The sequence below is a fragment of the Sinohyriopsis cumingii genome, chromosome 4 (genome assembly GCF_028554795.1).
Source record: "Sinohyriopsis cumingii isolate HCF-2022 chromosome 4, ASM2855479v2, whole genome shotgun sequence".
NCBI classification, from domain to species: domain Eukaryota; kingdom Metazoa; phylum Mollusca; class Bivalvia; order Unionida; family Unionidae; genus Sinohyriopsis; species Sinohyriopsis cumingii.
Genome location: NC_142964.1, coordinates 115,574,800 through 115,837,105, shown reverse-complemented (window position 1 = coordinate 115,837,105; position 262,306 = coordinate 115,574,800). Strand labels below are relative to the sequence as shown.

Below are 262,306 nucleotides of genomic sequence, written 5' to 3'. Positions count from 1 at the left end.
TGGCGTTGATCGACATGTTCTATTCATACAAGATTATATGAGACGGCGGTCGAACTCTATACACTAGTCATTAATATCTTGATTTCTCTTGATTACGGATGATATAAATATGTAGTCTAAGAACGGATCGCAAATGAGACATTGCACAAATCAGAACGGGTGTCGCATAATCCAGTCAAGGTGTGTTCCCTATTATCCAGTCAGAGTACAGGGCACGCGTGTTGTCGCTTTCAATATATATATATATATATATATATATATATATATATATATATATATATATATATATATATATATATATATATATATATATATATATATTAAAAATAACATGGCTTTCAAATTGTTGGTATAAAGCAATTTGATATACCAATGCTATTGATATATCGAAATGTGATCCGCCAATGGCGTGATAATACGAATGTATAAACATTCTTAGAACTGTGTGCTGCCGGTTCTATTCCTATAGATCAATGATGAATTTCCACTTATTTATCATCAGTGACGTATGAAAATAACGATAAAAGTAATAATTAATAGTCCCCGTTTTCTAAACATTGTACACAATTTCATCGCATTCCATTCTTTTTCCGTTTCCCCCTCCCCTCTCATGCATAAGGGATAAAATACGCAGAAATCAGGAGTGAGAGACAAAAGAATTTTGGCTGGATGATAACATTGAAACTGAACTTGCACTAAGTAACCTACAAGAAATATGGTTTTTCGTAACGGTATGTGTACACTTCCCTTTTGATCAATCTACAGGGTTCATACGATCAATGATACAAAGTTGCAATAGTATGTCTTGGTTACGAGGCACGCGTTAAATAAGGGTTTTAATGCTTTATTGTTGTTGTTATTAATTAAATATGAAAATGCTCTCTCTCTCTCTCTCTCTCTCTCTCTCTCTCTCTGTTGACTATCGTAGGAAGACGGGCGAAGATCCATGAAATTTTATTTAGCTTGTTGTCATACCATGATATCTCTGAATCTATGAAGAATGACGGTAAATGTTAAGTCAAACCGACGAGACAGAGACAGAGAGAATTTTATGGTCGGAGGTAGTGTTAATTAAAGCGTAATAATGACTTAGGTCAATTGTACATATAATAAAATATTTTAATTACCTCCTGTTGGTACGTCATTTAGTTTCTTTTCCACACTAAATTCCATGCGCGTGTACATGAATGACTGACATCTTAATGTTCAAGACTGTAACGATGTTTTTGTAGTGCTCTGCTTTCTTCATTAAAACCATTTTTCGTGAGTAAATCATAAATGTGTCTTATATTTATTTAATCAATGTGAATAAAAATAGAAATTCAAAAAAGAAAACAATCAACTTATCAATGTGCAAAGGCGATTGTGCATAGCCAAAAATAAAGAACAGAACTACATTTTGAGGAAGACACACTCGGCAGGGATGAGTTCGTTCACTCGGTCAGTACAGTTTCCCCTAGTCAGTCGTAGCTACGTTCACAAGACAAATATGTGTATTTGTATGTGATATAAATAAAACATATGTATAGTATGTAAGCTGTATCAATGATATATCACTCGTTGTATACATTTTTCAAGTGTCGTTTCCTTGTAATGAAAGATGTATACATATCGTGGTATATCATTGATACATCGTACATACTATAGATATAATTGGAAAAACAGTATGAAATCTTTTTTAACTTCTTTCCACAAAATGAATTTTTTGGGTACAAAATCGTACAAATAAGATGACATTACAAAGACTGTACCTCTCAAAAATAAGAAATTATAGTAAGGGCTTTTTAAATTTTCATGTAAAAGAAACTCGGCAAGTTATCACAAAGCTCATATATATATATATATATATATATATATATATATATATATATATATATATATATATATATATATTGTGCTTGTACATTCATATCAGGGAAGGAAACAATGAAACCATCAAATGTATCAAATGGGTGATTCTTCAATTACTTTGTCATTTCAGTATAATTTCCTTGTACAGATAATTTGTACGATTTCTCCCTCAGTTTTATTTAAATGCACAACAGTTGCTCATTTTTTCATCACTATAATTTTTCAGAAATATCTCAATTTTGTGGGCTCAGTATTTTTATTAATATTTATTTATTTATTTATGCATTTATTCATTTTTGCTTACTTACCTTCCGATGTATTTTAGAACATATTGTGCAAGATTTATGCGGAAATAAATTTGTCTGATAGTAATAAAGAAATATGGAAGTGTTTGCGGCATGTCATGTTTTATACAGTCTTCCCAGTGTCAGGCGAACGTAAAGCTAGTACCCGTAATCAACATCTTAATAACGGACTCGTGTAGTGACACGTAGCGGTTGGGGGAAGTAAATAGTCATTCATAAAATTAATTTGAAAAGAGCACACAAGTAAGATTCAATTTATTGCGTGACGAGTATAATAATGATTTTATTGGACCAAACTGCAGACTAGTGTAGATATACGACTTTGGAATATATTCGGATGCCTCAGTCTTTATGTCGCTCTTTGCATGATTTTATGGGGTCATTTGTATCATAATGCGCTGTTTTAAATCTTACCACAACTTTTGTCATCAATGTTACACTAAATTCCATGGAAGGAACTCAGTCACAGTGTTCACAGCTTGGTGGATTACCAAGTACTGTTACAAGAAATGGTTCCACAAGATGACACGATTTCTTTGAATTTTGGACGACGTTTAGTGTGTGTTCTAGTGAGTACTTTTCTTCAGTTTCGTTGTGGACAATTCATGAACAGCACCTCCAAATATATAACCACCATGGCTTTATCGGTCCAAGATAAAGTCATTGTATTCAAAGTGTTACGAATGAACACGAGTAGTATACATCTGTGTATAGAAGGGTTTCGTCGTACTATATCCATCCTTCACAAGTACCAAGACGTGTGTTAAGCTAGTTGGTTACACCAACAAATGAAGGACATAAGGCTGTACCTGACTGGAAAAGGATTGACTTCGATACTTGGATTCAAGAGTTGACTAATTATGACAAAGACATTGTGAGTGGCTCATCAAAGAATAAAATTTGACAGAGCCAGTGGTAGAAAAGCCAAAAGTGAACGTGGAATTAAAGCCTAATTTAGAGAAGGACAATCTCTATTTTTCGTTAGGGCCTTTAAAGAAACTTGACTTAGAAGATTGGTAGAAGAACCTAACAATGAGGACGAAATACCAGGAGTTCACGAGTAGTAGTAATGTACAGATAGAAACGAATGAGGAAATGATAAATTCGTTGGGTCGCGGTTTCTCGTACCACTTCATTTTCTTGGTTCATAATGATGCATGCCAAATTTGACTTGAGACCAGAATTTCATAATTTGATGAAAACCTGGAACTCAATGTTTAAAGACACTTCTACTTATCAAGCGACGACGCCAACGTGTACTGCTGCTACTGAGCAAAAGGCTGTCTCTTCTATGACAACAGTACAGGACAGACCAGGTGGGTTACAGAGTTTCCTGGATTTGTTTAAGGAACAACTGGCACGATATAGTCCGTTGCTAACACTAATGGTACTAGAGTAAATTTAAAACATATGCCGACAATCAGTGGAGACGAATTCGAGTATAAAAATGGAGGAAGTGTTGGATAATAATCATGTTGTTTCCTCCTTAAGCAACGATGTTACCATGTTCACACCACCATGATCTAATCCGTCCAAAAGAGGGCGAGGAGACGTATTCTGTTCTCGTTTAGCTCAAAAGTGGGTTGTTTTGTCAGTACTGACAAAATCCTGCGTTGAGATGCGAAAGCATCGCCATCATTCAAACGAAACTATGTTCGTTCAGCGAGGAAGATAATATGCCCATGCTGATAGGACAGCTTTAAAAAAGTGGCTGTAGGGTATGAGATGATGAAGAAGAAGCAGATAAAAAGGACACACATTTGTGGAAAGATATCACACTTGTAACACTAGATCGTATAGTAGGTAAAAATAACAATCTTATCTGTGTGTGTGTGTGTGTGTGTGAGAGAGAGAGAGAGATTTTGATTTTTAACGTAGCTTTAATAATATTTTAGTCATATCGCTACGATGTCTGCAGTGTGGCAGTTTATAGTGATGTCTAGCACTGGGGCATCATGCCGCATACATGTATCATCATGTCGCACCCAGTCACAATATCCTCAGACCAGGCCAACAAGCTCTAACACTAACCACTTAATGCTTAGCGCCAGTTTAGGCAGCTGCTGCTATTATGTTTGTAAGTCTTTGGTATGACTCGGCTGTAACCAATATGGCGAACTGAGCGGTCTATCTCAGTATATGTAGTTACAGTCATAGTGATAAATGCCAATATCAGTTCCACTCAAGATGCTACATGCTGAGTCTTTATTTGGTAAAGTCACGTCATACCATTTTGCACCTTTCAGCACGATTGCATAAAACAAACAATTACCTCCTCAATTTTTACACACTTTTAATAACATCGCCTGCCTTGATATTCCTTACATATTTTGCATTAACCGCAACTGTACATTCTTTTACAAAACTATGCGGGACTCCTACACTACTATCCGCCGGACCCGAACTGCATCATAGATTGCACAAGCTCTTGACTCACGGGGAAACTAATGATAAGACCCTTCCCAGTTAGCACTGTTTTCCCCTGAATCAAGTGCCTCTGGTGATTGCTTGCTGGCTCACTGGTGATACTGGAATTTGGGTCAACTGCAAATCGCACTGACCGTGCAACACACGGATTCCAAATCACTGGTAAAAGTAAATGTTCTCGTGCGGTGGATAAAATCTTACACACACACACACACACACACACACACACACACAGAATTACATCAGCAAAGGAGTCGGTGTTTATAATCACACCGTCCCACATAGACACCAATTGGCAACTTGAATAGTCTCTTTTCTAGAGATATGGGTAGCCCTGAGAAGGGTTGGCTTTTTTATAACTTCAGATGCACCAGCTTAAAGACGGAGCTTGAATGACTTCATTATTCCAGTCCTCCGTTTGAGGGATAGTGAAGACTTGTTATTGTCTCCATCGTCTATTCTGCACCAGTGGATGTTGTGTTCGCTGAGGCTCCCATTCTTGTCTTTGCCTCTCCAATCCCGCGTCCCAGTTTCCTATCTGGGGAACCACTGGTCTTGGTGGTGGTAGTGGCTGTGGTGCTTGTCGCTAGGGCGGTGACGTCACCATAGGCTTGACTTCGCTGGTCTGTCTCAGGATGAGGTGAGGTAAGATAGGTCTTTTCTTTTCCTACTCTTCTTTCTGTTTTCTCTAATACTCTTCCTCTTCTATGTTTGCTCTTTCTTCTGTGGCCTCCATGTCCAGCTCATACAGCAGGCACCGGGCGTATACCACTGATGCAACACGGCTTCTTCCGATATGAGACCCAAGCCTAGTCCAGATACTCCTCCAATTTTTCTTCTTGACTCAGCATCAGACTTGTATCGTGTTGAATTTGACTGGGATGATCGTTTTGACATCCATAGCAATCTTTCTTGATCAATTCCGTATTTTTTTCTGCCGGGTGTTTGGCATAACAGGAGACTAAATGCTACTCTTGTTATGGCCATATGGACTTCATCACTATGACCTCTTCGTCTTTGTCTTTGTGTTATGTTTCCACAATATCCTCCCATTCCATTTCCAAAGATTCTCCCTATTCAAAGAAGGATAACAGGCTTCCATAGTTTCTAATATTATGGCCTCTCTCAAACTGTTGATTTCAATGGTATTGTCGAATTCGGCACACAGGATGACGGTCGCCGTGTTGTTTACGGATATTAGATTTGCAAAATGAAGTTCCACACGAATCGGGCCGGATTTTATAGGGTGGAAATGTCCCTCGCCACTGTCTTGGTCTGGAGTGAAATCAAACGTCCACAGAGTGTAACCTTCTGCATAATCCTCGTACGTATTGCCGTGACTGGTGTTGGTTCCTAACTGTCAAGTGGCTTAGTACAAGGACAAGTACGATCTCAGGTAATTCTTCTTCTCGTCACTAAAGTCAGGTTCGAAAGGCCTGGTACACAAGGTTTAGCCATCTCGACTGACTTCGATCTTGGACACTTTGTAGTGCTGAAACTCAAAAGGATATTCCTCGAAGGTTCCAATGAAGGCTGTTTTTTGACGATACCAATGATCAAACGTTTGGGTAACTGTCCTTGGAACAGATGATCTTCGATCATGGATTGATGTCCAGCTTGAATGGTAAAAGTTTTCACTTCCACGTGTCGTATCGGATACTTAGCGGTCGTTCTGTTTAAAGTGTGACTGATGTCGTTTCCCACTTTAGGTAACACTTCCACGCGTCGCACGTAGAGTCTGGCTTCTTGAATGATGGTTTTGTAATAGACATCATCACTTATCAAATGAAAAACGGCACTGCTACGATTCAGTCTCAGGTGGACATCCACTTCGTTCAGCAAATATTTCTCTTGCAACAACAATTTTTGTTGGGTCCTTTGATTTTGTTTCGTCGGGCGTTGAATACCACATTGTGATTCGGTACTTTCTCTGCAATCAAATCAGTATCGTCAAATGTGCCTGCCGTGTCAGGTTTCCATACAACGCAAGCATCCAGATGGGTGTTCTTGGCTTCTTTTCCGTACGTCAAGAGATTTTCCAGGTACGCTCGGCAAGGGTAAGTTTCCATGCTACTACTGACCAGTTTGTTATTCAAGTACAAATCCATTCTACTGAACAAGGAATGCATGAAATTGTTGATGGGGCTACTTTATGATCGTCCTTTATATTGGGGCCGTCCGTCGATGTGTCGGTCACTTTCACTTTCAAGTACAAGTAACTGCTATTCAGATCAATGTAATCTTCGGGCTGTCCTTTGATTTCAAACTCGATAGGAGCTGATCCTGAGTCCTTGACAGAGGAGACGGGATGAAATTCTACCCATTGGGATTGTTGCATCGTCATCATGGTGGGTGGCAAGGTAAACAGATCTAGTTCCAACTTGGAACAGGCGCATGACTCTCGGTGCATCTCTTTCTCTTTTTTTCTCTCTGTATTTTTTTTTAATAATCAAAAACTTCTAAGTCTCGGACTGTTCTTCTTTTCTTGGTCGTTCTAGCTCTAGGGCTGCGAAGCCTCTGGAAGGGTGTCTTCGTCTTCGTCTCTTTCTGTTTCTCGTCGGCCCAAAATGTCTTTGTCCGTTTGAAGCAATACATTTTTGCCTGCTCTCAAGAAAGCTTCTTTAGGGTTTTGTTTGTCAGTGATGACATTTTGGAGCAATTCTTTGCCGTGCGTCAATTCGGCATTGTTCAAGGCATCTTCGTGTCACTGCCGGTTTCAACACGGGGCCCACCGAAGGAAAGGCTTGTAACAAAATAGAAACCGAGTGGGTTTTGCATTTAATGAATAACGCAAACACAATATGACGGACGATGGAAATTTATAAAATGAATGAATAAATATAGATATATATCTCAACATATGATTGGTCAAACACTCTACACAAATATTAACAAATTGAAAAACGAAAATATGAGTCATGTAATCTTACGCATGGAAAGTTAGATTCAAATAATAACAAGGAATTCAAATATGTTTCAAATAATATTATGCACTGTAAGGAGATTCACATAATCTCCTATAATACAAAATAAGATTCAAAATAATCTCATGCAATTGAAAATGTACTCAATTGAAACATCAGTTGGTACAAACGCATGCTTCTTGACACTTGTACAGTCGTATGATTCAAAAACTGACGAACCTCACAGTTTCACCGAGTCCTTGTCTTGGCCCACACTTTTATCGGCCGCTCACACCCTTCACGGATCCACCACATGTACAGGCATACGTATAGACATACGTACAAACAGCATACAGCACCCTTGTATTGGCTACGTATGCATTCGTGGCTCCACCATACGTACAGACACACGTATACACAAACGTATAGACAGCACGCAGCACTAAACAGCTACTCTCAGCCCTACACATCTTCAGACATCCCTAAGCAGTTCTGAACAGCTGCAATAAAACCCAACTGGTCATAATAATGAGTACTGAAAAATCTTTAGATATATGCTAATTAATTAAACTCTAATAGCAACTTGTAATTCAAAGTCCACAACGTTTCAAATCTGCGTAGAAGTAAATGCAATATTACACGATATGACATTAAAACCTGAATAAGCTTCACGTATCAAATAAGATATGATTTTAACACTTACCCATATGGCTGGAGAACACAATGGATAACGTTCACTCCTTGACAAGATCCAAAACGACCAGTGTCGGTTAGAATCTACCTTAAATCCATAGGAGAGTGAGTAATAGTCAGGGTAAAATACCCGTGCAAATCGTGGTTTTAATGTCTCTCGTCGCAAGTAATTTTCCACGAGATACATGCCAATACAGTAGCTTACCTGTAAGAAAGAAACAATTATTCACCCTAGGTAACGTTGTACGCATGCACAACGATAAATGGCCAAATAGTTCTAAGGCATAACCAAGTTATTTCTTGCCTTATTCTGTGACAAGGCTGATTTCAACATATCTCCTAAACCATGTCCTCGCTGTCGAGCGACGCCGCGGTACACTGGATACATGACTTACAACTCGTTAGAGAATCTTTTTTGAAAATGGAGTTTCACCGTGACTTTCACTTTGAAGAATGGAATATTTTTTCTCAGATCTCTTTTTTTTAGCAATGTTGACATTGTCAAAATACGACTTACTGACGGGTAAATAGTGAGGATGTACAAATTCGCACGTAATAGGTGCTTCCACCTTCCTGATCAGTGGCCGGGCCAGAATCTACCTTAAAAGGAATCACACGCAGTAGCAGTACGGAGGTGTGTCCCACCACGTTGTACTCCACCACATCGGAATACACCAAGATCAAACTGAGTCCTTCGTTCAGTTCTTCAGGGGATCCAAACGCCCTGTAAAAATTCATATTACTATTGATCTTCAGGATCAGATTGTGTGCTGGCATGTGTGGATGTCCACCCAAAATTACAAACAAACTACCATTGACCCTGATGGACAACGCGTCGGTATCCTGAATTTTCATCAGTAGGCGAAGAGCCACTTAATTATATTCAATCATAACACTTTTTGTGACTCTGTTCTGGGCTTTGAAAAACGCTGCCTTAAACCTGTCAGCAATTGTGTCCACCCAATGTTCACCGCTAAATAATAGCCAAACGGAATTTTCAACGTGTAGATCCTGAATGATGGATTGCTTGCTGACTTTGTCACCTAAAAATCCAATTGTATTCATCTCTTATTGCAATTGAATCTTCGGGATTTCGACCTGGAAAGCGTTTTGCTTTTCAGTGATTGTTTTTGATTTGTGTAGGGTAAATGATTTCCACCAACGCCACTTCCTTATGGGCTTCTTGATCTAATTGGATGGCCTGATTTAGCCGTGTAACAACATAAAGTATCGTTGGGAAACACCTCCAGGGAACTGTCACTGGGTAACGCTAAGTAAAATTGGTTGTTGTTGTGAATAATTCCAGAGTTCGGCTGTCCGATGGGTCACTAGAAGTCAGAGGAGTGTCTAAAAGAGGATTCTTGTGGTGGTTGTTGATGTTGGAGTGGTGACTGACGTTGGACGCAAGGCTTCCATTGATTGTTCCCGTTCGAAGAGTATTTCAGAGAAGGATTGGGAAGAAGGTAACCGATGAAACTGCTCAGTAAAATGGTCCTCAATTGTTTGTCTCATTGTTTCAGACTCAAATTGGCAATGGAAGCACCGTGAGACAATACACCAGATTTTGCAGAAAAAGACGATTTGCATTTTAGGCACACGTTCTCCTTACCACACTCACAAAGTTTGTTTTCGTAGATCTTCAGTTAGGAACTGGGTAAAGGAGTGTTCACGGTGGTAGTGGCAGCAGAGACTATGTTGAAGGGCATGACGGTCACTTCTTTTTGTAGTCGATGCCTTGCGAAGCGTCGATCCAAGAATCAAAACTGGAAGGATATACTTTCCAACGTACTTTTACTTGTTTGACACGTCCTTTTCCCACTTTTCGGGTTCTTCGTTCGAGAATTATTTCGATGTCATACACTTCGTCTTCGTTTTTGGTCACACGATGTAACTCGGGCAAGTAAAACGTTCCTTTTAACACTTCACCTTTCATGTCTTCCAATTTATAGACGACAGGATGACGGCCACGCACTCGACATGTAACACGAAACAATTCGGTGGTCCATTTGGGTAGGTAACCTTTGTCGAAAGTGCGTTTTGTTTTGCCAATGCGCACCCAATCTCTTGCTGCCATACTCCATCTTTCTTGGGGAAAGCCACCGTCGGTGACATACCAAACAGGCTCTCTAAAACGGTCACTTCGTTGTCTGGAGTCACTTTTTGGGGAGCACATCGGATGCTCCGATGGTAGGATTGGTTGTACGCTTCAACCAGGTGCTGTAAAACATCGATGCATTTGAGAGTGTGTTGATGGTTAAAATATTTACACATGTGCTCTTTCGATGTGCGCTGAAAACGTTCCACTATACTGGCTTTGGTTTCTGTATTTTCGGTAATGAAAAAATGAATGTCTCGTTTCTTCAATTCTTTTTGAAAAACTTGGTTCAGAAAATCGGTGCATTTGCCTGTTTGCCATCAAAGAGGGTGACGACCACTTTGTTTCAACACCAGTTTGAGGGCTGTCACTAACTCACTGCTTGATTTTGAAGTGAATGGCACCACCCAGGCAAATTTGGAAAAGACGTGATGACACAAAACAAATATGTGTGGCCACGATTGTAGGTGGCCAAATGAGAGACATCGGCTAAATCTGCTTGCCATTGGTGATATATGCCTTCTACTTGGGTGCGACTTCTTGAAACTTTTCGTAGAGTGGGCTTGTGTAAGGTGTACATGGCATGTTCCTGTAACCATCGTTGCACTTGAGGTAAATGGAGACTTTTCAGTCGGGTTTTGGCAGCACGATACACTTTCTGGACTCCTCCGTAACCTGCAGAATTGGATGGATCGTAGTAAATGCTGGCTAGCACCTTCTCCATTTTTTTTAATAAGTCACCCACTCTTCGCTGATGCTACATTGGATTGGGCGAGATGGTGGATTAGAAACGGCTTTACGTGCCACGAGAGTAGAAGTCGAGTGTAGTGGTGGCGGTGGGGGTGGTAATGGGATGACTTTGGTCATCTTTTCTTGTTCCACTTCTGATTTCCCTTCTTTCTTTTTCACTTATGTCGAAGGAGGAGTGGATATCATCTTTTTATCCCAAGCTATGAGGTCTTTTCGTTGAGGAGTGGGGGAAGGGGTCAACAAGGACGCTGCAGTCTTACTAGGGGTGGGATGTACTGACGGTGTTTGAAAGACTTCTCGTGCCTCTTCTTCCTATGGCATCCGTAGGGCTGGGGCTACGTATATCTTGACCGCTGTGGGTAGGGGTGATGGCGATGGACTTTTCATTAGGGTCTTAAAATCTTTCAGAGTCGATCGAGCTGTTTCGTCTAAAGCTTTCTGGTAAAGAGTTGCTGTCGTTGCAACACTTGACCGTACCTTTGCGATTTTTCCGTTTCGGACAAATCGTTGCGATCCATCAACAATTGCAGTTCGTGTTGTAACTGGGACATCTCGGTCAAATGAGGATTGGGAGGCAAATGTGGAGTCCGTTATTCTTGCCATCGATGAAATTCCATCCATCGTTTGTAAGGTACTACAGTCAGTTTTCGTCCTTCCATCGGATTTCAATGGTCACGTCTGAGATTGTTTAACTCCAGAAGCCCCTTTTTATCTTCTTGTCCCTTTTATTTTGGAACTATGGCGGGATTTACACCTCATAGAAGTGCCAACGAAGGTCCTACTATTGCTACTATTGCTTTGGTAGGAGGTCCTAACAAGGGTAAAAATCCACCGCGTTGCAACAACATCTTTTCCTTTTCACGAATGGGGTTTTTCTTTTGGACCATTTGGCGAAGAGCGTGTCGATGCTTGGTTAAGCATTTTTTCTGATGTTTAGATAAAGGTATCGTGCCTTTCAAGACATTCAAACAACATTTGCACACGGTATCCATGACATCTTTGGGGTAGGTTTGAATAATTTGCGAACGTCCCAATGTTTGGCTAAAGAGGAGGAAGTCCTTTCCTTTTCTTTCTTTTTGTTAGTGAAGAATGATGTTTTCTAGGAGGTGGTGACATCTTTGTTTTTTTGTACCTTGGTTCCGGGGCATAAACCAAAATTACACTGACGTCGAAGACTTGGCACACACCCATTTATCTTTTTCTGGACTATCGCTTCGTCAAAAAGGTGACGATGTGTTTTCTAAATGCCAAAGAATCATCCCCTTTGGAGGCTTTTTTTCTTTGGACGACTGTATCTTTCTTGGCGGTGACATCCATGCTTCGATAAGAGTTTTTTTTTTTCATCGGATGACGACACTGTGCTCGTCTATTTCCGTTTCCTTTTTGGACAGGAAAATGATGATGGTGACGGTTTGCACATCGTTGAGGAAACGTCTTTGGGCGTTTAGGAGCACACACGAAATGCACTGAAGTCCATAGTTTGACACGCGTCATTTTATCTTTTTTATAGCAGTTTTATATTTAAGGTGTTGTTTAAACTGATTGACCATATGTTCTATGCCAAAAAAATTATCCCCTTTGCTGGCTTCTCCTTTTATTTGGACGATAGGGTCTTTTCTGGGGGTGACGTTGATGCTTGGCTTTGCGTTATTTTTTTCGGATGACGAGACTGTCCTCGTCTTTTTCTGTTTCCTTTTCGGATAGGAAAACGACGATGGTGACGTTAAGGAGACGTCTTTGGGCGTTTAGGAACACACACGAAATGCACTGAAGTCCATAGTTTGACACGCATCATTTTATCTTTTTTTTTTATAGCAGTTTTCTATTTTCTGGACGATAGGGTCTTTTCTGGGGGTGAAGGTGATGCTTGGCTAAGCGATTTTTTCGGATGACGAGACTGTCCTTGTCTATTTTCTTTTCCTTTTTGGAGAGAAGAATGACGATGGTAACGGTGTTCACTTCTGGGGGGGGGGGGCATATTTGAGTGTTCAGAGCACAAAACACTGATTCCCATTGTTTACCTCATGTCTTTTTTATACTGGAATGAGTCGCTATTGATTGTCTTTACGTCGTATCAACTTGATGACAGGCATCACATGTCGTGGAGGGGTTCGCAAACGACTAAATCTGGACAGTTCTTGCTTGGAGAAATCCAGTAAACGCTGTAATATGCACGATCTCTCTTGGACTTAGATTTTGCAGGCAGGTGCTTTGTGAGCAGCTACCGCAGCCGCTAAAGAGGAGGAGGATGTCACCACTGGAGGAGAAGTTTTTGGAGAGGCAGGTTTCCATTGTTACGTCAACTGAGGAAGAACGTGTCTCAACTTGAGTTTGGCAGGCATCACCAGCAACGGAGAAGTGGAAGAACCTGAGGATACTGTCCCCGTCGCTGAAGGTCGTAGTTTGCGAAAGTAAGGTTGTGTCCTGGCCGAAGTGCCTCTCTTGCGGGTAGAAGCTGTTTTCTGCGGGCTTTTCTTTTTCTGGTGACTTTTCTTTGTCGAAGGTTGTGACCTGGTCTTGACAGCTTTGCTCTTTTTCTTATTCTTCTGTGTCTGTTTGGCTTTCTTGGGAGGGGCTTTTTTCTTGGGGAGGACTTTGGGGGCATTGGGATACAATTTTAAGAGGGAACGAATGATGACACATCCTAGAGAACCGCTACCTCCTGGTTTCAAAATGATTTCCTTCTTGGTTTGAGTGTCGATGCGGAGATCGGCCAATTGCGTCAAGGCTGCTTTGTTTTTGTCATAAAAGCGTTTGATTTGATGTGGAATATGAATGGTGCCTTGAAGTAATTGACGTGCTGTCACCGTAAACCATCGTAAGACTTCTTTGAGACTGGCTTCTAAGACACGAGCACGTACCTGTGGATTATTTTTCGCGACTGATGCCGTAAAAAGCACGAATCAGTTTATCGGGAAGCTGAGACTGAAGGAGCGTCATGTTGATGCTATGTGAGACAGATCCAAAGTATCTGAGGTTTTTAAAGATTTTTTTTGTCGTTAAGTCGACGACGGAGACGTGTACACGACAGGCCCTCCATCTTGGCACCAGTGTTGAAACAGATGGGTACGAAATCGCAAATAATCGGGGGTGGTAGGCTTTAAATCCACAAGTAAATAGGCGTGTGTGGTTTGAGTGGCATCATAACTGTTAGGCTAAGACTTGCACTAGCGATTTATCTCTAGGGCTTTTAAACAAGACCACATAATGAGCATTGAGACTGATGGTGCGATGGGCTTTACTTTGTTGAAACAAATTTTGAGTGATGTAAATGACACTGGCATTATGATGATGCCCTTTAGCGCGTAAACCACAGTTTGATTTCTTAGTCGTCTTCTCCTAACATGTCGTCGAAGATGACCAGATAGGTTTGAGGGGGGTCAGACACGATCCCGTTGTCTTCGTCAGGAATGCCTTCCACAAACACGATGGAATGGAATCGCCTTGATTTTCTCGCAAGAGACTTACGCCGATTGCCATTCTTTGTAACACCACACGATCCGTTGAGGTGGACGATCGATCAAATGATATTTATGTTCGATTACACGTTTGACAAATTCGGTTTTGCCTAAACCGCTCGGTCCGGCAATTAACATGTTAAAGGGATGGCGAAGATACAATGCCTCCAAACTAGCCCGATCTAAGTGTTCATCGATGACTGTGAAAGTGGAGGGAGTTGAAGCAGAGACAGCAGAGGTAGTCATAGTGCAGGGAATGTCACTTTCGACACGAAGATAGACAAGACAAGAGTTTTTATTCTTTTTTTCAGGACAGTTTTATTGCAATCTTTAAAAGTGAACAACACGAAAGACAAAAATACATAAAAGCCAAATGGTTAAGTATTGCGATAAAATACACATCACAATGATCAAAGTCAAATATAAACAATTCACTGTACAACATGCTGTTGGTAAGAAATGTGTGCTAGGGACAGAGTATAATGTTCTTACAGTCTTTGCATTTGGTATGGTCTCACATGTGTCCTCCCAGAGTGGTTTTTCGGGAATTTCCATGACAGTCCTGTCCTGAAGGGAGTGGTTTTCCTCCGTGACTGGTTCTTGTTCTTCTTGAACTGTCCTTAACACAGGTGCAAACGTTAATTTTTTCACTGGATGTTTGAATTTAGGATCACAACTCTTGAGCATAATTGGCCACTTCTTTGGTCCAAGCCTCGAAACCCAAACTTTTCCAGTCACGTACACCTGTCCAGTGAGGGTGTAAGACACAAGCTAAACACACATCGTCGTGAAAAATCTTCAGTACCTAAAAGTTGACGAATCTTGATTTCCCGGAGAGGTCGAGAAGTATGGAGATGAAAACGCAAGGCTTTTAACAGAATGAGTCTGTCGTGGACATTTAAATGGACCATTTTCATGATTTATTTGGTGGTAAGTACTGTTCGTAAATAGTCCACAAGGAATCGGCTGGTAAACGAAATCCCACAAAGGAAGTCAATAGGACACACACGACACGTCGACCCTAATTCAATGGACACAGTTCTCGTAATAAGTGTTGGTAATCCTCCACCGTCAGAATACTCTGAGTGATTTCCTTCCACGGAATTTGTTGCATCGCGACTGATAAAGTTCGTGGCATGGTAGCCCGTTTTAATACCTCTTTTTGTTGGAGGCAATAAGTGTACTTTCTGCACAGAGATAATCGTACTCCAATGGCGAATCGAAATGGTTTAGTTACTAACTTGCACATCACACTCCGTTCAAAAGTTTTCTCTTTAACTAAGTTTACATTGTGTGAAAGATTTTGGTAATCCTCTAACTCTTCTACTGTAATTCATTGAAGTGTGTCTACCTTGTAGTAAAAAGAATGAGTCACAACAATTCAATCCTTCTCGCCCACATCCAGTTTAAGAGTGTCTGACCATTGAAACACTTTCGTCTGAATCAGTCTTCCATTAGCATTCAGGTACCAGTGCTTTAAACGTCAGTGACTTAACGGGTGTAATTGTTCTTTGCGTTTCACTTATATTTTGACCAGCACTCGGTAAATGCGTTCTCTCAACTCCACAGGTAAACCACGAATGTTCTCTTGTGAAGTATCCCTGATCATGTCAGTCAGTATGTATTCCCCATTTAGGGTCACTTCTAATTGTCCTTATTTTATTTAAAATCTTTTCCCAGAGCGAAAGTAATGGACATAGTGAGTAATTTATGACCACTGCTATTCAAGGTAACGGTCAAGAATGGTAATGAAATCTGATGTAAATGGTCTAAAGCGGAATAATCGGATGAACGCAGACTTGATCCAGAAAAATCTGACGAGTTTGTTGACTTTGTTAATTTCGTCTTGTAAATTTCTCGGCACAAAGGTTGCTCAGTCACCAAAAGAGATTTTGCTCTGGCATGTCCCTGCCAAACTTCCTTGTAGATCTTCTCTTGCATTTCGTTTGTTAATCCTCGAATATTATTTATAAATGGGGTTTAAATACTTGTCTAGGTGTTGTCCAACATTTTGCTCTTAGGCAAGCTTGTTTCTTAAACGAAATGGTTTGCCACTTCAATGACTAGTTCCCACTAAAGGTAGGTAGTGGCAATCCGGTGACCATCGAGCATGTTCCAGGTAAGCCGAATCCTTCTGCTCCCACTCGTAAAGTGACACACCGCATCTGAAGCACTTGACTTTATCCCCTTTGCCGAAGTTGATCAATCCGGCTTTGGCTAATTCTTCGGAGACAGGTCCTCCCAGATATTTAGGCCATTTTCCTTAAAAGGTTTGGAATCGACTTTCAAAGTCGCAGTATTCAGGTAAAAACATAGGGAACGAATATTCGTCTTTCACAGGTTCATTTCGATGAGGGTTCGGTGAAATCCGCAGGAGTTTACTTAGGATTGGATGATATCCGTAGGGTGGTAGTTGCATGGTGTCACGTGGAAGATGACATTGTCACTGAAAACCAGTAAAGTGATAAGGTGTTCTGTAACGAGTGGCATCGCTTTCGCATCCGTCAGGTTTGATGCGCACAGCATCACTTTCTCTGGTAGGTGTAGTGGTAGTAGTAGACATAGCAAACTTCCTATAATGTGATACTGAATCGCTGAGGTCACAGCGTACGGCATCGCTCTCATAGCAAGGCACAGCATCGCACTCAACTTGAGAATCCCCGACCTTGAATGATGTCTTTTTAAAAGTATTCATCTTTCTCGCTTGGTATTGGTAGTTACAATGAACTATCGGTCTTGCACGTTTTCCCTTTTTATATGCTGACCAATATCGACGTGACCGAACGATAAAGTGAAGTGATTGGGAAGTCGCACTCGCTTCTGGTACACGACTTGATACACTTTTTCCAAAGGTCGAGTGACGATTTTGGTATGTGGTTAAACGTACAATTTTGTGCGGTTCGTATGTGGTCACTTTAAAGTTTATATTCTATCCAGACTGCAATGTTTTTTTCAGCGCGCCAATTTTCACCGCTCGACTGGTGCGATAAATGAGAGTCAATCCTTTCAATTTACACTCCGTATGTACTTGTCCTCGTGGGTCCTGATATTCGTAGCCGTAATTTTTGGGACCGTCAATAGCAAAACTTATAATCTTGTCCTCGGGTTGCTCTTCTGTCCAGGCTCCTAAACGATCTCATTCGATTTTAGGGTAACAGTGACCCAGGCGATCGATGTAGATGCAACTGTCCGTGTCAAAATACAGCACGCGATCTCCTAAGAGTTCTAAAACTTCGTATAATTTTAAGCGAGCATGGGCTATCACATAAGCCGCAATGATGACATTCCAAATTCGTCGGCTTCTGCATACTCCCATTCTTCTTCGTAATTGACAAAGTGCACGTCCTCACGAACGACGTCTGCGTGTTTCATGTATTTGGTTTTATCGTGAATCATCTGGAAGTAGTGGAAAGGTTCTGTCAAATACTCCGTCTTGGGTAAACACTGTCATGCCCCACATTCAATTTAACATCGCTTTGGCAAACGATCGCCTTCCTGCTCCCGGTATTGCTCTTGAAATTTCATTTGGTCATCGGGAGTGTGGTACCAGGAAGGATAGCCGATGGCTTCGTATTTCAGTTTCAAAAAGGAACCCACGAAGTCTATGAAAATGCTTTCTTGAGTCTCGTCGCTGTTGTGGTACTGTTCTCTCTTGGGATTTAGTAAATTTCGTACACTCCTAACAATTGGTATCCCACGTCCAGAGCTTTAAATAATTCCACGCTGACCCACGTCATGGCACGGTCTTTCAGGGTGTGCTGACAAGAGCTTTATTGCACGTTTCGGCACAGGTACGACACAAGGGAAACATCAGTTGGGAGGCGAGACTTTGCATTTGATCAAGCCTTAGTGTTGTCGAATGTTGTCGAGGTCGATGTGTTCCGTCAGCAATTGTGGAAAAGCGACAATATTTGCACACGTAAGGATACAGCGAACACACGTCCAAGTATTTGATTTCTTCTCCATTCTCCTCGACGGCGTGGTGCAGCAAACAGGTGGCATTCATTCGTCCTCCGTACAAACTGTCCCGCGGGTTCAGAGGGTCCACCAGTTTGTAACTTTCCACGATGCGTTTAAACTCAGGATCTGTTTTCAAACGGTGATCGTACACGTGTTCCCACATTTACACTACTTGGTATCCTTGTTGTTCTAACTTCAGGCGACTCTGACAAGTGGTCTCGTACAAGTTTACCATGGTTGAGGGTAGCAGAGGGGACATCCGTGAAAGAGTCATCCGATAAAGTCGTAAACGATCTTGGGGTTATCTAAGACCAAGCTATCTACTGAATACGTTCCAATGGTCTTTTCTCCTCCCCGGTTGAGGTCATGCTGGATCCTTTGTCTTTCTTGTCGCACAAGTAATGTAGCCAGCTTAGGGCTTTGATGGGTATTGACGTTGATAAAGTTCGTCGTTTTAGGGCTTATGACAGCCAGGGTGTTTTCTGTCATAAATCTTTGGCGGCACACTAATGAACACGCTTTGGCAATGATGCAAACTCATTCAACGGGTCGTTCCCTCCGTGTTCCATGAACAGTTCTCGAAATTTTCCACAGCAACACCGTATAGTGTCCACGTCGGAACGACAATACTTTAACATTTCTTCCTGAAAGTCGAAGGGGTCCGAGGGTGAGTCTGGTACCAAGCGTATTAAGCTTCTCGTTGTTCTGTACGCATGTTGTCGGAGTCGTAGCAGTGAGCCTCATGCAAATGGGGTAGAACGGCGTGTTGACTGGCTTCGGTATTGAAAAAGTGCGGCAAATAGCCTTTGTCCATTTCTGTCATTCCAAACGTTTTAGGCATTCGACTCAAAGGCATGGCCAAGTGACTCATTGAATCTTTAAACTGCACTTGTCCCACTTGCATGGAAATGGCTATGGCTCCGTTCAAAGTCACTTTCAGACGTTCAGTACTTTGTTCCTTATAGTATCTGAGAAGACATTGCCGATCTTATCCCGAGAAATTGTGAGCCATCACCGTGGCATGGCGATGACAATATCCGTAACGTTCGATGTCCTCTTGGTTCCACGTCTCGTCGATGGGGTCTAAGATCAATTGGGCGAAATCGGCTAGCGTGTTCGGTCCCCGAAATATTTTTTTCACGTCCTCCAGGAATTTTTCTGTAGTGAGGGAAATGACTGAAGCTAGGCTATTGGATGCACTTCTAGCACGCTCAATGAGCCACACAGAAATTAGGAAAGTGAATGCCGGTCTCTTGCATTCATTCAAAAACGAATAAGATGAAATTGCCTTTCTTCTGGTCATCGTCTTCCTCTTGATATTTGGAAGAGTGTTTTTGAATGTAGCATTCGTGTTCCAGGTCTAAGATTTGGTGACAAATGTGACATCGTGTCTTTCCTGAACATATGTGTAACTTGGCACTATTGGTATGTATGCATTGTACACAAGTTGGGCACGAGCACAGCAGTTGACAAGCACTTTTCGTCATGAACCTTGCGTCTTTAGATGTTGTTGGTAACAGACTGGGCTGACAAAAGTGCGCTGACAAGCATGGCAATGCATCCGTTCTTGTCCTTCGTTCAGACAGGGTTGAGAGGCCAAAGATCCCTCACATTTCGATCCACAATGTTTGTATTGCTCTCGATTGTTATACCGATAGTCACATTTCTCACAGTAATAACTGTATCCCAGGAATGTTGTGATACTGATAATTACATCGGAATGTTCATCGCAGTGAAGTGAATGTATTTTCCGTATTTGAAATGTATGCCTCGAAACAACAGAGGTCCGCGCACTTCTTGACGGTGCACTTTCAAGGTGTAGCGTGGAGCCAAGACGTCTTGCAATGTTTGCATTTCAGTAATGCCATAGGTAGTATCTTTGGATAGCCCTGCTTGCTGAAACAAGAGTTCTGCTTCAGTTCGTGCTTTGGCTCGTTTCGATTTTTGAATAGTTTTCCAGGCTCTTTTCCATTCTGCCGTGTCGTTCTTGTCCGCATTCGTTCGTCCCTCCACGATCGAACGGGATAAACACATCTGGTCTTGAGGGTTGTTAATTTGGACAAGGCTATGCTTGATGCAACGTAGGTTTTCCACAAATAATACTTTAGCGTCCTTTCCCTTGAGGAAGGGACACGTGGGTCATGAATAGTGTCGCTTTTCCATCGGCGATGTAAATCTTGTCGTTCAATTGTTGTACGTGTTCAATCTTGTCGATGATTTTGGAAGGTTTTTAATTCTGCTAGGCTGCTAAACTCGATCCAAACGGGGGACTTCAAACTGTCGTGATGAATGGAAAGTCTCAAGCGATCGTCTTCGTTGGCTTCACATTGTCGTTTCAGTGTGATTAACAAAGAATCTGACACCTCGGTGATGAACCCCTCTGCTTTCTCCAATGGAACTTAGGACTTGAAATCTTTAAACTTCACCGTGAACGTGTAGGCCGTAGTTCTAAATTTTCTAGAGGAGCGCTTTTCCGTCTCTCGAATGTTATAGTACTTTTTAGGGTTTGCTAGTGAACTTTGGTTGGGTGTAGAGTATCTGGGTCTGTATTCGGACTCACTCATGTCATTTTCAAAATCGCTGGCATGAAATTTTGCCAAGACTTCAGCTACTGTGCGAGGCGATAAATCACGTTTCTGGCTCTTAGTTTCTTCTGCTTTCTCTACAAAGTGATGCGATCGATTCATCTTGACCGCAAAAGGTCACATGACTACATTTTAAACGCCATGGGTTCCTATATCCATGTCAAACCAGTGTCTTCCCTCCCAGTAATCATTTCACTCTCAAACCGACCAGAACGATGGAAGAGCCCACACACATTGAACTTCTGATCTGAGCTTTGCGAGGTGCCATACGAAAGTTTTCTTCAGACAAGCCGACGGACTACTCCCCCTCCTTTTGAGATAAAAGTCAAGATACTTGCTATATCTGTAAGTAGAAAGGGCATTGGGCTACAGAGTTTCCAGACCGTCAAAAACGTAAGACAGGTGTCAGAAGAAACAAAAGTCAAGATACATGTTGTTATTGTCAAGAGAGCGGACATTGGTCTTCAGAATACCCTACAAACAATAGGAGCAAGAGAAAGAGAGGGTTTCGGAACAGGAAGAAGTATCCTCCCAAAAGGAAGAACCGAGACACGTCCAGAAAGAGAAAGAAAGATAAAAAAGAAGAAAAGAAGACGAGGAGAAAGTGAGGAAGAAGAGGAGGAAAAACCTGTGAAAGTGAAGAAATTCAATAAACAGAGAGAGTGAAAAACGACACAGAATAAGTCTATAACTTTTTTTAAGTGTTGTGTTGTAAACTGGATTGTAAAATTTGTACCAGAATAGACCAGACAGAAAACGTAAGTGTCTTTTGGTTTTGATCTTTTAGAATATGGACCTACACTCACCCATTCACACATGTACATCATGGGGCAAAATAAAGGGATTTTGAGTTTTAATTGATTTTGGCGAATTGAATGCCATCTCAATTCGAGAGAAGTGGGTGGGCCTGCAAAGAACACTTAGGTGTTTTTTTTTTTTTTAAAATAACCAAATTCAGGAATGCGACGTAGTGAACTTTAACTGCCTTAAGCCTTTGTCACGGCCAAGGCCTACTTCTTGACTTGCTTCTGTCAATGATTTGGTAGAAATCACTAGGGGTGGTATCTCATATGTAGCAACAGGGTTGGGCTGTTTGTTCTGGGAATATCTTTTTCTCTTGGGTCGTAATAAAGAAGTCTGATACATTTGTTTCAGACTCCTTAACTGCAAAAATATCTAACGGTACCGTCACCGTTTGACTTTCACTGTCCTCCTTCTCTCTTAGACCTTGTTTCTTCTCTACTGCTTCTTCATGTCGTTTCCTTCTTGCCTCTTCTTCTCGCTGTTGCTGTTGAAGGAGAAACATTTCTCCAATTCTTCTTTATGTCTCTGTTTAAAATCCTCGACGTGTGGTAAAGAAGGAGAAGGTGGCGAAGATACTGGTACCGGAACAAATTCCTCCGAAGAAGAAAGAAAATCGACTAAATCCGTATTAAAACCGATCTCTTCTGGAAGTAAGGCTGTGTTGACTTTGGTAGCCTCTGCTATACCATTGCTTCTCGTCTCAACTGCCGGTGCACCCCAATTCATCGTCTTCTTAGTTTCCATCATGTTTGAAAACTTTGTCGCATGGATTTACTGCGCACAGACGCTAGCGCATCAGGGAATGTGACGTCACATTCAGCTCTTTTCGGATGGAAAGACAGACTCCACACTGTGACTGGATTTTGTAACGCGTGTTAGGATTGATGAAAAAACTCAATCCATTTCGATCCGCTCTTCCCCTATAAATAACCACAGTTCATTTCATTCCCTTCACCTGTTCTCGTCAAAAGATGTGGACTAATGTTGAATCATCTTTTCTCGTATCGTCGATGCTGTTTCGTACGGACTTACCCATGTATGTGAAATCATCATGGACAATTATCTGGATCACCGATACCAGCGTTTGGAAAAGAAACATTTATGTGGAGAGACAAGGTTGTTTGAAGAGGGTCCTCATCTACGGTCCAGAACTCAGAAGAAGTTTGAGGAAGAGAAGAATACCTATGAGATGCCCTCGATGTTAACGGAATGATGTTAACATAAAAACCAAATGCCCTTTTCAGGGCCACTCATTTGCCTCTAAAAGATTTGCTTTCTTGCCTAAATTTGTTTTAAGTCACTTTTATAGTTAACGTATGATAGACTGATGTTCATCAATCTATGTCTGTATTTTGTATGTGTTGTATATGTCTATATCCCGCTAAGCGTTCTAGGTTTTCTTCCTCTGTTTGGTCAGATTGAGGTCAGCCCCTTGCCACATTGTTACCAATCTTCAGTACGTGACGTCACCTCACCTGTTCCACTCATATTGTCCCTAAACAACAACCTCTCTTTCCCTTGTCGCTAACAGGCCCAATATTCCACATGTTAAATTCCCCTTGCCGATATACGTCCACAGGGGATCCGTAAAAACCTTGTCGCCATACGTGCCCACGACCTTTTTGACTGGGCTTTCCATTGTCGCTATACAGCCCCCTATTATTACTAACGTTCTCTTTTCTTTGCCAAGTTGAGTACTTGACTATCATTGTAAAAATAATAAAGCCCACCACCACCCCACCCCAAACAAAGGAACAAAATAAAAAACACCTAAAAAAGAAATTAACCCCCCCCCCCCAAACAACAACAAATAAACAAACTTACAAACAAAAACCCAAGCAATCAAATTTTTGTAGCAGATTGTTTTGGGATGACATTGAAGTTGCAGAGCATTTAACAATCAGGATGAAATAGTCTGCAGTTAAACAGTACTTGTATTACATTTCAGAAGAACAATTAATATTTAATTTAATTTAAATAATTTCGTCAACATACCACGATGACATACACTTTACATTACGTCATAGCGCTGCCAAAAAGGACGGTAAAATATTCGAGAACCGTAAATGGCAGTAGTGATTAAGCTGAAAAACAAAAAGCAACACCCACCCCACAAACAACCCAAAAAAAAAAAAAAGAAAAAAAAAAGACAAAATGAGCAAAGGAGACATCATTTATGATGTCACATAATTTTGGCGTCTCTTTTACCCACCCCGTCGAATTTCGTCAAAAAAAAAAAAAAAAAAAAAAATGGTGTGAAATAAACTTGTATTGAAAAATATACAACTTATAACATTTCGTTCTGAAATATCATTACAAAATATCTAGATCAATCCGGATTTATCCCACTGGAAAACTATACTAAAGAGAAAAATGAATGATAAGACCCCTCCCCCAACTTTAAAATCCAAGGAATGAATGATGTAGACATCTCATTTCATGAATTTATTTCTCATGTTCTCTTCCTCCCATGGTAATTCTGCAATGCAAAGCAGTCTATATTTTTATCTGGTAGATGGCGCAGGTGTTGTTTAATGACGTCACATTTTGTGAAAACCACTTAACCACCCGCTCCCCGAGCGTAACAAAAGTAACACTCATGCCCCCCCCCCTCCTCCCGTGTGTGACGCCATATATGGACAAATGGACGGTTTCAAAGTTTTTATAAATTATGTATTATGCTTACAAAAATAGAATATTTTAGCATTATTTAAAACCCTTAGAGAATCAGAATATAATCGCTGTTCTTACGGCGAAAGTAATATTTGATTAATTATTAATATATTTTATTTAAATTATGTATATTACTTGTTAGTTTTCAGTATTTAAAGTAGTCAATCGTCTTTAACAAAAAAGAAACATGAGTGCAAAAGGTTAATAATTATCATATTATGCGCCATACAGTTGCAGTGACCGTCTCAGAAAATCGAAAATTCAAAATTAATTTCTCTGCAAAATACTTAAAATCGGAATTTAAAGAATCAAAAGTCAGTTGTAATCTGAAGGTCATATCCATATTAATGACAGGAAGAAAATCGCTTGGCATGTAAAGAAGCTGTCGTCGGTATGAAATGTGGGAAACACTTTTGACCTCTTTGAGGTTGGGTGCACTCACACGACACCTTTTGTTTACAGTGTTTAATATTAAATCTCAGCGCATGCTCCTGAGATGTTGTAATGTCTATGATGACATAAATGGAGGGAATCCAAACATTGCGCAAAGGTAATCGTCGTGTGTTATAATTCACAGTATTGACATGGTGTTTTAGAGCATTTAGTATAATTTTCCCATGTCATCGCCTTCAAAGAAAAGTAATTGCTGGGTCGTTGTCGATTTTTGGGGTAATTTCTTTTAGTAGTTGATGTGTGATCGTTCTGCGTGATAGCAGTCGACGTACTTAAAACTTGAGCCGTAACGCGAGGCCTGACATCACGCTATATATTCCTGAAGAAAATGCTGGCAATTTCTCGATCTAGATGAAGTATAAAAGTATGAAGAGATATACTGTATATTAGAAAGCTGTGAATAGAAAGTCAGAAATTTTGTTTTCAGTGCATCTAATAAAACTTTATATTTTAAACGCTATAGAATGTTTGTATTTCATGTTCCCGAAAGCTGTTTTGATGCAAATGCAGTGCTTTACACACAAATACCAGACTGAAGTTCAGTAGTTGTAATAAAAAATCCACAAGATATATAATGATAAGCAAAAAGCACACACATGCACACTCACACACATGCACACTCACACATGCACACTCACGCACATGCACACTCACATGTATATACTTATATACACACATCCACACTCACACACACGTATATACACTACGTAACTATAAGTTATTAGTTCTGCATCGCCTGTTGATTTCGGGAAAATCAAGGATTGTTGATGTGATGAGTACACTACAACCCATGAGTATCACTGTTTCCAAATAATAGCTGTACCCCACATTCTCAAATAGAATCAATATGCTCTTAAAATTGCTATAACTGTAGCAAATCATTGATCAATTTGTCGTCTGATCATGTCAAATGATGTTATCCAAGAGTTAGATCACATGATTACCATATTTGTCAAAAACCAAGAGATGAAACCTTTGGCAGCAAATAAGTGAAAATGTGAGCTATCAATGGTTGTTGTTTCTGGTGCCTTTCTCAATGTGTTGTTTTTAAAACTTTCTGGTACACGATTTATTATTTTTCACTGGAACACTGGGAGTCATTTCAACAGTCTGAGGTTGACATGTACTTTCATCCCCATGTTGGAGATCCATTCCAGGTGACAGTTCTGGTGCTACTGACCCATCAGTCATGCAGTTCTTTAATTCTCTCTGATAAGTTTGTTGGACGGCACAGGTGGCAGAATAAGAGCCATGGAAGTAGCATATACTTTTCAAGTTGATTACACATTGTACAACCAACATTAGGACAAGTAGCTGCTATCGTAAAAAAATTTTTGGTATTACCACAATATCTCAACTCCCCCATGCAACTGGAATCTACATGGCATTTGTTTGTCGATCATTGCCCGCAGTCATCTGATTTCATTACCTGCAGTCATCTGATTTCAACTGGAAATTAAATGCATTTGATCCAGAGCGAAGAACAAATAGAGATATGTAAATAACTTGAAGGTCAGTGTTTTTATTTATTTATTCACTTATCACAAAATTTAAGACCCACAAAACCATAGTCCTCTGGTGTGAGTATATATATATATATATATATATATATATATATATATATATATATATATATATATATATAAGAACAAAAATCATTTAACTTCTGAAAGTGTGGTGTCAGCCGGATGAGTCTACTTGTTTGAGATAAGACTACATAAATTCTGGGTAATCCAACCTATAACTGTTTTGCTACATTTGAAATACATGTATATCAACAATCTCAGTATCATAAAGGTTATCTTTTTTTTTCTCAACATACTGAGAGGTACAGCTTTTGTACTGTTGGCCACATGGAACCAGTTTTGCATGATTTTTAATTGTTCCAAATTCTGTAACAGTCTCTGAAGCCCTCAATCCATATATTAATTTTTGGGAAGACTTAATTATACATTTGCATGCATAGCAAACTGGTCAGTATTTGGTATTACCCGTTTATGTATGGTCTTGTACATTTATGTCCATAGCAGACTAGTCAGCATTTGGTATTACCCATTTATGGATGGTCCAGATATTTTGTATTGAGCCTTTTTTTATAAAAAAATCCATCTTTACCACTGCAGGTTTACAAAATACATCACATTTGTTGTGAATCTAATTTTTGAGAAATTCCACTTATGAATTTTGTGCAGACAATTAGCCATTCAATTTCTGTTGCAATATTATTTATTATAAAGTTTGGAAAGTAGTTATGTTAGTCATAACAGTAGTCAATCTCTTAACCTTGTGCCTAATATAGTAGGCTCATTATTTTATCAATGCAGGCTAATTGCTAAATTATGAGGAAACCTTCACACAAAGATTTTTGTAGTATTTAGATATTTCTATTTAGGAAATGTGAAAACAGCTCAACACAGCTTTTTCTGCTGAGATGCAACTCCTTGTTTAAATAATTTTATGTAGAAAACCCACAACACTTAAAAAAACCCAGGACTCTATTAGTTTGGACCATATAATAGGATGCGCTTATTTTGTAAATAGCTCTTAGTAGTGAAAGTCCCTGCTTTAAGAACCTCCAATTTCAGGTCAGCTACTTATATTTTGAAAAATGTTTCTTCAGTTTTCTGTCTACACTGCTCCCTTGATAATGCACACCTGGATAACAATGTGAACCTCTTAAAATGCAGGGGCACAGCATGGATCCCATTTTTTTATATTTTTCTAATGCAATTTTGATTTCTTCTTTCTTTATTTCAGCAAAGAGTCATAGGACTTTAAGAAATTTGTTTTTCCACCAACACACTGAAAAGTTGCATGGTGAGTAATTTTTATTTTGCCATCAGATAATGCAGACATGATGACTCTGTGGAATTTTGGATTCAGGGTCTAAACGTTGGGCCCAGAAAGTGAGAAAAACTGAAAATTTTCCAGAGGCTAATCAATAATTTACATATATGATACACATAATAATTCAGTAACACTTGAGAGAATCATAAAACGTCATGGTTAAAACTTCAACACTTTTTGTACATACAAGAAGAGAAAATTATGCCTGAAAATTTCTTAAAAGATCAAATAAAATTTCTTTCATCATATAGTGTTCAGTATACATTTGAAAGATAATTTTTTGTAACCAGTTTTATCCTCATTATCCCCTGAAGTTGGGAGTGAATGTACCGTTTTGACCATTTACTCGTATTTACTCACCTGTTAATGCTGGGGATAATCAAGATTGACCCTTATGGTAAGTTAGGACCAACCATTTCTATCTTAAAGTACATGTATCTAAGGATAAAAGGAAGGTTATGAAACTACTTTTCCTTCCTTTCAAGGTCTCCATAGACATTTTGTGCTGCCACTATCCACAGTTAAGAGAACATATTTGTCAACCACCTCTATCAAGGACTCCTATGTTCTTTTCACCAGTCAAACCAGGTGAAATTATGGACAGAGCATCCGCATTTTAATCCTAAATATTCCTGGTCACCAAGTCATGTGTGATAGTTTGTATTATATTTGTTCTTTCCCTTCTGGAAGAACAAGCTAGAGGCCATTATCTCAATCTGAAATGCAGTGTGCCCTTTTGCACATCCTGATATTTCCTCCACATCAAAAATACCTTTGGTTTTGCTTAGACCAGGAAGTTTTCTAGTTCTGGGTTCTGCCATTCTGAATTGCTTCCCCACCCTGAGGATTTACCCAAGTTATGAAAGTAGTGTCTTACTCTGATTACTGAATGGTCTCTTCACCAATCCATAACAGAGTCCCTTTTCTCAAGGGGGGTCGGGGACCTGTGGTGGAATTGTTTGTAATCAGGCTCAGTAGTAGGCTTTCCTTTTACATGTCACCTGTCTCAGACCAGAGAGCATAGGCAGTGTGTGCATTCAGCTTCCACTGGGATTGTTTGTTCGTGTATGCCTTCCCACCATTCTGATTGCTACCTCAAGTTCTATAAAAAGTCGGAACTTCCACTGCTTACATCTTTCTCATAGTCCCATTGTGGTCCAACAATCATGGTTAAGCAATCTTCTAAACCTCTTGATAAATCAACCAAAGACATTACCTTATAAAAGGGATCTTATGTCACAACACAGGCTTCCAATTCCACAACAGTCCAGACATTCTCCTCCTTTGTGCTTGGCTCAGCTTGAGTGATCTATCTGCCAGAATAAATTTTCTGGCTGAGTTCCCAGTTGTGTCATTCAGACCTGGAGAGCTTTGACACCCAAAGTCTGTGATACCAGGTGGAGACTCTTCAGTGGTTGGTGCAGTATGAATCACATTGATCTTAGCTGTCCTTCTGTAGCTTTCGTTGATGATTTCCTTTAATTCCTTTTTGAGAAAAAAAGATGTTCAGTCTCAACTATCTGCCAACCATAACAAGACTTTCTCAGTATAAAGTAGTCAGCATTTTTCTGTAAGTCAGACAAATTGTCAGGAAGGTGCTATTGTTATGTATATCTATATTGTGTGTTTAACTTTTGTCTATGATGGTAAATTATATTTTAAGCTAATGATTATTTGTAGATAACATATTACAGAGCTAAGTTTTGTCCATATACTTGAAGATAATGTAGTTTTTTTGTAAATATATTTAAATGACCTTTTGACCTTAGAAGATTTTAGAGAAAGTTTAGCTACTTATTATGGATAGGTTGTTTACTGATGTTGGTCACTGTCTATTTTTTAAATAGAAATTTAGAATGTCTTGAAGCAAACATGCTTTCTAATTTGATGTGAATCTGATCCATATCCTGGTCATCTTATTGTGTCTTTGTTTTCTATATAAGGTTGTTTGCATCAAAGTTATTCATTCCTATCAATCTAGTGGAATCAGACTTTTGGTTGTGTATAGTTATAATTTGAGAGGATTTATTCATTTAAATCAGGAATTACAAAGTGCTTATTGATATTTTGGATGAAAACACTATTTTGGGATTAATTTGAATTCGTTCAAGGACATTCTGGAACATCTCGTGATACAGCAAGACTATTGGCACATCAGCATGTTCAAGATTGGAATTCTTTTCGAACACTCTATTTTTGAACTTGTGGTAAAACTTTTAGCTCTGTTTGGGATTTAGTTCACAATACAGTACGTCACTTTTAATTTAAATTTTGTGTCCTAGAAAAATGAATTATTTGTTGAATTTTACCAAACTTGTTAGTTTTTGCTTTATTCTAAACTTACTTTAAAACCATAGAGTTGTAGCATTATAAAATATCATTTACTTATATTTTCAAGTTGGAAAACATGCATTTAAAAAGTACATAAGTGTAATCGGTGGCTGATGAAGCAACAGTAAGCATGATATTCAACAAAAAAGTTCATCACATACATTTAGACCTTTAATACTCTAAAATAGTTTCACAAACTGCAGTTCAAAATCATAAGGAGCTCAATGGCTTCTTGTTATCTCTGAACTTTACTCCACTTGCCCAGCACGAAATAACCATGTGCATTGTTGTAACATAAAACCAAAACAGTCAATACTTGGACCTTAATTTTCCAGCTCTCATGAAATCTGATATATGGATATACCTCTTGGTGAATTGTTTTGTTTTATCACACAGTCTGCACACTTTACATACAGTGCGTGAAGTTCAGTATTTTTGTTATTACAGTGCATTAACATGTCATTTAATGTGATCATGATTGGTCCAAATAAGCCCATGAAATTCTTTTGAGGTATTTTCTTTACTGGTTAGCAGCGATCAATGGAAAATTTTCTTTTCCCTGCCTTCTGGAACTTTCTATTAATGCCATCAACATTTAGGAAGCCATTTTTTGAATCGACTGCTCAAAGAGAATTGGGGAAAAAGATCATATCTTTCTGAATATGGTGAATTTATCCCACAGGGGCTTGGTATGCCATGTATTATCTATCATGCACTGATAAATGGTGTTAAACCTCAAACAAGAACAACAATAAAAAAATAAAACTAACTATTGATAACATGCATGGGTGGGAGGGGTGGTGGTAATCATGTAATATGGAATCCGCCCTATACACAAGACTTGTTTAGATGTTAACTTCTTGAAGTAACTCAGCTTATTTCTTTTCATAGAAAAATGTGGACATAAAGCGGTCGGCTAACTGGTAGAACATTAGACATATCAAATAACAGTATTTTTATGTGGCAAAGTTGCTCAAATAATCTAATGTTTTTTTATGTTGCAGTTCCAACTGTCTAATGTTCAAAATAAAATAATATAAATCTCCAGTCACAAATACATTACAGTAAATATGGAATATCTGCATGAATATCCAACAATGTCCAGTAGTCATCATTTCACAGTAATATCCAACAACTTCCAGGAGTGATCATTTCACAGTAATATCCAACAACTTCCAGTAGTCATCATTTCACAGTAATATCCAACAACTTCCAGTAGTCATCATTTCACATGAATATCCAACAACTTCAGGTAGTCATCATTTCACATGAATATCCAACAACTTCCAGTAATCATTTCACATGAATATCCAACAACTTCAAGTAGTCATCATTTCACATGAATATCCAACAACTTCAAGTAGTCATCATTTCACATGAATATCCAACAACTTCAAGTAGTCATCATTTCACATGAATATCCAACAACTTCCAGTAGTCATCATTTCACATGAATATCCAACAACTTCCAGTAGTCATAATTTTACATGAATATCCAACAACTTCCAGTAGTCATCATTTCACATGAATATCCAACAACTTCCAGTAGTCATCATTTCACATGAATATCCAACAACATCCAGTAGTGAAACTGACATACCTTAGGTGTAAACTTTGTTTACATTGATCATCTAACCTAATTGAATCAAACTATATGACATGACATGGAACTTCCATGTACATTTTGTGTTAAAAAATGATATTTTCTGAGTCAAATGTTCCATTTATTCAGAAGGACAGTTCCTCTTTGGATTAAAATTTGTAAAAGAAAATCAGTTTTTAAATACAACTGATTATAATACTGCACAAGAAATGGACATGAATTTTGACTATTTTTAATGCACAACAAATGAAATTTGGTGCGTCTGAGTTAGAATGAATGAAATTATTTCTTCTTCTTTCTCATTATTTCTGTTAAAATGAGAACTATGTGATAAATAGAATCTAAAATAGGTAAAGATTTAATATTAAATTTATGAAATGCATTAAATAATGTCCAGCTTTTGCGAGCCAAGGCCTGCAAAGCTGGACATCATTCAGATCAATTTCACAAATTCAGTATTAATACATGGCCCATTTGAGATCTTCTAAGTATCAAAACTAGGTTCTTTTGACCTATTTTACTGCTTGAGTGATCTTTACATTTTTAACCTTTCATTCATTACACACTGTATGTTGAACTCTGTTTCACCTACACTTATGAAAATTGGTAATTTTATGAATCTCAGGAAGAGTAACTCTATCATATAAAGCTGTGAATGTGGCCCAATTACTATTTTCAGACATCTGTTCATTACACATTTAATATCTTGTATCCTATTTCACATACTTTTCTTAAAACTGAGATGTGGATGCATATCTAGGAGAGTGACTAAATTTTTAGTTAAACAAGGTCACTGTGACCTAATTTTTGAGTGACATTTATATTTTTACCCATTTGTTTGTCAAAACCCATGTGTCTTGAACATTGTTACATTGAGACTAATCAAACTGTACTTCAGCCCAACACTGATAAAACCATATGTAATGCATCACATTACAGTAATATTTTCTTCAACAGTTTGGTAGTTGTTGGCTTAGACTCACAAAAAACTGTGTAATGAGTCAGTGAGTTTTAAAATCTGCCCAGATTAGCTAGGGATGAGTATCATGGCTTATCTCATTGCATGGGTTTATTCTGTGTTGCCTTGGCATCAAATTCTTCATGCCTGTCATCTAATCCAGATGTTGTTCTGTTGTTGAGAGATTTCATGAATTCCTAATTCTCACAAGTGGGGCCAGAGGTTTTGTGCATAAGATAAATATTATAGAAAATCCCCTGGAAATCTTTGAAAATATATCTTTGAACCTTGATGTTCTAGAAGCATTACATGTCTGAGATATTGACATGTATGTGACTTGCAAGGCATGTATGACATTTGAGACATGTATGACATTTGAGACCTCTAACACCTGTGACATGTCAGACATGCATGACACATGTGACATGTGTAATATCACTTCATCCGCAGCATCAGTGGCAAAGTTTGATATTGTTTCAAGAGCCTTTTACTTTTTAAAGTACTTGCCAAGCTTTTGTCTGTAGCTGTAGATTAGATTGATATAGCATTATCAAAGCAATTTGAGTGAATTTGTGTTAATGTGCTTCGTGCTGACCCTAATTAATGAATTATCAGTAATGCCAGCTCATTTGGACAGTGATGTAGAATAGAACTCACATTAGTTCTCTCAAGCAAGTAGAGGGTAAGTAAATTAATTTCTGTTAGTTCTTATTCTGAGAAAAGTTTTTTCAAGTATTTTTACTTGGTTGTAATTTCGTGGAGCTGCAGGGTTCAGTTTATATTTGAAATGTACTTGTCCATGAACAAGTTACTTTTGGAAAGAATTTGTGAAGTGGAGTTGTAAACCCTACCTCTGTAAAGGGGTGTATGAGTGTTGTTGTTGTTGTTGTTGTTGTTGTAGGGTTTAATGCCATTTTTCAGCACAAGATAGGCTACACATGGCAGCCAATATAAATGGTGGAGGAAGAACCTGGGGAAAACCCTGGAAAGAACCATCAACCCACAAGAAGCTACTGGCAAGCTTTCTCATGTACCCATGTTGGCTGAGCCCGAGACTCGAACCCACACAGACAGAGGTGAGATGGCAGTGATCCATAATGGTGAGCGCTTTAGGTCACTTGGCCACTCTGGGCTCCTGTATGAGTGTCAAAAATATCACATATATCTGAAGTTTAATACAGTGTACAGTGTATGTACTCTGTTCATGCAGTATATTACATCTGTAAAATTTGGGCACGCATGGCACAGTACCTGTTTAAGAGACTTTACTGTTTAATTTCAAATATTTTCTGATATAGGAGGTTCAACATTTAATTGTAGAGGGTTGGCATTTGTGATGTGTAACTGGCACTTTTAAAGTTTGTTGCTGTTTTAGTGCTGTCAGTCTTTTGAACTCCACATGGTCAAGTGTGTGTATGCACGAGCGAGAGAGAGAGAGAGAGAGAGAGAATCACATGTGAGTAGCAATATAATGGCTATTATCTTGATTATCTTAACAGCCACACCTTTGAAAATTGTTACAAGAGCCTGGAATTTGATGGGGATAGTGATAGCAAGTTTGAAGACTGGATTTCACCTTTACTGTATATACTCTCTTATAAGTTGAGGTCAGCTACAAACTGCAGAGACCTTGATATGCTGGTGCATTATGCAATGGCAAATCAGGGTCTGTGTTGTTTGCAGTGTGACAACTTAATAAGCAAGTATATTCTGTAAGTGTTTTCACAGGAGGTGCTATTATGGTAAACGCAATAAGCTATCTGCGACCTTGACATCCATTTTCCAGACTTTTTTCAACCATTTAGTGGCCCCAGGGTGGCTGAGTGATCTAAGGTGCTTGACTTTTACAAATCACTGACTTTTTATCTCAGTCTGAGTGTTTTAGACTTGGCTGGGCTAAAGTGGGTATGTGAGAAAGCTTGCCAGTAGCTTCATTTGGGTTGGTGGTTCTTCCTGTGGCATTTCCTGGTTCATTCTCATCCTGATATACTGGATGCCATGTATAGCCTATCATGTGCTGAAAATGGCATTTAACTTGCAAAACCATCTTCTTCTGGTAAATGTGGATCATTTATAGTTTGCAAACTTCTTCACACCAACTCACACTATACATGTATATTCTATTCTTTGTCTCTGTGTTATCAGTGTACTAGTTACATCTAATTAGGGGTGGCCGAGTGGTCTAAAGCGCTCTCCGTTACAGATCACTGCCATCTCACCTCTGTCTGCATGGGTTCAAGTCTCGGATTTGGCCAATGTGGGCATGGGAGAAAGCTTGCCAGTAGTTTCTCGTGGGTCGGTGGTTCTTTCCGGAGTTTTCCTGGGTTCTTCCTCCACCATTAATACTGGCTGCCATGTATAGCCTATCATGTGCTGAAAAATGGCGTTAACCCCTACAACAACAACAACAACAACATCTAATATGTCCAAGTGTGAGCCTTTATAAAGAGCACTTTTAATATCTTTCTATTCTAGTTCAAACTTCTAATTCAAATTCGGACACAAAATTGCATTAGTTTTAACTTTACTGGTCATTACACCAGAGGAACTTTTGGGGTGTCCTTTTGTTAATTGTTCATTGTCTCTCCATCCACTAACACAAGTTTGTTATTCCTACTTCGAAACTGCTAGGAAGATTGCCTTAAAATGTTGCACACAAATTCATCCTACGGTCATATCTGACATCCAATAAGGCTTCCATTGCATCCATCTTCTAAAGATTGTCACGCTACTCCTCCTGAATGGATGGTCATATCAACTTGGTCCTTAATGAAAATTGTGTGCCACAGACATCCAGTATGGGTGCCACAGTCAACATATGGAAAGTTTTGTTAGAAATTCTCCAGAATGGATGGTTATATTGGCATAGGGTTTTCACTAAGTCTTCAGATGGTGTCTAGTTTTTCCTATATAAAAAATGGTTCCGATCTTGTATCTAGTATGTCTGGCACAGTGGTTGATTTGAAAATATAATCAGTCAGAAATATCAGAGATGGTTGGCATTCAGCAGCTTAAGAAAGAAGAAAATGTTTTCCTTGAATTCATGGCAACGAAGAAAATGTTGTTCTTGAATTCATGGCAAATCTATTTAGACCATAGAGCATTAGTTACTTAAAGAGACTTGTTTGTTTATAGCTTAATTGATCTCGTTAAACATTTTACATTGTTGTTTTCATATGGGAATGTCTCTTCATCTCGGTAGAAATGAGACCTGTAGTGACACGTAGTGAGACTTGTAATGTCTATTCTGGCAAGACCAGTAGAACAATAATATTGTATAGTCGTCAGGAGATTGACAGAAATTGATAGCTATTTCCAGTTTTATTTTCCCTGTTAGCTTGGTTTAGTAGGATTATATTTAGATCATGTGTGATTGAAGCCATTAATGTTATATTAACACTGTTAAGAATGCTATCTTTAACTTAACACAAGTATTTATCTGTGATGTGAAAGATGTCTGTAGGGTGTTATTTTGATTCAGGAGGAGACAGTTGCTATGGCAGTTAAGTAACATGTCCTGTCAATACCATGTCCTAATACCAAATATTGACGTAGAAAGAAAAAAAATTCAAAGTTAACACACTTGACCTGATGGCAGAATTGAGAAATAGGCAATTTCAAATATAGTATTTGGTGAATTTGAATTTGATGCTTGGTTCTCAGTATACATTTTGCAGTTTAATAAAACATCATGCTAATTAGAATGATGATAAATCATCTCATGATTTTCTTATGAAATTGTAAAATCTCACATACAGAGATTTTTAAATTGACTTCATTTTCTGTGTCTCTTCACAAATTCAGTGTATACTTGTATTTTGGAGTTTTGTAATAAATCAGTGGATAGATTCATGATTATTTTTTCTGAGTTTGAATTGGAGATGGTGGTTTCATTAGCCAAAAATGACCATACATTTATTTCAGTTTTAAACATTGAAATGTATACCAGTTTAGAGAAGAGCATGTGCTAACCTTAAACCCATTTGGAATCCATCACAGAGTAGAAAAGCATAAAATGTATCACTCCAAGGCACTTCATTATTACACTGTTCCTGTTATTATGTGGTCATTGATACCATTTCATTATTATAAGATGGTGTCACGATAGAGCAGTTTGCTCTATGGCCCCTATGCACAATATTATGATGAGGGAGTTGTGTGTGATAATGGGGGGAAACATATATAAAAAATTGGCAATTAATAATTCAAGTACATGCATACTTGCCAGCAAATCTCATTGCATCTGTAACAGTGGAATTATAATAATTCCATTGAAAATATGCACAATGTGTAATTTTAAAAAATCCTCACAGCACAGATCATCGTGCATCCGATTCATTGCATAAAGCAATCATTGTCCACTTAGGTACATGTTTATCTGTCTAGATCGGCAGTGCTGTCTATATAAATTTTAACTTGTGAAACAATATTACACGCACAAAATGTTTCATTCCATTTGTTTAGGATATTGGCTTAGAGCTTAATAATTGCTTTCCAAAGAACTGATAATTTATTCTTAGGTGCTGGCACATTGATCACATTTTTGATTCTGTGACAGACTATGTGTGCATGAAGGTGACTTTTATTTTGTGATTTTTTTGGGGTAAGTTTTATTATACAAAAATATAATGCAGTTGTATTTATGGTTTTATCATATTTTTTCTTCAAGTTTTAAGAAGTATAAAATATTTGCCCTTTTGTTTTTATTTTTATATTCCTACCACATATTATGTTGTTTTCCATCTGTCAGTTTCCTGTTTTGTTTTTGCACAGTAACTTGAATTTTACACCATCTACTGTTACACAACTTTGTTGTTGTTGTTGTTGTTGTAGGGTGTAACACCATTTTTCAGCACAAGATAGGCTATACATGGCGGCCAGTATAACTGGTGGAGGAAGAACCCTGGAAAATCCAGGGAAGAACCACCAACCCACGAGAAGCTACTGGCAGGCTTTCCCACGTACTCGTGCTAGCCGAGCCTTGGACTCGAACCCATGCAGACAGAGGTGAGATGGCAGTGATCCGGAACAGTGAGCGCTTTAGACCACTCGGCCACTGGGGGCCCCTCACAACTATGTAAATAGCTATGGAAGAAGTCTATCATTTTTGGTGTCCAAAGGTCAATGTTTATGTGACTGTATTTGATGTTCTTGTGAAAAAAATATTCACATAATAACATCAAAGACATCGACCATACTTTGTACAAGGAAGAAGCCTATTAATGAGGGGTTAAAACGGTAAAAGGTCAGAGATCAGGTCACTGAGATTGATTTTATTTTTCCTTAACAACTTTTGTTGCAGACCATATAACCTTAACCAATGTTTGTAGAGGGCCTGTACCTAACAATAATAATAATAATAATAATAATAATAATAATACTTTATTGATGGTGACCAGTTTAGGTAAGGACTATTCTCCCTAGATAGGATCTGAAGGAGGACGTATATCATTATGCATCATAAAAAAGATAATGGTAATTACGATGTATTTTAACATGTCTGTAATATTGTAAATACTAAATTCTTGTACAATCTTTTATTAACATATATGCAATCATGATATCTCTTAAATATCGTAATATTTTCGGCACATTTTACATGCAGTCGAAGCATGTTCCACAGAACTGTACAAAAGTATTGGAAGCTTATCGTAATTCATGGTTTTGGCAGATGAATGTTTCCATGTAATGTGGATCTCAACAGGTAAAATGAAGCCAGTGTAAATCCTGAAGATATCAAGAGCCGCTCTATATAGATGTTTATATTCAAGAACTCCCTTGTGATAATCAATTTTTTCATGTATTGTAAACCATTTTAGTTCTGTAAACAGCACTTCTGATGAATATATTCTAGAATAATATGTGCTGCTGAAGTTGGTAAAACCTATCAGATTGAGATTTGGCCCAGTTTCATCATACGTTTGAACAATAATCCATTGTTGTAAGAATATATGCATTGTAGTATTTAATGTGAACTTGTTTATTGAAATATTTCATGATTCAACAGAGAAGGACAATTTGAATGACACAGTTTTTATAGAGTTTGTCAGTATGATCATCCCATTGTTATCTACAAATACACCTACAAGCTTTTCTAACTGATGATTATTTATTGTAAGAAATAATTTTTGGTTCACTGATTTACATAGTTTTTGTGATGTCCTCCAAATCATACATTCTGTTTTATCTTCAGTAATTATCATCTTATTTTGTTGTGCCCAGCTTTGAACTCTAATAAGGTCCAAGTCTAATCTTATCTGGATAACTTAATGCATACAAGTTTGCATCATTAGCAAACAAATCTGTATTTGTGAATTCATTATGTAATGGAAGATCATTTAGGTAAATAAGAATGAGAGGTCCCAGAAAAGAGCTGTCAGGTACCCTTGAATTGATAATGCGAGTTTGTGAGCTAATATTGCTAATGGTTACTTGTTGAGACATTCGGTTTAGGTATGATCTAAACCTGTTTTAAAGGAGAATTGTTGTTATCAAACCTGTAGCAGTTCAGCTTTTGCAGCAGAATTCCATGAACAACTAGTTCAAAGAACTGCGTTATCCATTTGTTTTAGCCAAAGATCTGTTAATTTGGCAAGTTCTTATGCACACCTTATGAAATAGAAAGTAAGTTTTAAAAAAATTCATAGACCTGCTTAGCTATTTGCTTTGTAAATAATTTTAAAACTATAGGTAGAATGGAGTTTAGTTTATCGTTTCCTAGATCATCCATTTATTTTCTTTTTTAAGACAGCTGTTAATTTTGCTTGTTTCATTGTATCTTTAAAGTTACAACTCATCATACTCCAGTTTATAATATACCGTATGTCAGTCCACCATTTGACAGAAAGCGTTCTTGTGTTATATGCTTTATATTGTATAATTGATGTTAATTCATCAGCAGATATGGCAGCCATTGCTAAAAATGGAAGATCCTTTAAATGATTTCTTAGAAGCCATTCATTTGAATTTTGTCAAATTTTAAAGACACGTTCTGGCATGAAGTGCTTTTAAGTTTGTGTAAAGGATGAAATAGAAAGTAATCTGCCAGCAAAAATGCCTTCTGTTACTAAAAATAGATAAACCTTTAATATGTTATTCATAAGTTATTCATTGTGCATGTACCAGTAACTGTTTAACAGAATCTGATCATATAGCATGTACACTTTTCAGATTTATACGACAGCTCCGGTGGCCTAGTGGTTAGAGTGCCTCGGATGTGGGAGGTCACGGGTTCAAACCCTGGCCAAGAAATATCAAAGACTTATAAAAATGGTACAAGCAGCTGCCTCACTTGGCGCTCAGCATAAAGAGGTTAGTGATAGGACTGGTGAGCCTGGTGTCAGGATAATGTGACTGGGTGGGGACATCATGCTACATGACTGCGACATGATGCTCCAGTGCTAGACATTACGATAAACTGCCATACTGCAGACATCGTAGCGATATGACTGAAAAATTGTTAAAGCTGTTTTAAAATAATCCAAAACACACACACACACACAGATTTATACCAATGCTAATATTCTGCCACAAAATACAACTGCTGCTGCTAAAACCAGACAAACATTTTTACAGCTATATCTTAAAATACCACTGCAAGGAAGGCACACACATGACATTTAGCTCATAAAAGATTTAAAAGTGGTTTGTAACAAATTATCACTGCATTCTCTAAATTGTGCATTATGGAAAGGACAGCATGTTATATAGTATCCCTATAACAATAGGCTGCTAGGGCTTTGACCACACCACAAAACATCATCATTTTAAGCGGCTATTTTTATTGTTGATTTTAATTTGTTTTTATTATAAAACCTCAAGTTTTCTTAATTTCCTTATTGTTGCATAATGCACTGGCAGATCTGGGTCTGTGCAGTTTGTTAGGAGTAATCATTAGAACAAACAACATAGACCCTAATCTACATGTGCATAAACTATGGCAGATCAGGATCTTTGTTGTTTTTGCAGTTTGACTTGACTTATAAGTGAACATGTAAGGTACATTAAAATCCTTTTTATATGTAATTTACTGAATAATATTGGAATAATTAATTTTGAAGGTGGTGACAGTTGCATCCCAGATCTTAATTTAACTGTGTTTTGTCTGGGTCAAATTTTTTTTGGACATTGTGTCTTTCTAACCAATCTTGTTAGGGATGTTGAAAATTTGAAGGGGACATTAAATGTATTAGTACCATAGTAAAAACTTATTTTAATGTATATGTTTCCATGCTTCTTTCATGAGACTTGTACATAGCAATGCAAGAAAAGAATCAGTCTTTAACCACTATAGATTCTCTGCTATTTTTCGAGTCATGGTTTATTAAGAAGTCAGCATTATTTAGAACTTGCCGTATCTTTATTTCCCCAGCAAAACTGAAAAGCCACTTAGCCAAGGAAACTGTAAGATGAGTTTTTACTGTAAATGCTTAAAATGTCTTGGGATTATCTTCATCTGTTTCCCATCAGAAAACTTGTTGAATTATCCACAGAGAGAATGCATTTGTTTTGTGGCATCTGACACCCTTTTACAGCTATTGCCCAAATACCAAAGTGCTTGTCTAAGCCATTCTGATTCTTGAAATAGATGAGTCTTTTTCAAATTGAATTCATACATTTGGTGACTGAACTTCTGAAACTTTACCCAAACTACTAGTTCATTCATTTTTTAAATGCATCTGTCACTTTACTCATTCTCCATGAAATTGTGAGGTGTGTAGCTGCATTACTACATAGTCAACCATGAAAACACTGATTTCTGACAAAATCAACTCACGGAGAATTTCCATATATGCATAAAACAGCTAGGAGAAGATGAACAGCTGCTCATGCATGCTGCAGACCAAAACTCAGTGTACTGTACTCTCCGGCCTTGCTAAATACTTCATTGATGATTTCAGTAGTAAAATATTTGGGCCCCATCTCTAGAAAAGCAGATTTTTTTGCGAAACAAGTATTTTTGGAATTTTAAACACACTGTGTTATGGATTCTTACCTCTTATCATTGCTTTGATGGCCGAGTGGTTAGAACGTCCGCATCGGATGTTCGGATGTGGGAGGTAACGGGTTCAGGCCCTGGCTCAGTCTTACCAAATGATACTAACAGCTGCCTCACTTGGCCCTCAGCATTAAGAGGTTAGTGTTAGCACTGGTCGGACTGGTGTCAGGAATGTGACTGGGTGGGACATCATGCTACATGTCTGTAGCATGATGCCCCAGTACTAGACATCACTGTAAACTGCCACACTGCAGACATTGTAGCTATGTGACTGAAAAATTGTTAAAACTACCTTAAAATAAATCCAAATAAAAATCTTACCTCTTATCCTTCCTCACTCGTAATTTTTGTTGTAATTTGTTTTCAGATGTCCTTTCATAGAAGATTAACAAAAAATAATATTATAAGGGTTTGTTTTTAAATGTAAAAAAAATTTTAGTTTTTTAATTTTGCTTTTGTTTTGTAGAGAAATTACCTTAAATAGTTGCAGAAATAGCTGTTGTGTTCTAATATGAAACAAATGTATCCGTTTATTTATGTGAGATAATTACATTGTTTTCCACTGAATTCCTGTCGAAAAATCACACATGATCCATAAAAAAGAACAAGTGAAAATTGAATTTGTGTAGCCCAGTCTGAAGCAAATTATTGCTAAGTGGATGTATCCAGGTCTGTTACTCATAAAAATAATTATTGTCTCCGATCTTTCACCATACAGATTTATGAAAAGGTTCCTTTTGGTATGGAAATTGCTGCCGATTTGGACTGGAACCTATTTTTGAGCTGGTAGTTTGATGTTATAAAACAATGATGTAGTGAAGCAATATAAGAAAAGTATTATCCCTAGGAATTTCAAAGGCTTTTAGTCCCAATTTAAAATGATCATTGCCTAAAACGCATTTTTTTGTACCAACATATACAGCTAAGTAGAGTAAATGTAGCATTTTTATTAAGTAAATTAGAATGAGTTATATCTTAATTTATATGAATTTCGTTAGTTACGCTGGTTTATAGTGAAACATAATGTGTTTTGGTACATGGCTATACATGTATGCCTTATTCAGATGTAATGTGGGAGTCTCAAAGTGGAAGCAGATTTTTTATTTTAAAAAATGCAGATTTTCCTACCCAAAGTGTTTTTTTTTATCCTAAGTGATCCTTGAAAAAATCAAAAACTCCTGGAAAAGACCTGGAAATTTTGTTTTAAAAGGTGGGGGAACCCTGGAGGGATAATTTAGTTGATGTTTTATGGTATAGCAACAATTGAAAGGTTATTTGTGCCATGGCAGGGAGAGTAAAGTACATTGACCAAGGACACATCACAGATTTTTTAACGGAGCTGATCTAGTGTTGGGAATTGAACCTGCACTCATCTGGTTATGAGTCCAGACTGCCACTGAGCCACCACAGCTCTTCCAAAGATGAGTTGATGAAAATGAAGCTTGATGATGAATTGCGCTTTGAGTGAAGGTCTAAAGAAAAGGTCTGAACATTTATGATGGCTTCCATCTCTTGTCGTATGCATTTATTTTTGTTAGCTCAATCACATTTGTTTACCTCCATGCATGAGAGTATGAACACTTTGATAGCAAAATGGTTACATGCTCGTCATTGATGCAAAATATTTTGATCTATATATGCATACATGTATATGCAGACATTTCAATGTTTTGAGTTTCATTGGTGATGATTCATTTATCAAACCATGTCTCAAAAGTCAAGGATCAGACAGTTTCATTTCATTTGGTTTTTATCCTGTATGCAAAGCTGGGGAAGTTTGAAGTGCCTTAAAAGCTTTTGAGATAATGTCATTTTTCCTACAACAAAAGGGAAACTTTCCAACACCACACAAAAGTATGTACGCCTCATTTTGCATTTTTTCAGCTTAAGGTGGTTGATTATATGATCATGTGCATCCAGATATTTTTGTAAATCATGCAGTTCCTCCAACACTGATTAAAATAGAGACTTGAAATGTTTGATTGATTGGGGGTTTTGTGTAGAAGTGACAATGGTGTTAGAATTTTTATTCATCCCATTTTTGGAACTTGGGCAATGGTATATTGGTACACTGGCAATGCTTGCTATACACCAGTTAGATTTATGTGCTATCATTTTAATGTCATTCATAATAAAGAAATAACATTTAATTTGTGCCACTGTACTCATTATTATACCATTGCTGGCGCCATATGCTGTGACTTATGCACAGCTCAGATAAGTATTATTTGTATTAATTTGCTTGAAAACCAGGCATAATCATTACTTGAAAACTTAGATATAATTTGCCCAAGGACTTCCTTAATTTACAAGTATCCTTTGGAACAATTAATTTCATTATATCATATATACTTGCTTATAAGGCAAGTCCATCTGCAAACTGCACAGACCCAGATCTGCCTTCTCATCATGCACCAGCCGATCTGGGTCTGTGCAGTTTGTTAGGAGTAACAATTATCATAGACCCTGATCTGCAGGCACATTATACTACAGCAGATCAGGTTCTTTGTTGTTTGTTGTTTTATTCCACTTATAGCTGAGTATATATGGTGTGCCAGTTTTTCAATTTACCCCATAACTTCAGGAATACATCAATGGCATTAACTGAGCATCACTTGTCTAAGGAATGGGAGGGTACTGTATATACTTGTGTAAGTCAGCTTTTTACTGCAAGTACATGAAGTAGAATCTGATCTGCCATCACATAATGATAATTATCAGGATATTTTTGGAGATTTATTGATTTGTTACTAATCTGTCAAAAGATCTAAATCATCGTTTAACAACTGATTGCATTATATATGATAGAGACAGTGGAATGAAATATATATAAATCAGAAGTGTTTCTCAGCCTGTTCTATCTTGCCATTGATTTTAGAGTGCCTTTCTGTTTTCATCGGTGATATAGCAACTTTTACCTTATGGGTACCGTAGATACCCACTACAGGCCCAGTCCAGATGAAAACAACATTGACTGAGGTCTGCTTAATGCATTGGCATATCAGGGTATATGTTGTTCTATTGATTAGTCATAGCACAATTCATAGAGCTAGGTCATCATTCGACAGCATATCTGTGTCTATGCAGTTGGCTCTGTCTTGAAAGGGAGTGTTAATATTACAAACCTACAGTACAGCAATACATCAGCCAAGTTTAATTTGAACAGAGTGATGTAAAATATATATGACCTGAAAAAACTGAACATTGTTAATACAACTGCCATTGTTATCTTTGGTGCTGGAAGAGTGACCCCTTTGTCTTGCTGTTCACATTTGAGACAACAAATCCAGTTATTCACCTTATCTGAGCTGCTGAGGTGACATTATAGGACACAGGTACTAATGCTATGGAAAAATGGGTGAACATAAAATAGAGTATATATGGGTTAGGCTGACCAGGATTGGTTAATAATGTAAGTTATGTTTTAGGAAAAAGAATCTTTTGAGAGCTTTTCCTAGTTGTAAGTGAAAAACAGAGTAGACATTGTTTTATTGATGAAATTTCAGGCCTTTAACAGTCTTGAGTTTGGAATACTCATTACTAAAATTAGCACCTGACTCTTTGGTGCGGAATTGAAAGCTTATGTTTCAAGCACATGCAGGTCCAGAAAATGCTCATATCCTTTCCTCAACACAGAAGCTGACATCCAGGTTTCGTCTATACTGATAAATATATAGGTTTGATCATGAGCACTCAAAAACTTTAAGTTATTGAATTTTTAATATCATGGTGTTTGCATAAGTTTACTATGGGAACTGAATTAGTACTGTGAGTCATTTATGTGCCTCTTGCCCTCCAGTAAGAGACTTATCATTGATTTTTCTTTGAGTGGTCCTGTTATTATTATCGAACCAGGATATTATTTTTGTACTTCACTATAATAAAGTTCAACTAATATAATGGATATAATTAGTTATTTGTTTCTTCAAATCAGATCAAGATATGTTTTCAAGGTATTTGGGGTCTGGAATTTTTTTTCTCACAAAATTCCAAGGACCTCTGCCCAAAAATAAGAGAATGGTCAGTCTCAAGTCATCAGGCTATTTGAGATTTGTTAACACATTAACCCCTGGAGCTTTTTGTCATTTTTGCCTTAAAATCGAGTAGGAAACACATTTTGAAAGCTATTTCTGAATAGACTTGAAAACACCAAATCCCCAGTCATCTTTCAATATCATACTGCCTAGTGGTGTTAGAAACATTGATTTTCATTGGCTATTTGACTCGCGCATGATCAGAAGGGTAAAAGTTGGACTTCTTTTTTTTTTTTTTTTTTGCTAAACGGAGCCATTATTTTTGTATGGAGACCACTCTTCATTCCAAATGCCCATCTTATCCTACTTTTTGCAAAGGCTCATCTGTCTGTTTGCAGTTCATACCAGTTTGCCTTAGATCTGAGACCAAAATGTCTAAAATCCGGACACAAAATCAGATTCCGACCACGGGCAAATTTTGGGTAAAAAAAAGTCGGGTCCAAAAAATGAGGTTTTTCTATCTGTATTTTGTAGTGCAGCTAGATATTCCAGATTATTCTGTATCATTGTAGAACTACATCTGTCTACCTTTCTATAATACCACCCACTTTAGTGTATCATGCATGACCATGGCGCTACAGAGCTCGACAGTAGGCTACTACCTCCTGCCCCATAAAGTCATCGCTAGGGGTTAATGTGTTAATTTTGAGGGTACACTAGCAGTCTGAGGTGGGGAAATATCCCCAGGGCTTGCTCAAGATGCAACACTGATAAATTACATAATGTTATTCTCCTGTAGTTATGGAATACAGTTGTAAGTTTATGATGTTTCATTTTATAAAAGTGCCAAGTCATGATTGTACATTGTAATTTTAATGTACAGTTGAAGTAAATATTTTTGGGGTGTATATTTAGAATACTAATCATTATTTTTAGATGACCTGAGAATAGAAATGTTTACATAAATATATGCAGTCACAGAAGATTTAATTTTTTTGGCTCCTTTTGTTTACAGTTAGAGGTAACATGTGGCAATATTGCATTCATCTGGCTATTGGCGAATGGTTTATGTAGTTAGGTACCCCCTACCTACTCCCTCCTTTGATTTATTTGCTAATTGGTTTTGGGCTTTCTCATCAATTTTAAATGTTAGAGTTTTTTAATGATCATTAAGCAAGTGAATGTGTTTTTCAGGACATGGTTTTCAGTAATGCCATTGTATGACATAATGCATAACAATTAATTGTGGTACATTTCAAACATGTCCCTGTCAACAAATACTTGTAAACTGGATGTTTGTTCATCAGTACATGTAATGTGATATTTTAGAATGTTGGATTCTAGTGCATGGAAAATGTGCATAAGAATTAAATTTCAAGGCAGTATAATACGCAGCTTCCTCATTTTAGCATGCCTGATTAACTCATAATATGAGGGCAGATGTAGATAAGTTTTCTTTCGTTTGCTGAATGCAGCAAACATTGCAATCAGTCTTAGTGACTGAAGCCTTGATATATTGCATAATTTAGTTTTGAAAATGGTACTTAATGTGCAGATGTTTGAAAAAAATAATTCACAGTTTTTCTTAAGATAGCTTATCTTTTACAACATCGGTTCCTAAACTCAGGTCATGATCCAAATTAGCAGCCATTGGGGGAGGGGGGAGGGGAGCATGACCTCAGTAGGGTCCTGAAGGGCTATCAGTTGTAATATTATAAGCCTGGGTGTTGGGAGGTCCAGTTGCTTGGCAATTTAGGGTTGCAGCAAAAAAGGGCTGGCAACCACTGTTTTAAAACTTCTTTTAAAAATAAATTCTCAGTACACCTATACAAAGCAGTGCACAATGAAATGTCGGTTAATTAGAATGTTGGTAATGTATATTGATGATAGCACTTAAAGAAATAAACAAATCTTTTGAAGTGAAATTCGTGTTTCAGTTTTATCTTTTAGTTTATTTTGGGATTTGCTTCCTTTGATTCAAATGTCAATTAAATGTCGTCGTGATGCCTATGAGAGTTTCCATGAAAATGGCCTAATTAAATGCCGACAGTGTTTTGATCTGTGAATTGCAGAAGTGGTTTTGCTGCATTGTTATACTAATTTGAAATTAGACTTACTTTGTATTGTCACATTAATTATGTCTGTTCTGTTAAATCAAGTAAAGATGACAGAAGAAAAAAAACAAAATTAAAAGGCATGTTAATCTTGCCAGCATAGGAACTAATGGTCACAATCAGAGCTGTTGTAAAGGGCAGTCAATATACCAGGTAGGCAGCTGGTGTGGAGCCAAGTCTGGGGGTGAGTGGATTGGTGCCATTTTGTGGATTTTTTAAAAAATTTTAATTCACTATTTTTCTTAAATAAATGTACAGCTTTTTCATTACATTACTTTGTTTAGGTATTATTGTCATGACTATTAAGACCTTTTAAAATATGAATAGTTTAAAGGTTTATAATCGAATAAGGGCTACTGAATGTGAACCTAGTCCAGTGCACTGTTTACTCAAGCACAAGCTTGTGATAGCCCTGGTCACAGTTGCATGTCACATCAACTCATTTCATTTGACTAATGGAACATTGTTTTAAGTATCATAATGTAATTAACATCATTGAAGTATGTAACATTGAGCAGCAGTTTATCCTAATCATTTGCTAATGTTATCAAAGATAGCAAGGGAACCAGGCAAACGTCATACTTAGTGAATGAAGATATTAGTTTCCCAAATAGGGGTTGTTACAAAGAAATGAGATCTGATGTTTGTTAAAATTCATGGCTTGGCACTCAGAGATTTGCTGGACGAGTTGAAATTTCCCACTTGCAATCACATGGTCAATGTTCTGGTGATAGAAAAATAAAAAAACTGGATACAAGACAAGGTTTACTGTGCAAAAACAGAAGTAGAATGGAATGACACTTTGGTAGAGTTTAATATTGATAGGACCTTCCCAGGGGTTATTAATCATCATTCTGCATCATTATTCAGTGAAGATTTAATCCCTGGTTGTCAGACCCATTCACATTAATTTCAGCACATGATTATTTGAATTGGATTTTGAGATAGCTGGATATGTACAGAACCTTGGTGGAGGTAATTATCAGTATTGTACTTGACATTTTTCTCAGTGTTGACATGTTCATTCCATTGTAAAACAAATGATTTCTGTGTTATATATATATATATATATATATATATATATATATATATATATATATATTACAGTAACAGCAACAAGTTGAAAAAAACTAGTTGAAACATAATTTAAAGTTAAATGTTTATTCCTGTAAAAACAGTCATGTAAAATTTTGCAAACATAACTGTTTTTCTGTTTGATTTGTTTGTCTTGTCTATGTTTTGTATTTGCCTTAGAAAATGACTCATTAAAGAGTCAAAAGTGCTCAAGCTAGTTAGATACTAGTTTCTCACTGTTCTTTGTCGGTTTATTGCATTTATCTTAATCAATCCCTGACACACGTGATTCCTTGCTGGATCCAGTGCACTTGAAAGGATTATTATTTGCCCTATGATTTGTATTCTTTATATATATATTTATATACACACACACACACAAACACACACCACTCCCTCGATAAGTCACACCCTGATAACTTGCAAACCTGCTTGTAACATGGGGTTTGAGTCATTGATCCCATTTGTTTTACTAGAAAGTATTGATTAAGTTGACTCCTATTTGTTTAACATGACAAAATTCACAATCAAAATTGGTAAATGAAACCTTTATATATTGCTTGTTTTATCGTCCAAATGGTTGATGTGACCTGGATATTTGTATCATCATTATGAAATTGTCAACTTTTAATAAGAAGTCCTGTATTTTGTTAAAAGTTTATTTCCAAACAACATTCTTGGTGCACTGTAAATAATAGTATGCAAAGAAATTTTGATCAATGAAAATGGCGCTAATGCCTACTTGAGGCAGCACTATAATAAATTAATACCAATTAAATAAGTATATTTATCAAGTGAAATGCGTGTTTTAGTTATAGTTTTTAGTTCGGTTTAAGTGTAATGATCATAAATAGAATGTGCCCTGTTGTATTCAAACATGAAATATGTCAATCTACCATAACAGCTATGTCCATGAGCATTTCTATGAGAACCTCATTAAGTGCAGATGATGTTTTGATACCTAATTTGTGTAAGTATTCATTGTATTGCCGCATTGGATTGAAAGCTGACCTAATTGTATTACCATGTTAATTAATTTCATATCAGATAAAGGGGGTTGAATAAGGGGCATGCAAATCCAACTGGCCGAGTGTCAGGTCATCAACTACTATTATTTTTTGTGTGAACGTAATATAATTAAACTACCTTTAACAAGCGTACTTATTAGCAACTGTGATTAAAGATAGCAAGACATCTAAGCAAAATGAATACTTGATGACATAAAATTCTGTTTCAATCGTTTTATTAATGAGAAGCTACCCCTACAAAATGATCATGAATAATTCATGAACTGGCATGAACTGTTCTTGAACAGTTCATGAACCAAGTTCATGAACTTGGTTCATGAACCATTCATGAAAGTTCATCAAAAGATTCATGAACTATTCATGAATGTGCATGAACTGAAAATGGTCAGTTCATGAAATTATGACTTCATGAACTGTTCATGAACCAACAGTTCACAAACTGTTCTTGAACAGTTTTGAACTATTCATGAACTGAATTCATGAACAGTTCATAAAAGTTCACAAATTGGATCATCATCATCATCCATGAACAAGTGGATGAACATATTCATGAACTATAATGAACAAAGTTTATCAATGAGTCATGACTTCATGAACAGCGCCTATAAATACCTATTTCATCCTGAATCATTATAACCTTAGATGGGGGGGTTTTAATACAGTATAAAATGCAACATATTATCTTAAAAATGGTATTTAATTTCAGATCAATTTTTAATATGCAACAAAGAACATGTAAACTGACAAGCGATATTCTTTTTTTTTTACTCTTAGCAAAACATTTTGTATGTTTTGTAATTTTTCTTAGAAAATTTTTCAAGAGATATTGGGGCAGTTGTGTGCAATCAACTGTTGAAGCATATTTCATCATCAAGGGGCTGTCTTTCAACTGGGGTTTCTCCTGACCAATCTTTTTCCCAGAGACTGACCTGTCTGATAACTCTTTTGTGAAGGTGAGGGCCTATAATTGTCACTACTGAATGTCTCCATCTGCAACTGAAGCTGTTCCATCTGATTACTGTCACAATATAATGTCTCTTCCATCTTGGCCATAGGATCCTCCAATTTTAAAATTTTCCTCCTTAACCAACAAACTTCATCCTCTAATAATTTTACTTTTTTTCTGTCTGGTCTAAAAGAAAGTAAAGTTAGTTAATTACAGATAATCTCTGATCAACATTGTTTTTAGCTTTTAGCACATTATCATTGTACCCCACTTTATTTACTGGAATAATATGATCCAACTCAAAAATTATTTAATCCCTTACACACAATACACAGCTTAACTGAGCATTCATATTATTGCAGAATTTTGTCACTAGTTTTATATTAACTGAAGCTGTCTAGCCATAGGTATAGTCACAGGAGTCGGAATAATGTTTTAATCAATAAAATGTGACAAATTTTTATGACAACATCGTTACACTAAATAACCTTATCTGTGTGTGTGTCAGTATGTGTGTGTGTGTGTGTGTGTGTATATATATATATATATATATATATATATATATATATATATATATAGATAACAGTTATTTCATGTTTTCAAATATTCTCGCCATTTTTTATTGATAAAATGTCAGACTTGTGTGGTATAGGCCCTTAGTATGTCACTTAAATGCATCCACTCAGACTTGGCATGTTGCATATAGCTGCTTGCAGTTTCATTACATTGTTATTTGCACCTGTATTGTACAGTTTCACAAAACTATTTTGTTGTGGTTTTTATAAAACAAATTTACCAAATTGCATCAGATTGTAGAAATAGTGATGTCCTGTAAAAGAAAACGTTCTCGAACATATCAAATCCTATTGTAGATGTTGTACCGTGTCTGGTATTGAGATCTAAGATGGGGGCTTATGATAATGTTTAGTGATTTTCAAAACTTTGATGAGCAGGTTTAAATTAGGTCTGAGCAAACTCGTGTATCATTAGCTTGGTCATAACTAATATGATGACATATAAAAACCAATAAAAGTTCCATAAAATAATCACAAATGTCCAAGAAAAAGATACCGTAATTTTGATCATCCAGGCTGGGTACACTTTTCTGCCTAATTTTGCTCTCACCAAATCCTTTCCTTCATATTCTTCATAATCGCTTCTATGCACTTCTACTTACTTGAAAAAAAATGATATTTAAAACATTCTCATCTGTCCATTCCACGGAGTCCATGGTTTTTGTTCAAGGTTTTTGCCTAACCGTCTGCGTGCTCTTTCGTTTCTGGGGAAAAGGATGCTCAACTGTTGAAATCTTGCAATATATTAACCAATTTATCACGTCTTCTTTCACAGTCATCCAATCAGGATAATCGTTGTTTACATATTTCGGTTTTTACGGCAAATTGGCAACCAGTGACTAAGTCAATAGAATACGCAGTTTATTACAGTAATGGACAAAGTCATTGAAAGCTTTTTAAAGCAAATACATTTTGTTCATGCTGACCAGAAAATATTTTCCCATATTAATCCAGAACTACTCAGGTTAAGTACACAAGTTTTGAATTAAAGATCTGTATGAACATTTATACAGTGTCATATCATTTAAAAAAAGAAAAAAATATTCACCTTTATTTAAACTTCACTAATATTGTGAGAAGTTTGTATGATGTATTTTCATGAACATTTTATGAATATAATGATTTAGATATTTAATATACATTTTTTTATAGAAATATCTTGGTGGTGCATCAAAGTACTTGAATTGTCCATGACATTTCAGGAACTTCAAAGATATTATAATAGTTCATGAACTTCAAGTACATGATTCATCAAAATTCTTGAAGTGTTAATGAACTTAGTTGTGGAACTTTCATGAACATTTGTTCATGAACTCAAATGATGAACTATCTATCATGAACATTTTCGTAGGGGTTTGACATCTATCTGTCATGAACATTTTCGTAGGGGTTTGACATCTGTCTATCATGAACATTTTCGTAGGTGTTTGGCATCTATCTATCATGAACATTTTCGTAGGTGTTTGACATCTAAGCAAAATGAATACCTGATGACATAAAATTCTGTTTCATAGATACTGTAACAAGATAACCGGGTGGGATATTTCGGATTAACAACAGAACATGTTTTGATGACACAGATATATATGGTTTAATGTGGTGATTGATATGAGCAGTAGATTATGAAGATGTGTGCGTATTTATAATCCAAATATTGGATCTATTTAACATAAAAATGCACAGTTTCAAAGATGGAAGAAATATACAAATAAATTAGTTCAGTAACACTAAAACACAGGATAAATGATTTCACAAATGATTAATGGAAAGATGAATATAGTTCACTCAAATAGTAAACGATGTAAGTTTTTTACACATAGTAAAAATGTATTCGCTCAGGTAGCGAAATTATGTCAGGATAAATGATTCACAAATGATTCAATAATGGAAAGATGAATATAGTTCACTCAAATAGTAAACGATGTACGCTTTTTACACATAGTAAAAATGTATTTGCTCAGGTAGCGAAATTATGTCACTAAACACAAGAACGGATATACCATCTATCCTTCCAGTCCTGAATGATACACTGGGTCTTACTAACCCAAAATTAGCCTATAGCTAATAAAATACATGTATGGAGATACACTCCGTTACCCGTGCACCATATCCGCTCCACAGCTCCTACGAATCAATTTCACAACTGCTATAGACTCCGGACCCTCGGAATACTATGATCACTCGGAACATTAGACCCTCCGGACACTTGAAATATTAGACCTTCCGGACACCCTGGTCCTTTGACGGCTCTACAGCTGGGTCACCTTAGTCACTCTTGACATTAGACACTCCGGACGCTAGACATTAGACACTCCGGCACCTTAAACGCTCCGGACAAACGGACGTTTCTACACTCGAACACTGGACACCCCGGATATTCCTACCCTCAGACAACACCGGACACCCCGGATATTCCTACCCTCAAAAACAGCTGAAAATATACTCGATACAGTGTACTAAACTTGATACAGACATAACGTAAGGACGTTATACATGGTAAGTTATAAAGATTATATTATTATGGCAATTACAAAAACAGAGGTTCAATAGTAAACCTAACCCTGCTCGATAAGACAATAGTAAAGAATTCTTTTATAAAAAAAAAATGTAGCTTTACATTGCCAATTAAATCCTGTACTACGTCGCAACAAGAATAAAAAATGCACGCATTATGCTGTATAAAGAAAACTATATAACAAACATGTAAAGGTAAATATGGTAATACACTAGTTATCACTTAAAACCAAAAAATTACCTACCCCAACAGCTGGAGTTGTGCGAATCCTTTAAGCAGGCCGCTTGCTGGCAAAACCATTAGTATTGTAAAGACCCTTTACATGCAGTAACGTATTTATACCTTTAGAATTTTCGTTTTGCCGTATCGAAAGCACCTTGCACGTGTGGCATAGGATGAATCGTACTCACGATTACGAAATACAATAGACCATATATATAATCACCCTCGGGTATCATTGTACAGCGAAAAAAACGAAACCCAAGTACATGTATTTAATGAACAACATTTACACCATTCCGTGACAGATACATTTTATTAATGAGAGGCTAGTTTCAGAGTTTGTAGTTAATTTGTAATTGTTGAATTGGCACTCAGAGATTTCCTCACGAATGAGAAGGCGTTTCACTATTACATGAACTTGCAATGAAATCACTGTATCAATATTTTACTAACAGAACAATTAAAAATATATTGACTTTCGACTATGATGGCTGTTTCACAAACTAAGTTTTCGTTGTTGTTTTTATTAGAGCGAATCTTGTTTGTGAATTTAAATCAGTAAGTAATCTGGTTCCCTGATTATTATGCTACTTGCATTGGATTCCACTATAGTAGAGAGCAGAGTAGGGAGCATATGGATCATGGAACCAGACTAATTAACAACAACATAAAGCAGTGATGTAATACACAATATTTTTGCAGCAGATGGGCATCTTGAAAATAAAGGTAATTTTTACATAAAAACGATTAACTTGGTGGGAAAAAGCTCTTTGTTGACAATTATCCGCAACACAACTTTGAAACGAGTTTTCAGCCATTAAACAGACCAGTTTGCTACTCCCCCCCCCCCCCAGTTTTCTCTATGCCCAGCGAGGATAGCATCATTTCATATTGCTATGGATGTCTCTCGATAACTTGCACCCTCGCTTATAGTGAGGTCCCATTGTGCATGAGTTATCGAGGGAGAGGTATATATATATATACATATATATATATATATATATATATATATATATATATATATATATATATATATATATATATATATATATATATATATATAGTGGACTCTTGTTTCAGTTATGAAGTTATGTATTTAAATATGCATATGCATCTTCTTGCAGTGAGATCTAAACTGGATGTAAATAGGCAAGTAATGTCAGTGTTCATTCATTAATGTATATGCAAATAGTGTGACTTATGGGATTGGCCTAATGTATGCAAATTTTTCTTGCTTGCTTTCGTAACCTTTTTGTTTTATTGTTTTTTTGAACACTGAATGAGGTTTTATTTGTATGCATTTGAACAGAAAAAGTCTGAACACATGCAGAAACTTTGCGATTTCAAGTAAATTGGTGAGGATTTAGGCTGAGTCACACTTTTGAAATGGCTTAGTTATTATTGGTAGATACATGATTCAAAGCCATAGATGAAGAAATAAATATGTAGTGTATATACAGTAATAGCATTTAATGGTACATGTACCTAAGCACAGTTGTGACCACCTAAAAGTAAACTTAACAAGCTTGTCAGTTCAGAACTTGAATTGGTCAGCCATTAAATTCTTGTAGAGAAACACAGATTTAGAAATTTGGACAGAGAACTAAAAATGCAGGTTTTCATCATATCTCACAGAGGGATGCTAGATATTGAAGTGGCATGTAGGGGGGAGTACTCTAATGTCATTAACTTGTACAATATGATCACTATGGTTCTGTGCTAGATTACATCCTGACTGACCCTTATGAATGATTTGCCTCTTTATTTACAAAATACAACTATTTCAAATCTCTTTGCTGATTTATACCACACTGACTGATAGTGAAGTTCTCATTAGCTGTAATACTGATTATAACACACTCTGAAATATAATTCTCATTACTGTACTTCAGAAAAATTTGCACCGTGCCAGAGATGATTAAAAACTTAGTATAAACAGAATGAAATGACAATGACACATAAGTATATCACAGGCTATAAAAGTATTCTGAATACAATTATATAATAGCCCAGAGAAGATAAGATTGTCAGAAGTTACACTTTTTTTTACACTACGACCTAATTTTTGGTAGTCTTGCAAGAAAAGGGTCTTGGCATAATCAGGTTCCTGGTGTGCATGGAATGAATACAATAGATTCGTAATAAATAAGGTTTCCTCAACACCGTTTGCTGTCCAACATGAAATACTTACTCCCTGTTTCTCACAGTAGATTTTATACAAGTTTTTTTAACCTTTCTTTCTTCGTATAATATGGGCAATATGTTATCGTGAAACTTGCTAAACCTGGCCGACTAAACTGTTCAGACTCCAGAAATAAGAATTTAACATTATACTAGGTCAAATTCCAGTTATGCAATGGACAAATTAAGAATACTTGTAATTTAAAAATTTAACTCTGATGTGAAATTCTAAGCTTATGTATAACATTTCATGTTAAAGTCATTAGTATGGTAGACAACAGCAGTGGCCTTGGTTAAGTAGTAACTGCAAAATTCCAAACCTGCAACAGAATTATTAAAGAAAAGGTTGCGTTGTTTTTTTCCAACTGATTTTGCAATAGTTTTCTTAAAGATGTGAAAGAAGCACCTTCATTAGAGATGTTTCATTGAAGAAGAAAAAGTTAAATGATACATCCTTATAATTATAAAATAAATTGTTAATTATACTCTACATTTATTTCCCTTTTCACATTATGTTCAAAACAGCTTATTGTCATGTCTTCATTTCCCTCACATTCAGTTTAAATGAAATTGATATTGTATATAACTGATATATTACTGCTACATTTACTTGTATACATTGGTACAGTTAGGACTGGTCGGCCTGGTGTCAGAATAATGTGACTGGGTGGGACATCATGCTACATGTCTGCGGCATGATGCCCCAGTGCTAGACATCACTATGAACTGCCACTTTGCAGACATCGTAGCAATATGACTGAAAAATTGTTAAAGCTACGTTAAAAATCTAAATCACCAAATCACATTGGTACAGTGTATTCAGTTGAGATTAGTTTTTTTTTAAAAACTGGGTGACCCAGAAAATAAATACTTTATTGTTATTTTTTAACAGTCAGATTTGCAAACAAAAGTTTTGTGTATTTCAGTTGATTTTTAGGCATGGCTGTTGAGAAATAAATGAATTCTGCAATTGTGCATCTTAGAATAGACTGCAGAGGACTGCATAAAAATGGCCACATATACAGCCTCAAAAGAGATGTTACCGTCATTAAAATGCCCTGAAAGGTGACTAAGCACTCTGCCCAGTGGCTGGTCTGGGAACAACATGGTTTACCAGGGTATTTTGTAGGTTTTTGAAAGTGATACCTTGTCAGATTACAAGACCACATTATTCCAGATAGTCCAGATGATATAGAAAAGGTTGGAACTATATGTAATTTCTTAATGAGACTTTGTATTAGTGCCCATGACAGAACTAGAATTAACATTTGATGTGCAGAGTATGAGCGCTATGTCTGCACAGCTCAGGTTTCTGTTGTTGTTAGTTCCATTGCAGTTGTTGATTTTAACAATTTTCTGGCAATATTTTACCTATTAATGACCCCCATTTGACTTTTGCACTTCTGTTTCATTTCTACCTAATAACCTTTGAAGTAGATGTACATTTTGGATTGAATTCAAATTGCTTATGAAAGTTCCACTTCCATTTCATGGACTGAGATACAAATTTGGTATTTTGATATGTGTTATGAAGATCTATTTCCAGATTTTGGTTTTTACCATTTACTAGCAACACTTAAAGGAGTTAATGGCTCATGTTTGACCTTGACCTTTGCTGTTCATTTGCATCACATTGGCAAGGGTGATCCATGGGATGTGGCACATTTCTATTTCATGCTGTGACAGAAAAGTAATAATTTACCTAGAGTACTGGGGTCTTAATTTTATAAATCAGACTACTAATTTTAGTGGGGTCTCGAGTGGTCTAAAGCACTGACCGTTCCGGATCACTGCCATCTCACCTCTGTCTGCGTGGGTTTGAGTCCAAGACTCGGCTAGCGTGAGTACATGGGAAAGCCTGCCAGTAGCTTCTCATGGGTCCACCAGTTATACTGGCCACCATGTATAGCCTATCTTGTGCTAAAAAATGGCGTTAAATCCTAGAACAACAACAACAACAACTAATTTTAGTTACACTATTGACTTAGGTTGGGTTAGAAAACATGTATCTTTCTCAGTTCAGTGTATAAGATCCCTGTCAGGAAGAGAGAAAAACCTTTTTGCAACCACTTTTGCATCAGCTTCGAATATTAGGCATGTGTATCTTTTCTAGTTCAATGTTACAATCAATGATTTAGTTTTAGATCCTTGCCAGATTCAAGCATTTGCATTGCAATTTATGTCCGGTTATATCATTTCTAGTTGACTATAAATCAACATTTAGTTTTATATTCTTGCCAGATTCAAGCTTTTGCTTTGTTTTTTTATGTCAGACTGGTTATCTGTGATGTTCTGCCATGTATAAACTTTCTTCTCTGTTTGTGTAAGGCAGGAGACTGCAATGTTTCATTTACTTGTAACTTTCCTTGCTTGTAATTTGCTTGTAAATTGTTTTTGTATTATAACGATCTGATTTTGAAGATGTTTATAATTGACTGTCAGTATGTTTATATTTATGGGCTGCAGTGTTCAAAAGATTTCATTTAGATGCACAATTAAATTAACAGACTATATGTGTTACAGATTTTGAATATTCTGGGATGCATGATTTTTCCTCTTCGATAGTATTTAAAATTTAGATAAGGCATTGTTACTAACATTGTACAGCATTTGCTGGGAACACATTCTGTATAGGGATTGAAATATATAAAAAGAGTCAGCTTGCCAAGTCTGGAAAGTACTAAGTAATTTTACATAGCCATTCTGGAAAATACCAAACACTTTTACTTGCCCAGTCTGGAAAATACCAAACAATTTTACTTGCCCAGTCTGGAAAGTACTAAGTAATTTTACATGGCATTCTGGAAAGTACCAAACAATTTTACTTGCCCAGTCTGGAAAGTACCAAACAATTTTACTTGCCCAGTCTGGAAAGTACTGAGTAATTTTACATGGCCATTCTGGTAAGTACCAAACAATTTTACTTGCCCAGTCTGGAAAGTACCAAACAATTTTCCTTGCCCTGAATAACTCTTAAACCAGCTATTATAAAAATATAAACATTGCTGACATTAATGACCTAAATTGCAACATGTGAAAAGTTGTTTTCTAGAACTTATTCTGTAACCCTTCTTACACTAATTAATCCCAAACTGAGACCAGTCTGTTTTCCCTGTAAAAAAGCATTTATTGATACTGATGACTGAGAGAGAAGTGTTTGTACCAAAACAATCTTAAGGTACAAACTATGGACTTAAATGACCAAATTGTACAATATTCTCAAGATGGACTTTAAATGACCAACGTACGTGTGCACTAATCTCAATATGGACTTTAAATGACCAAAATTCTGTTGTCAACAGAACATGGTTTTTAGTCATGAAAATCACTGGTCAGCTCTAAATAAAGACTGATTGGAAAATTCACTCAACCACCAGAAATATTCACTTGCCATTTTGAGTTGGGGGAATGAAGTGAATTATTGGGACAGGAAGGACATCTATTGTCTGACAGTGTGTCGTTTCCAGTACTTACTAAGAAAAAGTCTGCCATTTTAGTTTTTCATAATGTTTAGAATGTCTTATGCAACCATGTTCATGGAGATCAACCAACAAATATCATGGTTGTGTAAGATTGCTGAGTGATGAAAATATATTTTTTTTTCATTTTTCAAAAATATAAATACTCTGACATATAACCATTACATTAAGATTTGAATGTTGCTCATTTATTGGGGAAGTAATTCCTAAGTTTGCTTTTAGCAGTTTAGTTTAATATATGTGCAGATAAGTTGTAATTTAACAGCATTGAAGTATGATCTTTAATGGTCTATTATCTCTCATCAACCATAATAAGCCTGAGTCTGTGCTAAAATGAAAGACATAACTCATCAAAACTATTGCGAGTACAGTACAGTACAGTACAATACAGTACAGCACAGCACAGTACAGTACAGTAAAGTACAGTGCATATCTTTTAATGATGACCATAATACATACAGAGTTTCATAGAGATCCATTGAAAACTGAAAGTAATTGCGTTCATAAAATTCTGTCATATATTGCATCTAACTTTAACTGGGCAATAACTCTTGGAATATTGTGGTGGTACAAATACTTGTTAAGAGGCACATTTTTAGATGATTGCCATAGTTTGTACCAAGTTTGATGATAAACCTAAAAAATCTGCAAAATAAATGGTGTACACAAGAGTGTCTTTCACTGCATTCAGCTGCAGGAGAAAAGGGCAGTAACTCTGCAAACCATTCTTTGAGCAAAGTGATTTGTTGATATGAGCATCTTTAGATGATTACCATATCATATGCCAAATTTCATGATGTTCCATTTAAAATGTAACTAGTTGCTTTCTCTATTTTAGACTCCCATATAGTATATACAGCTCCAGCTGAAAAATGGCAAAAAATTGCAGAAGGACTGTGATTTTGTTGAAATGCATATACATGTATTCAGATGACGACCATAATCTGTTCCAAATTTCACCGCAGTTTATGATAATCTGAAGACATAGCTGCATTCACAAGATTCAGGCATAATGCACTCATCTGCAAGACAAAAAGGGGATTCAATAAAAATATATTGCATGAGACCAGTAATTACTTGAAATGTGCATCTTCAAATGGTGACTATTACATAATAAAGTTTCATAGGGATCCATTGGAAATGGAGACAAGCTGCATTCAGTCTATTATACAATACATCAGATTCCAAGTCAAAAGGGAGATAACTTAAGCAAAAACTTGCAAGAGCAAAGTGTTTTGTTGATATGCACATCTTCAGATGATGACTTTAATGTTTCTTAAGTTTCATGGTGTTCCAGTGAAATTTGAGACTTGTTGCATTCACATAATTGTCATACACTGCACTCAGTGACAAGACCGAAAGACCAGTAATTCTAACAAAAATTGTGGGAGCAAAATAAAATTCTTGATTTTTACATTATCAGATGATGACTGACACATTTACCATGTTTCGTGGAAGCCATTGAAAAGAGAGAGACTATATGCTTTCACATGATTTTGTCATGCACATCATTTAGCAGCAAGTCTTAAAGGGCAGTAACTCTAACAACAGTTTTGAGATGCATGTTTAGATGGTCATACAAGTATAATGGAAATTCATGAAAAATGGCAGGACTGATTGCATATTTATGACACTGTGTGACACATGGAAGGAAGATAGTTGGTTAGACAGAAACAAAGATTCATTTACTCTTGCCTCCTCAAAAGGTCAAGGATATAATTAATAAACATGATGAGTACATGAGTACAAGTAGACGGCAATGTAGGTTTGGGATTCTGGATGCAGCCATTATTTAAGCTTGTAACTTAACCTCCATCTAGTCACCAGTTGTGTTTTGTTAGAGTTACTGGCCTTTAGGTCTGATACAGTGGAAGCTTCAGAAGGGTCAGTATATATCAATCAAGGTTTCATATCCAGGATGCATCCTTTGGGGGATAGATAGGGGCATGGGTATAGGGTGAGGGTCAGAAGTTGCAGTTGCCATTACATATTTTGTAATATAACGAGATGTATTTGCAACAGCTTCTTTCTCTAATCCTGAAATGTTATTAATAATTCAGTTATCATTCAGCAGCCAAATAAATACCATCCAGGTCTCATTCAAGGTGAGTTGTTTAAATGAGGGAATAATTGAATACCTGAAAGTACTGTATGATATTGAAAATAAAAGGGGGATAACCATAACCATCGAAAGACCATACTTTAGATTTAATGACAGGTAGATCTGATTCATAGATAAGAGGCCAGCTGTTGGAATAATCCATTGTCCTAGATACCAAGTTATTGATCACATGAAAATATAGGAAAGAAACAACCTTCATATAGTGTAGGTCTGTGTGTAAATCAGCAGTGGATTATCAGGTATTTGAGGATTGTGGATGTATTTGATTATTAGGGTGCATATGGAATGATTTTCACAAAAACTAAAATCTTGATGAACACAACTTTCGAAGAAATGAGATCAATGGAGATTTATCATTCATGAGGCATTGTTAATATATTAGTACATTGGATCTCACTGGGTTGGCTCTTGGTCAATCTGTTAAAAGCAGATTTTAATTCATTATACAAGGATTTAACATAAAATGCTATTCAATCTTATGGATTGCGACCAGGAAACGAAATCAATAGGAATTTATGTAATCAGGTGGTTGTTAATACATTAACACTGATGGCATTATTAAAGTTCACTTGGTGGATTATTATCAACATGTTGCAGCAAGGTTCAGATTAAGCAGGTGTTATCTGGTTTCCTGATCTCATAGAACAAGTACAAAAGGCAGCATGACTACATATGAACATGTAGATCTTATAATTCTATCTGTATGAAGGATTGGTAAATTTGTGTTATTGTTGAATGAGTTTCCATTTAATAAGATGATCAGGAAATATTACGATATTCCTGGTTGAATTTAGAGTCATCATTTCTTGCTTTGATTTTGAGAGTCTGAGCTAGTAAATTTCGTCTTCGTTTCCTTTATAAATGCAGCAATCTATCTGGAATGGGGTTGCATCAATTTGCAAGCAAAGTGTGACAGATACAGTTAAAATGAATCAAGTATTGATGGGCCAGTAATATAGTATTTGTTTTGTGTCAAGAACAGTGTTGAGAGACACTTGACTTGTCAAATGTTCTTTGTGGTTCCTATGATTTTCAGATGATTCATTGTTTTTTTTAATTTTGTATTGTTTTTATATACTAAAGTGGGTCTTTGGCTCATTACAAGTGCCGACTGATTTTCTGAATTAGGGAAATTCCTGTAAATGAGATAGGATTTTGTTTTCTAGCTCAGTTGTTTTATAAAGTTTGGCAGTTATTCTTGGTGTAAAATGTTCGTAAAAGTAGTGATTACCATCAGACTTGGTACATAACGAAGGGTAGAGTCCAACAAATTAAAAGGTCAGGATCATTCAGGTCAAGTGTTGTTTTTTTGTTGTTGTTTTAAATGCATTAGTTGTACTTTTTGCTTGTAAGGAGATGCCATTATTGTCTTCAAACAGCGCATTTAAGGTCATTTGAGATGCAATAGATTATGTCTTACAGGCAGTGTTAAAGGACAAATGTACAGAAGCTAGTAAATGTCACAATTTTCCATTGCTGGTCTTTGTTTTGTATAAAGACATCCTTTCCCTCAAATACACATGTAATGCATTCTCTCATATGTGGGGCCCCGATTGGCCGAGCGGTCTAAAGTGCTCTCCATTACGGATCACTGCCATCTCACCTCTGTCTGCGTGGGTTCGAGTCTCGGATTTGGCCAATGTGGGTATGTGAGAAAGCTTGCCAGTAGTTTCTCGTGGGTTGGTGGTTCTTTCTGGGGTTTTCTCAGGTTCTTCTTCCACCATTAATACTGGCCGCCATGTGTAGCCTATCGTGTGCTGAAAAATGGCATTAAACCCCACAGCAACAACAACAACAACTCACTGATATGTAGTCACACTTTAGATTTTAAACTTACAAAGTCCCCATCTGAAGTCAATATTGTTAGCCCCAGTTTCATCTGATGTACAAAGCACTGCTGTTACATGCTGTTGGTTAGTTGCCATTACATATTAAGGGAGGTAACTCATGACATCCAATAGATGTCACTTAAACAAAGCACTGAAATATCTGATTGATCCACCAAGGTGTAGATAGTTTGACATATTGGAAGCTTGGCTAGGGAAGATGTTTTAAATGAGGAGTCACAGTGCCTTATATTGGTCATTAAACTGCCATTGGATCAGTCTGTTTTCTACCATGGTGTGTCACTGGTAAAGATGCTTTCCTCCAATTGCGTTGGCACGAAATAACCTATTTTGTGATGCTGTGCAGTAAAAATCAAACCAACATTTGAATACTCTTCAGTAAATTATTTTCTGTTTTGAAGTTGTGCTAAAGCAGTGATTGGATATGAGTAAGTTGAATGAGAATTTTTAAGACTATGTATGGAAGATTTTTTGGTATAGTACTAAAATGATTTATAACATTTTTTTCTTCTCATGTTCTAGATTGGCTTTTTAACACAGGAAGCACAGTAGAAATGGTATTTAGTGTGTTATAAAAATAGTAAATCACCAGAACCAATATAACAATTCCTGCTTTTTTTGTTTTGCCTTCTTCTTTCTCTTTCAGATGCAGGGCCGGCGCTACCATATAGGCAAACTAGGCAGCCGCCTAGGGCGCTGATTTAAGAGGGCGCATTTTTTCAAAAACATTATTGTTTATAAATTTTGAAATTGATATTTTCCGGCGGGGGGGGCCACCAGAATCTAACCTTGCCTAGGGTACCAGATAGTCTGGCGCCGGTCCTGTTCAGATGTTTAATTTTTGGCTACCATTTTTTGATGGCAACATTTTCAAATGATAACGAGATGGTAACATTTTCAAATGATAATGAAATAATCACAAATTGAATGTATATGTGTTCCTGGAATCTATTCAGCTGCCTCATTATTAGGGCAACATGTGTCATTTCAGCCAGAGAAGATGTCAGTACATGTATATAATTGATTATATAACTGCATGCCAGGGATAACATTTGGTTAGCATGGTTTAGAATTTCACATAGCTGAGTGACACCTAATCATTTAGCATCATTAAAAAATAGCATCAATAAATATTTGGAAACAGCTTGTTCCGCTTGATAGGAATATACAATTTTTTTTTACCATACATGCCTAATAAAAGGATCTGTGTTATAAAGAAGGTCTTTAAAGTGAGGGAGTGCTGCTGTAATATCCGTTTAGCAGAAATTTATCTTAATGAATATTGTTTCCTTGCCAAATGCAGTAATTTTGTTCTGGCTAAACTTTGTGATTTACAGAATTTGCAGAATCATCGTCACCTGTGTTTTTGCCAACTGAGGAGTTACAGATATTCTTTCGGAAATCAGCAAAATCTTGTACATCACTGATGATCTCTGACCTTTTTATAGGTGCAGAATTGTCTATTTGTGGACAGGATGGATATTGCATGTACATGTGTACAACATGCAGTTCTTTACCTGTATTGATCATTATAAACAGTGATTAAATTGGTTTGATTTTCTGGCTGTGTATGACAGGCAGATGTGGATTGTCGTTAAAGGCAATTCCCAGATTTGAAAACAGATGAGGGTCATCATCAGAGGCAATTGAAGAATTTGAAGACAAAAGTGGATCATCATCAAAGGCAGTTGCCAAATTTGAACACTAGAACTTTATATAATACAGAATTCAGGAAATGAGGCTTTGCAGAAGGATTTTTATGGTATTGTCTTTATACAGTTTGACACGTGCATGTTAAGGGAGAATGTATCAGAGAGGGAACACTGTCAGATCAAGAAGATATAGGGTAAAATCTTTCCATGAAAAGGACGCAGTCCCAGGTAGGAAATTATATTACTGAGTTAATCTTTTCATAGTTCATGGGGTTTCAGGATTTATTCTAGAATGTGTGATTGTGTGATATGCTTATTACTAACCACAACCCCAACCCCCCAATTATTTTCTGTTCTTGAATAGACACTGCACTTTTTATTTTTTTAGATACAGCTTAGATTTGCATTGATAATGAGTTGACTTGCATTTATATGTATATATCAGGAACATTTTCTTGTAGTGTGTATTAATGCTCTGTGTGTTATCAATGCTTAAGCATGTTATCTTTCAATATTTTCTTTCATCAGTGCAGGGTAGATTTTGCTTTCATTTTGTTCATGTCCCAGTGACTTTTTTGTTTGCTGTTGTGACAAATTTTGTCATTACCCATCTGTTATAAACTCTACTCAACATTTTGAATGTGTCATTGCCCATCTTTCATTAACTGTATTAAACATGAGTGTATGTATGCATCTGTCATAAGCTGTATTCAGCATGAGTCTGTCCTTACCTATCTGTCAAAAACTGTACTCAACTTTTTAAGCATGTCCTACCCATCTATCCTAAACTGTGCTGAACTTTTTTTGAGTACATCTGCACCTAAATTGTAATCAATATTGTGAGCAAATGTAGTGTAACTCCAGACTGGTAATCTTATTCCAAATGTACAAATGCACTGTGTGGAATTATATTATAGAATATTTTCAGGTAAGATTTAGAGTCAAGTTTTAAAATGGAAAGGCCATGTATCAATACATAAATAAGAACAGCATGATAGAAAAAAGCCCACAGGGTTAAATCTTTTGGCATGTAATTTTTTTAATATTGATAGAGGGTTAATGTAGACTATAACTTTATTTTGTGCAAATCAGGCTACAGTGATCTATCAACTTAGTTCATACATGTCACACCTGTAAATAAAAGCATAATAGGCACACAAAAATTACCCTAATCCATGATTTCACAGTGGCATTGCTGTGTAGTTAGTGGCTGCAACAATATCATGGGCCACAAGGGAGTACATGATTCATCATCAGTATGATGGGCCAGAAAGGGAATATGTGAATCCTCATGAAGTCTCATGGACACCAATTGATTATGTGAATCCTTGTTAGTCTCATGTGCACCAAGGGAGTACATGAATCATCATCAGTCTCATGGGCCCCATGGGAGTATGTGAATCATCATTAGTCTTATGGGCCACATGGAACTATGTGAATCATCATCGGTCTCATGGACCCCAAGGAAGTATATGAATCCTCATTAGTCTCATGGGGCCCTAGGGAATACATGAATCATAATCAGTCTCATGGGTCCCAAGGGAGCACATGAATCATCATTAGTCTCATGGGCCCCAAAGGAGTAGGTGAATCATCATCAGTCTCATGGGCCCCAAGGGAGTAGGTGAATCATCATCAGTCTCATGGGCCCCAAAGGAGTAGGTGAATCATCATTAGTCTCATGGGCCCCAAGGGAGTATGTGAATCATCATTAGTCTCATGGGCTCCAAAGGAGTAGGTGAATCATCATCAGTCTCATGGGCTCCAAGGGAGTACATGAATCATCATAGGTCTCATGGGCTCCAAGGGAGTATGTAAATCATCATTAGTCTCATGGGCTCCAAAGGAGTAGGTGAATCATCATCAGTCTCATGGGCTCCAAGGGAGTATGTGAATCATCATCAGTCTCATGGGCCCCAAGGGAGTAGGTGAATCATCATTAATCTTATGGGCCCCAAGAGAGTATAGGAATCATCATTACAGACTCATGGACCCAATTAGTAACTTTTGTATTATTTAAAACATTGTCCCAGATTCATTATTTTCCAATGTAGATTCAAGTTTATGACACTTTTGACACAGATTATAATATTTCATATCTGTTGGTAAAGTTTATGGTTTAGGGTCACATAGGGATAATTTATTGTTTTCATTGTCTCTGTTTCATCTGTTTGAGAATCAAGACATCAGATAAGTAGCTTGTCATCAAAATCAGTAGGATTCCTTACTGACATAAATTTTATATATTTTAAGACGATTGAGAACAAAATGTGTTTTAAGGCAATTGAAAATAAAACAAGTGGATTTTTGTCATGTAGCCTCTTCATATTATAATGAATCTGATTGTGATGTCAGTTTTACAGTAATAATTAATAAAAATCAGAATATTGTATATTAATGAAAAAAAGAAGAGTTGTATATCTTTTAGTTCACTGCAGAGGTTTTGTAAAATCCACAAGCATTTTTAGTTTCCTTCAGAAGTTAACCGCCTGTTGTCCAATGATTGTATTCATTTACTGTCTAGTGTCCACTGATGGCAGTCATAAGGATTATTAAGTTACACAGTTACTGGGCTGTCACTAGTTTCCTGATGCTGATTTTTCTGATGAGATGGTATCTGCACATAACATTTCTTCCCTGATTTACTTTTTAAAAGTTCACTTTGCATGAAATGTATAGTACAAACTTGAAATCTTTGGTACTGTTGCCTTCACAGACTTAAACTCTCATTTCCATATATTGCAGAATTTGCTGTAATACTCATTAGCTAATGGGTTTTTTAAAGCCTTGGGCAAAAGTACACATGTAAGCATTTTGAGATGAATTGGCTACAAGGAGACAGAATTGGAGTTTCCCATAATTATTCATTTTGAATCATCTTGATACAGATGGTAATAATTAAACAAGAAAAAAAAAATGCTTACCCAGTACTAATCATGTTTGTTCAGTCTCATCTTTTTGTCTCACCTCTGCCTAGGTTAGTCATTTTATAATCAGACACTTACCAGCAATGATGGACAACCTTTTATTCCCATTTTTATTCAATAAATATCCCATCTTTAGCCTTAAACTCTCCAAATTTAAACAGTAAGATAATCAATTTACAGTTTGTTGTGTACACATCTCAGCCATTGTGTAACCACAGTTTGTTGTGTACACATATCAGCCATTGTGTAACCAGTTTGTTGTGTACACATCTTAGCCATTGTGTAACCACAGTTTGTTGTGTACACATATCAGCCATTGTGTAATAGTTCTTAATCAGATTAGTAACCACTCAGCATGCATCATTGTAAAGGATCTTGCACTGGTGGTGTGTCCCTAGTAGGCTGGTTATGAGGTAAAAAATTGTGTGTTTCTGGTTGGTGAATCCCTGTTTCTTATTGCCATCCCTAGCACTTTTTCCCCCATGGTAAAAAAATATCAAAATTGATTTGTGCCTCTAATTGAGCCATTTGAAGTGCTAGGTATATTATATATACTGTTCTGATCATGTAAAAATATTCTTACTTGCAAATAATTTATATAAAAAAAAGTTTTCAAAAGCAGTAGATTTCAGTTATGCTATTAAATAGTATGTGTTGTACAAGGTCTTTAAAATGGCATTTTTGTTATGCTATTAAATAGTATGTGTTGTACAAGGTCTTTAAAATGGCATTTTTGTTATGCTATTAAATAGTATGTGTTGTACAAGGTCTTTAAAATGGCATTTTTGTTATGCTATTAAATAGTATGTGTTGTACAAGGTCTTTAAAATGGCATTTTTGTTATGCTATTAAATAGTATGTGTTGTACAAGGTCTTTAAAATGGCATTTTTGTTATGCTATTAAATAGTATGTGTTGTACAAGGTCTTTAAAATGGCATTTTTGTTATGCTATTAAATAGTATGTGCTGTACAAGGTCTTTAAAATGGCATTTTTGTTATGCTATTAAATAGTATGTGCTGTACAAGGTCTTTAAAATGGCATTTTTGTTATGCTATTAAATAGTATGTGTTGTACAAGGTCTTTAAAATGGCATTTTTGTTATGCTATTAAATAGTATGTGTTGTACAAGGTCTTTAAAATGGCATTTTTGTTATGCTATTAAATAGTATGTGTTGTACAAGGTCTTTAAAATGGCCTACTGCTAGTAGAATCACATGTATGCTTTATTCCAGAAAGCAAACATCTTTTAACCCAGTACTTCACAGACCCAATTTTGAAGATGGTCATAGAATATGCATTAATTTGTGTTGTGGTTTAGTTAATTTCAGTTTAAAAGCATGCTTAAATAGATGATGTATAATTAGAGCACATAGTGTCTATGATGTGTATTACCAAAATAACTGCAGTGCATACATTTAGTTATTTAGAATTTGGTCACAACAGGGGGCCTGAACAGCTCACAAAGAAATGAATTTTTCCCTTTAAAGAAACCCACAAGAATAATACATATTACTGAATTTTAAACTGTAGTTTGGACAGCTTCTGCAAAGAAAGAAAATCTGCCTGGATATTATCTTTACCAGCAATATAAACTGTTGATATAAATGTGTCCAATTCCATACATCATTCTCAAATCTGCCTTGGCAACTGTTCTGTTTGCATGCATTTCATTCCACTAATATAATTCATGTGTGAGATAGCATATCTGCCAACTTATTGAATTTCAGTGTGTACATTCTTATGACACGAAGCTTGTAAGGCATAAAAATGACTAACAGGTTCAGGTAATTGGTTGTGAAGTTAATCTCAAACTTTGTCTGCCAGATATTGACATCTCTAGAAAAACCTCATATGATCCCCATCTAGAAAATGATGCATTTGTTTGGATTTAAATATAGCTTTAAAAAATGTCAGTCATAGATTCATTATGTCTGCAGTATGGTTGTTTATAGTGATGTCTAGCACTGTGGCAACATGCCACATACATGTAGCACCATGTCCCACCCAGTCACATTATCCTGACACCAGCCGACCAGTCCTAATACTAACCTCTTAATGCTGAGTATCCAGCGAGGCAGCTGTTTGTACCATTTTTATGTCTTTGGTATGACTTAGCCAGGGTTTAAGCCCATGACCTCCCGCATCCAAGGGGGATGCTCTAACCACTAGGCCACCAGAGTGGTACATAACATTGAGTGATTTTTAATTGAAACAAAATTGACATGGAACACAGGTTGGACGTATGTGCAGGATAGACAAAATGAGATGGCATGCCAGTTAATGCCTTTTTCAGCATTATTTCATAAATCAAAATGCTAAACCTAATGGAAAATACAAGCAATTTAAAAGTAGAGTTACATTTTCATTTCTTTCCTCAAACAATTTAGCTCTGTGGAATCTTGTGCTACAAAACAATATAGCCCTACAAGGTTTAAGATAAATTGAATGAATATGAATCTGAAATGAAATTATAAAGTAAGGATATTTATTTTATCGAAATATCCCAGTCTAATCAAGCAGACAATGGCATTGATGGACTTTAAACCCTAATAATGGAACAGATAAGAAATCTGACATAGTAGTCAGCGAAGCATTGTTTAAGAAAGTGAAAATTAGTTAGATTATGTTGGTGAAAATTCTTATTTTGGAGCAGAGATATCCAAGAGATAATACCGCTGAGATGTGGAAAATTGTACATAATAACCATAAAGAACAGTGTCACAACTTGTTCAGGCTGTCTAAGCTAGCTATGCATATGCCCCTTCAGGCAGCTTCAGACTGTCAAAGGGGATTCTTAGCACAGAACAAAACACATGGATTAGGAACATATTAAGCTCAGGAACAATCAACAGATTAATGCTTATACAACTAGAGGTGACATCTTTTACATATCAGTATCACTCTAACAGAGTGGAGCATGAAGAAAGAAAGATAAATACTGAAGTGTTATGTAAATTTTGAACTACAGCCATTTCCTCCTCCCCTTCTTTTTTTTACCCTACTCACCACTTATTTTAGTGGCATGAGGGAAGCCCCCTGTTGATGAAATCTTGGCAGCATCAGTTTTGTTATTGCAGAACGAAATGTAATATTGCCTTGGGGTTTTCACCTGAAGACTTTTTATGATGTCTGTTTGGACCTAAATAAAAATGGTGCTGATCTGATGCCCAATATGGATGCCACAATGGATAACTTGAAAATCTTGTTATTGGTAATTCTTTTCAATGAAAAGTAATATTTCCTTGGGGTTTCCACAAGAAAACTTCTTATGATGTATAGTTGGTCCAGAATGAAAATAAAAGTGATGCAGATCTGACATCGTGGCAGTGGGCCTCTTGAAAATACTGCTATTATTGTTTACTCCTCCTGAATGGAAGCTGTTATCAACAGGGTTTTTAGAAGAAAAAAAAGGAATAACTTATGATGTTTAGTTGCTTCTAACAGTGCCATATGATCATTCAGTATGCCTGCCATAGTGCCCATCTTGAAAAGCTTATTACTTCTATTTCTTCTGAATAAATGGTCATATCAGCATAGGGTTTTCACTGAAAGAATTCTTATGATGTCTAGTTAGGCATAAATGAGAATGGTGCCAGTTAGGCTTTTAATGTGACTTTCATCATGGCATTCTTGTTATTACTACTGCTCTTAGATAATGATAATAATAGCGCACCCCACCCAACCCCCGAGTAAAAATAATTTCCAGAAATTAATTTGTGCATCTCACTGAGCCAGTTTTGCCCATCACTTGAAGTGCTAAATACATTATACTAATCATTATAATATATATATAATGTTAAGGGGGGAAAAAATACCTGCCTACCCTAATTTTAAAACCAGTAATAGTTAAACTAATTTTTTAAAATAATAATAATAATAATCATAACAATATTAATGACTTTATATAAAGAGGCTACATGTAACAGAGTTACCCAAGAAATAATCTACCTTGTGGCTCTCATACAATGTAACTTAATTATATAAAAAGAAACATGTATACACATGCATACATAGTGTACATAGCAGCATGCATATACATTAATATATTCATATTATTTCCATTCTCTCTCCCACAGGGACACTTACCTATACATATTCAACCCATATAGTCAACATACATCAATATGCAATTAGTGACAAATAGATGGTTAATATATTTAATGATACCCAGAGGCATTCATTAATACAAATGCAGTTGTTTCATTCACAGTTGACTACATCGTTGAAGACATTTGACATGTTGAGTTTGAAAGAAAGAAATAGAGTGGACATTCTCAGTTGGAATACTGTTTCAGAGCAAATGTTCAGAGTATTGGCAGCTTCTTTGGAATAATTCCTTATTTGGTTCGAGAATTTTATGCTGGATTTGGTAGTCACGGGTCTTTGATAGGGTGTGTTAGCAGGTAGCCAGTACTGGAATAGTGACTGTAAATATACCATGTCATTGAATGTCCACCAGTTGTCCAGTTTGTTTAAGGCAGCCTGGAAAGAAATCTCCAGCTCATGCTTTGTGTTTTGGATGTCTGATAATGTTGTGTCGTCTGTCTAGAGATCTGTAGATGAAATTGTGCCCCCAGTAAAAGTGAAAGGTAAGTAATAAACAATATGTAATAATAATGGACCTAGAATTGAGCCTTGTGGGACTCCAGGTGTTACTGTTCTAGGTTTAGACAGAATATCATTTATATAAACATGCTGTGTTCTTTCGTTCAAGCGTGAAGTAAACCATTTAGTTGTGCTGTCATCACATTCATAAATTTTCAGTTTGCCCAAAAAGATTTACTGATTCACGTTGTGAAAACTTTTCCTGAAATATTTTGGTACAGATTCTAATTTATTCTACCTTAATCAATTGCTTGAAGCCATTAATTAATAGAGCAGTCAATGTAGTCTTGAACAACTGATTCTATAGAGAGCTTGGCTGGTATGGGTGTAATGGTGAATGATTGGTTAAATAAGATATGAATGAGTCAGGGACATATTTTTCAATCAGTTTTAACAAGTTCGGTAATAATGAAGTCTGGTCAGGAGTTCTCTGCATCATCCTTAGAATCTGAATGGTGTTACTTTTGCAGTTTTCCATATTTTGGCAACAGATGAGTTTGTTTAGGAATGTTATGCCATATGAAATAGCTGAGGCAGATGTATTTATAAGTCATTGACCAATCTAATTAAGTCCAGTAGCTTTCTTGGTACAGTATCAGGTTCAGTGAGACATTTTATAAATATATTTAAAAATAAGTTCTTTGATGCTGGTGGGATAGAGAAACATCCCTCCCTATGGATAATGTGACTAGGTGGGACATCATGATACATGTCTGTGGCATGATGCCCCAGTGCTAGACATCACTATAAACTGCCACACTGCAGACATAGCGATATGACTGAAAAATTGTTAAAAGCTACATTAAAAATCCAAATCACACACATACCTCCTATGGATTTTGCTGGTGCAGAACTTTTTCAATTAATCTGAGTTGGTTTTTATTACTGGCTCCTCTAATTTAATGGTAATTTTGATGAAAAAAAAAAATTTAAAAACATTTGCAATATCATTGACATCAAAGACAGTGGTGTTATATAACAGAAATTAGTGAAATTTATTGGTCTGATTTTGGTGTGTTCCCCACATGAGTTCATTGTAAACTTTCCAAATACAATTTGAATTGCTCTTTGTGCTTTCAAGCACTGATTGTTAATAAGATTAAGTTCTTGTAAATTTGTTAATCATATGTAATATTTTATTTTTCCATACTTCATGTTGTGCATCATGTTTCACATAGTCTTGCATTGGTCTCATGTTTTCATGGCATCTAAGATTTCATTTGTAAGGTACTTAGGTTGGATTTCATATTTTACCCAATATACTTTCAGTGATGCATGTTTGCATCCATAAATAGATAGGTCAGTCTGGCTGGTCATATCAAAATTGTACTTCACCAAAAGACTTCACATGATGTCTGTTAATGGTGCCAATCTGATATCAAATATGGCCACCATGGCATCCATCTTGAAAATCATATTATGACTTCTTCTCTAAAACAAAAAGTCATATCATCATGGGTTTTCACCAGAAGACTTGTGATTCTTTTGTTGGCCGCAAATCAAAATGGTGGTATGTTTACATTCAGTATGTCCACTACAGAAGCTAATTTGAAATTTTTTTTATCCCTGAAATATGTAAAAGATGGTTTCAACACTCTGCAGTTAAGAGGAAGAAATGGTTGTATCTTGAATTCCTGGAAATTCTTTTCAGCCAATATAGTGTCACTTCCTTTGAGTGGCTCTCATTTCTTTTTGTTTACAATTAGTATAATGGATGTAGTTTTTAGCTATGAATGAGACCAAAAATATTTTTTCAAGTGATTTATTTTAGAAAAAGTCACCTAACACTGCTCAGAAAATTAAATGGTCAGTCCCTAACTTGCATTCTTTTTCCATGAAAACAACAGTTGTATATTACACCAGCATGAGCTAAGTAACTGTATCGTGTTCGGTGCATATATTTATATCTTTATAATTTTGCATATTAATTTTGGCATCATTCTTAGAATCTGATTTGTGAGTAGGTTACTTTTGCAGTTTTTCATATTTTTAGGACAGATTAGACTGCAATATTTAAATTGATTATGAATATGATGCCATCTGAAATGGTTAAGGCAAAAGGTTTTATAAGTCATGGACCAGTCTGATCAAGTCCAGTAGTTTTCTTGATATCAAGTTCAGTGAGACATTTTTTAAAAAACTTCTTTGATGCTGGTGGCATAGAGAAACATCCCTCCCTATGGGTTTTGCTAGTGCAGAACCTTTTCAATTCATCAGGATTGTTTTCTGTTATTAGTTCCTTTAAATTGATGGTAATTTTGATGAAAACAATTATTGAAGACATTTGCAATATCAATGACATCAGTGACAGTGTTGTCATTTACCAGATGTGAGTGAATTTTATTGGCCAGTTTTTGTGTGTTCCTGAAATGAGTTCATTGTGAGCTTTCCAAATAGAATTTGAGTTGCTCTTTTTGTTTTCAAGCACTGATTGTTAATAAGATTAAGTTGCTTATGATTTTTTAAATCCTACTTGATATTTTATTTCTCCATACTCCATAGCCTTGAATTATTCTCATGTTTTCATGGAATCTGTGATTTCATTTTTAAGCCAGTTTAGGTTGCATTTCATATTTTACCTGATATATTTAAAGTGGTCCATGTTTAGAGACAACATCTACAAATAGGTCAGTCAGACTGGCTGGTCATATCAACATGGTACTTGCACCAAAGGACTTTCCTTGATGTCCTGTACTGGTGTAATTCTGATATCGAATATGGCATCCATCTTGGAAATCATGTTATCATTGCTTCTTAGAAACAGGATATCATATGAACATGGGTTTCCACCAGAAGACTTCTTACGATTCTTTGTTGGTCCCAAATCAAAATGGTGGCATTAGTTAACATCCAGTAATGTCCACCACAGCAGCTAATTTGAAAATTTTGATATCCCTGAAAAATATTAAAGATGGTTTCAGTGCTTTGCTGTTAAAAGGAAGAAATGGTTATATCTTTTATTCCAGGAAATACTTTTCAGCCAGCATCACTTCCTTTGAGTGACTCTAATGTGTTCTTGTTTTACAAATAGTATAATGGGTATACAGTAATACCTCGAACATTCACGGGGTTAGGTTCCAGAACCAGTCGCAGATCAGGAGGAATCACGAATGTTTGGAACGAGTCACTAAAAATGCTAATAAATGCGTATTTCTAGGGTTTAAACCCTAAATATGACCCAAATCATGCTCCCAAAGCACTTTAATTTCATTTAAAAGTTAGCTTAATACATTACCCTTAAAAAGAGAAATAAATGGTTGACGTAAAGATAGAGTACAGTATCACCTAATGGGTATTTGCCACACTAGCGCATTTACAGTACGGTACAGGTATACTAATATTACCCCTATACTAATTCATTGGCTGCCGTTTTCTTTTGCACTCACAGTAAGGTAAAACCATGTAACGAATGGGACTGTAAACTTAATGACTGATGTTTTCTTTGTCATTGTCAGGAAGGTAAACTAGGTAAACTTCATATGTCACAGAAGTCATATAACGAAGGTACAATTCAATAAAATAAAGAAAACATGTACGTAGAGGGTACCAATGAAAATTTCGCGAATCCGTGAATTCGCAAATCCAGAAATGCAAATGCACGAGGTATTACTATAATAGGGTTTTTTTTTTATATGAATAAGAGCAAGATTTATTTTCAAGTTATTTACAAGAGAAAATGCAATCACAGGACCCTGCCCAAGAAAATTAAGTCATTGGTCCATAAATTGCTTCCTTTTTCCATGAAGACAGCCATTGTGTATTACACTAGCATTAGATAAGTAACCCTGGACCGTATGTTGATCGATGCATATGTGTATATCTTTATAATGCAGCAGATAATTTTGGCATGTATTATGTATGAACTGAATGGACTTAAGATATTTACATGCTGGTGCTCTTTACCATAATTATTTTTTTATTTAGGAAAATGGGAAATGAACGAAATATATAACAGAAAATTAGAAGAAATCCTCTTGTTTTTCTTCATGGAGCTAATAGTATCCACATTTACTGCAGTGGTTTAAAAATGTGACTTTGTTGAACAATGATTATATTCTTCATGTAATGCTGTCACTGATAAGATGGTACCAGTACTCTAGTGGTGAACGTGCTCCATTTCTTTCTTTTTTCTTCAGATTCTTTAGAAAGAGACTATATGAATCATCAAAGTTACTGTAGTTTATACATTGTAAAATATTCAAGACCAGTAGGCAAATTCAGTGAATTGATTGGTTTTGACATGTTATGAATCAGTCAGCAAGCAAGTTATTGTTAGCTGTTGTTGCTGCATCATGTTCATCCCTTCAACTGTTACCATGTTTACTTGCTTTTAATTCATTTCCAACCGTAAACTGATAGACCCACAGCTGCTTTCACTCACAGATCTGGATCTATGCAGTTTGTTAGGAATAATCACTAAAACAAACAGCATAGACCCAGATCTGCTGGCATATTGCATGTGCATTATGCAACAGCAGATCAGGGTCTATGTCTTTGGACCACACTTATAAGCCAGTATATATGGTAATAAATACTCAGTCAACAAATAGGCAAGAACACCATCTGAAGGGGACTTACATATGCAGATGATCTCTTTTAAATGCAGAAACCTTGGTCTTAATGTTAGGTATAAGTGATCAAGGAAGATAATATGTTAGAGATTCAAATGAAGGAAAATTATTCATGAAATGACATTAATAGTGACTGTGACTTTTGAAGGAATAACAAAAGTTTTTATGAAGTAGGTATGTGAGTGACTTAAATACTTGTAACAAGACTATAGCATCGAAATTCAACAAGGAAGTATGCTTTTAGCAAAAGATCTGAGGTATCACAGGTGAAGCGAACCAGATTAAGACACACCAGCAAATTAAAAGTAAGCAGCATGGTTGGAAGATTAATAGTTAATATTTTAATAACAGTTAAATTTCTAATAGCCATTATTTTCCCCAAGGAATGCGCAAGGATTATGTTGCTTGAGTTTTTTTATGCACCCACTGTTTGCAGAGGACGTTTTTTTAAAGATCTGGTTCATATGACCATCTGCCCAGAGTTTGTGAGCAAAATTGCTCAGAATACTGCTTGATATTGAGAAATAAAATATATACTGGTCGGCATTTGTTTATGTGTGTAGATAACTAATTAGTCTTTTCATGCCATAAGACTAAACTTTCATTTTTTGACATTTCAGATTTTGTTGACTTTTTTGTTGATAACAGCCTTGTTAGTATGAATGCAGAAAAATGATTTGACTTAAATATATTTGTGTGCATATTTAGAAGAGCTAGTATGTGGATTTTAATATTAGTAATATGATACCTGTTGCTGTTGCATAACTGGTAGGTTCTTGGTGGAAAATACCACAACCCGTACAATAAGAATTCGTCATCACATCGGGGTGAACCAGAAGATTCAGAACAGTCTGGATTGTCTCTGATGCACCCTGTAGATATTTTGTTCACGCCTTTTTGCCCTTCATTCTTTATTTGGTCACATGACTGTAATGTCCGCATTGTTTACTTCAGTGAGTGAATCTTGTTTGCATATTTTTTGTAATCATGTGGATTATACCTTTGATCAAGTTTTTTTTCTCTGTTAATTTAAGCTCTCTTGAAAGTTAATAGCATTTGTTCTGTACATGATGTGTATGGCTTTGCTTTTTATTCTTCTTTTCCCTTCAGAGGGTGTTATTGATTCTAATTTGGTTGTGCATATTTCTTGCTAGGGTATGTATTTTGTTTAATTATGATCCTATCCTTGCTCAAATTGCAGTCCATGGACTTGATTTATTCATATCAATATTCTTTACAAATCAATGCAATTCTCATTACCTGCATTGTGAATTGTGCCTATTTTTTACTTGGTAAAGCAGGTCACACATGTTTTTTACCTTCTGATCTTATGTATGGTTATCAAACACAGATTCTTGTTCAATATTATTTTCAATATTTTTTAAATTTTTTTATTAGCAATTGTACCTACTATTTTTTCTCTAATTTAGTAGTCCTTGCTGAAATTATCATATGAGCAATGACTTAGTCTGTTCATTACCTTGTTTTACATTGAGTTTCTTAGAAGTTTTTTATATACAAAAATCTTCTTTTCAGTTTTCTTTTAGAGAAACAGTGTCTAAGTAGAACGTGGGTAGGGTGGTCACAGGAATCCCCTGTGGACACACACACACACCACTTATCTTGTACAGGCTGTGAGTGGATAGATGGTGGTCTCTTTTGCAGTCTGTGGTCAGATGAGGTCTGGAATCTCACAGATTATAGATGTACTTATAAAGCAAGGAAGAAGGTTCCTTCCTTGTCTTCAAAATTTTGGGGGTTCTTGTTCGTTGAGTCCCTCTGGTGTCAGAGAAGGATTAACCTAATCTCTTTCTTGACTCTTAGAGTTAGTGGGCACACTCCCAAAGAAGGTTTCAAATGGATGGAGGGATAGTTGATCCCTCCCATTAGGGAGTAGCAGCATTCTCCCCATTCCATGAGGGCAGAGCATGAGTTCCACCCACCACTGAGGGAGGAGTAGCACCCTTTCTCTTACATTAGGACAAAGAGTGAGCTGCACCTCCTCTTAGAGAGGAGAAGCATTCTCTTGAATCCTGAATGGCAGAGCTTGAGACCCCCCCCCTTATTTAAAGAATTCTATATGGAATTAGTGATATTAGTCTTTAATTTGGCCTATATGGTAACAAACGTTTTGTTAAGCCTACCATTGAGGGAAGCATGCAGACCTGCTACTCATCCTGATTCCATATTTTTTAGTTCAAAAATCTGAAATTTCAATTTTCCATTTTTTCCGAAAAGTCCAAATTTTTAAAAATACCGTTTGATTCATGATGGTTGCACCAAGGGAATAAAAGTCATGCAAAAATTTAGCAATGAATACACTACACTCATGCCATGAAAATCTATCATTTTCCATTGTTATCTTTTATGCTGATATTTAGTATGTTAATTAAATTAACACTAAATATTAGCATAAAAGATGAAATATCAGCATAAAAGAAGAAAATAGAATACTGATATTACACCTGTATCATACTTTTTCACGCTAAGTAAATAGTAAAAGACAGTGTAGATGTAAACAGCATAAGACACTGTAGATGTAAATAGTAAAAGACAGTGTAGATGTAAATAGCATAAGGCAGTGTAGATGTAAATAGCATAAGACAGTGTAGATGTAAATAGTAAAAGACAATGAAGATGTAAATAACATAAGACAATGAAGATGTAAATAGCATAAGACAGTGTAGATGTAAATAGCTTAAGACAATGAAGGTATACATAGTATAAGACAGTGTAGATGTAAATAGCAAAAGACAGTGAAGGTGTAAATAGTATAAGACAGTGAAAATGTAAATAGCATAAGACAGTGAAGGTGTAAATAGTATAAGACAGTGTAGATGTAAATAGTAAAAGACAGCGTAGATGTCAATAGCATAAGACAGTGTAGATGTAAATAGTAAAAGAGTGTGAAGATGTAAATAGCATAAGACAGTGTAGATGTAAATAGCATTAGACAGTGAAGATGTAAATAGCATAAGACAGTGTAGATGTAAATAGCATAAGACAGTGAAGGTGTAAATAGTATAAGACAGTGAAGATGTAAATAGCATAAGACACTGAAGATGTAAATAGCATAAGACAGTGAAGGTGTAAATAGTATAAGGCAGTGAAGATGTAAATAGCATAAGACACTGTGTAGATGTAAATAGCATAAGACAGTGAAGATGTAAATAGTAAAAGACAGTGTAGATGTAAAAAGCATAAGACAGTGTAGATGTAAATAGTAAAAGAGAGTGTGAAGATGTAAATAGCATAAGGCAGTGAAGATGTAAATAGCATAAGACAGTGAAGATGTAAATAGCATAAGACAGTGTAGATGTAAATAGCATAAAATAATGTGGATGTAAATAGTAAAAGACAGTGTGAAGATGTAAATAGCATAAGACAATGAAGATGTAAATAGCATAAGACAGTGAAGATGTAAATAGTATAAGACAGTGAAGGTGTAAATAGCATAAGACAGTGAAGGTGTAAATAGCATAAGACAATGAAGATGTAAATAGCATAAGACAATGAAGATGTAAATAGCATGAGACAGTGAAGATGTAAATAGCATAAAACAGTGAAGATGTAAATAACATAAGACAGTGTGAAGATGTAAATAGCATAAGACAGTGAAGATGTAAATAGCATAAGACATTGAAGATGTAAATAGCATAAGACAATGAAGATGTAAATAGCATGAGACAGTGAAGATGTAAATAGCTTAAAACAGTGAAGATGTAAATAACGTAAGACAGTGTGAATGTAAATAGTATAAGACAGTGAAGATGTAAATAGTAAAAGACAGTGTAGATGTAAATAGCATAAAACAGTGTAGATGTAAATAGTAAAAGACAGTGTGAAGATGTAAATAGCATAAGACAGTGAAGATGTAAATAGTATAAGACAGTGAAGGTGTAAATAGTATAAGACAGTGAAGATGTAAATAGCATAAGACACTGAAGATGTAAATAGCATAAGACAGTGAAGGTGTAAATAGTATAAGACAGTGAAGATGTAAATAGCATAAGACACTGTGTAGATGTAAATAGCATAAGACAGTGAAGATGTAAATAGTAAAAGACAGTGTAGATGTAAAAAGCATAAGACAGTGTAGATGTAAATAGTAAAAGAGAGTGTGAAGATGTAAATAGCATAAGGCAGTGAAGATGTAAATAGCATAAGACAGTGTAGATGTAAATAGCATAAAACAATGTGGATGTAAATAGTAAAAGACAGTGTGAAGGTGTAAATAGCATAAGACAATGAAGATGTAAATAGCATAAGACAGTGAAGATGTAAATAGTATAAGACAGTGAAGGTGTAAATAGCATAAGACAGTGAAGGTGTAAATAGCATAAGACAATGAAGATGTAAATAGCATAAGACAATGAAGATGTAAATAGCATGAGACAGTGAAGATGTAAATAGCTTAAAACAGTGAAGATGTAAATAACGTAAGACAGTGTGAATGTAAATAGTATAAGACAGTGAAGATGTAAATAGTAAAAGACAGTGTAGATGTAAATAGCATAAAACAGTGTAGATGTAAATAGTAAAAGACAGTGTGAAGATGTAAATAGTATAAGACAGTGAAGATGTAAATAGTATAAGACAGTGAAGGTGTAAATAGCATAAGACAGTGAAGATGTAAATAGCATAAGACAATGAAGATGTAAATAGCATGAGACAGTGTTGTAAATAGCATAAAACAGTGAAGATGTAATAACATAAGACAGTGAAGATGTAAATAGCATAAGACAGTGTAGATGTAAATAACATAAGACAGTGTAGATGTAAATAGCATAAGACAGTGTAGATGTAAATAACATAAATAGCATAAGACAATGAAGATGTAAATAGCATAAGACAATGAAGATGTAAATAGCATGAGACAGTGTTGTAAATAGCATAAAACAGTGAAGATGTAATAACATAAGACAGTGAAGATGTAAATAGCATAAGACAGTGAAGATGTAAATAACATAAGACAGTGTAGATGTAAATAGCATAAGACAGTGTAGATGTAAATAACATAAATAGCATAAGACAGTGAAGATGTAAATAGCATAAGACAATGAAGATGTAAATAGCATGAGACAGTGTTGTAAATAGCATAAAACAGTGAAGATGTAATAACATAAGACAGTGAAGATGTAAATAGCATAAGACAGTGAAGATGTAAATAACATAAGACAGTGTAGATGTAAATAGCATAAGACAGTGTAGATGTAAATAACATAAATAGCATAAGACAGTGAAGATGTAAATAGCATAAGACAGTGTAGATGTAAATATCATAAGACAGTGAAGATTTAAATAGCATAAGACAGTGTAGATGTAGATAGCATAAGACAGTGAAGATGTAAATAGCATAAGACAGTGAAGATGTAAATAGCTTAAGACAGTGAAGATGTAAATAGCATGAGACAATGAAGATGTAAATAGCATGAGACAGTGTTGTAAATAGCATAAAAGAGTGAAGATGTAATAACATAAGACAGTGAAGATGTAAATAGCATAAGACAGTGTAGATGTAAATAACATAAGACAGTGTAGATGTAAATAGCATAAGACAATGAAGGTGTAAATAGCATAAAACAGTGAAGATGTAATAACATAAGACAGTGTAGATGTAAATAGCATAAGACAGTGTAGATGTAAATAACATAAATAGCATAAGACAGTGAAGATGTAAATAGCATAAGACAGTGAAGATGTAAATAGCATAAGACAGTGAAGATGTAAATAACATAAGACAGTGAAGGTGTAAATAGCATAAGACAGTGAAGGTGTAAATAACATAAATAGCATAAGACAGTGAAGATGTAAATAGCATAAGACAGTGAAGATGTAAATAGCATAAGACAATGAAGATGTAAATAACATAAGACAGTGTAGATGTAAATAGCATAAGACAGTGTAGATGTAAATAGCATAAGACAGTGAAGGTGTAAATAGCATGAGACAGTGAAGATGTAAATAGCATAAGACAGTGAAGGTGTAAATAGCATAAGACATTGAAGATGTAAATAACATACAGTGTAGATGTAAATAGCATAAGACAGTGTAGATGTAAATAACATAAATAGCATAAGACAGTGAAGATGTAAATAGCATAATACAGTGTAGATGTAAATAGCATAAGACAGTGTAGATGTAAATAACATAAATAGCATAAGACAGTGAAGATGTAAATAGCATAAGACAGTGTAGATGTAAATAGCATAAGACAGTGAAGGTGTAAATAGCATGAGACAGTGAAGATGTAAATAGCATAAGACAGTGAAGGTGTAAATAGCATAAGACATTGAAGATGTAAATAACATAATACAGTGTAGATGTAAATAGCATAAGACAGTGTAGATGTAAATAACATAAATAGCATAAGACAGTGAAGATGTAAATAGCATAAGACAGTGAAGATGTAAATAGCATAAGACAATGAAGATGTAAATAACATAAGACAGTGTAGATGTAAATAGCATAAGACAGTGAAGATGTAAATAGCATAAGACAGTGAAGGTGTAAATAGCATGAGACAGTGAAGATGTAAATAGCATAAGACAGTGTAGATGTAAATAGCATAAGACAGTGAAGGTGTAAATAGCATGAGACAGTGAAGATGTAAATAGCATAAGACAGTGAAGGTGTAAATAGCATGAGACAGTGAAGATGTAAATAGCATAAGACAGTGAAGGTGTAAATAGCATAAGACATTGAAGATGTAAATAACATAATACAGTGTAGATGTAAATAGCATAAGACAGTGTAGATGTAAATAGCATAAGACAGTGAAGGTGTAAATAGCATAAGACAGTGAAGATGTAAATAGCATAAGACAGTGAAGGTGTAAATAGCATAAGACATTGAAGATGTAAATAACATAAGACAGTGTAGATGTAAATAGCATAAGACAGTGAAGATGTAAATAGCATAAGACAGTGTAGATGTAAATAGCATAAGACAGTGAAGGTGTAAATAGCATGAGACAGTGAAGATGTAAATAGCATAAGACAGTGAAGGTGTAAATAGCATAAGACATTGAAGATGTAAATGACATAAGACAGTGTAGATGTAAATAGCATAAGACAGTGTAGATGTAAATAACATAAATAGCATAAGACAGTGAAGATGTAAATAGCATAAGACAATGAAGATGTAAATAGCATGAGATAGTGAAGATGTAACTAGCATGAGACAGTGAAGATGTAAATAGCATGAGACAGTGAAGATGTAAATAGCATAAGACAGCAGATATGTCGACACCTCCTTCTTTTAAAGTTTTGGTAACTGTATGGTCAGAAATACTGATATTTTTTTTTTCTTTCTCCAAATCCTGATTTTTTCCATTGGCATCCTGATTTGTTCCATTGGCATCTGATCTGTTTCATTGGCATCCTGATTTTCATTCCACTGAAAGTGGCAGATCTGAGCATGCGAAGACAGTGCTTAAGTCTTACAAGAGCTGGGATTCTTAGTAGACTATATTACAAAGCCAGATCTTTCATCTAGCTTTTGTGTGACAAGAGCTACAGTTAGATTTAGTGAACTTGACAGTATATAAATTATCACATGTAATCAGAGGTATAATAAAGGAATTCTGCAGAATGTACCCTAGCTTGAAATCCTTTAAGATTTCAACCAATGATGCAGTGACTATTGGGCACATGTTAGGTGAGTGGTTGCAAGCTCACTTAGTCCTCTTGTTGAGATTGATCTTTTTGAAGTATACAGTTTGTGATAATATAAATTATGTGAGATCAAATACTATGAGCTAAAACAAGCGTGTATGCTGATGCAATGTCCTCTTTAGCATCAGGCATTATCTCTGAGATTTACCATTGTCGTTTGTACAGTTACACTTAATTCATCTTTGAATAGGCGTTCTAATTTTGCAAAAATATCATAATTGTTAAATTTTGATCTATTATTACAATTTGCTTAGCCCATCAAGTAACCTTATTGGCTACTAATTATTCAAATGTGCCCTTGTGTTTTGAATTTGTATGACTTGACATAGGTAAATAGGTCACTAATCAATGAAGAGAGCACATTTTTCTGATCTGAAGAAATCCCTGCATCATAAATATTGGAGCTTAATTTGAATACAGTTGTAATGCTGAGATTGTTATACTCTTTGAGCACATGACAGGGCCATCAGTTATGTCTCTCTTGTTCCTTTAAGGTGATGGTACTATTGTTAGAGCTCATATACTGTATGTACTTGCTTATAAGTCAAATCAAACTGCAGACAACATAGATCCTGCTCTGCATAACACAAGGCACTTGCAGATCAGGGTCTGTTTTGTTCGTTCTACTGATTACCCATTACCAAACTGCACAGACACAGATCTGCTGGCACATTATGTGATGGCATGTCTGGGTCTGTGCAGTTTGCAGTGGGACTGGTCTTAAAGTGAGTATATATGATACTATGTTCCTTATAGAACCATTAATTGCTCATTAATTTGTCATAGGTATGTACTAGGTTTATTCTAGATCCATGTATTTGATGCTAGCTGACAGGTGTGTCAAATGTACATATTGTTGTATGGCAGGTTAAAGATCTGTGATTTTTGTCAGATAAAAGCTATTCCTAATTGCTAAAGCTTAAATAAAACAAAAGGGAACAGCAAGCGTTAGATCCAGTGAGAAAGTGGCAATAGAAGGGCAGTTTTTAGAGATTTGAAGGACCTACTGGATTTATGTAAGAATTCTATTTTTAACACATTTCGATCAGTTTGGTATCAAGTGTCTTTTTTCCTTTGCATATCACTAATATTTAAAAAGCCACATATACTCCCAGTTTTTGTTTTTGTAATTGACAAACACTCATAATTTCCTTTTCATTAGTTGTTCTAGCCAGGTTACAATAATTATTATAACGTGTGTGTGTGTGTGTGTGTGTGTGTGTGAGAGAGAGAGAGAGAGAGAGAGAGAGAGATTTAAATTAGCTTTTACAATTTTTCAGTCATATTGCTACCATATCTGCAGTGTGGCAGTTTATAGTGCTGCCTAGCACTGGGGCATCGTGCCGTAGACATGTAGCATGATGGCCCATTCACATTATCCTGAAACCAGGCCAACCAGTCCTAACACTAACCTCTTAATGCTAAGCGCTGAGAGAGGCAGCAGTTAGTACCATTTTTATATGCCTTTGGTAATGACTTGGCCGGGGTTTAAATGTACAGCCTCCTGCATCAGAGGCAGACACTCTAACCATTTGGCCACTGGAGCAGTCCATTTTAACAAGTAAATTGAAGGTACAGATGTATGTGGTAATAATGACATTTATTTTTATTTATAGTTCCAAAGTGCAAGTCAGCTGCACCATGTATCTCCTTTTCAAAATATAGTGTTGGTGGAAAGGACATAAATTGATGCCTGGTCCCAGTTTTCTGATTGTCAAGGGCCAATGGGAAGATTATAAACTGAGGCCCAGTCCCACTCTTTTTGATAACCTTGTGGCCATTGGAGGACTGTAAACTGAGGCTGGTCCCAGTTTAATAATTACAGAGAGCCAGTAGGAATGCTATAAAGTGAAGTCCAGTCCCACTTTCATAAAAATGCTTGAACTTTGCAGTCAAAATTTGCATGCTGATTATTTGTAAACTATGGTAACAAGCTGGTTGTTTTAGAACTTCATATTGATGTACATGTGATAACTTTAATTTCACTTTTTATTACCATTTTCTATAGAAGGGCAAAAGTTGTCTAGGTACCAAACTTGATAGGTTTTTTGAAAGAAGGACCTGGTGTGAGTAATTGGATAACATTATATAATGGGATATTAAGTTGAAATTGTTTCCACAAATTGGACTAAAACATAGGAAATGCAGAATAAATTTTAGCTGCAGTAACTTGCAGTTTGATGCAAATGATGTCATCCACCTTCAAATATGGCCACTATTTCTAAAAATAAAAGTAAAAAGAAACTTTAAATGACTTCAAAGATATTCTCAGTGGATTATGACCAATTTTGATATATCAGTTTATTGTTGAGGGCCTTCAGATTTGTAAAAATGATGCTGATCCAGTCACATGAGGCTGCAGTTACTAACAATAGAATAATTTCTCAAGAGATCATAAAAAATTGTACAGAAAGCAGTCTGGAATGAAGGGCATTTAAGTTGATATGAGTTGAATCCAGTCTGCCATCAAATATAGCTGATGGCCTTTGAGATTTATACAAATGATGCTGTTTTTCCATCAAATATGGCCAACCTTATTCAAACTGTAATGATTCCAATCGACTGTAAAATATTGTTAAATATAAACAGTTAAAAGCATTTGAACAAATTATTTCAAAAAAAGTTAACAGACTTTAACAGAAAGCATATGGCTTACAATGTCTGTCATTATTGCAAAAAATTATGCTGGTGCGCCATCATATATTTTTGAAGATACCCAAAAATATAGAAACCGTAAAACAATTGTTCACATAACATGTAATGAGCAGCATTGTAGTACATCTTACTTGTGCTTAACCCCAATGTGTTTGGAAAGAATTTTTATCAAACGATAGTACTATAGGCAACATTTACATAACAAAGTTTGCTAGATAGTTTACATAAGCTAATGCTCTTTACAGTTCTACTCGAATCTGCTTAGCAAAACGGACAACCATTAAGTTGTGTAAGCCAGTTGAGTAATATAATTTAGACACTTGTTAGATGCAGAAATTGAAAAACTAGTTATAAGTTTGTACCTGCCTCCCCCCTATGCTATTGGTTATCACAGGGGCAACATATCTACAAAATGTGGTGAAGTTTCACTTTCCAGTTTAAAGAGGGGATATAATTATAGGCAATGGCTAGATGGAGGGGATCACATTAAGTATGGGAAGAGGGGATGGAGTTCTAGGCTGTAGATAGATGGAGGGGTTCACAGTAAGTGTGGGAAGAGTGAATAGAATTCATGGCAGTAGATAGATGGAGGGGGTCATATTAAGTGTGGGAAGAGGGGATATAATTATAGACAATAGATAAATGGAGGGGATCACATTAAGTGTGTGAAGAGGGGATAGAATTATAGACAATTGATAGATGGTGTTGACCACATTAAGTGTGAGGGAAGAGGGGATAGAGTTATAGGCAAATATATAAGATGGAGGGTATCACAATAAGTGCAGGAAAAGGGATTAAAGTTACAGATAAATAGATTAGATAGACAGGTGGTGGAGATGAGATTAAGTGTGAGAAAGATGGGATTGAGGTAAATAAATAGATGGACAGGTGGAGGGGATCACGAAAAATTGCGTTGTGATCTGGATATAATAACTTGGTTATGCTAACCTTAATAATGACATGTTGCATTGTTTTACCTTAAAATGTGCATTAATTATTGATAATGACAGAATGGGAATTAGCAATCTGTACGATTCACCACAATTGAGGTTTGTCAGTTATTCATACCAACAAGTATAGGTCATGTGGGATGGTTGATGGGAATACTTGAGGGTTAAGTGAGATAAAATGTAAACCAATGCACATTATTTAGGATGTTATTCTAAAATATTAGCAAAAACAACAAAGATGACTACTGGTTTGGAATACAACTATGAAACACCTTATTTCAAGTTAACTGATCAAAATTTTAGCTCCCAGACGTTACACGGATTGTTTTCTGTGGATAGTTACGATATCTAATGATAAGCTCTGTCCACTTAGTTATTGTTGCTCTGGCTCACAAGCTATCATGAAAATGGCAGACCGTGGTAATACAAATATGGACGACTATATATTAAAGTGGTAATACAAATATGGACAAGTATATATTACCATGGTAAAACAAATATGGACCAGTTTGTGGATGACTTGCATGTTAGATAAGAAAGAAGCCTGTTAATTTGGGAAACAAAAAAGTCAAAGGTCAAGCCCAATGAAGATGATGGGTTTTTTGTAATATGATTTCAGTTCTAGTCAAGATACCTTGGTTAAAGGTTGTGGGATGCTTGGATTTAAGGTATAGAAGTGGTCTTTTCAGTTTGGGTTCAAAGCTCAAAGTTATTGACTTAAAGAAAAAGTGGATTTTTGAGAATAATTTTTGTTCTAGAGGAAGTTCTTTGACCAATGGTGCCTAATGTGCCCATCATGGTACTCTTGTATAAAGCTTACTGTGATCAACCATTTGTGTGTATATATATATATATATGCTTTGTTACAAGTCTAGGCTCTTACAGAAGGTAACAGAAAAGAGTGAAGATAACAAGCTTTGTAAAATTTAAAAAATAATTTATTTCCTTAGAATATTAAGTGAAAATAGAGAAAAAAAGAACTTAGTTTTATGAATCAAATCCAGAAATAATCCAAGAATTAAAAAATAGAAGTCATAGTAATAAAAAGTCCTGAATGAAACTGAGTTCAAATCCTGATCAAATCCAAAATGGAAGACGATGATGTCTGTTGTAACCTGCAAAGTGCTGCAGTGTCAACAGTTTCTTGTTGAATCACAGAAAATATTATTCCAGTTTTTGAATTCTGTATAAATTTTGATAAATGTTTTTGTCCAAGAATTTATTTAGAGCACTAGTATTTCCAGGGAAAAGAATCACTTGAATTCAAAATAATTTGAAGAAAATAAAATAATTAGCCCAAACTGGACACAACATAAACAACTTGACGTCTTAAGTGTTAAGGCACGACTGATAATTTTTTTCTCAATGCATCAATAATAAGTCTTAGACTAAGATGCAAAACTTTCCTGGATGGGGGTCAACCTTCTAGAAATGGAAGTTTGTTACATGATAAATATCACATAATCCAGGTATGGCCTTGACTTAATTTAATAATTCTTACTCTGAGAAAGAATTTAAAAAAAAAATAAAAAATGATTGTTTACTAAAACTGTCACTGGTTCTGAATCAAGGTCAGAAACTAGATACAGTGTTTCTATTATCAGGTGTTTACCAATGATTATTAAAGAAAGGTCAGGTCAAACTGAACTGAACTTAATTCTATAAAAAAAAGTCCAATAAATAATATTACATTACAGTAGCATATAATGGAATTAATAAAAATAAAACATCAGACAAACAGTTAAATTAAATCACATATACATAACAACTTACATACACATATATATATTTTGAGAGAGAATGAAAGATGACTTGAAATAGGAATTGAAGCTATTCTATTTGCATAGCCAAAACACTTGTGAAACTGAAATAAAAATTAAAAAAGTTTTTTTACCAAGAAGTTATTGACATTTCGTAGATCAGTGTCACTGTTGTATTCATCATGCTACATTATTGTTTTGAAAACTTTGTATTTGTGAGAAATGTTCACCTTTGTATTTTGCATGTAATTCCATGTGTACATTGACTATCTCTCATGCATTATTGTCTTTGCAACTTTATATTATTTTGTGTGTGTGTGTTTTGGTATTTTTAATGTAGCTTTAACAATTTGAGTCATATTGCTAATATGTTTGCAGTGTGAAGTTCATAGTTATGTCTAGCATTCGGGCATCATGCCACAGACATGTAGCATCATCTCCTACAAAGTCACATTATCCTGACATTAAGCTGACTAGTTCAAACTGTGTGACTAACCTCTTAACACATTAACCCCTGGCGACGAGTTAATGTGGAAGGAGGTAGTAGCCTACTGCCAAGCTCTGTAGCATCATGGTCATGCATGATACACTAAAGTGGGTGGTATCATATAAAGGTAGACAGATGTAGCTCTACAATGATACCAAATAATCTGAAATTTCTAGTTGCACTACTAAATATAGAGGGAAAAACCTCATTTTTTGGACCTGATTTTTTCTACCCAAAATTCGCCTGTGGTCGGAATCCAATTTTGTGTCGGGATTTTTGACTTGTTGGTCTCAAATCTAAGGCAAAACAGTATGGACTGCAAACAGACAGATGAACCTTTGCAAAAAGTAGGATAAGATGGGCATTTGGAATAAAGAGTGGTCTTGATACAAAAATAATGGCTCCGTTTAGCACAAAAAAAACCAAAAAAACTTTTACCCTTCTGCTCATGTGCAAGCCAAATAACCAATGAAAAAAGATGTTTCTAACTCAGCTAGGCATATGTTATTGAAAGATCACCTGGAATTTGGTGTTTTCAGATATGTTCAGAAATAGCTTTCAAAATGTGTTTCCTGCTTGAATTTCATGCGAAAACAACAAAAACCTACAGGGGTTAATGTGTTAATGCTGAGTGCAAAGCAAGGCAGCTGCTAGTACCATTTTTATAAGTCTTTGGTATGACCTGGCTGCGATTTGAACCAATGACCTCCTGCATCCAAAGCAGATGCTCTAATTACCATGACCACCAGATTAGTCATATAGTAATTTGTCAATGAAATTCAACTTTTGCATTGATTTAGAAGGTGCATGTGAGGCTTAATGCATATCAGATAATATTGTACATTAAATTTTAGCCCTGATCTCTTTATTTTGCCCCAGAAATGAGTTTAACTTTTTGTCTCATCCAGTCTTGCAATCATTGTGAGAAACAAATCAAGGAACATGATATTTAAAAAGACATTTTATGTAACTTCTGACCAGTTTTATCCCCCAGTGGATTCATTGATTTGTAAAAGGCCCATTGCACCTTCATCTTGTTGTAAGAGGCAACTAATTAAGGTAAGAGCTGTGGTGGTGCAGTGATTAGCATACTGGACTTGCAATTAAATGGACACCTATTTAAATCCTACTATTGGATCAACCTGAGATGTATACCAGGGTGTATTATTGGACAGGGTACATAACTCCAGTTGCCTTAGCATTAAATAACCTGGTTGTGTTGCTGTATTGTTAAATCAGACCAATGCAACAACTTTGAAGGTTAATGTGGCTAAAGTGCTTTTTATACCCCCCAAACAATTAACTTTATTGTGCTTATCTTGGAATAATTATCTAAGGTGCTTCTTTTGTTTTTGTATTCCCTTTTCAAAACAGTTTGTAACATTGAGGCTTACATCAAGGTTTTGCTTTTTGCGAACTGTAGTAAGGTAGAAATGCCTGTCCTTTGGTTTGCATATATGCCTTTAGGTCTGGTAGGTCAAAAGAATAACTAGCCTGTGTAGGATATACATGTATTTTGTTCTGAGTTTTCAGATATTTGGCTAGGTTTGTTTGGTTTTTACCATACAGCAACACAAGTTACAGTTATTTAGTGGTTTGTAATTGGAGTAAAGTGCCTTTCCCAAAGACACTCTTTGGTAGTTGAACTGGATTAATCCAATGATAAATTTTGAACCAACACCATTTTGGTCATGAGACTGGTATGCTAACTTTTTGCCACTGTGATTCCTCCCTTTATTTGTGCCTTCTCATGAGATGCAGGAGATTGTATCAGATAAATGTAACTTTATAATCTTGTGAAATTGGACTTTGGTTGAATCCATGAAGTACTGTTCCCACAAAATTACTGTCAAGCCTCAAATAGTGAAAATTTTCTTGTCCGCAAAATCTTTTGAGGCTAGGAACACACAGTGTAGGTGCCTAGAGGCACTGTTGGCATGAAGTGTTGCTTCAGATGTTTTGCATTGTCATCTTCTATTTTATACAATACACTAGCTTACAAAGTCTCCTCTCATTGCAGTGTCACAACATGAAGCAGAGGAGCGTCTTCGATCACAGAGTGCAGTGGACATAAGAGTGGCTCAAGATGATTACAGCACTACTAGTTCCACAATGACAACAAATCCAGCACCTCAGCACAAGTCCTTGCGCAAACGATTTTTTGCAAGTTTTCGAAGCAAGAGTAAAAAAGCTCTTTTACAATCAGGCAGTAAGGACAAGTCAGAAATTTCTCTCAGCTCCGTTGAACAACCATCTCAACATGTCTCAGAAAACTTTCAGAAGATGTCATTATCAGCTAGTCAGCCAGAAATGTTCCATCACTTTTCTTCATTGCACAACTCTTTGGATAAAGATGATGTAATTACACACTTCAGTCTGACTGAGACCAATGTGACAATCAGTCCTGGAACCAGTCGAGAGTGTAGTTTCAGTGACCAGTCATTGACTCCTCCACTGAAACTTCCACAGAATGTAACTCAGAAGGTGGAAACGGAGCTAGAAAGACAAGAGGAAGTGGATAGTGGAATAGCTGTGCTTGACACAAGTGTCACCATCCAGGTTAGTGCACAGTTTTATACCTCTTTTATAACTTATTATAATCCCCCAGCAAAGGATAGGAGGATTATACTGGAGTCAGCATTTTGGTCCATCCAACACATTTTTATTTACTTAATACCTCATGGACATGGAGGGAGATATCTACAGGAAGCGTTTATGCTTTCATATCATTTTCACCTAACCAGAAAGGATCTTTATTTCATGAGAATTAAACCTATAATGTCATGACAGCAGCTGCTCCACCTTTATCTTCATTTACCATTGATCTTTGGTGTACCAAAAGCGAAGGCATTTACTATTTTGGTCCAATTGTGACAGTACAACATATTTTCAAGCCATGTAAGTGTACCAGTTTACTCTAGTGATTACTCCTACAGTAAAGGCATGCATATACTAGTTTTGCTTTTTGAGGTCATCAGCTTCCTACTGACTTGCAGAAAATTTATTACTGTTATATGTATGAAAATGTATTTTTTTGGTGTGTGTGTGTGTATGACTAATTTTAATTATATAATACCTACCTGCTACTATTGCAAAGATACCCTTCTCCCATCCTTCTCTGACGTCCTGTACTCTCAGTCCAAGTCAAATGAGAAAGATATTCCATATGTTGAATATGATTAAAGCATTAGATAGTGAATTGACTTCTATTCTTCTCTGGCCCACCAATTGCGTATTGGAGGAGGGAATAAATAGCTTGGACTGAAGATTGAGCATACAGAAAAAGGTAGCAATGCAATAGCATTTGGTAAATATTAAATTATAAATTAATATTAATTTTTACCCCCCTCCCCCCAATAAATTTCCTCATATTTTTATATGGTAGGTGACACTTCATGCAGTACAAATTGTTAACAGTTTTCTTCCCTGGAAGCAAAACAGTTTTGCTTATGATGACAAAAGATCAGCTGTTGACCCACTTGGGGGCAAATCAGCTTTGCTTATTGACAAAAGATCAGCTGTTGACCCACTTGGGGGCAGTGTTTTCATGCCAGCAGATGTGTTTGTCATTTGTCTCAAGCATAACTTTTGTGGAACATAGCAAGTAGATAAATATAATTGAAAACATCTGAGCAAGTTATTTCAATCACATTTGCGAGGCATTAGCATAGAAAATATAGTATAAAAATACATACCTTTCAATGGCTCTTATAAAATTGTGGGTTTCACACAGTCATGCAATCTGCTCTGTAGCAAGGTTCTAATGTTAAATGGTAATGATAAAGTTTACCTATCTTTTTCTTGACTTAGGTAGAATGGTGCCCTGAGTGGCCGAGTGGTCTAAAGTGCTTACCGTTACAGATCACTGCCATCTCCCATCCATCTGTGTGGGTTTGAGTCTCGGGTTTGGCCAATGTGGGTATGTGAGAAAGCTTGCCAGTAGCTTCTCATGGGTCAGTAGTTCTTTATGGGGTTTTCCCAGGTTATTCTGCCACCATTTATACTGGCTGCCATGTATAGCCATCTTGTGCTGAAAAATGCCGTTAAACCCTACAACATCAACAACAACAACTTAGGTGGAACGTAAATGTTGTTTCATACCAACATGTACATGCTAGAAACAATAATAGCACTTACCTGTACTCAGTAACAGATTTTATTACCTGCAAGAGGTATTGGATTTTAAGTATACAGGCTGTAAGCATGATGCACATTCCCATAACTGGTGTACAGTTCACCTCATTTATTCATTTAGTCTCAATGCTGTACGTGTTACATATCAGTCCAGTTCAATTCTTTAAAAGTGACATCAATGCATGCATTAATATTTACATTCACCCCAAGTCATAACCAATGTAGGTTATTCTTTGGTACGAAGAACTTAATTTTTTATCACCTTGCATGATAGCCAATATTTAATGCACTATACTATTTTGTAATTAACAGAAAGTTCTTAATGCTGTCAGACCTATCAAGGGCAAGCACATTTTTCATCAAACTTTCTGTGTCAAACTTTGTCAAAGTACACGCTTAAACAACCCTCGAAGGATTGGACCATTGTATGAAGTTAGTGGTAGTCATCCTGAACACACTTGGTCGCTAACCCTTTTTTTTATGAGAGTACAGAGAAAAAGCGTATCACCATAAAGCATGCAAAAGATGTTTTTGAGACCGTTTAGATTGTACATGGTATGATTGTTATATGAACAAGTGAAGTAAATTAGAATATTTTAGATTCATACAACTTTTGTCATATACTTGCTTCTGCATGTTAATGACATAAAGATTTTGTGAATAATATATTATTTATACTTTATCATACTTTTTTGTGAGAAATACTATTTTAGCCAGTATAGCTTCTTTTTCAAACTTGCTTAATTTCTTTTGCTTGCTGACTTCCAAATTTTTTTGTAACCAATACTCTGAGGTTTCCTAGGAATCCTCTGACATGTCCATGGTTTCCAAGCATTCTGAGAATTCCTCAGACATATCTTCTGAGGATTCCTAGGACATAACGTCCGGGGATTCCTAGGACATAACATCCGAGGTTTCCTTGGACATATTGTCCAAGGATTCTCAGGACATTTTGTCCAAGGATTCCAAGGACACCTTCCAGGCATAAAACATGAGACCAAGAATTGAAGCAAATATCACAGAATATAAGAATGAATTTTATTTTTAATTTGTTCAACACATACAAATAAAATTTTGAAAAGGTTCAAATATCAAGAATGCCCATAAGGTTCCTTTAGTGCCAAACTGTCCACTTAATTTTGAAAATCCATCCATTTATATCCTGGTTTCATGATGATTTAGCACTTCATTGATTTTCTTGTTTATCATCACCTCTTTGATATTCTACTAATTCTTTTGGATCAGTTCTGTAAAAGAAAAATGTTCAATATTGGGTTGAAAATATAAAATGTGATGAATAGTACTCATTTAACATAACTGTTTTTGGCAGCCTTAAATTTACAAATCATGTTTGGAATCCTTTAGTTCTGACAAAAATGTATTAAACCTTAAAACGTTTTCTCTAATGGACTGTTCTTTGAATTTGGGACCATCATTCTAAATTGTTGATACAGTCCAGATTATATTCTGTTCGTGGCTCAATGCCTTACAAGTTCAAACTAATATATTCAATCAATTATAAGATCCTGATGCACCCCTTTAATGATATTATTAAAAATTGTCAGAATTACTGTTTTAATTTTTAATTTTTTTGTAATAAACCTTTAAAGATATGATGATGCTTGTTACTTAAAAAAGTTTTTAGAAAGTCTGAAATTGCTGCATCTTTATCTTACCTTGGACTTTTGTAGTGTTACCATCTTAGTCTGTTTTGGTGTTGCCATCTTGGTGGTCTATTTTGTTGCTATTGTCTTAGCTGTTTTCAGTGGTTTTGGTGATTGTGGATTTGCACCTTTACTTGTTTCAACCCTAAATTTAAAAAAAATGTGCAAACGTTTCAAATAATATGCAATACATTCCATGCCATTTACGATTGATGGGAATTGATTACTTGGGAAAAAATACATATATCCCGTTTATTGTTGAAAAAAATATGGTTTGGTATGTTGGCCTTTAAAAATAAAAATAGTAATCATTTTAATTATGTAACCTGACATTCTGTACAAAGTTAAGAGATCACTGATGCTTGCATTTTTGCAAATTTGTATGCAACAGGTAAAATAGACCATGTGATCGGTATCAATGATGCCATATTCCCTTCGAAATTAGACAAACAAAAGAAATCCATTTTAAGTACTATTTAATATCATCACCGTATGACAAGCATGAGCATTAATCATTTTAATATGGTGCACAAATTTACACCCAAAATGAAGGGCATATACTCTCTGGCTTTGCAAGGTCAATAAAGTTGTTAAAGAATGGCCATCATGTGATGTCACAAATCACTACCTCGTATCTAAAAGTGAAATGCAGCAGCAATTTCGGATAAACACATGATAATATGGCAGGCCAGTACAATTATTTAAGTTATAAAATACTGTACTTAAAGAAAATGGATAAGGTAATTTAGTTTTTCATCAGAATACTGAAGCAGTAATAAATCTGATTGCTTTGTAGATTTTCTTGCTGCCTAACAATGTACATGTATGGATGTTCTGTTCTGTTCTTACATGTCTTTAACACTATTCATAAACCTGAGCCTAATGTACACATGTACACATTATTCTAAGATCCATTTTTGAGTCATTAAATCTTTTTCAGATTTTTCTGTTTTTTCAATGATTTTAAAACGTGACTTCATCTTCATGTCTAATAATGATAATACGTAATTAAAACCATTCTTTTCTTCTAAATTCAACTAAATTAGAATGTTGATCGGTTAGTTTGCTTCACTCTACTCAAAATCGGCATAGTTAAATAATTGTTATCAAAGATATTTTGTACTCTTTGATTGCCTTTCTCAGCTGAACAATATTTATGAGGTTAAGAACATTTCTGGTAATAGGATTATTTTATACATAGCACAAACAAGTTCATGGCTCCACTCCTTTATGATGAAAGTTTTCACAGACCACTTTGCTTCAATGGACCACTTTTGAATTTATTATTATGGCGCATACAAGAGTGATTGATGAATCAGCTGCTGTGATTTGATAATTCCATGCTCTGCAACTAATGGAAGAATGCGAAAGAAATATTTCCTAGAACTTTCCACAACTTCTCAACATCATTCTTTGTCCCAGTGTAACTGTGCTGTAAAACACATTTCATTTTGTCCCAGTGTAGCTGTGCTGTAAAACACATTTCATTTTGTCCCAGTGTAGCTGTGCTGTAAAACACATTTCATTTTGTCCCAGTGTAGCTGTGCTGTAAAACACATTTCATTTTGTCCCAGTGTAGCTGTGATGTAAAACACATTTCATTTTGTCCCAGTGTAGCTGTGCTGTAAAACACATTTCATTTTGTCCTAGTGTGGCTGTACTGTAAAACACATTTCATTTTGTCCCAGTGTAGCTGTACTGTAAAACACATTTCATTTTTATGAATAAATTAAGACAGAGCATATTATGTTATGATGTACAATTTTGCAATAACTCAGGTTCTCCATCATGAACATTTAGAAAATCGTGTGCCTGAAGAATAAGCTGATCAGATTTGAAGGTGAAAAGGTCAGAGGTCAAGGTCATGCAACTTAAAGATAAAAATTGTTTCTAAACAGTAACTTGATTTGTTCACCATCCATTTACCAGACTTTTTAGATTGCTTGCACTTTAGGTTAGTGAAGAAGCCTTTTGAGCCCAGAAGGTATAAGATTACAGTCACTCACAGCAAGAAGAAAAACGGTTCCAAACAATAACATTTGTGCTATATTATACACCAGGACAAATCCTTATGGATGGCTTGTACATGGGATAAAGAAGTACCTATTGATTTTGGGTCAAAGTCAGGGTGAATGTCTGAAGGAAGAAAATGGTTTCTGCAGTTAAATTAGTTTTACAACACAGGTTTTGACCAAACACTGGATTGTTTTCACTTGGGATGAGTAAAAAGCCCGTAGACTTTTTAGCCAAATGGTCATTGTGAATGAAGGAAGGAAAAATGGTTTCTGCACAGAAATTTCAGTTATTAGCTGTGTGCCATCAGAGTTTGTTTGATGACTTACATGATGGGTAAGAAAGAAGGCTGTTGATTTTAGGTCTAAATGTCAAGTTTAAATGCCATTTACAGAAAGAAAGAAAAAAATGTAAAAAAAAAATTAGCTTTCATTCTTGACCGTGTACTTTGATCAGTGTTTATGGAGGTCTTGCACTTAAGATATGTGAGAGACCCGTTGAGTTTGGATGAAAACATTAAAAATGACGTTACTGTGGCATGTATGGATAATGCACTGAATATGGTAAAACATTAAAGCATTTACAGCAGAAAAGTTTTACTATGCAACATTTGAAAGTTAAGTATGTTAAATTTTATCTTATTATTAGTGAGGAGGAAAGAGGCAGAGGAACAAAGATATTTCGTTTGACTTGTTAAAAAACATGCTGACTTATGCTGGGTATTATTACTGAGAGATATTCTCTCTCTCTCTCTCTTTCCATGGATTTGTAAACAAGGTAAGTGCATCAGATGGGCTTCTTGTTTCTTTGCCAGTACAGGAATTATAATACCTCTTACTTTTCAAAGCAGATGTATATTTTTGTACAGTCATTATTAAGGATGCCAACTTTACAAATTCACATATCCCTACAGAACGTAAAATAAGTTGTCTTGGCAATCTGATTACAGCTGCAGTAATTGGTTGCATGTAACCATTGTGGATTTCTGGAATGGATTTTACAATGCATTAAAAGTGATTTCAGAGATTTGAGATTGGGCTTAATGTGAAATGGACATCAAGTGTAATATACTGGCAGAATTCTTAAATATAATAGTCCCATGTGATTAGTTTCTTTTGGTAGAACATGCATGGAAGTTGTAATCCTTATATAATGAATATTTTTCATTTCTTGTATTGACTTTATGAAAATTGATCTTTTAAATAAAAATGGCCTGACAGTAGCACTTAAGATTTGCATCCATCAATAAATCTTGTAACAGAGGAATAATATTCCCTTGTGGAGGCAAACATCTTTATAAATTGCTAAGTGAAAACCAAAATTAAGTTTTTATTTTTATGGCATTAATAAAAATGTAAATTTTACAATATGGCTCTGGTTTATATCCTTAAAAACCTATTATTATTAAAGTTGAAATAATTCAGCTCTTCATATAGACCGAGATAAGAAAACACATTGCATCAGCAGCAAGGAAGCAGAAATTCACAGAAATTTCATGGATTTCTCAACAGAATGTTCCTCCATTGTCGAAAACTTTCACTTTAGAGAACCTATGACATTTGGACACGTTTGTTGAAATAATAGTCATTCATCTGCATTACGAGCCACTGTAGATCACTTGATAGAGCATAGGATCCAAAGAGTCTAGGGCTTGATACCTACTCAGGCAAACCTGGCCAGCTGTCTAGGGCTTGATACCTACTCAGGCAAACCAGGCAAACCTGGTCAGCTGTCTAGGGCTTGATACCTACCCAGGCAAACCTGGCCAGCTGCCTAGGGCTTGATACCTACCCAGGCAAACCTGACCAGCTGTCTAGGGCTTGATACCTACCCAGACAAACCTGGCCAGCTGTCTAGGGCTTGATACCTACCCAGGCAAACCTGGCCAACTGTCTAGGGCTTGAAACCTACCCAGGCAAACCTGGCCAGCTGTATAGGGCTTGATACCTACCCAGGCAAACCTGGCCAGCTGTCTAGGGCTTGATACTTACCCAGGCAAACCTGGCCAACTGTCTAGGGCTTGAAACCTACCCAGGCAAACCTGGCCAGCTGTCTAGGGCTTGATACCTACCCAGGCAAACCTGGCTAGCTGCTTCATTGTGTTCTTAGGAAAGGCACTTAGCTCCCTTTTCATTTGGATGATATAGTCAATAATTATAGGTTACTGCATTTGTATGGGAAAATATGAACAAGTTTTTCGGCTGTAAATACTGCATGACCTTGGGAGTGCAGTATATCTATCCAACAAAACAAGTTCATATTTTCCCATACAAATGCAGTAACCTTTTTATTATATGCTCATTTTCTTATTCTACCAATGCTTAATTCTCTTAAAAAAATACATTACGAGAAACAAAGTAACTGAATGTATGCCGTATTCTAAACTAAATACACAAGCACAGATTCATCATTACACAACAACAGAATTATTAATGCGCACATAACTCCACCCAGATAAATTTGAACTTAGTTGCGCGCATTTAACTTTCGAAAGAAAATGGTGTGTCTAGTTAAAATTGATTTTTGGAGTCATATTGTGAATGAAATTACGTATTGCAACAACTTTTCCATTTGATCTGGAATGAATAGATTTTGTTATTTTTTTTTTATTCTACGAAATTTCATGATTATGGGCTGGATTTATATGTGACAGTTCCACATGAAATACATCGGATTGAAGAAGCGAGGGAGAAGCATGTTGACATCTGCAGTTGTGTTTCTGTTTTTGTCATTGAATGTTTGATATCATAATGTGGGAAATATATGAAGTCTTTCAATTGCAATTATCAAAAAGATGATATGGAATTTAATGCTTATTTCATTTTGAGTGCAGTAAGGATGATGTAATTGCACTTATATTCGAAGTTACAGTACAATTTCGAAATGTGTAATCAAGATTGAGAACATGTGACATGGCTTATGTAATTTAGATTTGCAGAATATAACTAAGAAAGTACATTTTGAGGAAATTCAGGCTGTAAAACTTTAAGTATATTTTTTTGCCATTCTTATTACCAGCTAAAGAAGACAGTTTATGCCATGTTACTTGTATGTTATTTGTAAGGACCCTTTCTTGCATCTACTGTATAGCTAGCCTAAATCTGAAACACTGTATCAAAAACGTTAACGCGGTATGTGTCAAAGCAGCTGGTATGTGGCAGTCCATGAAACATCTGCTTTACTTCATTCAGAAACAAATTGAATCAACCAAAACGTAAAGCACTATGCGAGTGTACATGATTTGTTTGCAAATCAAAAGTGCTGGCATCTGTGTCTATTGTTTGTTTACAATAGAAAGTAGTTCCTTTATGCACGTGAATGCAATATGAAGGTGTGCAATATCTTAGAATACTGAACGATTCTGACAATGTAAAGTTATGGAGAAAAAAATGAGCATATAATAATATGTTAAAAGTGCCATTAAAAATCGTTAGGCCAAATAAAATTATATATGGTTCAGGTTAAATTGAAAGGTCAGTCAATGCAAGGCTTTTACTTTTGAAAAAAAAATTGTTGGTCCTGATGGGTTTGAATGAAGCATAAACTAGAAAAGCATTATTTGTGTCCTGAATTTAGCTTTGATAATAGTTACATCCCTTTGTTGGTTAATTTTTCTCCATAATTTTTTATATCTTTTCCATTTTGTTTTTGGCTTTAAACAAATATGTAGGGTTGGCAGGAATAAAAATTGGGTCAGTCAAGTAACATTTTTATTTGACTCTACAACTAATCATATATGCTTTCCTTGGGTTACATACAGTGTATGTACATGTGATAAGTCCAAAAGGGCAAATGAAGGATATTTCATGTTTTAAATGAAGGAGATTGCTTTTAAGCAAAACTTATTCCAACAAAATAAAATATAAAATACAAAGAGCTAATCAAATTATCATTAAAATGCTTATGTGAAACTAATTTCTCATGCAAGTACATGCTGTTCATACTTGCATATTGGTAGAGGTCCGTTGCAAGATCTGCCATTGGGTCTATGCAGCTGATGTTAGGAGTAATAAGGAGAACATTATGTAATGGCGGATCAGAGTCTGTATTTTTAGCAGTTAGATTTAACACGTGAGTAGATATGGTATATGCAATTGTTAAAATAAAAAAATATATATGTACATGTCACTGACACGAAATTTAGTGTTTGATTAGAGCTGATAAATCTGTTTAGCAAAAGAAATAATTTAAATGGATGCAGTAGAAAAATGTGCAAGTTTATAATTGATGGCAAGAATGTTACCAGAATACGACTTTTAATTAATTAAAAATTAATTTTTTTAATTAAACTGAAAATCTCTTCCTTCCTAATATGATTTTGTAGACTGCTCAGACTCTCAACTTCCTATGTAGTCGATATGGGACTACCTTCTAATATTAGTGCAACATTAACATTATAGTATTTTAATATTTTTTAAATGAGGTATATACTTTTTATAGAAAAGAACGTTGTGAGTTACAGTCTCAGGCTGACTATAGGTACATGTATAGAAATTTGTAATATGATAGCAGTAAAAATAATAATTAAAGATGAAATTCATTTCAGATGTTAGTGATGACAGGCCAGTTTTTAATATTAGTAAAGATTTCAAATATAATAATAATTACAAAGGTCTGTTTAACACAAACACAACGGTCCAATTTTCATTTTAATACCTTAGACAAATTAAAAGTTATTAGAGGATGAACATGCCTACTGTTATGTATATTTAATTTGTATTAATTTAGTTGTTGGATTTTCTTAATGATTATATATATACATTTTGTACTTGACCTTGTCCAAAATACAGTTCATAGTGTACATGACCAATCACATTTATTTTGTAGACAGCATAATATATAGCTAGAATTTTCTCTATAATTCTGGATTAAATATTCAGATTATTATTAATGTAAACATGTTTACCTGAATTGAGTTAAAAAGTACAGCCTTGATTTTGACCTTAGAATCTTCTAAAATGGAAAATTCCATTCAGTGACAGAATATTTCCAGAAAAAGGTAATTTTGACCTAGGTCAAATCTTGTTTATTTAACAATTGCTCATTCTTGCCTTAACATCTGAACCACAATCATTTTTATTGTTTGTAGTGTTTTGTTTGGGTATATTTATTTATTCAAATTATTCACTGGAATTGCAAAGTGCTCAATATTGTTCTTGGACAGGAACATTAATTGGTATTATAGTGAATTCAGGCAAGGGCATTTTTGGATTATATTATTGTGATACATCAAAAGACTGTTAACACATCATCACTAACCAGGTCACTGGCACATTTCCGTGAATTTATTTGGAATACCGCTGGAATTCAATTGGAACTTACATTTGGACTTGTGATAGATCTTTTAGGACTATTTGAGATTTTATTCATATTTTGTAAACGGCGTAATATATAGCTGGAATTTTCTCTATAATTATAAACATATTTACCTGAATTGAGTTAAAAAAAATACAGCCTTGATTCTGACCGTAGAATCTTCTAAAAATTATTATTGTTATTATTATTATTACATGAACGATAAATGAAAGTAATTCAACCATGCCAATAATTTTTTTTTTATATCTACATACATTTTGGCATTCATAATAGTTCATTTTAAATTTTCACTTTTTATTCTAGGGAAAAAAATTATTTGTTGAATTTTACAAAACTTGTTGGTTTTTGCTCTCTTTTCTACATAGTTTAAGACCATAGAGTTGTAACACTATCATATAACCAGTCTGTTCAAATTTCATGTTTCTAAACAAGTTTGCCTGTAATCATCTTGCAGTTGGTAAGTTTAGATCACCTGATAACTTCCTTTTTCATATATGAAACTAGTGATGGTACATTTTTCACCATATTGCCATTTGCATCGTCATAATGCAGTCCTAACTCATTTTTAAAAAAATTATTATTGTTATTATTATTATTATTACATAAATGATAATTGAAAAGTAATTCAACCACGCCAATGAATGGCTATATTGAGGGCTTTAAAAATGGTGTTGGTGTCTATTGTGCCAGTCACAGTACTTTTTGTTCAATTTTGGCTCAAAATGATACATTTTATTGCTGCAATCAGAATTAAGAAAATGCCTGTTTGACCTGTACTTTACTATTGTTTATATCTTAAGTTATATGTAATTCTTTCTCTCACTGACCTTTGCAGTGCCTTTTACAGAGCAACAGTATATTTTGAGGGTTTAGTGACAAGTCTTTTTTTTCTCAGCAGTTTGCTTTTATTGCTGATCACAGGATAATGGCAAAATGTATGGAGATATAAAAAAACCAAAACAAATTAAAGGCAGGTTTATTACAAGTCTTTTATTGTCTGCATATACCCTTATCATGTGGCCTTCAGTGAAAACCCCATATAAAGGGTGTCAGTGTATAACAGGACCCTTACAGGCCAATCTTCAGCATTTTCACCGACATAACATTTCCTGCGAATCATATGAAAAATTAATTGAGCTTCCACATTTTACATTTCTAACCCTTTAATAACCAAACCACCGGTCTTTAAAACCAAAAATATAACTATAATTAAGGTAAAAATATAATTGAATTTGTTTTGAAAAATCGGCAATTTTGATCAAGACAGCATCGTCTTAACTTAATATGACACTTGAATTTAAGATTTGCACAAAGCACCATTAACCCCAATTTTTTTCATTTCTCTCGACCATCGTATCCAAAAGCTTGAAATCTTCATTTTGAACATTGTATGGGGAGTTTTGACTTGTGCACAACGTTAATCAGGCATACACATACACATTCCAAGGCATGCAGGATGACATAACTCTGACTTTTTCTTTGAAAAATATGGACGTAATTATCTAACCTTGTGTGGACACTTTCTTAGATTAAGTAGACTGGACATTATGCATTGTTTTAGTGACCAACTTGAGATATTAATATTAAGGTAGTATGCATACATGTATACTATGTGTTTTTATCCCACCTTTGGCAAATTATGAATATGAATCTTAAGTTACCAATGTCACATATTATAAACACCATAAATTTTATAATACGTGTTTCTTTTGCGTTACATACCCTGCCAATTACATGTTAAATCACTTTATTGTGTTTTTTTATATATTGATCATTTATCCTACATACTACGTGTGCAGTATTGGTATTTGGAACAAAAGATTCAATGGCCTTATTATATGGTTGTATTGGTATTTTCCATGGTTTAATTGTAATATGTACCAGTCAGGAAATAAAATGCAAATATCATCTGTTTATGAAGTAGCTATTAGACATACAATATTGTATCAATACTTACCCTGTATATTTGCTTATGAGTCCAACTGCAAACTGCACAGACCCAGATATGCCATTGCATAATGTGCTGGCAGGTCTGGTTCTTGTGCAGTTTGTTAGGGGTGATCAGTAGAGCAAACAACATAGACCCTGATCTGCTGGCACATTATGATACAGCAGATCAGGATCTTTGTTGTTTGCAATTTGACTTGACTTATAAGCGAGTATAAATGGTTTTTCAGTGTTCACATAATTGCTTTATTGTTAATTACTGAAATTTACATTTAGATTAGAATTTGTGTGATTTATGTAAGAGAGCTAATTTCTGTGTATCAAATTATTTATAGAAAAAATAGTTATCAAGCCAGTAGCAGAATTTGAGGCCGTTTAATGGTGTGTGGGACTATCATATTCAGTTGAAACACAAACCCCTCCTCATGTTAAATTAATACACTTTTCAGAGAGAAAAAAACGAGATAAAGTTGATCATTAGAAGCTTTGCCATGCCTATTCTATGATACATAATTCTGCAGTTGATTCTAATTTCTAAAAGAAATGATCTGAATACGTGAGAATTGCACTTTATATTTTCATGTTCTTAATTATGTTCTATATACAGAAAATTGCTGCAAATATTCTTCAAAATCACTATTGATACATCTAAATCAAATGACTTATAATAGGTATATATTATGGGTACTGATACAAGGTCATATACTGTTCACTTTCTGATGGGTACTATTATGAGGTCAGATAGTGTTCACTTTCTAATGGGTACGGATATGAGGTCATATACTGTTCAGTTTCTGATGGGTACTGATATGAGGTCATATGTGTTCACTTTCTGATGGGTACTATTATGAGGTCATATACTGTTCACTTTCTGATGGGTACTGATATGAGGTCATATGTGTTCACTTTCTGATGGGTACTGATATGAGGTCATATACTGTTCACTTTCTGATGGGTACTATTATGAGGTCACATACTGTTCACTTTCTGATGGGTACTGATATGAGGTCATATACCGTTCACTTTCTGATGGGTACTGATATGAGGTCATATACTGTTCACTTTCTGATGGGTACTGATATGAGGTCATATACTGTTCACTTTCTGATGGGTACTATTATGAGGTCATATACTGTTCACTTTCTGATGGGTACTGATATGAGGTCATGTACTGTTCACTTTCTGATGGGTACTATTATGAGGTCATATACTGTTCACTTTCTGATGGGTACTATTATGAGGTCATATACTGTTCACTTTCTGATGGGTACTGATACAAGGTCATATACTGTTCAGTTTCTGATGGGTACTGATATGAGGTCATATACTGTTCACTTTCTGATGGGTACTGATATGAGGTCATATACTGTTCAATTTCTGATGGGTACTATTATGTGGTCATATACTGTTCACTTTCTGATGGGTACTGATATGAGGTCATATACTGTTCACTTTCTGATGGGTACTGATACAAGGTCATATACTGTTCAGTTTCTGATGGGTATTGATATGAGGTCATATGTGTTCACTTTCTGATGGGTACTGATATGAGGTCATATACTGTTCAATTTCTGATGGGTACTGATATGAGGTCATATGTGTTCACTTTCTGATGGGTACTATTATAAGGTCATATACTGTTCAATTTCTGATGGGTACTGATATGAGGTCATATGTGTTCACTTTCTGATGGGTACTGATACAAGGTCATATACTGTTCACTTTCTGATGGGTACTATTATGAGGTCATATACTGTTCACTTTCTGATGGGTACTATTATGAGGTCATATACTGTTCACTTTCTGATGGGTACTGATATGAGGTCATATACTGTTCACTTTCTGATGCACCAATTAAACTGTTGTTTTCATATTTCTGAGTGTAAGAAACATTAGATGGAACATATTGCTTCTAATGATAATTCTCCTCTATGCGAAATGCAACACCTGTCTGATAGGCTGCTTGAATTAAGAGGACTAGTAATTCCAGATGCCACCACAACATGGACATTTATCAATGCCTGCCAAATCACCATTAAGTCTGAGATCTTGATTTTAACAAGATTAAATATCCAGGGATCACACAACCTTGAAAAGTCCTTGAATTGGGTAGGTGGGAGTTGTTCTAAAAACTCCCTGAATTTTAAATAAAAGTTTGGTTTATCATTGAAACATTCTTGAATTCCTTGACAAACTTACTGAGTTTTGTTCAGAACTCCCTGAATTTGGAATACAAAACATCAAAACTTGATAAATTGCATCACTTTTTATATTCAGGATTTTTTTACTTAAATATTTTCTGAAAATAATGAATATATAAATACATAAAATGTGGAGGGAATCACAGAAAGTTCACTTGGTCAAGCATCAGACTTGTAATCCATAGGTAACTGTTCTATACCCACCCATGACAGCCTAGGTCGAAAGCCTACGTGTTCTTTGGAAAGGCACTTTGCTTCCATTTCCTTGGGATGATAGTGGCGTGATATAGCCAATAATGTATTAAAAATGCTGCTGAAACAAACAAGAAAAACAAACAAAAAATGGGATAAAATTGGGTCGATCCAGTTTACACACAACAGTGTTAGTTTAGAGATGGAGAAGTGCCATTTGCTTTGATGGTGTGCTAACTAGTCATATATTTTTTAGTCTCCATTTGTGCCTATTTATGCAGTAATAGGCAAAGCAGCTTATGGAGAATGGTTTCCTTGAGGAAAAAGTAACCCCTTGAAATCTTAAGGAAGTCCATTAAAATGCCTTGAAAAGTCCTTGAGAAACAATTTCTGCATCAATATGAACCGTGAATATTACTTGTCCAGTTACTCAACAGTTAATTAATGCATGTATTGTTGCTAAAATAATCTAAACTTCCATATTTTCACGAAGGAAACTTAAAATGCAGGCTATACATCATATTCTTCAGATTTTTTCATACAATTGAATGATTTACATTATGAACATTGATTTTGATTATTTAAATAAGAAGAAAGCATGAAAGTTGTATTTATTTTAAACTCAGTTATCCACTTTTGGTAATGTTTCCATTTTCTCTAGATTCTGTGCAGATAATAAAAAAACATTAAACTGGTATAACTAGTTGTTGCCAAGTTGGGTTCTTTGGTTGTGGGGAGGGGATTGACCATTTATTAAGGTGTGATGTACAGTGTTGCAGTGGTAATTTCAGAGAGGAATATGTTTAAGTGTCATGTTTATAATACCTATTATATTTCTGTTCATTTCAAAGTAATTGGGTGCATTGTGATATTTTTGGCTTATTTTGAATATTTATGAAAAGTACTCTTGATAACCACCTTGACAAATGTTGTGTGCCCATGTATACAAGGGAAATAAAATTATTTCAGTGAATGTATGTTATTCGTACAGCAGATTACTCGAATAGTAGAAAAATAAAAATTTCTATAAAAATACTAACATAAACAACCACTCATCCACCAACATATGTTGAAATAATAATTTTAGATACTTTAAAAAATGTTTACAGTTATAAAGCCAATATTGTTATGTTCACGCAGCATTTTTGAAGGGGGAGGGGGGTATGTTGGTATCTTCAATGTCTGTCCATCCCATTGTGTCAAATCTGTTAAAAATTCTTCTGTTTGCATTGCATCACATCTTTAAATGTTGGATAGATTTGTGGCTTCTGTAAGCATCATTGTCACATCTTTAAAAATATGGGTAGACTTGCGGCTTCTTTTCTTTTTGCAGGTGTTTACTGTTCCATTATGTTTCTGCAAAGTAATCTTCATTTTTCATGACATAATGAATCCAAAAATCCATTAAATCCAAAAATCCATTAAAAAAATCCTTTTTACAAAATAGTTGTATTTGGCACAAATTCATTTCAATTATTACAAATATAATTATATTTATGAATCTGTAATCACATGTTTGACACGTGTCAATATATCAATAGGGCTGCCGAATGGGATGTTGTAAAAGATATTTGGACCAAATCCAGCCTTGGGAAAAATTGTGGATTAAAAAAGGAAATAAAATGTATTGTTTTATTTTGTTATATACTTGTGTATGTTAATGTATTAAGTACGCATGTTCCTTAATAAGAGTGCAGATCATCTTATGACTTTCAGGTGAGCATTTGTTTTCTGTCTGGATATTACATAATTTCTCTGGTCCAATTAATATTTTCTCATTTGATGAGTCAGTGTCTATTATCTTTATTGGCTCTCTCTGATAAACAACTTGCCTTGGGTGTTAGCATCCCACTCGATGTTTCCCTGCATATTATATCAATAGTGTAGCTAGTAAATTACAGGCTTCATTATCAACACTTTCTGTCCATACAAGATCTTTTACAGGGTGTCAGCTATCGTGCAAGCTTACATCATTCCACTGTACAGTATTTAGTTGAAATTTATAAACATTTATATTCACATTAGCAAATTCATCTTCTTTAAGGTACTGACAATTTGATTTTCTGGGTGGGAAGGGGGGGGGGCAGTGATTTTATTTTCTTTTACCTTGAGATAATTAGTTTTTTAAAATAATATAATGAATATAATATGGTGTTTGTTTAGTTTGTTTCCATGGAGAATGAAATATTTTTTTTCAGGTATGTGAGAGTTGGAAATGTAAAAAAACAATTTTAAAAATAAAGGCCCTTTCCTCAGAATTGAAATTGTTGGGTTGGTCTCTAGTCAGCTGATATAATTACGGTAAAATGTGGTATGTATCATGGTACATAAAAAAATGCAACAGTGTACCATGATACAGAAGTTTTCATGGTACCCAGCTCTACATGAAGTCATCTCCATAAATACTAGTCATCAGTTTGGTACAATGTATCCATGTAAATATCTATCAGTATATTCTGACCTTATAAAGTTCTCACATGATTAGTGATATGATAGCAGCACATTAGCCTGCCATTTTGAATTCTCACATTTGGAAATAGTATGCTCAATATCTTATGTTTTGCTGAAATACCTCATTTACTAGCCAAAAGACGAGTCTGTCTGCAAACTGCACAGACCAGATCTGCCAGTGCCAAATACACCAGCAGATCTGGATCAGCGCAGTTTCATAGGGGTAATCAGTAAAATAAACATACTGGTAGACCCTGATCTGCAGGTGCATTTTGTTACGGTACGTAAGGATCTTTTGTTGTTTACAGCGAAGCAGGTAAACAGGGTTAAGTAGAAACAGTGATAACCATAAACATAATTAACAAGTAACAAATACAATTTGTATTTCAAACAAATATATGCTTGTGCAGAATTCTTTGTCATCAAGTACTGAGCGGTCTAATAAATTTGAAAACAGGTTTTAACTCAAAAGATACAATATTGTTTGTGAAGTTTTCTTTCTAAACCCAGTGTCCATTTTACCTCAGCCTATACATGAATGTCAGTTAATTAGTCCATCAAAAATTTCATATTCTATGATTTTCATTAAAATATTCAGAGTTAATGTTTAGCTCTTAATATAACTTCAAATCATATACAATATTATTTATTCCTGGATGCTGAGAATGTTTCTGTTTCAGGTTATGTATCTAATGTGTGAGTGTACATTTTCATGCATGTCCCTATTTTGCATTACACACACACATACACGCACACACACACACACGCACACATGCACACACATTCCAACTCTGATAGTTTAGGTCCATCAGTGTTGAAGTATTCTTTCAATGTTTTTTCTTTCAGTGTTTTGTAATCTTAAATCACATTTTGAAACAAAAGAAAAAGCTTGCTTTTGTTCTCTTTTTTGGATAGTGAGAAACAGTGTGTGAAATTGATACATTTGGTGAGAAGTTATGAATTTTTGTATGAATATTCATTGTACTAACTATTATATTTTGCAGTAAACATTGAATTTCGTGATGTATGTTGCTGTTGCTCAGAAAACAACAGTGCTCATTAACTTAGTTCACTTATTCTCCACTACTCAAGGCTTTTACCAACTATAAATGGGGCCCCGAGTGGCCGAGTGGTCTAAAGCACTGTCCGTTACGGATCACTGCCATCTCACCTCTGTCTGCGTTGGTTCGAGTCTCGGATTCAGCCAATGTGGGTATATGAGAAAGCTTGCCAGTAGCTTCTCGTGGGTCGGTGGTTCTTTCCAGGGTTTTCCTCCACCATTAATACTGGCCGCCATGTATAGCCTATCGTGTGCTGAAAAATGGCGTTAAACCATAACAACAACAACAACAACAACCAACTATAAATAATTTTTATGCACATGTCGGTGAAATGCAGATGAAGTGTGGATTAATATTTTTTAAACAGATTGTATGTATTATTTGTATTAAATTGTAGGTAACTTACATGTGACCTATAGGTCCCCTATACTTTAAGCATAAATCAATTACAAGGCAGAATAAGTTTTTTTTAGGGTAGATTAAAACATAAAGTAAAATAAAGGCAAAATCATCAAAAATATATGGGCACATTTTTATATGTATAAACAACATTCATTTAGAAAGGCCAAGCTTGTTTTAAATGGTGTATCATCAGAGAGTTTTTCATCAAGTTGACCTAAAAAATATATATAGACAAAAAGAAAGCATAGGTCACACAGGGTGGAAGTTTTGATAGATTTGACAGTAATGTGTTCCACTGTCGGTGGACATTTTAAATAGTGTTTATTTTACAGGGATAAGCAGGATGTAACGATGCTTGGACACTTCTGCTTACTACATACAGATGTTGACCATTGAAAATAAGTGGACTTGACTGCCTATAACATTAGTGTCTTTTTATCAGCGAGGTCTGAGTTACCTGTTGGTCTGACCTGGTATACCTTACTTCTCACAGCTCATATGTTTCAGAATATGTTGCAGCTGTAATGCTGTTTTTACCCCTGGGTCATCTAAATAAATAGTCAATCTCTGCACATCAGTACATGAGCATACTGTCTAGATCCTGATCTCAGAGGTATAAACTACCATAACAGTGTATTGCCTTTGTGTATATACTTCCATAACAATGGATTGCCTATGTGTATATACTACCATAACAATGTATTGCCTACGTGTATATACTACCATAAAAATGTATTGCCTTTGTGTATATACTTCCATAACAATGTATTGCCTATGTTTATAAACAACCGTAACAATGTATTGCCTACGTTTATAAACAACCGTAACAATGTATTGCCTACGTTTATAAACAACCGTAACAATGTATTGCCTATGTGTATATACTACCATAACAATGGATTGTCTATGTGTATATACTACCATAACAATGTATTGCCTATGTGTATATACTACCATAACAATGTATTGCCTACGTGTATATACTACCATAAAAATGTATTGCCTTTGTGTATATACTTCCATAACAATGTATTGCCTACGTTTATAAACAACCGTAACAATGTATTGCCTACGTTTATAAACAACCGTAACAATGTATTGCCTATGTGTATATACTACCATAACTGTGTGTTGCCTACGTGTATATACTGCCATAAAAATGCATTGCCTTTCAGATGGACATCTTTGGTTGTTTGTTGGTTTATTTTTGTGGGGTTTAATGCCATTTTTCAGCACATGATAGGCTATACATGGCAGCCAGTATATTTAGTGGATCAAGATCCCTGGATGAACCACCACCCCATGGGAAGCTAGTGGCAAGAATTTTCACATACCCACATTGGTTGAGCCTAGACTTGAACTCGCCCAGATGGAGGTGATTTGTGTGAATGAACTGGAAAAGGTGACCACTCAGCCTCACGGGGCCCCAGTGACTGCATTATTGTATATTGTTTCATCTGCTGTATGCTGTATAATGTCATCAGTCCTGTGCTTCCTCATAGCAAATAATGATTTCCTCTTTCCTTCTACATATTAGGCAAAATAGTCACATTATTAACTAAAGTCATTACCGAGAAAAGGGGGCAGAAAGTGGTCTAGTCTAAATTGAGTGTGATGCAGTTTACAAAGCATACAGTTACCACGAAATTTACATCGGTGTGGCAGTGCAGTGGTTTTACCTTTCCAAAGGAAGGTAACCCACTGTGAGGCGTATGCTTTTATGCAAATACAAATGGAACTAGTCCAAGTAAAAAAAAAGTACACATTGTTCAAGAATCTTTTATACTTTGTATCAGAGTGCTGTGTACACAGTGCCTACCATATATACTCATATATAAATCAAATTGAAGTGCAGATGACATAGATACTGATCTGCCATCGCATAATGTATTAGCATAATATAGAGTCTTTGTTGTTTGTTCTACTGATTACTTCTAAAACAAAACTTCAGTGATTGTGATATGCCAGAGCATTATGAGTCTGTGCAGTTGGTTCCTATTTATATACAAGTATATACATGTATCATATTGTATAAAGTTAACAAATTCCTGAAAGGTTTTTTGCCGGAATGTATTATAACTCAGTAGGTAACATAATTCTGTAGGTAATGTAACTCTGTAGGTAATATAACTCTGTTGGTAACAGATGTGGTTGAACTGCTGAAAATTAACTTTAATAGCAGTAATACAATAATTGCTATTATTGCATTGTTGTATCTTTTCCTGTCAGTTGTCCCCAGTCTAACAACATCATTGACATCATTCCCACCTCCTCTGGGCACCACTCACAGAGTACCAGGTGTGAATTGCCTGGAATCGCATATCATGTCAATCTTCTGTGTTTTGGTTTTGGGTCATTGATCATGGAGCACTGAGCATGGTCATGGAACATAGATTGCTGGCATCAAACATCAATCCACGCATGTTGGACATTGGTTTTGTCACAGGTTACATAATTTTGACTCCAGGTCTAAAGGCTAGAAGGCTAAACAGCAGGAGGAAGGGATTGGTTCTCTGACTTCCTTTTCTCTGTGTTTCTATTCTGTTCCTGTGGAAAACGGTCACTGAATCTTGAGAAGCAGTCTGAGGGAAGGAGTAAGGGTTATATCCCTACCTATTCAATGTACCTGTTTAGCCTTTATGAAGCTTCATGAATCCCACCTCAAGGTGTTGAGCTGGCAATGATTTCTTTCCTGACCATGCCACCATGGATGCCTCTTATCATTGGCTCCATGGATTGGCAGACTGGGCACACCCTAGGTCATACCCACGTCCTTCATCCTTTTTATGAGTGAAGGGAAGGAAACTACTGCTAGCTCAAAGAATTATGACCAGAAGGATTCTTAGTACCTATGACCAAAGGGATTTTTAGTGTGGGGAAAAAGTAAAATATATGGCAGTACCAATATCAGGTTTCTAACTAGTAATATGTTGGGTGTGTGAATATGGGAATTTCAGAGATGCGAGGGAAGCAATGATAAATCTGGGTAACTAGGTCAGCATCTTAGAAACTAATGTAAGTTGGATGTGAGAACATATCAATATTAGTCAAGTGTTTGGGTTTCAGGAAGGCTTTGACAAATCTGGGTAAACAGGTCAGCATCGTGACATACATGTATCTGGATAAGTGGGTCATATTTCTGCTGTTTCAGCAACATTTAGTTATGGTATGAATGGGGGGGGAGTTGTCATTCATCTAGTAATGGTTAGTCAATCATATTCTTAGTGTGGAGAAAGGGTGTGGGATTACGGTATGTATATATAGATACAGATGTAGTGTGGGGTAGAAAAGCAGAAGGCAGAAGGCAGAAAGAAAAGCAGAAAGAGGGCAGAGAAAGAAGGGACAGTAGAGATAAGATGTAGTTGGAAATAAGAATCAGACAGAGATATACAAAATGGGGAGTTAAGAGAAAGGATACCTAATAGACATCATTGAGTGATAGACATATTCTGAGTGGACAAACATAGTGAGAAACAATGTAGATAAATATTAGTGTAGCTTTTGAAAATTTGGACAGAACTTAGTGTGTATATTGGATATAAACAGCAGATTGCAATATGACTTAGTATTTTAATTAGTATACCCCTGGTTCCTGCCTCACCCCTATGTCAACAGAAAGACCCAACAGGTCAGACAGACCGTACTTAACGAGTCAGAGAATCACCAGTCCCTTTCTACAGAGAGCGAGACAGAGGATCAGTGAATTAGCTCCATCTCCTCCCCCAGAGACAGGATGATGTACACCAATTCAGGAACTCCCTTTCTTCCAGAAAGTAGATGAAATGAAATAGTCCAGACTCAGCCCTGGAGTGAAAATAGAATGATGACCTATTTTTGTGTCAGCAGACTAGTTCTTGGAAGAAACTGATATGGTCCTTTCATCAGATCGGTTCACCTTCTTCATTCCACCCACCTGGGTCAAATTGTGGTGGAAGAAGAGTTGGGAATTTTTCATAAGGTTGCAAATGAGGTTTATCATCTGCTTCCCTCAAATCAATGTCCCAGGTCTGTGGGATCTTCAAAGGCAAGGACCCATGCCAGTTTGCAGAGGCATTCCTGGGCACAGCTTAAGTTGGACCTGCCATTGCTCCCTCACTCAATAATGGATAGGGAGCTTACTTTAAGGTCAAGAAAGGGTTGGACAACAGTAAGTGTAGTTTGTCCCATCTCCCATGTCTTGGCTTCATATCTCAGCCAGTAGTTGCAGGGGTCATTCACCTGCTTGACTTCTTAAGACTGCATGTTGGAATTGGGTGCCTACTGCAGACCTGCCAACTCTTATTATTTTGTGGTAAGTCTTACAAAAATTACCCTTAAAATACAGACTTACAACATACAAGCAAAAACTATGGAAAAATGATTGTTGCCAAAAACTCGGGATAACTGGTTCATCTGTGTTTTATCTGGACCAGGTTTCATGTTAGAATTAGTGAATTTAGCCAGGGAACCAGACTAACTTTACAGCAGCATCCCAGACACTTTAAACTACACCTATTTGTACATGCAAAGTGTCTGCATGATCAAACTGTTGATTATAGAATTGTTTTTTTAAAATGGCATCCCGAAAGTGATGCAGGTTTAAGACAAAATGAAAAATAAGCCTCTAGACAGTGTTAATAATCAGCATTAAAGAATAAAAAAGAATATTCAGATTCTTGTGAATAAAAGATACAAAGGACACGATTACATTTATTGGACATCACGTGCCAATTTGAGTACGTCTTGTGGCGGGAGATACGATTGCTGACGTCATATGAAATGGAAAAAGAATTTCCAAGAATTATGTCAAGTTGAGAGAGAGCAACAAGCCATTGTGTTGCATAGGGTTTGTATATTTCAGGAAACCTTTTGACATGGCAGATCATGAAATCCTTTTGAAGAAACTGAAAATCTACCAGTGTGATGAAAGCACAGTTAGATGGTTTACTTCATACTTAAGTGAGAGAGTTCTGTCTGAACCTGGAACAATTAGATAAGGAGTACCATTAGACTCAATTCTAGATCCATTACTTTTTATTTAATTTATTAATGACCTGCCACTTTTACTAAGGGACTCAATATCATCTACAGATGACACAACATTGTAAAACATCCAAAACACAAAACATTAACTTGAAATTTCTTTACAGAATGCCCTAAACAAACTGGACAACTGGTGCGGCATGGTGGTAAATACTGGTAAAACTAAAATATTGCTTATCTCAACATGGCAATAAAGGACAAATCTTGATAGTGATGAACTGTGTCTGACATGGATAAAAATTTGCAAATGGTCTTGGTGTTTTGATAGATAATAACCTATCTTGGACTGAACATATCAAACATATCAGTAAAAAATTCAATTCAAGTTTATGGCTTCTCAGTAGGATAAGACATTTTCTCCCTGAATGGCACAGAAAACTATTTTAGAACAGTTACATACAACCCTATTTAGACTACTTTAATACAGTATGGGGTAATTCAAATGACAAACACATAGCAATGCTGGCACATCTTCAGAAAAAGAGCATTTGGGCTAATGTCAATCCAGAAAGAAACCAAGGAAAATTTAGCTGGTAAGTTAAAAATATTACCTATTAAAGACCAAATGCATTTGAGAAAAACCAAATTAATGTACAGGAGTCACCAATAATAGTGCTCCTGAATATTTCATCACTGGCTATACTCCCCATCTGCGATCCATGTCTACCAAACAGTATAAAATTCCCAAACCAAATATGGAAATATTTTTAAAAAGTTTCCAGTACTCTGGAACTTTGCTCTGGAATAGTATTCCAGCTGAGATAAGAAATGCCCACTCTTATGATTTCCTTCTTCCAAACCCAATATATCCAGTGGCTTCAGTGGCAGCTAAAATAAGTTCTTTTGATCGAGGGCCTCAGGGTAGATTAGTTCTTAGCTAATTGTGTTACCTTTTTTAAATAAAGTCATTATTATTATTATTATTATTATTATTAATATTAATATTATTCTAGGGTTTGGAACTAAAGTTTGTGCACTGTACTAGTGCTAAATAAGGTCTACATGTACTCTACAAACTTTAAAGTTGAAGATAATGTTATCATCACTGCATTTTAATTATGTTTACCAGTTTTACAGTAGCAGTTATTGATATTTTGTTACACCTTACTGAAAATTGGTCAGTCTTACAGAAAAAAAATCAACTGCCATACTGAGACAGGCTGGGTGGGGAGTTAAGCAGGGACCTGGATTTGTCTCCCTGTAAAAGCTCTGAAGGCACTGGAAGTGAAGGCATGGATACTAGTTATGATGGCTTTGCATGGCTATCATTTTTCAGTGGCCTCCTTTAATTTGGTGAAGGAATCCTGACTGTTAGACGTTCTAGCCAACAAATTGAGACGAGTGCTATCATTGTTCAAAATGCTTACTGCAGAGCCACTTTACCTGAGGACGTGGAATGCAGCCTTGGAGACATTGCATTGATCCAGTATCTGGCCCCCATCAATTGCAATTGCAAATTTTCTTCTTTTTCTCTTTAAAGAAAAAGATTCCTCATTTTCCACAATGAAGGGTTATAGAGCAGCCCTCTCGAATACACTCAAGATCTCTGTGGTCTCCAATTTAGGGTCAGACCCACAGCTTTCAGAAGTGGTCTTAGCACTTGAGCTCCAGAGACTAGTCTGTTGTTAATAATCATTGTGGAACCTCTATTGTGTTCTCTGCTCATTATCTAAACCTTCTTATGATCCTTTTAGTTATGTTTCTTTCAAGACTGTTACTCTTAGAACAATCTTCCTCCTCTCCATAGAATTGACAAGGAGGGGTGTAATTTGTGCATTATGTCAGTTAAAAAAGGGCTGTTTATATTTGCCAGCTGGGGTTTTTGACCAAGAATGAGCTACATTTAATAGCACCTATCAGAGGTTCATGGTGGTATACTGTGGTATTAATTTCCTCTGGTACATATCACATTTCTTTACTGGTATTTTGGTAGCTTCTGTCAATAAGGTATGTAAGGAAATTTGAAATATTCTTGTTATGAATTTAATAATATTGAAAGCATGTTTTTATTATTAATAACAAAATAAATGGAATTTTTTAAATTTTATTACAAAACATTTATGATTATCTAATCACGTAGATGACATGTCTCATGTATACCAACATGGCAGCCAAATCAAATGTTTCAAAAGATATTCAGGCCAAATCCAACATTTGGAAATATATCAGATTAAAATTTCTTATATACTGCATATGTTAATGTGTTTAGTATATTTAATTCCTTTGTAAGACTGAGCAGCATATTACGATTTTCAGGAGAGCAGTAGGGGCCCTGGGTGGCCGAGTGGTCTAAAGCACATGACTTTAGTGATCTTTGCCATCTCACCTCTGCCCACGTGGGTTTGAGTTTTGGGTTCAGCCATTGTGGGTATATAAGAAAGTTTGCCAATGTCCTCCTGGGGGTCAGTGGTTCTTGCGGGTCAGTGGTTCTTGCTTGGGTTTTCCTGGTTTCAAATTGGTACAGTTTGCCATTAAATATGGCCACTATTACTAATTATAGAATAGCTCTGAATGGTTTTATCTCAGAAACCACTTAGCAAAGTTTGACTGAAAGCATCCTATCTCAATTTGCCATTACTAAAATAAAAGAAAACAAATTCCTACTGACCCAAACTTCTTGGCCAGTTGCTCCGCATTTGTCCATTAGGAAGATTAAAATATGGTTATTGTAAGGATACTGAAGTACAGTTATTGTGCAGGTTAGTGAAATTACAGTTGTTGTGCAGGATACTGAAAATAGAGTTGTTGTGGAAGATAATGAAAATACAGTAGTTGTGCAGGATGTTGAAAATACAATTGTTGTGTAGGATGCTGAAATACAGTTGTTGTACAGGATATTGAAAATACAGTTATTGTGCATGATACTGAAAACAGTTGTGCAGGATACCAAAATACAGTTATTGTAAAGTTACTGAAAGTACAGTTATTGTGCAGATACTGAAAATACATTTATTGTGGAGGATACTGAAAACAGTTGTGCAGGACACTGAAAACAGTAGCGCAGGATACTGAAAATACATTTGTTGTGGAGGATACTGAAAACAGTTGTGCAGGACACTGAAAACAGTAGTGCAGGACACTGAAAACAATAGTGCAGTATACTGAAATACATTTGTTGTGCAGATACTGAAAATACATTTATTGTGGAGGATACTGAAAACATTTGTGCAGGATACTGAAAACAGTTGTGCAGGACACTGAAAACAGTAGTGCAGGATACTGAAAATACATTTGTTGTGCAGGATACTAAAAAAAGTTGTGCAGGATACTGAAAACAGTAGTGCAGGATACTGAAAATACACATGTTGTACAGGATACTGAAAGTACAGTTATTGTGCAGGCTACTGAAAATACAGTTTTTGTGAAGGAACTGAGAATACATTTATTGTGCAGATACTGAAAATACATTTGTTGTGTAGGATACTGAAATCAGAAAGCTTTTGTGAAGGTACTGATAATACAGTTATTGTGCAGGATACTAAAAATGCAGTTATTGTGTATCTTTGCAAATAATAAAAACATTTGTTGTGCAGGATACTGAAAATACATTTATTGTTCAGGATACTGAAAATACAGTTGTGCCAGATACTGAAAATACTTTTATTGTGCAGGATTACTGAAAGTATAGTTGTTGTGCAGGATACTGTCCTTTATCTTTTGATGATGGAAACTTAAATTATAGTGATCAAATTTTTTAATAGATGGTCTTCCAACTGCATGCAGGTGGGAGGGGTTCTAAGACTTATTTTACTGACTTGCTATGCTTATCCATCTAGAAAAGAAGAGATCTAGGTAAGCTATATATTTGTGTATTTTACACAGACAAGTTGACTAAAGATGCATAAGGATTTCTTTTTAATAAAGTTATGCAAAACAATTTAATTTTGAGGATTTAGTACACAGTTGTTAGCATCAATTTGCTTTTGCTGTAAACACAACCCTGTTGCATGATGGTGTGTTTGATCATTATAAGCTATGCTATCAATGCATGTTCCTGGTGTTTTGTACACATGAAACAATAATACTTGATCTCGCAATACACTGGAAGAGAGCCATTTAATAGAAAGCTCCCAGAGTTAGTCCGGATCACTGAGCTGTTTTGATGCCATAACAAATGCATGAATTAAGTTTTGATGAATAGGACTCAGTGTCATACGTTTATGTTGTGCAGTTTTTACATAATACTTAATGAAATTATTAAAAACTAGAATTATTTCCAAAACCATGAATAAAATACCCCATTTATTCAATTCCATAAGTAGAGCTGTCCCCCCCTCAAAAAAAAAAACAAATGAGTGTAAAATAACAAGTGTCTCCTTTGAGACTTTTTCTTTACAGTTGGATGGTTAAACTTTTGCCCCAGAGATGATTAAAATGATCAGAGATTCTATCCCACAGACCTGTTGCCTGCTTGTTTAAGCCCCCTACCCACCCCTACATTAATGGATTTGCACCTGAATTCTTATCTAACTCTGGAATGAAATGGGTGTAATCATTATGTATGTTACTGATGCTAAACCTTGGTCAATTCTTCAATAAATTGACATGTATAATGCCATAATTGACATGTATGTTATACTGCCAAATTTAAGTCAATATGTTGGATCAGTAAAACCAGCTTGAGATGAGATCTACTGATGCAATGCATTGGACAAAAAGACAATTGCAGAATTGAGTTTCCCAGCAGGAAAGTATGTGTGGGCAGATTTGTTAATTTGCCAGTTTGAATGGATCTCATGCTCTGATGGCATTGATGTTTTGTTTGTTACAACTACTGGAGTGCTTTGTCTAAGAATTACTGGTAGTGTTTGATTATGACCGCTTGTTGGAAATGCTCACAAAAGGAAGAGTCCAAGAGTACTACTGATACAGAATTATCAACACATATTTAGAGATTCATGTGGCAGATAGGTGGATTTTTATTCTCCTCACTTGTCACTGGATATTCTCCTGAATCTGCCCTGCAGAAAACAACTGTTAATGTGAATTTTATTACTGATGACATTGTAGTACAGTTACACCTAACTTTACATTTGCAGCTTGTGTCTGGAGACTTCATCAATTTCACATGTTTACATTTCCAAATTTCCTTGGGGAGCCCGGGAATTCTTGTGATGGTAAAATATTGTAATTTTTGACAGAGGCATATGTTTTCTGCTGGTTTCTCCATCAGTTTAAAAGTTTGGCTGTTTTTTTTCTTTCTTTCCAAGAGACATTGTAGGTGTGCAGTAGGTACATGTCAGTTGTCCAGTCTGTTAGGTAATGATAATATGAATATTGGTGCAGAAAAATAAAATATTCTGCTTTTTATAGGTACCAATACATAATATTTTATGTACATTTATGTGCCTTTTGAATAGTTGACACTTACTATATATATTATCATTCATTAATATATATTATTTTTATTCATTAATATATATTATTTTTATTCATTAACATATATTCTTTCATTTTTTTAATGTTTATTATTCTATTTAGTAAGTTTTGTTTGCTCCATTCTCAATTCTGAACATTTACTGGGCAAAATTCATGGAACATCTGAGAGTTTTTTAAAAATACAATTTTGACACTAGAAAGTTTTCATCAGAGAACAGAGTTTTGGGGGTGAAAGTATAAAAATGGAATTTCCAAAGAGCATATATTTAAAGGAAAACCGGGCAGACTAAGTTATAGATTGTAATCTTAAAATTGACAGCTCATTTTGTTTATTACCATATATCAGTAAATTCTGAGCATCATAAGTTGACCGGTTAAAGTAAAGTCTGAGCTTTATTTATCAATTTTTTTTTACACAGGAGGTTTGCCATTTTCATATAGATGTCAATGTATGATGTTGAACGGGCACATAAGATGATACTGCCGTAAGAAAATGTATTGAACTCTGAAACTGAACTTAAATGTTGAAGTTTCTCTCAATCTATGAGAGTGCAAGTGTATCCTATAAATGTATTGCAAGCTCAAGTCAACAAGACGCTGTAGTTTCATTTGTAGCTAATATCAGGCATGCAGTATTTTATCTTAGATAATGGTACGGTATATGAACAAGTTTGTCCACAGGTCTAATGCAATTTAATCAATATTTCCTGCAATCCAACAATGTTTATCAATTGTTTTGTAGGACATGTTGACTAGTGGAAGTTCGCGCCTTCATTAATCTGTTGATGGAATTGAAAATACAATTCAGTATTGCGGCTGACGTGTCTGCTCACACTAAGAAATGAAATAAATGAAATTAAGAAAGAAACATAGCATTGCATATTAACATTTATATATTTTTTATGTATAAATGAATTTATTACCAGATTCAAGTTCTTTTGCATGTTTCCAACATTCGTGACATCTTGACGGTTTGTGTTTTCCTCATTCTACGTAAATTACGCGCAAAGACAATCCAATTTAAAATGTAGTTTTGCTTATGCATACATAATCACAAATATCCATTCAAATAATTGTTTGACTGTAGTATTTGAGTAGCTTAAAATATATAGGCCAAAAGTTAAGGAATGTGGACTTGTATGGGATTCTGTACATCGCATCACTCATTGTATGAAGATGTGCCATGACAATTACCACCAGAAGAGAAAGGGACTTAATTCCGTTTTTCTCTGAACACCTGAATTTCAGTCAGCATGATACAGTCCTGTGATAAATACATTTTGACTGTTGTCCTGGTTGTTTTATTGAATTAAATAAGTTTGAAGGCCAGAGTTTTTTACTTTACTTCTGTTTAGTATTGTACATAAAATTCCTGTTAGACTACATGTACTTGATTGGATAAATTTTTAATTGTTGTCAGGTGTAGGAGCTGAACATAACAACCACTTTGGCATCTGTGTATGTGTGTCATTCCATCTGTGTGCCCATCCACACCCTAGATTAACCTCAGGCTCATAGTTTATTGCTATTAATTGAACACCATTGTATCTCGCCCACTTGGGATTTGGAATATATCTTTGGGGTTATTTAGGAAACAGCAAGCTTCTTGTTCTAGCTTACAGCACAGAAGTGATCATTGAATACAATATTGAATTTAAAATTTAATTTGTACCAGATGAGGATGATACTATCAGAATATTGAAATAAGTGTGAAATTTGTTTGCAAGAACATAACTTTTTCAGCATAAACAGAGCACATATATGTATCAAGCACTACTTCAGTGGGCATATTACATAGAAACATTATGAGCACAGCACTCAGAGAAAAGAAGTTTTGTCTGGAGGTGTGAAACTTGCTGGAGAATATCTGAGCAGTCATTTTAAAGAGCTTTATTCATCAGTTTGTTTGAATACTGAATACTTCAAAACATGTGATACTCCTGTGAAACTTGAGTTTGCATATAATGAGCACAGTGTGTGTATCTTCACTGGGAGGGTTGAAAAATGCCATAATTTCAAATTAATGTTGTCCAGATTTTGTCTGAAGTAAAAATGTCGGCATCAGGAGATTTGTTCAATAGGCTGATTCTACACCCTGTTCAGCATCTTCAGTGGACTCTTGATTCAGACCATAGGCACGACCGGGTGCAATGTAGAGAGCATAAGAGAGCTTTTTTAGCTCACGAGTTGATAAAGGTAAGATGTCATTTGAATGAGGTGATTCACTTCAATTATTGTACAACTATCACCATGTATTTTATCATAGAGAAGTTAAGCTTTACAAGGATTATTTTTTTAAACAATCATTCCTCCTTTGCATATTACCTGAATTAATTATTTACTGTCAGATAGTTTGCCTGTATTGAAAAAAAGAACAGGAAGGAGAGTTCTTTTTGTAAAACATTGCTTAGTAGTTTTATTTAAGTGTTAAAATATTAATAATTATTCCACTGTTTCTGAGCCTTTGCTTAAGTGTCAGTGAAGAAAATAAAATTCGTGAACATGCAAACTGTTATTGGAAATCTTGAATAATTAAGAGTCTGAAAAATAGTGGACCTGAATTATACAGGAATTATATGGGTATTCGTCTTTATTGTTTTGTTGAAATTTTCGACTTTTACTTTTCAGAAGTTCCATATATCAAGTCTTTATGGTATAATTATTGCTTCAGAAATGAAACCACAGCTCTAACATGGTGAAATAGTTGCCATAATACCTGTACTTTTTCCTCAATACAGAGAATTAGGAAGTATAATTTTCCATTTCTTGAGTTCTTATCCCCCTCTCCTCTTTTATGACTTTGAAAGACTGACAATATCAGCATGTATGTTAAAAGAACAATGTAAAACATTGATAGTCAAAGCATTCTCATGCTTTTTGATAACATTTATGCTAATTTAATGATTATTTATGTCTGCAATTATGTCTCAATATATGAGATTTCTGCCAAAAGTTTACACATCCAATATTGAAGAATTGGGTGAAATTCTGTGCATATGTAGCTCAATCAGTTGAAAATTGGGAAACATGTTTTTCTTATTTCCTCCTTTAAAAGCGTGTTATAAGTAATGCTTTTGAACGTTTTAAATGTTCACTACTCTTCATCCAATTCTTGTAATTTTCATTAATCAAGATTATGAAAGAAGACACTGACCATATGACTATTAATCCAGTATGGATCCATGTTGGGACTAGGTTTACAATAAATGGGAATCTGCCAGAATTTATAACAATTTTTGCCAGTAAAAAGCTGTGTCCCATTATTTCTTTTTACAAAACTTTATGGAGTGACTTTGATTCATTGCTAGAGAGGAATGTACAGTGAAACCTGTATATAAAGAGAAAATTGACTTTTATAGAAAGGCGTCCTTTACATACCAGACCTGTACTCTTGATGTGCTTTATAGCGTGTACAGTTATGACATAACTGTACGAGTCTAAGTGTTGCAACGCATGTAAAAGAGCAGCTACGATGTTGTAGCCTCAACATCCATGCAGTCAGGGTATTAATATTACTACTAGTCAAAGAGTAGATGTTTTTAACAATGACAGTATTCCTTCTCAACAAAAATTACATTAGGTAAGAATGAAAGTCCCAGAATCTGGTAGTAGTAAAACAAAACAATGAGGTGCATAATAAGTTGAAAATTATACAAGAATTGCATTGAAATTGTTAATGCACCAACATGCACTTCAACTTTTAATCTTGGTCATCTGCAAACAGTTTTACAATTAAAATTACAACAGATTCATGTAAATAGTTAGCCTCGACAGCTGTCAAAAGTTGGTATGTTTAATTAGTTGTGGCTAAGTTAACATTGATTTTGTTGGTACCACTACCTTATATTATCTGCGTGATGTGATGTGTGATTTTGATTTTTAGCGTAGCTTTAACAATTTTTCAGTCATATCGCTACAAAATCTGCAATGTGTCAGTTTATAGTGATGTCTAGCACTGGGGCATCATGCTGCAGACATGTAGCATGATGACCCACCCAGTCACGTTATCCTGACACCAGGCTGACCAGTCCTTACACTTAACCTCTTAATGCTGAACGCCCAGCGAGGCAGCTGTTAGTACCATTTTTGTAAGTCTTTGATATGACTCGGCTGGGGATCTAACCCACGACCTCCTGCATCTGAGGCAGACGCTCTAACCACTAGGCCACTGGAGCGATCATGTATTATCTGCTGAATCTGTCATCTTCCATAATAAAGCTAAAACGACAATTACATATATAAAGAAACATGGGCCTTATAAGGTTTAGTGACCTGAACCAGGAGGCAAGATCGTTTGTGTTACTAATTAAACCTTTAAAAAAAAATGTCACTAAAGTCAGCTTTATATGTTGTTCCTTGATAAGTAAAGGTTTCAACTGAAAACATAATTGCATTATACTAAATTTGAGATAGATCTAGCCATCTTATAATGCTCCCTCATGAACCATTTAATTTACAGGATATTTAGAGCACAATTTTGTTATCAGTAACTGCCAATCATTTATCTGCACTCTTTTGGATGTGATAATGCATGTAGCAAGATTTTATGGGTTATGAAGGCAGTACTTAATGACTTGAGGCATAGGGAAAACTATTACAAAAAGGTCATTGTCCACAGGTTGAAGTTAACTGTCAAGAAAACATTGTATATTTGATTGTGCCTGTGTTGAGTTGCAAAAGAGGCAAATCTGTACACCACTTAGGTGACAATATCAGTTTTACATGTCTTTGCTAAAAATGTGTCAGCTTTGTAAAGGATATTTATTGAAGGATTTATCATTGGGTATCACTGAAAATGTCAATTATGTACAGGTGTCTGCTATATTGATGTGTCTGCTAAGGCAGGTTCAAATAACTTCTGCAGACACAAATAGAGAATTCACTGAATGCATAACATAAAACAATGCGCAGTGTATAAAGTCCCATTCATAATACATCTTGTTAAAATGAAGGGATGGAGATCTCATCAAAATGGGCCTACCATCAATATGTGTATTACAGTACATGTAATTCAAAACAATTCCAGAGGTGCAAGTGGGGAATCTTTTTCAAAATATTTAAAATTGTTTGATAGTGATCACTAAGCCATGGGGCCAGCATTGTGAAATTTTTATGCCAGAAGATGGGAGGTTTTAATGGAAAATATTTAATAATAAAAAATTAGTAACTATTTATTTTGTATAGTAGATTGCCATCAGTCTTTGGCTTGTCTTGTGACATACATACATGCATACATGCATGCATGCATGCATGCATACATACATACATACATACATACATACATACATACATACATACATACATACATACACAAACAGACATACATGCATATAATTCTTGTAGTTTGTCAACACCTTATTTACTATTTCTGATAATAATAATAACAATAATAATGATAATAATAATGTATTTATAGAGGTAACTCAGTACAGTACTACTCTCCCTTGAGGCCCAATGTGTTTAAAATGTGGAAAAAGTTTATACAGTAAGTGTCTGTGTGTTATGACAACATAATATTAAAGTGTATGTGTGTTATGACAATCAGATATTGTTCAGTATGTAAGTAAATCACTCTTACTTGAATAACTTTAGAATATCACTTTTTTAATGTTTTGAGGAATACTGTTATATATGAAAACACCTCACTAAATTTGCAGACTTTTTGAAGGTCTCTAACTTTGGATGGGGAAGTCAAAGATTCCCATCATGAGAGATCTTAATCCGTACATAATCAAATGAGTTTGTTATGATTAATTCCTGAAAATATATTATGGAGCCGTTCTTAGAACAAGATTACGCGAGGCTCATGTACTAAACTACTGTTTCAGTAATCAGTCTGTTTAGATAAATCTAGCCATTTTGTTTTATTTCCATTTATATAAATATAGTTCTTGTGACATCAGTCTTCAGGTTTGATTAAGTCAGTTTGCACAAAGATCAAGTCATTGTACATTTAAGATCAAGTCATTTTACATTTAAGGTCAAGCTATTGCACCAAGATCAAGTCATTGCACAAAGATCAATTCATTGTACATTTAAGGTCAGTTTAATAATTTACACAAAGATCAAGCTATTGCACAACATTTATGGAGAATGCAGATGAACCAAGTGTAAAATCAAAGGTAAAAGGTCAACACTTGATATACTTGTAATGAAGAGTAGATCGTTTATTCATTTATGAAACAGGAAGTAACAGAGGGCCCCAAGGAGTGATCTTTGGGGAACACCAGCTTTGATTCTTTCTGGTTGTTATGTTGTACACTTCTGGGCTGTGTTTCCTATTATAGACATGAAGCTGGACAGTGTTGTCATGAAGCTCATAGCATTTCAATTTTGTTAACAGTTGTATGAAACTTAGTAAATAGACTGGTGTTATCAAATATCCCAAGAGTTTTATTATCAAAAAGATCTATGCATACTAATGAAATTTAGAAATAGTTCTCAGCCTGTTTGCTATAGAATCAATTTATGTGTCACTACTGTCATAGATCAGAAGCACTCATGGGATGACAGTTTGTACATTACCCATTAACACAAATTTATTATCACTACATCTAAACTGCAAAGAGGATTGCTATGTACACACAAATTCATTCCCAAGGTCTAATTGGTCCTAAATGAAAATGGTGTACACACAAATTCATTCCCAAGGTCTAATTGGTCCTAAGGGGGCAGGGTCCAGTTTTTATGTACAAATTTAATGCTGCAATCAGCGACCTAGTATAAAAAATCATAAAAAAATCAAATACACAAGTGAGGTCAAAAAGGTCCACATTTTTAGATACCTATATGAAAACAAAGCATAAGAATAGTATTCACTTGACCAGAGAAGTCAATGGCAGTTCACAGCAGAAGAGGTTTATGTACCCCAACCCCTATTTTATACCTGCATTTTTCACATCCAAATGCCATTTTTGACAGCATGTGGTGCTCACAGTGCAAACGCAAGCCCTTTCCCTGGAAGAAAATTTTGAAAAACATTGTCTACTAAATAGTTTGATGTAATTCAGAATAGTTGTCATCCAAGCCGTTTTTGAGATACTCTAGTCGCCTTGAACCCACGTGTCTACTGCTATGGGAGGCTAGCTCTTCCTAGACAACTACATGTATTGGTATTTCACTATCAACATACTGCAGAGCAACTATGGAAGGTGTACATGCCTGACATCAATTTCAAGAACAATACAAGCCCAAAACACCTAGTTCACAAATATATCCATATCTGTAAATAGTAAACAATAATAGCTGAAAAAGTCACACCATAGCCTTAAGTTAAGAAATTTGCCAGGGGCCAATTTACGAAACTGGACCCTGCCACCTTAAGGATTTGGCTAAAAATGGTTTATGTCAAAAGTTGTGTACATACCACATATTTAGACATGATCTAGTACAATGGTATAAAGGAAAACTTTTTGTGCACAAAACTAAAAATGGTATTATGCTTTGAAAAAGTTACCTCTTTGCGGCAAAAAGCACTGCATTATTTACATTGTGAATTATGACTGACTGCATTTCTTGAAAGATTTCAAATTGTTTGCAACCTACAATGCTTTTGGTCTTTGTTTACCACCATAGCATCAGTACAAAATCAAAATTCCTTTACAATGTTTCATGAATGTTAAGAAGAGATCTGGAAGTTATAAATTTTAGGAGGGAATGACAGAAATGCTATGTTAGGTGTCAGTGACAGAAGTGAAAAGTTTCTATAAACTCTTCTAGCAAACTTAAAGAAATCACACATTTAAGTAAATCATGTGCTTTAGAAGTACTCTTAGACTGATATAAAAGAAGTGGTTCCTAACTTTTCATTATCATTCTGGAGATGCTAATAGCAGCATCAGTGTTGTGTCAGTGTGTGTTGTGGGGGGGGGGGGTAATCGCAACACAAGTCTAGCTAGTCTGGAGAAGTCAAAGTTTAATCAATTAACATTAGACAATGCTGGAATATTGATATACTGATGTGTGGGACCCTAAAACTTACAAAGTGACATATCAAATAAATTCATTGATACATAGCCAATGAAATTGACCATACATATACAAATTACTCAATACAGTTTAACAGAGAAATTTCTTCTCAGACACCAATTTACTTACAACTGACTTTAATGTTTTCTGGAGTTTACAAAATCATAGTAAATAATAAGATAAGGTATAGAACAAATATTTAAAGTGGAAAATCCAGTTCAAGGTAAAAATCATTTCACCGGCTTGGCTTTTGATAAGCACGTACCATAAAACAACTCCTTCAGAAGCTAAATCTGTCCGTCAAAGTCACTCTCTTGTGCACTTAGATCAGAATGAGTATCTGGATGAGATTGAAGCTATTGTTTCTTTCAGCATGACTAACCGATTAATCCTAATCTCCTACCATGCAAACTGAGACCTGCAAAAAGAAAAGAAACCAGTGATATTGATGTACTTTTAACATTCAGTGAAAACATAAGACTTTCAGAGGAGAAACTGTATGTGTATTGTCAAATGCATGAAGCTGCCACTTAATTTTAAGCTTTCCCCCTTTGTTAACTGAACCTAGAAATTTCAAGATAAATACATAACACTGAAACATTTTCTGTTATCACCCAAGTGTGAGATATGAATCTCTTATGTCAACTTCAGAGTGGGGTCATGAAGGTAGAAACTATGTCGGTGTGCTAAAACTTTCATTCTTTTCACCAAAATATAGCAAGTAATATGCCATATGCATCATTATTTCTAATACCGTTCAACTGGTGACATTCAATATTCACAACAGTATGTTTATGTATGATTCCTCTGAATTCTATCTGCTCCTGTGGAGTTAAATTACTTTAAAGAATACATGTTGACATGCTATGCAATTGTTTAGGTGTGTCTGTATTGAAATGTGAATATTATTCATCAAAATAGGGGTGCAAAACCTTGACAGCTACAGAAAATGCAAGACAATACATTATGGTTACCATTTTGTTCCCATATTTAGTAAGTTAAGTCTAAAATATGCTACTTTGTCATGATGTAAACAGTTCTCACATGGAGGTACAAAACACAGTTACCTCCCTCTCCAAAGAGCATTACATACAACACTAAGTGATATATGGAAAAAGGAAGGAGATATAATAAAGTTAATGCATACAAATTATTTAAATAAACACAAAGAAACAAAAAAGTATAATAGATGTGGCTAAATGCACCATCAAAAAATTATAAATTTTCCTTAAGGGGGCAGGGTCCAGTTTTTATGTACAAATTTAATGCCGCAATCAGCGACCTAGTATAAAAAATCATAAAAAATCAAATACACAAGTGAGGTCAAAAAGGTCCATATTTTTAGATACCTATATGAAAACAAAGCATAAGAATAGTATTCACTTGACCAGAGAAGTCAATGGCAGTTCACAGCAGAAGAGGTTTATGCATCCCAACCCCTATTTTATACCTGCATTTTTCACATCCAAATGCCATTTTTGACAGCATGTGGTGCTCACAGTGCAAACGCAAGCCCTTTCCCTGGATGAAAATTTTGAAAAACATTGTCTACTAAATAGTTTGATGCAATTCAGAATAGTTGTCATCCAAGCCGTTTTTGAGATACTCTAGTCGCCTTGAACCCACGTGTCTACTGCTATGGGAGGCTAGCTCTTCTTCCTGGACAACTATTGGTATTTCACTATCAACATACTGCAGAGCAACTATGGAAGGTGTACATGCCTGACATCAATTTCAAGAACAATACAAGCCCAAAACACCTAGTTCACAAATATATCCATATCTATAAATACTAAACAATAATAGCTGAAAAGTCACACAATAGCCTTAAGTTAAGAAATTTGCCAGGGGCAAATTTATGAAACTGGACCCTGCCACCTAAATGAAAATGGTGTACGCACAAATTCATTCCCAAGGTCTAATTGGTCCTAAGGTGGCAGGGTCCATATTCTCCAGACCTCCTGGTTAATATTGTGGGGGCCAGATTCTCCAGACCTCATAGTTAATATTGTGGGGTCCATATTCTCCAGGCCTCCTGGTTAATATTGTGGGGTCCATATTCTCCAGACCTCCTGGTTAATATTGTGGGGGCCAGATTCTCCAGACCTCATAGTTAATATTGTGGGGTCCATATTCTTCAGGCCTCCTGGTTAATATTGTGGGGTCCATATTCTCGAGACCTGGTTAATATTGTGGGGTCCATTTTCTCCAGACCTCCAGGTTAATATAGTGGGTTCATTGTAATTTTAGGCATTTTATATTTGTTGGCAGTTTTGTCTGTATATACAGTGGAAGTTTCTAGCATTTTTGATAAACTGAGACAAAGACACCAAAAATTGTGGTCCCTATTTGGGATTGTTTTTTGGTTTATTAACAGCACTTTCAATGTATTATTGGCTAACAGACGTTTAGTAACATGTAAAACTTAGACAAATCTATTGCATCTTTAATTGGATTATGATCAGTGTATTGTGTAGAAATAACTTTTTCAGTACAATATATATCCCACCGGAGATATATTTGAGGCACCTCCAAGGGGAGTGTGAAAGTTTAGCAAAAAATTCTCTGGCACAGCAATAATGTTTTCTCGCAAGATTAAACCCTGTCTGGGGTTCTGTCATATATCTTCTGCATAACCAATTATGACTCGGTACAAAAAGCATGTTGTCAAATTTTGGACTGATACCAAGTAATACTTGCAGAGATGTTATATTTCCAGGGTTCAGTTATTTTAATTCATCAAAGTTAAGTCTTTTGGACCCTTTTATAGCTATTAGGCAGGAGATATATAACATTGTCATAAGGAGTTATCTCCCTTGACAAATACCTTGTTGGTTGGTCAACAAATGACTTAACTTTGGATGTGTGCTTAGTTATTTTTCCCTTTATAAATTTTTCATGGAGGCTACTTCCATATTACCGCTAGTGTTATTAGTATTGATGACCACCCACCTGACATGTCGGAGTTAAACAAGCCCTTTTTTGGCAGACAGAAGTCTATGAAAGTGCAGAAGGCCTTGTCCTGTATAACTTGACCTTAATAGCATTCAGAGGGCCTGTATAACTTGACCTTAATAGCATTCAGAGGACCTGTATAACTTGACCTTTGTAGCATTCAGAGGGCCTGTATAACTTGACCTTAATAGCATTCAGAGGGCATGTATAACTTAACCTTTGTAGCGTTCAGAGGGCCTGTATAACTTGACCTTTGTAGCATTCAGAGGGCCTGTATAACTTGACCTTAATAGCATTCAGAGGGCCTGTATAACTTGACCTTAATAGCATTCAGAGAGTCTGTATAACTTGACCTTAATGGCATTCAGAGGGCCTGTGTAACTTGACCTTAATAGCATTCAGAGAGTCTGTATAACTTGACCTTTGTAGCATTCAGAGGGCATGTATAGCTTGACCTTAATAGCATTCAAAGAGTCTGTATAACTTGACTTTTGTAGCATTCAGAGGGCATATATAACTTGACCTTAATAGCATTCAGAGGGCCTGTATAACTTGACCTTAATAGCATTCAGAGGGCCTGTATAACTTGACCTTTGTAGCATTCAGAGGGCCTGTATAACTTGACCTTAATAGCATTCAGAGGGCATGTATAAATTGACCTTTGTAGCATTCAGAGGGCCTGTATAACTTGACCTTTGTAGCATTCAGAGGACCTGTATAACTTGACCTTAATATCATTCAAAGGTGAGCTGCTTTATTAAAAGTATCAATAGTATAATAAACTATACATGTATAATATACAAAAAGTTTTTTTAAATTTATTTTTTTTACATAAAACTAAAGAAAATATTGACCATGTGCTAGAAATTCTTGCTTTTATCCTTCCCATTTCATTATCACAAAGTGAAATATAACACATGAAGTAGGAACAACTGCTTTTATATGATGTGTCACATGATTTTATTGATCTTTGAAGAGTGTCTCTCAAGCAAGTGGCTGAGAAAAATGCTAATTTATTCATGTGAGGTCAAAGGCTTACAAAAATATAATGTCCCAATCTGCCCATAAATATGACCGCTGTTGTGAAAATCTAATTGCTTCTTTTCCTAAATGGAGAATGATGTTGACAATGTTTTCACTACAAGACTTTTTATGGTGTCTTGTTACAAAAATATAATGTCCCAATCTGCCCTTAAATATAGCTGCTATTGTGAAAATCTTATTGCTACTTTTTCTAAATGGAGAAAGATATCGACATGAAGTTTTCGTTGAACAATTTTCATCTGATTTGGTATTTCAGCACATTGAACTTTTAGCCAAAATTATTCTTGATGTTTCTAAAGCAAACTTTCAACATGCATAATCATTTATCTAAACAGTTTTCTTTTCAAAAATGTAGCCTCATTGGTTTTTCTATATTAATTCTTGTATTATGAGCCTAACACCTGGCAGCAAAGATACATGTTTTCTCAATTTCGACAGATTGCTTGGTATTAAAAAAACAGTTATCTTTGCTTTTGTAGTTACTTGTAATTTAGCAATAAATGTGACATGCTGTCTTTTCAAACATGAAAAGTCATTTGTTGATCAGGATGATAACTGCAAGCAAAGCCAATTTATTTTGACAACTTGTGAGAACTTAATTGTCTTTTGTCATGTAGACACAAGCTAATTAACAGATCTATTGTCTCAGTATATTAACAATTCATGAACACTGTCGGCATCATGGCATTGCCCATGTCTAGTGTCAACAAAATTTCATGTCAAATCACATACTGATGATAGTAGACAGGTTATTCCTTGATCTAATCTGTTAATGATTCTTCATAATCTAAGGCAATACATTACAAAATAACTTGCAAGTTCTAATAAAACACACATGTTTTTGTCCATTCCCATTCTTTTTAGTTGATTTTCTCAGTTAATTTGCATGTAGTGTTCAGGGGCCATGTGACTGCTGTGGGATTTTTGTTTGTTTTAGTGCAAACAATAACAGGTTGTACTGGCCATTGCTATGTATTCTTGATGAATGGTGTATCCTGTCACTGAAAATTGTTATCTGGAGCAAATGCAAAAATATTGGTGGGCTTGAGTTTGTGGTTATAAGTGTAATTCTTGCATTGAGGACTTAATTTCACAAGTGTTTGCTTACAATAGATACCCATGTCCTGACCTTAAAAGGATTGTAACAGCAACTTTTTTGATGCATGAAATTGTACGTTTGTGAGTACAACTTGATGTCTTTGATTTCTTCTGATCTAATATCCATAAATATTAAAATATTTTTGATAAAAATATTACGTTACTTTTGGAAATGGAGGTTATAATTTTCAAGTATGATCGAAAGATGCTAGCACCTCACCTCTCTTTCCCCCAACTAATAACCAAAATTTGTCTCTCCCTTACTTTCTACTGCTCCAGTGGTCTAAGTGGTTAGAGCGTCCCACCTCAGATGTGGGAGACCAGGGTTTGAACCCCGGCTGCAGCATATCAAAGACTTATAAAAGTGGTTCTATGAGCTGCCTTGCTTGGCATTCAGCATTAAGAGGTTAGTGTTAGGACTGGTCGGCCTGGTGTCAGGATTATGTGACTGGGTGGGACAGATTGTACATGACTGCGGTGTGATGCCCCAGTGCAAGACATCACTATAAACTGCCACACTGCAGACATCATAGCAATATGACTGAAAATTTGTTAAAGCTACATTAAAAATCTAAATCACACATACGCTCTTCCTTACGTACATCCTCGCCTATGTTGGGATTGATGTTTGTGCATTCCATCACTCAAAAGTTGGAGGAATTTAGTCATGACTTGAACAATAGGACGCAGATCATGGATAGAGGCACTCTTTACCTGAATTCAGATTGGCTACAAAATGGTTCTCATTTCATATGCTGTATAGTCAGTTTGTTTTCTCACAATATACATTTCTTCTACTCTTTTCCACCTCTCACTCTCTGTTGTATTTTAGGAATATCAAGTATTCATTAGTAGGAATTTCATCAAATCTGTATTTTAATTTTAATTGCTATAATACAATGGTTTTAATTGCTATAATACAATGGTTATAATTGCTATAATACAATGGTTCCCAACCTTTTTAAGCATGAGGACCCATTCTTAATTCCCCAAAAATTGTGTTGACCTCCAAATGTTAATAATTGAACTTTTAGGCTCCCTTGGAATAACTCCATAGACTCGCCTCTCTCAGGTCTGTCACCCACAGATTTGGAACCACTGCTATAATACATACAAAAGCAGCTTTTTGATCAGGACATACTTCATATGAGTGATTAGTAGATTACTTTATAAGCTGTTTTCACATTGCAGTCACAATGTCTGTTCATCAGTCTATTCATCCATCTGGCAGATTTTGCCATCCATCTATCCATCTGTTATCAACTTTTTTAATTAATTTGTATAGGTCAGTATTTCATGGTTTTAATTAAGGGTAAATCAAGAAGAATAGGCTGAGGTAAAACATCCCAGGATCAAAGGCCAGGTCAAAGTTACCAGGGACAGTTGTTTAAATTTTAAGTGGCTGGTCAGTTGTTACTGTCTGGGATCTGGAGTACAGTCTGCCATTTTATGAGTTACCATCAGACATTTGCCATTGGATATAGAATGTTGCAACTTATGTGGAGGTCTAAAGGTTAGAAATGAAGGTCTCAGGACTCATTTTGGTAAAGGTTTTGAAAACAATTTTTTATTGATTGGCATTAGACCTTGATCAAGTGTACATATATCCAAGGGTCATAGGTGAAGGTCTTGGTTTTAGTTTTTGTTCAGCATTTTGGGCTTATTGAAAACTATATGAAAGGATTGTATCTTTTGGGTTTTTTTTGTGCATTAATTGTTATGATATTTTGCACATATCATTCTAACAGCAGTAGGGAGGCTGAAAGGTCAGAGGTCAACATGAGAGGTTGCTTGGTCTTATGCAATTATGCTGCAGCAATACATTACAGCTGAGACAAAAAAATTGTATATTAATGATTTCTTTGTTTCAGATTGCTTATTTTATAATTTAGATTTTTTTAAAATGTTGTATTTGCTGAGACCTTAGATTACACATGTAAGTCCAGTAAACACCTTTTGAAAGTTTACTTAGTGGTTCATTGTTAGCATTATTCCCGACATTTTTTATAAAAAATATTAACTGATCAAGACGTTATTAGCAAATAATAAACATGACCAAACAGCATTCATACTCAACAAAGAAAAATTGCCAATATTTTGTTAGTAAACATTTTATTTTTCAGAACCAATAGATTTGAATTAATTTCTCTTTTAAGTATCTTTTGAATGTTTTGCAAAGACTTGCTTCAGGGGCGTGGAAATCTGTTGTCTGAGTCAGAAATGTATTCTTGTGGACAAGCAACGTTTGCAAGGTTGCTTGTCTGTGGACAAGTATATTGTGGCCTGTAACTTGAAAGGGCAGTAATTCTTGTTTTGTCTGAGCAATGTTTGCACAAGCGTTATTCATACCAGCAAATACCACACAGGTATGTAAATAATTTACGTAGTGCCATCTTTGCTAACCAAGGTTCTGATATGATACCCTATCTGCAGGGTAACATAACTGGAACCCTGGCTAGCGAAGATGGCATAGTGCATGCTGAAATTTATCAATTAGGACTGAAACCAGCCACAGCTTCTATGAATACAACCAATGGAAGCAGACAGTGCTGGTGTAGGCGATATGTCCTTTTTTGGTTACATTAGAATGAATTTCACTGGCTGGAGGATATAACTGCTAAATAAGTGACTCTGCTGATGATTTACTTTATCCAATTTTTTGGCTACTATCCCTACATGGACCAGCTTGGAGGTCAAGTCTGCATGCTAAGATTACCAAAACAGTTCCAAACACTTAGCTCCATTCCTTCATTTATTTTTGTGACTTGCTAAGGTGATTCCAATATATCTCTTGTTTGTTATTTAAACTAGGTTAAATTCTTCATAAACAAAATGTGATAACATGTATTTTTGCTTGACATAAAACTGATAATGTTTATTGGAGCACTGCCATTGTCAGATCTGCATTTTTGGAGGTGCATAGTTGTGCACAAAATTCAGTTCAGCTCTTCAATTTTTGGAGGTACTTTAAGTAAGTTTTGCATATAGTTTTCAGTCCCATAATACCTAAATAGAACTGATTGGATTTGAAAAATACTGGAACTTGTGAAGTTTTGGCTTCCCAGAAGAACTTTTGTTTTTGGCTGATTGCTGGACTCCTTGAAGCTTTTATGCATGATTATGATGAATTTTTCCAGCAATGTATCTGGATGGATTGTTTTCTTATAAAGCTAGGGTTGAAGGGTGAAAAGTTGAATGAAAGGTCAACAAAATGGGCTGAAACTAAATGACAATAATAAGGAATAGAACAACAAGAAAAAAATGAAACTTACGGAGTTCAAAGATTTTTGGATGTAGGATTTTTTTTTTGGCTTGAGGCCAACAAAGATGAACAGTCACATCTTGTAAGATATGTAAGAGGTACCACTCAACTGCAGACAAAACCAATGGATTGGTTATCACTAGGAAAAATGCACTGTTAGCACAGAAAAAAGTGCAAAGCACAATACATGTCTATTAAAATTTGATATTGAAAAAGCCAGATTTGAGATAATAGAAGTGGGTGATTTAGACAGAATAATCATTAAATAGAATAGGAGTCAAACCGAGCATTACAAGAAGCTGTTTAACACAGCATATGTCATAGCAAAGCAGACAAAATCCTTTTCATGCAATGAAAATCTTTGTGGGGTTCAAATAAGAAATATAGTTGAATTTGGAACTGATGACAAAAACTGAACTGCTTGCATATATTTCATCAACAGTATATCTGATGTCATACTTAAAAATGCCAAGGATAAAATATCTAGCGCTAAACTCATATCCATCCTTTCAGATGCTAATACTGATTCAACAGTTATAAACCAAGAATGCATTCTCGTTAGAATTGTAGACTCTGACCATAACCCTTTTCCTCATAAAGCAAAGTTACCCAGGGCAGCGCGCTGTAAATAAACACCTGTTACCTATTCGACTCCATACACATAGGCCTCCTGTTGTTAACTGTTAAGCAATGTGTGTATGTTACGTTTAACAGCAATTTTAACCATTTTACATTTTTGGTACACATCTATTATGTCTGGAAAAATTTAACAGTAAAGTCCGATTGCTATAGCTGTGTAATTATTTTTTATGGAAGAGTTTTTTATGTGCTTTAAAATAAGTCAGTGAGACCGTGTGACCAACCGTAGCTGCCATTTCTCATACTCGAAATTTACAAGTTTTTTGTCTGTGTCTACATCACTAAGTCATCTGAATTTGATAATTTATAAAAACTAATTGCTGCCTACATCAATTATCAGAGCCTTTACCTAAGTTATTGAATCTTTCATAGTTGTGATTCTAATCGTAAAAACTTCGTAAGTACTGAATGAAATCCACGACCTCCATTTTGGAGAGTGGAGATTATGAACCAGTTACTTTAAATAGCAGATATCTACCAGAGCATAAACAGTGACCACATGATCTGACGTAATTGTCATTCGCAGAAATGAATGTAGTATTTAATAGGGGGGTTTTCCCCGAAGGTGGCGCTACGAAAACCGGCTTAAAATGGCTGACGTTTACAGCAGACATCAAAAGGCGCTTCTATGCGAATGGAGTAGAAATGTCAAAAGGCGCTTCCATGCGAATGGAGTAGAGGCATCCAAAGGTGCTTGCATGAGGTAAATTGATAAAAGTCCAAAAACGAAGCAAGTTGAAACCTCCAGTATATTTTACATGTCACATGAAGATCCATAATGCTTGCATTTAAATGGTGCAGCTTAGTACAACATTTTAACAGTCCTATCTTCCACTATTCCTTTTAAGTATAAGAATAAGAGTATAAGACAAGTGGCTATTTTATACAGACAAGTAAACTTTTTAATTTACTTGTCTGTGGACAACTTGATCTGGACAAAATTTCTGCTCCCAGCACTTGTTTCTCTCATCTTGCAAACGATTTCAACTTGATGATTTCAAGAATGGTAAACACACTAGAGTTGGAATAATAATAATAATAATAATAATAATAACAATAAGAAGAAGAAGAAGAGCATGTGCAACAGTATATTCACATTCTTTCCTTTCTCTCCCCACTGGTACATATTAAACCCACATTGTCAGTATACTTGGAATATGCAATTAATGAACAGTAGATAGATAGCAGTACATTTAATGATGCCTAGAGACAAATACAATTATTCTCATTCTCATTTTAAATGCATCTCTGAAGCGACTGGATTTATTGGATGAAGAAAACAGAGTGGGCATTTCTAATCTCATCAGGAATACTATTCCAGAGCAGAGTTTTAGAGTTTTGGAAACTTTTTTTGAATAATTCCTTAATTGTTTTGGGAATTGTATACTGTTTGTTAGACATCGATTTCAGATGGGGTGTATTACCAGGTAGCAATATTGGACTCGTGACTATAAGTATACAGGAGCACTGATATTGGATATCTTTGACATTACATATAAATTAGCTTTTCTCTATTTGGTCTTTAATAGGTCATGTTTTTAACTTTGGAACTAAGTTTTCCCAGCTTTCTGTTTAGATTTATAATTTATCCCAAATGCTCGTTTTTGAAGAAATGCTAGCTTTGCTATGTTTTTATCATTTGAATTACCTCATACTGTATTATAGTACTCTAAAAAGGGTTGTTTTTAACTTTTATTAATGATGTATCTTTTATGGTCCATGATATATTATTATCTACTAAAACACCAAATGTTTTGTTTACTAGATTAAACTTTACATAGAAAATTATATTTCCTGACATGATGTAGTATTTAAAAAATTCAATATTTGTCCATTAAATATTTATAGTAAAACCATGGTGATCGTCATACAACAATTTTAATTTGTCATTCTGCAGTACACCAGTACTCAGTGACACAAGGGAGGCAATTCTTGTTGGGTTGTTATTATTTAAGACTGCAGATTTGTCATCTGTTGATTTGGTTTTTAGTTTTGTAGGTTTAAATGGTACTTTTAACACATTGTTTAGTTATAATGCAGAGGATATGGGAAATAGGTTCCTTTCCCATGGTACACCTAGACATCTGACCTGCCCAGGTATCGAACTTGCAACCCTTTCATTACAAGTCCAACACTACCTGCAACTGAGCTACCATTGCTCCCCAGTATGCACTGATAGCTTATTTGTTTACTACTTTTAATGTTTGAATTCATCCACATTTAGAAGCAGTAAACGTCAGTCTTGCCTACAGGGCATTCACAGAATTAATTTTGAGGGGTAGGTGGCTAACATGTAGCAGTCTGAGTCAGTTAAGTTTTATGGATATAGGCCAAAACATGTTTAGAGGTAAAATTGGAGGGGGGTTGTTACCCCTGTGTGCATATGCCTATACTTGCCTATATATCAGAATTCTCTGTTCTCTGATCCCAAAACACCATCCTGGCTATAGAAACCACCCAGTATAATGTTTGGTCTTGGCCAATTCAAACCATCTGCATACAATTCTCTAATGCTTTCCAGGATAAATTAAAAAAAAATAAACCAAGCCTCCTATCACAGCCAGATGATTCTGAGGAATTTGCCACTTGCCATGGTGAGCCTCCGGGGAAAATTTGATTTCCATATGCTGCTGATTTACTGTTGCATGTACTTAACCCACTCAACCATAGAGCTGCTCGAGAAACGCTGCAGGGCAAAAACATAATGTTAAAGTGTTACTAGGTCACTTATGTAGGATCATTTTTAGGGCAGTGTCTAGATGTGGTCATTATTTGGAAGACATTCCTGGAGAGATTGTGTTACTGTTGGAAAATAGTAGTGAATTTATTTACTGTTAGTACTAGCTTATAAGTTGGGTCTAACAGCAAACAACATAGGCCCTGATCTGCCATTGCATAATGCACAAGCTGATCAAGGATATGTCAGTTGTTTTACTGATTACTCCTAGCAGACTGCATAGGCCCAGACCTGTCAGCTCATTGTACACTGGCAGATCTGGATCAATGCAGTTGGACCTGACTTACAGTACCTCAGGTTCTGAATTTTAAATTATGCATTATAATATATAGCCTATGTTTTCATGTGCTAGCTAAGACTAAATGGAAAGACTATTGTAGAGTTTCAGGTTGTTAGATAATATTTCTCAGTCTGAATATTCATATTGTGGAATTGATCCTGTGCTTTTTTCTCTGAGGATTGCATACATCTCCATCCCTATAAGCAGGACTAAAGTGGAATATTGAATGTGTACCATGATTTCACCATCGTAGTGATGAATTATTCTAGTGGAATATATCAGTTAATTTCATTCTGTCATGGAGTTTACATATACAGTATAATAGGTTTCCAAGTTTGCAAACTCTTCTGGGAAAAAAAATTGGCCACTTTTCTGTGTGGTATTCTCTAATTCTGTTGAGTGTCAGTGATTACCTAGCATCCTAGAGATCAAATTGATTTATTTGACATACTCCATTGATCATCTCGGGAAGAAAAAAGAAATCTATACCAGTATGTGATGTGTTTGGCCCTAGAAAGAATTAATCTCTTGAGGACATCTTAATAGCACCATAACTGTCTGTTGTGTAGCTAATTGTAAGATTTGCCTGTCCACCCTAATTTTATTTCCATCTCTCTCCCTCTCTCTCTCTCTGTGGGACATTTAATTCTTTGATAGGATAAATAGACTTGCTGGGAACTTTTTAACAATGAATTAGCAGTAGCTGGGCTTGGTATCTAGTAATAAACCCCTTTTTTGAAGAAATGCATGAGCCTACTGGAATCTGATCATGTGAACACTTATTTTTTAAAAAATAATTAGGACCTTTTTAATAGAGCAAAAATTGGGATGACAGTTAATGTACAGTTCTTCCTAAAAGATAAGCTCATATTGCATGATAAACCCATCCCTCATTTTGACATAATGCTTGGTAAATTTTAATATATCAAATCAGTATGGTTTCCAGTAGTATTTAGGTCTCCTCCCTATTGACCCCTCCCCCATTAAAAAAAATCTTTAAAGCAATTCCCCAGACTATATCTTGGAAGAAATGCTGTACTTAAGTGTATGCTACTATAGTAAAAGTTATACAGGTCATGTACCTGCATTTGACACTGATTACTTCAGTAATGGGTGTCATTTTTTAGAATTTGATTTTGCATGTCTGTAAATGGCAATTATTCATTTTATTTGGATCCCCATACAGTCATATTATTCATTTTATTTGGATCCCCATACAGTCATATTATTCATTTTATTTGGATCCCCATACAGTCATATTATTCATTTTATTTGGATCCCCATACAGTCATATTATTCATTTTATTTGGATCCCCATACAGTCATATTATTCATTTTATTTGGATCCCCATACAGTCATATTATTCATTTTATTTGGATCCCCATACAGTCATATTATTCATTTTATTTGGATCCCCATACAGTCATATTATTCATTTTATTTGGATCCTCGTACAGTCATATTCCTTTGGAAGGTCATTATTTACTTGCCCCAGTAAGTACTTATGGCAATATTAATGTTAAAGTATGTTGACATTTTTTTGAACAAAATCATCCTAAAAGTGTGATCCAGTGCAATCTGCACTGTGATGTCACAATGAAAGCTATGCATGTTGATAAACAAATTTGCACTATCCTGTATTGTGACAGTTAGACTCAATGTGCTGTTTTCTTGACTTGGGTTAGTAACTGGCCACCATTGTAAAAGTCCATAGTGATCAATAATTTTCACCTGGAAATTTCCTGATGACAGTTAAGGTCTGGAGTATTCAATAATCAGGATTGAATTGACTTTGGTCAAACAAAATTAGTATTCAATTGTATAAGAACAATTTATATTTAATTTAAGATGAGTCAGTGTGTTACACGAACTGTGTATGACTTTTACTATATATGTGGTATGATTCCCCAGTTCAGTTCATCTATTGATCTGGACAGCTACTGCTAAATGAAGTGCAATTGATATCACATTTCATCATTGGCAATCATCCCGCCATACCTTCTTTAAAATTCATCAGTATCATTAGAAAGGTTCACACTCAGTGACTGGATTTTATAATCCTAGAGCCATAGACTGAAATTCTATGTTCCTGTTTTTAACTCAGTACTGGAAAATGCCTCAGATTTTACTGCAGAAATTACAGCCATAATCAAAGTATTGAATTGCATGGACAACCCCTCAAAAACAAATTAAACCATCTTTCTGGATTCCAATTTCCACATTGAAAGACTTGCAAAATCTTACATCTGACAACCAGTCAATAGCCACATCAACATGATGTGCTCATGCAATCTGGAAGAAGTACTCTGTAACTGTTGGCTGTCAGGTCACATTGATATGATCATATGATGAAAGGGCAGATAAAGCAGCCAAAGCTACCCTGCAGTCACCCATCTGTGAATAAAAGATTTCAAATTTATGTACATGTACTATCTTCAAATATTTTTATATATCAGCATGTTCCCTCAATACAACAAACAAATGAACATGCAAACCACTATTGTACAGTGGTTTCCCATGCAAAAATATATTAGAAATTTTTTAATACATGTGGCTTATATACAAAATTTAGATAATGTATTTACAAATTTTACATGTGTTTACTTTTATCTTTTATTTTAAATACCTTTTTCAGAATTTTACCATTTTTATGTTCTATATTCTATTTTTTGTTTATGTTGCAATTATTAGAAAGGTTTATCATCCCAGTTTTTGTGCAGTTCTTCATTGTTATTTTTAAAATTTTACTTTCATTTGGCAGTTTACAGCCATTATTAGCCCACCCCCCATGTGTTTCTTATTACACTGGGTTTAGAATTAGGGTAGGCAGGATTTTTTTTTTTTTTAACATGGGGGATAAATAGTGCTAGGGTCAGCAGTGAGAAGCAGGGACAGTTGGCCAACTGGAAACACATTTTTTGTGCCTTATGCTGAGATACCATTAAATACTATATACATACTTAAACATCCAATATGACAACTCATACATTGAGTATTTCAGTAATGCTGAAATGTAACCTGTTAGTACAGGTAGAAATGATAAGATTATATACAAAAATTGTGATTCTAACCAGACTCAAGCAGAAGGAGATCAGAGTTTCTGAAATTTAAGCACATTTTTGTTGAGAACATTTCATGACTTCATGTTAATGCAATTGCTCAGAACATTGTGACACTGCAGTTTGACACAATAAATCAATTTTCTTGTCACTTCGAGGCAATAAGCAAAAGGTGTACAGTTGACAACACATCAGCATTGTCATGCTATGAGTGCATGGCACTGCAATGGAAGCTTGGGCAGAAAGTTCAGGTATCATCAGGTTACCTGAGTATGGTTAATTTAATTTTATGTCACATGTGAGCCACCCAAACACAGTTTTGATTGAGCATTCTGATCAAACATTCTTACCAAGTTGACTGAAAATGGCTTGGACATTTGTGTGTGTGTGTGTGTGTGTGTGTGTGTGTGTGTGTGATTTGGATTTTTAATGTAGCTTTACAAAAATTCAGTTGTATCGTTAAGATGTCTGCAGTGTGGCAGTTTATAGTGATGCCTAGCACTGGGACATCATGCCGCAGACATGTAATATGACGTCCCACCTAGTCACATTATCCTGACACCAGACCGACCAGTCCTAACACTAACCTCTTAATGCTGAGCTGCCTAGCGAGTCCGCTGTTTGTACCATTTTTATAAGTCTTTGGTATGATTTGGCCAGGGTTTGACCTGTGACCTCCCACATCTGTGGCAGATGCTCTAACCACTAGGCCACTGGAGTGGTCTGGCCATTCTTGAAATAGTAGCTAATATGTTTTCATATGGTTGCAGTTGAAAAGCTATCATTTTGTTAAAGCATGTTCTAAGAAACATTTCTACCAACCCAAATTGTCATTGACATACAGTTTTCCTTGTATAATAAATAAATAAAACGTGCGTGAATTTTTCTTTAGTAGAATAGCTGTGATATGTGTGTACATCCATTACTGATGATCTCCATTATCTGTTAACAATTTCAGTCAGTCATGTCTAGCCATAAATCTTGGTCATTTACACAGCTTGACAGCCCTATTGATACCAGGGGCTTTATTACAACTATGATTGTGTTCTCTTAACTTCATAGTACATAACTCAAACTCTCATCATACTCCAAAACAAACTGGCATTCAGTAAAATCATACAAAATAATAATTATATTCATTTAAATGTAAGGATTTACACTCAGTGCCAGATAAATTTCGGACAGGTAAATGTATCCTCATTTAACTTTTAAGGGATCTTCACTCCTTCAGTAACATAAATTTCATGTATCGCAAGTACCATTTCTGAATTTTGGTTTCATTTGGTGTTCACTACACAGTTTTCTTTCATTTTATAAATTTACTTTCAGAAACTTAACAATTGTCATTTGGGGTGAGTGATATCTGATATATCACTCACCCCAAATGACAATTGTAAGTTCACGCCCCCACATGGGCCTCATATTTCTGTGAAAATGATAATGTATTATTGATAAAAACATAATTGCAAATCATTTGGATAAATGCTTGCCCTGCTAAATGTATTGATCACATTTTCTTGTTCTGTTGCATGTTACTAATTGTGCATTATTAATTGTGAAACACGAAGCAGAAAATTGAATGCATATATGATGAAAGTATACCAGTATAAGCTATAGTTGTTTGTTTATCCAACTTTCATGAATACAGCATATTTCATTGACCTAACTAGAATAGACATTGTATACGAACAGACAAATTAAGGGAAGGAGATAAGTACTGTTTAATATGGAAAGAAAGGCAGGACCTGGAAAATTACTAGATTGGTACAGTAGTTGTTTATACAGGTTGCATAAAATGAAGGTAGGTACTATGAACCACACTAATATAGATTAGCCTCTGGATCTAGTATAACATTTTTTTCTTCTCCCAAATCCAGCGGTGTGAATGCTGATACTCAGAAATTAAAACTGTCATATACTTTTGCTCAACCGCTAGATCATTATTCTGCCGGGTACTGTCCCCCATATCTCTACAAATGTATAAAGACACCAAGGATTAGCGAAGCAGTTGCATAATTATTGATACTTGAAACTATTTTATTCAAATCCATGGCATGTTTTTGTGGGTTACATTTATTATTTAAAAAACAAAAATGGCTAAGATAGTTAAAGATTTGATCAACACTAGAAAGTTTACATGGTGTTGAAGCAATTGGAGAAAAGTGTCTTGCCCACACTTATAATGGCTGACAGGACATAGCCTTGGGTACAATTCATATCCACAACATTCTGGTTGTGAGCTTTATAGCAGCAATTACTTGTCTGTCACTATTGCGCTTTATACTTTTCGTGCCAAGAAATCACCATCTGTTAAATGTGAATACATTTTCCCACGGAGTGGAGAATTGTCAGTATGACACAATCCACTCACACAAGGTAGATTAGTTCTTAGCTAATTTTGATACCCTCTTTAAATAAAGTCATTATTATTATTATTACACCTGGCTTGGGTGATGCATAGAACTAATATCTTTTTCAATGATGCTGTATGGACATAATCATTGATCACCAGAAAATATCTACCTGTAACAATCATGTACTACATTTGTGGCTTTCTTCTACAGTTCTTTTGAAAAACATATATCTTGAAGTTACAATATTCATTTTCACATTTAAAAATAATGTGCCATTAACTTTTTATCCCCATTAGAATTACAAACCATTAAGGGACATAAGTTACCTCATGTATCCTAGCCATTCAAGGTTTGGGTTTACCACCCTAAATTATACAACAGAGGTACAGGGGAGTCCTTAAAAGTGTAAAATAGAGCAGCAACGACCCACTCAACATCAACAGGCAGTGAGAGACTAGCTTTTTCCTCTCTCTCTGTCTGTCTCTCAAAAATAAGATTGACATGGCAGTTTTGTTATTGTCTTTGTTTTCTTCAACACATATATTTATAATGTCTTGCTGTTAACTGTTAATGCATATGTATCTGCATTTTGTTTTTCCTCAATAAAAAAGGTTTCAGCAGTAAACATCCTTACTAAATAAAGGAAAAAGACACAGGTAAAACAGGTCATCATTTGTATACCTTGTGTATACACAAGGGCAAACTTAGTATATGCTGTATACAACCAGGTAAGTCTACATGCATACATGCCAAGTTTTCTGGGACGAAATCAGGAAGATGAATATTCGCAATCCAGGACATTGGGTCCAAATCAGGGAGATTGGTCCAAATCAGGGAGATTAGCAAATAACCATCTTTGTCATAAATTTAAGCGTGAAAGTGCACATTGTAACAAAACAAAGCAAACTATGAGTAATAGTTGTTCAGCTTTGTTAATTTTATTTTATTTTGCTTTCGTAAGCAACACTGATGATGTTGGTGCAAACATTAGGCACATTACTTAATGCTTTCTCATTTGCAGTGTGCTGCATACTTTTCCAGATGCCTTTTTGAGATTATTTTACATGCACTAGAAATGTTCAAATGTATGTTTCAGGTTGTTCAGTCAGATTCGTCTATCAATGCAGTGTTGAACTTGCAAACACATTTCTTTCTTTCGTTGACATATTTTTGTTTGGATCCATTAGTGATGTTTCAACATGGTACCAAAATTATAATTACAAAAAATTCAAGAACTGTTGACACTTGTCAGATGGCCTGCAATCTGTTGTACATGACACGTTACTCAGTATTGAAATATTGATGAGTAAAACAACTTTCATGTGTACAGTAAATGTATCAGCATGTCTCGCCATGATTTACTGGGTTGCTAGGTTGATAACAACTTGATTGACGGATTATGATAGTCATAAACAGTCTATTGAATGTTGTTTTAGTTGGAAATACCTATGCTTGGCGGATGTTGTTTTCTATGGAAATACCTATGCTTGGCAGATTATTAATTTCCAGGAGTTTTTGTCCGCAAATTGTTAGATCAAAAGATGGTATTGAAAATCAAAAGACTACCAGACAATCCAGGAGACTACATGTATGAACATGGGACATTTAATATATATCTTGGCATTATTTTTAAGAATAATGGCAGGACATTCTGCAAGGTAGTTTTACCACAAGAAGGGCACTTGGCACACTCACCCAGACTGCATCAGTTGCTGAAAGTGCACATTCAGGGTAGCTTGTTGCTCCCAGGTCCCAGCAGGAAGGTGGTGTACCATTCACCTTATGCCCCATGTAGTAGGTTGCTCCCTCCCATTAGGGATGTATCATAAGCACCACACAAGCTTTCTGCTCCCTACCGTTATGGCGGTGGAGTTCGGCAAAAGCATTGAAGCAATCCACAAGTGTGTTGTTCCCTCACATTAGGGAGGTGGAGCACCATACAAGTATGTTACTCCCTCCTCATAGGGAGGTTGAGCACCACACAACTTCATATTCATGACATTGTTTTGTTCCCTCCCATTAGAGGAGTAGTGCACCACTCATCTTGTGTTCAGGGAAGTGTGTTGCTCATTCCCACAATGGAGGTGGTTTACCACTCCCAGTATTTTAAGGGCAGGGGAAGGATCAGCACAACACCCTTTTGTATGATGAATCAATTGAGGATGAAGTATTCTATGATTATCACAAAGTGTCCTCAAAATATGAGGATATGTTTTTCGACTGTATTCATCTCTATTGCCCATCCTGAGCAGAACTGGGAAACTATCCACCAGGCTCAGACTCAAGAAGGGGATTTGATCAGTATCCCTCCCTTTCCTATTATTCCTAATCCAGGTCACATCTGATTGTAAGGCTGATGGTGTTGCATGATGTAGGGCAGACAGATGATCCTGTATCCCCCTTCTTACCACATTGAATTAAAGGACATGGCAAAGAATATTCTGATTCCCTCTTTGATGCTCATCCATTTACCATTTCATAGTATGCTAGTCAGTGATGATGTCCTCTCTATCCTCATTTATTCCAGTGTGTTTGAGATAGAAACAGTACTGTGTTTGAGATAGAAACAGTACCACTGACAGCCCCTTCTAGACCTATGCCTTCCTCATAGTTGGATGATGAAGGTGGAGTCTGGTTTTTTCATAAGGCGGTAAATAAAGTTCACATCCTCTCAGTCCCAGATTTGTGTCTGAAACCATCTGGCACACAGTCCAAGAAGATCCTTTCCATTTTGAAAAAGATCTCGGGGGAGCAGCCTCAATAGAACTCTTACTTCTTCTTCATTCTTTCGTGATTAAGGAAATCTCTTGGAGGTTCAAGGCAGGCAAAAATGTCACTTGGCAATTTTAAGGCTGGTCTGTCCCTTCCTCATTACTGACACTCCAGATCTCTACTGCTAGTTGCTCTTTACTGTTTACATAACTTGAAGTCATCTGTTAAACCTCCCCAGTTGGACACTGGTTCATCCAAAATGGGCATTTCAGTGGGAGCCTGGGCATGCCTTCTTATCAAAACAATTTAAGCCAAAGAACAGAAAGCCAGGTTATTCATCACCATAGCTTCACAAGCTGACATCTTTTTAGCCACATTGTTTATTTTGCTGAGAGAGCCCTCCTTAAAATCGAGCCATCTTACAACATGTGCTGGAGCTGTGGCCAAGACATCCAGACATGTGGTTTCTCTCACATTGGCATTTTTTAAAGGATTTTCAGTGTATCTGCCATTTTTTAAAGGGTTTTCAGTGTATCCGCTGTTACATTGAATTGAACTTGTCAAAGAGCTTGCTTAAAGTAAAGACCTTCTATGCTGTTCCATTCTATGCCAAGACCCTCTTCGCAGGTCTTCTCAAGACTTGTTGGATCATCAGCACTGATCCATCCCAACTGCTCATTGTCAGTTGCAATTGACCAGGAGCGTGAAAATGCAAATAGCCCTCAGAGGCCATCTGCCAAGTTTTTAAAACAGATGTAGTCCCAGTCCAATATGTAATTAGATATCCTCGTTAGTCTTGTTCATGGTGCACCAGAATTTGACACTGCAAACTCCCAAAGAGGAAATTCTCTAACCCAACTTCCTTTCCTACAGAAGAGGGGTGGGGAATAGCCCTTGGGATCCAAGTTCTCTCATGTGCATTGCTTTCCCAAACATACCCATAGGTGCTCATCTAGGCTTCTTTTCAGAGGCTTGATAGAGCAACATGGACGATAGATGGTTCATTTTCATCAACAACAGTTGTTACCTACTCCAGGTGCAGGTGCAGTCCCCCCAATCAAGGACCCCCATGTTCTTCCACCTGTCCAATTTGGTGAAATTGAGGGAGGAAGTGCACACACTTTTGCAGAAAGGGGCAGTAACAAAGGTCCTAAATGATGTCTCTCCCATCCTCTATCCCTAATCTTCCTGGATACCATAAAAGGCATAAAATTTTGTATTATAATCGATCCTTTTCTTAAGACAGAGACCACTTCCTCAATCTGGCATGCACTTTGTCCATCAATTTGGGCAGTAGCCATCGACCTTCAGGTTTGCTATTCTCACATCCTGATATTTCCTCCGTACTGGAAATACCTCCAGTTTTGCTTAGACCAGGAAGTTTTTCAATTCTGGGTTCTGTCATTTGGAATCTCTTCTGCAACCAGTCTTCACCTGTGTTTTGGGGATAGTAGCAGCATACCTCCAATTACTGCAAAAGCCAGTTCTCTAGTATTATGATGATTGGCTGATCCACAATATTCAGGTTCAGTGCCTTCATCAGGAGTAACTTGATTGGGTCTTCTAACCAACCTCAAGAAGTCGGAACTTCTTCCATCTCAGGGTTTTGTTTATGTGGTGATGATCGAGCTTCCTCAGATGAGCCACAACTTAGTCTGGGTTCAACTGGATTGGATAGATTGAATTCTGGCTCTCTTAGTGGCACTGCAAGGGAAAACATCATTATATGCTCACATTTACCTATTGGGACCTTGAATGCCACTGTGGACTTGGTTCCCCAAGGACATGTACATGTTACCTCTGTAGTTCCTCATCACAAGCTTAAAACCACACTGAGATCCTCTGTCAACCTTAATCACTCAAGGACCAATTTTTCATTATCATTTGCACAGGTGGATGAATCTGGAACAGATTCCTGACTGGGTCCCCATGTATATGCCTGAGACGCACTTCTAGCTCTTCGTCAGCAATTCAGATTCAGGTTGGGGTGCTCATTAAGGGGCAGATGGCATATTTCATCAGGGTCTTTGGACTCCAGCTGAATCATCTCTCAGCATCAACAACCATGAAATGAAAGCAGTATCACAAAGATTGCAAGTGTGAATCAACAGAGTAAGGGGTCAATGTGTCATGGTCTCCTCGGCCAACACATCTGTTGTAGCATATCTCCAACATCAAGGAGGCATACAAACCCCATTGTTTTTGCATGGAGGTCTGAAACCTGCTCTGCTGGGTTTCCTTTGAGAACATCACCCTCTGAGTCTGCCACATTCCGAGAAAGAAGAACATATTAGCAGACAGCCTGTCCTGGTATGGCAAGGCCCTCCTCACGGAATGGTCTCTTCACCACTCCATAACAGAGTCCCATTTTACATAGGAGAGGTGTTCCCTGGTCGACCAATTTGTGACCAGGGTAAACATGTTTTCCTTTGATGCCTCTCCTAATCTAGATCAAGGAGTGCAGGCAGTAGGTGCCTTTAGCCTTTACTGTGATTAGATGCTACTTCAAGTTCTGCAAAGAGTCAGAACTTACAGTGCTCAGATCGTTCTCATCACCCTTCTGTGGCTTAGTGACACAGTCAATCTGCAGTTTCATGGAAGTTATAATTCTTTTTCTCTCCATTCTTAACCAGTATTTTTAGGCAAAAATCAGTTACCTTCAGTAGCTCCTCTACCTAACAAGATACCCAGTCTCATTCGAATCTGTGCTGGGAATGATCAAGATAAAGTCCTATCTACAGTGATGGCCCTCCATTTCTATCTTAAGATATCAAAAGGAAAATGCAAAGGTGGGAAAAAATGTCTTTTCCTTCCTCATGAGGGCTCTGTAGACATTTCTGCTGCCATTATCTCACTTTGGACGGTCACCACTATTAGGACAGCATATCAGTCCCTTACCGATTGAGACCTCTCATTTATGAAACTAAAAGTCCATGAGGTTTGAGCCATTGATACCCCTTATGTATACCTTATTCACTCTTTCTTGGAGGAAGTCATGAAGGTAGCATTTTGATGTTCCCATACTCCTTCCCCTCCTTTTACCTCCACACATTAGCTCAGCAAAGCGCAGGCACTTTTTCACTGGGACCTATTGTTGCAGCACATGTAGCCCAGAGAGATACAAAGTATTCTGTAATGAAAAACATGGATCTCTTCTACAATGGTGGGTACATTCCATTTTCTTAGTTATAATGAGAGCATTAGAATACTCACCTAACTCAGGGTTCCTATGGTCTTTGAAGGTCTTTGACAGTTTGGGAAAAATGAGGTAGCATTTTCAAGGCCTTGGAAGTTTGGGAAAATCGAGCAGATTACCCTGAGGTCTTTAAAAGTCTTTGAAAATTGAAATAAACCCAAACATTTTCTTTTCTTTCCATAATCACAACTAAAATTGTCCAAGGTTGTTAGATTTGGATGTAGTCGAGTTTTCCTGGTTTCTTTCTTTTGATGATCCATTCAGTTCCAAAATGATTGAAGAGAAAAAACAGCAACTATAATAATGCATTTAAAGCATCGCAGATGTCTGTTAAGAGAACAATTTATTTTGTATTAAATCTGATGCATAAGTTACATATTTCTGAAACAGCAATGAATGTTAACCTATCTTCTGGATCATTATAAAGCAGTTTAGGAAATTATAGTTTGAATTTCATCATTAAACAATATTGTAGCATTTTGCATTCATTGTTTATAATCTCATGTAACATTACTTGTATACAAAATGTTAGCGAAAATAGGTCTTGGAAATCTGTGTTTGTGGTCTTTGAAAGTTTGGGAAAAGTCTTTGAACTTATCATTCAGAATTCTATATGAACCCTGTAACTGATAAATTCATCTACACAGGAGTGACAGATACGTAATTACTGATTATAAAATGTAGTTTTTTGGTGTGAAGGTGTAACCAATTTTAGTTGTGCAATACTTATCCATCGCTATTGTCAAATGCCCTTTTCCCACCCTGCTCTGATGTTCTGGCAGATTCATCGTCTTTAAAAAGGTGACAGTTCTCTGCATGCTCCAAACTAGGTGCGTGAGTGGACTGCGGCATTCTGATAATTGTCTGCTCCGTGGGAGAATGTGTTAATATTGGACAAACAGTAAAAAAAAATTTTTATAGAGCTACATAATTAACATTAGTTTCCCCCTCAAAAATAACTACACTTCGGCACTCTTATGGCAAAAGACGATGAATAAACTGGCATGATACCGAATGTAAAATAAGCTGAATGGAATTGCAGATGGATGGACAGACTAAAGAAGGAATGCGGGGCCCCGAGTGGCCGAGTGGTCTAAAGCGCTCTCCGTTACGGATCACTGCCATCTCACCTCTGTCTGCGTGGGTTCGAGTCTCGGATTCGGCTAATGTGGGTATGTGAGAAAGCTTGCCAGTAGCTTCTCGTGGGTCGGTGGTTCTTTCCGAGGTTTTCCTGGGTTCTTCCTCCACCATTAATACTGGCCGCCATGTATAGCCTATCGTGTGCTGAAAAATGGCGTTAAACCCTACAACACACGCAAAGAAGGAATGCAGCCGGATAATTGTTACGTAGTACTAGCTAACACAACTAGGTCTGATCAAATATAATGACAGCTTCAGTGAACTGGCCTTAACTTTCTTAAATAGATACTGAAAACGAGTCCTTTCTTATCACAAAGGTGTTAAAAAATTAGAGTGTAGGATTGTCTTTTGTCCATCTGTCCTTTAACACTAGTTTGTTAAACTACTCTGCCTAAACTACTTGCAGGATTACTATTAAACTTTCTGCTGTAGTTGGTCCAGTATGAAAACTGTGTTACTTGGACTTCCATTATGGCCACTGCATTGGTCATATTGAAAACTAATTATTGCTACTTCTCCTGAATGGATTGTCATATAGTGGGGTTTTCATTTGATGAAAATGGTGCCTATCACGATCAGAGCACACCTCCCCGCTGCTTTGTACCCTACACTGGCTATCCATTCAATCCAGAATCAAACACAAAATTTGTTCTCTGTGCTACGTTTCACTGTCAGACTCTAGTCCAACATACCTATCTGATCTCACCGATGTGTACACAACAGCAAGGTACTTACGCTCCTCCTCTGACAATCGTATACTCATTATTCCCACTATGTAAACAAAGTCATATGGACAGCATTCTTTTGCATACCAAGGCCCAGCAATGTGGAATGAATTGCCCACTGAACTTAGACACAAAGAAACAGTGATCACATTCAAGAGGGCTCTCAAAACTCACTTATTTCGACTGCAAGAACAAACTTAAAGATCTAATAATGTTCCTACTTGAAATATTCTCAGCATGTTTTTTATTTTTTAATGTTTTTTCTAATTTCATGGTGTTTGTTTTTGTAATAATATTATTATATGTTTTTTATCTTATAGATGTTGTCTAATGTTGTAAAGCACTTAGAGCTTCTAAAGATTAGGCGCTATACAAAGTCCTCATCATTATTATTGTTATCAAAATGCCCATATGCAGCAGTCGTATTGAAAATCTTTGTTACCACTTTGAACTCCTCTTGAGGGAAATGTCATATTGACATGGGGTTTTCACCAGAAAAATTCTTATGATACCTTTGATGGTCCTTAATATGAAAATGGTACTGATCTGACATTCAGTCTATCCATGACAGTGGCCATCTTGAAAATGTGATTATGACTACTCCTGAATGAATGGTCATGCCATCATGGGGTTTTCATTGAAAGATGTCTTACGATAATGAAAGATGTAAGATGAAAGATGAAAAGATGTCTTATGACATCACTGAAAGATGTCTTAGTTGGTCCTAAATGAAATTGGTATCAATATGATGCTGTCTTGAATATCTTGTTAATATCACTCCTCCTGAATGGATGGTCATATCAACATGGAGTTTTCCGTTGATCATAAGTGAAACTGGAACCTATCTGACTTCCACACAGACTGGCATTGAATAGCCATCTTGAAAATCTTGTTATAGCTCCTTAACTGTAGATGGCCAGGTCATATTGAGGCTTCCTTATAATGTCTGTTTGGTCCAAAATAGAAATGGTACCGATCTGATATCCAATATCACCACATTAGCAGCCATCTTGAAAATGTTATTACTGTTACTTCATAACAAAAAGTCGATATCATATCAACATGGGATTTCTGCCAGAAGACTTCATATGTCTTGTTGGTCCGTAATAAAAATGATGACAATCTGACACCCACAGCAACTAATTTGAAAATCTTGATATTACTGAAGAGTATCAGTGATGCTTTGAACACTCAGCAGTAAAAAGGAAGTCTTTACGTGAGTTTTTTAAAATTCTTTTTGGCCAGTAGAGGGTCAGTCCCTTCAAGAGACTCTATAGTTATTAAAAGTTGCTTATATGTATGCAGATGCAAATCTTTTGTATTTATTGATTGATTGATTTATTATGATATCAGAATTATAAAATTAATCATTGCATTGATTCTTAGATTGTAATAATTTTATCTTGAACTAATGGTAACAGCAGGGATGAAATAGACTATGCAATTCACAAAAAATGAATATCTCTCTTTCCCCCCTCCCAACCTCTTTATTGTTCTATTAATTCTTCACAGTAGCAACTTTATTTATGCATGCAGCATCATTATTGTTAAGTTGCTACAACCAAGGATTATTTCCACAAATTTACAGTGGATCAATAAAAATATCCTGTTAGAAACAAAATGTTTAACTGATGCTGTTGTACACAATTATTTTGTTGAAATCATTTAGATGTACATGTATTGCGTGCTTCATTCATACTGTGGTTGATGTCATTTAATTGATTTGTTCTGGGAACACTAAATGGTTCGACAAGTATAGTCAATATCACTTTTATATGGTGGATTCTCAAGCACTGGAATTAGCTATTCCTGGATGTAGACCATGTTCCAAGTGGATTTTTTTATGGGGAATTATTTCATGAACATCGGAAAAAGATTCTATGTGATGAAGTTGAAGGGGTGATATGTCTGAGGATCCAATATTACCTACGTGACTTGAAAAGTCACAGATATCAGGAAGGGTTGTCTTCAGGATATAGTTGGAAAACTGTTGTAGAAGGAGTCGGCAGCCATTCTACTACTTAATCCTTGTCAAAGGTCACCTTAGTTATAGCAATATTTTGGCATAATTTCCCTCATAGGTAATGGGGATATATGATTATAAAAGGAATTACATTACAAACATATTCTACAAAGACAAGAATAGCTTTAATTTATGACATTACTGATGATGACGGAACAAGAAATATATATCATTCCATGGCAGTATGTATTCTTACATCTCAATCCAATGGACAGTGTGTGAATGATGTATGAAGATATTATTTGAGCTTTTCATCATTGACCCAGATGATGTCAATGCCCAACCACAGTGGATTGCAAGAAAATATTGGAACTGTGAAGGCCAGTGATGAGTTAAGCTCAATAATTAAAAAACTGAGCAAGTTTTCACACATCTTTTATTATGTCAAATAAGAACATTCTTGCATGTTGTTTTTCAGTCCATCAGAGAATTTGAAAATTTAACTGGTTTTGATAAATTTAAGCAGTAATAATTTTTGTTCATACTGAATTCTGCTACCCAAGGTCAGATCTGAATGACACGTCATTTGACCATGTTATATAGTGTACGAAAGGCTAACGGGACAATCTGGTAGCATTGAGGAGCTTTACAATCAGGATTATGTTTGATTCTTTGTTGGTTGTTTTCATACTTACTCAAACCAACTGCTTCGGTGGTCTAAGTGGTTAGAGCATCCACCTTGAATGCAGGAGGTCATGGGTTTGAACCCCGGCTGAGTCATACCAAAGACTTACAAAAAATGGTACTTGCAGTGGCCTCTAATGGCACCCCGCATTTAGAGGTTAGTGTTTGGACTCTGGTTGATCTGGTGTCAGAATAATGTGACAGGGTGGAACATGATGCGACATGTCTGCGGCACGATTCACCAGTGCTAAACATAAACTGCCACACTACAGACATTGTAGCCATATGACTTTAAAAAATTGAACGCTACGTTAAAAATTCAAGTCACACACACATACCTGTACTCAAACCTATCTGCTAGTATACAAGTAGGGGTACATGATTACTTGTGAATCTTGTCCCTCCATCACAGAAATTTACCCCACTCCAAAAGCAATGTTACATGGGTGTGTGTGTGATTTGGATTTTTAACATAGTTTCAACAATATTACATGGGTACTTGTGAATAAAATGGTCTCTCCATCACAGAACTTTACTCCATTCCAAAAGCAGTGTTACACAGATACTTGTGAACAGTCAGATTCTTCCATCATAAAATTTAACCCTACTCCAAAAACAAATGTTGCACAGATACTTGTGAACATTCTGGTCTCTCTCTGTCGTAAAACTATACTCCATTCCAAAAGTAATGTTGCACTGTTGAGGTAGTAATGAATAGTCTGGTCATTCTATTATTGAATTTTATTCCATTCCATTTTTATTTAAAAAAATATTTTAACTAATTTAAATGCTGAATTTACATATCTGGTGTATTATAAGTTCCAAGTCAAGAGTAACATTTATTGCTCAAAATGTACAGTTTCATGATGGATGGCTCTGATTTGTTAGCATTGGTGTAACCATATTTTTAAAACCTAATTGAGATTTTCTGTTTGCAAGGTACAGTAACCACGAGCATTCTGAGATGCATGTTTGGGTGAAGAAAAAAAAACACTTATGAAGTATCAATGGCATAGCTCAGTCCTGTCTTCACCATTCCAGGCTCTTCTGTGGCTAATCAGCCATTTTTAGTATTTGATGATAATATAAATGAAATTCAAATGTTGTTGATTTTAATCAAATTTCCAATAATTACTTATTTGTTTTGATAATTGAATTTCACACATCATTTTATTACTAGATAATCAATGTGGTTTTATTTATTAATGATTGAAGTAGAAATGAAATGAAGCTGCAGACTGCAATGTCCAGTGATTCTTTTTCCCGACAAAGATTATTGTTTCTGGCTGTAACATGTACACAAAAGTAGGATTGGTCATCAATGAAGTGACACGGGTCCTTGTATCTAGCCTTAATATGTATACAAAGATAGGATTGATCATTTCCTGTGATAATTGAATTCAGTTCAGCAATATCAAGCTATTGAGATCAAGTGGTTGGATTTGTTTGAGGGAGCAACAGAGACTCAGTTAATCAGCATTGTTTAAGACTGGCTCACAGTTCTTTTACTTATACAACAGATACACTTCAGAATATGCTGGGATGGTAGCTTCATTTGGTTTGGCTTGGTATTTATGGGACAGCAAAATAAGTGGGTTATTTAAGTTTGGGGAAAATGGAGTAAGGTTTCCAAAGGACAGACTACAGTGGCCAATCCAGGCTCGTCTGTTGGTCAGAATCAAACCTACACCATTTCTGTTGCAAATCCAGCATACTGACTACTGAGCTACCACATAGACTGCCTTTGAGATCTTTGAATTTTGAACAGGTTTAACATTTTGCTAAGGTGGTAAAATGTTGTCTCACTGCGTAAAAATCTCTTCTGGCACGTGAGCTATTTCATTAATTCTTTCATTTTTGAACTTCAGCAATAGTTTATACAGGGCTAGACATTGTATGTAAAGTTGGATTTGTGCAGATCATTGTTAATTTTCTGGATCAGCAATGTTTATAATTAAGCATGGTAAAAGATGGAGGTATAATTGATTTGATGTACAAGGAGATTTGCAGGTATAAGTGATTTGATGTACAAAGAGATATGCAGGTATAAGTGATTTGATGTACAAAGAGATATGCAGGTATAATTGATTTGATGTACAAGGAGATTTGCAGGTATAAGTGATTTGATGTACAAAGAGATATGCAGGTATAAGTGATTTGATGTACAAAGAGATATGCAGGTATAAGTGATTTGATGTACAAAGAGATATGCAGGTATAAGTGACTTTATGCACAAGGAGATATGCAGGTATAAGTAATTTGATGTACAAGGAGATGTGCAGGTATAAGTAATTTGATGTACAAGGAGATATGCAGGTATAAGTGATTTGATTCTGCTCTGACTGAGATATGGCTAAAGGTATATTACAGTCTTTATCTGTAGTTTATGCAGAATTGTCCAGTAAGGTTTGGTTTGGTTTGGTTTGGTATTGTATGATACAGCAGCACAAGTCAGTTATTTATTTTCAAAACATATGGATTAAGATGCAAAACCAAAGGACACTCCTGGACTGCAACTAACCTGGCAGGCTGTTGCATTGTTAGGATTTAAAGAGGCACTTTTTTGGTCACGTGTCCAGCACAATCACCACAGTATCACCGTGACTCCTGCTACCAATAGTCACTTTTTACAACATGCAGGAGAGTGCATTGGGTCTACTGTGTCCTTTGGGCTGCTGGGGGTTGTTTCAGAGTCAGATTCAAAATAATAATTACAGTGAATTAAGAACTGGACTTGAGATGTTTTCAGTAGACAAATGAATGAGGATGAGTAAAGTGTTGAAGTTTGGAAGTTTGTTCACAGTTTTTAAAGTTGTCTTTGAAAAGACAAAACAAATTTCTTCTAAATATTATTTCTTTATTTTTGCAGTTTGTAACTAATTTGAGTATAAATTATTTTCTGAAGAAATCAGCACTTTTTGCAATACCTGTATTTTGACATTATGCTGAATTGTACTATAGGTTACTGCATTTGTATGGGAAAATATGAAAGAGTTTTTCGGATTGAAATAGTGCATGACCTTGAGAGTGCAGTATATCCGTCCGACAAAATGTGTTCATATCGTTTTATTATATGCTCATTTTCTTATTCTACTTAAGGCTTAGTTTGGTCAACAAAAATACACTACAAGAAACAAAGTAACTGAATGTATGGCATATTCCAAACTAAATACACAAGCACAGATTAATCATTACACAGCAACAGTTTTATTAATGCGCATATAACTCTGCCAAGATAAATTTGAACTTTATCATAATGTGGGAAAAATATGAAATCTTTCAATTGCAGTTATCAAAAAGATGCTATATAATATAATGTTTATTTCATTTTGAGTGCAATAAGAAGAATGTAATTGCACTTGGAATATAGTCAAAATTACACTACAATTTCGAAATGTGTAATCTGAAGCTTGAGAATCCATGACATGGCTCATGTAATTTGGATTTGCAGAACTAGGAAAGTACATTTTGAGGAAATTCAGGATGTAAAACTGTAAGTATATGTTTTGCCATTCTTATTACCAGCTAAAGAAGACAGTTTATACCTTGTCATTTGCATGTTATTTGTAGGGACCCAGCAATTTTTTAAAATCTGACATCTGTCACCAACCTAAATCCAAAACATTGTTTCAGAAAAGTTAACGTGGAATGTAGCAAAGCAGCTGGTATATGGCAGTCCACGAAACGTCTGCTTTAGTTCATTCAGAATCAAATTTAATCAACCAAAACATAAAGCGCCTACTACATGAGTGTACATGATTTGTTTACAAAGCAATTATCATGCAGCCATTGGTGCACATTTCTGATATCACGTTAAGTCACCTGCTTCATTGATAGTTTCTTTCGTGAGTCAACTTTGGCATTTCTACTTTCAAATGGTTTGAACAGTTGGTTTACTTCATCCACAGACAAATAAAATAAATCAAAAGTGATGGCATCTGCGTCCATTGTTGTTTACAATAGAAAAAGTAGTTCCTTTGTGAGTGCAATATGAATTGTGTGCGTGAGTGCAATATTGTAAAATACTGAACAATTCTGACAGTGTAAAGTTAACAGAGAAAAAAGATGAGCATATAATAAAATTTATTTAAAAATGAACTTAAGCAAAACAGAGTGTTGAAACTGAAATGTTTGTGAAAAATATATGCCGTATATACTAGCATATAAGCCAAATAATTATAGGGAAAGAAAACCTTGAAGAATGGAGGTCAGCTAATATTTGTGGGACAAGGTCTCAACTACCAGTATATATTGTTATTGTAGATCACTGAAGACAAGATCACACATCTAACCTAAACCCCTAGGACCTCTTGTACTGAAACCCCATGTGATCTTGACCTTCCCTTCAGACAGAGTAGCAGTAACAAGATTTTCAATGTGGCTGGACTTATGGGTGGTATTAGGTGTGGGTCATGCACTTTTTAGTCTTTTGCCTGTTAAGTTTGGGGTCAGGGTTGGCTTATATGCAAATGGGCATTTATGCAGGTATAGACGGTAATTATTTTGCCAAGAATATTTCAATATCTTATTCACTATTGGTTAGTATACATTTTATAATCAGAATTGCTGTTCAAGAATCAATGATGCTTAGATCAAAATTTAATAGTGACATTTATCAACATTTTAGGCTACTTTGCATTGAAGACAATTCATTTTTATATCAGTTTCTTGCAGTAATATGTCCAAAAAGCTATATTTAATAAAAATATAACAATGGATGACTAATCTCTTGGATTGAAGCTTTTTGTAAGTTGGTTACAGATAAGTTTTTCAGTTTCTCATCAGATAATGGCATTTTTGTATTTATAATAATAATAATAACAACAACAACAATGACAATAATAATAACAATCTTAAACATTGGCATTATAACAGCTTTATAGAAAAAGGTTATGGTTTTGTATACCTGAGCTACATTGTGGACTTCTGTTATTTACATATTCATCTCATTACAAGAAAAAGCTCCGGTGGCCTAGTTGTTAGAGCATCCCGAATCCCGGCTGAGTCATACCAAAGACTTTAAAAGATATTACTAACAGCTGCCTCGCTTGGCGTTCAGCATTAAGAGGTTAGTGTTAGGACTGGTTGGCCTGGTGTATGGTGTAACTTGGTGGGACATATGATGCTGCATGTCTGCAGCATGATGCCCCAATGCTAGACATCACTATAAACTGTAACACTGCAGAGTGACATTGTAATGATATGACTGAAAAATTATTAAAGCTACGTTAAAAAATCTAAATCATACACACATACACACACACACACACACAAACATTCATTACAACATTTTACTTGTGATTTTGGCTGGAATATTAATATACATTCCACAATATAAGGAGTTAATTGATTATTCAATAGTTACATGTAGTTGGCAAAAAGCAATGCCACGTTGACAGTTACTATTTTTTAAAATTATTTTGGTTTACCAACAATCATTGGTTACAAATATTAATAATTTTCAACTTATTTTTGAATACAAAGTTTCACAAAATCATGTGAAGAAAACCTAAGTTATGTACATAATTGACATCCCCTTCAAAATTTTTTTTTTTATGGTGCAAGAAAAATTGGATTGTCCAAACAATTGCAGACATTATGGTAATTCTTGTTAAATTTTTTTTTGTTTGTTTGTTTTTTGTTTTATGTGTGTAAGAATGAGTACTAAATTTTAAAAGTGAACTGAAATTTCATGCATGACTTCAAGCTTGAATATATATTTACCTAGTCATACTAAATATATTGCCTGGCTTAACATGTCCAGTTTTGTGGTCGAGTGGTCTAAAGCGCTCTCTGTTACAGATCACTGCCATCTCACCTCTGTCTGCGTGGGTTTGACTCTCGGATTCGGCTAATGTGGGTATGTGAGAAAGCTTGCAATTTTTTCAGCACAAGATAGGCTATACATGGCGGCCAGTATAAATGGTGGAGGAAGAACCCTTGAAAACCCCAGAAAGAACCACTGACCCACAAGAAGCTGCCAGCAAGCTTTCTCACATGCCCACATTGGTTGAGCCCGAGACTCGAATCCATGCATAGGTGAGATGACAGTAATCCGTAATGGTGAGCGCATTGGACCACTCAGCCATTGGGGTCTCTCGAATAGATGGTCTTATCAACATAAGACATCCTTTAGTTGGTCCTGAACGAAACTGACGTTGATCTGACATACAATATGGCCACTATCACAGCTGTCTTGAAAATCTTGTTATTGCTAATCCTCCTGAATGGAAAGGCATACCAAAAGTTCACCAGAAGACTTGAGATGTCTTAGTTGGCCCTAAATGAAAATGGCTCTGTTCTGATTATGACCACAACCATTAGAGTCATTTTGAAAATATTGATATTGATATATGGATTGATAGCTAATTTATGATATTTAGTTGATCCTGAATGAAACTGGTGTTGCTCTGGCTTCAGATATGGCCACCATGGCACCCATCTTGAAAATCATTTTGTAGCTACTCCCAAATGGAAAGTCATATCAAAATAGGGTTTTTACCAGAAAACTTGATACAGTACCCAGATTATCTTATAAAAAAATTGGTGCAGATTTAATATCCAATATGACCTGCACAGCTGCCATCCTGAAAATTTTATTGCAACTCTTCCAAGATGAAAGTCACATTGACATTGGGTTTTCACCACAAGACTTACTTTTATGTCTAGTTAAGTACTCAGTTAAAATGGTGCTGATCTGATATCCAGTGTTTTCACCATGGCAGCCATTTTGAAAATCTTTTTACTGTTACTACTTCTAAATGGAAAGTCATATTGACATTGGATTTCCATCAGAATAATTATGACAAGTTTAGTAAGTTCTTAATGTCAGTGGTGCTGATCTGCATGGCCTCAAATAAATTGGCCACCATGGCAGCTATCTTGAAAATATTATGGTATCTACTCTTTCAAAATGGAAAGTTATATCAAGAAGAGGTTTTCAGCAAAATTATTATAGTATTATGTTGGTACTCAATAAAAATTATGCCAATCTGACATCCATTATGGCTATCATGGTAGCCATCTTGGAAATATTGTTATAACAATTCTTGTAAAATTGATGGTCAAATTGACATGGGTTTTTGCTTTTTCACCAAAAGACTTTCTATAATACTTGGTTGATGCTAAATCAAAATGGTGCCAGCTGACATCCAATATTGCTGCCATATTGGACATAAAGAATATATTGTCACTATTTCTTCTGAATGGATGGTCATATTACTATGGGGTTTTCACCAAAAGTCTTCTAGCAAACAAGAAAAAATTTGGTCTTATCTTGAATTCCTGGAGATTCTTTTAGGGTATTAGAGCTTCAGTCCCTTTGAGTGACTCTTGTCATATTGTTTATGCCCTTTATTTGACATCTTTTTGAACATCAGACGGGCAAAGGAGCAGTAAAGTAGGGACATTAGGGCTGGGACCAAAAATGGGCATAGTACGCCAGCTGGTCATTCTGCTGTAGGAAAGCACTCAGTTTATAATTGGTTAATCAATGTCATAAGCTTGCATATGCTATTGTGTTGAAGTATAAACCAGATAGTTAGATTAAAAGCTGCAAATTAACTTGGAGCATTGTGCACAGATTTGTTGTAGAGATGATGCTGTGAACCTGTCTAATGGATGCCTGACGTAAAAAATTAGATTCTTCCATCGACATTCAACAACAACTGAGCGATTCATATGACAAACTTCTAGAATGGACAAAGAATCATCAAAACCAGTCTTATCATCAGCTTCAGTGATCATGTCTAGACATGAGAAAAAGAAGAAGAAATGGTTCTCACGATTGTGGAAGGGTGATGAAAAACGTCATGAGGCTGGAGACAAATTGAGTAGATCACTGGATAATATCGGTAACATCAGTTTAAGAGTAGCAGGATTGGAGCCAAAGTCTTCATCAACCACTAATCTTTTGACAAAGGATGAATTGTCAGAAGTGCCTAGTATTGACAGTGATTCGTCAGAGTTTATAAAAAAATCAGGAATGACTGTTGTTAGCACAAAACCTCGAAAATTGTCTGATATATCTGTGCAGTCCACCGATAGTGAAGCTTCAATAGAAAATGACATTTGGACAAATTTTGATTCTCGGGGTGACAAAGGACAAGGCTTTTTCATGGAGCAAATGTCCTTGATGTCAGATGAGTCAGTGTCATTGTCCAGTCCTAGACATTTTCCACTGTCGTTGAGAACACCTGGAAGCTCTATGGAATCCCTTGCCTCACAAATTGAGGAAAAGAAAGTTCTCTTTCGAATCATTAGCCAAGATTCTGATTCTGACAAGGTAATAGTCCTATGAGAAAAAATAACAATATTTGTGTACACGTGTTAGTGTGTGTGTGTGTGTGTGTATATATATATATATATATATATATATATATATATATATATATATATATATATATATAAATCTATAAAGTGATACATACAAATTAAACATGACCCCTAAGGAAACCTGTGTTTTAATTTACATGTTCACCTTAATACATGTATATTGTATCAATGCATTAATGTATTTTCCATAACATACTGTGCATAGCCTATCTATGTTTGTATCAGTTAATTATTTTTTTTAATTAGCCAGGGACTGTGTAAAGTGTTTCTTGGTTTCTTTATATCTACCTGAAGAACAGCATGATTATGTAGCAAAAATGGTTAAAGGTATAAAGGACGAAAGTAATAAAATGACATCCTGTTGAATTTACAAATTTGTGTGTGTGTTTGTATGCATATATGTATGCCTCTCTGTGTGTGTGTGTGTGTGTGTGTGTGTGTATATATATATATATATATATATATATATATATATATATATATATTAGAACTAGATTTTAGAAAAATTATGTACCCATTTGTACCGCAATTGTTTAATTATTTTAGGGATCAACACTTTAATGTTCTGGGGCAGGGGACTGTTACATTTTTGTTTAATTTCCATCTGTTGGTAGCTAGGAAAAATATATTGCTTTGATTGATAGCAAAATGACACCATATTATTATGTCCATGATATTATTTGCCAAAAAATATCAATTATCTTTAGCTCAAAAGAAAATCACAATACCCTATGGATAGATAAATTTGCTATGTACATGTTAAATGTTGTATAAGTTGCAATCAAAAACCTGTAACCTAAGTGAGATGATTAAGTTCATGCTGTAACTGATACTATGAAAGACATTGTGTTGACATTAGAGAGCCTTGTGTTGATAATGAAGCCTACAGTTTTCTAAGTACACTATAGATATAATAGTACATAAACTTTGAGTAGGATGCCAAGACTCGAGCAAGATATTTATCAGAGAGGGCCTGTAAACATTATGGCTGAATATATAAAACACTCAAGAAACTAGAAAATATTTCAGTGGACTTGAGAAACTATATAAAGTTCAGACAGAATACAAGTGTACTGTTGAAAATCGCTCAGTGAATCAAGATCTTAATAAAGGAATACATGTATACTTAACACATATGCTAGGAAATAACTACCGGTACAACATGAATTTTTTAATTATTTTTTTTGTTTTGTTTTAATCTGAAATTTTCTGAAAGTTAGATTTGGCCTGAGCATATTTCACAATCAACCTTTTGGACATTTTCAATTACACATGCCACTGTGTTAAACATGCTTTTTGAAAGGCAGAATGCATGTTAGGTACAAGTAAGGTTAAAAGAAAGATTGAAACACTTGGAGCCGCATGTCATTGTAAACTTCATGTAAATAATTGTGTCCATAAAAGGTGTTGGTTGTCAGATTGTCTTTCCTTGCTTTGAGTAATAGTGGTTCCTGTCATTTTTTTTGCATTCAACAATATATGGTTTATAGAAACGTTTCAGCTTTGTTTCTGTGCATCAAGTTTACACAGTGTCAATAATGTACCTATAGTCTACACACTGAATAACCCTATCCATTTGACGGAAGAAGACAATACAGTTCTGTTTAGATTTTGAATCAATGGGAAGAAGATAGGCACAATAGAATAATCAGATTAATAGTTTTAATTACCTGTATTACATACCCAGCACTTTATCTGGTCTGTGTTTTGAATTAAAAAAATAAATGAATCAATAGTACCAGAGAAATCCAGAGGCTTTTAATCACGGCTGTGCAGTTTATATTGTCTCCCAAAATACACTGTCTTAAAGTTAATTTCACTTAAGGGGTCACCATCTAGTTTAATCTGTGAAACAAATTTCTTTTAAGACTTATCTCTTCTTCTCTGTTTCTCACTTTTGACTTCCTTCAAGGAAGTTTGATTCTAAATAAGTGAAGATTTTGGTACAATTAAAAAATAGGGAAATGGGTTAGCTGATGATATGGGTTACATTCAGTATTAAATTTTGAAAGATACTCTGTGTCTTTCTTGGCTTCCTTAAATGAATTATGGTACATTATAAAATTTGAAGGTATTTACATTGCAGTGGCACTTAACTTTTTTCTTACTACATGTTTGACATGATAAAATGATTTGAACAAGAGTAAAAAACAAATAAAAAATAGAAACATAAAGAAAACAATTATATGTCTGATCATTTATCCACAGTCAACCATTTTAATGTCTGGTTTGCTTAGTGAGATAGATTAGATCATTGAAGTATACATACACAGACTTGATTAAATTGAACAGGTGACCCATTTCTCTTATGTTCACTTTCCCTATTTACTGTTGTGGATGATTGACACCAGCGAGCCTTTAATCAGTTCTCACATGTTCTTGTACTGCCTCTATTTATTGATCCATTAGTCTATTAGATTTTAAGTACAGCTTTCATTACAGATGGATCAATACCATTACTTCCTCAGTACTGTGATGACCCTATGGTCTTAAACTATGTAACAGAAAGAAGCCAAACCAGCAGGTTTAATAAAATCAATAAATAATTTATTTCCCCTGAACACAAAAGTGAAAATTTAAAAGACAATATTGTGATTTAAATCCCTAATAAACCGAAATGTTCTATCACAAGTCCAAAAGTATAGAATGTTCTGAATGAATTCCAATAATCTTGAATGTCTTCATGTACCAATGGTTGTATTTGTGCTGATGTACCAATAGTCTTGAATGTGGTGTTTTGCCAAAAGTCTTGATGTATCACAAAGACATAACCAAGAATGTCTTTGAATGGGTCCTCAGTAATCCCAAAATAGTGTTTTAGTCCAAAAAAGTCAGTGAGCAGTTTGTAATTCCAATTAATAATTTAAATAATTCTGATCAAATTATATCTGTACACAAAAGAAAATGATTCCTTAGACTGAATTTAAAACGGTAATGAATCATTGTTTACCTAGTCTTTTATATACAGACTGACATATCTGACCTATGACACAACAAAATACCTAGGATGAGGATCATTTTAATGGAAAATTCCATCAAATATGCAAGCAAGTTCAGGTCTTGAAATTAATTTCAAGTAAATATCACAGCAAAAATCAGGTAGACAGTATAATTTACTGGTAAAAGACCTGGTCTTGAACGCAAATCCAAGTATACTTCTTTAATAAAATGACAAATGTCAGGTAGGCCAAAACTCTTCCCTCAGTCATGGACAAAGGTGAAGCACACAATATGAACTTAAATATACATAACTCTATAAATATGTTCATGAGAACCATAACATTGGACTTTCTTTTAAGGGAGGTTATGTTCTATTAAGGTATTTTATGTGTAATATTTCTTTTGAATGCTAAAATGGAATCCATGATTATACCTGCTTTACAGTAGGGACTGTCTAATACTGTTGTTTCTTATAGTAAGAGAGCATGAGTGCATCTTAGCCTCTGCTTTGCTTGACTCATTTGCACATGTATTATGAGCAATTATGTGTGAAGATTTTAGAGCCAGATCTGCATGTTTATTATGAAGATCTGGGTCCATGCTATATATTATGGAAATCTGGGTCTATGCATACAAATAAAAGAGATCTAGGTCTCTGTAGCATATATGGTATATGCAGCATATCTCCAAAGTCTAGGTCAGCGTGCTACATCTACAATATCAGGACTTGCTTCTAAGCTGCACATTATGAAAATCTGGGTCGATGCTGTTTATAACTGAGATCTTTGTTATGCACATATTCGAAACGTGGTTCTTTGCTCTACAATTTTTTTTTAGATCTTCCACAAATGGAGATCTGGGTCTTTGCTGCACATTAAAAAGATCTGGGTCTCTGCAGCACCTTATGGAGATCTGGGTCAAGACTGGGTATCATGTTGTTGTTATTCTGTTTAATGCCATTTCTCAGTGCATGATAGGATATACATGGCGGCCAGTATAACTGCTGGAGGAAGAATCCTGGAAAAACCAGTAAGAACCACTGAACTACGGGAAGTTACTGGAAGCTTTATCACATACTCACATTAGTGAAGCCCAAGGCTCGAATCCACATGGAAAGAGGTGGTATGATAGTGATCGGTAAAAGTGAGTGCTTTAGGCAACATGGCCACCCTGGGCCCTGCATACTATGTACATCTGTGTGCAGGCTTTTGACTCGAATCTTGAAAGTAGAAAGAAGAGTTTAGACTCGTAACCTCTAGTGTATAATGCTGCTACATGTTAGGGTCTGTTAACCTCTCATTCTGGTGCACATAACATACTTGATTGAAGAGATACAGTAATCTCACTATAAGGTACCTCCTTGTAAGATACCTCATGATAAAGTGCCTCATTATAAGGCATGTGTGGTCATGGATTCCATTTTGTCATTTATTTGTAATATTGTGTATAAAACACTTCTATTTAAGGTGACCTCACTTATAAGATATTGTCCACTATTATGGCTCGAACAGCATTATATTGAGGTGTACTGTACAGTTTTTTTTCAAGTTTTATTCTGTATAGAGCTTGTTACATGTGCATCCAGCTTAGATGAAATAAACGTAATTTATAGTGTGTACTCTAAAATACCATATATACTCACTTATAAGACAAGTCCAACTACAAACTGCACAAACCAAGATCTGCTGTCACATAATGGGCTGGCAGATCTGGGTCTGTGCAGTTTGTTAGAAGCAATCAGTAGAACAAACATCTGGAGGCACATTATGATACAGCAGATCTTTCTCTATGCTGTTTGCAGTTCTACTCGACTTACAAGTGAGTGCAGAAGGTAAATGTCCACAAATCTTGGTCCTTTCGGTCTAATATTTAGCTTGTGGTTGAGAGTGCCACAGGATATTGGATGCAGTTTTGCATCATAATTGAATGCAATTTTACTGCTGTGATTAATAGGGAAAAGTCTGTCTATAACCAGACACTGTCATCTTATTACAGTCATATACACTCAGCTATTGATTCAACATGACAATGCATGAAGGATTTTTTTCTTTTCTTTTTCTCCAGTTGTTAGAGGAAAATGCAAATGAAATTTTGTTTTGACATCTCTTTTCCTTATTTTTCATGTATAGTAAGACTGGAAAACAATTTATAGCCAGAATAGTAGAATAGTTAGAAGTTTAGAATAGATGGTGCTTGGATTTTTTTAAAATACCCAGAATTCTGTAATTTGTTTGCATTTTGTTAAGGCTGGAAAGAAGTTTACCAAAATTTATAGTTGTGTACACAGTTTACAATAAACCAAAACAATGCTATTTAATTGAAATGATCACAAGTTTAAACTTTCCACCCATCTACTTGTTACTGAAAGCTGACTGCTGTTATAATGTGCATGCTGTATCCCATTCAACTTGTGGATGTTTCATTTGCTGTACACATTTTTTCACTTATTATGACAGGATTCAGTATTTAAGATACATCTTTATTAAATAAATCGGACAATTTAGGTAAAACATCCTTAGGATCTTCATGGTATTCGCCCACACTGTTCCAGTATAATACTTCTAGCATTTTTGACCTGAGATCCAATCTGCCAGATAGCTTAAAATCTCCAAACAAAATAAGGAATTAGTCAAAAGAACGATTATTAGAAATTTCCCTTGCTTAGAGCATAAATATCTTGGATATGTTGGAGTTCAAAATTTTCTGCAGTGGTAATGTAATTAGAGGAGACTGGTGTAGATGGGTGGTCATGGGATTAATATATATCACAGACCATACAGTTCTTTAACAGAATTCAGATTCAGGCTGGGGAGCCCATTTAGAGCCGGAGGACATAATTCTCCATGGTTCCTGGACTCGGGCCAAATTGTCTCTCCATATCAACAACCTAGAAATGAAAGCAGTATTTTTAACATTGCAAGGATGTGTCGATCTAATAAGGGGCCAATGTGTCATGGTAACCTCAGGCAACACATGTCATAGCCTACATACAACATCAAGGAGGCACACATGCTCCTTCACTTTGCATGGAGGTCTGGAACCTTTTCTTACAGGCAGCCACAGAGAATGTCACAAACTGAGTTCGCCATGTTCCAGGCTAGATGAACATATTAGGAGACAGCCTGACCAGAACAGACCGAGCCATCCTCACAGAATGGTCTCTTCACCACTCAGTAACAGAGTCCCTGTTTTCCCTCTGGCGAAGTCCTGTAGTGGACCTGTTTGCAACCAAGCCCAACAACAAACTTCCCTTTTATGTGTCTCCTGTCCCGGATCAGAAGGCATGGGCAGTCAATGCATTCAGCTTCCAGTGGGATTGCCTATTCGCATATGCCTTCCCACCTTTCCGACAGCTACCACAAGTTCTGCAAAGAGTCCGAAATTCGACATGCTTGGACCATTCTCATTGCCCTATTGTGGCCCCAACAACCATGGTTCAATGATCTCTTTGATCTCTTGATAGATTGACCCAGGTCTCTACCACAGAGGAAGGATCTCCTTTCACAACAACGAGGGTCCCTTCTCCACAACAGTCCAGACATTCTCCACCTTTATGCCTGGCTCATCTCAAACAATCTCTCTGCCAGAACAAGTTTTCTGACAGAGCCACCAGTTGCATCATTCAAGCCAGGACAGCGTCTACATTCATAGTTTATGATGTCAGGTGGAGAATCTTCAATGATTGGTGCAGTAGGAAACATGTTGATCCTATCTGCTTTTCTTAACTTCCGTTGCTGATTTCCTTTTGTTCCTCTTTGAGACCAAAAGATGTTCAGTATCCGTTATCAAAGACTGTTGAGATTCCATCTCCAGCACACTTAAATTCTTGCAGGGCACAGACATTGGTTCAGATCCACATCTTGCCAATCTTATAAAGTTTTTTGAGTTTCAGAGACCGGTCTCGCTCTCCCTGTGCCTAGATGGAATCTTTCCTGTGTTCTTTAGTCATGAACCAAAACCACTTATGAACCATTGAGTGAAGCTTCCTTTTTGGATCTCTCTCAAATCTGTGTTTGTTCTCACCCTTGCCTCGGTGAGATGAAGAAGTGAAATTCATGCCTTGTTCATTGACTCTGGCTGTTTTACTTCAGTAGCCCCCTTACCCATAAAGATTCCAAGTCTCAGTAAAATATGCGTAGAGTATGATCAAGATAGCCTTTTATGCCCAGTGCATGCTCTTTGCTTCTATCTTAATGTCTCCAAAGCGAAAAGAAAGAAAGGATAGGAAACGTCTCTTTCTCCCTACTAAGGGCTCTGTAGACATTTCAGCTGCCACCATCTCCCAATGGGTTGTCAAGACAATCAAACGAACATATGAGTCTCTCAATGATCGAGACCTCACCTTTATGAAACTTTTTTTTTTGTGGGGGGACTAATTTTAATTATGTAATACTTACCCGTCGCTATTGCCAAATATCCTCCTCCTACCCTGCTCTGATATCTTGCATAATTGTTGTCTTTGAAAAGATGACATATAGTTATATGTACCTTCTGTGCATGGCCTGGGGCAGAGTGGTGTGCACAAGGTCAAAGGGTCACACTGATTTTTCTCCACTCTGGGAGGATGTATTCACATCATATGGACCATATATTTTTGGCATGAAAGTAGATAGCTAAGCTAAGCAATAGTGACAGGTAAGTATTGCCTAATTAAAATTAATTTTACCCCCTCCAAAACTACATTTCTACAGCTTAACAAATACACAGTAAAATTAAAGAGTAGCAATCTATTATACCACCAAACTCTTTTCACTTACGTCTTAAATGATACTGTTCCAGTGTCATACCAACTGGTTTACATACCTGTTATTGATGTGAATTAGACATCTCTATTAGAGAATGACTATTTTAGTTTTCGGGTAGATTTTTTTTTTGGTGTAAATTTTTGGCTCTGAAATAGATTAAAATGTAAACCAGATATTCAGATTTATAGAAAAAATGTTTTAATATATATTTATGTGTAAAATACAGGAATTTATTGGCGAAATAATTTTCATATTTTTTCATACCTATATTTTCACATGTAAAAAATATATCCTTATTTTTTTAACGTGAAAATGTCACATTTCCCATGATGCCGTCTGATGCTTGTTTGTGTGTGCCAATAGAAGTTATACTTGCAGCAACAAAAATGAGTACTTTGTGAGTTAGAAAAAATAAATAGAAACTGCATTACATTTCAGGAAATTAATTTTTGCTGAAGCAGTTTGGATTGTGCTCGTGTCTGTCTAAAGTTATTTCCCCTTACTATTTCGACAACTGTGATAAACTTGCCATGATGCATTGCTGAATCGGACTTGCTTTATTTGGATAGGGTCAAATAGTTTACCAAATGTCGAAATGTAATTTACTGTAAACAGATTAGGTGAACCCAGTCTTTCCACTTTCCTAAGTCACATGTATATGATCGGCCTATGAAAGTGAGGCGAATTTATGAAAAGGGGGTTGGGTTGTTGTGCTGAGGAGTGACCTTAATTTTCGAAGCTTTGATTCTGGAGCAAGTCTGGTATATAATAAAAGCAAATTTTCTTTGCCTATGCCACTTGTTAAAATATCATATATTTTTTTTACTACACAATGAAACAATCCAGTAAAAGAAACATTTCTTGAAGTTAAAGAAAAAAATTATAACCTAGCTCAAAAGAAAATCACTGCCCCTTCCCTAACTACCAGTCCAATGATTAGATGGTCTGAACCATACTGACTTAAAAGAAAATAAAGAAATGAATAATTGCTGCTTTTAAATATAGGTTAATTTCATAGCTGTGTAATAACTTAATAACTTAATTTTTGGGGGTAAGATGATGGGGGAGTCAAAGTTGTAATGGCTTGCAGGATTGACTACAGCTGCTCATGACAGAATGAATGCTGGACTTCTGTTCAGAAATTTGTGGATATTTTATTGATTGTTAGGTAAAAGTTTGGTTGCCTTTGATAGGACCCCCAATCTATACCATGTTTTTCATCAGTTTGTCTTTGATAGGACCCCCAATCTATACCGTGTTTTTCATCAGTTTGCCTTTGATTGGACTCCCAATCTATACCATGTTTTTCATCAGTTTGCCTTTGGTAGACCATCAGTTTGCAGCATTACAGATGTACCAGAGTGATAATGAATAGAAATGTTGATGTTGTGAGAAATGTGATGGTTCCGAATTCTGACATTATGCATACCTTAATTTTGTGCTGCAGAGTTTGAATTTTGGGTGACTTGGTAGGTTTTAAGTTGTTCCATTATAAACTAATTAATTCAGTATTGCATAATTTATATTTTGCATTGTCTGTTGCTTTTAAAAATGCTGCCATATTCACATAGTAAACAACAAGATATTCATTTACCAATTTTCTATTTGAATATTTGCAAGAAAATATTCTGATTTGAATGTACGCATATTCGTTTCTGCTCCAACCAGAACATTCTTGATGGTGATACCCTTGTCATTTCATGTATATGACCTATAATAGACCATAACACCTTGATTTTCTCAGTAAATGAATGCCCTTGCCTTGTATGGTCCATTTTATATACAAAGGAGTATGGAACCATAGTTGACTGAACCTCTTATATTTAAACTAGGAGACTAATAATGAACTGACCGGTCAGAAAAGTAGAGTGCTGAGACTGCATGTTTAACAGTGTACTAATAGAAATTAGGGCATAGTGATTTGCACAAGACTTTCAGGTGCGTGGTGAAAATTTGATAAAATTGAGTTAGAGAATTGTTGAAGTTACAAAGGTTTACAAATTATGCATTATATAGTAGCACTTTGTTCCTGTCTGGCTGTTCGTGCTACTCGTTACATTGAGTCCAAATACCGTTAGGTAAATTTTTACATTGACACACAGCTTCATGTATGTTTATATTTGGCTAGGAATGGTATGCAGTAAGAGTAGTTGAAGTCAGCTGCCATGTTTGGCCAATCAAAAGGTCAACTATCCCATTCATGATATTGAATGTGAGTACGGCAAGATCGCACAAGCCTCACGTGAGTCTCCAGTCTCTACATCTTTTGTCTGTTGAACAGGTTTGTGCACATTTGGTTTGAAAATGGGCATTACTTAAGGTTCAGATTTAAATAATTGTTTACTTGGAATAAAAAAACAAAACAAACTTCAATACAGTATTTATATTCATTATTTCTCTGGGCAGGAATCCACGACCACCTCAAGTCAGCAGTATGCATTAATGCAGAATCCCTTCCATCAGCTGGAAGTGTGGCTGCAGGAGGGCTGTGATCTGGTCATTAGGGATAGCTGTGGTAAGTTAAGGCTGCAGTCTTGTTTCTAAAGATAATGTGGGTAGGAGGGATATTATTTTCTAACCTTAAGTTGATCTTAGAAATTGATTTGAGCCTTCCTCATCAAGTCTGGAAAATGAAGATTTTTCTTTTTACCTTTAATCAAGATTATCATGAGAAAAAAATAAAAAACAAAATTGTCAGTTGTGTTTGCAGTTCATTTGAACATAAGGTTGATGACAAACCACCATCATATATGGAGAAGTCTCGGACACACGGCCCACAGGACACATGCATCCTGTGGAGTTTGTTCCAGCAGCCCACAATAACACTCAGAATTTGTAAAACAATAATGTTTTTCTTCACAGCCAGCCAGTTTTTAAAGATTTCATTGTTACGTTGTTTACTTTTTGTTTCAACATTTCAACTGGCTACTTTTTATATGAGTTGGTCAATTTAGTTTGAGACTCCTGATATAATGCTATCATTATTAAAAATCGAAAACATTTAAATGACTTCTTAAAAACCGCTTGACAGAGAATTTGATAATATTTTAAATAAGACATTGTGACATGAAGGCCTTGCAATGTTAACAGTGGTGTCAATATGCCTTTCGATTAGAGCATCATTGCTAAAAACAGAAAAACTTATAAATGACTTCTTCTCCAAACCACTGGAAAATAGTTTGACCACACTTGATAGAAAATGTCCTTACTTTAGGACCATTCAGATTTATACAAATGATGCCAGTCTGATTGTTCCCCTTGGCCCATACCATTATATGCCCAATCAGCGATCATTTCAGCCCATCGCTTCTATGTTTAAATCAACATCATGTCACCTACATATATGTGAACCTCCTGGCCAGGAGGGTTTTCCTATCAAGATGAGGGGTGTGTGAAAAATGTAATATTTTTCTTTCACATCTTGCTTCCATTGTATATTTAAGGTAATACTGTGTATTATCCTGTGACTGAACTGGCATCAGCAGGGAAAATTAGATCCCCTTCTCAACTAGCATGAAACAATTAACATCCCTTTGATTCTGTTGACACGGTTGGTTTGGCTTCAGTGTTTGAAGTTTGTGGAGATGGAAGGATGTTAATTGATTAATTTTAGGTTGCAAAAGAGCTCAATCAGCATAAAATAATTAAATAATTAACATTGCATTGAGTCACTTCCAGTGTGGATTCTGCTTTGGCACCCAATTTATGATTGATGTTTTTTAGCTCATGAGCCCTTTCTGACTGGACTGACTGCTCCAGTGACCTAAGTGGTTAGAGCATCCACCTTGGATGCAGGAGGTCAAAGGTTTGAATCCTGGCTGAGTCTTGCAAAAGACTTATGAAAATGGTACTTGCAGTTGCCTTGCTTGGCACTCATCATTGAGAGGTTAGTGTTAGAACTGGTTGGTCTGGTGTCAAGATAATTCAACTTGGTGGGACATGATGCTGCATGTCTGCAGCATCAGATACCCCAGTGCTAGACATCACTTTAAACTGCCACACTGCAGACATCATAGCAATATGACTGAAAAATTGTTAAAGTTACGTTAAAAATCCAAATCACATGCACACTCTGACTGGTCTAACCAATTATTAAATTGTTTTTTTTCTTCACATTGTAAGCAGAATTTATGAAGAAACTACCACCATGTCATTCCACCCTCTTACCAATCGTTCCAAACTGATAATGGTAATGTTGTCATTAAATAGGGGGAAACTAAAAACTTAAAGAAATTCAAATTAGAAAACTGCTTCTTTACAAAACTTTTCTGACTATTAGATTTAGTGTATTTCATTAATTGTTTCATTGTTTTTGAGCATGATAACAAAATCCCTTTGTTTATATGTTCCAACATAAATTTTCTTGTTTAATTTGTATACTGTAAAAAATGTAATTGATGTCTGAAAATTGAATGTACTATTCAAACTTTTCACTCATTTTTAGTTCTGTTGGTAATAGATCAGTGATAGTCTTTTGTTCTCCTTAACTACTTGTAAAATTGCCATTCATTTCAAGGTCTTTAAGTTGGTCCTAAATGTGAAAAGTGCCATTCAGACATCTGTCTTGAAAATCTTGAGGCATCATGGTCCTATCAGCATGGGGCTTTCACTAAAAGACCTTTTATGACATCTAATTGGTCCTAAATGAAAATGGTGCTGGTCTAACATTCAATATGGCCAGCATGGCAGCCATCTTACAAATGTTATCACTACTCCTGAAGGAAAAGTCATCTGGGCATGGTGTTTTCTTCAGACATTTTATGATATTTACCTGGTCCTAAATGAAAGATCCTGTCTAGTTAGTCCTATATGATAGTGGTGCTGATCTGACCTTGATAACTTAATCAGTTCTTGTCATAGGTTGATGGTCACATCAGCATGGGATTTTCACCAAAATACTTTTTATGGTTCTCAGAGATTAAATGAAAATGGTGCTGATCTGACATCCAATATGGCCAGTATGGCAGCCATCTTGCTGCTCCTGAATAAAAAGTCACATTGGTTTTCACCTGAAAATTTCTTGTGATATCAAGTTGATCATAAATGAAAATGGTGACAGTATGATATCCAAATATGGCCACAGTAGCAGCCATCTTGACAGTCTTGTTCTTGTTTACTGCTTCTGAATGGAAACTCATAACAGAATGGGGTCTTTAATGGAAGACAGTAATAATAATAATAATAATAATAATAATAACCATAATAAAGAATAATAATAATGACTTTATTTAATGAAGGTAACTCTATTAGTTATAAAACTAATCTACCTTGAGGCCCTCAAGATATGTACAGATATATAGTCAGAGTGCAGTCAATCACTATCCATCTCACATATATATTCACATACATTAGTAATGTACATTGATATTACAGACCCAGACTAACTAACTATACATTTAATTGTAAGCACACTAAAAGATGAAGTTACTCTCAGTGCTCACTAGTTAAAGTTCAACTCTTGCATAACACATATTGACATATACACACAAATGTAGCTGAGGAGGTGGATTATATATTTCCTACATTTAATATTCCTATCTTGAGAAAGTTACATGCTAGAAGATTCTTTGATTTCTTTTGTGATATTATCTCATATAATGGCCCCAAAGTATTGAAAACTTTTTAAATACTTCTTTCTTTGGTTTTGGTTTCATGACGTTTTGGGCTGTCATTGATCTCAGGTCTGTGGTGATGCTGGTTTCTCAGCATTTAAAATTATTTCTTTTAAAATTACTATTCCCTGGTGCAACATGCATATCTCCATTTTACCTTGGGCATATTTTTTGCCCTGCACTGACAGTGTCTGTGTACTCTGTATACCAGACATTGTAATGGTATGAGTGTGTCTGCATTGGGTAGAAATTTTGTCTGTTCCAACTACTGATTTAATTTTTTCTTCAGTGAGTCTATTTAGTTGTTTCTGCAGTCTATCAACTTCACTTTGAAGTCCACTAATTCCCTTCATCAAATGGCCAGTGTCAGTTGATGTTGTCAGGTTAGCATGATTTATTGGGGTACTATACTCTCAGGGACTCTCCTACAAAGATCATTGAGGCCATCTGATCCTGACCATAACGGTAACCATGAAGGGAGGTTTCCATTCCAGATATTGATGTTGCATTTGTAGAGGATTCAAAATATAGATTAAGGGACATTCTAAAGAATATTTTTTCTCTTCCCTTGAGTTCCATTGCCACAGTAGATTAAAGATTAAAGTGCATTTCAAAGTCTGCACTGGTTATTACAACAAATTTATTAGAGCTTTCACTGCCTGTGTTCAGCTCCTTTTCAATGACATTTTGAAAATGCACCAAGACAGGATTGTAATAAGAATATGTGTACAAGAAAATTTCTTTGTTCTGAATACAGCCATAGGGTCTTTTACTGTTCAATCCAAATCTCATGGGGAAAATCCTTGAAAGGATGCACATCCCTCTGTGGAAATACAATCATTAGAGTCAGATGAAATTTCAGATCCAGAGATGGAAAATTCTTCCATCATCAGCATCTGAGCTTCATCCGGATTTAGCTTCCAGAGTCAGTCATTTTTTTAGTGGTCCAAGCAGAATGTAAAACCATGAACTTCCATTTCCTTGAATGACAAAAAACCGATACATCCAGTTCTCATGAGATTTTTTTAATTGTTCTCTTACATTTTCGAAAGTGAATTTGAATAAAACGAAGCCTTGGGACACTCCTAAAAACACGCTCGTATACATGAAATTCAGAGCCTCATTAAAAGTTCCCTCTAGTTGATCAGCCATCTTGGTCATGTTGATCCTAAATGAAATTGTTGCAGTACTGACCTCTGTTATGACCAGCACAAAGCGCATCTTGAAAATCATGCTATCACCTCCTTGATGTATGGTCATATTAAAATTAAGTTTTCACCAAAGACTTATTACACTGAAACAAGGGTGGGTGGGCGAGTAAAGACGAAATAAATTAGAATAGATGGACAGCTCAAACCTTTACAGTTGAATAGATTTTTCCAGTGCATTGATGTCCAAGCAAAATTTATTCACAACGTAATTTGATAGCACAGAATTAGACAACTGAAAAGTCAACGCAATTCATTTGTTTTGTCTTGATGTTTATATCTGTTTTCTCATAAAAAGTTTAGTGTTAAAATGTCAGAATATTAAAACCAGCTTTTTGGTTGTTTAATCACTCATGATTAACATTAAATGTGTGCAAATAATCATATTTTCCCAAACCTGTCTTGCACATAAAAATGATTTAGTAGTTACTGAAAAAAATTAATGTGATGAAATGCAGTGCTACTGGAGTTTGCAGGTCAAATCAAGGTTTGGAAACAGATGTAATCAGATGTCAATAGCATGTCATGTCATTTGGAGGCAAAAATGTATTTGTGCATACATATTACAGAATGAAGATCTCAGACCAGTAGATTTACAAATTTTGAACAGTAAATTGGGTTCCATACTGGTGATTGAAAACATATGAAGCAAGTTTTGAACATAAATTGGAGTTACATTCTGATGTTACAATAATTAATATGAGTCATTTTATTGTCAATTAATGAATAAATGATGGCATTTTTAGTTTCTTTCACAAGATTACTGTCTGATGACTACTGAAATTCACTGTGATTATTAAGCTACATTCTGTACAGGTTCTGAAAAGTTGACTAGTCCATTTTCCACCTGGATTACTTTTTTTTATTTTGAAGAATAGATAATGTCGTCTATGAAGCAGCATTAGAATGTTGTAGTGACACGACAACTTTAATTAAGCTGCAAAGAACTTCTAGCTAAGTTTGTATGAGTGCAGACTGATCTCAAATAGCCCTCCAAGTTTAATGTGCCATCCATGGTGGAAGTTCCTGACCTTCAAGGACTTCATGGCTCAGAGCCAAAAATCTGTTGGCAGGTTTTACCACTGTTAATTAAAAAGGAACTGAAGATTTTTAAACATTAAATAAACAACGAAAACTACATGATGTATTTATGCTTTTATGAATAATTCACTGCAACTTTGAAATTAATTATCTTGTAATATACAGTTATTTGATACTGATTTGTAATGGCAAAAATAACATGTTTCATAAGAGTGCAAGCAGTATAAAAGTTGAGCATGCAGTTTCATCACGCAAATGAAGAAAAGCTATCAAAACATATAAATATTGCATTGAACCCTGGAGAATAATAGATACAGTAAACAGTTGCTTATTTTTCCATCAAAGTAGAAGGTTAATGAAGACAGTTTTTACAGTACAATCATATACAAACCAGGCATCAAAAATATTTCCCCAAAATGATGAATATTTGAACTAGACATTTATATATGATTAGGGATAGACTGGTACTTGGCCTGGACCCCACCAGGATTTGCACTTCCTGGAAATACCTGGCCTGGCTGTATTTTAAGATAAAAATTTAATTTTGAGGACCTGGGTCCTCCTAAAATAAAAAAGATAAATGAAAAATCCCCATGTTTCGATGGCATTATTTTTGCAGTCAGTTTTGGTTCCAGTATAGTACATTGGTAGTAATACTGTCTGTGATCACATGACTGTGAACTAGTTTAGACATGGTAAGACAATGTAGTTGCTAATTTCACCATTTGATCTTGTTGGCCTGGTCAGCTGGCTTCATTGTTTGAAGTTTGTCATGGTGGGTTATACTCTTTATGAGCAGAATTAATTCTGAAAGGATTCAAGACCTTAATTGATTATGGTTGGTTTGCTGAAGAACTCAATCATTGCTTAACACAATTAACATTACTTTGATTCTCTCTGGAGGTATGTTCTGTTTCTGTGCAAGAAGTTGTCTAGATGAATCAGAATTTATACTATAGAAGATCAAAAGTAGTTTGGACAGGATATTATATGTTAATTGGTCATGGCTTGGTTATTCAAAAGCTGAAATGGCATTAAACTTGTTCAGTTTGATTTTAGTGTTTAAAGTTTGTCAAAATGTCTAAGTGTGCTAATGCCAAAACACCAAAAATTCAAGCAGCTGATATATCAGAAGAAACTCAGTGATGGTTGGAGACTGGATGTTCAGTGGTTGCAATCAAGTCCAGAGGGACATGAATATACATTCATGTGAAGGTCATTTTAAATGAAGTCTGACTCAGTTATGCTGGCAAGAGTGACTTCACATTTTTCATGCAGAAACCTAATTTCCTAAAAGCATATTAACCATGACAGTGTATATGCCTTCATTGAAATCCATGTTCATAGATTAATCTGCATCAGTATTGTGGATAAAGTTACATGTGCCAAGAAACTGTTTGCCAACTTGATTGCTGAACATAATCTCATGCCTCTGTTAGCATGTCATTTTTCAGATCTAGTGAAAATTATGTATCTAGACTCAGAAATAGCACAAAAATTCTCATCCAAATGGACAAGAACTACTGACGTAGTGATTGTTCAATTGTTCATAAGAAATCATTTTCTTAATTGTATAATAATACTAAAAAAGTACTAACACTAATAATAATAATATAAAAAATAATAATAATTTATTACATAAATTCACTGTAGTGATCAACCACCTGCAGAATGTGAGCATGAGCAGCAATTACAACTTTTACATAAATATGTTTAACACTACTATGAATGACTACATTGCCAAAACAGATATTAATGCCACTGACCTTGATTTGCATTTACCCACCCCCAAATATTACCAGACTAAGGTACATGTGACTGATTGGCATTGTAATCTGTAATTCCTGTGATGACTGGGGTCTTTGTCTTTGTAACATTGCTAATTGAAATCACTTCCTGGTCGAAAGTAGTGAAAGTGATGATAATGATGACAACAGAGTTGTCTATATATGTATGCATTTGTGTTTCATGTGAAGAATTGTACTGACGTTAAAACAGTATCACTTTTGAGCAGTTCTGACAGGCAGTCAGCATTCTGAATCTATCCACAAGCAATAAACAATTTCATCTTCCTGTTGGAGTCGATTGAGTTGTACTAGCATTACCAAATTCCAGTGCAGACACTAAGAATTATGTTTTCCATTCTGAGGTAAATTCAGGCCGACTCTTGAGAAAACTTTCATCTAGTAACAATACATCATCTCCTATGTATTAAGATCAACAATGACGAGGACTGCCTTTAATCTGATGAAACGCAATAAATGCTTGTGGTTCAAGTAAGAAGATTATGAATGGGAGCAAGTTCCTGTTTAATGGCCAATTTGACAAGATGATATGTATATTTTTTTATATAAAAATGGAAATTTGTTCAGTTGTCATTTCTTGGTACATTTGCATGCTAAAAATCAGGTCAATACAATCCTATCTCTTTTGAGGTCAAAACACCTGAACAAAGTTTGGAAATTTGATCTGTCCTGACCTGATCTGTCTTTTCTGTCACATGTATGCATGACAATGTCCAATGATACTAGTGAAGTCAAGCACAGGTACCTTTGTGACTAGGCCTTTTGCATTGAAAAATAATGCATACAGAGCTCTCTTGACAGTCACACTATGTTGAGTGATGTTATGTCTCAGGAGTTGGGTTTAGATAAGTAACTTTATATGTCATTACTTGTGACACAAATGACTCTTGTCACTCTTTAATTACTTGGTGAGTAGCCATTTGGTGATTGATTTCAACATGAGTCCTTTTTGATCAGCTATCTACAAAATGCAGGAGCCATCTTGCACAAACCTTGCTGTCAAATAATTTTTGGGACCCATCCTGCACAAACCTTTCTTAGCATCAAATAATTTAAAAATTGCTGACATAATACAGTAATGTCCTTGATAATAGAAATATCTTGTTTGTATCAAGCATCTTCATCAGTTGCTTTCTTCTCTGCAGCCACCTCACATTAAACAAGTACAGCCATTTTCCAGAATGCAAGTCATCATCCATGGATTGGCAGCCATCTTTAAAATGATGAAACCACCTTGAAATTATAGGATATGACAGAGTATTACATTCATAAAAGTTGATATCAATGAAAGAATGCTCAATGAGTACCTGGATTTTAAAGCATTCTCTTGGCTCAGTAGCAGAATTGTTCTCTAATGGTCAGTCAGTCATTAATTATGTTACATCACATGCATATATCTGCAAGTGTTCGGTGATCTGCGACATGCAGCTGCAGATCATTGTATTGAACAGTATTTATCTATTGGTGTTAAGTTTAATGACAGATTCAAAGAAACTAAATGCTATTACAAAATATACAGAACTCTTTGACTTGTATTTGTGTCTAATTTGTCCTGAATGAAAATGTGCTGATCTTATATCCAATATGGCTGCCACACTGGTTAATTTGAAAACCTGCTCTTTCAAGAATATCAAAAATTGTTTCAACACACAGCAGTAAAAAAAAACTGAAATGATGTTGCTTATTTTGAATTCCTTAAAATTTCTTTCAGACAGAAGAGCCTCAGTACCTTTTAGGAACTTTAGTTTTTTAGTGGAGCAAAGAAAAACTGTTAGATATCTCATTAATATTGTTATATTTATGATTCAGGTACAAGTGATCCATATGTCAAGTTCAGAATAGGAAACAGACAATATTACAGAAGCCGTACAATTTTGAAAAACCTCAATCCAAAATGGGATGAAAAATTTATGATCCCTATCGATGATGCTTTACAACCTGTCCAGGTCAGAGTTTTTGATTATGATAGAGGGATGACTGATGACCCCATGGGCTCTGCTGAAATAGATCTCACCTCACTGGAACTGAACAGGTAAGAACTGGTTACCTCGATATAGTATACCATATTCTGCTTAATAAACACTTGTGTCAATAAATACCTCACCCACCCCATTTATAAATATAAACAAGTGCCAATGTTTGACTTAGATATATCCAATGAAGCTATTCATTAGAGAGCAAATTTTAAATTATTTCTCTCTCGTCATAGTACACAAGATAATCAGGAAAGATGCTTTTTCAAAGGAAAACGTGACCTAGCAGGGGTACCATTACACTTGGGCCTTGTAATTCTACACAATACCCATGCGTAATTTGGCTTGGTAGTTTTGATTCCACAGCCTGAGTGATATTTTTGGTTTGGTTCTGAGTGGACCACATCAGCAACTGAGAATTGTAAAGTACCTGAAATGCAATGAGAGGGAACAATATATTTCAACTGTTGGAATCTTAAATAGCTCATCATTAATTTGTATATGCTATGTGTGTCTGTTTGGCAGAATATGGTAGCCTTGTTAATCTAAAGCAAAATATTGTGAGTTCATTTAATTTTTATGCATATTTATTCCTGATATGAAAACAATACATTTTTGCTGATACCTAAATTTGTGGATTGTAAAATTAGTCACATTATCTCCACAGAGGATCATTGTTCACTGTGTTTCTAGGTATACTGGCTATAGACGAAGAAGTTACAAATGCTGTCTTGTGCATCATCTGTCATCCATTGTCTGATATCTGTCTGTTTGCACATGTCTGTTATCACTTCACCTTCTAATATGCTCAGAGGATTACCATAAAACTTAACATACACATTCATGCCAAAGTCTATTTGTCCTAAATGAAAATTGTGCTGTTCAGACATCCAATATAGCTGCCATATTTGCCATCTTGAAAATCAAATCTTGTTGCCGACATAATTGAATGTCTTCCTCTTTATTCTTGTACTATCATGCAAAGTATATACATGTCAGGATGCTCAACAAATTTCACCTTCATTGCTGTCTTTTTTGGGGATTTTTCTTAGCCAGCATATCCTTTTTGTGCTGTCTTTTTACCCCCAGTCCTTGCAGTAATTTTGTTTTTGGTCCTTTTTGCTGATATTTAAATGTTTTTCCACTTTGTTCAGCAAAGCAGTGTTCTTTTCCCCTTGGCCTACCCATCCTCGGTTGCAGGTTATGTAGTTTACCATTTCTTTCTCTTTCATCATATCAGTATGTCGCAAGGTGTGGGTAAGTGTGGGTACAAAAAGGCCCATTGGGACACTCACTCTGCCTGACTTGAGAAGGAATCCTGAATCCCATTCATCAAGAATAAAGATAGGGTTGATACCATTACAAATCATGAATTTACAGGATGAACAAAACAACATTTTAGCATTTAGAGACAGAGACCAATAATGGACAGTCATGTCTTGTCTTGGGAGAAAGCTAGGAGTGACAATGCACATTCATTTCTGGTGGACTCGAATGCATTTCCAGAAGAACTGGTTGTGGCAGGCCTTCAGTTCCATTAGGGTCACCTTCTGATATCCACCCGCTGGTCAGGTGATGTAAGAGGAGGTACTCTGCTTGCCCAGGGAGGGATATCAGCTGCGAATGGGCTCATCTCATGGTGAAATCCTTGATCGCTTTGGAACTCTTGGATTGAACCCTTGTGACATTAGCCTCTTGTGCTGATCTCTTTTCAGCTGCCTCCTTTAATTGTTTAAAGGAGAAGTCAATATCTCCAGCAGATTTAAATGCTTGCTGGAGGCTTTGGCCAAAATGTTGAGGTACTCTCTATCATTTTCCATGTCCATCTTTACTGATCATCTCTACCTCTACAGATATGATGCCTTGGAGACTGTGTAGGACCTAACTACACTGCAAAGGCTGCACTGTTTGATGCAGATACAGTGATTGGAGGTTTTGTACCTTTCATAGCATCACAAAGAGTTAAATGACCAGCAACATCAGTCCCAGGCTGTGATTCAAGTCCTGTTGAAATAGCCAAGAAGCATACCCACCCTGATCAACAGATGGGACCTCTTCCAAAGTTTTTTTTTAAACAAGTCCAACTTAAGCTTTCTCACAAGCAGCCCCACTTAGAAGCTCTTCCACCTGTCTTTCACTAGATAGGGTTCTTGTAAAGGCCAAGAGAGGAAGTCTTGGTGGTGTTTTAAAACATCACATTTTTTATTTTTAATGTGTGGAGATAACTGATTAAAAATAGCTTGAACAGCCAATTAGCGACTGACTATTTTTTTCTTCTTCTGGGGATGGAGCCCTGTTTTTTCTTTTGAACCAGAACATTTTTTGCTGTGGATGGAACCCAGAGTCTTTGTTTTTGAACCAGGATATTGGTTTCTTTTACCAATCCCAATTTCCCCCACCCATTCCCAAATTTTAATGTTCAGTCTCTTGTTGCATTTTTGTCAATATTGGTATCCACAGTGCCCGAAGTGAAGTAGCAGTGGTTTACTGAAAAACTAGCCATCAGTTGTGCCCATGATCTCAGACCACTTAGTATTTTTTTGAGGGAGAAATTTAATGTATTTATGCCAAATTAAACACCTCATACAGAGTGCTAGGAAAGACAATATCCAGTATTGGCTCAGCATTCTAGTCAGTCTTCAGTAATCATCATACTAAGAAGTGGTGTTTTAGAAAATCCCCACTGCTTGGCATGTAACCCATGCAGCTGACTAAATTGGTGAAGGAAAATGTAAGCCTTTCTTATTTTAGCATACATCCAAACTGTTCATGAATATTGAAAGAGAAAATTAAGAAAATGTTTGCAACTGTTCACTTGTGGATTTTAAGTGACTGAATTTGTAATATGTCAGCCATCTTGAAAATCTTGTTTATGCTATTCATCATGTATGGAAAGTGTATCAAGATGTAAGTAACATTGCCATGGGGTTTTTCATCAAAATATTTATGATGTTGAGCTGATCCTAAATGAAAATAGTACTGATCTTGCATCTTGAAAATCATGTTACTGCTCAAAAATGTCAGAGATGGTTTCAACACTCAGCAGTAAAAAAGTAGAAAAAGTCTGATCTTTGATTTTTGGAGATTGTTTTTTGGCCAGTGGACATCAGTCCCTTGAAGGGACTCTTATTTAGGAGATGGGATTTTCTTTCAAGACAGGTTTTGCTGTGCTAAAATAAAGAAAACCTTATGCATGTTAGGTCCAACTTTATATAGGATCATACTCTCTTTTTAGCCCTTCTGGTCATAAACCAGCCAAGCTTATGGAATGGTCTGTTGTCTGTTGTCCATAGCATACGTTTGTTATTGCCTTTCCTCCTAAAGTACTTAGAACATTGTTATAAAACTTTGCAAACAGATTCATCTAGTTAGTCCTATATGAAAATGGTTCCATTGGTATTATATGGCTACCCAGTTGCCATCTTGAAAAACTTTTAACTCCCCCCATAATTAATCATTGTATCAATAGGGGATTTTCACTAAAATACTTTTTATCATGTCCACCTGGTCCTACTAAAAATGGTGCTAATTTTGATGTCTAATATGGTCACCACAGCAGCCAGCTTAAATATCTTGTTAAAATCTCCTGAATGGAAATATATGCACATACAATATGGCCACCCCAGCAGTCAGCTTAAAGATCTTGTTATAACTACTCCTTCTGAATGGATAATCATGGCAACATGGCTTTATACTAAAGATCTTCTCGTGAAGTCTAGTTGAACCTAAATGAAATGGTGCTGATCTGATGTACAATATGGCCATCTCATCAACCATCTTGATCATCTTGTTTGTGCTATACCTTAATGAAAAGTTATATTGAAATAAGGTTTGAGCAGTAGGCTTCTTTTGATGTCTGGTTGGTTCTAAATGAAAATGGTGCGGATCTTACTTCAAATATGGCCACAACAATGGTCATCTTTAAAATTTTGCTAATCTCAAGATTGCTGGTCACACTAATATTGTGCTGTCACCAGAGACTAGATGGAAATGTTGTCAGTCTGATATCCAGTATGACCACCAAGGCAGCCATCAAGAAATCTTGTTTATCACTATTCCTCCATACTGGAAAAGTCATATCAACATGTCTTTTAACTAAACATTTACTAAAAGACTTTTTATAATGGACTGAAATGAAAATGGTGCTGATCAGATGTCTAATATGGCCATCTCAGCAGCCACTTTAAAAGTCTTATTATTATTTGTCATAAGCAGAAAGACATATTGGAATGTTCTTTTCACTGTAAGACTTCTTATAATGTCTATTTGGTCCAAAATTAAATTGTTCCACTTGCACATCTAATATGGCCATGTGAGTGGCCATCTTGACAATCTTGTTATACCTACTCTTCCTGAATGGATGGTCACATCAACACTGGTTCACTTTGCCATGTCATATAGGTTATATAGTGCCAGTGTTTGGTTTGGTACAGTATTTCACAGCAACACAAGTTGGTTATATAGTGCCAGTGTTTGATTTGGTACAGAATGGCATAGCAACTCAAGTTGGTTATATAGTGCCAGTGTTTGGTTTGGTACAGTATTTCACAGCAACTCAAGTTGGTTATATAGTGCCAGTGTTTAGTTTGGTACATTATGGCACAGCAACACAAGTTGGTTGTATGGTGCCAGTGTTTGGTTTGGTACAGAATGGCACAGCAACACAAGTTGGTTATATGGTGCCAGTGTTTGGTTTGGTACAGAATGGCATAGCAACACAAGTTGGTTATATACTGCCAGTGTTTGGTTTGGTACAGTATTTCACAGCAACACAATTTGGTTATATGGTGCCAGTGTTTGGTTTGGTACAGAATGGCACAGCAACACAAGTTGGTTATATAGTGCCAGTGTTTGGTTTGGTACACTATTTCACAGCAACACAAGTTGGTTATATGGTGCCAGTGTTTAGTTTGGTACATTATGGCACAGCAACACAAGTTGGTTATATAGTGCCAGTGTTTGGTTTGGTACAGTATGGCACAGCAACACAAGTTGGTTATATAGTGCCAGTGTTTGGTTTGGTACAGAATAGCACAGCAACACAAGTTGGTTATATAGTGCCAGGGTAATTGGAGTAAAGTACACACCATGTATAGGAGTAAAATCCTGCTTTATAATTGAATAAAAACCTGCTTGATTTGTGATCTTTAGAATGTCATAATCAAGGATCAGACCTAGGATTGCAGAGGTACAAAAGTGAATGTGTACCCAGTGGACTATCAAGACCATACCACCATCAGAGCTGTCATGATTAGCATGTAGACTGAACTTTTTATACAATCAGTGTAAAATAATTAAAAAATGAATCTTTATTGTAAACAAAGTCACGTGCATTTTTTTCACATACTGGCTGCATAAAATTTTAGATCAGCTTGTAATGTCATTTCAGTTTAACAGATCTGAAACTCCTTTTGACTGATAAGAAGTGCCCAGATGAATACATGGGCTACCTGAAACTCCAGGTTCGTCTGCTGCCAAAGTCACAGGAGGAAAAAGAAAACGTGAGTGCCATTTGAATTTATTGCTGTAAAGCTATACATCTTAAAGGGTACCTAAACCTCAGGCAATTTGGGCCATCTTCCCTGCATTAAAGTTATTGGAGAATCTTGTCTCTGAAGGATAACGAATGGATGACATATATTGCGAAAATGTAAGTACAGGTGAAAATGTAAGTAATCCTAAAAAGATGATAAATGTTGTCTTTAATAAGAAGGTGACCTTTATATGAAGGTGTCTGAAGAGGCAGATTCACATTAGTACAGTATCCTTCTCCCTTATTAACCCTTTCATCACTGGTTTTTTGGTAGTGGGGAAGTAAGTCTGTCAGCCCTATGGACCGCTTTACCGGTCTGGAGCAGTGTTTTTCTTTAGAGTCATAGTACCATCTACTTAAACTTTGGGATACCTCTAATAACTTCCTTCTTGTATTGTAGATATTATATTTGGATTATCTCGCAAGTTAAGCTTGAATACAGCTAGAAATCTCAAGGAAAGGAGGCATATTTTGAGCGTGTTTTCGAAATGGTGAAATTGTATCCAGAATGGTGGCGTTTGAAGCAAGATGAGAATGAAGTGTCAGATTATGAATTATCAGAATATTTAGCAGATGTGACTTAATACAGTCGATTGAAAATGACAGAAAACATCTGGAGAGGGAATGGAATGTGCTTGTGGGTGACAGTGATGATGACTAAGAGGTTTCGGACCAGAGGAAGTGTGCACTCCATTTGTTTTTGTTCTGGACTAAACTCTTATATCCAAAGGGGCTTATTTCAGTTTTCTGGGAGAGTTGGACCCACCAGAGTGTTTGAGAGCTCCAGAAAAGCTCTGGAATACTTTGAAATCTTTTATTTAGATGAAGTGTTTGAAAATATTGTCCATCTAACGAGGTCAATATATAATTGCTTGTGCATTTTACCAGTTGTGTTACCTTTTTGCACTTGTATTTTAACAGTTATAATAGATACACAAATTTTAGTGAATCAGTCATGAAATTTGACTTTTAACCTTTATGTTGATACCTAATATAGCCAGATTTCTTTAAAATTGGCAGAGTTATGTTATTTCAAAATCCACAAGTCATTTTGCTTTACAAGTCCAAAGTTACTTAGTGTTTAGGGCTCTATGCCTGCAAAGTTACTTAGTGATGAAAGGGTTAAGTTAAGGTGACTTTTATATAAAGGTGTCTGGAAGAGGCAGATTCTTCACAGTACAGAAGCCCCCACCCTGGTTTTTTTTTTTTTTGCAGACAACCATTCTGCAGTGAAAATCCATTCTCATTGGATGGGTAGCCTGTCTTATGAGGAGGACAAAGGGGGGTGGGGAGTGCACTATATATTTTCATAGCAGAGTTTCTGACACAATAAAGTTTTGAAGAAACAATTAAATTTGCTTCCAAATATACATCCTTTCATTTTGATATATTAGATTAAACAAGTTATGACTTAGAACATATTTCTAAATGCTTCTGTAGTGATGTCTGTGTAAAAACTGTTGTTTTTTTTTAAATGCCTGGCATAAGGTGGAGCATATTATCTTATGATGTCTCTCCAGCTGTCCATCCATTACCAATTTCATTTCGTCATAGTAACTTGAGTTGTTGATCTATAGTCACTAAATTTTTTTAATGCTTGGCCTTGGAGAAAAGGAGAACCTGATTGATTTCTGAATCAAAGGTGACAGTCAAGGTCACTGACATTTTGACTTGGAAATTGACAGGATTCTTCCTTACCACAGGTGCAAGTAATTGAGATGATAGACGGCTAAAGTTGTGTGGAAACAAAATTGGTAATGGATGGACAGATGGTCAAGGTTACTGACTGGATGAACAGTTATGGGTTTTGCATAATCACTTGAGTTCTCCATTATCTTGTTATCCAACGTTGTAGATAGCTTTCACCTAGACTAGTGAAGAAACCTATTGACCTAGGGGTCAAAAGGTCAAAGGTCTAGATCACTGATTTCCACATATTAATATAAGTTTTTCATATCAGATCTGGACCAAAGTTTGTAAATCGCTTGCTCTTGCGGAAATAAGAAGCCTATTGATATGGTGGGGGGTCAGAACTGCAAAGGTCAATGTCATTGGCGCTGAAAGAAGCATAGTGATTTAGAGGTCAATTCATAAAGGTTATGGTCACTTCAGTTGAAAGAATAAAATTGTCTTTTTTGCGTAATAGCTTTAGATCCAGTTCCAAATCATGTAACTCAACAGAGGTGGAAGGCATGCAGTTACGGTATAGTAGAGGTTTATTAATTTTGGAGTCAAAGGTCATGGTCATTGGGGCTCAAGAAAGTTGCTTTTGCAGGAACACTTTTGTTATAAAGTTTCATGACCATTTTATGACAGGTTTGCATTATGGGTAATAAAGAAACCTTTAGATTCTGGCATCTGAAGATCAGTGATCAGAGGTCATGGTAAATACATTAAGAAAATAATGTTTTTTTACATGAAGTTTATTTCACAACCACAAACCATGAGCAGTGGTCAAGGTATTGACACCTGTTGGTTCATAATATCCAGAGTAAAACGTACCCTACTTGTGCCAACAGAGAGGGCTATTAAACAATGCAGGGTTACAATCTGCCGTCCAGTGTAGTTGTTCGTACTTTCAGAGGCTATATTTATTCTTGGCATCCCAGACAACCACCACCACCCCATTTGTGTGTAAGATTTTCACACTATTTTACAAAATACTGGAATGAAAGTAAAAAAAAATCACAGCTACATAATTAAGAATAAATATTCAAAATATTACCAATTTTTGGATGCTTCACAATGTACAGATGATTAAACCAAACAACGTGGATAAGGTGATGGCCTCTCTCCACACAGGCATTGTAATGATTATTACTGTTTTCCCTCCTCATTAAAGGTGACCCTTTTCAGTATAGCTACTTTTATTTGCAGGAAGATTTGACAACAGGGAAGGGGAAAGGCTACTATACAGCACAAATGCTAATGCCTCTACTGCAGATGTTCATCTATTTTCCAATCTGTCAATCTATCCATTGATGTGGACTATTGAATTTTGTTTAAGAATTTATTTACATCTTTGCCTTCTATCTTGGAAGCATACATATTTAGTTTTAATTATACGGGTTGATCTTTCTTGACCGCTTCGGTGGTCTAGTGGTTATAGCATCCGCCTCAGAAGCGGAAGGTCATGGGTTCGATCACCAGCCAAGTCATACCAAAGACTTACAAAAATGGTACTAACAGCTACCTCGTTTGGCACTCAGCATTAATAGGTTAGTGTTAGGACTGGTCGGCCTGGTGTCGGGATAATTTGACTGGGTGGGACATCATGCTATGTGTATGCAGCTAGATGCCCCAGTGTTAGACATCACTATAAACTGTCACACTGCAGACATCGTAACAATATGACTGAAATTTTTTTAAAGCTACGTTAAAAATCCAAATCACACACACACACACACTGATCTTCCATGAAGATTTTAGACATTTTTCACCTTTACAATTTTTACATTTTCTTGTCATAGACCAGAAAAACTTGTAAGATGGTCTGTTGTCTGTCTGTCTGTGTGCAAGATTCTTATTGCTACTCCTCCTAAACTACTTTACACAACCATTTATCCCATAGTTAAGTTGATCCTAAGTGCCACACATTCAGTATTGCCAACACAGTGGCTGTCTTGAAAATCTTGATATTGTGACTCTTCTTGAATGGATGGCCATATCCACATAGGGTTTACAATGAATGTGTTTTTATGGTGTCTGGTTGTTGTTACATAAAAATCATGCTGACGTTAACAAGAAGGCCACCATGGCAGCCAGTTTAAAAAATCTTGTTATTGCCACTCATGAACAAAGTGTCATAATGACATCTTATGATGTCTGGTTGGTTCTAAATGAAAATTGTGTTGCTTGCACTTTCAATTGGGCCACCAAAGTGGCCACTTTTAGAATCTTGTTATTGCTCCTTTCCCTGAAAGAAAGGTTGTATCAACATGGGGTTTTACTTAAAGACTTATTATGATATCTCACTGGTCATAAATGAAAATGGTGCCTCTCAAACATCCAGTGTAGTCATCTTGAAAATCTTGTTATCACTACGTATCCTGGATGAATGGTCGTAGCAGCAGGTGGTTTTCACAGAAGGGCTTCTTTTGTTGTCTAGTTTGTAATAAATAAAAATGGTGCTGATCTGAGCTTCAATATGACCACCATAATGACCAGCTTGAAAAATCATGTTATCAGTGCTGTTCTCAGATGGTTGGTGATATCAATAATACGTGCTTTCACCAAAAGACTTCATGCAATGTCTAGTTGGTCCTAAATGAAAATGGCATGAATGTGTTATCCAAAATGGCCACCGTGTTATTAATACTCCTTTTTTGACATGGGATTTTCATCAGAAGACTTTCTGTGATGTTTAGCTTTGTTCCAAAGAAAATGAAAAATATCATTATCTCTACTCCTTCCAAATGGATGGCAATATAAACATGAGGTTTCCACCCAAAATAAACTTCTTATGATGCCTAGTTGGTCCTAAATAAAAATGGTGCAGTCTGAAATCCAATATGTCTACCACAGCTAAGAGATGGTTTCAGCACTGATCACTTAGAAATAAGAAATTATCTTAATTTGAATTACTGGAAATTCTTTTTGTTCAGCACAGCTAAGAGATGGTTTCAGCACTGATCAGTTAGAAGTAAGAATTATTTTGAATTACTGGAAATTTTTTTTGTCCAGCAGAGCTTCAGTTACTTCAAGACACTTGTTAAAAAAGCCTAACCTTTACTTGGCTCTGTATAGCCAGGATTGTGCTGATGTTCTGTTAAAATTTACATATGCACAGATACTGTCAGGTTATCTTCATTTTCTGCAAGCTAGATTTTCAATAAAGCTGAAGAGAAATTAAGTGGTTAAACTTTAACTTTACTGTAAAACACTTCATAAAGGCACTTCATATTATTTTGTTTCATTAGTTGCTGTTTATCTTTATGTTATTTATGTGCAGAATTCATATATTATTCTTTGCATGTGAGCTTTCCATCAATATAATAATCAGTTATCAATACTGTTCTTTTATTATATTGTTTTTCTCCTACAGATTTCAAACCAAGAAACTATTTCAGCATTCCATTTTTTTTTACCATAGACTAAAGCTGTTTTGGTTGTACTTACTAATGTATGCAGATGCATATAGTCTGATATTCTGACCTTTCTTTGATGAAAAAGAGGTATGATTATAACCAAAATAAGAGTACCAGACCTGCAGTGTAGATGAAATTGCTTGATGCCTCTAGCACAGGATTCATGAATACTGTCTGTACTCACTTGTAAGATGAGCCCAACTGCAAACTGCACAGACCCAGATCTGCCATTGCATAATGCACTGTAGATCTGGGTTTGAGATGTTTGTTAGGAATAATCAGAACAAACAACATAGACCCTGATCTATGGGTGCATTATGCTATGGCAGATCAGGATCTGTGTTGTTTGCAGTTTGACTCAACATATAAGCAAGTACATGTGGTAAATGAAGAACTACCGGTACAGTGTTTTAATTTCTGGTGAAAGAGTGAAAGTAAATTTACCTTATGTAATCTTGTATAAGTTTAGATTTTTTTAAAATAATTGAACTATGCAGATTTGGTTGAAATCTAATCAAGACAATACTAAAACTCATGGATATGTAAAACTAAACATACAAAATTCTTCAAAGACATGGCTGTTTGCATACTTATTAAATTCATGACGTGTGTATCAGAGAACTAAATGTGCTATCTCTGGTTATACTAAAACCATGATGTGTGTATCAGAGAACTAAATGTGCCATCTCTGGTTATACTAAAACCATGACTTGTGTATCAGAGAACTAAATGTACTATCTCTGGTTATACTAAAACCATGACGTGTATATCAGAGAACTAAATGTGCCATCTCTGGTTATACTAAAACCATGACTTGTGTATCAGAGAACTAAATGTGCCATCTCTGGTTATACTAAAACCATGACTTGTGTATCAGAGAACTAAATGTGCTGTCTCTGGTTATACTAAAACCATGACTTGTGTATCAGAGAACTAAATGTGCTGTCTCTGGTTATACTAAAACCATGACTTTTGTATCAGAGAACTAAATGTGCCATCTCTGGTTATACTAAAACCATGACTTGTGTATCAGAGAACTAAATGTGCTGTCTCTGGTTATATTAAAACCATGATGTGTGTATTAGAGAACTAAATGTGCCATCTCTGGTTATCTAAAACCATGATGTGTGTATCAGAGAACTAAATGTGCTATCTCTGGTTATACTAAAACCATGACATGTGTATCAGAGAACTAAATGTGCTATCTCTGGTTATACTAAAATCATGACGTGTATATCAGAGAACTAAATGTGCCATCTCTGGTTATCTAAAACCATGACGTGTGTATCAGAGAACTAAATGTGCTATCTCTGGTTATACTAAAACCATGACGTGTGTATCAGAGAACTAAATGTGCTATCTCTGGTTATCTAAAACCATGATGTGTGTATCAGAGAACTGAGTGTGCTATCTCTGGTTATACTAAAACCATGATGTGTGTGTATCAGAGAACTAAATGTGCTATCTCTGGTTATACTAAAACCAAAAGAAAAAGCTTAGACACCAGTGAATATGGTTATTAATTTGTATTTGGAGCAAACATAACAATAGTACTGCTACTTATTTTTCTGGCAGATTTTTATGGAAAAATTCACTTTTGACTTTTGAATTCATAATCATTGTTGCATATTTCAAAGAAAGGGGTAAAAATAATTTCAGGCTGATTTATATGGAGTTATTTATGGTTCATATATGTCTAATAAATATACAAATTAAATTGTTTTTAAAATGTCTTGTTTGTTTTTAAATATTCTCTGTAGTCTCCAAAGATGTCTCCAGAGGTATTGTAGGATTTTTTTTCTTCTTTCTGTCATCTTTTCTTATACAGACTCCGAAAAATGGGAAATTTTACCAGTGAAATTAAAACAATGCAGGGTGAAGGAAGAAGGAATGCAAACAAACACAGATGAAATGAATGATAAATGCAAATTCTTCACAGTGAACATTTTTCATGCCTTAGCAGTGACATTGTTCTTGTCAAGGCTTATTAAAACGAGTGCCATTGATGTTATGACATCATCACAACTATTTTATCTGTACAAGTTTTATTTGAACAAAAAAAAGAAAAGAAATACAATTGGCAGACACATACTCCATTTTTATATTTATTGCAGTTGAATTTTATATTTTTTGTTATTGTAAATTCAGAGCTGTCTTTTGCTTTTTATGCATTGGCTGTTTTCACTCACTTTTGATCAGATGAGATACAAAAGCAACAGTTCTCTTCCTTTAACACTAATGAAAGGAAACAGTGAATGGGAAAGATAAAAGCAAAGTCAGAATGCATTGTGTGTGTGTGTGTGTGTGTCTCTCTCTCTCTCTCTCTCTCTCTCTCTCTCTCTATACAGCACCTTTGCATAATAGTGGCTATCTGGTGCCAGCTAAAGGTGAATGTTCCAAAACTGTAAAACTGAATTGCACAAAATCTCAGAAAGATAAACCCATCCAAAAAGATGTAAACCATCAAGTAGAAGAAGATAAAATGCCAAAATATTAATATTCTGTAAATTGTATGTATAATAACAGAGTAACATGTGTCAAATCCTTAAACTATAAGGTCAGTTTTTGTTAATATAAGAAGTATTTCCTCTAGAAATCCCCATGACTTCCTCTGGAAGTTCATTATCTTACAGTTTCTTCATGCAGTTGATATCAAAATACTTCTGTGCTTCCAGGTGGAAGTAGACTGACTCTCCACAAGAATGTGTGTTCCACAGTCAGTGGACACTGGCATGGCATGCAGTCTGGTTGAGGTTCATTGTCAGGAGATATGCATGAGTCATGTATGTGTGTCAGTGGACACTGGCATGGGATGCAGTCTGGTTGAGGTTCATTGTCAGGAGATATGCATGAGTCATGTATGTGTGTCAGTGGACACTGGCATGGGATGCAGTCTGGTTGAGGTTCATTGTGGGGAGATATGCATGAGTCATGTATGTGTGTCTGATATGCAGTCAGCACAATACCACTCCTGTCACGCCAATTTGTTTTATTCAAGGGATGTAACCCAGTACAAGGGATGTAACCCAATACAAGGTATGTAACGTGCCAATAGTAGGTTTGATGTTCTTAAGTCTGTGTAGTTTGCATTCCAGATATTTTGATAAATATGAAGAACATAGTGATTTATACATTAAGTCAGTATGCAAACAGAATGAAAATTTGGTAAAATTACCCATTTCAGGGTCTGTAGATGTAACTGTATTATAATGGATATTGCTGTGATTGCCCAGTTATTGCAATGTACCTATAGCAAGCAGTACTTGTTGCTAATAGGCATGCTTTCATATTGTAAATTGACCGGGCTTTTATGGGAAAACATATGCAATGTATATCAATAATCCTTTCAAGGTTAAGTATAGCCTACTAATCAATGCAAGCTCCTTTGAGATTAATAATAGAGGAAACCATAGTTCTCAGAATGCTTTTATATCCTCCAAGGTATGATGGCAGGAAATAGATATCTCTTTGCTGCCATTTGAGTGATATTTGTTTGTCCATCAGATTAATTTAGTATTGTTAATGTTTGTGTATTATCCAGTTAGTTTTAATCATGAATCCTATATTGTGCACTTGTATTCCTAATAATCTCTTGTGAGTTTCAATCACGAATTCACGATTGTGTACTATTAAGCAGTTTATTGTGACTTAATTTTTTCAGCACCATAGCTTATTGTGACCTACTTTTGCTTCATTGTTGATTGTATTACTAATATTCTTGACTGAGTTTATTCATGTATTAAACAACATTTACTGATGGTTAGATTGCTTTGGCCTTCTATGGTATTATGTCAGGTTAAAGGTTTCAGTCATGACTGACAATTGTTGTGCGTCAGTACAGTTATTCATTCTACATGGTCTCACAAATCTCTTTTCTCAGTTTCAGCGGTGAAGAGTACTTTGTTCTTTTTTTTTTTTTTTAAGTTAAGTAAACTCACATGTAGCTATGGAATGGTTAATTAGGTCAGAGATATCTGAAACAGAGATTTTCACATCTTATTACCAGACCAAAAGATGTCGATAACATTTTGGGGTGGTGCATGATTAAACAAGATTGAAACTGGGGCAACCATATTGCATGTCTGCCACAAGTACACTTGTCTTCTTATTGCCTTTTGAAATCTGCTTTTATCTGACATCTTTTGCATATATTATCGACATTTAACATGAAAAACAATGTAATTATTGTTTTTATGTTTTCTTTCAATTTTTGTGAGTAAAGGACCTCATTATGTAAGTTATGTGCCCAAGTGGTGGGTGTGACATTAATGTGCCCAAGTGGTGGGTGTGACATTAATGTGCCCAAGTGGTGAGTGTGACATTAATGTGCCCAAGTGGTGAGTGTGACATTAATGTGCCCAGGTGGTGAATGTGACATTAATGTGCCCAAGTGGTGGGTGTGACATTAATGTGCCCAAGTGGTAGGTGTGACATTGATGTGCCCAAGTGGTGGGTGTGCCATTAATCTGCCCAAGTGGTGAGTGTGACATTAATGTGCCCAAGTGGTGAGTGTGACATTAATGTGCCCAAGTGGAGGGTGTGACATTAATGTGCCCAAGTGGTGAGTGTGACATTAATGTGCCAAAGTGGTGAGTGTGACATTAATGTGCCCAAGTGGTGAATGTGACATTAATGTGCCCAAGTGGTGAGTGTGACATTAATGTGCCCAAGTGGTGGGTGTGACATTAATGTGCCCAAGTGGTGGGTGTGACATTAATGTGCCCAGGTAGTGGGTGTGTCATTAATGTGCCCAAGTGTTGGTTGTGACATTAATGTGCCCAAGTGGTGGGTGCGATATTAATGTGCCCAAGTGGTGGGTGTGACATTAATGCGCCCAAGTGGTGGGTTTGACATTAGCAGTCAAATTGGGGGTGGGCAGTATTTCCATTGCTTCTACTTTGTACATTTTTCCATATTTCATTAAATCACATGCGGTAAAAAGCTACTAGCTAAATAAAGTTTCTGTAAAGTGAGTAAGCATTTATAAAGCTAAGTTTAAGTGTTATATTCATGCTCCAAAAATGAGCGTGAAAGCCTATCTCTCAAATAACTTCAACCTCCTTTCCAATGCAACTGTTGTTCTTCCAATAATTCCAGTCACATTTGATATAATTTAAAAGCTAAATGTTCATTAAACAGAACAAGATTTTATATAGCTAATCTTAATTTTAAAGGTCATATCCATGGTCTTAACATGAGCGTACAATTCTAATTTTGAAACAGCTTGAACTCCATTACCATTGTAACTGTCAATTACTTAGCAGTTGCTCCATTTTATGCATTTCTTTGTTCATCAACCATTAAATCAAGTCATATTTGGTACCTTTTAGAAGCTAAATAAATTTTATTTAAACTGCATAATCTTTTGTAAAGCAAATTTTAATTTAAAATGTTGTGCCCTAAGTCTGAACAAGGGCATAAAATTCTATCTTTGAAACAGCTAATAACTGTTTTTTCTATTGCAACTATCAAATATGTATCATTTGTTATGTTTTGTGAACTTGCTAATCAAGTCATATTAAATACCATTTAAAAACCAAATAAATTTTATGTAAACTGCCTAAGTTTTACCAACCTAATTTGTTTTAAGGGCCATAACCAGTGTAAACATAAGGATAAATTCAATCTTTGAAATAGTGAGAATGACTTTTGCATAGTACTGAATCAAGCCATGTTTGGTATGATGCAAAAGTTTCTGTGATGTGTGCAAGCTTTTATAGAGTTAATTTTAATTGTACGTACTGTCAAGAGTTCAAACATGAGTATAAAATTAAATATTCCAAATAACTTTAAATGCATTTAACTGACAACTGATAAAACATACCAATTTATTAATCTTCAGTAATTCAAGGCATATTTGGTATCATGTAAAAGCTAAATAAATTTTCTGCAAAACAACTCAATTTTCAGTCTTTTTATTCATTTTCATTTAGACATTTTTCAATGATAAAATGATGCATAAAATTGTGGAGACAGTCCAAAAACACTTTTTAAAAAAATCCTTCTTTTATTTGTTTCTAAAGTGATTGGTAGATTTTGATTTTTTTTTTTGTTCAGATTAAAATGAAACAGGAGTACAGCAGCATTTCATTATAACACCCCCTCCCCCACCCTAAAAAAAACATTCTCTCAAAATCTCTTAGTTCTCATTTTGTGGGCTTATTGATTGACAGTCCTCATCAACAGCATACAAAAATTATGTCTTCCAACATTTTATTATTTTTGAACCTAGTAAAGTGGTAATGATATCTAAGTTATCAACCAATCAGACTGACAACAATCTGAATGGAAATCTTACTGCTTTGCAATGATAACCTCACTAAATGTGTGTTTTTGTGTGGAGATGATACTGCTCAGTTGTGATTAATGTCAGAATGCCTTCATTGCAAATGTCACTGATTAGATCTTTCAACAAATGGAACATTTTTGACTTAGAACTTTAGTTTATTTATTTCATCAAAAAATGACTTATATTTAACAGTATTGTTCAGGACTTGATGTATGCAAGACCTTATAGTAACTCAAGGGCAGTTTCCTTATTACTCGCTTATAGGATAAGTGCAATTGAAGACTGCACAGACCCAGATCTGACATCACATGATACACTGGCAGATATGCGTCTGTGCAGTTTCTTGGAAGTAATCAGCAAAACAAACAATACAGACCCTGATCTGCATTATGTGATGGCAGATCAGAATCTCTGTTGTTTGTAGTTGGACTCAACTTATTAGTGAGTACATATGGTATATAATTCACTCCTGCACATTCTGCCCTTGTTGATGTTGTCAGCCTTAAATATCTTCAATCTTGTCCAATTTTGTCTGGCTTAATGGACAGGTGGTCAGTCAATACATGGCCAGAGGTCAGGTTTGATAATCATTGCATTGCACTGACCCAACCATTGTACATTAATTCCATTCAGTTGCAGTAAGTAGCAGTTTGAAATGTGTGAAGGTGAATGACCATAACATTTTATACCCCAGCCATAACGTATTCTGGAACTGTGCCTGTCTGTCCATCTGTCTGCCTGTCTGCTACCAATTTCACTTCCACACAATAACTTTAGTTGTCTGTCTACCATCTACAGTTACCAAACTTTATGGGCGGTTTGCACTTGGAGTAAATAAAGAACCCTGAAGGGGAAGGGGGCTCAAAACCTCAAACAGTGATGGTCACTTTGACCTAAAAAAGGAAGATGGTTTTTGTACAATGAATCAAGTTCACCATCCAGAGTTACTGGATATTGTGGACTGCTTTCACATGCGATGAGGAAGAATCCAACTGAATAAGGGTCTAAAGATCTGGACAACAAATGACTTCTAAGCTGGAGTATAATCTCTAGAGAATGTCAAGAAAATATATATCGCTTAGAACACACCTTTATTACAGTTATGGTGCCAAATCATGAGCACACCTTTATTACAATTATGGTGTCAAATCATGAACACACCTTTATTACAATTATGGTGTCAAATCATGAACACACCTTTATTACAATTATGGTGTCAAATCATGAACACACCTTTATTACAGTTATGGTGCCAAATCATGACCACACCTTTATTACAATTATGGTGTCAAATCATGAACACACCTTTATTACAATTATGGTGTCAAATCATGAACACACCTTTATTACAGTTATGGTGCCAAATCATGAGCACACCTTTATTACAATTATGGTGTCAAATCATGAACACACCTTTATTACAATTATGGTGTCAAATCATGAACACACCTTTATTACAATTATGGTGTCAAATCATGAACACAACTTTATTTCAATTATGGTGTCAAATCATGAGCACACCTTTATTACAATTATGGTGTCAAATCATGAACACACCTTTATTACAATTATGGTGTCAAATCATGAACACACCTTTATTTCAATTATGGTGTCAAATCATGAGCACACCTTTATTACAATTATGGTGTCAAATCATATCAATCGTAAGCTTCACTTTGTAATGTGATTGTTTTTAACATTGTGTGATTTATGAACAGATGCAACTTACTGAATATTACAAGATGATCTGCTCATATTAAACTCATTTTCATCAATTTAATGTCAAATGAACACTTGTGTAAGATGCTCTATATGCAAACAGATTTCTTAATACAATTCAGCTACTGACATAATCTCAGCTACTACAGCTTTAGCTAAAGTCATGCTACGCATATCTACTAACACAGGGTGTGCATGGAGCCATTTTGTAGTGTTAGGCAGCAAGTCTATGCTGCTTTAATTGGAGGGTGTCAAGTATTGATTTCTCAAAACTGCATCATTTTCAGGTGTCAGCAAACATGAAATTATTCAGTTTGATCTGGAAAGTAAATGAGTTTAAACATTACTTTGAATTTGGTATTAAAATTTAATTTACAGCGTGCAATTTTATCCTTTTTTGATACTTCTCTCTTAGATATTATATATTGATTGGTGTAATTATTCCTGTTTGAATTGCAAAGAAAACTAAGGACGGTCACATGGAAAGTGAGATTATCTACACCTGCTTTTGAATTTCATTGATCAGTGTGTGCTTGTGATATAGGAAAAAATGTAATGATTTGATTATGTTATAACAAATTTTGAAAATGAAAATTCCTTTGGCCAAATTGCAAAAAGTGTTTCAGTTGGGTTTTTTGGTGTTAATTTTTATTATTTTTTACCATGGGGAAAAGATTGCTACGGTCAGCAATAAGAAACATGGATGGTCGGTTGACTGAAAGCACAGATAATTTTTTTGTTTGGCCTTACGAAGCAACTCAGATTTTGTCATCAAAACTGATTATATTAAGTCAGACACTGAATATCATTTAAAATTTTTGCTATCTAAATTTCGAGGATTGGCCAAATACTGATGCCTTAAGTACACATGTAAGAGTGGCAGGGCAATGTTCTTGTGAAACAGTATATCAACAGTAGAATCTTGAAAACTGTTGGTTGATATATATATCTCTTTTTTTAATTTTTCAAAATGTTTTCAGTATTACAAGAAGTCTGTTCGGCTGCCACAAAGTGAGACTGCAGCCAGGAAAGTCAAGACACAGATCTGGAGTGGTGTTGTGACCATTGTCCTCCTTGAGGGTCGTGATCTAATTCCCATGGATGACAACGGACTCAGCGATCCCTATGTCAGATTTCGTCTTGGCAATGAGAAATACAAAAGCAAGGTTTGCTGAATGTTCTGCAGTCATAAAAAAAAGATATTACTGTGTGATACATTTGTTTCACTGGAATCATCTTAATTATAATACCATGCTATTCATTAAGTGTCAGGTTGTTGCAACGATTTTAGGATATTCCACAGAAATTTTTGAGCTAAAGGAATAATGAGTGAAACAAATGTTACAAGTTTTTTTACATGCAGATCACTGTTCAGGATCATAAATATTTGGGTCTCTTTTTTAAGTTCAGTATCATAAAATTTCATAAATATTAAAGTAACTTTATAAAGAAAGTATATAATTGGTGTGCATTAGAGATCACAGTTTATTTTGGTTTGGTTGGGCTTACTCGGCTTTTAAGTGTTTTGCCTTGGTTAGTTTGGTTAGGCAATGAGAATAAAGTGTCTTGCCTAAAAAGACAAAATGGCAATCAAGCCTGTCTGGCCTGGGAATCAAAGCTGTTAATCTAAATTGGAGTTCATTATACTAACCACTGAATGACAGCTTATGCTCATAATGAGTGGTGTGCATCTCTACAGTGTTTCCGGTTTGGTTGGGCTGAGCCCATTTTTAAGGTGTTTTGTCCAGTGGATCTGCTTTGCTTTTGTTGAGGAATGAGGACATGCTATGGCAGCAGACTGAGCTTGATCTGTCAATCAAACTGGGTACTCCTGCATATGAGTACAGCATGCTTACCACTAATCTTTCTTCATACATAAGTTAAGGAAAAAACTGTTTTTCCTTTTTTTTGAGATTAGATATATGGGTCTTGTGTACTTTTCTACCTCCCTGACAATGTTTTTGAGACAAAAGTGTGTTTCGAGTTCCCAAGGAGGACAGTGCATGCGACTCCAGAAAATGACATAGAATCTGACAGTCAGTAAGTTATCTACTCGTGTCAGCCAGTCGAAAGTGACTGAATATTTAAAACAAAATGAATAAAGAAAGTGAAATTTGTTACCTAGGAAGCATTTTATACACTTTGAAACAAAACATGATTGGTATGTTTAACATTTTCATCTATCATTATCATCATCCTGCCCTAACACACACCTCTTCTGTCATTACAGTCCATTAGATAATGGAATACAATCTAAACTACATACAGTCTTTACAGGTTTCATTAGATAAGTTGGAATCGAAGGTGATTGCACAGACTGGATGGGACTGTAATTATAAGTTGCTGCATTTGTATGGGAAAATGTGAACCAGTTTTTTTGGATGAATACTGCATGACCTTTGGGAGTGAAGTATTCATCCAAGAAAACATTCATATTTTCCCATACAAATGCAGTAACCTTTTTATTATATACTCATTTTTTTATTCTGCCAAAGGCTTCATCATTAAAAAAATACACTACAAGAATCAAAGTAATTGAATTTATGCTGTATTTGAAAATAAATACACAACCATAGATTCATCAATACACAATGAATAACAATATTATTACACACATAGCACTGCCTAGTATTTTTAAATTATTTCATCTCTGACGTTTGTTGTTGACATTGTAAATATCACATTCATTAATGTGCTTGTTGGAAAGTTTCGTTTCTGACTCTGTGAACTCGTCCACAACGTTGATTTTATAATCTATACCTTCAAATGGACGAAACGGCTTGTTTAGTTCATTCACAAACAGATCTAATCGACCTAAACCTAAAGCATCTACTACATGAGTGTATATGGTTTGTTTACAAAGTAGTTCCTATTATACTATACTATTTTTAGGCACATCTGCTGTACTTGTGTGTGCAATATCAAAGCTTTCAGTATCATAAAATACTGCATGAGTTTGATAATGTAAAGTAAACAGAGACAAAAATGAGTATAGGATAATTTTAACTTTCCTGAAGTTTTCTCAGCATTGAAAAATGTCTTTATATGCAGTGCTGTCAGGGATTGGCAAACTTGCAATGGCCACACTTGTCATATGCTGTCAGGGATTGTCCAACATGCAATGATCTCACTAGTAAGATGCTGTCAGGGATTGTCCAACATGCAGTCATCACACTAGTCCGAATGTGTTTTGCTGTCAGCAATTGTCCAACATGGCAGTGATGACACTAGTCAGAATTTGTCTTGCTGTCAGCAGTTGTCCAACATGCAATGATCACACTAGTCAGAATGTGTTTTGCTCTCTGGAATTGTCAGTCTTGCAATGATCACACTAGTCAGAATGTTTAAACATGTTAGTTTTGGGACTGAGCTATGCAGTCATTCATTGTCCCAAGACTGTGTGGTGTTTGTATATAACAGCTGTCATACACTCACACAATGATTAAATGTCTGCATGTTATTTCTAGTATGTGCAAATGCATGCAGTGAAATCATGCATCACCATACATACGACAGAAAAGACAGGTCATGTCAGGACGAATCTGGAGATCTCCAAAATTTGGTAAGGAGTTTTGACCTCAGAAGAGGAAGGATTTTCATAGATTCAATTTTGAGCATGCAAATGAACAAAAATTACAAGTGTAAACAAATTAACATTCTTTTGAAATTTAAAATGTGCACATCATGGTAGCACATTTTTCAGATCAAGTCAAAGTTCTGTCACTTAAAAATCAGACAGAAGTTAAAACAAACTACTAAAATAGTTATGCAAGCCTTGGGTCCTCATTGGGATAAGAAAGTCAAAGACATTTGATGCAATGAAATATTTGCCATTCTCATTGAAAATTCTCCTCATTTGAAGCAAAAACAACCTACTTAATTTTGTAAATCTCATGATTTGTCCTAAACTGACTTGTATGTTTAAATTCATGTATGTAATGTGAAGAGTCCCTGTAACTAAATTTAGTATTTATAATTAACAGTTCAAAAGTAAAACCCTGAATCCCAAATGGTTGGAGCAGTTTGACTTGCGAATGTATGAGGGACAGACAAGCCATCTGGAGATAACACTCTATGACCATGATGTAGGAAGGGATGATTTCATGGGCAGGTAACCCAGATAAGTTTTCATTCTCAAATTTACCTCCCTTGGAAATGTTTGTCTTCTTTCATTTGGGTCAGCCCACAATGGTTTGTTAGTAATGGAAATGTTAATCAGCGACAGTATAAAATTGGACTTTTGGATACTGTACTTCTAACATTTTTGTTGGTTTACCCACATGTAATAATTGTGGTCATTTTCCTAGATGCATGTGCAGCTGCATATCTCTTAAATTTTAAGACAAAATATAGCAATTAGCAGTATTTGTAACTTGGAAAGTTTTGACAAGTTAGCACAATATTTCATTATGGTTTTGGAAAGATAAACAGTTTAGTATGATAGCAGACACTGATTGTAAGGGAGGTAATTATGCAAGCTGATGACATAATTTAAATATTAAATATTGTTTGCTGAAAGTAAATTGAAGGTTTGTCATTATTGCAAATCTTTATAAGGACTCTTCACTGTAGATTAACTTCACCTGCAATCAAACTACGTTCTTATTCCTAAAATATTAATTTTCCTTTTCCCCTCAGAGAAATTTTACTGCCAGAGTTGTATAGAAAACTGCATACAGTTTCTGCTGATTGATTCTTGAATTCCATTAGTTTGGTGACAATTTACGAAAAATATAAAACAATGATAATTTAACCCTTCTTCTGTAGATTAAAAAATGTTAACTAAGTTTGAAATCAACTGTATAAGTTGTCTGTTTTATTCTTCTTTCTTGTTTTCTTTCATTCCTAAGCAGAAAGTGAAATTTAAATACAATCACATCCAATGGCAGTTATCACTGTCATTATATATATTTAAATGTTATTTTTAATTCTGTGGGACAGTTGTATACCATGCATTGTTTTTGAGTTTGCAGGGAAGACATTGTGTTTTGAGTAACCCTTCTTTTAGTTTTTGCAAAATGAATACATAGCCTTCAAACTGCTATTTACCATATATATCAGTGATAAGCATGTGTGGTGATTAGCTTGCTCCCACCTCCTTTTCTTTCTACAAAGTTTTGACAAGCTGTTACTATGGATATCTTCGATAATAAGCCACCCCCAGCTTTTTGACAGATTTATTAGGTTGGTAACATGGTCTATTATGATGAGGAAAAATATCATTATTGTTTATTGCTTCCTGTTGATTATTGATACAGGGCCGAGATAGACTTGTCACAACTTGAGTGTGAGAAGACTCATATGATTGAGCAGCCTCTTGAAGATTCAGCTGGGTTCATCAAATTGCTGCTTACAATCAGTGGAACCACGGGAAGTGAAACCATCTCGGACTTGCAGAACTTCTGCTTTACTCAGCAACAGCGCAACCAGATTATCAAAAAATATGTAAGAACCATGTTTGGATTTAAAATTTGGTAATCTGCATTTGAAGCACATTACAGTTAATGCTAATTAATTGTAAGAGTAATAATGTTCTGTTTTATCTCGTATTCTGATGGCATTATTTTCTCAGCTGTAATGCAGATTTCATTGCACACGTACACATATGCATTCACACATAATCAGATTTGTAAACGGTGACATGAATATGCATTCTATTGTACTGACCCAGTTACCCACTAATCAGATTCTCATCCATATACAGTCAAACCTGTCGATAACAACCACCCATGGTAAAAGGCAAAACTGACCTTTTTATTCAGGTGACATCTTTACACAGGTTGACCTTTAAAATTTGTTTTTGAATAAAATACCATGCACTGAATATTATGTTTATTATTATTATTATTATTGATATTGTTTTATATGCACTATTCATGAAAATCCTAAAATACATGTACAGTCATATTCTTGTCTTGCAAATTTATGTTCAGCACAAGATTACTGTATGTACCCTGCTCACTTTAAGCCATCCTAAGAACTAAATCAACTTAAAATAATGACTAATCCTAGTTTTACAGCTGATGGAGAGCATACAGAGAACAATCTTTTATTGGCCAACTTGTATAAGTTAGACTAAGGGAAATAGCTGTTTGTGCTTGAAAAAAATATAGTACCTAGATCAATCACTTGCTCGACTCGCCAAGATAAAAAAGACAGTCAGCTTATGTGAGAAGTTTGTGATCAACATGAAATCAAAAGAAGCCATATGTGGATATTCTTCGTGATTCATCAACCAAAACTTTGCCAGTATTTAAATACTGAATGACCACAAAACTAGTGAAAAGGTATGTAACTCCTGACTTTTCTCAAGTATGTATGTATGTATGTAGGTAGGTAGGTAGATAGATAGGGGGCTGAGTGGTCTAAAGCGCTCACTGTTACAGATCACTGCCATCTCACCTCTGTCTGCATGGGTTCGAGTCTCGGATTTGGCCTATGTGGGTATGTGAGAAAGCTTGCCAGTAGCTTATCGTGGGTTGGTGGTTCTTTCTGGGGGTTTTCCCAGGTTCTTCCTCCACTATTAATACTGTTAATCTTGTGCTGAAAATGGCGTTAAACCCCACAACAACAACAATGAATGTATGTATGTATGTATGTATGTATGTAGTAGTGTTTTACAATGCTTCAACATATTGTGACTTTATGGTGCCAACAAAAGGTTAAGTTATGTTGTACAAATGAGTTCCACAAAAAATTAATATGTGAAGCCTTCCAAATAAATGTACAACAAGATGAAATATAAAATTTAACATTCTGTGAGATTTATATGAAAATACATAATGGCTATATTTGTGAAAATCCTTAAAACAAACTTTTTAAGAGATAGAGATAGATTTAATTCATGGCAAATAGATTGAGCTAAATAACTATACTTGACACACTGGCATAAAGACAATTTCCAGTTCTGCTGCGATAACACAACACCTTTTCCCACCATCCAGGAAACAAAATTGCTTCAACCCTCTACCACAGTGATAAAATCTGCCTCTTTCAAATTTGATATATTGACACCTTTTAGTTAAATTATCTGTGAGTCTTCATTACAAAGCACAAGAAGGATTAAAAATGGCTCGATTTACATGACATTCATTTATCTAAACAATGCCTTCCTCATGAAGCAAAGATTTAGTTTGCATAGTCTGAGCAGTCCATGTAGATACATGCTTGTTGCCAGGGGAACAATTAGAATGGCTGTTGTGAAGAGGTGACCACAAAATAATGGTGACAACTAGGGCTGGTATAACTGTATATACATATGTACATACCTCTATTTCACTATAATCTCCTGCATTATAACAAAATCCATTGTAAGAAAGTTATAGGTATTCATCTAGTGCCAAGTCACAATGCATTACTGGGCTACAGGGTGGAGCATAGTGCCAAGTCACGAGGCATTACTGGGCTACAGGGTGGAGCATAGTGCCAAGTCACGAGGCATTACTGAGCTACTGGGATTAGCATAGTGCCAAGTCACAAGGCATTTCTGAGCGACAGGGTTGAGCATAGTGCCAAGTCACAAGGCATTACTGGACTAAAGGGTGAAGCATAGTACCAAGATGCAAGGCATTACTGGGCTACAGGATGGAGCATAGTGCCAAGTCTTAATGCTTTACTGGACTATATTCTGGGATCATGGTCCCAAGTGACAAGGCATTAGTGGAGGAATAGTGCTAAATGACAAGATATAACTTGGCTTAGGACACTTCATGTGTAGAAAATTATATTTTGCTGCAGTCACACTTCCACAAGAGTTATGGTTTTCATCAGGTGTGCATTTTTATTTTGTCCATTAATTTTTTTTTATCTTTGTGTGTCTATGGATGACTGTATGTATTGTACTTTAAAGTGGATCAGAGTAACCTATTCAGCTGTCCTAATTTACCACTGCCAGAATAAATATTGTCTGGGGTCTTATTTCAGTACCTTTTCATTTATTGTTACCCAGGTTGTTTTGCATTTGCATCCTAGAGCGGACCACAATACTTTTACCTTGTTTTGAAGGATAGCTTGCAAATCACATCCTGCTACACGCTTAGTAGAAACTGTTTTTCTTGTGATCTCTGCATCATAACTGTGACTGTGATAATCACTCTTTTTCAGGGTTTGGCTAAGATGTTTCATAATTTGAAAGATGTTGGATGGCTGCAGGTGAAAGGTATGTATGCATGCCTGTTTATGTTTTGTATTTGTTAGCAGTATATAGGTACTATAAATACTTGCTAATAAGATGAGATTTTTTGCCCGTCGTTGCTCAGGTGATGGGTTTCCATCCATTCCTCTGTGTGTTTATCAGTCTGCCTTATTAATGCTATATCATCCAGATTTATTATTGGATTTGAATCCAGTTTACTATAAAACTTCATGTCAACAACAGGTTGGGTGAGATCAATTATGAGCGCATTCTGTGTATATTTCTTAGAATTACAGTCAGAGATTAGGTACTGCTAATTAGCAGCCTGGTAAAACACTCCTGGCTCTACATTTATTATCTGATTTCAACCATATTTACTGTGAGGCTTAATCTCAATAAGAACTTGAGAAAGCTTGAGTATAAGCACATCTCTTCAAATGTTTCTTCAACTTGTCACCATTGATTATCTTATAATAGGTGTTTCTAATTCACAACCTCGCTTCAACATTTATATCAAGATTTATTTTAACCACATTTTCTGCAAAGCTTTATCTCAACAAGAGCTCATATAAGTTGGATGATAATATTTTTGGGAATTATGACCCTCAATTGTATAAGCATTGGCATTGTTAATGTTCAACTTTGTGAGCAATGTTCAGCATGAAGCTTTTATATATTTAGCAGTTGTTTTTTGCAGTTATTGCCCATGATCGTCAATGCAATGGCATTTCTAATTCGCTGCCTTGTGAACACTGGCATCTGCAATTTATAATTTAATTTCAACCATATTTGCCAAGAAGCAAGAGTTTGGATGTGCTCATTGATGAGACGATTTGGCTTCTATTTCAAAGTGTTATTGCCTTATATTATCGTAGAAGAGGCACTCCTGTGGTTTGTATTTCAGTGTGTTATTGCCTTGTATCATCTTAGAGTAGGCACTCCTGAGGCTTGTATTTCAGTGTGTTATTGCTTTATATTATCGTAGAAGAGGCACTTCTGTGGTTTGTATTTCAGTGTGTTATTGCCTTGTATCATCTTAGAGTAGGCACTCCTGAGACTTGTATTTCAATGTGTTATTGCCTTGTATCATCTTAGAGTAGGCACTCATGTGGCTTGTATTTCAAAGTATTATTGCCTTATATTATCATAGAATAGGCACTCGTGGCTTGTATTTCAGTGTTATTGTCATATATCATCTTAGAATAGGCACTCCTGTGGCTTGTATTTCAGTGTTATTGCCTTCTGTCATCTTAGAATAGGCACTCCCATGGCTTGTATTTCAAAGTGTTATTGCCTTCTATCATCTTAGAGTAGGCACTCCTGTGGCTTCTATTTGAAAGTGTTATTGCCTTCTATCATCTTAGAATAGGCACTCCCATGGCTTGTATTTCAAAGTGTTATTACCTTCTATCATCTTAGAATAGGCACTCCTGTGGCTTCTATTTCAAAGTGTTATTGCCTTCTATCATCTTAGAATAGGCACTCCTGTGGCTTCTATTTCAAAGTGTTATTGCCTTATATCATCTTAGAACAGGCACTCCTGTAGCTTGTATTTCAAAGTGTTATTGCCTTATATCATCTTAGAATAGGCACTCCTGTGGCTTGTATTTCAAAGTGTTATTGCCTTCTATCATCTTAGAATAGGCACTCCTGTGGCTTGTATTTCAAAATGTTATTGCCTTATATCATCTTTGGACAGGCACTCCTGTGGCTTGTATTTCAAAGTGTTATTGCCTTGTATCATCTTAGAATAGGCACTCCTGTGGCTTGTATTTCAAAGTGTTATTGCCTTATATCATCTTAGAATAGGCACTCCTGTGGCTTCTATTTCAAAGTGTTATTGCCTTATATCATCTTAGAATAGGCACTCCTGTGGCTTGTATTTCAAAGTGTTATTGCCTTATATCATCTTAGAACAGGCACTCCTGTGGCTTATGAACATACAGTCTCTTTGGTTTCAGTCAGATTCATTTAAAAAAGATCTGATGAGTTCAGTGATGATGAGGTTTTGACCATATTTTACAGAGTTGATTGACTTATAAAGAGTGTCTCTCTGGCTTTTATATTTGTATATGCTTACTGTAAGGCAGAGTGTTTGATCATGATGCCTATTCTTCTTTCCATCTTTCTGTTACCAATTTGGTTTCTGCTCAATAACTTGAAGTATCATTCATCTAAAGTTGCCAAACTTTGTGGGTGGCTTGTACATGGGGTAAGGAAGAATCATATCAATTTCAGACTCATAGGATCAGGGCCATTGTGACAGAAATAAAACAACTGGTTTCTGCATAATAATCCCAGTTGTACACCATATACAGTTATCAACGTTGTGAAAGGTGTGCACGTGGTAAGGAAGAACCCACTTGATCTTGGAGTCAGTGGTCAAGGTCACTAACTAAAAGAAGAAAACTAGTGTCTGCATAAAACTCTGGTTCTCCATCATCTACAGTTAACATATTTTGCAGATAACTTGCATATGTGATTATGAAGAACTCTGTTATCTTTGGGATCAAAATGTCCAATGTCCGGGTCACTGGACCAGACCTTATGGATGGTTTGCACTTGTTATAAGGAAGAAGACAATCCATTTTGAGGTTATAATGTCCAAGGTCATTGTCATTTTGACTGAAAAAGATAATTTGTTTCTGCACAACAACTCAATCCATCATCTACCGTTAACAAAACTTTATGGATAGCTTTTACTTGTAAGGAAACACCCTATTAGAGTTCTGGTCAAAAGATCATTGGTTAAGGTCACTGTGACTGCAAAAAAAAAATGGTTTTTGCACAATAACATTACTATGACATCACATGGTGGGCAAGAGGAAGAAGTGTATCTATTTCAGAATCAAATAAAAAAGTCAGGGTCACCAACTGTAAGTAGAAAATGGGTTTTGTTTAATAACTTAAGTTCAAGACTACATAACTTGACTATAGTTTGTGGAGGTCCTACACTTACTGAATGGAATAAGCTGTTTGATTTGGGGTCAAAGGTCAATTTCATTGTGACCTTTAAAGTAGATCTTGCACAATATCACGGTAATCAAAGATAAAAGTCCCAGATTGGTACATTTCTGGTACTGTTGTACCTAAAAGTAGAAAATTGATGTCAGAATACAGTATATTAAAATCGGTGTAGAAATGCCATGGAAACAACACAAGTGCAAAATTGCTGCATCTGGCATCTATGCTGAAAATGTTTATGCATTTGACCTTAGCTTTAAAAGCCCTACCATCAATATAAAAAGGATCATGGCTCAAGTAATCTCAGCTAGACTAATGAGTAAAAATGTTTTGAAATCTGATAGCAAGAGTTAAAAATGTAAAAAGAATGAAATATCAATGATATGAATGAATTAAAATCATTTTTTGCTTTAAAATGAAAAATTCCAGAAATTGAAGCAAAGGAGACTGCTAACTCCCAAACTAATTTAGATGAAATGAATTTCCCTCCAACCCTATGTATGCCCCAAAACCCATTGCGCTACAGGGCCTTCACCTCAGCCTAGTTTAACAAACATATTTCAGAGTTCATGTTTAAGAATGAAATAATTCATTGTGAAATTTTGTGAAGATACTTGTCCCCAGGTTCAAGGTCAAAGGTCATCGCTTAAATTTTATACTACATTTATCAGCATGTTAGAGTTTTTCAGGAATATCTTAGATGATTTCCAAAGTTAGTAGAAACAAAAAAATTAAAGTATTGAAAGAAATGGACTTATTAATTCCTTCCAGTTCTTGTTCAGTAGAGCATCAGTTCCTTGAAAGGATTCTTTTTTTCGTGGCATGAATTTTGTAATTTGTGTCCATTCTCTTTTACAAATTGTTTCAGTGTACAAAGCTCAGGGTCTCATGGCAGCTGACATAGGGGGTAAAAGTGATCCATTTTGTGTCCTAGAGTTAGTGAATTCCAGACTCCAGACACAGACTGAATACAAGACTCTCAACCCAGAGTGGAACAAAGTTTTCACATTGTAAGTTCATGAATGCTGTAACTGTGAAACCTTTCTGTATGTGACCGTCAAGGAACAAGTCTAATAGAATTCTTCCTGTGCATGGTGATGTATAGAAATATTCCACACATTGGTCAGAATTTTGTGTCAGACATGAGTCCTCTTTGGATGTCTAATGCAAAAGTCTGATTCCATGTGTGGACTTTTCTTAGCCAGCTCCAGTGTATAATGAAGCTGAGTTAGGTACAATGAAAAAAGTTTGTACCACTGTGTACTGTGGTAATTCTGTAAATACCATTATATGTACCATGGTATAATGCAATTATATTATATTAGAATTTGCTGTGTGTATGTTAATTGTTTCTTAACCCTTTACCTCATAGAGCATAGTTACGAAGTGCAGTGCGCTATAAATAGAACACCTGTTACCTATTCAACTCCATATGCATCGGCCTGCCTGTTAACTGTTAAACAATGTAGTGTATATTACGTTTAACAGCAATTTTAACCATTTTACATTTTTGTAAATTAAAGAGTAAAGTCTGATTGTTATAGCTGTGTAATTATTTTTCACGGAAGAATTTTTGATGTGCTTTAAAATCTTGAGAGAACTCGTTCACCGTCAAGTCAGTGAGACCACATGACCAACCGTTGCTGCCATTTCTCATACTCGAAATTTACAAGCTTTTTGTCCGCGTCTACATCACTAAGTTATCTGAATTTGATAATTTATAAAAACTAATTGCTGCCTACATCAATATTAGAGCCTTTACCTAAATTATTGAAGCTTTCATAGTTGTGATTCTAATCGTGAAAACTTCATAAGTGCTGAATGAAATCCGCGACCTCCATTTTGGAGAGTGGAGATTATGAACCGGTTACTTTAAATAGTAGATATTGACCAGAGCATAAACAGTGACCACATGATCTGATGTAATTGTCATTCGCAGAAATGAATGTAGTATTTAATAGGGGGTTTTCCTCGAAGGTGGCGCTACGAAAACCGGCTTAAAATGGCTGATGTTTACAGCAGACATCAAAAGGTGCTTCCATGCAAATGGAGTAGAGGTGTCCAAAGGCGCTTGCATGAGGTAAAGGGTTAAGTTGTCATCTAAACACTGTAACTAAATTAGGATGATTCATCTTGCACTATTATAGCTGACATTCTGTACAAGACATTTTGCTGACATAAGAGAGCTTGTTGATTGATAATAATGGGAAATTTTGATGCTGTAGCCTATAGTCTACTAGCTGTACTATTGATGTAATAGGCAGGGAAACTTTGGGATGCCAATACCAGGGCAGGGAAACTTAAGTGGGATGCCAATGTAAATGCCAATAAAGCCAGTGATAATATGTACTAGTCAGCATAAAACAAACTGACATGACAAACAAGAAAATATATGGCAGGCAAGATAAATAAAAAGAAATTCAAACAGAACAGCTGTTCTTCTAAATATCTTGGATGATTTGTTTTGTACTATGGAGGAATACGTGTATATAGCACATTAACATACACTAGTAAATAACTGAAAAAATGACATTTTTTAAAAAAGTCAACTTTTATTCCAAAATTGAATTTGGTCAGAATATATTTAACAACATTCCAGTTTGCTGCCATCATGTGATGAAAGGTTTATAAATATGAATTATTTTTGTAATATTCTAAATTAATTTGTGGCAGATACAACTATTATGTCCAAAAAAAGTTAGAATTATTTTGTGATGAGAAATTAAAATCTGCTATTATTGTTATTAAATTCTTCAAAAGATTACATGGGAATTTTCATACGTACTTTAACTAATGGAAACTGTCAAAGTACCAGTATATTGGACAGGTTCTGTGGTACATACCACCAGAATAAACGTAGTAAGCTACGGTACCAACAGGACTTTAAACCTCTGTAATGTATAATTACTTGGCTCACATTCTTGGCTGTAAAAGCCGAGTTTATTAACAAAATGGCAGCCAGCCAGTACATATAAAACAAAAATGACAAAATACATTTAAAATGTTTTGAGTTTAGACAGAAGGTAAAATTTGATGTAAATGTGGAAATGAGGTAAAAGTGCAAGATTGATAGCTATTGAAATTAATGTGATGAAAGACTCACAGACAGTCATGATGTTATGATAACACGATACAAATAAGTCAAATTAGTGATGGAGATCCCAGGTGGCATAAGGTGCTTGTCTTAACAGATCACTGACATCTCACATCTGTCCATGTGGGTTCAAATCTCAGGCTCAGCCAGTGTGGGTCAGTGGTTCTCCCTAGTGTTTTCCGGGTTCTTCCTCCACCATATATACTGGCTGCCATGTATAGCCTGTCATGTACTGGAAAATGGTGTAAAACCCATGAAAACAACCAGAATGACAAAAGTGGCAATCCACTAACAAAAATGCTGTTTGAATGTTATGTGATTTACAACAATAGTTATTTAATGATAGAGATATTCGCTGCCAGTGTTTGAAACTGGATATAATCATGGTAATATTCCGTCAGCAAAATCAAGATGTGCACAGTCCTATGTTGATTGGTTTTTCATACCTTCAGGATATTTATTTGCTGATTTTTATTGTGATTTATGGGTGTGTTCTTTATGAGGAGGTATGTTTAGTCTAGAGGTGTTGATAGAGGTAGCTTGTGCTGTTCTAGCTTGCTTCTGCTAAACACATTTCTGTTCTGGAATTTGATATGATTTAACATTGTATTTTGGTTTTTGTAATCCATCTGATACAAATTAGAGAGTAAAATATCAATTCTCTTGCAATTAACTGAGATTTAAATAGTCTTATTTCAATGACCTTAAAATTTGTCTCATTAGGGACCTCAAACAGTAATTTGGAAAACCACAGATTATTGTTATCTGGATATGGGGCCGAAACAGTTCCTTTGGGAAAACTTAAGTTTATTGTCATCTAGGTAGGGACCCCAAAAAATACCATTGGAAAACCACATTTTTATTGCTATCTAGCTAGGGACTCCAAATGGTACCCATGGAAAACCACTGTTTATTGTTGCCTAGTAGTGGACACTAAACTTCATTAGGAAACCAGTTTATTATTATCTAGATAGGGACCTCAAACAATACCATTGGTAAACCATAGTTTATTGTTATCCAGATAGGGACACCAAACAGTACCCTTGGGAAATCACAGTTTATTGTTATCTATATATGGACACCAAACAATACCCTTGGGAAACCAGTTTATTGTTATCTAGATAGGGACCCCAAACAATACCCTTGTGAAACCCCAGTTTATTGTTATCTAGATAGGGACCCCAAACAGCACCCTTGGGAAACCCCAGTTTATTGTTATCTAGATAGGGACCCCAAACAATACCTTTGGGAAAACCCAGTTTATTGTTATCTAGATATGGACCCCAAACAGTGCATTTGGGAAACCCCAGTTTATTGTTATCTAGATAGGACCCCAAACAATACCTTTGGGAAACCCCAGTTTATTGTTATCTAGATAGGGACCCCAAACAATACCCTTGGGAAACCCCAGTTTATTGTTATCTAGATAGGGACCCCAAACAATACCCTTGGGAAACCACAGTTTATTGTTATCTAGATAGGGACCCCAAACAATACCTTTGGGAAAACCCAGTTTATTGTTATCTAGATAGGGACCCCAAACAATACCTTTGGGAAATCCCAGTTTATTGTTATCTAGATAGGACCCCAAACAGTACCTTTGGGAAACCCCAGTTTATTGTTATCTAGATAGGGACCCCAAACAATATCGTTGGGAAACAGCAGAGCTTTTTGTTTATTGCTTCATTTGTTATATATTGTAAATCTCATATCTGCAAGCACCAATTAAGAATTTCCGTTTACATCATTATTATGCATATGCTTTGACATAGTGAGTAGTGCTCTCCCAAACAGTAGGAATGGACTAATACTTTTTATTGCCTGATCTAGACATATTGTAAGCCTACCAAATTAAAAAAAAATATATATAATAATTTGTGACTGTACTGCACTCTTGTTTACTAAAGGCATAAGTTGCTCTCGTTTGCCCCCATTTAACCAGCTAATTGTGAACAGAATAAATAGCCTTCATGTAGTTGAACTGTGACAAGCTTAGTTAATGACACTTCTTTTGATCGTCCAAGAAAGAAACTAGACCTTAGTAACCTTTTAATTACATTTAGTCGGTGACACTTTTGACACAATCTGTAACCTATGCATAGTGAGCTTCATATTTTACTTTGTTTGCCGTGTTTATTTGACAGTTTCATGGATAAACAAATCAAAGGCAATTTGATATAATGATATTTTGAAATATCCTATGAATGTCCATTTGTTCAGAGCATATGCTGTTCAAAACTTGTGTACTACATTGGGGATCTTGAAATCCCAATATTTGCTGGACATGTCCTGCAACATGTTCAGCAAATATGGGATCTGGGGATGCCTGATTGGTATGTATGTATTAGCCTTTAGTCTTTTATCTCAAGACAATAATGGCCACATGGTACCAATTAAAAGTAAATTTCTAATTTTTTTACATTGTTTGATGACAGAATAAGAAGGATTATGTTGGGTTTTAAAGACTTACTGACAATTCTATAGCCATAAAATGACCTAGAAACTTGAATGGAAGATAATATCTGTATATATATTGGAGTTCAATTATATCCAAAAAATAATAATGAATTCACCGTATATACAAATTGTATAATTCCCTTTTTAAAATAGAAGCCCTGCTTTTATCCCTATCACACTCTACATGTTGAAATAGGAGCGTTGTTTTTATATCCCAGTCATGATTCCACATTTTAAATAGGAGAGTGGTTTATACCGGTCATATTCCACTTTTAAAAATGAGCCCAGGTTTTATCCCAGTCATAATGTCACACTCTAAATTAGGAGACCATCTTTTATCCCGTTACACTTCAATTGACATAAGAGTTGAAGTTTTATCAGTTATATGCCATTGAAGGAACCCAGGTTTTATCCCAGTCATAATGCCACACTCTAAAATAGGAGCCCAGCTTTTATCCCATTGTATTCCACATTGAAATAGGAGGTCAGGTTTTATCCCATTCATACTCCACAGTTTGAAATAGGATCCCAGGTTTTATACCAGCCATATTCCATTGTGGTAACCCAGATTTTATACCAATCATACACCATTGCAACACAGAACATATCTACCTCATATCAGTTCAGAAAGGGACATAACCACATTTCCAAAAATTGACTTGAAACAAAGGGTGGCAACTGCATTCTTGTTGGAATGAAGTTTTCTTAAGCTTTGTTGCATTTTCTTCATTCAAAGATATATTTACTCAAAGCGTGCAAATTTCCCTTTATATGAAGTCAAACACAGATTGCAACTTAGCAAATTTTTCACACCTTTTTATTCCATATTTCTAAGAGAGATTAAAGGAAGGTAATTCAGTTTTGAAATGATACTTCATTGTAGACCCTTGGTAAAGCCTCAGTAATCATTGTGTTTATTTCCTCTGTATGGTTACAGCAATGTGAAGGACATTCACTCAGTGTTGGAGGTGACAGTGTATGATGAGGACAGAGATAAGAAGGTGGAGTTTCTAGGCAAAGTGTCCATTCCACTCCTGAAGGTAAGGATTTTGTAGCTAACTGGCAGATCCAGGTAACCTCAAAAGAGGGTTATCTAATATTACCCCCCCCTCCACATACACACACACCTACACACCTAGATATGAAACATACATTGCTAAATAAGCTTGTACTTCCTTGCTTAGCTTCTGCTGCTCTTTTTCTAGGTGTGGTACACCTGTTACAAAAAAATTAAGGATCTTACTGGAGTGCTGTTTTCATAGATTTAATATGAGATGATTTATATTAATCTTTTGAGATCCCTTGTACATTCTGATACATCAGACAGTCAAGCTTTGGTCTTATATGGTATCATTGTGAGTTATGATATCCTACATGCTTAATGACTAAAACGAATATGGCACAGCAACTCAGGTAGGTTATTTAGTTCTGAGGAAATTGGACTCAAGTGCCTTGTGCAGAGATACACCATTATAGTTGACCCATGTTGATCCATTTATGGGCCTGGATTTGAACCCGTGCCAACCCGTGCCATTACAGTTCCAAGTCTTGAATTCTTACTACTCTACATTGTGGCTTCTAGCTCCATTAATCATGCACGAGAGTACATCTGGCCTATTCTACATCCCAAAGCCTGCAGAAGGTTAACCCATATAAAATGAAAGAGATTGGTTTAAAATGTTGTAAATTAATGATGTCAAACAATAACATTTGGAATGAACTTTTGATGGCTTTTTTTTATTGTTTCAGATACGATCTGGTGAACGGAGATGGTATGCACTCAAAGACAGAAAATTACTACATAAAACTAAAGGCTCAATTCAACTTGAAATGGATTTTATTTTTAACCATGTAAGTTTTTGTCATTATTTAGATGGTGTCGGATCTTACTGATTTTATGTATCATTATTACAGATATGGCTTTGACTTAAGATAAATAAATTTGCTAAAACAAAAAAATGTGTGACTTTTTACAACTTATTATATGCTTGGCATTAAATAGAGCATGTCAGATGTTATAATTTTGATTTTTCATCTTTTCCTCATTTAAATTTTTGCAGAATATATTGAGTCTCTTCCTTCTGCTATCACCAGACTTTTTATGTACCTTGCATTTGGGATAAAAGAGAAACTTAGTAATTTCAAACTCAAAAGATCAAATGTCAAGGTCTAACCACCTAAAGTAGTAAATTTGTTTCCACATAAAAACATGACTTGTGTACCAAGTTACCTTGTCCAGCTTTTGTATGTTGCATGCATTTGAGATAAGAATGAAACCTTTTGATTTTGGAGCCAAAACATTTTGCTCATAATATATAAAGTTCTTTATCATCTGTGTTGACCAAAGTTTGTGGATGGCTTGCATTTAAGACAAGGAGGATGTCTGTTTATCTCATGATGAAAAGTTTGGTGGCTAAGGTCACAGAGACTCAAATAAGGAAAAGTGATTTCCACAAAACTATACAAGGTTTGTACCAAAAATCATTACTAATTTTTGTACTACTTATCCAGACTAAACTTTGTAGATGGCTTGAATTTAAGACAAAGGAAGACTTCTTTTGGGGTCAAAAGGTCAAAGTCAAGGTCAGAGTGACTCTGTGAAGAACAGTAATTTTCTTCACCAGATAACTAAAGCCTTGTGATGCAAACTATGGTTAGACTTTATACATGTCTTGCATTTGAGACATTAAAGCCAACTATGGAGTTTGGGATCAGTGGGTCAAATGTCAAATGGGTAAAATGTCAGATGGGTCAAATGTCAAGATTAGAAGATTGAAAGAAGAGCAGTGGTTTCCACAGAAGAACTTGAGTTCTCTGTCCTTTGCCTTGATCAGATTTTATGAAGAGCTTGCGTTTGAAAGAAGACACATATCGATAAAGTGGAGCATATTATTTAGTATTACTCCCAGTGTCACTTTCTGACAGTGTCATGATACACAAGTTAAAAAAGTTTTGTACATCTTTTACACGTATAATGGCCCTTCTATAAAAATAACTGGATGCTTTTCTCAGTCCACAAATTTAAGTACCAATAAAAAAACTTCATTTTCCTTGAGCCATAAAGTTGACACCACAAAAATGTATATCTTTCTATGTACCTAATCTGTGTATCTACCTACTGACTTATCCATCCAACTATCCATTCATCCATCCATCCTCTTTATTGTTGGTACCATCAAAATGCCTTATAATGCCAATTCTATTATAACACCAGTTTTGTCTGCAAACAAATGTTTGCATTCTAACAATTGTAGATTGTAGATCTCTAGTTGCAAATAATAAGCAGATCTTGCAACTGCCATCTACCAATGTTAACATAGCTTGAAAACAATGATCATTCTGTTACTGTGTACCAGAAAATGCATAAATGATACACAGTTTGATTTGAGAGGACGTGCATCATTTGCATCCTGATTAACAAGTAAATGTTCAGTGCCATATTGTAATCTTTTTACTTTATTTCAGGTAAAAGCTGCTGTAAGAACTGTCAATCCCAAAGAAGAAAAATATATGCAACCTGACCCAAGATTTAAAATATCAGTAAGAAGAAGACTTTTTTACCTGTTGAAAGTTCATGAGTATTTTTTATTGGTTTGAAATTGGAATACACCTATTCTTCATGGATATTCACAATAAGAAGGTTATAAGTTTGAACTAATGTCTGTCTGTGAAGCTCACACTCTCCAAAATATATTAGCATTTTCTCACCTGCTTAGACGCAACTGCTCTGGTTGTCTAGTGGTTAGAGCATCTGCCTCATTTGCAGGAGGTCGTAGGTTCGATCCCCAGCTGAGTCATACCAAAGATTTACAAAAATGGTACTAACAGCTACCTTGTTTGGCGCTCAACATTAAGAGTTTAGTGTTACTATTGGTTGGCCTGGTGTCAGGATAATGTGACTGGGTGGGACATCATGCTACATGTCTGTGGCATGATGCCCCAGTGCTAGACATCACTATAAACTGCCACACTGCAGACATTGTAGCGATATGACTGAAAAATTGTTAAAGCTACATTAAAAATCTGAGTCACACACACAACACACCCCTGCTTAGAGTTTATATTGCTTAGGTTTTATTTTACTGCTGCTTGTGTCAGCTGTGTGCATCATTCTGAAGCACACCAATGGAAAAACCAGTCACCTCTTTTTGTACACAAATGACTTTGGTATTAAAGGTTAACTCTTTTTGTATACAAATGACTTTGGTATTAAAGGTTAACTCTAGTGGATTGTGTTGGTTTTCAGGCAAATCATAAGCTGCAGGTAATGTTTGTTCATGGTACATGGTCAGTTTCTTTTTTGCATCGTTATGAACAACCCCAGGGGAATATGTGTGATCTACATTTCTTTTCTTACATTAATTTCCAGGTTAACCCCAGTACAGAAATTTTGTCTTACTGGGTAATTTCCAATTGTAGGCATGATATCCATGTAGAATGTTGTCATTGTGCCCTAGAATCATTCTGAAGCATCCCTGGGTAATAACAGGTCACTGTGATCTACTTTTTCACAATCTGACTTTATTACTTACATGTTATCCCAAGAGTATGAGTTTTGTGATCCCAAAAGATCTCCAGATGTTGTGTTCATAAAACTTGATCATTTGTTATTTGCATTATTTGTAACTATCCAAGGTAAAAGTTGATCACAAGGACTTTTCCGTAATGATTTTGTTATTCACATGTTAACCTAGTGTAAAGGTTTTGTCCTTCTGGTAGCACTCCAAATATAGTCATGGTATGTACCTGGAACTTGATCCTGTCATTAGCATAACTTATCCAATAGTTTTTGATGGCTTGAAGTGAAACTAGGCTTATGATGTGCAGTTCACTGTATTCTTGTTCACAATTCAGAATATTTTATATTTATATATTTTACAAAAATATTAACTAAATATAGCAGGATAAAATTGGATGGATCAAATGACACAATACTCGTAGTTACCAGATGTAGTATCAACCCTAGCTGTAGTGGCAAGCCAGTTAGTTAGGTTTTTTAGGGGTTTTTTTTCTACTTTGGTACGGGGCCCCGAGTGGCCGAGTGGTCTAAAGAACTCTCCGTTACGGATCACTGCCATCTCACCTCTGTCTGCGTGGGTTTGAGTCTCGGATTCGGCCAATGTGGATATGTGAGAAAGCTTGCCAGTAGCTTCTCGAGGGTCGGTGGTTCTTTCCGGGGATTTCCCGGTTTCTTCCTCCATCATTAATACTGGCTGCCATGTATAGCCTATCGCGTGCTGAAAAATGGCATTAAACCCTACAACAACAACAACAACAACTACTACTTTGGTACTTATTTGTGCAGTAATCAATAAGGTGGTATATGGAGAAGTTTAATTCCCATAAGAAAAATACTGCTTGAAAGCTGTTGGCACTTCTTGAGAACAACTGTCTGGGCTGTATGAAAAATGAGTTTTATTTTTGTACAGAATGGAACCCAATATATCCAATGGCATCTGAGATGCAGATAAAATAAATTCCTTTGTATGAGACCCTCAAGGTAGATTAGTTCTTACTTTAATTGTGTTACCCTCTTTAAATAAAGTCATTTTTGTTATTATTATTATTATTATTATTATAAGGCCCAGACTCTATTCTCAATCACCCTGTCAAAAGAATCCTTGTGAACTTGTGCTTTTGTGTCATCTTTCAGACAATGAAGAAGAACATAGACCGAGTGTCTCAGTTAATCAGCACCTTCATGGAGACTGGTCGCTTTATTCAAAGCTGTTTTCAGTGGGAGTCCACATACAGGAGTATAACTGCTTTCATTGTGAGTCTAACACCTGAATATTCTGAGACCTTCAGGTTTAATGTTGTATAATGCTTAAGGATGATTGTTGGTGAAATGTTTTAGTATTTAACTCTCAGAAGAATGTCCAAGCAATACAAAACTATGGAGCAATTAAATTATAGTTGGTGTGCATTTTTTAATCATTCACATAGAAAAATATCTAATCCCTATATAATGGATATTTCATTTTGAAGTATAGGAAACAGTAACCTGTCACCAGTTCTTTATAAAATAGTAGCTTAACCCTGGTAGTGCGGAAGCCATATATTTATGGATGACATCATCTGCTTTGTATGCGGGAACCATATATTTATGGTCAAACATCACCTAGCTCTGTGTGCGGATAACATATATTTTTATGGCACAGGACAGTGATGTCTACGGATGTCCAATCTAGGCCAATCATTAATCATGTGCTAATAATAACAGGGAGATAGCATATGTAATTGTCTCGAAGATCATGGCTCTGCATAACTGTAACAGAACATCAGTGAAACAAATATTTAAACAGACTTATTTGCCCAGGAAGGTACGTTGTCAGCAGTGGACGTTGATGTAAACAATATGATAGCTGACAAGTAGTTGCAGTCTCGCAGCTGTCCCATACCCAAATTGGCACTGATTACTGTATATGGGATAGTCCAAATTAGAATACAGTTTGTTAGGGCTTTGTGTGGAGGAATAAATAGCAATATGCGGAGTTTTCCAAATTTTGAGAATTAATTTTCTGCGGGAATATACCACGTGTTGATATGAAAGTGCTCTGAAACTATCACTTGTTGATATACAAGTGCTATGACATGGCCATCCCATTCAGTAGCAACTTTAAAGTTACACTATATTGAGCTGAAACTGTATAGTAGCTAAGTTTGTCAATGAGTCTGTCATGTGCAGAGCCTTTTCTTATATTGGGTGATACATTGTATCATCAAGAGTAAGAACTGTACAAGCTTGAAAGGGACCAACCATTCATTTTACGGGGGGGTGGGGTGTGTGAGTGTTGACTCCCAACATATTCCTTCCATGTCTAACATTAAAAAAAAAAATCACATTATTTCTATCACATTATAAAGTTCATTTTGCTCTGCTTCTCTATATCTTTCTCTCTCTTTCTCTGTCAACAAACCATTTGAAAAAGAAATGGATGAGAGAAAGAGAGAGATTCACTTCTTAATTTAACCCACTCTTACAACAGCAGTGTGAAATGTATGTGACTTTGGAATCTAATAACCAAGACCTTCATCCAATGTCTGAACTTTTGACCGGTAGAAATCTTTTTCATTTTTCCTCTTCAGTTCGTTTTGTTTCTTTAAGATAGAGCTAGTTTCTGAGGTAACATAATAAAACTTGATATCATTTTTTTTCCTCAAATGTTTTACAATGCAGAAGTTATGATCTGTTAAGATTGTTGCTGAGAATTTTTACGTCATATATTTTTGGCAAGTTGCAGTTATTAATTATCATTGAAAACCTCGCTTTATAATTTATAATCAGTGAGAAATATTTATGTTAATTTTGGTAATAATGACTTTCAGGCCTCTCAAATGTACAGCTCCACTCAAAAGAATACGTGATAACCAATATCACTATCATACATGTGTACCAGACACAAGAGCTCATCAGTGTTTCAAACTTCATCTTAGTGTTCATACTGTTGTTTATTTCTTCTTCACTTGGCGGTAAAGATCATAGAGCTATCTTGGTAGCACACTGGCATTTTTTGGCTGTTTCATTACCATATATAACCAAATATTGGTACACAACTCAGTTGTGTCACAAGAAGACCCAGACTAATGGCTGTGATAATATTGCTCTATCTGATGATATTGCATTCAAATCATTCAGATGTAGACACTAGAATGTAAAAGAATTAAATACGTCTATTTGGAAGGCCACTGACAGTTGTGGAAAATGAATAAAAAAATTTCACAAGAGGATCTGAAATGACCCAAAATATCCAATAGAAAGGAAAAAAAAATACAATATGAGAAAGCGCTCAGGCACAACCAATACAAGTTACCCAAAATAAATACTTAATTAAAGAAGACAAACAAAAATATACAAGATGAGAAAGCGCACAGGCACAACCAATACAATCTACCAAAAAAAATACTTAATTAAAGAAAACAAACAAAAATTAAAAACTGTAACAAATAGCATTCACCTTGAACAAATACACTAAGCCTACGGGTAAAACTACAGTTAGAAAGGTGGGCCAAACTAAGAGTCTGAAAAGATCAGAAAAAAAAAAAAATGAAAAAAAAATAGCTGAACATTATAAGATGTATTTAAAATGAGACTTTAAAACAACTTGAGTTGTAAAGAAAGTTATTCAAAAACCGTATTTGCTGTCATATATTAAAGAATGCATTAATTATTAAAGCTATTAAAGAAATCAAATTCAGTCTGCATATTAATAGATCGTAAAGGAAAGTTATGATGCACATAAGATTTAGTAATGATGATGGCAAAAAGAAAAGTTTATGTAGTCTGAGTCTAGAAATGACCCTAAAAGTCATTAATTCCATGTGTGAAATCCTAACCTTTTTAACAGTAATTTTTATTTTGAAAGAAAAAGTTATATTTGTTTCCTTTACATGATGTGATGAAATAAGAGTTCACTGCAGTCGATAACAAACCTGCATTTGGATTTTGTGTCAGTTATTACATTTGTCACATGTATAAAGATACTTGTATTCATCATATTTATTCTTGCAACCAACTTAAATTGCTTATAGAGATGTTTACATCAAAATCTGTAAGGCAGCTTCCTTTCAATAATTTTCAAATGAGATAACTAGTTTTCCGTTAGTTTGACTTCATTGTAAAAACAGTATTCCCTTCACCCTAAATCATGACAAATATAATTGTTCTACATTATGATAATTATTATTTTACCTTCATAATTAAAACAAATTGATAACATTGAGTTCTTTGAACAATGAATGCTGTATTTAGTTAGATAAAAGATTCTGCCAACACTATTTTTTTTAAATAGTCTTTTAAACCTTTCAAAAACTAACATTACTTTTTGGTTGCTATGGCAACCAAAGTAAATCTATAATTATTTATCAATTTCAGTATGATTAGTATTTGATCTTTATCAATAAATTATACTAGAGAATAGAATTATGTTTTATATGGGTAAATTTGTGAATAATAACTACATAAATATTGCACCATCTAAATATCATACCATTCTGAAATGTTGAGACATGTTTGAAAGTAAAGTTTTAATTATCTAGCATAGGCCTAAAAGTAATGAACTGAGGATATGTAATATGTAGAAAGAAATTAACTGTCCATGTACACATTCAGAATGACTATATTTGATGGAAAAGTATACACTATATTCGATTGTTTTTGTTGTCAAAAATTATTTTCCCACCCATTTTCTCTATTTGGTTGCGATGGTAACCATGAACACACAACAGTTTCACCGATATTTTTAGTGTTTGCAATCTGCATGCATATATGCATCACTGTACAATTTCACAGCAATCTGATTACAAATACTATTTTTGTAGTTGTTATATGGATTTGGCCCCAAAAGTCTGTATTGTTCTGAAACATTTAAGCATACACAGAGATGGCAGTTAGAAACAAATCAGCACTGGTTTCAAGGTCATCCTAAAACAACACAGCACTACCAGGGTTAATAGATATTTAAAAATTCATAAAATTTGTGCAGGTTGGAGGTCATAGATTCCTCTTTTGGGGTACATTGAGAAAAGTATATGTATTTGAGTGGGAATATTTTCTGTAACAAAATGATTAAGGTCTTTGACACAGATACCCATAAGGAAAGTGAAGGCAGGCTTATAAATTGCTTATTATTTTCCTTGTCATATATTGTATAACTTGTTAATAAGTTGAGTCCAAATGCAAGCTGCACAGATCCAGATATGCTGTCACATATTGCACTAGCAGATCTTGGTCTCTTCTATTTGTTATGAGTGATCAGTGGAACAAGTAAGATAGACCCTGATAGCAACTGGGGATATTTTTCAACTGATTCATAAATTTTATATCTGACTTACGGTTCTCTGTATATAGCTTGACAAATATGTTTGTTGTGGCCATTTTATTTAAATTTACTGGTCATAGACTAGAAACAGATTTGTTATTGCTAAACAACATACAGATTGCCATGAAACTCTACACACATATTCATCCCAAGGTCTAGTTGGACCTTAACTCTACACACATATTCATCCCAAGGTCTAGTTGGACCTTAACTCTACACACATATTCATCCCAAGGTCTAGTTGGACCTTAACTCTACACACACATTCATCCCATGGTCTAGTTGGACCTTAACTCTACACACACATTCATCCCATGGTCTAGTTGGACCTTAACTCTACACACACATTCATCCCAAGGTCTAGTTGGACCTAAACTCAACACACACATTCATCCCAAGGCCTAGTTGGACCTAAACTCAACACACACATTCATCCCAAGGCCTAGTTGGACCTAAACTCAACACACACATTCATCCCAAGGTCTAGTTGGACCTAAACTCAACAAAACGATGCTGCTCAGATATCCATTGTGTCCGCTACAGCAGCCATCTTACGATTTCTACTTCTCTGGAACAGATAGCCATATCAGCATGGATTTTTCACTAAAAGACTTCTTTGTTGGTGGTTCGACATAATGAAAATGGTACCATGCTGACATCCAGTATGACTGCCATGACAACCATTTTTAAAATCTTATCACTGCACCTCCTGAACAAAAACTCGTATTGACATGTGTTTTCACCAGAAGGCTTCTTATGATGTATAGTTGAATCTTAATAAAAATTGTTCTGCTTGGACATCCAATATGGCTGCCACAATGGCTATCTAGAAAGTCTTGTTATAGCTACTCCTGAATGGTTGGTTGTACCAGCATGGAATTTTCAGTAAAAGACTTCTTGATGTCTAGTTGATACTAAACAGCTAATTGAAAATGGTGTCAATCTTACATCCAGCATGGCCACTATGACACCCATCTTGAAAACTCTTATTGCTGCTCATCCTAAATGGAAAGTTGTGCTATGATATCTAGTTGACCCCCCCCAACAAAACAAATGGTGCTGATCTGACCCTTTATTGTGGCTTCTGCAATGAACATATTGAAAATCTTGTCACTAATTCTCCTGAATGGACCATCATATGGAAGATCCTGTCTTGAAAGACCACCTCCTCTGCCAAAAAATAATGGTCTCTCAAGACTGGGAGGGTCTAATGACAGGCCATAACACTACATAATGAATAAATCTGCACATGGAAACCCTGGTCAGTGCAGGTAAGTTGTGTCTCAGAACAGGTTTTACTATATCAAGGTGAGATTTTCACCAAAAGTGTTGTAATGGTGTCCAATTTGTCCAGTATAGCTGCCACAGTGGCTAATTTGAAAATTGTATTATTCAGGAGATCAGAAATGATTTCAAAACTTGGCAGTTAAAAAGAAGAAATTACCTCATCTTGAAGTTTTGGACCTTTTTCAGACAATAGAGCATCTGTCCCATTGACAGACTTGTGTTTAATCTTCATAGTTGTTAGTTCTGTTATCTATTTTAGGGATATATAGGTCTGTGTGAAAAATAGGCACCATGTACTTTTATCGTGCTGATATGTAATGGAGGGGTACCCATCTTTCCATCATTTTGTGTGTAAACATTTTTGTTTCCAGAAAATAACTCTCGACTGATATTTAAATCAAACTTGGTGCACCTGACGAGCAAGTTGTTTAGGGGCTCCTTTACCTTCAAGTACTTAAACTTTTCTACATTAAATATTTGTATGTTACCATGAAAATAGTGTAGCATAATTAGAACATCAGTTAGACTTTAGTTTTTTGACTCCAAACAACTCAGAATATGAGTGTGACACATTTGATTCCAGTGATCCATATATGCCTTTTTGCTTTTCACAATTTATTTTCAATACTTTTAACATTTTTGTCCATTTGCACATAAATCCATTCATCCATAATCTACTCTTCCTTTCCCAGGACAAAACTCCAAAACTATCTAAGATAAATTTGATTTTTGCATATTTTTGGTACGGATATGCTTTTTGCTGTGCACAGTTTTTGAGTTTAAATATTTTATTGTTTTCAATTTATCATTTACTCTTTTGATTCCAGAGCACAACTCTAAAACCACTCAGAAGATTTATGTGAAATTTGGTACATATATTTTGTCAGTGGTTGATATGTGCTCTTTGCTTTCCATAGTTCTTCACTTTCTGAGCCCATATTATTGGGAAGTGAAACCTCGTAGTCACTTTTCCAACATCAGTGTCAACAGTTTAGGTTTTGGTTGAAATTTTCAATTGCATATATTTCCTAATCTCTTTGAAAACTTTTTATTGTACTTGGCATAAATTATTAAAATAACTTATTCTATTACAGTAGGACCTGTCTTGAAAGAACCCCCTCACAAAAAATAATGGTCTCTCAAAACAGATGGTCTCTCGTAACAAGTCACAACATTATAAAATCAATAAATCAGTGCATGGCAATCCAGGTCTCTCAAAACAGGTGGTCTCACGTAACAGTGGTCTCTCAAGACAGATTTTACTGTATTTGCTCACTTAACCTCTTTTACCTGTTAATAAGGTTATAGACATTGAAAATTAATCACAGATTGGGTTTTAAAATATTACATTTGCCTTTATTTTTCATAAATCCATGATGGATTGTCCCCATACATTTCTTGGTATATTATGATTATGACACGTGACACATCCATTCATCGCTTGACCATGAGATCGAGGTTAGAGGTAAAAAAAATATGTTTAAGTTTCTTCATACTTCTGATTTATCACTGTGAATCTGAGACTGTTCATTGCATGCTTACTTGTCCATTTGAACTTGAAAATGAGTGATTACTGTGTAAAAAACATTTATTATCAGCTAGGTTTCTGGAATCTAATTATATTTTATGTTTTTTCAGCTTGGCTGATGATTTGAGTAGTGTCAGTGAGTGAGGGACATTTAAGACAAAAATTTTGGATTCCTGATGGGATAGCGCTATATCCAAATTCCTGTTATGGTGAATCACCGTATATGCAGTTGATCTAAACTGCGAATGAAAACATAATAATGAATGATTATTCACTGAAAAAGAGAGGGAGAGGCACCACACTTAATAAATTACCTGTAGGAAGATAAGACAGTCGCAAGTAAAGCAATGTTGAATATACACCCATGACTGGGAGGTTTATTTGCTATGTTATCTGACATTACCTCAGTGCATTTCATGATCCCATATGATATTGTTCTGTTGCAATGCATATGCTGTATTTATACATACCCTCTCAGTAGCCTTTCCAGTCAAACAAATCATGTTTTGAAGGGACAAAAGGAAATATTGTATTTTGTTGATTTCTTATAAGTGACAATTTTTTCTATTACACACAAAATCCTATGAAAGATTATTTAAATTTGTGGCTTATAAATTATTATTAATAAATGTGATTCTCAAAATGCTTGATTATGCTTACCTGTGTATTTAATTCAGATTTTCCTGATTATGGTATGGAATTTTGAGCTGTACATGCTGCCCATTACACTGCTGATAATCTTCCTCCGGAATCTCTTTGTGGCATCTGTACTTGGAGCTTTCTCAAAGGAGCCTGTAGAAGATGTGAGTGGCCCTTGTTTATCCCTAAGTATTATTTATTTATATATATATATATTTTTTCTTTATTTATTTAATAATAACTCCTAGTTTGGAAGTTATTGGTATATGGGATTCACATTGTTTATTGGTCCATGCATTTATCTATCCAGCATTCCAGTCTTTGTTGCATCTCATATTGCACTGACTATTGAAGTCCGACTTGCAGTGTATCTTGACATGAAGTTGCTTCATACAACAAATCCAGATGTAGAAGGTCTGAAATGACACTATATATTGCCGATATGTAATAAAAAAAAGTATGGGACTAAGCAATGGCAAGAAATTGAAGTTACTCTATTAAGACAATGATCCCTATGCTATCTGCATGCCAGTGTCCTCTAATTTGGACTTCATTCCACCTATACACATGAAATTTGGTATGTGCTAGGATTCCAAGGGCAAGAGGACATTGTCTTCTACCCTTAAGATCTGAATGATACAAAACATTCCAAAGGTTCAAGAAAAATGGTAGTACTAAATGCAATAATAGTGTTTTAAAAAATGAGATAATCTTATTTGCTTTGATGGTTTTGCCACCTTAACTTTGCAGCTGCACTGTGCTATCATATCATGGACAAATATGGAAGTGTAATAAACGTTTTATGTGCCCAAGTAACTCATAAAAACATTCACATGTTTGATTATCTAGTTCACCTGAAATGAGCTGGAATTCTGCTGTTCTGGTCATGATTTCGATTAACTTTTGTATTCATCAATTATTTACAAGCATTTATTATAATAAATACCCATTTTGTTCTGAATTATTTTTGTTTTCAAATTTATGAATCATTGATTAAATGAGAGATTTTGTATCTAAATAAATTTAGTCTCATTTGTCATTCATTGAACCTCAAAATAAATTAAATCAGCAGTGGAAAGGAATGAGAAATTTACTTTGATCAGCGTTTCAAATTATAAATTTGATTTCATCCAGAGGGGCTTCTGGGTTTGCAAGCATGCACACACACACACACACGATGCTTGCATTCTGATTTTTTCACTTTAAAGGTTGGAAGGTATGTAAGTGATTTCCAACCCAAGGAGACCAAGCAGCAAATCAGGCTGGGCAGTAAAGGGATCAAACTGCACATTGAAGGGGGTGACTCAACCATGCCAAAATCAGGCCACTAACCCCATTTTCAAGCTTGAATTACTTTTGTCTTTTCAGCAGAACCCTATTTCACTAATGCTCATGAAAATTGGTATGGGGATGCATCTCAAGGAGACTAATTCAGCCATCCAAAAACTAGGTCACTTTGACCCAATTTGTAAGCTTAACTCTTTTTTTTTATAGCTCTCTTTAACTTACGTCCTAAGCATCTTTGATCCTTATTTACCTTTGCTTATGAAAATGTGTTGACGTATTTCAAAATGATTAAGTTTGCCATCCCAAACCATGATCATTGTGATCCATTGTGTGTTGTTCTGTTTGATTGTTTTGAGTAAACTTATTCAAGGAGGTGTTTTTGTGCATTTACACCTCCACAATGGCATCCTAAATGAAATAGTGGAATGAACCATTTGCTTTCAGCCAATTGTTTGTGTTGTTATGAGTTTCCATCATTATGGATTAAAGTTGTTCATTTTAAGTTGAATACATTACAACATCATCATAATCAATCTTTATGATATGTTTATGGGTCAAGTATGACCATATCTGGGTAATAAGGCAGAGGAAGTAAGTTTGCACTACGGAGTCATCAGCTTGACTTATTGTTTAATGCAGTTTCAGCACCAAGGATAACTCTTATATCAACATCTAGGCTCTGGACAACATTGTTGTAATGAACATTGGGCATTGTAGTTAAATACATTATATTCCAAATACCTATAAAAAGGATTATTTATACATGTACCAGTAAAATTAGAAGGGGATATAGCATCTTGTCTTTTCATCTGTGTGTTCAGTGGGTTTTTTTTCCTCATGTGTCCATTTAGTCATTTGTTCCCTCATTAGATCTTTTGGCATCTATTCTACCTACAGTCATGAAAATTGTATATATCTTGAGAAAAGTAACTTTGCCATACCAAGCACTACGTACATTGACCTCTTTTTGGTGGGTTAGAAATCAAGCAGAGACTAGCTTTGGTTATTTGTCATAGTGCATCTTTTCACCATGTCTTTAGCTCCTTTTGTGCCAGCTATATCCTTCATACCAGTGTGTATATTGTCAGTTACCCCAAATATGATCCTTTTGTCTAAGGGATTTGAGTTCTTTAGTTAAGACCTTGTTTAAAATCTTAATCAACTTTACTCACAGTTTGTGTAATGCCAGTGTTATAGCATGGCTGACATCACAAAATTTCATACTTTAAACCAGCTAAAACTGGCCTTTCCCACACATGCCAACCCATAAATTTGTGAATTACAGAAATATAGTTGTTTGCTGTAAAATCCAGACGCTGGAATGTCCATGTTTGATTCAGATCCAGGTTTCATAATAGATTTAGTGGAATTGGTCAGAGAACCAGACTAACTTTACCGTAGTACCTCAGATGCTTTAACTGCACATATTTTGTGATGCAAAACATCTGTATGATCAAGTTGTTGCTTACTTAATTTTTTAATGGCATCCAATATGCAACATGTTTGGATGAAGGGGACTTGAAACCTCTTATAAGTTTTAATAGCACAGAAGTATATAAGGAAATATTCAGATTCTTGGGGAAAAAGTCAGGAAGGGCAACTGTTACATGTAGTGAACAGCATGTTTTGATTTGGGCATGTCACATGGCGAAAAATATGGTTGCCATTGGGCCTACATTAAAATTTGTTATATGACTTATATCAAGTTGAGAAATATCAACAATCCATTAAACTCCATGGAGTTTGGAACTGTAGTTTGTGAAACTGTACTGGAGGTAATTAAGGTTCAAGTAAATTTAGCAAACTTTTAAGCTGAATCACACTTTTGGACTTTAAAATGCATTTTTTTCCAGCTTGACAATAGCAGTACATGATATTTTGCTACTTCTTACTGAAAACCCCTCCATCTTATAGAAAAATAATCAACTGCCTTTCTAAGATGGTTTTGTAAGGGTTGGCAGGTCTGCTGATCTTCTCAAGGTTTCGAGACAATGAAAATGTCTGATTATTATATATTTCAGAATTATGTTGGTGAAGAGGATGATGAAGAAGATGATGAAAGGGATAAGGTAATATCTGAATCTACAAACTAAAAGCATGCAATTTTTCCGGCCTTTAAAAATCAATATTTGAATGCTTGAAGTTTTCTGAATGTAATTATCTACTAATCTTCTAACTTACATAACTACTATTGAAAACAATTCATATATATTTTAATTTTCTGAATTATTTTGCCAAGCAATATTTAATACTTTATTAATTGGTGTTTTCAGTGAGGCTTTTTGACTGCTTTTAAGTGCATTGCAAATTTTAGAGTTATATTTGACCATTTTTGCACCAAAATTTTCAGAAAATAAGTAAAAGGTTCTGAAAGATTTCTATTCAGACTTATATTTAAATAAAAAAAGGGAAAAAACATAATTTCATTAGATTCATTTAAATGATCATACCATGTCTATGTCTTTCGACTTTGCAAATGAAATTAAGATTGCTGATATAAATTAATGTTTACACTAATTTGTTTTACTGGTTTTATTTCAAATTTCTAAGATTTTAAAGGAAAAATGTATTCTAAAGTGAAATTTTAAATATTGTTGTAATGGGTTTTTTCTTGAGTTATACGTATATATTTTATTTTCTTACCCTTAAAGGTGAAGAATAAGGTAAAAAAATAAGTTAATCCTATCTACTTGATTCTGTTTTAACACCAGTTCACTCTTTTACCTCTTGGTAATAGATGTATTGTGATTTGAGCCCTGCTTTCTTAATTTTTAAATTCCTCTCTTTGGGGCTGTAGTATGACTCTGTATTTGAACTTGGGAAATGTACTACAATGGAAAATTTACAAAGCATCATTCATATATTTAGATAAGAAGACAGCATCATGCTATTAAACTTAGACAAAAAATTGTAGGTGTCCATATTATGAATCTGTCCATATTATGTATGTATGTATGTGAATTACAGCAAAGTTCATGAAGACTCTTTGAATTTTTGAATTTTTAGTCAGACCAAGAAAGTTAAAGTTGAAAGATTACACAACATATCCGTATCTCCAGCAAATATTGTGGATTTATTGGAGTATAGTTTCATCAGATAGTGTGTGTGTGTGTGTGTATGTGTATGTATGTGTAAGATTGAGAAGGAGAAAAAGAGATGGAAGGACTGAGTTTTAAAAAATGCTGGGGTAACAATTTAAAACCAGCACATAAAGGCAAAGAATAAGGTAAAAAAATAAATTAATCCTATCTCCTTGATTCTCTTTTAACACCAGTTCACTCTTTTACCTCTTGGTAATAGATGTATTGTGATTCGAGCCCTGCTTTCTTAATTTTTAAATTCCTCTCTTTGGTGCCTTTGTCAAAATGAAGAGAGTTCAAACTTGATTCATGGAAGAAGCGATATCATTAATCTGTCTCATAAATTTATGATGGCAATTAGCAATAATTAAATTATTAACTTTGACTTTATATTACAGCAGTAGCAATAAATGAAGTAATAGTGACCTTAAGCTCTACCGGCTTTTACTAAACTTTGGTATATTTTTTGGACTGTAGGAAATAACAATTAGGCTTTGCCTGCTTTTACTAAACTTTGGTATATTTTTTGGACTGTAGGAAATAACAATTAGGCTTTGCCTGCTTTTACTAAACTTTGGTAGATTTTTTGGACTGTAGGAAATAACAGTTAGGCTTTACCTGCTTTTACAAAACTTTGTGATATTTGCAGACAGTGATAAGTAATTATTTTCCTAATAATTCCACTTTTAATCTTTTCTTCTATTCGTAGGCTTTTAAGTTTTGTTGTCTGCAGCTGAATACGGTGGAATGACTCTATGCCATCATTCTTAAAGCAGATGCCATTTTACATTTCAACATTTTTTTTAAATAGTGGTATTTGAAAAGGGAATGAAGATATAAGGCCAAATTTCACCATGTTTATATTAAACCCTTATTGTTACACATCAGTATGACTTTGATCATAGGATACATACCAGTACTGCATCATCTGGAATTGTGCTATAGCAGGGCATATTAAAACAGGAGAGAGCTTTATATGGTGTCTGTTCATGGAGACTGTTCTCATTTAAAACCGTACACCCCACAATGAGAACTAAATATCTCAATGAATGTGCCAGAATTTCCCCTCCTTTAAATCCTGGACAAAGTACTGATAAATGGCTTCAAGCACTTGACCAAGGTAGAATAATAGGAACTGTATTTGTAGATTTCAGGAAAGCTTTTGACATGGTGAATCATGAAATCCTTTTGAAGAAACTGAAAATCTACCAGTGTGATGAAAGAACAATTAGATGGTTTACTTCATACTTAAATGAGAGAACACAACATGTTTACATAAATAATGTTCTGTCTGAACCTGAAACAATTAGATATGGAGTACCACAAGGCTCAATTCTAGGTCCACTACTATTCATTTTATTTATTAATGACCTACCACTTTTACTAAGAGACTCAATATCATCTACAGATCTCTATGCAGATGACACAACATTGTCAGACATCCAAAACACAAAGCATGAGCTCGAAATTTCTTTACAGAATGCACTAAACAAACTGGAAGACTGGTGCACATGTAATGGCATGGTGGTAAATACTGGTAAAACTAAAATATTACTTATCTCAACACGGCAAAGAAGGACAAATCTTGATAGTGATGAACTATGTCTGACATGGAAGGATACAAATCTGCAAATAGTCTGTCATGATAGGCTACTTGGTGTTCTGGTAGATAATAACCTATCATGGACTGAACATATCAAACATACCAGTAAAAAAGTCAATTCAAGTTTATGGCTTCTCAGTAGGATAAGACATTTTCTCCCTGAAAGGCACAGGAAACTATTTTATAACAGTTACATACAACCCTATTTGGACTACTGTAGTACAGTATGGGGTAATTCAAATGATAAAAACATAGCAAAGCTGGCACATCTTCAAAAAAGAGCATCTGGGCTAATATCAATCCAGAAAGAAAGCAAGGAAAGTTTAGCTGGTAGGTTAGAAATATTACCTATTAAAGACCGAATCTGTTTGAGAAAAGCCAAATTAATGTACAGGATATCTCAGAATAGTGCTCCTGAATATTTACAATCACTATTCCAGTATAGGCTACCTGGTAATACTCCCCACCTGCGATCCATGTCTACCAAACAGTATAAAATTCCCAAACCAAATAAGGAGTTATTTAAAAAAAGTTTCCAATACTCTGGAACTCGGCTCTGGAATAGTATTCCAGCTGAGATTAGAAATGCCCACTCTATTTCCTTCTTCCAAACCCAATATATCCAGTGGCTTCAGAGATGCAGCTTAAATAAATAAATTCCTTTGTATGAGGGCCTCAAGGTAGATTAGTTTTTAGCTAATTGTGTTACCCTCTTTAAATAAGGTCATTATTATTATTATTATTATTATTATTACTGATGCAATGAGATAAATTTAATTCATTCCTATGTCATGATTATGTTGTTAACATTGATGACAGGAGTGACATAATGTGCCAAGGAGCAAGTGTTAAACTTTTCTCATACAAAAACTGCACATCTCACATAGGAATTAAAAATCTCAAATGATAATGCCAGATTGGGAATTTCCCCTCTTTTCAATCCTGGAGAAAGTACTGCTGTATTTAGCTAAATTTAATTCATTCCTATGTCACAATTACGTTGCTGTTAACTTTGTTGACAGGGAAGACATTTTGTTCCAAGGAGCAAGTGTTACTTACTTAAAAAGTATTTAAATATCAGGACTGCATCATAAAAGAATAGAAGTTACTTACTATTATGCTGTTGATCGAACTCGTAAAAGTGTACTGCAACTTTATATGTAAAGTTTTCTCATCCAGAGGCAGTGTAAACTACATTTATCCACAATATGCAATCCATAAAGGACCACTTTAGGCAGGTGATAATACATACATGGACAAAAATGTTAAATTAGACATTGAATTTCTCTTCAGTGTTTATAACTAGAATTTAAAGTTACCCTTATTGATCACAAAAGCAATTTGTTAAAAAGTTTGATCTCTAGACTTAACTGCATTTGCTTCAGCGGGTGGTGACATTTATTTCCCCACTTCCAAGCTTTATTAAGCTGCCTTCTAGCGTTTATATATAGTTTTTCTCCTGGTAGGTAGTATGGTTTGGTTTGGTTTTGTAGCTTTAATGCCATTTTTCAGTGCTTGTTTGGCTATACATGGCAGCCAGTATATTTGGTGAAGAGCCCATACTGACATAACCATCCATTCAGGAGTAGTAATAACAAAGTTTTCAAGATGGTCACTGTGGCAGCCACAGGAAGAACCACCATCCTACAGGAAACTTGGCAAATTTTGTCACATACCCACCTTGGCTGAGCCATGACTTGAACCCACATGGACAGAGGTCAGTGATCTGTAAAGGCAAGCATTCTCAGACCACTCAGCCACATGGGGGCCATATATGTAGGGCATCCAGACCATAGACATGTTCGTTTTCAGAACATAACATTCAGCTGTTCAGCATATTTCAATCAAAGTTGGTACGCATGCCAAGCAAGTTGCATAGAGGTACCTTTTAATATATAGTATTCCACATTGAATATTTATGTTGCCATGGAAATAAGTGTAGCATTGTAGTACCTAAATAGACCAGATGGACATAGTATAGAAATTGGAAGCGCTGAATTGAAGGGTATGTTTAGTGCGAATCTTTATGGCAGCAAAGGGCTATGGGGATATATTGTGTCTAGATTACTCTTATTACAATATTTGTCTGACTGATCCCAGTTTAGTATTTCAAACTATTTATAGTAGTTATGTTTCTTTAGCGAAACAAAATTGAATATTGCTAAGAGTTGGCCTTTTGGTGTTTGTTTAAGACAGAGTTACAGTTTCACATTTTTTATTTTTAAAGAGACATTCTTTTTTTTTCTTCACATGATCAAAAGTTTATCAGTCATACAGCATAATAAGAATGGAAGTAAATGTGTTTAACATTTTGAGGAATACCTTCAAGGCAGAGACTGCAATATAAAGAGGAAGATCTCACACAAGCGTGTGATTCTACTGAGAAAGTACCTTTTTAAAGGCAGTATACCATTTTGTAGCTGAAAGCCTACCCTTTTTCAAAAATAAAAGACTTGATAAAGCAAAAAAACCCAGAATTTTTCTGCATTCTATCCTCACATTACAGAAACCAACATGAACCAATCTGTTTTTGACCAGAAATGTTATACTGGTGCATTGATGTGTGGCTGGGTTATCACAAAGAAGGCCGATGTGTACACAAAAAAGGTGTAAATTGATTAGGGCTGTTCCATTAAAATTTACATGGGACCCAGGGAAGGCATTTTTAATGTTAAATATTCAGCCATAGAAATTGCAATTTAGAATTTTGTATTGTTTTCATATGAACTCTTTTGGTAATCTGAGTACCCTGACATATATTTTTTTTAAAAGTGCCTTCCCTGGGTACCATGTATGTTTAAATGGAATAGCCCTTACTGTTGTAATCTGCAGAGTTTAAAGCCCAGTGTGGAATATTTTTTAAAATGTTGTAAGTAATATAGGGATCTAGTTGGTCCATGATAACTTTCGAGTCTTTGAATAAAAATCAGAGAACCTATGGCCAAGATGAAATAAAAAGGAGACTGACCCAAAATTTATTTTGGCAGAAACACGATTAGATATGTTGACCTTGTATTTTAAAATTGTTGTTGTGTTTTTCAAGTTTTTTTTAGAGAAGTATTTAAGGGCTGCTTCTATAGTTTGTTTTTGTTCAGTTCATATCAGTGCTGAAGTTTTCTCCCAATTCCTCCAAAATACAATGGTTAAAAAATATGAGACACAGGAATACAACTGAAGTCCATCTGTGAAACTTCCTTCTCAGGGTAAACTTATCTTTGAAGAGTATTCGAGAGCAGTCAGCAGCCTTAAAAACTGAAGTTTTAAACTTTGCAGTCTGATCATGGCTGTTTTGTCATCACCACTTCTAATGCTGATATAAAGAGAACATTCTTCATTCTGCACAAAATAAAAAGCGATTCAGGGGTAAATCTTTATCAGAAAAGTACTGATAGCCTGTTAAATGTGAAACTTAATAATTAGTCACAATGAATGTTATCAGTGGACACAAGTCAATGATCTTACAAAGGGAAATAAACATGCTTGTGGATTTTATGAAAATCTTTAAAGGGAACAACTCTTCTGTTTTCATTTAGTTAGTGGTACACTAAGTTATATTCATTCAGTATTATTGTAGCATTTTTCCATTATAATTCGATTTTAGTTCAAAGTTTGCTGTTTATTTTAGTATGAAGAGAATACCTATTATGTAACAAAATCTGTTTTCTTTTCAATCACCTTAACACACATACAATTTATGTACATAAAAAAAATCTACTGGTTTAGAAGCCAATCAAAATGTGTAAATCTGCTGGTTTTATGTACAGGTTCTGTTACATGTATGGCTTGGCTTAACCTAAAATTAAACTGAGGTGAATCTTTGTTCTTATTGTGACCTAACTGGCAGGTTGGCATATGGTACAGCCTGTCATAGTGACATTTAGGCTGACCAGCCAGCATGTTAGGTCACAGTCAGGTAGATAACAAAGTTCTACTTGCTTGACCAATACCAAAGAGGTCAGCCAACAGGTGTCCATGGATACAGGTAGATAATAAAGCTACTCATGCTTCACAAAGAAGTCAGCCAACAGGTGTTTGCTGTGAATACAGTAATTGACAAAGCTAAAAAGAGGTCAGCCAACAGGTGTTAGGTCATGGGTGCAATGGACAGAGTAGATAAGAAAGCTATACATGCTTGACCAATCAGGGTCTAAGTGTCAAATATGATACCACACTATCTTATCCAACCAGCTGGGTTTAAACTTTGGGGTTTAAAAGTGCCCCAAAGTTGGCAATGCTATAAATTATAAATTATAACACTCCTTTACATGCTTTAGACATGTCACAATAGAAAGAATACTTAGTGCAGAATGTAATAGATACCAGGTATGTGACATCCCATGCTTCAGGATAGTATTGGACAAGTTTTATTAGATTTGTTAAAGATTTATGACAGTGGAAACGATTTACAAAGCATTAGGCACTATTTTCCAATGTGTTTAACAGATTATACTATTATATATCATATTTTGTTTTGTCTTCATTGCATTTCAGATTTCATGCAGAATTTTTATGAATTGTGTTGAATAAATGTAAACAATCAGTATTAATGCTGTCATGTACACTCATAAGAGTTAACAGGTGTTACTTGTTAATTGCAGGATGAGAAGAAGGGTTTAAGGGACAAATTTCACGCAATTCAAGAAATCTGTCTGCAGGTCCAGAAGGCACTTGATGTTATAGCCTCACTTGGAGAGAGAGTGAAAAAGTATGAATTTATTTGTATTTATGCAACATAATAATAAAAATGGTAACTTTGCTTATTGATTCTCCAAGAAACATTCATTTCCAGGGCAGACATGCCATATTTTCTAATTTTAGCTTGGAAGCTACAGTAGCTCAGTTGGCAAAGCATCAGACTTGTAATCCAGGGGTCTCTGATTCAGTACCCTCCCAGACCAGACCAGGTCTGCTTCCTAGGAAATGCACTTTGTTACTCATTTCGTTGTGATGATACAGCCTATAATGTCCTTATAGAACCATTAAAAGTCAAGCAATAGCAATTATTTTAAGTCATCATTTTTTGAGTTGAGAAAATAAAAAAGATCTTTTGAATGTATTGGAGATAACATTTCATAGTGAAATAATACTATGGTTTTCGATTGATCATGGCTTACTCTGAAAGCTGTGTTTAGCAATGTAAATAGAAATATCTATTCCAAATAACATTTCTATAACAATTATAAAAAAAATGTTCAAAATGAAATTTTTATCTTGGAAAAAATAATATATATTTTATTGTTATTATTATTGTTATTATTATTATTATTATTATTATTATTAATCTTATTATTATTATTATTATTATTAATATTATTATCATTATTATTATTATTATTATTATTATTAATCTTATTATTATTATTATTAATATTATTATCATTATTATTATTATTATTATTATTATTAATCTTATTATTATTATTGTTGTTGTTGTTGTTGTTGTTGTTATTATTATTATTAGTCTTATTATTATTTACAGTACCTTTAACTGGAGTGTTCCCTGGCTGTCAACATTAGCTGTGATAGCTCTGAGTGTAGGAACAATAATCCTTTATTACATTCCTGTGCGATATCTCATTTTAGCATGGGGTGAGTGGCTTCTTTTTATGTATGCTAAATTAAACCGTCGACTACAAAATACTTTATTTTCCATTTAAACCAGCTTATATGATTTCTTCTTAGGCATCTGGAGGGTCTTTATAGTGTCTGCTATACTGCAATAAGTGTATTGCAACACATCGATTGTCAGCTAAGGCACAATAACTGCATTGCAGCTTGTTAGTTGTCAGTGATTTTAATTGACCATTCAGGTCATTTCAGACTGCCTCATTTGATAAGATTCATGGCTTATCCCCCCCTTGTTTTGTACTGCATGAACAGTTTAAAAACATCTTATTTCCAATTTCATGTCTTCATTTAAACCTAAATTTCATTTTCATAGCCAGATTCCTAATAAAAGTTAAGTTCTAAAAGATGTAAGTGCAAATGCTATGTTCATCAGTGTTGACAAATATTGTGACAGTTTTTCTATAATTTCAGGAATCAATAAGTTCACTAAAAAGCTGAGAGCGCCCAATGCCATTCCAAACAATGAACTGTTAGACTTTTTGTCACGGATACCATCAGATAGTGAACTGGTAAGTGGATTCTTCCCTACTTGGATGACAAGTACACAATGCACAAGCTGGGTGCTGCATCTATTCTTACAGTCTCCACAGTGAAGTTCATAATTTCTTCCTGGCATATTGTGAAATTGTTGACTAGCAAAGCTTACAGGCTGTTTTGTTATCCGTCACCCCCATTAGGACATGTTTCTTTATTGCTACTTCTCTGAAACTTCTTGGAGATTTCCATAAAGCTTTACACATCTATCTCATGGCCTAGCTGGCCCTAAATAAAATGCTTGTACATACCATATGTCTGCCGCTTTGAGAATCTTGTTATCACTATTCCTCCTGAATGGATGGTCATATTAACATGGGCTTTTCACTGAATGGATGGTCATATTAACATGGGCTTTTTACTGAATGGATGGTCATATTAACATGGGCTTTCACTGAATGGATGGTCATATTAACATGGGCTTTGCACTGAATGGATGGTCATATTTACATGGGCTTTTCACTGAATGGATGGTCATATTAACATGGGCTTTTCACTGAATGGATGGTCACATTAACATGGGCTTTTCACTGAATGGATGGTCATATTAACATGGGCTTTGTACTGAGTGGATGGTCACATTAACATGGGCTTTTCACTGAATGGATGGTCATATTAACATGGGCTTTTCACTGAATGGATGGTCATATTAACATGGGCTTTTCACTGAATGGATGGTCACATTAACATGGGCTTTTCACTGAATGGATGGTCATATTAACATGGGCTTTTCACTGAATGGATGGTCATATTAACATGGGCTTTTCACTGAATGACTTAAAATGTCTATTTGGCCCAAAATTAAATTGGTGCCACTCTGACATTAGAAATGGTCACCATGGTGGCTATCTTGTTATCGCTACTCCTCCAGAAAGTCATATAGATATAGAGTTTTCATCAGAAGATTTCTTATGAGGTCTTGTTGATCCTTTATGAAATTGGTTCCAGTTAACATCTGTTATGGCTGCCACAGTGACCATTTTGAAACACTTGTTATTACTACTCCTGAATGGATGGTCATGTCATTATGGGTTTTCATTATAAAAAATTCAACAACTCCTTGTGATGTCTATTTTGCAGATCTGACATCCAATATGGCCATCCAAATCTTGTTATTGCTACACCTTTTGAATGGAAAGTCATAGTGACATATAGGATGACATTTGTGCCAGATGACTATTTATGATGTCTAGTTGGTCCTAAATGAAAATGGTGATGCTCACACATCCAGTATGACTGCCGTCTTGAGGATCTTTGTTATTACTACTCATTTTGAATGGATGGTCATATCAGCATTGGTTTTTACTAAAATAGTTTGTACTATGTTTCTTTGGTCCAAATGAAAACAGTGCCACTCAGACATCTGAAGAATCTTGTTATCACTATTTCCCCTGAATAAATGATTATATCAGCATGTGATTCTTACTGAAAAACTGCTTATGATGTCGAGTTAGTCGTAAATGGAAATGGTGCAAATGGGACTTCCAATATGGGTACCACAATGGCAGTATGGAAAATCTTGCCATGACTACATCACCTAGATGGCTGGTCATATCAACATTGTACTTTCACCAGAATTATTTTAATGTCTAGTTGGCCCTAAATGGAAATGGTGCATATCTTTTATCCCATGTGGTCACCATGTCAGCGAATTTGAAAATCTTGGTTATTGTTTATTCTTCAAAACAGGAAGTCAGATCAGCATGGAGTTTTACCAGAAGACTGCTTATAATGTTTTGCTGGTTTTAAATGAAAATTATGTAAATTGATCCTAAAGATGGCCATCATGGTGCCATGTTATCTCTTCCCTAATATGGATGGCTATTTCAACATGGAGTTTTCACCAGTAGACTTCATAAGATAGCTAGTTGGCCCTAATTTAAAGTGGTGCCAATCATACATCCTATATGGCTTCCATGGCAGCTGTCATGAAGGTTTTGCTGTTGCTAATTCCTTCAAATATTGACATGGGGTTTCACCAAAAGACTTCAATTGATGTCTGTTTGGTCCTTAATGATACCAATCTGACCATCGAACACATCTGCTGCCACAGTAGCTAATTAAAATTTTTTGTTATAGCTGAAAACAATCTGAGATTTGTTCAAAGCTTGACGGGTTAAATGATTAAATGAATAATGACTTCCTTAATTATTGTTGTTTCACATTCAAATATTATTTACAGTTGATATTGGCCTTGGTCGAGTTCAGTTGTCAACATTCTACATCATCAGTGAATACAGATTTAGCCCATGAATGTCAGATCAACCCACCTTTGTTTCTCCATCAAATACATTACCTGATCACTTTATATTAGGATAACTTTCTTTGCTACCTCCAAATCCAGCCCTCCCAGAAAGAATGAAAAACATTTTTCTTTGTTTTCTATAGACAGAGAGGCAACTCTTATAGGTTAACTCCCCTTTCTCCCTTGGTGGTGGCTACAGTTATACCTGGTTAAAACCAGTTTTTATTTTTGCTGGCCATGCAGGAAAGATGTCCCCCAGACAGTCCAGTTCAATTCAGTAACTTGTACAACTTAAATGTAATCATCCATGTTTCTTTTTCAGTGGTACTTTAAGTCAGAATTTTGTTTTATATGGTGCTTGAAACATTTTTGGGAACTCTGGAGAATTTATTCATATTTTGGCAAATTTCATACTGTTCATTATTGTCACTTGTGATTTTGATAAGTAGCATTCAGTTTCACCGAAGAAATTTTTGGGTGCTGTACTATTTATTCATCTATTACACTTCAAGGTCATTTCAGTAACATGGTCTACATTATTCATTTCATGTACATATTTTATTTTTGTATGCACTTGTCTGTTTCTTTACATTATAATGATGTCAAGCAAGTTCAAGAAGTGTGAACAATTTAAGGTTGTGGAGGATGGACATGAGACATGTCAATGCATTCAATTGGCTCTGGTGCACAACTGCTTGGTCCAACGTTTTAAAAATGCAGGTCAAGGGCCACAAAAACAAGCTTGCTCCAATACATTATAACAAGACTTAAAATTCACTTCACATCTGAATCATTGATTACTCTCATGTCTCATGGGGATGTCAAGATACCCACTCCACCCCTCATGCAGATGCAGAACATGTTGATACAGTAGAATCCTTGATTAGTTACGTGGATGATATCGAGATCCCTCTCCACCCTCAGTGAAGACGCAGAAGAGTGACACAACATACCGTATCCATGGATACACTAGAATCATTAATTAGTCTCATGGGGGATGTTGAGATGCCATCCACACCTACCCCAATGAAAATGCATGATTGCAACAGGAATTAGTGATCCATGTATACAGCTGAATCATTGATTAGTCTCATAGGTGATGTTGAGATGCCTTTTCCACCCCAACCCCCACTCCATGAAGATTCAGAAATAGTGCCAGAAGTTACTGTATCAGTGTATACAGCAGAAAACACAGGTGTTTCAAATTAAGTCTTGGAATTGCGTACAATCAGTGATTCAAAATGCCTTGTTGTTGATATGTTGACAAGTAAAATGGCGATTACATATTGTAATCCCATTAGGAATACTCCAGTGATATGTGTTGGCTTGCAATCATTTATCCCATTTGTGCATGAAAAAACAAGCCAGATTTAAAGATTTGCAATTTGATGGACTGTCTGTACTGACTATACAGCACCTGGACCTTAAAGCATATATTGTCTTTGATATGCAGTTCTGTCATCCAATCAGTCCAGTTTTGTATGATTACAGTGGTCAGGAGTCTGTTAAATTTGACCAGCAAGCCATCCATCCATGCAAACTGCACAGCCAACAGGCTGTACCTACCATATGGCACCAGCCAGCCTGACCACAAGGCATATAATGACTTTTGTATGCTGTTCCAACTGCCAACCAACAAGTCCAGGTGTACAAACAAGCATTGTAAACTTACATTGGACATGACTCTGTTATCTCAGACTGGTGAACCAGTCAACCAGTTGACCAGATAAGCATATCCAATGGGAAAAATGATGATGTGTGCTGATGATTCTTCATTATCATTTCCCATAGACAAAGGTGATGAAACAGATTTGCCAGATCATGCTGATCTGACAGTGGAAGAGATGAAATTTAGTTCACGACAGCAATAGAAGACATTTATAGGATTTTGTCTCTGTTGGAATGCCAGCCTTCACCTTCAATCAGTTCTACCTGCAAGGTCCATTTCGTGGTAGATATAGATGATGATGATGATTGTTCTTCATTCAGAACCTAGCTAAAATTGTTCAAGATTGAAAAAATTACTGGGCATCTCTTGGAGCTTTCATGATCCTGGTAATGTATTGGCTTTTCTTTATGGTAAGTCAGTTGCATGCAGGTTTCTCATCCCATATGTTAGAGATATTTGCTCTAAGTGTATCCTGTCTAGATGTTGATTAAGTGCACAGACAAGTCTTTAACTTCACATCAGAGTTAGTCAGAAACTTTGTCAACTTCCTCTCTAATTTGTGCATCTGATGTTTTTTTTTCATCTAGACGTAAAATTAAATTACCATTGTTGTTTTTCTATATAACCTTTTGGTTCTCCACTTCTCTACTTCTGTTAGGGCATCCAATTGATGAGGTGGCACAAGAGTTGCTCTTTAACTTTCAGCGCAGTCTCCTGTCTTTGCATGAACTTGTTAAGGATCATGCAAGAGAAATGATGATTGTCACCAGAGATTTTGCAATGGCAGTTCTAAACGATGGCAGGTATTTTGTCTTTTTTCCTGACAATGTGAACTATAGGCAGGTAGGGAGGGGAGAGGAACGCATTTTCTCTTTGCCCAGTTCAGTTGTCTGTTTTACACCATCACCATTGCCCTCTGGAAACCCACCTCAGGTGACAGAATACTTCCTTTCAGTCCAATTTGGACCAGCCATGCACACTAAATCCATATCAGAGGGTCTTTGGATTTTGTTATCTGAACCCCTTCACTCTTCTTCATAATGGAATTCCCAAGCAGTCACATTAAGGGGGATGTTTTTACAAGTTTTTCTGCTTGTATAGGGTGGTGTAGATCATTCAAAAACAATACAAATAGGGCTTCTTCTCTAGAACATTTCTGGATATGAAGTCCAGTGGCAATTGAGACCTGTAACAGATACAGCTAGTATACAATCAGTCTTGACATGTCCAACACATGCTTCCATATATTGATTCAAATCGCCCCAGTTTAAGCCCTTAGGCCTTTATTATGCGAGCTGCAGAGATGGTGATGTTCCTGCACAACATGCCACATTGGTAAGTTTGGTTTTGGGGTCATGAAATGTGTGATGGATAACCAATTTACAGAAGTTGGATCTTGTCCCTTCTCAACATTTTTGTCCATCTCAGGATGGAACCCTTAACACCTAGCATCTTCTTCCAACTGCATTACTATGGATCGTTCATTGTTTGGAGAAGTCATCACCCATCATGCTAAAGCTGGACCTAAAGTATGATATTAGACCAAGTCATATCCCAATTCAGAATGTCCTCCACATCCTTCCTTGACAACACACTACAAAATCATTCGGTAAGTGTGGTTTTTTGATCACTACATGAACAATTTTACTTCCCTCATTTGCATTTCAGGATGGTTAATCAGTGTTAAGAAGTCAGATCTTGTCCTTCCTCAACATATTGTTCATCTAGACATGGAACTCTTAACATGTATTAAGTTGTCTTTCTCTCAAACCCATTTAAAGTACTGCATAACTTGTGCATTGGAGAAAGCATGAATCAATATCTTGTTCAGGCGAGGAAGTTTCTTACAGCTTCTTGGCCTATTCAGTGCAGGAGTGGACACATTGCAAGGCCAGTTTATTACTGGACCTGCAGTGACCAATGGCATATGGATTCTTGGCCTATTCAGTGCAGGAGTGGACACATTGCAAGGCCAGTTTATTACTGGACCTGCAGTGACCAATGGCACATGGATTCTTGGTCTATTCAGTGCAGGAGTGGACACATTGCAAGGCCAGTTTATTACTGGACCTGCAGTGATCAGTGGCATATGGATTCTTGGTCTATTCAGTGCAGGAGTGGACACATTGCAAGGCCAGTTTATTACTGGACCTGCAGTGATCAGTGGCATATGGATTCTTGGTCTGTTTAGTGCAGGAGTGGACACATTGCAAGGCCAGTTTATTACTGGACCTGCAGTGACCAGTGGCATATGGAATCTTCAAGAGAATGCTTTTCATATCAACCTCTTGGAAATAAAAGTCATTCTCAGTTCCTTCCACGTGTGGATGAAACGTACCTATGAAACAGTCTTGATACTGTCTGAAAATTTGCATATGGTGACATACCTCTGCAAAGGGAAGAACAATCAACACACCTTTGCTTTGTGGTAAGGGGATACATTCATGGATACTCCCAATATCAGGTAATATTCATGTCTGACACACTCCAGGCCAGCTCTTTGTCCTGACAGATTCATTATCAAGGGAGCACCGCTACTTCATATAGAGTTGTCCCTACAAAGGGAGACTAATATGCTAAGCATTCCTCATCCTGGTCCCTATCCTTCTAATAAAATGTGATCAGGTAATTTATTTTTGCCAGAGAAGGTTTCTTTGACAATACTTAGCTGATCACATTACAAATAATCCCACCCACCCTTCCGCAAGGTGTTGCTCAAGTAAAATACTGATTTAAACTGGGTATAATGGTAGCCACCTAGCTGGTAGAAAGGGGAATTAATCTGTAATAGTTGTTTCCCATTATGTATACAGTATATAGACAGAATCAGATTTTTTCCTCTTTATGCGAGGGATGCATTCGGAGAAGGCAAAGAAAATTATCTTATTGTAATGTGATCAGGTAAATATTGTCAGAGAAATGTAATTTACTGAAAATGTGCTTACTACACAACAACTACTCTAATTATTATTGGATTTCATCGAAGTTAGGTATTTTGTTTGATCATTGTTAATGTCTTAACTGATATGCACAACAACTTCCTTTTATTATTCCAAATTTTGTTTTCAGTTTGACATTGAAGCTCCTTGGTTGAGTTCATTTGTCAGCTTTCTATCATATTGCTTGAAAAATTTAAAGCCTCTGATTGTCAAACCGTGACTTTCATTCCACATACTAAACCCTTTTTATTAGACTGGAACAATATTTGGTATGCAGCTACAGATACATGAGACACCTTGACTGAGCTCACTTGTCAGCGTTCTAGGTTATCAATTAGATTGGTAAATATATTGGTTTTCATTTGAAGAGGTACAAATTGATGAAAAACTCATTAGAGCTTGTGTTAAATTGTTGTTTTAAGTTGTGCTAACTATAAATAAACCACTTTGCTCCCCAGTCTTTGTTATTGTCCTTTTTTGCCTTGTAACCTATGACAGTGTATGACACAATCTTATTAGCACACCTAGTCCCACAGCTTTTAATGGACTGCAGTTAAACTTGGTAATTATTACGGTTCACCTGAAAATGTACATACATGTATCAACAAATCTCTATGCCCCCCCCTGTTTTTAACTCCACTGGTCAAACACTCCAGCATGACTAATGTTAATATAGTGTTTTGCAGTATTTGCAATAAATATAATGCCCCCTCTTGCTGCTGCTCTTGACAAAGTCAAACTCCATCAATCAGTTGTTCTAAAATTTACATTTATAGGCCTATTGCTTGCTTCATTCACCCCTATGAATCACAGCTGTGTATCAACATTTTGCCTTCAAAATTGAATCATGTTTCTATACTATTCCAAGTACCAAAATAATATGAGGAATACTATTTGGCTTCGATTCACCTAACTTAAAATGATCTTGATTGTTTCACTTTGTGTACTTTACCAATGTATATTAGCCTAATGGGATTTGCCACAAAAGATTCTTAACAAAACATCATCCTAGTTATTGTCAGTTATTAAGTAATCTGTGCCAAGGTGTCTGTTTATCTTTGACTGAGTTACTCTTAATCATCTTTGCAACAGTCAGTTGTATTAACTGCCCTGTTTTTTATGGGCACTAAGAAGACTGATATTGTTTTTACAGGTTATGGGCATTAAGAAGATTGTTATTGTTTATACAGGTTATGGGCATTAAGAAGATTGTTATTGTTTATACAGGTTATGGGCACTAAGAAGACTTATTGTTTATACAGGTTATTGGCATTAAGAAGACTCTTATTGTTTATTCAGGTTATGGGCATTAAGAAGACTGTTATTGTTTATACAGGTTATTGGCATTAAGAAGACTGCTATTGTTTATACCAGTTATGGGCATTAAGAAGATTGTTATTGTTTATACAGGTTATGGGCACTAAGAAGACTGTTATTGTTTATACAGGTTATGGGCATTAAGAAGACTGTTATTGTTTATACAGGTTATTGGCATTAAGAAGACTGTTATTGTTTATACCGGTTATGGGCATTAAGAAGACTGTTATTGTTTATACCGGTTATGGGCATTAAGAAGATTGTTATTGTTTATACACGTTATGGGCACTAAGAAGACTGTTATTGTTTATTCAGGTTATGGGCATTAAGAAGACTGTTATTGTTTATACAGGTTATTGACATTAAGAAGACTGTTATTGTTTATACAGGTTATGGGCACTAAGAAGACTTATTGTTTATACAGGTTATTGGCATTAAGAAGACTGTTATTGTTTATTCAGGTTATGGGCATTAAGAAGACTGTTATTGTTTATACAGGTTATTGGCATTAAGAAGACTGCTATTGTTTATACCGGTTATGGGCATTAAGAAGATTGTTATTGTTTATACAGGTTATGGGCACTAAGAAGACTGTTATTGTTTATACAGGTTATGGGCATTAAGAAGACTGTTATTGTTTATACCGGTTATGGGCATTAAGAAGACTGTTATTGTTTATACCGGTTATGGGCATTAAGAAGATTGTTATTGTTTATACACGTTATGGGCACTAAGAAGACTGTTATTGTTTATTCAGGTTATGGGCATTAAGAAGACTGTTATTGTTTATACAGGTTATTGACATTAAGAAGACTGTTATTGTTTATACAGGTTATGGGCATTAAGAAGACTGTTATTGTTTATACAGGTTATGGGCACTGAGAAGACTGTTATTGTTTATATAGGTTATGGACATTAAGAAAACTGTTATTGTTTATACAGGTTATGGGCATTAAGAAGACTGTTATTGTTTATACAGGTTATGGGCATTAAGAAGACTGTTATTGTTTATACAGGTTATGGGCATTAAGAAGACTTATTGTTTATACAGGTCATGGGCATTAAGAAGACTTATTGTTTATACAGGTTTTGGGCATTAAGAAGACTGTTATTGTTTATACAGGTTGTGGGTATTAAGAAGACTGTTATTGTTTATACAGGTTATGGGCATTAAGAAGACTTATTGTTTATACAGGTCATGGGCATTAAGAAGACTTATTGTTTATACAGGTTTTAGGCATTAAGAAGACTTATTGTTTATACAGGTCATGGGCATTAAGAAGACTTATTGTTTATACGGTTTTTGGGCATTAAGAAGACTTATTGTTTATACAGGTTATGGGCATAGATCGTGGAATCCGTAAAGATCGCTTTTGTCCACTTTTTGTATGCTAAGAATAATTAAAATTATATTTTTTTCAAAACGTCAACTGTGTCTGCAGGTTTGGGAGTAAGAAGTCCTGTATTTTGCATGACACATCGCATTCTGTCATTTATGAATAAGTAAATTTTCATTGTTTTGTTTGTGAAACATTATTTAGTAAAGTGACTGGTTAATTAAACTTTGTCATGTATTGTCTCCCTTTGTGAAATTTACAACAAATTACAGTTGTTGACATCTTATTGGCTCCAGATCCGTCAATAACATATGTATTGCCTTTATTATGAGCCATAAATAATTCATTGATCTTATATGCTTGATAGATGCAGCCCTTCTAATTATTGCTGTGAACACAAATTGGCTTAGATTCATCAAAGAAGAATTGTGAATGCTTAGTTAAGAAGTACAAGGTTGTTCAAGGTGATATATGGCAGCACTACTGTTAATGCTGTTAGCACTCATTTCTCCAGAATGATGCAATCAATAATGCAATCAAAGTCTTGTTAACACATTAATCCCTGGAGCTTTTTGTCATTTTCGCCTGAAAATTGAGTAGGAAACACATTTTGAAAGCTATTTCTGAATAAACTCGAAAACACCAAATCCCCGGTCATCTTTCAATAATATAATGCTCAGTTGTGTTAGAAACATTGTTTTTCATTGGCTGTTTGACTCGCACATGAGCAGAAGGGTAAAAGTTGAAAGTTGGAATGTTTTAAAAATTGTTTTTTGCTAAACGGAGCCATTATTTTTGTATGGAGACCACTCCTTATTCCAAATGCCCATCTTACCTACTTTTTGCAAAGCCTCATCTGTCTGTTTGCGGTTCATACTGGTTTGCCTTAGATCTGAGACCAAAAAGCCTAAAATCCAGACACAAAATCGGATTCTGACCACGGGCGAATTTTGGGTAAAAAAAAGTCAGGTCCAAAAAATGTTTTTTTTATCTGTATTTTGTAGTGCAACTAGATATTCCAGATTATTTGGTATCATTGTAGAGCTACATCTGTCTACCTTTCTATAATACCACCCACTTTAGTGTATCATGCATGACCATGACGCAACAGAGCTCGGCAGTAGGATACTACCTCCTGCCCCGTTAAGTCTTCGCTAGGTGTTAATGTGTTAAAACCAGCTAAACATCCATATTTTTAACCCATGCCATCACATCATAACATGAACTTTTCTCTTCAATAGGAATGATCACCAACTTCATTAAACTGTCAAATATCTGGGGGTTTTTTTTGGATGTGGTGGGAAGAAACAGACAACAGCAGTTCATTATACAGTTAATTAATGTGTTTGTTAGATATAATAAATAATGGTGTTATTTCATTGATAAAAGTATGGGTTAATGGGGCAACAAAATCATATGCAGATTTCTCGTTCTGCTGTATATAAGTGCCTTTTTATCATTTCAGATCATGTACAGAGAGTTGAGGCCAGACATCAATACAATCTCCTCAAACAAAAAGAAGTCCTGACAGTGATTTCAACTGAAGAATTCGGTCTTTCTTTACAAGGCAGCTTTGTGGTCGTTTGTCAAGTTTACCACGAGTTTTGTATTACAAAACTACTAGCTGTTATTTATTTGAGATTATATACAGAGATGTGTTCAAATGCAATTTTTCTCCATCATATCTTTATATAAATAACCACATGGGTTTTTATTTAGTCCCTTTTGGTTCAGGTTGTATAGATCTATATGTTAATGCTCCTCAGAGTGTTTCAGCTGATCACTAAATTATATTATTTTCAACTCATTCCAACTACTGTAAATAATAATACTTTTGTGTCATTTAAGTTTTGTAAATTTCATGAAGTAACTTCTGCATTTTCACCCACACACAAATTAACAAATGAATGATTCAAGAAATGTATATTAATATGGCTAATAGTTTCTATCCTTTAAAATCCTGCCTAGGGCTGTTCAAGTAAAACATAATTGGGGAATTCACCATAAATGTGGAGCAGTCACACATATATGCAACTTAGACTTTTGTATAATTTTAATATGAAGTCTTTGAGTAATAAGTATACTCCTATGTGTAATTTTTGGGGGAAAGCAGCCTTCCCTGTGTACCATATTTGTTAGAATGGAACAGCTCTGAATCAGTTTCCTTCCTTAATTTTTCTTATACTTCTAAATATGTTGTGATTTTTGTATTACATGATCTTTTTTCAGACAGACATCTTGATATTTTGGCTTGTGAATAGTTTCACTTTTCAGATGAAAATAATAGCAGTAGCTTATCATTACCAAACTTTGCATAGTTAAAATTTGCGTATCATCTGCATCTGTTTAGTATTTGGCTGGAAATTTTGCTGTTTTAGTATTTGGCTGGAAATTTTGTTATGATATTGCTGTATGTCTAAAGTGTGATATATCTGATATACACGAGTTTAACGTCTTGCACACATTGGCAGAAAATTTTGTCATCAGAAACCCAATTAACAGAGAAGACTTTGCATTTTGAAGAAATTAGTTTCAAAATGAAAGAGCAGTGAAAAAGCATCTGTCACTAATTGATCAATACAATTCAAGGTCAGTTAATAATATCCAGACACAGACTTCATCCACAATTATTGTAAAATGGACCACAATAATTGAATTACATGTGGCATGTTGGATTTCTTATTTATTTCAGATTTTGATCAAACATAATATGCCTTATTGACTCAAATGTTTGTTGTGGATGTCTTAATTGTCCATTTTTGTCACTGTAATTTTTGACAGTTAGTGTAATAAATACTTTATCACTTTGTGATATGACACATTGAAATATTTTACAGGAATGTCCCTGCATGTGTAATGCAAAGTTATTGCTTTTTTGTTTTTTAAAAAAAAGACTCAAACCTGCAATTAACTGATATGAAATTAATGAAATGTGTTTTATACTACAGTATGTCAGACTGATGTCTGTGCAGGAGAAATATCAAGATATTGCTTTTTTATTTTAAAAATGGACACAAAGTTGTATTTAGTATAGATGAAATTAGTGACATATGTCATATACTGCAAAATGTCCAACATGATTACAGTTCTACCCCATTGTGATTTACTTCACTATAACATGATGCTGGATAAAATGCTGAAATACTATGTGCCCTATAGACAGAATTATGAAAATGATTTTCTTTTTTCTTTTTTTGTTACAATTTTGAACATGTGTCAGCTGAAAACATAAACATTAAAACCAGAGTATTTGATTTGGACATGTACATAACATGTTTTGAGCTTTAATTAGCCAATGTTGTATTCAGTCAGTGTCAGGTATTGTATTCCTAATATACTGTGGTACGCCCAAAAGTAACCATGTCACATTATTGTGAAATAAGTTAGAGGGTAAATTCAGTAGTATCTCTATATATGATAAATGGTGAATGAAACATTTAATCTCTCATTCTCTGTGGAGATGTCCAGGAAAAGATAAACTTGTTCATTGAAGAGTAAGTTGAACATTTCAAAATTACTTCAGTCTGGTGAAATGTAAAGTTAGGTTGTTATGGACTAAATCATAGCTGAGAGAACATTTGAAACCACTTGATGGTCCTCAACATTGGCTTAACATCAACATTGATGAGAACCACCCCAGTGTTGAATAACAGAATGATACTGAAATTGTCCGTTTTTTCAAGGCAACAATAAAAAAAGAAGGAAAAAAGAAAGATCCCATGAACAGGAAGTTGGTTGTACTATTGACAGTAACTAAAAGGATATACTTGTTGTAAGCTCCACTTCCAAATTAGAAGACATATTTGGATTAAAGAAAGGACTGATGTGGTTAGAAAGCCATATTTGGATTAAAGAAAGGACTGATGTGGTTAGAAAGCCATATTTGGATTAAAGAAAGGACTGATGTGGTTAGAAAGCCATATTTGGAATAAAGAAAGGACTGATGTGGTTAGAAAGCCATATTTGGATTAAAGAAAGGACTGATGTGGTTAGAAAGCCATATTTGGATTAAAGAAAGGACTGATGTGGTTAGAAAGACATATTTGGATTAAAGAAAGGACTGATGTGGTTAGAAAGCCATATTTGGATTAAAGAAAGGGCTGATGTGGTTAGAAAGCCATATTTGGATTAAAGAAAGGACTGATGTGGTTAGAAAGCCATATTTGGATTAAAGAAAGGACTGATGTGGTTAGAAAGCCAGGACATTAGGCCTTTAAAGATTTTGCAGCTGAGAAGCATCATAGACTTTTAAAGATACACTCCAGCTATCAGGTTCAAAACAACATAAAATCATAAAATACTTCAAGTAGGGAATACACATCATGCAAGCAAACAGTGCTTACCCATTATATTTTGAGGAGTACTTTGATGTGCTTGCTTCAGACAACATTGGATATGAAATGGGTTACATACATGCATACAAGTTTTTTTTTTCTTTTTTGTTTGTGTTTTAGCAAAGCATGGTGCACATTCAGTTGCCTTTCAGCTTTGAATGTCAGTGATATATTTATTTGACAAAAATAACATTATTCATTGTGCTTTGAATGTCAGTATATTTATTTGACAAGAATAACATTACTCATTGTGCTTTGAATGTCAATATATTTGACAAGAATAACATTATTCATTGTGCTTTGAATGTCAATATATTTATTTGACAAGAATAACATTATTCATTGTGCTTTGAATGTCAATATATTTATTTGACAAAAATAACATTACTCATTGTGCTTTCAATGTCAGTATATTTATTTGACAAGAATAACATTATTCATTGTGCTTTGAATGTCAATATATTTATTTGACAAGAATAACATTATTCATTGTGCTTTGAATGTCAATATATTTATTTGACAAAAATAACATTACTCATTGTGCTTTCAATGTCAGTATATTTATTTGACAAGAATAACATTACTCATTGTGCTTTGAATGTCAATATATTTATTTGACAAGAATGACATTATTCATTGTGCTTTGAATGTCAATATATTTATTTGACAAAAATAACATTATTCATTGTGCTTTGAATGTCAGTATATTTATTTGACAAGAATGACATTACTTATTGTGCTTTGAATGTGAATGAGATTTATTTGATAAAAATGACATTCCTCTGTGTGCTTTCTTTACAGATGTTCACTAATTGCAAAATTTGTTTAGAAGTGGAAAATATATGATTATTGGCAGTTAATTTAAAAAATTATATTCTTAATGTCAAGGTATATTAGCCTCAGATGTAAGCAGAATTTAAAGATACCATTTTATTTGCATGTGTCTGTGATTCTTTTCTTAAATTTAATTCACTTTAAATGCAATGACAATGCAGCTTTACAGTAGAAATGAGGATTGGCAGGTGTATTTATTAAAGGTGGCTGTTGCATTGTTTCAGTATTACCTGTATGATCTGATCTGTCAAATTAATCATAATATAGGTTGAAAGAAAACAACATAAAGTTTGGTATTATATTTTTATTTCCTTTTCAAAACATTATTTATTATCAGACAAAATTAGATGTACAAATACCATAAAGTGAAATAAACTAATATTACTTTTTTTTTGCCTGGTGTTTTGTTTACACAACATTTCCAACCCAATCCTCCACCATCACCCACTCACCAGTACATACATGCTGCATGAATTCATGCAGTATTCTGTCATATTCACAATACCTTGGCATTTATGGATCCCAGGTACTACATTATAATGGGGGAGGAGTTGTAATGCAAAGTTATAGGCTTTTTTAAGCTCTACAGTAATTTGGCATTACAATTTGTAACTTCACTTTAAATAGCGATATT

The 262,306-nt window shown here is 35.5% G+C and overlaps 1 protein-coding gene and 2 long non-coding RNA genes across 8 annotated transcripts; 1 reads left to right on the top strand and 2 right to left on the bottom strand.

The window, feature by feature from the left end:
- The first annotated feature begins 24,984 nt into the window (after window positions 1–24,984).
- LOC149801933 (multiple C2 and transmembrane domain-containing protein 1-like) lies at window positions 24,985–262,061 on the top strand. 6 transcript variants are annotated; one of them, XM_089956315.1, is made up of 23 exons: window positions 24,985–25,054; window positions 27,715–27,774; window positions 93,077–93,615; window positions 177,081–177,189; window positions 186,150–186,372; window positions 191,703–191,814; window positions 198,694–198,714; window positions 205,922–206,107; window positions 208,925–209,052; window positions 210,200–210,386; window positions 213,045–213,099; window positions 216,908–217,049; window positions 222,528–222,630; window positions 223,340–223,441; window positions 225,056–225,130; window positions 227,244–227,363; window positions 234,904–235,029; window positions 238,174–238,221; window positions 238,804–238,815; window positions 245,434–245,540; window positions 246,315–246,424; window positions 246,875–246,972; window positions 257,970–262,061. In XM_089956315.1, exons 1-23 carry the CDS (start codon window positions 25,027–25,029, stop codon window positions 258,030–258,032), a joined length of 2,754 nt encoding a protein of 917 aa, XP_089812441.1. In that variant the 5' UTR covers window positions 24,985–25,026; the 3' UTR covers window positions 258,033–262,061. The 6 variants fall into 6 exon arrangements, with proteins under 6 accessions (XP_089812441.1, XP_089812444.1, XP_089812442.1 ...); XM_089956318.1 differs by lacking the exon at window positions 198,694–198,714; XM_089956316.1 differs by lacking the exon at window positions 238,804–238,815.
- Window positions 96,212–142,463, bottom strand: LOC149801934 (uncharacterized). Its single transcript, XR_016420489.1, has 3 exons — window positions 142,202–142,463; window positions 96,867–96,999; window positions 96,212–96,437 (listed from the first exon to the last, which is right to left on the bottom strand). It is a non-coding gene; the product is annotated as an uncharacterized LOC149801934 (long non-coding RNA).
- On the bottom strand, window positions 130,734–132,598 carry LOC149801935 (uncharacterized). The gene is made up of 2 exons (XR_016420490.1): window positions 132,257–132,598; window positions 130,734–131,224 (listed from the first exon to the last, which is right to left on the bottom strand). It is a non-coding gene; the product is annotated as an uncharacterized LOC149801935 (long non-coding RNA).
- Window positions 262,062–262,306: the final 245 nt, after the last annotated feature.

Bases quoted from the DNA above. Each gene is read 5' to 3' on its own strand.
- LOC149801933 (XM_089956315.1), top strand. From the start codon at position 25,027: ATGGAGGGAATCCAAACATTGCGCAAAG. The intron at 223,442-225,055 runs GTAAGTTTTTGT...ACTTTATTTCAG, and splicing joins TGGATTTTATTTTTAACCAT to GTAAAAGCTGCTGTAAGAAC. The intron at 246,425-246,874 runs GTGAGTGGCTTC...CTATAATTTCAG, and splicing joins ATATCTCATTTTAGCATGGG to GAATCAATAAGTTCACTAAA.